Genomic DNA, 285,246 nt, shown 5'->3' with positions numbered 1-285,246 from the left:
AACTTGCATGACTGCTCTGATGAAGAGCCTGTCATCTAACTTGTAAGCTATTCGTTGCCACTTGCTGGTAACCCTTGTTGCACCCTGGCTAAGGTTTATGCTCTTGGTGAACACTGTGACCTTAGGTGGGACATACACCAACTCGATCTTATATGCTAGAATGACCCCAAAACTTGCTCCTCCTCCTCCCCTCACGGCCCAAAAGAAGTCTTCACCCATAGACTCCCTATCCAGGATCTCACCATTAGCGTTCACCAGCCGAGCATCGATAATGTTATCAGCTGCAAGCCCATACATCCTCAGCATGGTCCCGAACCCGCCGCCGCTCAAGTGACCACCGATTCCAAGGGTCGGGCAGAGCCCTGCCGGGAATCCAGCAGTCTTATTCTTCTCAGCAATTCTGTAGTATAACTCTCCTATCGTTGCACCAGCTTGGACCCATGCAGTGCCATGGTTAGTGTCTACTCTGATAGAACTAAGGCTGTGTAGGTCCAAAACGAGGAATGGTGGATCATGGGATACGTAGGAGAGGCCTTCATAGTCATGGCCGCCGCTCCGAACTCTAATTTGAAGGCCATGGTTGCGGGAACAGTTGACGGTGGCTTGGACGTGGGATTCGAGGGTCGGCGAGACGATGAGGAATGGCTTTGGGGTGGTGGGGGTGTTGAACCTTTGGTTTTGGATGGAGGATTGGAGGAGGGTGGTGTAGGAGGCGGTGCTTTTGGTGTAGAGGAGATTGTGTGGAACGGAGTGGTGGAAAAGGCACCGGAGAATGGACTCATGGGTGATGTTGGAGATTGGTGTGATGGCATATGAAGAAGTCGAGAACAAGATCACTGAGAAGAGAGCTATAAGGCAAGGCGACACTGGAGAGTTCATCTCTCTGTCCTTCTGATGGGTTGGGACGAGCTTGCGTTTTGGTTATTGGCCTGCGAGAACGTATGGAGCTCATCTCGCAACCAAGTTGGGGTTTTGGATTATATAAATGGAGTGGAAGGTTGGGTTTCGGACGTAACCGGGCTTCGGGTCTAAATAGGGGGCGGCTATCTAAGAGCTCGGCATCTTTTTCGCCTTAAGGTTTCAAAGGACATTGCGTCTGGTCTGGGTATGGTTGATGTACTTTGATTAATATGTAAGGAACAAAATCTTGACTGCCCTACGCCTCTTTGCATCAGAAAGGTCACACTTATGCTACCCCGCGTGCTGATGAACGAGAGAGACCCTTTTTCATGCCTTAATTTTCAGCCTAACGATAGACCAGTCCAATCAGAAAGCAATATGCATAAGCACACCCTCCGGCTCCATCATGCACCGCCAGTAATTGGCCTATAGAAAGAAAACGAGCTGATTGGTATGGTGCATATGTTGGTGCACGAAGTGTAGGATATAATTTGCCCTCCTGCTCCCTTCGTCCCTCTCTTTCTTCTTTGTCTGTATTTGTGCATGTTGCTTTCTAATTGGACTGGTCCAACCAGTAATTTCTCGGGTGACTAGTATAAAGGAGGGCATCCACAGTGAAGCTTCCTCCTTCCTCTTTTGATTAAATCCCGTGCTCAGAATCAGTGGAAGCCTAATACAATATAATTCAAAGCTCCTTATAGAAGACTCTTGTGTGAAAGGTTATGTAAGAATTGCTATTTTTTTTTTATGAAGATAAAGTATAGATGTTCAAATAAATATAAGCCCCAGGTCTAGCCGGGAGAATACTGACCATGATCTCAACAAGCTTCTGGCACCAAAGGAACCCAAAGGAGGATTCCTTGTGGGATACGATCTTATATATTTATGATCAGAGTCGTTGGACCTGCGGAAAAGGAAGGATGATGCTCAATAAAGCGATGCCTGTCAGTGCTAGTTAGTTCTATTGTAGCCAGCTTGGAGCATGAACAGGCTTTTATAATTTTTCAAATTTCAGAACAGTGCATAGTTGCAGGCTAGATAAATGATCCTCTCTGTTCCTTCCCTTCTTTAATTTTCATGAGGATTGCCAAATTTGATGTGGATCACTTTGTCTACTATAAGTATACAAGAGGATCACCTTGTCTATTATGAGTATACAAGAGGATTACCAATCTCGATATAGAATACTTTAGCCACTACGGATATCTAGGAGGATTACTGAACTCGATGTGAAATACTTTGACCACTATGAATAAGGCTGAACAGGCTTTAGAAGTGAGATCCACCATATTAGAAAGCCGAGTCGTATGCCAAAATTTCAGTGGCCATAACTTAGTCATACGATGCCCAATTGAGATGATCTTTGTTTCGAAATTGGGTATTTTTGCGAGATCTACAACTTTGGGCCAACCTTCTAGGACATTGAATCGGGCCAAAATTTCATTATTTAGGCCTCAAAATGGATTCGTTAAACTAAAGTTTTCTTTTCTAGTAAGACTTTGATCGAGCATAGATCTTTATCTGAGAAGAATCAGGTGGAGTGACAGAAAGCAGAGTTGATGTAGAAATCGAAATCTACCTCTTCAAAAAATTCTAGTTTTTTCTAGAAGATCTTTTATTAATCATATTTATTTTAGGATATCTAGTTCTATTCAAATTAGAAGAGGAATCCAACCTAAATGGTGAAAAGAAGGGCCTCACTAGTAATATAAATAGGGGCTATATACCTCAGTTTAAGAGGTGAAGAATCATTAATAAAAGAAAAGGAGGCTTAAAGCCCTACTATCGAGATTTCTCCATCTTCTTCTAGTTTTCTTCTAAGAGATTCAAGTTGAGCGGGTTGAAGAAAATATTCCTTCTCTCCGATCAGATCAAGTTGGTGTTAGAGCCATGCTCTTACCTGGTGGAATTCCAATTTGATTTGATCATATCAAGTTAGTACCAGAGCTTTGGTTCTCTACATCTATGGGAGCCTTAGTGCATGGTTTAGATATGCTAGCGGTACAAGCAATCAAGAGAAAGGCTATCCATGCTTGACATATATTGAAGGACAAAGACGAGTATGGCTGCTACTTCTACCTCAATGGATGATGAGATGATGGAACGTCTCACACAATTAGAGAAGAAGATAGCCCAACTCACTGAGATTGTGTCTCGTTTAGCAATGTCTTCAACACGAGTACCAACAATTCTATCATCGAGCAAAACTAAGTGGTTCAGCCATGAGGTACAAGCATTTTTTCATCTTCAGTTCTGATTTACCCGGAGTTAAATCATCTAAACAAGGGGAGCTATGATCCATAAAGATCACCGGACTCGATGTGGACCACTTTGACCATTACGAATATTTAGGAGGATCACCAAACTCGATATGGATCACTTTGGCGACTATGATTATCCAAGGGATCACCAAACTCGATGTGGAACACTTTGGCCACTATGAATATCCAGGAGGATCTCTAGACTCGATGTGGAATATTTTGGCCACTACAGACAGGGTTTAGAAGCGAGATCCATCATATTGTTAAGCCGAGTCGCATGCTAAACTTTCAGAGGCCATACTTGGTCATACGATGCTCGATTGAGATGATTTTTTTTCGTAATTGGGTATCTTTCTGTTATCTATAACTTTGGGTCAACCTCTTAGGAGGTTAAATCGTGACAAAATTCCATCGTTTAGACTCCAAAACAGACTCGTCAAACCGAAAGTTTTCTTTTCAGATAAGACTTTGACATGCATAGCTCTCTAAATCTTCTTTCTCCTCGATCGAATCAATTTGCTGGGTTATATCAGAGTGCGTAGTAGAAATGTAGTGGTTTGAGTTATTTTGAAACTTGTTAGAAATAATACTGCTTTGATCCAAAAGGTATTATGATAGAAGGAGAATATTGTGATTCTTTGGTTAGGCTCAGACCTAAAATATTTTGGCATAGATCTTCTTTTTCTAGCTCTAATACTGCTTGTAATAACTCAGAACCTCATTCAAAAAAACTAGCTTAAAGGTTCTTTTTTTGGATTTCTTTGTTCTGTATAAGTATACCCAAGATCTTGGCGAATAATCAATGTACTAAACACACGCCCGCACAGATCGTCACACAAACACTATCCCAAAGTCTCACATTTTGACAATAGGCAGTTAGAACATAATCATCTATACTTAAGATTAGCCATTAGAAAATTAAATTGAAAAAAATGAACAGGAAAGAGATAAACATCGGTAAATTGATGTGTCAACCAAACTCCTGCACGCATGAAATTAGCTTTAGTAATTCATGCAAATCATCCATCCATCATCATGGAGTTAATACTGAGTACCAAATAGCCTCTGAATTCTAAAAAAAAATCAAAAGCTCAAGGTGATTTAGGATCCATGCTCTACAAAAATACTTGAGAGCAATCGGACCTGAAAAGAATATGTTTAGATTTGAGCTTGATGCCATATAAGATGATCTTGAGCTATGCCAATGGTGTCCCCAAGTTCTCCACTACTTCACCAGACTGAACACACCACCACTTCTTTTACATATCTGACATCCTCGCACGTGCCATTGGCATTCTCTGCAAATACTTTTAAGTTTCGCTTCTTTCAGCCTTTCCTGCATAGTTTCAAATTTCTATGGAATGCTCACTCTGGACTTTGGAGTACCATGGGAACTAGTTACATCCAAACACATCCTAGTGGAAACAATAATAAGAAAAAGCATGAATCTGATCTAATCAAAAGATATTAAATCGTATATTAATACAGTAGTTTGATAGTTAGCTCTTTAGTTGATTTATTTCAGTTCATTATCTTGCATAATTAATCCATCATATTTGATATGGCCCAAATTAGACCAGCCAATGGAGGGATGATATGTGGCGCAGCAGGGAGCCAGTTTCAGCCAGACTCGAATTCATGGGTTGATGCAGATAAGGAAAGCTCAGGGGTAGTGTACATGACTTCTGGTGGCGTCCTGGGCCAAGTCAATGTTGCTTATCTTGACCAAGCAATGGGGGTGGAAATGTGACAGCAATGGCCTCCCTGGCATTGTGTTTTCAAAGACTAGTCCAATGCCTTGCAGGCATGCATTCTTGACCAAGAATTTTCCTACCAGACGGTAGCCTTGTTTTTTAGCATTATCAGCTACTCAGATATTCTTCAATTTATGAACCAATTGATCCCAAAAAAAGTAGCTCAAAAGATTGAGTAGATTCAGGCCAGATTCATCCCTCTCGTTTGAGATTCGAACTCATGACCTCCAATAACCTCGGTTTTGATACCATATTTGCTTGGTAATCAGTTAACCCAATTTTCCCAACTTTAATTTCCTTAGGGCTCGTTTGGTTCGCGGGAAAAGAAGGGGGGAAAGTGTGGTCAACGGGAAAGTAATGAGATGCCTCTTGTTTGGTTGGAGTTTTCAAAGGAGAGAGAAGGAAAAGTTGTATTCCCATGGGAATGTGATTCCCACATTTCATGGAAAAGTCTTTCCCATGAGAAACATGGGAAAGTTACTTTCCCATGAGGCGGAAATCACTCCATTTTTACTTTTTCCCAAAAAGTCCCTTCAGAATTAAAGAAGCATTAAAGAGGCATTAAAAACCTAATTTTTATTAAGGGCATAATAGGAATTATATATAACTTTCCTAGGAAAGTGGATGGCCAACCAAACATAAGCATCTTGAAAATTTGTCACTTTCCCATCATCAACCAAACATGCCAAAAGTACTTTCCTAGGCATCCTTTTCCTAGGAATTTGTTTCCCAGGAATCATATTTCTAGGAAGAAAAATGCTTCCCGCGAACCAAACGAGCCCTTAATGTCTAACAGCTTGCACCGGTGATCAGCAGTTTGTCCCTAATAATTAGTTGTCACCAGTGATTGGCATTTTGTCACCAATGGCTCTGTGTGCTACTGGTGATTAGCATTTTTTTTTACCAGATTGGCTTTCTATCACCTGGGACTGATTATCGCTAGTTGAGTGATCAACGGTTAGAAATCCGACAGGTTCTTCGATTTGCTTTATTTTGAGGACTTAAAATTCATTATTATCCACAATTGTAGCAATAACGCTAGCTTTATAACTTGATTCCTAAGGTGTGTTTTTGAGATATAATCTATATCAATTGTTGTCTTTTCATATATCCAAATGATTGTAACATAATTAAAAGGGTTTTTTGCGTGTAAAATTAGATGAATAGCCTCACAAATTTACTATTTGCATGTATCCTCTTATCAAATTTTCTTTCTGTATATACACCCATATAAATATCTAGAACTATATGAGTACCCTCATAGCTTTACTACTCGTATGGATACTCAAGAGAATATTATTCTCAATACAAGTTACCGGCCCTGAAAGTAACGTTTGATGAATTTCATAGGTCAGTACATGCTTTAATTAGAGTCAACTGGTTGTAAATAGAATTTGATCCTAATTAATCTACTTCTTATAAAAGAATATGCTAGGTATTTTAGAAGCGAGCTTGTTGGTTCGAAATCTACACTTAGGCTAAAAATGGAATAAGATACTTTAATTTTTAATCATGACTTGAGACCCTCTAGGGAGGATTGAGATCTGATTGAATATGGATTAGATAATGGTGGACATTTATTTCCATGCCTGTTTTAGTTAATCTAAAGCAGTTTTTTCTTTTTCATTTTTTTGTGCATGGATGGGGGGGATAAGGAATTAAATGCAAATTTTATCATGTGCTCTTGTTATGAAAATGAATAAGATTGCATGATATCCAATCCCACAATGAGCCCAGCATCGAACGTTTCAATAAAATCAAAGCCATTGTTACATGCTCAATATCCATTCATCATATTGCCTCTAAAGACTATAATGCAAAGCATATGAGATCCTTTATATTGCAGGGTTCATGGGATGAATCATTTATCGACTATTCTTGCTCAAGAAGAAAATGAACATAAATAGTGCCAATATATATATATATATTGCTGTTTTAAAGGGAGAAAGTAGTATAAATAGTGACCTTTTCACAGAAAACAGTGCTAAGGATGGTATTTTATTCAGAAGAGATGTTAAAAAAAAAAACTAATTCGCCGTTGCCGGGGATCGAACCCGGGTCACCCGCGTGACAGGCGGGAATACTCACCACTATACTACAACGACATGAATTGGCAACATGGATTGAATATACGTATTTATTCTATAGCCAACGATGTAGCATGACAAACAGAAATTTTCCTATAACATTTACAGATGAATGCTTTTTTTTTTTTGGTTGGTTCAAGGAAGGTCTAAGAACCAAGAAGAAAATACAAGAAAAATTTACTGTCTAACGAAACAAGTACCAGCTGCATCTGCCATCACCAGAATGGCTTTTAAGGGGGATATTGGCAGCACATACACAACCTAGCCGTAGAAAATGCTTGTGCCCAAAAATAGCATTACCCGATGGCTTGTTTGATCTTCTACCTAGCTGCTCATGCTTCACATTTCACAAGCATACAATTGGCTATGGTTGCCCTCCTTGATTTTATTGCTGTCCATTTCAATCGCACACTAGTCCACATACAAAGTTTTCTCTTGTTGTTTCACTCCTAGAAGAAAATGCCCATATAAATTCCAAAATTATAATAGGCAAGAGAATGAGAAGATTTGACAAGCTCAATGCTGAGAATATCAGACAAGGTTCAGTTTGCGATCACCTGCATGAAGCTAGGATGCACATTTATGTGCGCTTATGCCCCCCGTGCTGGGGCTGACGAGAACCCCTGTGAAGCAAAGAAATGCTACAAAGTCACCAGAAGATAAACAGCTACAAAGACCCAAATCCGCTCAACAAAGGGATAACCCATTACACATTCCATCATCCTTGGTTGAGATTATAAACAATCAGGTACAGATGAAGCTGACAAAATCCCCAAATTCCATAAAATGCCCTGACCTAACAAACTCATTGCTCTGAACACCATAAACATCACTTCAATACAAAGAGTAATACAACCATAGATATAGAAAGCATGTCCTCCGATATTGGAAACGTAATTAAAACCCTGTCATAGCAACAACCTGAAATGTGAGAGGAAAAAAAAAAAAACTGGATCAGAAAGAGAATGTAACTCAAGCTGCAGCCTCCTCTTCTTCCTCGTCCTCGTACTCTTCCTCATCTGCTGTTGCATCCTGGTACTGCTGGTACTCTGCCACCAGATCATTCATGTTGCTCTCAGCCTCAGTGAACTCCATCTCATCCATACCCTCACCTGTGTACCAGTGCAAGAAAGCCTTCCTCCTGAACATGGCTGTGAACTGTTCACTGACCCTCCGGAACATCTCCTGAATGGAGGTTGAGTTACCAATAAAAGTGGATGCCATCTTTAGCCCCTTCGGTGGGATGTCGCACACGCTGGACTTGACATTATTTGGGATCCACTCAACAAAGTAGGAAGAGTTTTTGTTCTGGACATTGATCATCTGTTCATCAACTTCCTTCGTGCTCATCTTCCCACGGAACATGGCTGAAGCAGTGAGGTAGCGGCCATGCCGAGGGTCAGCAGCACACATCATGTTCTTCGAGTCCCACATCTGTTGGGTGAGCTCAGGGACAGTGAGTGCTCTGTACTGCTGGGAACCCCTTGAGGTAAGGGGAGCAAAGCCTACCATGAAGAAGTGGAGGCGAGGGAATGGGATCAGGTTGACTGCAAGCTTCCGGAGGTCAGAGTTTAGCTGACCAGGGAATCGGAGACAGCATGTAACACCGCTCATGGTGGCAGAGATTAGGTGATTAAGATCACCAACTGCAGTGAAAAGAAACAAAACAAAAACATTAAATCATCAGAGAGATGAAGGAGCAAGATGAAAAATCTGATACTTTTTGACTACCCTTCGGACTATTCATAACCTTCCTACAAACAACCTAAGGCCCCAAAATTGTCTTAATGGTACATCTAGTTCTTCCTATCTCATTTTTTCTTTATAGAATAACAAAACAGCTATATGTAAGTAGGGAATTTCAATTTTCTCAAACATAAAAAATAATGAATAGAAGACAACTAGGACACGAGTAAAACATGGAAAGAGAGAAAGCAATTGGACCAACACACACAATCTTAGATGTTCAAAGATTATTTCGTGATGATATCATGGGTTAAGAAATAACATATCATGAATTAGAACAGTAACATTACATATACGATCCAAATATGAACACTAAAATGAGTGGACAATCATTCAATGCAGTATCACAGTTTCTTGGATTTTTAAAGTCATGAAGTTGCTCACATTCAAAGAGACCTGGAGAAAAGTGGCTTGACTTTTGCAGTAGGCAGTAAGCAAGGAAGACCAAGGAACTAAGAAAGTTGGATCAATATTGTTGAAAAGAGTTTAAAATTCTTGCTTCTACTGACTATTTAGCCCCAATAAATAAAAAAGTTCATAGCAAAAAGTGGCAACTAGAAAATAATATTATCAAAACAGAGTTTCAGTGAACTTTAGGTTACCAACAGGACAAGTATCAGTGATTTACTATCACAGTTGTCACAGGCCCAAAACAGCATGTGACACAAAATGTATGGGGTACAACATATTGATATTAGTGATCAAGCACATTAAAACCTCTATCACATGTAAACTCAATGAGTTCTTTCGCATACTAAATAAAAATAAAAAATCATAGAATTCAACGAAAATGTATACAACAAATTAATATGAAAACTAACTTACAGGTAGGGGTTGCAAGCTTCAGGGTGCGGAAGCAAATGTCATAAAGAGCTTCATTATCAAGAACCATACATTCATCAGCATTTTCAACAAGCTGATGAACAGATAGAGTGGCATTGTATGGCTCTACAACAGTGTCTGACACTTTCGGCGATGGAAAAACAGAGAATGTCAACATCATGCGATCTGGATACTCCTCTCTGATCTTAGAGATGAGAAGGGTGCCCATGCCAGATCCAGTTCCTCCTCCCAAAGAGTGACAAACCTGGAATCCTGTACACAAAAATGATTAGAAGGTTCATTATTATACTGATAATAAAATAATCAAAACTACACCATATGAAATAGAGGTGGCAATCGGGTCGGGTCCAGTAAAGGATAGATCAAAAATCTATCGACCTTAATCCGGCCCATTTGTTTAGCGTTTGTTTGGATTTTCTTAAAGGATTGGACTGAATATTATGTAAGATTCGTGGATTGGGCTAGTACGACCAGCAAGATCACAAGCTAAAGCTAGGCATGGTCCACTATGGGCTAGGCTCGGTCCGCTATGGGCTAGGCTGCAGCCTACCTGCTGAGGTTGTTTTTTTCTCCCTATGGTATACAATTCGGCCTACTCCAAAGCTATTTCTAGGTATTTTATGAATACAGACCTAATCTCGCCTGTAACATATGATCTTGCTGGTTGTAGCAGCCCAATCTACGAATCCTACAGGATTTTCAGCCCAATCATATAGAAAAATCCAAACAGACCCTAAACAAGTCAAAAATCCAGACCTGAACCTGGCCATATTAAACAAGCAATCTAATACGCTCTACCGGGTTGACACAAGTTAAACATGCTAAACAGTTAAGCATTGCCACACCTAATATGAAATGAATAGCACATTGAGAAATTTAATATACATGCATATAGAAGCATGATAACTCATTACTGCGAAAAAGTGAGAATTTTTCATATTTCTTTGGAAAGTATCACAAAATCAGATAAAGAGATAAAAGACATCATTTAATACTTGGAAATGTGTTATGCAACAAGTCGACTTAGCAGACAACCAACCAGTTAGTTAACTATGGATAAGAACAGTACAACAAAAAAAGAAAAAAGAATAAGAACAGAACAAAGAGCAAAAGCTAAAAACTCATGCATGATGCATTTCAACTATACAGCCTGATATTAAGTTCCTGCATCTATGATTACAAGGGCATACTACTACAATTGAGGTTTCAAAGGCAATTTCCATCTTTTTATCTAATGTCAAAGTGTACATAATTCGCTGCTTTCCTAGTCGAAGCTTCAAATATTGTTTAAGCCCAAAATTAGATCTTTGATTTAAAACTTTGGAGTTAGCTTTACCTCAACTAACATGTCACGGCTTTCCTAGTGCAAAAGGTTCCAAGATATTGAAACTTATACCTGTACAACTGAGCAACAAGGTAGGCGATAATAATAAATCTGGCCATCACAAATTTATCATTCTTAAACTGCTTAGATAAAGGGACACAAAAATCCGCAATATTAAACCAAGCAGGACTGCAGACATTTCTATCATTAAAAAAGTGTGCTGCTGTGCAATGAGACTAGGATCGATAAACCCTATAGTAGTTGCAATCAGATGTGTGAATATTTATCACAATGATGCTATCACACCAACTTCAGATATATGTAACATTCTATCCAGTGTCACCATCACATAGAAATTTCAAAAGACAGAGTTAGGACACTGAAGCAGGTTTTAATAGGCCAAATAGTGAGGAACTGATCAACACAGAACACTAGACTAGTACTGAAAGACAACCTAGCTAAATATTTTGGTTCTAGCAAAACATAATTCAAACTCTCACTTACTGAAACATATCATACATAGCTAGTCCATGTATGGGGATGTAAGTAACAACTTGACCTCTTTTGCATGCAGGCTACAGAAGTAAAATGCATTATAACACAGCAAGTCATAATGAACTGCTTATTGCATCAAGTTCCTAATTTAGCATGAAGAATAAAAGTCGGAATAAGAATAAATCTCATGATCAGGTGATGGGAAATGTGACTTGCATAAATGTTCAGTATAGCCTTCTCAGTAAGTGAGGATCCAACAGAAAGATATTCAAATATCTAATATTCCAAACTAGCATAGCATTTTCTTGGTCTTGACATACTAAATTTAAAAAAAATCCAGTTTCTAAACATCTGAAGTCATTTCTTAATAATTTTTCTATAAAATAGAAATTTGTTCTTTTAGCCACCTAAAAACTTGTTTTTATCATCTGCGAAAACTTTGGTGCATACAAAAGACACAACGAGTAATGCATGGGGTTATCATTAGATCAACTAAATAATTATTCATCAAGTTATATGATATATTGTCAAAATCTACACGACTAGATGTTTTAGCGCTTCAATTATCACAAAAATGCTTCCATTAAAAGCATTGGTGCTTTATATTAAAATCCTACCGTGTACTGCACCAACCAAGTGAGTCTCACCATTGCCCATATGGCCTAAAGATTTTGTTCTTTTTCCCTTTTGACACTATGGCTGAACCCCGTAACATTAAAGATGATCTAATGATAACCATCTATAAGCGATAAATATGATATAAAATCAAATAAGCAACCTCAAACCAAAGCTATATATCTGCATATACAAACTTTTATAAACAGGAGACAACATTTAAAAAGAAACTAAAAGAACATCCAATTCTCATAAAACAGCGAATCTAGACAACAGATAGGAGGAGATAAAATTTACATAATAAAGAAAATGAACGTTAAAGAAGAAGAAAAAAAAAAAAGAATCCATACATACAGTTCAAATTTCATCAGATCAAAAGACAAGAAAAAAAGACAGATAAAACTCAGACACTAGCGGGAGAAAAAGGAAGGCTAAAATTATCCCCTACATTTCTTCAGCTGGAATACAAAATCCAACACCATTCCTAAGAAGCACAAAAATTCAAAATCCATAGATCCAAGATTCCTAACGATCAACAGAAAACGGGAAAAGAGCCTTGAAACCTTGAATTTCCTGAAAGAAAAGTCAAATTTCATTTAAAAAACAGAAAAAAAGAATAGAAATTTCAAAACATGAACTAATATCTTCTTAATATCAAACACAAATTACACAAGAAATCAAAGAAGAATGAGAACAGAAACCTCAAGTTCCACCAAAATTCAGCATACCTTGCAAGCAATCGCAATTCTCGGCTTCCTTCCGCACGACATCAAGAACCGAGTCGATGAGCTCCGCGCCCTCAGTATAGTGCCCTTTAGCCCAGTTGTTCCCGGCCCCGGACTGCCCAAAGACAAAATTATCCGGGCGGAAAATCTGGCCGAAAGGCCCAGATCTCAGGGAATCCATGGTCCCAGGCTCCAGATCCATGAGCACCGCGCGGGGGACGTAGCGGCCACCGCTGGCCTCGTTGTAGTAGACGTTGATCCGCTCGAGCTGGAGGTCGGAGTCGCCGGAATACCTGCCGGTGTGGTCGATCCCGTGCTCGTCGCAGATCACCTCCCAGAACTTGGCCCCAATCTGGTTCCCGCATTGGCCGCCCTGGATGTGGAGGATCTCCCTCATCTTCGCCGGATATGCCCTTCTCTAGGGTTAGGATTAAGGTTTCAGCGATCGCCGGAACCAGAAAATAGGAGCAAGAAAGAGGAAAGCGTGGAGAGGAGCTAACGGGGGCGTGAACGGAAGACCTTTGTGTCGAGTCTGGTAATGCTCAGTACGTTTACCACCATCGATTCTGTAGGGATGTAACGGTTAGATATTCTATTTTGTGCTCCCATTGTTTGGAAGTAGCGGTGACTACAAGCAAGATCTTTTCTACCTGAGAAGGGAGATCGCCCGTTGGAATGATATCGCATTTCTGGACAGTTGTATATAATCTCTATGCGGAATAATCATCAGCCCGTCCGTCAATGGTTGTTAGAGGTGTTGACGCTCTTTCGACGCATCTATGGGCGGTGTACATTCTACTGTATAGAATATTCTATGCGCTTTTATGGAGAAAGCGCCTCGCCTTGTGACGTTTGGATATTTTTATTTTTGGTAAAATTACAATAATATCTCTTTTATCTTTACAAATTTTGAAACTCAGCTTTCATTATTATTATTATTATTATTATTATTATTATTATTATTATTATTATTATTATTATTATTATTATTATTATTATTATTATTTTGTACAACAATAATTTATAGGTAATTGGCCCGAGTGCAACCAATAAAATTAGAAAAAAAAAACAAAGAATAAGAGTGGTCCTTCCAAATAAAGCGTCCAAAGTGGCGAGGCCATCTAGTCATTCTCTCTCTATAGATATGTATAGTTCCGTAGAAATTACATTCATCTAAGAGTCTATAGATATGAGCAGTGATTTAGAACAAGCATCGCGTCCTTGATCTCGAAATCATTCGATCGCCGTGGTCAGATTTTTCTGAAGAAGAATGTGGTCCGCGCACAGCACATGTTTTGCATTGGTGATGTCCTTCTATACAACTCCGAGGCCAAATACTAATTACGGGCGCATCAAAAATCCGTCGTCCTCTCTCGCACCGTGGTCTTGACAAATGTTATACCTTGATTGCTCCATAACTAGCCAACGCCGCAACTAAAGTACACCATGATAAATCGTTCACTTTTTCAGAACATTCCAAAATGGCCCCGGCCGGGGTGGTTCTATATACACCCCCCCTATTGCTCAGGACACCCCCCAAAAATTAAAAAAAAATTAAATACTCTCTACACCCCCCCATTTGCTAAGGACACCCCTAAAAAATTAAAAATTCCTAAATTACCCCCCACCCTCCCCACCCCCTCACCTAAATTGCTCTCTACACCCCCCAAACCCCCCTCCACCCCGCTCTTCCCCTCTAAAACACCCGCTGGCTTCTCCCTTCCGCCCAAAAAACCTCGCCTCAAGCACCTCGCCGGCGGCCAAACCCCCTCCGTCTCCCTTTGAACTGTTCCGCCCAAAGCACCTCGCCAACGCCCAAAACCCCCCCGTTCTCCCTTCTCCCTCTCGTCGCCGGCATTCTCCCGATCTCCGACCACCTCGCCGGCTTCTCCCGGAACCACCTCCCCGGCCATCTCCCGAGCAACGAGCACCTCGCCGGCGCCTCCACGACCACCTCGAGGTAGCTCCCCCCCCCCCTCCCCAAATCGTTCGGCACTGGTTCTTTGAACCAGTGCCTTCGGTTCGGCCCCATGGGGCCGACCCGCTGCAATTGGGTCGGCCCCATGGGGCCGACCAAAATACATTGGTTCGGCCCCATGGGGCCGACCCAATGTATCTTGGTCCCCATGGGGCCGAATCCAATTTTTTTTTTTTTTTCTGTTGCTAGACTAAGGATTATTTTTATTCCCAAATTTTAGCCTAGATCACGTCCTTAGGGTGAATTGGATACCCAACATCAAGGACAAGTTTTTCATTACTAGATTAGATAGTAATTTGAGAAGTAGGGATAATTTAGAATCATTATCATATAGCATTAACATGGTGCATCCAAATATGATGATCTTGTTACCTTCATCGATGTCATTCTTGATCTTGGAATGATTATCTCATATCAAATGCTCTATCAAATAATAAAACCACAACATTAGTTAACGAACAAAAACTAAAAACAAAAACTAAGAACTGCGGCATAGTTTTAGGTAAAGTCTATTATTGAGTTATGTCTTGAGTTTACGAGTCGTATACTTTTGAATTATCATTTATGTATGCAATTGAAGTAACATTGAATTATTTATCACAAAACCCAATCATGTAGATTCCAAGAAGTAACTTGTTTCTTTTTTGGCTTGTTTTATCATTTATCATTTATGTATGCAATTGAATTATTTTCTTTGATATAGCCTAACATTGAATTTCTATATTTTCAGACATGGATCCCGGTCCCTCCAGAGTTAGACCTACGGCGTCAGCTAGGAGACGTCGTGCTAGGATTGCTTCTCCCGAGTACTCATTCTGGAGCTAGGGGAGGTCATGATGATGCTGACATGCACCGGCGGCGTATTGCAGATGCACTCGGTATCAGTACCGACATTGTACGGATGGGTCCCTCAGAGGCTACGTCACTAGGTGCCGGGCATCTATTTCATGCTATTTGTCAGATGCATCAGTTACTTCTGGGTGATGAGCCTGGCCCGAGTACAGCACCCTCTCATTCGGATCCAGCACCCTCTCATTCGGACGTACAGCAGTACACGCGTCGACGACGGCGTCATAGGGATTGATGATGGAGCCTTTATTTTGATTATGTAGCTTCGACTTTTTTTTTTTGTGTAATTTGAAACTGTTGATATTAATGAAAAATATATATTTTTGGTACATTTACGTGTAATCTTTGTAAAGCCTGGCCCGTTCTATTTTACACAAATATAATAGTGCACATAACAATCAATCTAACAATGCGAAGACAGATATTTTTTGATTTATATTGATGATGGAGTTTCACAGTACATGACTCTAAGAGCCCAAAAAAATTTACAACTTTCAAAAATTGTACATATATAAACAATCAATCTAACTCTACTGTCTCGCTAATTATAACATTAGGTGAGATGCTCTCTTTGAACTGTTGAATCCGGGCTTCATATGAATTTTCCCATCCGGTAGCACAAGGAAGATGATATTTTCGCCAGTTGGTCGCTACTGGCGGAACGGGATGTCCCGGCAACAAGAACACCTTCAAAATTAGAAATAAGAAAATATTAATAGCTACAAAATTATAAATAAGCAAAATTAAATATTCGCAAGTGTTGTGAACGTAGTACCTCAACAAAATGATTTTCATTTACAACAAAGTATAATGATTTCCATTTATGTAAGTACACAGTTGTAAAAATAGCTCGCTAAACTAATACAAAATTGCACAATACATTATAATACCTCGTAAGTTGTAAATTCGCTTGTGTAATCCAGTACAAATTCTGATCCAATTATACTCGATTCGGTTGTAGCATAGCCCTACATATAAAATAATTTATCACCAAGAATTAATGAATCAGAGGAACTGTTCGGCACAAAATTCAGCACGGCACGCGATTTGGCACCAGAAGCCTTCTGTTCGGCTGCACAGTGCCGAACAGAAGGCTTCTGTTCGGCTGCACAGAGCCGGACAGAACCCTTCTGTTCGGCACTGTGCAGCCGAACAGAAGGCTTCTGTTCGGTTGAGGGATGCCGAACAGAAGGCTTCTGTTCGGCACTGTTCAGCCGAACAGAAGCCTTTTGTTCGGCGATCCAGTGCCGAACGGAGCACGAACCGTGAAAAAAAAAAAAATTTCGAAACAAGGTGGAACACGTACCTTTGCGGCCGATTCTTCGTCCCAAATCACTAGTTGCTTGTCCATGCTTCGAATGGGGCTTAAATCTCCTTCAAAGATCGCCTAAACGATGTAAATGGATCGAGGGGTTTAAGGGGGGTTTGAGGGGTGTTTTTTTTTTTTTTCTTTTCAAAACGAAACGGAGGAGGAGGAAGGGGGGATGTACTGAGAAAATTTCAAGGGCAATATGGTAATTACACTAAAGGTTAGTTTGGGTATTTTTTTTTTGGTTTTTGGGGGTGTCCTTAGCAATAGGGGGGGTGTATATAGAACCCCGATAGCCTAAAGTTGCAAATAACCAAAATACCCTCTCTCTCTCTCTCTCTCTCTCAAGTAACTTCGAATGACGTTTCTGCAAACCCTCTCCCTAGTTTCGATCGTTCGCTCCGAACCCTCCGCTTGCGTCCTTCCTCTCCCAGCGATTATCTGGTGATCATCGAAGATCCGCCCCTCCATTGGATGCCGGTCGTCCCTCCATTCTTGCATACCACTGAAGCAGCCATCGATGTTCATCAACATTCCGAACAGCCACCTTCCATCCACTTGACACCCGTGTTGTAGAACAAGGGTAGCAAGCCCTTGCATGGCCATTCAAAAGAAACGAGAGAGAGGTGCCATGGATGAGAGCTTCGAGGTGCGATTGAAGCGGCTCTTCAGCACTAGGACTCTTTCTATCTCTTCACCTCTTTAACTTCCAGTGATATTAGTATCTTCATTTTTATCATTAAAAGGAAATGGCATCGGAGAATATGAAATCATGTTTTCTATCTCATTTCTAGGATGAGACTAGTCATGACTAATGTATGACCATGTAACCCCTATCTTTTCATGAGCATCATTAAGGATATGCTTATCTGCATCATCCTCCGTTGATCTACTATTTTCCCTTTCCTCATCCTGTTCGGATGTACCATAGAATTCTTTGGTGGAGAGAAAGGGTGACAAGTTAGACGGCAGAGGGTAGATGTGGGTGCAAGCTTGCCACCGACGTCGGATTAGCCGTTATCGAAGAAAGGATAGAGAGTAGCTAGGTCCAGATGACTTGACCTTTAAGGATTTTCACTACCATCGCACCTCCATTCGAAATAGATGGATTTGGCAGATAGGGATGTAGCATTGGCCTATAGTAGTAGGAATTCTAAATTATAACTACTTCTAAGATAGATTCTACTGGTAGATTAAGAACTAAGATATGATGAAATGCATTGGTTTGGATTGGATCATTTATAAAGTACAAATTTATTTTTATACTAAAAAAAAATAACTGCCCATTTTAATAGTTGCCATCCACGTCTGGTTCTACTCTTAACAATTCTGATAGTTGACGCCAGTTATCCTCCACTACGCACATTCATTAGCATGGTCGCCTTGCGTCAACTATTAGATACATAGTCTTATCTTATCGATCATAGCTTATATTACCATGGCCTATAATATAGTATTTCTGTACTCAGAATTATCTTTAAGACTGCTTCAGTTGTTTCAATCTATTCCTTATGTCTGCGATATGAGCTTTCTGCCTACTTATTGACTGAACCCTCTTCTTTTAGTCCGCGCCTTCTCGCAGTGAAATTTATCATGGTTGAACTCTACTGAATCCAAGAAGGCTCACGTGATCTTCATCCATTTTGACTTAATCTAATATTTGCCCATATAGCACTTGCTTACATCAACCAACTAGGTTGTTGAGATGGGGTGTAAACAATGTCCCCCTCCCTCCCATCTTATTAGTCAATGATCAAGAGGTTGACGGGATGCCTGTCCATGTACTGCCTTTTTATTAACTAAGTGTTGCCCTTTTATTAAAACATCACTTCTGCTCTCGGTGATCTGCCCGCATCTTTTATGATTCAGCTGAACTCTCTACTTTTGCTACATTTCTTTCTTCTCGGAATACTCTTGCATCTTGGAATGGCTTGCCCATTGCTAGAAGGATCTCTCACATCCATAGAGATTCGGTATCATCTTTCATATTAACAGGGATTTAGCTTAATCTTCTAGTGAGGTACGCCTCTTCTCTATAAATAGGTCATGTGTCCTCCTCTTCAGTGCTCATTCCTCTTCTTCCTCATGGCTACTCATGCCTCCCATGGATGCATATGCATCAGTCCAAGATAAGCTATGTACTTGGAAGGACCAACTCACATCCCTCGAGGCATAGTTGACCGACATTCATTGAGAGATACAAATCCCAAAAGAATAATAGATAGAGTTGGAACACAACAACAAGGAGAAATTTTGATGTTGGATGTAACTTGAAAACAACTAGAAGCCTACAAATCTTGGTTTCTAGATCTCTTTGACAAGATGGTTGCCTTCAAGCCAAAATCCTATACTTTCCAAGAGAAGTGGGAGCAAGGTCCGCCGTACCGGTACCGGTGGCGTACCGGTCCCGTACGAAACCGGTCCCGTACCGGTCCAGTACCGGTGGCGTACCGGTCCCGTACCGGTTCTTCAACAATAAATTACCGGTACCGGATTTTACGCTGATCCGGTACCGGTCCCAGGCCGGACCGGTACGTACCGGCCCGTACCGGCCGGTACGGACCGGTACGGCAGACCATGAGTGGGAGAGACATAAAAGAATTGTGAGAGACCTATAGATAAAAATAGGATACTATTATTTGTATCGACCTCTTGGTCGGAATTAGTAGAATGTCTTCTTATAAGATAATATATATAATGCTACTTTCCGCTTTCAAACTGAATTTATTACTTCTTCAATCTTCTAGAAACTTTATGTGTAGCACTAAGATCCATGCTGCCCATAATCCACATGAGGATCTTTAATCATTCGAACAATTAGGTTCCATATCTTGTTGAAAATCCATGCAAAACTAAGATAATAATATCTCCTGGCATAAAACTTCAGCGCGCAAAATATCTGAGCGAAGCGTAGCTTCTCCTTTATGTTGATATATTGGTAGTTGTGTATTATTAGTTTTGAAATACAGATATCAAGAGAGCGCCTTTGCAATTTATGTTTGACTATATGTATCAAATATTGCACAAATTGTTTAACCATATATTCATATATCCCCTGACGTTTTGTGTTATATAATATCTATTATTGTAAGCGACTTATGTTGTTGTCTTAGCACTTAAATACTGCCTCATTACTTGGACAAGGTGAAAAATTTCAACTTTCTGTTTATCATAATGTTTCTATATCCAGTCCTCTGGACTCCAGAAAATTAGATCTTAACCTTCAGCTTGATTAATGAGATACCAATTTGCTCGGTCAATTTGTCACATTTGATTGCACCATTGAGCTCAAAATTAGCTTTATCTTAATCATCCATGGCACCAAAGTTTTTCGTACTGGTTGGTAACGTACCATATCGGTGCTGAATTGGTACGCAGTATCATACCAGCTGACACTTGGTATGCCTCACTGTCTCATACCGTACTGTGTATCGACACTATAATAGGATGGTACCAGTACGGGGTCTGGTACCGAGACGACGAACCTTGTATGGCACTGTACCATTCAATCCGCACAACCAAGCATTTATTCTTATGGTGCCTTTTTTTTTAGTGAAGTAGATTTTGAGGAACCCACTCAGATTTTATTAAGAAGATGAAATCAGAATACAGAAGTAGTAGAAAAATAATAGATAAAAAACAGAAATTTAGAAAAGAATAAAGATGGAAATATAGAAAAAAAAAAACAGGAATTTGATGAAGAACAGAGAGCAAGTTTTTGTTCTTGCTTATTATTGAGGCAGCTAGTTCAATCAAGGAAAAGCCTAATCATTGTCCTAGTTACTCCATCGATGCTTGCAGATTCATGGTTAAAATTTCTTTTGTTATGTTCCTTCCACTGGAACCAAATAGTGGTCTGTGCTCAAGAGTCTCAACCATGATGAACTCATTGCAGAATGTTTTTCCAAGTAGTTTATATGGGTTGAACTTCTCTAGGCATCATGCCTTGTGTTCCGTTAAGATTCAATACATTCTGCCAAATTTGCTCTGAGAAAGGGAAGAAAATGAGGAGATGATCGATTGCCTCATGTTTGGCATTCTTAACGGAACTTTGCGAGGGAGTGGTGAGCTCAAAATAGGTTTCGCCTATGAATTTTTGACCAGCTGTGTTGAGGAAACAATATTAGGATTTGACATTAAAGAGTAGGTCAGAGGTCCATCTCCACTTCAGTGTCTGGTTGACCCTTCAAGGTAAAACTGGATCTAGAGAACGTGATGGTCATTCATCAAAGGAGGCTTGATGTTCTGTTGGAAAATGAGTCCATATAGCTTGCCTAACTGTGATATTTTGATCAGTGGAGATTGAGAAAAGGGTTGGGAAGGAACCTAAAAGTGTGAAGCTGCCCAATAGATTGTCCTTCCAGAAAAGGTTCTAGATCTGCAGAGAAATTTTCATTGGAGGACAAACTTCCAAAAATGGAGATGCAGAGGCTTGTAAGTTGCTGGAGAAGAATGACCTTCTTCTGTAATACTTTTGGAGAACAATAAATTGCCATAGGGTAGGTTTGGCATCTACAAGTCTCCATTTCCATTTGTGAAGCGAAGCCAAATTCATCTAGTGGAGGTCCTTTATACCTAGACCCCCTTCCTTTTTTTTGAGTTCTCTCCCTTTCAAAGAAAAACTGTGTATTCGATCTATATGCTTAATAAGCCAACTGGGGAGTGCATACAATTAAAAAAGAAAAAAAAATGCGACTAGGAAGGTGGAAGACTTTATGAAATAGTTGAGGTGACAGCATTGACCAATGTTAGTCACCCTCTCGGAGTGAGTATGTCCCCTTCTTTTTTGTGTTCTTGAGCGCTAACAGCCTGAGGATTTGCACTTAAATTGCTAACTTTTGTATTACGGCGAATTGTATTATGAACTGTTTATTATGAGCAGAATGTGCAATTATTGGTTGTTTGTTTAATACTTGCAAATTGATGACAGAGGGCCTTATCTGACCTTTTCTGATGTTCTTTTAGTGTACTCGGATGAGGTGAGGTGCCAGTTATATTTCTTTTGTCTCACCTCCTTGCCTTTTTGGTGCTAAACTCGGAGGTTTTATCAGAAATTGCACTTTGCTGCTAAAGACTTATGAATCGAGAAAAGATATTGTAGCTGCAGCTCGATCGATGTGGTGACAGTGGCTAATTCAGGTGTTGTTTATAAATATGGGCTCAAAGAGATGGTGGTGTATTTGAAAACTGGGTTATAATCTATGTAGATGCAGTACCCAGTTGTGCAGAATGTCTGTAACATCATGGCTTTTTTGTTCAAAAGGATGAGGGCTGTATCAATTAGCTGATCATGAACTAGAGTTGTGGTTATCACCAGAAAAAAATAAAAAAAGAAAAAAACTGGAGTTGCCGTCTAGGTCAAACCTTCACACTGGTTGGTATTATGGGTGGCAGAAACTGGACCATCGCTGTCTGAAACAATTTTAGAATGAGTGTAAGTGAACTATATGCTTTTTTTCAGAGAGATTGTGAGAGACCATGAATGTGATCTCATTCCAGCTAACTACTTACACAGGCAGGGATGTCTACTAACGAGTTAGTTCATGTCAGTGAAGCCGCAGATACCTGGCTTCATTTATATAGCTTATGAGGAAACATTTGATAAAGATATTTTCTTTTCAGTTAGATTGCATCTAGCTCATTTATGAGTTGGATGCTTCTTGTGATGTAATACTGCTTCAAGTTGTTATTCCGCTCATATGATTCCAATCATGGTGGAGATGTTTGAAGGTAATAGAATGGCACATACTGAATTGGCTAAGCAATCGAACTGCTAGCTATTTTGGGGGATCAGTAATTCTTGACGAGCATGCAATGGAGCAGGCCTATAAACCAGCTCATATGGCACTATAAGAAAGGTTTATATCTGATATCTTTTCAACAATGTGAAGTGAAATACCTTCGGGATAAGGACACTGAATTGAGAGTCAAAAATAGTTTTAGCATGCAAGAGACTTATGCATCTAATTTTAAATCATGTCATATTAGTACAAAAAATAAGGAACAGTGAGTAGAATTGTCAGTATCCTTCTGAAAAAAGGGCACATTCTTTAAAATTCCTTGTGGAATAGCATAATTACCTTTATATTTGACATGTCATATTTAGTCATTGTTTACTAAATGGAGGGATACTTTTTGAATAGAGTCTAAATCTCCCTTCTGCACTGCATGTCTGTGTATCAATATGTGATTTGTGGAAATGATTTGTGTTACAGTCATAATCTAACAATCAGAATAACATTAATTTGAAGATAGTAGATTTATTCTATGCCATGTTTTATACTAATACTACCCATGCTACTCTGTAACCATTCACTATAGCCAGTAGAACTGTCATATAGCATTATTAGGATAAGGCCATTATCTAACAACCTCTAGCCACATGGAGCATTACTAATATCCTGCATGACAAACGCTGTATCTGATGTTTCATACCACTAACATTCTTGAATATGACAAAAGGCACTCACAGGGAACACCCAATCCACACTGTTTCAACTGGTGCACAAGCATAGATGTTGTCACTCGCCCATGTAGTTCTTGTGGTGTTGCATTTGCTGTTACCATTTGAAAGAGCAAAAAATGGAGGCACTTCTGCTACGATGTTAGCAACCCTCACACTCTAATTAGCATAATTTCATCTTTGTCTCCTGGTCTTAGATCGTAGATAGACAATCCATACTCATCAAAACCTGGGAACTCCTCAGTTTCTTGAACATCGCAATCTTTAATATTTTCAAGTTGAGTATCAGTGTTTATGCCATCTCTTGCAGATGATGATTCTGTGGTTTTAGTCATGTAGGGGTCACTGCCTTCCATCACAGAGGGAGCAGACGGTCCATATTCGTCAAAGCCTGGGAGTTTTTTAAATTCTAGGAGGCTGCAGTCATTGTTTTCTTCCATTTGAGTATCAATGTGGAAGCCACCTCTTGCAGAAGACGGCTCTGTGATTTCAGTCATGGTGGGAGCAGAAAGTCCATACTCGTCAAAAAACTCTGAGAATTCCTTGAATTCCGAAAGGTTGCAACTGTTGCTGAATTCCACTTGAGTATCGATGCATAAACCATTTCTTCCAGATGATGGCTCAGTGATTTCAGTCATGGCAGTAGCACTACTTTCCATCACAATGGGGGCAGACAGTCTCTGCTCTTCAAAACCTGGGAATTCCTCAAATTCTGGGATGCTGCAATCATTGATTTTATCCAATTGAGTGTCAATGGATAAGCCATTTCTTGCGGATGATGACTCTGCGATTTCGGTGATGGTAGGAGCACTGCTTTCCATTTCAATGGGAGCATACAGTCCATACTTATTAAAGTCTGGGAATTTATCAAATTCTGGGAAGTTGCAATAATTGATGTTAACTTGAGCATCCATGTATAAACTCTCTCTTGTAGCTGATGACTCTCTGATTTCTGTCACAATGGGATCACAACACTCTGTTATAGTTGGAGAATTGGTGGTGTTATTTCCACTGAAAGATCCTCCTCTGCTTTGCTCTTGTTCTGGATGCTTATTGGTCTGCCTTACCATATGGTGGTTGTTGTGCACCACTTCCCCTCTAATCATGCTGGGTGGAAGTGGTTCATTTCTTTTTCTACAACATAGGTACTGCTGCACCCATCACATGAATGTACAACAAATTTACAAGCATAAACTTCAGAAAGATGAAAGTCTGAGAAAAAGATAATGCTTCAATTTCTCATAATATAGAGAAATAGTTGATGAAAATTAGGCTGCATCAAAGCTTCCAAAGCATATTTTGAGAAAGCATTTTCCCAATATATGTTAGTTTAAATCTTTTAAGGAATATTAAAATGAGTATGTATACCTGTTGAAGCTTACTAATGTGTGATGATCTAAAAGGAATAAATGCAAAGCATGCAAGTAGCAAATTTGGATTAGTTTTCTAACTCTATTTTCAATTGACTTGATGCACACATTTTGCGTCTTTTAAAGTGACAACTAACTATTGTTACAAGGATCCTTATAATGTTCTCTTCAATAGCACAAGAAACTGAGCTACTCCTCGATCTGCAGCCAGCTATTGATCCTCTAAGATGAGTATATTAAACCCTTTCTCATCATGCATTAGGGGCCAAGTCATTTATGCGTAGTTTCTGAAAATCAAATTCAAGAAGCACATAAAAAGCCACTATATTTCTGTGTTTGAAAGATTTTCATTTCAAAATTCATGATTTTGTGCTTTCAAGTATCAAAAGTTTTAATTTGTTAAAGATGCTTGGTTTGTAGAATAAATGATAAAATAAATTCTAAGGCATGTTTCCTTGGAAATATTTTACCTAATATCAACTTTAATATAATAGTACAAGGATATTCTGTTAGTGTAAAACACACCTTTTGAACTTTTAAGTGATTGTTGGGTCAAAGCTATATGAGAAACAAGAACTAATTCTTCCAACAATTTTTCTTTTGAAAGTATCAATAAATACGAGGGAAATAAGAAAGGAATGATATACTTACAAAGTTTTTGCTCTCATCTTGATAGAGGGCAATAAAGTCTCCGCATTCAAGATTATACTTTCTAATGAAACTCCCTGCATATAGCAAGAAAAGGTATCAACACTTGATTCTGCATTCTTTGTTAAATTTATTATATAGGCTTATTTTCCTTTTTTCTTAATTTTTATTACATTTTAGAAAAAGTAATCTTTCCTTAGTTCTTAAATTTAATGTGTGCTATTTTCAAATAACTAATTAAATCCTTGAACGGTAAGTGTGAGATCCCAATAAATGGCCTACAGAATATGTATTCGTTACTAGTATAATATTGTTGAACCAACAGAGACATCTTCTAGCACAAAAACAATATTTCGCAAGGAAGATAAAATATCTTTAGGCAATTTTGGAAAAATGAAGATCTAAAGTAAAGTATTTATTTTATCAAATAATTTGGTAAATTCTATTTCAGTCAAATAATATACATTTATTTTTTTTTTAGATGATAAATTATAAAATTTGGTATAAGAGAGAGAAAATTAAGGCTATAGATTTAGGAAACTTAGTGTTTTGTGGTTTCGAACGTATTAAAGTGCATCAAACTTAAGATTTTGAATTTATGTCTTTTCAAATGACAAGTGGAGCATTTAATGCTGTAAAATGTTAATAATTGAGTCAAAAACCATAATATATCACAATACACTAAGATAAAATGTTAGTTCTACTTATTTCACAATTGTGCCTCAAAAAATACAACTAGTTAGTTTGCTTTATTAGCACCTTCGAGCATAAACATAAAGCTCCCAGAATGTGCTATAATCGATTAAATAGATTGACATTTTTAAACATGCAACTACAATCTAGAAAAGTCTCATTGTAGACTATAATAGTACATTTATTCTTATATATACTCTCATTGTAGATCCTTTTACAACACAAAAATGATATAATATTCACATATATTCTATTTTATGGGTGATGCAGGTCCCAACCAAACCCCAAGACACAACCGCTAGATAACAAGGTTTGATGACTAATACTAGGTTAACCGCACTATTATATTAGTTGCTAAATGGCTCGAGAAAAGGAGCTTCTTATGTTATGATCATTTTTTGATGACAACTTCTTATGTTATGATCACAAAACTGTTCTGCCAGTATTACTTTAAATCACAAGTTATGCCACTCCATTTTGTAGCTGTTTTATTTTTATCATAGAAAAACTTTCAACAACATTGCAATTTCTTTAGCTACTAAAAGATGCATGAGATTGTTAATGTGAGAACATAATTCATGGATGCTTATAAGCAAAGATATATAATAACTTACCCGCATTACCTAGGTGATACATTCGGTCACCGTTATTCAACCAAAATCTAAAAAATATGCACCCAATAAAAATTTAAATCAATAATTTTTTTTAAGCTAAAAAAATTACAAAATAAATGCAAGACAAGGAAAAAGATCTATAACCTGAATGTCATGTCCCAAGAATCAGAAGAGAAGATATCTCTCACAATAAGATGAATTCCCTCTTTATTACGTAGATATGGTAGGTGATCCTCTGCCGCCCACTGTTTTTTTTCATTGAATGGTCAACATTCATGTAACTTTATAAATATAATTAGTAGGGACTAGTAAACACAATAATAATAAGAAAACACATACTTTTGATCGAGAACATGAGGTAATTAAGAAGAAAACTATTTCATAAAAATGAAAAACATTAATTAACGATACCTTAGGGAGAACAATCCTGCCAACATTCGCATCGGTACTGCTTAGCTTCTTCGTAAGCACAATATTTAGCTTCTGCAACACAATAATTCTACTTTCACCATCTTTTTTAAATATATAAAATATATACATTCACATGTAGGAAAGAACTAAATGATGTTTCAAAAGAATAAGAGTGAAAAAAAAAATTTACCTGCTTTATATGAGGAAGAATTGGTTTATCAGATGTAAAGTAAGGAGCAATATCTCTTGAGGAGTAAATAGAGGAGCTTTTCCGAAGGTAGCAGTGGCGAGCAAATCGCTCTCTCCCCTCCTGTATCCTTTGATTTCTTGTTGGCTTTGCTAGACCCAAGTGCTGCCCATTCTTTTTTGGTTCAATCTCTGTCCAGGAACCACTCACTTCAATGGTGAGAGGGAAAGTGATCAAGAATGTACTATTACCACTATATGTGATACCAGTGTTGATGCTACGTCCACTTGCTTCCATTGTTACGACAGGAGTTGGTGCATCTATTGGCATAGGCATGCCAACTTCTTGATTCATTTGTTCTCTAATCATAATATGATTGGGCCAGAGATTCAAGGGATAATGGGATCTATAATTAAGCCATCCGTCGTTTGGCATGGAGAAGAACGATGATGAGCCATAGGAGAGAGACAAAGAAGAAGAAGAAATAAGTTGATTGGTTGGAATTTGAGATTCGTATGATGTTAATACCAATGGAGGTGGAGGTGGTGCAATGGAATACTTAAAGGGATCAAACTGATTAGTGTGATGAGATGATATGATGTAGGTATAAGTGGTGCAGAGGTTGGAGTAGAACATATACTGAAATCTAACAGTGGTTGCTTAATAACTCAACATGGTACACCTTTCCTTCATGCAAGGTCGTGGTGAAGGTAGCCATGAAATTTAAATATAGGATATTATCGGCAAGGTTGGAATAGAGGAGGGGAAGGAGAAGGATAACGAAAGGAGAACAAGAAAAAGGAAGGAAGAAGAAGGACTCAACTAAGGTAAATGGAAGCGATGAACATGGGTGGGAGAGGTAAGACGTGAATAAGAAATTAGGAAGAGAGAAGAAGAAGAAGGAATCAACAAGGCCAATGGAAGGAAGAGACAGGAGAGGTGGAAGCAAGCGGGGAAAAGTATGGAGGAGAGTGAGGACGGAGAAGGGATAGGAGAGGTGTAGGGGAAAGAGAACAAGCTCAGTACAAAGAAGGGTGTAAGCTTGGTGAATTTGAGGGTAAGAACCGACTATTCAGTGGGTGCTATAACTGGATGCGATGCCAATGCTCGTTTATATTGTTTGACTGAGAATCTTAACCATATCCGTAAGCATATCTACACAGATATTATTTTTACCCACCAAGGGCCCTAGTATCTGGTCCTCCACTTATGTTAAGAAAAAGATACTCAAGGACCACAACCTAAATTGGCTTCCAATTTTCATTTAGTCCCACTTGTGTTGGCCTTTTATTCTCGACCAAACATTAGTAACTTATATACATGAATAAGAATTATTGCAATGTAAGAGTGGTGGTTCAATCCACTATGGAGGAGTCCTTATGTTAGTCTAAGTCAAATGCTCGCTGAATGTTATTATTTGTAATTAATAGCTGGTGGTTTTTGTGGTTTAGTTGTGCTGATAAATTTTCAAGAATATGTCTTTGAGAGTTTCTAGATTTTTGTAATTATGTTCATGTATATGTCTGTAGAATTTATGAAAGTAAATATTATTTTTGCTTTAGAAGATTATGATATATTCAAACAATAGATCTGTAGGGTTATGTAGTATCTATATAAAGCCATGTAATAAGAATAAAAGAACTATATTCTACTTGGATTACTTATATCTATTTGGATTTAGTGGTGGATTCTACTTAATATCTCTTGTGAGGATCCATGAGGGCGTATGTTTAGTTCCATATAAGTTATTCGCTAGGTCGATCTTAGGTACTTATACAAGATCAATAAATCTAAATAATACCTTCTGGTTAGCTATTTTGGGAGAGATCTTGGATTGTTACAAATTGTATCAGAGTGAATCCAGCCCATAACCTATATGAAATAAAGGGATACTGCAGCGTAGATCTATTGGAGATGACTATGGATCGACCATGTTTGCGATTAGATTTGAATGGATTTGAACCCTTAGCCTGACGAGGACGTTAGGGCTTGAATGGGGGAAGTATGTGAGGACCCGTACGGGCGTGTGTTTATTCCTACATTGGTTATTTGCTGGGTAGATCTTGGGTACTTATACAGGATCAAAAAATCCAAATAATATCTTTCGACTAGCCATTTTGGGTGAAGTTCTGGGTTGTCATAATATGAGATTCAGCTCAAATAGGTCATTTTGGGCTGAAGTCGGCAACCCAACCGACTTCAGCAGGGGAGAATGGATTGAAACAGAGGATCGTGATCACGATTCTCTGTGTCTTCTTTGCCCCTTAGATTGAGCACTCGATCGCTCGCCATTGGGGAGAACTCTACCGGCCGTTCGAACGGCCGCGGGACGTTCGAACAGCCACCGACCGTTCGGTCGGTCGAGCTCACCACCACAAGGATCGTAGGCGGAGCAATGACTTCGACCTTATCCCCTTTGTGAGCTCTCTATAAAGCCCCCTCTTTCCTTCCTATGGATCCTCCACCAAGCACCTTCTCTCCTCCTCCTTCCTTATCCGATGCTAGCATGCCACCCTAGCCAAGCACCGTCCAAAGCTCCCTTCTTTGTGAGCCTGCTTCCCCTATTCCAAGATTCCTTCTCTTCGTCGAAAACATCACGCCGCCACCTCAACGTCCACCACTACTACAGCTATCCTGGTGAGCTTCCCTTCTTCCTATTCCCCTGTTCCAAACTGAGCTCCCGTTCCTCTGCTCCTAGCTAAACCAAGCCATTTCTCTGTTCCGAGCCAAGTCTATGGCTTTCCCCTTCCCCACCGGTCATGCAACCGCCGCCGGCTGCTGCTGGCCGTCGACCTCCTGCCACCCAGGTTGGCCGTTGCCGGATCCTCTCCTCTCTTCTCTCTTCCCTCTTCCCTCTTCCTTCTCTTTCCCCTTCCTCCTTGTTTCTTAGTTGTTGGGATGAAGAGCTCTTATTGGGCTGTGTTGGGCCCATTTTAGTCATTTTGGGCCCCATTGGGTTGTGCCCATTATGGGCCAAATTTGGGCCCAATTTAATCATTTTGGGACCTGTTGGGTCGTGCCCATTGTGGGCCAAATTTGGGCCTAATTCAGTCATTTGGGTCCTGTTGGGCCGTGCCCATTATGGACCGAGTTCGGACCCTTTTCATCCTGTCGGGCTATGTCCATGGAGGTCATATCCATTGTGGGCCCTGGTCACCCTATTGGGCTGTGCCCATTGTGGGCCGAGTTCATGCTCTGTTCACCCTGTTCGGTTGTGCTCATTGTGGGCCGAGTTCGGGCCCTGTTCATCCTGTTGGGTCATGTCCATTAGAGTCGTATTTCTTTTAGGCCTTGTTCATCCTATTGAGCCGTATCCATTGTGGGCCAAATTGGGCCCTATTCATCCTGTTAGGTTGTGATCATTGTGGAATGTGTTCATTTTGGGCCGTGTCCATTCATTTTGGGACCTATTCATCCATCGTGGGCCGAGTCCATTCATTTTGGGCAAAAACAAGGAAAACTTTGTTGTTCTCTCTCTACTTGACTCGTGGATTAGATACATTGATTGATCTAGGTCGACCCAGACCAAATCTCCGTTTTTCTATTTTGGTCAAACCGTACTGAATAGGCCAAGCCTCAGATTGGACCTAACCAAGTGGATTAGACGCGAAACTAAGTGGATCAGGCCCAAAAGCTCAACTAGCCTTAGATTGTGTATCTCTTTCTCTCTCTAAGCAAGCCCACATTCTGACTAGATCTAAACCTTTTTTTTAATGGTTGATCCAAACCACTCGGACCGAGCCCGAAATCAGGATCAAACCAAATCCAGACCCAAGTTAAGATTCTCTCCCCTCTCCTTTTTCTCTCTCTAGATATGCTCGGGGATCCTAGTGTAAGCCCTATTTTTTTTGTTGGTCGGATCCAAGTTGACCTAGTTAGAGATCGTGAACCATCCTGGTACCCGGGCGATAGACTGGCTAATACTTCAGCCCAGCTAGATTTGACCATTTTTGATCTTTACTTGACTTATTGAATCTTTCCGATTCAGACCGACCTGAGTAGTCAGGCACTGTCACCCGACCAACCTGATCTAGAGGCATGACACCGTAGTGTTTAATTTTGACTTCTAGAATAATATTAAAATAAATAATAGTTTAATAATATTAAACAGGTGCATTTGATCCGTTTGCCTAAAGTGGAATTTAAAGCAAAAAGAGGTAAGTAACCCTATACTTTAAAGTGTGTTTTCCAAATTATTTGATAAAGTAATTATTAGTGGATTAAATTTTGATATATGTTTTGTACTTGGTTAAATAGGTCAAGCATGTTAATAATCATTCTAAAATTATATTATATGTTATAAAATCTAGTAAATTATGAAAAATCTATTTTGTATGTATGTATTCTCAGCATGGCTATAATTTGTTCTATCCCCGCCAATGGAGATTATTTGTTGGCCCTATCGACTTGTAATCTATGAGAAACTGGTTTCAGCACCGCACCACCGGTGATTAGAATAGTGGTATTTGGATACTGTTGCCACCGGTAGTTAATAATAGTAGATTTGACACTTTGTATAACCCATGCCACTGGGTTACGTGACCATGGCCTATTGATGTTGGAATTTTACTATTAAAGTTTTTATAAAAATAATAATAATTTTTTAAAAATATATATATTTATTGATGATTTATTTTTAGATATTATTTTGTGTTTTAATAAAATATCGGGCATGCTTTAACCCCACTCTGGGGTATTATGTTGCTTACTAGGCTAGTGTAGCTCATTATCATATTTTTTTTCTATTTTTTAGATCCAAGCATAATCGCACACGACTAGAGAGTGCACTAGATTTTGAAGATTTTTGCAATTATTGGCATTTTAGTTAGATTAGTTAGATTATTTGATTTATATTAGCATATGTTACTTTGAAACTTTTATAAAAACCATTTGAATAAATTAATAACTAAATAAATTTTAAAGATTTGTAATTACTTTGATATAATCCGTTGTCTTGCATGCATGCCTGTACGATCCACCGTACAAGCATGCGGCATCTATTGCACTCGGGGCATGACATCTCTTTTCTCCTACTTGTTCCTCTATCTCCATCTTTGATGGTAGTGCTAAAGTATTAGTTTGATCGATCTTTGGACTTTTCTTCTTTCTGTTTTTTGTTTTCTTTTTGTGGATGCACATACGGACACAAGATATAATTAAAACTAGAATACAAAGTGAAGAACAAATCTGGGAGACCACCCCATCCTTATTAGTGCGAACGGCACGTGATAGACGACTGCACGCCTATAAGGTGTAACCCATAGGACATGCAAGGCCTAAGAAAATATTATATATAGTATCAATGCAGGTAAAGTATTCATAGAATGATAATTATTCATAATTCAAGAATCAACATTATTTTTCAAACATGTTCTATATTGATATCATAGACATTACAAGAAAAAAAAAGAAGTTGCTTCTTCCTCCCACTCACGACCTATGATCCCATCTGCATTAAATGTTGGCATCTGAAAAGGGCAAAGAAATGATGAAAATGAACTAAAAAGCTTAGTAAGGCCCTGTTTGGGGGAGCTTTTGGAGGGCCAAAAAGCACTTTCTGGCCCTCCAAAAGTACTTTTAGGTAAAAAAGAGTGTTTGGTAAAATTTTGGAAAAGCTGTTTCAGCTTTTGCGGGAAGCTGAAAACAGCTTTTTGGCAGAAGCTCCATTTTGGAGCTTTCCGAAAACGCTGTTTTCAGCTTTGTCGGGAAGCTGTATTTTTGACCAAAATACCCCCATTTAAAAGTTCATTTTTCCTCCCAAAAATCTCCATCCCACCGCCTCTTCCTCTCTCACCATCCCCCCTCTCTCTCTCTCCTTCTCTATCTCCTTCTTCTCCTCAATGTCGCCGGCCCTCCTTTTTTTTTTTTTTTGTTTTGGGAGGCAGCCCGTGGCTGCCCAGCCACCCGTGGCCGTGCTCCCCAGCCATCGCTGCGACCCACCAGAACAAAAAAAGAGGAAGGAGCGGCCATGGCCGCCGCCTCCCCGGCAGGCGCCGCAGCCCGCCGTCCCGGCCCCCTCCCGAGGCCCCCCTCCCCCCGCGGCCCGCCGTCCCGGCCCCCTCCCGAGCCCCCCTCCCCTCGCGGTCGCCACAACCGGCCGTCCCGGCCTCCTCCCGAGCCCCCCTCCCCCCGCGACCCGCCGTCCCGGCCCCCTCCCGAGCCCCCCTCCCCCGCGGTCGCCACAGCCCGCCGTCCCGGCCTCCTTCCGAGCCCCCCTCCCCCCGCGGTCGCCGGGGCCCACCGTCCCACTCCCCTCCCGGGCCTCCTCCCGCGGCCGCCGCGACCCGGCCCTCTTCCGGCGCCACCGGCCTCGCGGGAGAAGAAAGGAGAAGAAGGAAAAGGAGGAAGGAAGGAGAAGAAGAGAAGAAAAAAGAAAGGGAAAGAAAAAGAAGAAAAAGGAAAGAAAAAAAAGGAAAAAAAAAAGAAAAAAAAGAAAATAAATAAATAAATAAATATGTATATAAATGAAAGAATAAATAAATAAATAAATAAATAAAAATATTAGTAATTATTTAACTAATTTTTTCATCTAGCTAGAAAATTTGTTAGAGAAATAAATGGTCATCAAAAGAGTGAAAAATTAATTTATACTAATAATTATAATATTTTATACATTTATTATTGCATTATACTATAAATAAAATAAAATATAATATTATGTTATGTTAAATAATTTAATATTATATCAAATTATTATCCTATAGTATACAATGTTATAGTACTATGTTATAATAATATAATATTATATTACATTAATATTAGACTAAATATCATATATTTATGTATTAATATATATTATATTTTATTATGCACTATTGTATAATACTACTAATGTCCTTTATGGTCATTTTGTCATACAAAAGTACTTTCTCAGTTTGTTTACCAAACAAATGTTAAAGCGCCACAGCACTTTAGAAATGTAGTTACCAAACAGCAAACAGCTTTTTATAAAAGCTCTACTTCCAACAGCTCTACTTCGAACAGCTCTACTTCCAACAGCTCTATTGCCAACAGCTCCCTCAAACAGGGCCTAAGTCACCTCTATCTCGAGTTCAGTCAAGCATAATATGCACATAATATCAATTTCATAATATAAGAGTTTCAATATATAATTAAAATATAATGAAGAATTTAAACTACATTTTTTAAAAATATGTGATATTTCTGGTCAAAGATAAGATTCTAAATCAATATCTTTAACCATTCATACTCTCTTATAACTTTTATGACTATAGCCATGAGCGACCCGTGGCAAATCCCAAAAAAAACCAACTCCTGACTATAATATGCCACCAATCAACGTGCGCCAGTTATCACCCCACTAGATGCTCGAAAGGCGACTAGGTCCGAACTTACATGGAAAAACAAGTCTTCAACAGCATGTGCCAGTGATAGCTCCATGGAGGCCTGGAAGGTGACTAGATCCTGAACTGTATAATCATAGTCAGGCTAGAGAGCAAATCATCACAACGGAAGAAAATCAACAATGTCTTGATCCAACCATAATGAAATTTAATACCTTAGTACAACATTTCATGCTAAATCATATATTTTTAGAATTGAATATTTATGTAGTGCATACACAACATATAGAATACAACATATAACACATATATAGATGTACGAATAATATTCATAATCAAAGCTCAATACATACAAAGCATATTATGCATATGAAATGATACTAAATTAAAGGTACTTACAGTTCAACTGGCAAGGTATAAGAAACTCCCCTATCGGATTAGGCATGACCTATTCAAAAGCATTTCCTAAAAGTTAGATTTTCTTTCTAAAGCAAAAGATAATATTTTAAAAGAAAAACTTCGCATATATACTAAGGATATGTACTTATGTTGATGAGCTCCACCCAAAGTTCCATAATTCAGAAAGGATCCACAATAAGGGTCATGAGCTCTGATCTATTGATTGGTGGCCAGGATCCAGATGCATGCCTCAAATTAATCCAATCTAGTACTCATGATGCCATCTACTCGTCCCAATCTAAGAATGGTGGGAACAAGAGGGGCTGTAATTATATTAGTGATAGGATAGGTCTTCAGAACCCGATACATCTCCAAGCTCCAGTGCTCCTCGCTCTCCTATGCCTGCGTAAAAATAAATAAACCAGTTTAGAAAGAGAGAGGGAAAGATAGGGGGCCAAAGAGAAGAAAATAGGGAGAGTGAGAAGATCGGGGTCTGCCTTACGCCGATCACCCAAGTATGAGAGAATCGGAGAGAGAACGGAAGAGAGAAATAAAAAAAGAGAGAAAACATGGAAGAGAGAGAATGAGAGAGAGAGAGAGAGGAGAGGAGGGAGGAAGAGAAGAGAAGCAGAGGGTGCTGACGACCTGGTTGTGGTGATGGTGGAGGCTTGGTCGTGGGTGGCAGCGACGATGGCCGGCGGAACAAAACTCAATAGGAAGAGGGCAGAAGGGTCTCGGATCAACCAACGGGATAGGCTCGGCTTAGGGAAAAGGAGAGTGTTACGGGGGGTTCCTCGAATTTAGTCCCACATCGGCCGTGTAGCGGGAAGGTCTGTGCCATATAATGGGGGGCTCAATCACCCTTCCCCTAAGGAGGCGCCTTTTGTGGGGCAAAACCGTGAGGCGCCGTGAGGAGGGCTCCGGGTACGCTCGACCCCCGAATCGGACCCAAAGCGGACAATACCTTCTGGGGGACACTCTCTCTTCTGCTGCTCGGCTGGTGTGTGGGCTCTGCTGGTGACGGGGTGCAAATCCCGCATCAGATGGCGCTAGAAGGAGGGCCTCGGCCCTCCGCCTATCCAGCAAGGAGCCGACCCGGGCACAGGACCTCCCCGCTGGGGGGGCTGTGTTACGGGGGGTTCCTCGAATTTAGTCCCACATCGGCCGTGTAGCGGGAAGGTCTGTGCCATATAATGGGGGGCTCAATCACCCTTCCCCTAAGGAGGCGCCTTTTGTAGGGCAAAACCGTGAGGCGCCGTGAGGAGGGCTCCGTGTACGCTCGACCCCCGAATCGGACCCAAAGCGGACAATACCTTCTGGGGGACACTCTCTCTTCTGCTGCTCGGCTGGTGTGTGGGCTCTGCTGGTGACGGGGTGCAAATCCCGCATCAGAGAGGATGATGGGAGGGCTCACCGTCATGGTGGTTGTCCCTACGTGCACGGCGACGATGCTCTTACCTGTGATCTAAGGAGGAGGAAGAAGAAGAACAAATGAAGGGGGTGATGAGGGAGGTGAGAACCAACGAAAGAAAGCTTAATCTTTGCATGGTTGTGACGGGCGTTGATCTTGCCCGCATGTGAGGGAGAAGAAAGAAAGGGGAGGGTACGATCTGCCCGTCCTTGGCTAGCTCCGGCGAATAAGGAAAGGAGGAAAACTCCTTCCCCTATTAGCCGAGCAAAATAAGGAAGAAAGGGTGTGACTCAACCCATCCCTCGCAGCTGGTGGCTTTGTCAATAAATCCCTTGCCAAGAATGGCAGGTGACTCGAGGTTGTTGGTCTCTAGAATCCTCCTTGCTGGCTGCCAAGGATGGAAAGTTAGGGTATGGAGAAAATGGAATGGAAAGAGAGGCGGAAACCGGCCCACCTCAGTTTCAGAATGTTACACTGAAGATAGTTGAAGCACTTGGAATCCATTTGTAGGACCAGTGCCAGTTCAAGTGGCAAAATATCACCATCCATGAAATTCAAATTGATGTCCCTACCTGCTAGCCAATCAGCTGGGTAATTGGCTTTCCTGAAAGTATGTTCAGCCTTGGAAAAGTCCAAAGTTTGATGCAAAATGGCGAATGTCCAAAAACAATGGATTAGGCCGTTAAAAACAAGGTGGCACCACTCCAGGAAAAATAGGTTTTTTTGACTGTGATCTGCCGACGCTAGAAAAAAACGTCGGTATATACATTAAAAACTATCGACAATGCCTGACTTTTTTTTGTAGTGCGCCGTCAGAAATTACTAGCCTTCATCACATCATTCTCCCTTTAAATCACGTTCACAATTAAATAGTTCGTAGATTTTGTCACGCCCCGAGCCCGGAGCGCGATAGACGTTGCATGCTTGCATGACAGACTATGCATGCATGCAAGGCTGCAGATCATATCAAAGCAATGACAAATCCTTAAAATTTATTTCAAACATTAATTTATTCAAATAGATCTTACAAAGTTTCAAAAATAATATGTACTGACATAATCAAATAATCTAGCTAATCTAACTAAAATGCCAATAATTGAGAAAAACTTCAGAAAATCTAGCGCACACTCCAGTTTCATATGATCATGCTTCTGGATCTGAAAAACAGAGAATATATGATAATAAACTACACTAGCTCAATAAGCAACATAATACCCTAGAGGAGGGTCAAACATACTAGATATTTAATCAAAGCACAAAATAATGACTGAAAAATAAATAATAAATATTTTTTGAAATTTATTATTATTTTCACAAAAATTCTGATACTAAAATTCCAACATCAATAGGCTATGGCCACGTAACCAGGTGGGATGGGTCGTACAAAATGTCAAACACCACTATTATTAACCACTGGTGGTACGATGTCCAAATACCATTATTCTAATCAGGTATCGAAACCAGTTTCTTACATATTGCAAGTCGACAGGGCCAACGAATAATCCCTATCGATGGGGCCAGATCATAGCCATGCCGAGAATACATACATATATGCAAAATAGATTTTTCATAATTTGCCTAATCACATTTTTCAGATTTCATAACATATAACACAATGTTAACATGATTATTAACATTCCTGACCCATTTAGTTATGTACAAAACATATATTAAAATTTAATAAACTAATAATTATTTTTAACAAATAATTTGGAAAACATACTTTGAAGCATTAGGTTACCTATCTCTTTTTGCTTTAATTCCCACTTCAAACAAACGTGTCAGATACACCTATTTAATATCATTAAAATATTATTAATTTTAATATCATTCCAGAAGTCAAAATTAAATACTATTGTCTTATGCACCCAAATCAGGTTGGTCAGGTGATTGTGCCCAACTGCCTAGGTTGGTCCAAGCAAGGAGGATTTAATGGTGAAGATTAAAAATGGTCAAATTTAGCTGGGGTTGAAGCAATAGATCAGTCTACCGCCTAAGTACCAGGGTGGTTTGGGATTTTTCAAACTGGGTCAACTTGGATATGAGTTACAAGAAGAACATGGATTACGCTAGGATTCCTGAGCTTGTCTAGAGGAAAAAAGGAGGAGAGAGAATCTCAGCTCGGATTTGGCTATTTGGTCTCACTACAAGAAACTTGAACATTAGCGACGCTTTTTTTGGCTATTAGCGACGCTTTTAAGCGTCGGTAGAAACCATCCCGACGCTTTACAAAGCGTCGGTAAAGCGTCGCCTATGCTACAGTGGAAAAAATATTTTCCGACGCTTTCAAAAGCGTCGCTAATTACAATTTAGCGACGCTTTAAAGCGTCGCTAATTACAATTTAGCGACGCTTTAAAGCGTCGCTCTTTACCGACGCTTTAAAGCGTCGCTAATTACCATTGGCCTGCATCTTCTCATCTTCTCCTCCATTCCATGGTGCTGATAGAACACAAAGAGAAATATAAACAACCTTCCCAATCGGTACCTTCATTCCATCCATGCAGAGTAGTTGGATTTGGTTATATAAATAGTTTTTTTTCAGATCCGCCGATGTGGGACTAAAACGAGGTGATTTTTTGGCTTCCGACGACGCTTTTAACGACGCTTAAAAGCGTCGTTATTTAACAACGCTAAAAAGCGTCGTTAAAAGCGTCGTCAATTACGTATTAACTTTGACGACGCAAATGTTGACGGGGGAAAAATTTTTGCCGACGCTTGGAATAAGCGTCGGCAAATAAGAGTCGGAAATTTACTTTTTTGGCGTAGTGTCTAATCCTAATCTTGGGCTCAATCCGAGTGGTTTGACTCGATCATTAGGAGAAAGGTCTAGATCTAGTCATAAAAAGAGATACACGATTTATGGCTAGTTGAGCTTTTAGATTTGATCTACTTAGTTAGGTCCAATTAAAGGCTTGACCTATTCTCTCTGGTTTGACCACAATTGGAAAAGAAATATTTGGCATGAGTCGACCTAGATCAATCAATGTATTTGGTCCAAAATGATCGGACTTGACCCACAATGGATGAACACAGCCCAATGGGGCCCAAAAGGAATATAACCTACCATAGATAAGCAGGGCTTAAAATGAATGATCACGGCCCAAAGTGAATACGACCCACAATGGATAAATAGGACCAACATGGCCCAAAATATATACGACCCATAATGGGCACGACGTAGCAAGGTAAATAGGGCCCAAAATCGGTCCACGATGGATACGATCCAACAGAGTGAACAAGCCCCACAGGGCATGGCCCAACAGTATAAACAAGACCCAAACTCGGCCTACGATGGACACAACCCAACAAAATGAACAGGGCCCAAAATGGCCCAAAATAGGCACAGCTCAACAAGGTCCAAAATGAATGAAATGGGCCCAATTTCGAACAAGGCCAGATGAATGATCACGGCCTAATCACGGTCCAAAACAGGGGTTCTTCATCCCTTTGAGAAAACAAGGAAGGAGGAGGAAAATAAGGAAGAGGGAGGGTGCACCGGACCGCAGTGGAAGCTGGAGATCGACGGCTACCCAACCGCAGTGGAGGCCGGCGGCCACTATGGTGGCCGATGGGGAGGAAGATTGAGAGAGCTCTCAGTTTGGGTCCTAAACAGGGGAAGAAGAACAGCATTATTCGGCTAGGAGTCGAAGAGGAAAGGGAAGGAGACTTACCGGCGAGTGACGAAGGGGAAGGATCTCGTTCGAGGGTGGCTCCGTCTAGCGGCTAGCGGTGGCGGAGCTTCCGGCGACGAAAGGGACCTCGGAACAATGGGAAATCAAAGAAAACAGGGCACTCGAGTAGTGGTGCTTGGCTACGGTGGCACGCCGTCCACCGAGGAAGGAGGAGAAAGATGGAAGAGAGGGAGGGAGAGGGAGAAGAAGACTCGATGGTGGAACAATGGCAGAGGGATGAGAGGTTTTTATAATGGGTTTTCCGAAGGAGGTCGGCCCATTCACCGCCGCGAGATGAGCACGACCGCGGGCTGCCGCGGAACCGCCACGGCGCCTCCGCCCCACCTCGCCAGAGGAAGGCAGAGCAGGGGATCGCGATAGTGATCCCCTGTTCCGCTTCAATTGTGGGCCAAGGGCTGGAGGCGGCTGGGCCTGCCGACTTCAGCCCAGCCCAGCCGCCTCCAGCCCATTCAGGTCTCTCACAGATTTCCTGTTGATGTATGATTGAAATCACAATTGGATGTAAGCATTATCTAACGACACCGTATTGGTTGCAACTTGCAACAAGACTACAACAGGCATCAGAAATTGTGTTTTTTTTAAAAAAAAAGAAGACAAAACATGACCTATGTCGGATGGTGTGGTAATATTATAATCGCTTTCTTTTCCTTTTCTCGAACTACTTTTTAATAACGTAGCATCTGTTATCATCAAGACCAAATCAAAGTTTTACCAGGACAAATATAAACGCATGAGGAACCATTTTGAAAACCATGCCATGAAATTTTCCTATACTCATGCTCATTCTAATAAAGTTGCATGACTAATTCAAGCGTCACGTACGACAGGCCAAGTCCCACATCAACCGCTATATATATCTACCTCCTCCAAGCCATTGGATCACAACACCTTGCTCCAAATCCCTTGGCTATTCTTCTGCTAGCTAGAAATTAAGAGAGAATAGATGGCTGCCCATTTCCTCTTCCTTGCTCTCCTTGCTCTGGCTTCATCTCATGCCATTGCTTCTGATCCTAGTCAACTCCAGGACTTCTGCGTTGCTGATCTTAAATCAAATGGTACTCCTCTTCACAACATCTACCTTATTAGTTATTAGTTACTAAATATGTAATTAGCATGCATGGTGCTGAAGTTACCAGCTGTCAACCCAACTTCAAAGATACTAATGATGAGTTTCTATCATATGTCGTTATATATACTTACCTTTCTTGCAATTGTTCATGCAGTGCTTGTAAATGGGTTCGTTTGCAAGGACCCAAAGCTTGCCAAAGCCGAAGATTTCTTCTTCTATGGCCTAGACAAGCCCCGCGACACAGGGAACAAACTTGGGTCTAACGTGACTCAAGTCAACGTGAACCAGATTCCTGGGCTCAACACGCTTGGCATCTCGCTGGCTCGCTTGGACTTTGCACCCTATGGAGTCAACCCTCCTCACATCCACCCAAGGGGAACGGAGATCCTTACGGTGTTGGAAGGCACGCTCCATGTCGGCTTCGTCACATCTAATAGCCCCAACAACCAGCTCTTCACTAAGGTCCTTAACAAGGGCGATGTGTTCGTATTTCCTCAAGGCCTCATCCATTTCCAATTCAACTGTGGGAAGACAAATGTTGTTGCTATTGCCGGTCTCAGCAGTCAGAACCCTGGCGTGATCACCATAGCCAATGCAGTCTTTGGAGCGAAGCCACCAATCTCTGATTATGTTCTTGCCAAGGCCTTTCAATTGGACAAGAAGACCGTGGACTGGCTCCAGGCCCAATTCTGGATGGACAACAACAACTAGAAAACTGCATACAAGCTTCCTGATGGAAAATTTAGACACAATTATTTGTACTATTAATTCTATTTGAATAAGCAAACAATACCTATCAGTTTGCATAAGAAATAATATATATTGTTGATGAACGACTCCTCGTTTTAGTTATTTCATCGACTTCAAAAACTTCAGACACTTTTCCTAGCCTCAGTTTATATCTGGCTAGGCTTATAATTTTTACACATGCAAAAGCGACATAAATGAAATTTTCAAGCTGCACACGAGCTAGGCAAGTGAAAAATGGATGCATATCCAATGTAACTTGTTCGCCTCACAAGACACTTGAAGTACCTGAACCCAACAAAAAACACCAAGAAATTTTCTATTTAATATCCAGCACAAGAAGAAATTTTCTATTTAATATCCAACACAAAAGTAATTCAGGCAACCACCTGTGAAGACCCGTGCGGGCATATGTTTAGTCCCACATCGGTTATTCACCGAGGAGATCTTGGGTACTTATATATGATCAAGGAACCCAAATAATATCTTCCGATTAGCCATTTTAGGTGAGGTCCTGGGTTGTTATAAATGTTATCAGAGCAAACTCGGACCATAGTATATGTAGACTAGAGGACACTGCAACAAGAGTTCATGGAGGCTGACCACGGACCATAGTATATGAAGATTTAAACCCTTAGTCTAATGAGGACGTCAAAGCTTGAACGAAGAGAGTATGTGAGGATCCGTGTGGGCATGTGTTAAGCCCCACATCGTTTTTACGCCGAGGAGGTCTTGGGTACTTATATAGGATTAAGAAACTCAAATAATGTCTTATGGCTAGCCATTTTGGGTGAGGTCCTAGATTATTACACCATCCATCTTGTTGGCCTCTTCATTGTCAGTTATCGAAGGACCCACCATTGATTACTCTTAATATATTTTCTTTCTCTAATCGAACATCTACTTCTTGCTCTAATCGAACATCTATTTCTTGATTGGATGAATTGAGTCACACCATTCTAAACAATTTAGGCCACCGAGCGCCACCCACCTAGCCGGCCATGTCCTTTTTCCATTTCTTTTCCATATCTTCAGTTGTTCTGTGATGGTCGGCTTGGATTTCGTGTAGAAATGCAAAAAGGTCATTCGATAGTAAGGAGTGTTACACATTAGTCTTTGGATCGAGACAAAATTCTAATTTTTTATTTATTATTTTGGATCAGCATTCTATTTTCTCCAAAAGCTGAAAAAATTTGCTAAGAAAAGCTTGAACTTGAAGTTGTTAGGCAAAAGCTCCATTTGAGATGCATTGGATATGTATTTTTCAAGAGCTTACTTATGAGATAATTTTAAAACTAATTTAAAGGGGATTATTTTTCAAGAACTTGAAGTTGTTAACACACTTTTACTGTCATAATAATTTAAATTTTTATTTTTTATTAATATAATTATGCAATTAAGGACCTCGAGTTTCAATCTTATGATATTCTCTATTACTCAGTAATCCCCTTTAAAAAAATAATTACAACCAAGGTTTCAATAATGCCATATTCCATTACCACTATCTCTCACTAAAAGACCATCATAATGGTTCTAAAAATCATAAAATAATTTGAGTTGTATTAGTGAGAAAACAAATAATATTTTTCCATTATAATAGAAAATAGGAATCAAAAATTAAACTTTTATGTTATGTAATCATACAATACAAAATAATAATTTTCTAAAGGGAACCAATGACCACTTGATCTGCAATCAAATACTCTACCACTGAGCCAAGGACCCATTTGCAATATTAATGTCTCAAAATTTTGTCATGCATCACCAAGCAATAAACTTTTAAGGGTTAATTATAATCATCTAGGACAATTATGTGGTTACAAGACAACCTTTTTTTTTTCCAGACCAATGGTGGATTGGTTGCCTCCTGAGTCTCATGCATTTTGCCAAGTAATTGTTCACTACAAAAGAAAGGATATCTCCCGACGCTTTTTTTGGTCTCTCCCGACGCTTAAGCGTCGGCGAATTTCCAGCCCATGCATCGCAAAGCGTGGGTCAGACGTCGGGCAGGTGGGCGTGGGTCCGATTTTTGCCGACGCTAAGAAAAAGCGTCGGCAAAAACAGGGATTTGCCGACGCTAATGAAAGCGTCGGCAAAAACGGCTTAACCGACGCTTTAAAGCGTCGATAAAGCCCAATCCAGTTTTGCGTTGCTTGGACTATGCCGACGCTTTTAAGCGTCGTTCATTTTTTACAAAACCGACGCTTAAAAGTGTCGGCGTACTTCAACCCACGCTTCCCACCGTATTTTGTTTTGGACTATGCCGACGCTTAAAAGCGTCGTTCATTTTATACAAACCCGACGCTTAAAAGCGTCGGCGTACTTCAACCCACGGCAAGCAAGGTGTACCCTCCCTCAGAAAAGCCTTCAGTGGTAGCCCACGGCATGTGGGAAGAGCACTTTATTTGAGAGTCGGGAACTGACTCGTCCCAGTCGGTTGCCCAATTCACTTCATAGAGACAGCACGCATTGGTCACTGTCACACTCTTTCAGTCAGCTGTTCAAGGTTGACGAAGGCACGCCCGGGCCACCAACGTAGAAGACATTCCCCATGAGAGATCCAATTAATTTCTACCCCCACCTTTCTATTTCTATCTCTCAACAACTGAGGTCAGCCAATTCATGCATGAACATCATATATAGCAACCAGCCACTGTTTCACCATTGCAATATGACAACACTATTTGCTTGTACATTTATAATATACATACATGCCGTGTTTGCTTGCATCATATGCTGCATATCGATGCATATACATGTGCATGTGGATGTGCATGTGGATGTTGCATCATATGTGGATGTGGATGTGGATGCTATAAACTAAATGGATTTACATGTGACCTGCTATCCCATTGCCGCTAATATGTATTCCCTCTCCTCTTTCCTTCAACACTCTGTTGCATTTCTTTTCCTGCAGACTGCTCCCAGCTGAAAAACAGTGAAGATATGAAACAAAATCAGGCATAAAAGTAATCAAAAATAAATAACATGCGCACAATTCTGACCAAGTATGTACACTAATGAATTATCTCTATCAGCCAAGGTAATGATCACAATTTATGAAAGATAACAAAACAGCGAGCTTACAGATAGCACAGAAAGATCGGAGCTCTTCAGCACCCTCAGCCTCTTGACAGAAGAGACAAACATGCTGCAAGTGTCACCAGAAAGTATTTTAAGCTATATAAGATTATGATAAGCAAATCATCTGGCATTCTGCTGTGATTAAAATAGAACAAGATACATGCAGCATTCCTTTTTTCAGAAAAGATATAAGCATAACCATGTCAAAGTTGATCCTTGATGAGAGATTGCTAGTGGCTTCCCTATCCACGCTTTGATTGTCTTACAATTCAGTGGAGATATAAATCTCTTAATGCTGATATACTTGGAGAGGGTAAATGTGTTTGCCTTTTGTGTCAGAATCTCTCTTCTTGAGTATTTCAATTTGAACAGGGTGTCCTATAATTGCTTTGCCATTCAATCTGCTCATCAGAGAAACCAGAGGAACATGCTCACCTTGATAACTTGCTTGAACCTTCAAATCCACATCAAACAGCATATGCCTCGTCCTGTCACTGAGACGAGCAGCATAAACTGTCTCATAACACTCGTCAGAATCTTCCTGGTATGCCCTACGAGCCACATGATATGGGCCTCCAGATTTCCAGACTGATGGGGAAATCATATGAGAATCATTGTCAGAATCTTTGAAGCTAATGTGACTTCTCCCACGATCTCTAGCTAGCTGCTTTCAGAACAGAGGAATATCTTCGATTACCATACCCAGTCAATTCTGCACCACCCACATCCTTATAAAAGCATATAACAGCAAGAAAGGATTGAAGCAACAAGAAAGAATTGGTGAAGCTCATGGAGAGCAGCTGAACATAACATTGGCAATAGCATGAGGTAGGCCGCGATAACGAATCTCCAAAGCATTTTTATTGGCATATTATGAGAAATGACTAATAAAAGGAAGAGAATACAGTAGATGTGCCTGGGAGGGGAGAGAATATACTGGATGTCGATTCAAGGGGCATCCATGTTTCACAGTTCACAACAAAACTATTTGAATCAATTATTCTCCGTACTATTTTTTAACAAAAAAAAAAATGCATCGTCTTGTTCTTATTTTTCCCTAAAATTCAAGACAATAATACCACAGCACAAAAAGGAATTACAAAATTTTCAAGACAGAATGGATGTAGGCATTCACCATAAACCATGGATCCCTCTACAACTTTGAGAAGGAACATATCAACCCCCAAAAAACAATCTTTGCATACATAAATTACAGAAGCCTCTGCAGTACATTCAGAACCATGAAAGCATACTAGCATCATATTCAAAAATCAGGAAGGCACAATAATCATTATATATAAATATAACAATTAATAGTTCATCCGGGTATACGCTAGAAAGGCAGTACAAAAATCTTCCCCGACCAAAAAGGCATACAAATAATCTAACAACCGTCTCCCGCAAGGCGAGTAAAAGAATAAACTAAAGGTAGTATAAAAATGTCGAAGACACTAAAACTTCCTCTTCCTCATATTTTCCACATAAAACAACAGCGTGGAATGAGAACGCATCACTTCACTTAGCCAACACCTGAAAACAGATACTTCAACCTACACTCTAGAAAGCCCGAAAAATACTTCATTCCAGAAAAGCCTTACTGCTGCTTGCACTCCGCGGGCCGATCCCCTTGTTGACCATCCCCTCCACTCTTCTGCAGTAAGATAACCATCATTTAGAATATAGATTAAGAACTATGCAGATTAAGATCAAGTGGGTGAGTAGATATCTCACCTTCTTTGTTGTAGCTGTCTCCTTGGGACAATAAAGCAGATCAAAAGTAAGCACACCATTCTCAAATATTTCAGACCTAAAAAGAGTAAAATTTAGAAATCTCAGACACATACCTTCTTCCTGGTCTTTCCTTCCTCTTCCTCTTCTTCTTCATCATCATCTTCATCCTCCTCATCCTCTTCCTCGTCCTCCTCCCCATCTTCATCTTCATCATCCTCTTCTAAGTCCTCAAAATCATCCTCCTGAACAGCCTCCCCCGTGAACCACGAAACAGCATGAGGAATAATCTTGTCTCTGATAGTGGACCTGCAGGACAATGACACCACCCACTCAGCATCTAGGAGCATGCATGAGCTTACACAGTAATCAGAAGGCTTATCTCAATCCTGATCTTATAGGCAAATCATTATAAGAACTAGCAACCAAAATGCCAGAGATGAGATAATCAAAAACTGCCTCTGCAAATGTTAACTTGATTTTGTTTTTTTTCCATAATCAACACCTCCCTCTAACCTGTTTTTTCTTCAACCTGCAGTAGGTTTGGTTGGCTGCTTGAGGGAGAAAAAAGGGCTTACCCAATATCATAATCTTGCTCCATCTGACTCTGTAGCTGCTCAGCCTGTTCAAAGAGGCAAAAGATAAGCCATTGTTTTAATTTGATTTAGTCCTTATAGTTTCTTATTTTTCTCCAGGAAGGCAGGTAATGATGTCAACTTACAATGTCTTCATCGATATCCTCATCATCATCAGGGACTTGAGGTGGACTAAAGAAATTGAAAAAACTTTCACATTCTTCAGTTTTGGTAATGGGCTTGGCATTCTTTGAGCCCTTCTTTGGCTTCTTTTTCAGAAGCTTCTGAGTCAAGCACTTTCCTGGCAACCATTCAATTTCAGTCCTGCAACATATGAACAACGGCATGAGATTTTAAATAGAGAAGGAAAAACTTATAAGAAAAATATTTAGCAATAAATAGAAAAGAAAATACCCTATTGCTTTCTCTAGGATCGGTTCTTCATCATCAATCATATGATACGTTTTTGTCAGGATGGCATTCTTGAAATAAGGATTAGGATCAAAGAAAAACTCAAGCTTGAAACCCTTGGGATTATCTATTCTGCACCACTTGATATCCTTTAGATACTTGAGAGCTCCCTCATCACGCTCTTGAATCTGGAATCATCATAATCCAACTTTCATAAGTCATATATCCAATTTACAAGGAATAGAAGGAACAAAAGAAATGCATCATACTCTCATGAGGAATAGAAGGAACAAAAGAACAGAGGAATATCTTCAGAGGACTACAACCAAAGGTGAACATATAAAAGCATAATCATGAAAACTCTCTTCAGAGGAATATCCGGTATACTATATAAAGAATTGAACATGTGATAGATTTAGGCAATTGTTATTGTAATCAATATAGAAGTCATATAGGAAATCTACCGAACAGAAAATAACAACAACTATTTTTTCTTACCAAGTCTTGCCTATAATGATATATTCCATTGATATTTCGCTTCTTCCATTCCTTCAAGTCAAAGATGTTCATCCCAAATGCCCATCGACAAGCTTGTGGATCAAAATTTTCAGAGATTTTTGGGTTTGAGAAATTGAGGTAAGTATCAAACCTATGAAAGCTCTCTTTGCACGTCTCAACTGCTCCATTCACCATCCCCTTCAAATCTAAAGACCATAGTGGTGTCAAATCCTTTTGAACAACAACATCATCATCAAGAAAAAGTATCTTATCAAGCCGTGGATAAATAGAATGAACAGTTTACTTGCATGAAGAAGATGTATTCCAGTTACCTCATCTAGTTCGTGGGAGTCAAGTTGTCCAGCCGGACTGCCTGTCCTGAAACCATGTTCCTGTCAAGTCAACATAGAGCCATTCCCCAAGTAAGATAAGGTGAAGTAGATAAAGTTGTGCATATTTGAAGAACATACTAATTTCACAAACAAGAACTTTTCATTCAAAATATTCATATTATCATATTTGATTACATTGTACTTCAAAAACATTCTTAAAGCATACAAGTCAAATTCCTAAGTACACAATCTACAATATGTATCAAGGGTCGGCATCATCATCTCTACGAGTAGATGAAGTATCATCAACCTACAAGAAAAAAAAATATTTTAGAAACTAAAAATACGAAAGTCATCACGCTCATACAAGAATACATTATAATTACATAAAATATTCAAATAGATTTAGTTATGTACCGGAGGAGCAAATCTCTGCAAAAAGGATGAAATATGGTCAAGCTGGTCCTGCAAAGATTGTATCTTCAACTCTTGGCTTTGCTTCAACTCCGCCATATCAGTCATATGACTCTGCCTCATCTCCTCTATCCTTGTCTCATATGACTGCTTTATCTGTGCCATCTCTGTTTTCAAACTACAAACCTCTGCAGTGCTAGTACCTTGTCTGGCATCTTGGGTATATCGGCTCACTGCAGATAGCTGAGTGGGGGTAACTCCGACACCGTAACCTCTCACGCGACCATAGCGTTCTGGGCCCATCAATTCAGCATAGACCTGAGCCTCGACGCGACTGGCCGCGTCGGATGATGATGACTCCCCGACGCGCTCTGAAATAAGAGTTGTAGCTCTTTCCTATATCTCTCTCAAGAAAAAAAAAAACAGTCACATTAATATTTTAAAAGAAGTAAAATTAATAAGAAAATTCTGAACAAATAAAAAATGAATACATACAACTATATCTCTCGACTCGTTCCGGACAAAGCTGCCATCTCGGTGAGTGTGGGTCATCTTATAAAACTCTACCTCACCAGGCTCCCTTCCATGCTCTACCATCTACACATACGGAAAGTATATTGGCAAACTATATATCATGATACGTGCTATATGTTAGTAAAATATCAAATAGTTTCAAAAGAACTTACGAATTCATTTCTACGTCTCGCATAACTCTTCGAGCCTGAAGTATGAGGAACTGCTTGAGATGCTCGTGCAGCTCTGCCAATATTAGAATATGTCTGCCAAAATAAAAGCACACAGTATAATATGATTCAATGTATATATTCGCAATCTATATTAATAATAAATATAATATAAAATATTGAAACAATATACGTGACCTGTCCTCTTTCAGAAAACCAGTAGTGAACAAGCTCCCTCCACTGCTGAGGGTATACATCAGGAGGAGTCACACGAGCAACCTCCTCCTCTGTCATACCCTCGCGCTTAAAGTCCGTCTTCAATTTTGCTTTATATTCTTTTCATTTGCGATTGAGGGACTTTAGCACCCAATCATGGCTCTCTGGAGGGAGTACAAACTTATCCTACAACAAGATTCAGAATGTTATAATAATATTAAACATCTAAAATAAAATTATGATACTAAGCAAATTAATATACAGGAGGTGTCGAATTAAAAAGAATAAATTCAATTCATTACCTGTATAAGTCTAAGAAGCTCAACCTTATACGAAGGAAGCATGTCATTCCACTTCGTATAGTTGAGCGGACACAGCTGACCCTTGCGTGCAACCGATCCTAAAAAGCTTGATAGAAGACTTCCAGCTCTATTGATGGGCTGCCCCAATTCGTTGCATCGGATGATGATCTTCTCACCCGGAGGAAGCTTCCACACATCCTTTGCTTGAGTGGGTCCCCGTCTCGTCCTCACCGTCCCTTGTCCATCTATTAAAATTAAAAAGTCTTAAAAAGTTGAAGACAAATATGAACATAAAATATGAACTTTAAATCGAATTACCCTGGATCCGGAGCTCATCCTCCGGACAATCAGCAGGAGGCTCGCGCTGAGATCCTGACTCGTGCTGCTGGTGCTCACATGGCTGCTGGGACTGCAGGGACTGATCAGAAGTAGATCCCACCTGAGAATGCTGGAACTCCACATCTCTAAATCGTCTCCCTCGGGGCATATTGTTACCTGGTATGCACAAAAAAGAATCAATATTTGGTTAAATGATAAATTTATACTAAATTTCATATTGCTACCCGGTCCTCCCATCTTTAGCTGCGGATCTCTTGATGTTAAACTGCTAACAAACAAAAATAGGATCATCAACACCATCAATCAAACACATTTATAATCTAACACTTACTATCAAACTATCAACCTGAACTATCAAACTAGTTGCTCAACATCTCCTGGTTTATAATCTAACACTTACTAACTGCTGCCGTACCTGGATGAAGATCCATAAAGATTTGAAACAACGAAGTCTTGTTGTACGCGAGATGAAAGTGAGCAGCCTATTAATTTCCATAGAGTTCTCAAGACATGAGATTCAAAAGATTCTCTTGGGTTCCCATTCCACTAGTCCAAAAGATTTCAAATGTTTTTCCAAGTTATACACTTTGATGATAATATTATGAATGAAAGTAGTACTACATTTAGATGACCACATGCAATTGAACATAAAAAGAAACAAACTACATTCCATAAATTATAAGTCAACTGTAATGGTCTCTACATTGCCATGGACCTCTATTTAAGTACTGGTTCTTCACAACAACATGTTCTACATTCTCTACTACATTCTCTACTTCCACCCATTGTCTCAAAAAGTGGTCGCTGCACCTACTATAGCAGCTGCCATAGTGATTTTGACCCAAAATTGCTACACTAAGCTTCATTGGGACTCTGTGGCACTTGGGTAAAAGTTGCCGAATATATCAAGAAAAAACATGCTATAGCAGCTGCTACACTACATGCTCAAGGCAAGCACTTGATTCCATAAGGGTAGCACCAGTTCCCTAATGGACTGGTCCAGCAATTATATATCAAATCAGCTGAACTAAGAGTTTGTTTGGAACAAGGGTTGGTTTAATGCTTTGTGCCCTTACCAAACGAATGTTGGTACTGGGTGCATGATGTTTATAACTTTGCCTTTAATATTTAATTATTTTTGCACAAAATATTTAGTGAAAAATATTGACATGTTTAAGTAGCCTGTCATAATTACTATGTTATGAAGGTTACCTTTACATGAGATTATAAACTATATTTATATCATAATTACTAGAACTTATGTGATCTGAATCACTCCGATTAGCAAAAGTGATTATGCGTTTGGAATCTGGTTTAGGTACTAGAAAGAGATCTTTTAGAACGTTTGCTGTCTTTTGACCAAGCTGCAATAAGTCACCAAATCAAGCACACTCAGATGAATTTAGCAAGAAAGGGAAGAAGATAATGTCTTGGTGAAATGATAATATCCACTATCAATGTCAAGGAAAAGAGCATGTGTCACAAATCAATATTAAAAAGGTAAAGAATCTTATTACTGTGATTTGAAAGAAACCCAATATCATGTGATCTGAATGTTTACTAAGGAACATGATATAAGACAATAAACTTTCTTGATCTAAAGGATGTATCAGCTAGATCGGTTACTTTATTGATATTGTAACTAGCCATGAAAGACATCTTGTACCTTTACAATTTAAATCATGTGTAAATTAATTGATGCCAGTCTAAACAACATTTTTATTGGTACATATTGCTAAACAATATTTTCTAAATATCATTTGGTTGTTCCATTATTTGAAAAGTTCATCAATTAATCATGGTCTACCGGTGCCACAATAGAAGAAAGCCAGATCATCAAGTAAGCATGCAAGGTATAAGATCTTGGTCTTATAAGATCATGGAGAGTCAGGGGAGTTACAAGCCTTTGAGTCTTGGGCGCCTTGCTGCACTTCTTGCCTGCAACAGATATCGACAAGCATGCCATATTCGAAGATTCAAGGTCAAAAATTGAAGACTGACAATAATAGGTCCACAAAACAACAACAACAACATCATAAAACCATGCTACAGAAGTTATAATAAGACCATATTCAACACTTATCAATGCAAGTTCTCAGAAAAGTACTGGTAAATACCGTAAAAAATAAAAGGCATGACTAATGCATTACTATACTAATCAACTGATGAACATACACAAACATGCACATACATGTGGGACTGTGATATTTCAATGTCCCTGTGCTGCCCATCCATTTTTAACTCCTTTATTATAATTGTGATTTAAATGTTTAGTCTTGTAAATACAGCCTATTCATTACATAAAATTGTGAGGAGTATTTATGTCATTTAATCAAGAAGGTGGGAGCAATGCAGTTTGTTTTCAAATTGAGTGCTCTTTCAGAAGAAATGACTTCCCTGTAAACAAACTTTCCTCAGGGAGGTCCAATTCAGAGATTACTCTGAATCAAGAGAGCTGGAAAACTTCAGAAAACTCTTTAATGAAGGATTCATGAGTGACATCCATTATTTAAGTTGTATCTTCCGTTGTCCCTAACAGCTTCTCACACTCTCAAAGTTGGCTACGTGACACAGCTGCATGACTCTTAAAGAGCATACGAGTCTTACAGAACGAATAATATTTCAATTACACCCAAAATTTAAACCAAACATATAATAGCAATAAGAATTCAGTTAAATATTTTCATCATTAATAAATAGTAAAATTTGTTCAACTACATAATGCAAATGTTCATCATATACATGGGGTATATGATGAAGCACAATAAAAAACACAGTGAAACTACACTGTGTTTCACTGGATCCGGGACTGTGACTTCTAAATGATTAATAAAAAAAGATTCGAGGCACTGAATTGCAATAAATTTGTGTTTCAACCAGAATAATCAACCAATTTGTGTTTCTTGAACCCCAAGTTGAGAAAGGGAATTTTGTGATATGAGGAGAAAAAAAAGTACATGAGAAAAGAAAAATAACCTTGAGAGCAGAGAGAGCCTGTTCGATTTGATCGGCAGAGAAACCTTCGAGCGGAGCTTGTCGTAGATGGTCCGGAGCCTCTTCGCTTTTTGAGCTTGTCGTAGGTGGCCGGTCGCTCGGTGCCGGAGACGAGAGAGGAGGATGCGGATGGTCGCTTGCCGCCGGAGAGGAGAGAGGACGAGAGGAGCTTGGCGTCGGACGTCGCTCGGCGCCGGAGAGGACAAGGGTCGGTCGGTCGCTCGTCGTCGGAGAGGAGGGAGGAGGAGCCAGAGGAGCTAGGGCTTGATCAGGATGCAAAATGAGGAGGAGAGGGGTGGCCACTGGTTTTGATGTGAATTTGACTTTTGACGACGCTTATACGCGTCGTTTTAGGCCGGAATATACGACGACGCTAATAAGCGTCGTCTATTCCTAAGAATTACCGACGCTTAATTAAAGCGTCGGCAAATATTTAGGCGGTGAACTTTTTTCCGACGCTTTTTCCTAGCGTCAGTAGAAGAGCGTCGGAAAAGACCATTTTCCTGTAGTGGTTGTTTTCTTCAATAGACAATTCCCCTTGACTTTAGAGGGTTGATTTCAATTTACAACAAAGGACCTTTATCTCGGATATCACAGTTCTTCGACCTAACAGCTAGCACGGCGATTGAGAGAGATTTGCCAAGTAAAGGTCTATTTGTTGTTGTATTTATATTTAATTTATTTTTATTTTAAAAACAAAATCAGAGAAATCAAGGCAAAATAAATGTTTGAAAAATATTTTTATTATTTTTAGAAAAATAATAGTAATTTTTTTTATTTTTACTATTTTCTAAAATAATACTCATGTCTATTAGCACCATCTCAACACCATAAACATCATCTTCACCACTACTACTACTACGTACCATTATCTCCACCATCACCATTACCATTGATATTGCTGTTATCTCCACTATCATCGCTACTGCCATTATTTCAACCACTACAATTACTATTATTACTACCACCGTAATTGCTACCACTACCACGTCATTCCACCATCACCACCATCATTGTTGTCGTCGTCATCTCTACCATCTATGCTATTGTCGTAGCTGCCACCACTGCAACTGCCAACCTCAACACGTTCACCACATTGCCGATACCAATAATCTCCACTATACTGCCACCATTGTTGTCATTGTAACCACCATATCGTTGGTGGCCCCACTAGCACGGTCACCACAGCAACATCAGGGCACCTTTTTAATTGCTGCCAACACCACTACTATCTCCTCCAACACTACTGTTGCCCTCGCCACTATCATCATATAATTTTAAAAGTAATTGACTAGATTAAATATTTTTATATTTTAAAATTTGAAAATCAAAAAATTGAAATAAAAAAATAAAAGTGATGCCAAATGTCATCTAAAATAATCGTTCTATAAATAATTATTTTCTAGAATTTCAGCTAAATGATTACCCATCTCACACTACCAAAACTAATGTGAAAAGTTTTTATAACCATGAAGACAACTCACGTAACTAAAAACTAAATCGTTTGAAATATTATTCTCCCATTGCATATGAACTGATATCTGGCACGTAAATGTTGCATGCAATGATGAAAAGGGAGTGATAACCGATCGGCACTCGAAGAAAAAACACTTAAGCTTTCAGAATTTGATATTATAATAACTGTTTCATTTGATGTAATTAATGGACTAATGCAGTTTATTATAAGGAAAAAAAAACTATACAGGGATCTGGAAGTCTCAGAATTGTCTGAACAAATCATGGGGTTTTTGAGTGGGACCAACACCCCATTGTAATAGAATATGCTTCCGGAAAAGTATTCGCTATTTCAACTAGTTAGGTGGCTTCCGCCGCTCCCTTAAAAATCTATTAATTGTCTTCCTCAATCAGATCGTTGCTCGTTATGAGAAAACACTGGTGATTTCTCGGTGAGATGCGATCAAAAGCACGGTTGGAGAAACGCTTGCCGTGGACGGCGTCGATTCCTCTCAGGCAGTCTCCAACAACTCCAAGTATATTGTTGAAAGAAACCGCAACTGATATTAAAAAATTATAATAATAGGGAGCAAGAGAAACCATGATCTATGTCTGGATGGTTTTACTTGACAATATCATCAGCGATACTTCGTCAAACCTTTACTGGGACAACAACAAACGGACAAACACTAGAGAACCATGGCTAGCAATTATCTAACATGGTTTACTCTTCTTCCTTTTACGAAGTCGCATGACTAAATCAAGCCTTATCAAAGGCCTAGTCCCACGCTCCTTCTATATATATATATCAACTCCTCCCATAACACCTTGCTCCAAATCCCTTGGCTATTGTTCTGCTAACTGGAAAGGGAGAACAGATGGCTGCCCATTTCCTCTTGCTTGCTCTCCTTGCTCTGGCTTCATCTCATGCCATTGCTTCTGATCCTAGTCAACTCCAGGACTTCTGTGTTGCAGATCTTAAATCAAATGGTACTCCTATTCACAACATCTACCTTATTATTAGTTAGTAGTTGCTAAATATGTAATTAGCATGCATGGTGTGTAATTCTCCTGAAGTTACCAGCTGTCAACCCAACTTCAAAGATACTAATGATGAGTTTTTATCATATATATGTCGATATATATACTTACCTTTCTTGCAATTGTTCATGCAGTGCTTGTAAATGGGTTCGTCTGCAAGGACCCGAAGCTTGCCAAAGCCGAAGATTTCTACTTCTCTGGCCTTGACAAGCCCCGCGACACAGGGAACAAACTTGGGTCTAATGTGACTCATGTCAACGTGAACCAGTTTCCTGGGCTCAACACGCTTGGCATCTCGCTGGCTCGCCTGGACTTTGCACCCTATGGAGTCAACCCTCCTCACATCCACCCAAGGGGAACGGAGATCCTCACGGTGTTGGAAGGCACGCTCCATGTCGGCTTCGTCACATCTAATAACCCGAACAACCAGCTCTTCACTAAGATCCTTAACAAGGGCGATGTGTTCGTATTTCCTCAAGGCCTTATCCATTTCCAATTCAACTACGGGAAGACAAATGCTGTTGCCATTGCCATTCTCAGTAGCCAGAACCCTGGCGTGATCACGATAGCCAATGCAGTCTTTGGAGCGAACCCACCAATCTCTGATTATGTTCTTGCCAAGGCCTTTCAATTGGACAAGAAGACCGTGGACTGGCTCCAGGCCCAATTCAGGATGAACAACAACAACTAGGCAACTGCATGGGAATTAATTGATATCTGAAATATGGTCTCTGATCTTTTCTTTTTTTTCGAATTCTTTGGTTCGAATAAGCAAACATTCTTCCTCTGTTTGCATGCATTTGTTTGAGCAAAGATATACTTGCTCTATATTATACTACTAAAGAAAATTACTTTATCATTCAATATTTGCATTTTACTTTGCCACGTGGTGTTCATGATGGACTTTCCTCGAATCCTTCGAGTATGTCATAAAAGTGCCGATGCTGTTAATATTAGCTGTTTCATCAGCTTCAGAAACTCCATCACTTAACAAACCTGATAATATATATATATGTATATATTCATGATAAATGAACCTGATAATACCCTGCTGTATCTGTTAGCCTGGTGCATGCTCGAAGAAGAAATCAATATTCAGTATTTTACTTGAATGTGCAATAGCCAACCTTCTATTTAATTAACATAAATCCCGATGATCTTCATCATTCGTGGCTGTTGATACAGCTTTTTTTCTCTCCATATTTTGTGTCATTTTGGAAGTCAGTTTCTCTTTGTATAGTTTGTTTTCTGGGTTTGTGGCTTTTGCTAGCTTCTTTTAAGACTATTTTGCTTAATTTTGAATTCAAACTTTTATAAATTTACGTAATTCATTTTCAAAACTGTGTGCAATTCTATTTTACAACTCTGCAAGCGTGGCATCGGTAACGTACCGGCATAACACGCTGTGGGGCATTCCACCCGACCACAAAAAAGATGGTCCTTCTTTTAAAACAAATTAAGGAAAATGAGAAGTTATTTAAGTGGCAAATAGCAAAATTATTTGTAATTTAAATTATTTTCGGGCCCTCCAAAATTCTATTCAAGGAGAAATGACACATACGCATAAGCGAAGTGTCTATGTAACTTTATATTAAAAGGCAAGGACCCATTGCTTGAAGTGTCTACAAAGCCTTGAAACCTCAATATTTATAGTATATTGATGCTTCGAAAGAAATGCCAAGTGCCAAATACTTCATGCTGATAGCAGGGCACTTAATTCTACTTGTGTTGTATCATATTATATGACTAGCAATAAAGCCGTACGTGCTACGCTGCGGTTTTTTTAATAGATTTTGAAAAACCCAAGAGGCAAATATTCGGCCGCTAAGCAACATAAAGAAAATATATACACACATCTCTCTATATATATTCATGTATACATGTGTGTGTGTGTTATTCATCATTTCTCCTTGCTGCATTGACTGGGTTGGAAAGAAGTATGCATCCTTTTTTTTGAAGGAAGCTCAGGTAGGTTTCTGCAATTTAAAAAAGAAGAAAAAAAAAGATAGTTGAAGGAGTTCTAAAAATACTGATTTGACTATAATTAACTGCAATTACTACGATAAAAAATGATTGCTATCAAAGATATATTACTTATCCATGGCTAACGTATTTTTTTTAGGAGTTTCATCATTGAAAAATTTGGAACAAATACGTTTTTTGGGAGTTGAAACAATAGCTTCCGCTGGAGCTTGAAAGGAAGAAGGTCCACCACCAAAAATCTGCTGTGGGTTAGGCGCTTGTAATTCACCTTCCTGAAAAATTTTTGTCACCTTATAACTAACTACATCAGTACCAAAATTCTGCAAACCAAAAGTAATTTGAAATATACATATCTTCTCAACAACAGAAGGAAGGATAAATCGGCCGGATCTTCTATTAGTGGCGAGGTTAAGCACCGGTACCTTTATAGAGGATAATTTAAACATATTATTTTAATATTGGATTGAGAATGCATTTTTTAAAATTAAAGAAAAAAAAAGAAGAAACATAATGCTATCACGGTATGAGAGGTTTATCGTTTCTTCCATATTGGTTACACTAAAAATTATACCCATAATTTTTTATAGCAGCTCTACAATTATAATACATTTCATACCACTAAACATAAGAAGTATCAACCGTTTTCAAAACAGCTTTGCATGTAAACTTTACCCTTAAAAAATTATTTTTTTATTTTTGTAATATAAAAGTATAATACTTAAACGGTGTCTTAAAAAAAAATTGATATACTAACTTAGGATAAATATTTTATAACACAAATGCTGTAGTATTTGATGTATCTATTTTTTAATTTTAATATTGTACCTGAAATTTGTTCGGATCTAGCAGCAATAAATCTTCGATTTCTTTTTTATTAGTCGCCGTTTCCTCCTGGGGATCCAAAGTGACTTCTACAATAAATCTAGCTGCAATAAATCTTTGATTTCTAATCTATGTATTAATTGATGTATATATTCAAATAACAATGTCTAAGTTTTATATGCATTAAATGTAGTAGCTAAAAGTACTACATGGTAACCTATTTCAATACACGATAGTTTCTTCGATCTATAAATTTATATAATATTTTGATATAGAAGTAGTGGATAGATAGGTTTCTTCTACATGTAAAAAAATAATTGGAAAACTTCATCTCTAATAAATTTAATGTTAATTTTTCTTAAAGAAAAGAAATATGAAGAAATGCACCTTTATATATTCTTATGATCATACCAACCAAGATGACTACCATCGGTTCTTCTCTTTCTTTTTCACGAACAATAGTTTCATCAAATTTTTGAGCTAATTTACTCAAAATAGTGATAGCCAACCTTTTCTTCTTGCTAGTCGAATGAAATTTGATAGCACAATAAAGAAGAGAAAAGAGCGAAAAAATATATAAATGGTTACGAAAAAAATGAAAGACGAATTAGTTTACTTTAAGTTTTCTATCTCCAAATTTATTTTGTAAACCAATTTTTCTCTAACATATAATTGGTCAAGTGGGTCAACTAAACAATGGCCAATAACATCAGCACAACAAAACAAAGAAAAGAAAGTATTATATAACTACACTTTTATTAATATTTGTTAGAAACAAAGTGGAATACCTGTCAAATAAATAGCATTATGTTTTCTTGATTAGATTTCCCAAAAATAAAAAAATGAACTTGTGTACGCGTATAGTGTTAGTGTTGTTGTCCACATATTATATAATCGTACATCTATTCTTATAGATCATATATGGATCGATAGTGGACTTTAAATTTTTCTATTTTGTGCGATATTAAATTTTTCCATATAATATACATTTCTTTTGGGAAGAATGCTCATGAATCAACAGTATGGATGCTAGAATAAAAGTTTCCTATATATTAGCAAGGCAATAAGCAGAAATTTCAATAATCTTCTCGTCAAGAAATATACAATCAACACTGATCAACTGATTCTCCATATTCGGGTTTATGGAATCCCATATTCTTGAAATTCTTGCTTTTATTTTCCAATTACTTTTTTTCCAGTGTCAATACAAAAAACAAATTGTACTCTATTTCTTTTGTTAACCTATTTGTATAAAAGATAGTGCTTAATCCAACAATAATAACAAACAATGTCGAAAGCAGAAGTAGTTAATCTAAAATAGTTTCTGAAGGTAGATCACAAACTTTTTTTTTATAAACAACATTCATCGTATAATTGTCCAAAAAATCATTTTCGATCAAAATTTTGAGGCTCTATCGCAGTGTTACTCCGAGCACAAAACACAAAATTACCCACGAGAGAACATTGGTTTAGGTAAGTAAATTCCAACAGGTTTCAAACTTTGCACTTTGACTGTGATAATTGTCTTTGCATAGCAAAGTTTTACAGGGAATTGTCTTTTTTTAAAGATAAATGGCCACTTTGTTTCTATAACCTGCATTATAATATGGAGGATATAAACTTTGATAACAACATAATTACCAGTGACGATCACTGCTTCAGTTGCTTTCGAAGTCAATTGAGTAATTATTAACCTGATACTGTTGTAGAAATATATACTCTAGTTGACATTCCGTAGCAGCATTATAGGACAACCTATTTTCGGTCGTAAATCATGATGCAGGATTTCATTGAATTTTAAAAAACTCAAAAATTTGATGTGTTATATACCCTTACTTCCATTTAAAAAAATCCATTGAACATCATCACCTAATCCTCTTTCCAAAATAAGATGGGTTTTTCTAACATTTTTTTTTTAATGCATACACATGCATAAGCATGCACAAATGTATATGTATATGTAAGTATATGTATGTATATGTATATGTATATGTATGTATATGTATATGTATGTATATGTGTATATATATATATGTATGTATATATGTATATGTATGTATGTATATATATATATGTATATATATGTATGTACATGTGTATATATATGTATATATATATATATATATATATATATATATATATATATATATATATATATATATATGTATATGTATGTATGTATATATATCCTGATACACAAAAGAAAAAGGCAACATCAAGAGACGGTAGGAGGCAGAGCCACTTAGAAGTTCCTCTGATAGATGATTCACCATCAGGGTGGAATATTTTCTTATACTTCATCAATTTTTTTTGGATCTCATCATATTCAGGCATCAATATTTTGTACCTTCCAGCAACACTTGGTGATCCTATCTTGATTTTTTAAGTCCGACCTTAAGTTCTACACGAGCATTATATATTCTCTGATACATGAATTTAAAATATTCTTGATCAACAAAATTAAAATTCTTAATTTCTAATTCAATTTTTTCTCTCAATCTTTTGATAGTAAGCAAGGCGACACCTTCATTTGAGCTAACCTCATCAGTTCCCGAGAAACTAGGCCCAATTATCAGCAAAAATTATAAAGTAAGGGTCAAACTAGGTTCATAGAGTAGAGATCTAAGTCCATCCAGCGAGTCCCCTAAACTAGGTAGAGACTAGAGAGAGAAAGAGGAGAGAGAAAGAGTGGAAAGAGTGAGAACGAGAGAGCCATATTAGAGGTTCCCTCTAAAAACTAGAGGAACGGGAAGGAAATGATAGATCTAGCGAGAGGGCAGTGACCCACAAAGGTTATTAGCCACGAACAACCGGTGACAGTGGTCGATCGACAGAAGAGAATAGGTAAAATAGAAAATAGTGGAGGTATCTATAGCTCAAACCATAATGGCCAAAAGGCTGATGAAGCAACGACAATCTTGGCCCGAGGCTTGGCCTCCAGTAAGGACTCCGGCCATGTCGATATCCAAGGTGGCCAATGGCGGATGAAGGTTCAACGGGAAGAAAGAAACAAAATAAGGGAGACCCTGCTTATTGAAATCTGGCAAGCAACCAACTCAAATCTGGCCGGCAATTAATGTGGGACCTAGAATTGTGAAGAAGGTGGAAGAGGGATTTGAGATCGATTACCTCAATTGCTAGCGAGCTAGATATCGAGGAAAGCTTGGCAAGAAACTCAATGGAACACCTCTAGCAAAAAGCAGCGATGATCGAAGCGATTCTCGACAGTGGAGTGATAAAGGGAAGAGAGCATCTCTTTTTATAGAGAAACCCTAGGGCTCTACTCGAAGCTGATGGTCTTAGGCTTCCTCTGTCCCACGGAGTCCGGAGGGGAGACGAACTCCTATCAAGAGTCCTTGTCTCCGCCTCATGTGTAGAACACGTTCAGGGTCCAACCCACTTTGGGATGACCCAAATTGGTTCTAATCAAACCAAATTTTCTAATCAAATCGAGTTATCACATTATTGTCACTTCTCTACTATTGCCATCGCCGCCGCCACCACAACCACTAACCTCACCATCTTTGCCATGTCACCACCGATACTATTGGGGATAAAAACACTCACTATTCAATCGTACTATTTCTTTTTCTGGATCCAAACTGCGGAAAGACGAATTGAAAAGAAGTAGTAGAGAATAAAATCAAACAATAACAAAAACAGCAATTTTACATTGTTCACCCCAATACGGATTACATCCATGGATGCCATACACACAGATTCAATATATTCAGCAAGAATTACAACGATTTTTTTTCTTCGTTGGAGATTGCATAACTAGGACTTACAAGGGAGATCAGAAACAACACACCCATAGGATTCCCAAAAGACTGCTATTTATATGTTTCCAACATATAAGAAACTTTTCTACGAAGCCCTAAGTCAAAAGCTCATCTTGCCATCTGTTTCAATCAATTCCGTGATCAGGAGTCGACTCGTGCAGCCTCAGAACTTTGCAGCTCTCTGTTTCTCACTGTAGCATGTAGCAAGTTTCGAGGCACCTTTACTTAACAGGTACTACATCTTTATCATACCACCACCATCACTGATACCACCATATTGTCAATGGCCCCACTACAATATTGCTTGCACCCTTTATCACAGCCATCGGTACCACTATTTTGGCATCCACTATCTTCTCCACCGCTACCATGGCCCTATTGCAATTGTCATGTGCTTTTGAAAATAATTGATTCGGACGAACATATTTATATTTTTAAAATTTAAAAATAAAATAGAAGAAAAATTTCTAGTTTTATATTAGAAAATAAGAAAAATAAAAGTGATGCGAAACAGCTTCTAAAATAATTGATCCATAAATTATAATTTTCTAAAATCCTAGCCAAATGATTAACTACTGTACACTACCAAAGCCAATGTAAAAGTCTAAAAGTCTAATGATTCGGAACCATAGAGAGAAGTCACATAACTAACACCAAAATTTTAGTAATATTATTATTTCATTACGTATTACGGTCTGGAACGTGCATGTCACATTCTTTAATCAAGAAAAAGGGAGAGAAGTAGGCAGGGACTCCAAAACTCGCTTAAGCCTTTAGATTTGGTGTAACAACCCAGGATCTCACCCAAAATGGCTAGCTGGAAGGTATTATTTGGGTTCCTTGATTCTGTATAAGTACCCAAGATCTATCCAGCGAATAACCGATGTGGGACTAAACACACGCCCGCACGGGTCCTCACATACTCCTCCCGTTCAAGCCCTGACGTACTCGTCAGGCTAAAGGTTCATATCTATTCAAATCTAATCACAAACACCACGATTAGCCCATGGTCAGACCCAATGGATCCATGCTGCAGTGTCCCCTAGTCCACATAGGTTATGGGCCAGATCCGCTCTGATACCATTGGTAACAACCCAGGACCTCACCCAAAATGGCTAGCTGGAAGGTATTATTTGGGTTCCTTGATCCTGTATAAGTACCCAAGATCTATCCAGCGAATAACTGATGTGGGACTAAACACACGCCCGCACGGATCCTCACATTTGGGTACAATAATGACAGTTGCTTTTGAAGCAAATATATTAATGCAATTTATTCACAAAAACAGAAGATACCATATGGGAACGTCGAGGTCTCAGCATTGTGTGAACAATGCAGTGCGTTTTGAATAGAAAGAACACTCCATCATAATAAAATATGCTTTCGGTAGAAAGCAAGGGTCGTCATCGTATTCGTCACTTTAACTAGTTAGGTGGCTTCAACTGCTCCTTGAGAAATCGATGGCCTTCCTAAATCACATCGTTAGACATTTGCAAAAAATGCAATTGCATGACATAAGAAGCTGACTGGTGATTTTTTGTTGAGATGTGATCAAAACCCTTGTCGGATAAATATTAATGAAAGACTTCCATTCTAACTATTTGGTTGGCGAGGTCTCATTTTAATTCTGATTTCAAAAAACAATGAGAATGCCTCAATCTCCAAAAATACAATTCAGACTCTTATCTAGTATTTAAATTTTATTCTAATTTTGATTTAAATCACGAACCAAATGTATAAAATATATGACCTATTTCTATTCTTATCCATTCTGATTATAATTTCAACTTCGATTTTGATTGTGAACATGAACTAAACGTATACCCTAAGTATATTCATTGAAAGAAGACTGCCACTGATATAAGAAATTATATATAATAAGAAAAAACACTATCCATGTTTGGATGGTTAACTTGACACTATAATCCCTCGATTTCCTCTCTCCGGACGGCTTCGTCCTAATTTTCTGTCCACGTTATCAGGGAGACTTCCTCAAACTTTTACTTGATCAATAGCAAACACATGGGGAAACATTGGAAAACCATGGCATGCGACTTACCTAACATGGTTTACTCTTCTTCTTTTTAGCGAAGTCCGATGACTAAATCAAGCCTTATCAACCCAATCTCCCCCTATATATGTCAACTCCTCCCACAACACTTTGCTCCATGTCCCTTGTCCATCCTTCTGCTAGCTAGAAAGAGAGAATACATGGGTGCCCATTTCCTCTTCCTTGCTCTTCTTGCTCTGGCTTCATCTCATGCCATTGCTTCTGATCCAAGTCAACTCCAAGACTTCTGCGTCGCTGATCGTGAATCAGATGGTACTCCTCCTGATCAACATTTAATTTCATGAGTTGTGACATTTGTAATCATGCATGCATGCATAAGCTACGGTTCATCGAGAACGAACCAACCTGCACTGACGAGCTTCCATATATCTTGTCCAAGTGCTCATCGTTTTTATAATTGTTGCAGTGTTTGTGAATGGGTTCGTCTGCAAGGACCCGAAGATGGCCAAAGCCGAAGATTTCTTCTTCTGGGGACTTGACAAGCCCCGTGACACGGGAAACAAGCTTGGGTCTAATGTGACTCAAGTCAATGTGAACCAAATTCCTGGGCTCAACACCCTTGGCATCTCGCTTGCTCGCCTAGACTTTGCACCCTACGGTGTCAACCCTCCTCACACCCATCCAAGGGGAACCGAGATCCTCATGGTGCTAGAAGGCACGCTCTACGTCGGCTTCGTCACTTCCAACCCCAACCAGCTCTTCACCAAGGTCCTTCACGAGGGTGATGTGTTCGTATTTCCTCAAGGTCTCATCCACTTCCAATTCAACAACGGCAAGACCGGTGCCGTTGCCATTGCTGGTCTGAGCAGCCAGAACCCTGGTGTGATCACCATAGCCAATGCGGTCTTTGGAGCGAAGCCACCCATCTCTGATGACGTTCTTGCCAAGGCCTTTCAACTGGACAAAAAGACTGTGGATTGGCTCCAGGCTCAATTCTGGATGGACAACAACAACTAGAATACTGCTCACGAACTACTTGTTATGTCCTTTGGACTAGTTCCTTTGAATAAGCAAACATGATCTCCCTGTTTTCATGTACTTGTTTGACTTAGGATATGTTTGCCATATTATACTAAAAAAGAGAATTACTTTTACCATTATTTCTTTTTTTGCTTTCCCGTGTAGTGATCAGGATGGACTGCCATTGAATCCCATGAGTTTGTTACGAAAGTGCTGGGACTGTTCATTTTAGTTGTCTTATTAACTTCGAAATCTTCACCATGCACTTCTTCAAACCTCAAAAAATACCAAAAAAGCAAGCACTCTGTTCTCTTGGAATCATGATCACTCGTCACAGTCAGAGCATGAGGACGAAATATTATAGATGGATCTTTTCGGATTTCTTTGTGTGACATATACAGGATAAATCTATTCTGTAAGTGCTATCATATAAAGATGTAAACGCTGCTTGTCCTTTCATTTTCAGTTGTTCTGTAGCATAGATGTTCTGAAATTTCTCTTGAACAACTCATAGTTTTGACTCTGCTTAACTTCTAGTTTTTTTGTTTCACTTAAAATTTAAATCTTTGATCATTTGGGCTTTGAGTTAATTATCTACTATCTGTGAATGCAGTGCAATTGGTTTTAGTTAATTACATGTTCTGTGTACTCGTTTTGAGTCTCCAGTTATTATTTAGAAGCAGGTGTATCTCTGCCTCTCCCAGATGTTGCTGAAACTTTTAATATACATGGCTGAAAAGCATGTACGGTGCTATCAAACTGCGCAAATTGGCATAAATAAGCCTCCATGTAGGTTATCTTATATGGCTTATCAATTTCTTCTCAATGGAAGCTCAATCAAACAGCTCAAGGAATCATGCTTTTCCTTCATGACACCCAAGGTAATTATTTTTTTCTAGAGAGTGCGCTAAAAACTTCGTTGCAAGTCTCCTTCTAATTAAAAAACGCATTTTTTTTTTCTAGTTTCTTTTCTGAAGAAATATCAAGGTAATGCGTTGTTTCTTGGATGCAACCCACACAGAAAGAAGCCTCCATAGCTAAGAAATTACATACTATAGATCTACAGTATCAACTAACATGAGGCACCAATACATTGATGATACATAGTGGAGTAGAGTGGCTTGTTTAGATCGTATTCCAAAGTGTATTAAAACATAGCTGCCTCAAAGGATCTTAATGACTTCTAAAACGTAAAAAGCTGTTTGTAGTTATAATATTGTTATAAATTGAAATACTATTGATTATATGGAATGCCAAAATTTAAATAAGTTGATAAATTATAATAACTTTGGCTGGACTCGGTCATGATGAAAACAGAGCCTGACCATATTCATTGAGCTGGCCCAGCTATTGTAAGCGTCAAAGGCGGCAACCATTTGTTTATATAGTTTATGAAAGAAAACAAAGCAAACTTTAGCCAACCTTACTCTGGTGTGGAAGCACGAGTTCTTCAATTCAAAGGTCCAACCTTCTCCTAAACCATGTCCCTCATCCCTCCTCTATCCATATAGGTATATCTACCCCGTGGCCATCTGCCACACTCCAACCCAATTTTACGAGCCAGGCGCGTGACAGATGGCCGCCCATCCAAAACATTTTATCACTATTATTTCTAGAAAAATAAAATTAAGAAACTCTCATTCTCACCATTTTTGAAAAATAATAAACTCATCTGTTACCACCATTAAGGATGCCACTGTTTTATTTTCTCTACCACCGTCGCCGCCACCGGTGTTATTGTTTCCTTCGTTACCATTATTGTTCCCGCCGCCGCCGTCTCCACCATCATTGGATCATAGCCACCACCACCACCACCATCGTCGTTGTCTCTACCACCTTGATTGTTGCTGCAACCACCACTTTTTTCTACTGTTGTCGTCGCTATCATCTCCATTATCTCTATTGTTGTCATTGTTACCACCACCATAACCGCCAATCTCAACCCCTTCACCATTTTACTACCGCCACCATAGTCTCTTCTATACCACCACCACTACCCTCATCTTTCCAACCACCGCATCGTCGTGGCCCCACCACCATTATTGCTACCACAATATCGCCAGCACCTGCTCAATGGCCGCCGCCGCCACTAGTATGGCCTCCACCATCTCATCCAACATTACTATGGGCTTGCCTACCATCATCATGTATTTTTAAAAATAATTCACTAATCCAAACATATTTAGATTTTTAAAAGTTTTAAAATAAAATTAGCTATTTTTTATTTTTTGAAATATCAAAATAAAAGTAATGTCAATGGTATCTAAAATAATTATTTTATAAATAGCTATTTTCTAAAATTTTAGCCAAATGATTACCATTGTACACCATCCAAACTGACGTAGAAGACTAGTTCTTCGTAAGTATAGAGAAAAGTCACGTTACCAAACCAAAATTTTTATAATATTATTCTTCAATTGCATATGTTGATATGAACTAATATCTGGCGTGGGCACGTTACATGCACATGTATGTATGTATGCAGGGCCGGCCCGAGCCTTAGCCGCCCATCCAAAACGTTTTATCTCTATTATTTTTAGAAAAATAAAATTAAGAAACTCTTATTCTCACTATTTTTTAAAAATAGTAAACTCAACTATTATCACCATAAAGGATACAACTGCCACTATCGTCATCGCCACTGCCACCACTGTTTTAATTTCTCCACCACCACCAGTGCTATTGTTTCGTCCGTCATAATTATTGTTCCTGCCGCCGCCGTCTCCACCATCATTGATGTCGTCATAGCCACCACCACCACTATCATCTGGTCTCTACCATCATGATTGTTGCTGCAACCACCACTTCTTTCTACTATCACCATCACTGCTGTCATTGCTATCATGTCCACTATCTCTACTACTGTCATTAATGTTGCCACCACCACAATTGCCAATCTCAGCCCCTTCGTCATATTACTACTACCACCATAGTCTCTTCCATACCACCACTACTACCCTCATCGTTCCAACCACCACATTGTCAATGGCCTCACCACCATTGTTAATACCACAATATCGCCCGCACTTGCTTAGCGGCCACTACTATTAGTAGTATGGCCTCCACTATCTCATCCAACACTACCATGGGCTTGGGTACCATCATCATGTATTTTTAAAAATAATTCACTAATCCAAACGTATTTATATTTTTAAAAATTTTAAAATAAAAATTAAATATTGTTTTATTTTTTGAAATATCAAAATAAAAGTAATCTCAAATGATATCTAAAATAATCATTTTATAAATAGCTATTTTCTAAAATTTTAGCCCAATGATCACTATTGTACACCATCAACACTGGCGTAGAAGACTAATTCTTCGTAAGTATAGAGAAAAATCACGTGACTAAACCAAAAATTTTATAATATTATTGTTCAATTGCATATGTTGATATGAACTAATATCTGGTGTGTGCATGTTACATGTATGTATATATATATATATATATATATATATATATATATATATATATATATATATATATATATATATATATATATATGTATGTATGTATGTATATTATATATATCTATATCTATATCTATTTTTATCTATATTAACATCTATCTATCTATCTATCCCAATTGATCTATCTACATCTGTATCCATCTAACTATCTATTTATCTATGTATACGTATATAAATTATCTAGGGATCCGAACGTCTCAGCGGTGTTCAACGCTGTTTTTGAATGGGATGAACGCTTCAGCATAATAGAATATTCTTCCGGTAAAAAGCAAGGTGTCGTTTTCACGCGGTTGTATGACATGATAAGTTGACAGGTGATTTCTCGAAAGGTGCCGTCATCGTATTCTCCAACAACTCCAAGTATATTTGTTGAAAGAAGACTGCATCAGAAATTATGTATAATAATATAGAATTAAACCATGAACTATGTGTGGATGGTTCGCTCGAAGCTATTACCTTACCTTTTCCTTTCTCTGGACCACTCCGTCATAATTTTCTACCCACATGTCATCAGGGAGACTTCCTAAAAGATTTAATTACTTGGCCAATAGCAAAACACATGGGGAAACAGGCAAATAATTCACCTAACATCGTTTACTCTTCTTCTTTTCAGTAAAGTCCGATGACTAAATCAAGCCTTATCAACCCAATCTCCCTCTATATATATCAACTCCTTCCACAACACCTTGTCCCATATCCCTTGTCCATTCTTCTGCTAGCTAGAAAGAGATAAGCCATGGCTGCCCGCTTCCTCCTCCTTGCAATCCTTGCTCTGGCCTCATCTCATGCCCTTGCTTCTGATCCTAGCCAACTGCAGGACTTCTGCGTCGCTGATCCTGGATCAAATGGTACTCCTGCTCATCAACTATTTTATGCGTTGTGAAAACTGTAATTATGCATGCATAACCTATGGTTCACCGAGGAGGGCCTTTCCAACCAACCTGCACCGATCAGCTTCTATATATATTGTCGAAGTACTTATCGTTTTTATATTTGTTGCAGTGTTTGTGAATGGGTTTGTCTGCAAGGACCCGAAGATGGCCAAAGCCGAAGATTTCTTCTCCTCCGGACTTGACAAGCCCGGCAACACAGGAAACAAACTTGGGTCTAATGTGACTCTGCTCGATGTCACCCAAATTCCTGGGCTCAACACCCTTGGAATCTCGGTAGCTCGTCTAGACTTTGCACCCTACGGTTTCCTCCCTCCTCACACCCATCCACGGGCTACTGAGCTCCTTACACTGTTGGAAGGAACACTCTACGTCGGCTTCGTCGCATCTAACAACCAGCTCTTCACCAAGGTTCTTAACAAAGGCGATGTGTTCGTATTTCCTCAAGGTCTGATCCACTTCCAATTCAACAAAGCAAAGACCAATGCCGTCGCCATTTCTGGTCTCAGCAGCCAGGACCCTGGGGTGATCCTCGTACCCAATGCGGTATTTGGAGCGAATCCACCCATCTCCGATGATCTTCTTGCCAAGGCCTTTCAGTTGGACAAGAAGACTGTAGATTGGCTCCAGGCCCAATTCTCGATGGGCAACAGCAACTAGGCAACTGCATGCGAACTACTTGATATCTGATATTTGGATTGGTTTTCTTGTAATGGTTTGAATAAGCAAACACTGTCCTTTTGTTTGCACATATTTGTTTGAGTTAACATATGTTTCCAACATTATACGATTAAAGAGAATTACTTTCATCAGTTAATATTTGTCTTGCTTCTGGTATAATGATCAGATGGAGTTCCAATGAATCCTGCGAGTATGTTATGAATGTGCAGGGACTGTTCGTTTTATTTATCTCATCAACTTCAAAAGCTTCAACATGCACTTCTTCGAACCTTAAAAAGTACCAACAAACCAAGCAATCCGTTCTTTAGGAATCATGATCAATCCTTGCAGCCACAGCATGAGATCGATGGATCTCTCCAGATTTCTGTGTGTGATAGATACAGGATATGTATGTTCTCTAAGAACTATCGTCTGAAGATGCAAACGCCGCTTGTCCATTCATTTTAGTTGTTCAGTATTTACGGTGTTCTCAGATTTGTCCTAAACTACTGACGATTTTGACACTGCATAACTTTTAGGTTTTTTATTTAAATCTTTGATCAATTGGAATTTTAGTGAACTACGTACCTACTATCCGTGAATGCACTATAATTAATTCTACTATATATTAATTGTTTACACGCCAAAAAAATGATTGTTTAAATAATAGGAGCAATACATATTTTTAACCACTTGATGTGCATGCTGAGGTCTCTAAATTACACACTTGGTCTATACGTAGCTTAAAGATATTAAATCTCATCCAATAATTTAGATCATCGATATTGAATCCTATCCTCAAAACGTAATCTCAGATAGGTTAAAACTCTTGTAGTGCTTATATACTCTTTGGTGCATCTATATAAATGCCCGAGTTATTAGATAAGGTCTTAACATGGTATCAGAGCCCACCAATTATTCCTGCCAACCAAAACCTCCATGCTTCTACATACTCATCCATATATTGCCTCTTATTTTGGGTTCCATGTCCCTCAGGCTCTATGCGTAAGAGATGGTGTTGAGGAATAATAGTCCTATGTTAGATAGGTTAAAGACTTTTGTAGTGGTTGTATACTCGTAAACCCATCCATCTAAATGACTGAATTTTTAGATAGGATCTTAATATAGTATAAGAGGCCCCCTATCCTTTTTGCCTATCGAGACCTCCATACTTCAGCTTATTAATCCACTACAACTATCATCTAAATGGAATTCATAAAAACACAATACTTGGCTGCTAAAACACCATCCAAAAAATAAGACAACAATTTGTGTTACCCCAATGTTATGGAAGCGTACTAGCCCTCATAATATGTGAATGGCTTTTCTCAATCACAAAAAAAAAAAGAGGAATGATTTTAACATAAAAAAGATCCCTATTTATTAGCAAGGCCAAATTAAATTCTTCTAGAAAAAATGCTAGGCTATGATAAAACAATTGCACTATAAAGGCTTGAAGACGCCAATAATATTATACAAATACATAATTAAAAATATTGTGGCTTTGTCCATCCTAGAAAAAGCTACCGGTCAAAAGCTTGCCGAGACGCTAATTCAGCCAGTTTGGTGGCTTCAACTGCTACCTTGGAAACCACAAGGGCTTCCGTATCACGTTATTTCCCCTGGTAAATCAAAGCGGCATGAGCTAATAGGTCGGCTGATGATTTCTTATTGCGACCAGATCAAAAACCTCAGTTGAATATAATAAAGCTCTGTAACGATTCGGTATTGGTTGCAATTAGAGAACTACTTTGGGTGGACGGATTGATATAACAATATCTCGTTTTCTTTTGTCTCCGAACTACTTTGTCACAGTCTTCCATCCACATATATTGTCACCGAGACGAGAACAAGTCCATGGGAAACATTAGAAAACCGTCACCTAACATGGCAATATTCTTCCTCTTTTAATAAAAAAGTTGCACGACTGATTCAAGCCTCTTAACGGGCAAAGTCCCACATCTCCCCCGGCCCTATATATATCCACTGCTCCAAGCTATTTGGCCACAATACCTCGCTCCAAATCCCTTGGCTATTCTTCTGCTAGCTAGAAATTAAGAGAGAATAGATGGCTGCCCATTTCCTCTTCCTTGCTCTCCTTGCTCTGGCTTCATCTCATGCCATTGCTTCTGATCCTAGTCAACTCCAGGACTTCTGTGTTGCTGATCTTAAATCAAATGGTACTCCTCTTCACGACATCTACCTTATTGGTTATTAGTTACTAAGTATGTAATTAGCATGCATGGTGGGTAATTTTCCTGAAGTTACCAGCTGTCAACCCAACTTCAAAGATACTAATGATGAGTTTTTATCTTATGTCGTTGTATATACTTACCTTTCTTGCAATTGTTCATGCAGTGCTTGTAAATGGGTTCGTCTGCAAGGACCCGAAGCTTGCCAAAGCCGAAGACTTCTTCTTCTCTGGCCTTGACAAGCCCCGCGACACAAGGAACAAACTAGGGTCTAATGTGACTCAAGTCAACGTGAACCAAATTCCTGGGCTCAACACGCTTGGCATCTCGCTGGCTCGCCTGGACTTTGCACCCTATGGAGTCAACCCTCCTCACATCCACCCAAGGGGAACCGAGATCCTTACGGTGTTGGAAGGCACGCTCCATGTCGGCTTCGTCACTTCTAATAACCCCAACAACCAGCTCTTCACTAAGGTCCTCAACAAGGGCGATGTGTTCGTATTTCCTCAAGGCCTCATCCATTTCCAATTCAACTATGGGAAGACAAATGCTGTTGCCATTGCCGGTCTCAGCAGCCAGAACCCTGGCGTGATCACCATAGCCAATGCAGTCTTTGGAGCGAAGCCACCAATCTCTGATTATGTTCTTGCCAAGGCATTCCAATTGGACAAGAAGACCGTGGACTGGCTCCAGGCCCAATTCTGGATGGACAACAACAACTAGAAACTGCATTCAACCTTCTTGATGGAAAATTTGGACGCAATTATTTGTACTATTCTATTTGAATAAGCAAACAATACCTATCAGTTTGGATAAGCAATAATATATAATATTGTTGATGAACGACTCCTCGTTTTAGTTATTTCATTGACTTCAAAAACTTTAAACACTTTTCCTAGCCTCAGTTTATACCTGGCCGGGCTTATAATTTTTACACATGCAAGAGCAACATAAATGAAACTTTCAAGCTGCACACAAGCTAGGAAAGTGAAAAATGGATGCATATCCTATGTAACTTGTCGGCCCCGTGAGACCCTTGAATACATGAACCCAACAAAAGGCACCAAGATATTTTCTATTTAATAACCAGCACAACAAGAAATTTTTTATTTAATATCCAACACAAAAGTAATTCAGGCAATCACCTAACTTGTCGGCCTCTTCATTATCAACTATCGAAGGACCCACCATTGATAACTCTTAACATATTTTCTTGCTCTAATCGAACTTCTATTTCTTGATTGGATGAATTGGGCCACACCATTCTAAATAATTTAGGCCGCCGGGCGCTACCCACCTAGCCAGCTTTGTCCTTCTTCCACTTATTTTCTGCATCCTTCATTGTTCTGTGATGGTCGGCTTGGATTTTGTGCAGAGATACTAGTCTTCAGATCGAGACAAAATTCTATTTTTTTATTTATTATTTTGGAACAGCATTCTACTTCCTCCAAAAGTTGAAAAAAAAATCTGCTAAGAAAATCTCGAACTTGAAGTTCTTAGGCAAAAGCTCTATTTGAGATGCATCAAAAATGTGTTTTTCAAAAGCTTACCTATGAGGCAATTTTTTGAAAACTAATTTAACATACTTTTACTATCATAATAATTTAAGTTTGTATTTTTTATTTCTATAATTATGCAATTAAGGATCTCGAGTTTCAATCTTATGATATTCTCTATTACTTGGTAATCCCCTATAAAAAAAATAATTACAACCAAGGTTTCAATAATGCCATATCCCATTACAACTATTCCTCATTAAAAGACCATCATAATGGTTCTAAAAATCATAAAATAATTTGAGTTGTATTAATGAGAAACCAAATAATATTTTTCCATTGTAATAGAAAATAGGAATCAAAAATTAAACTTTTATGTTATGTCATCATACAATACAAAATACTAATTTTTTAAAGGGAACCAGTAACCTCTTGATACTCTACCACTGAGCCAAGGACCCATTTGCAATATTAATGTCTCAAAATTTTGTAATGCATCACCAAGCAGTAAACTTTTAAGGGCTAATTATAATCATCTAGGACAATTATGTGGCTACAAGACAACACCCCCCCCCCCCCCCCCCCTCTCCCCTTTTTTTTGCAGACCAATAGTGGATTGGATGCCTCATGAGTCTCATACATTTTGCCAAGTTGTTGTTTTCTTCAATAGATAATTCCTCTTGACTTTGCAGGGTTGATTTCAATTTACAACAAAGGACCTTTGATCTCGGATATCACATTTCTTCAACCTGACAGCTAGGGCAGGTATTGAGAGAGGTTTGCCAAGTAAGGGCCTATTTGGCGCTGTATTTATATTTAATTTATTTTTATTTTGAAAACAAAATCAGAGAAACCAAGGCAAAATAAACGTTTAAAAAATATTTTTATTATTCTAAAAAAATAATGGTAATTTTTTTTATTTTTACTCTTTTTTAAAATAATACTCATGTCTATTACCACCATCCCAACACCATAACCACCATCGCCTTTACCACTGCTACCACCATTATCTCCACCATCACCATTACAATGGATACTGTACTATTGTCTCCACTATCATCACTACTACTAGTACTACAACTACTGCAACTGTTGTTATATCACTACTGCCACAATTGCTACCACCACCACGTCATTCCACCATCACCACCATCATTGTTATCGTTGTCATCTCCACCATATCTGTATTGTCGTAGCTCTCACCACCGCAACTACCAACCTCAACACCTCCACCACATCGCTGATGCCACTAATCTTTACCATACCACCACCACTGTTATCACTGTAACCACTACATCATCAGTGGCCCTACTAGCACTGTCACCACAGCAACATCATAGCACCCTTTTAATTGCTGCCACTATCACCACTATCTCCTCCAGCTGTACCGTTGCCCTGACCCATATCATCATGCAATTTTAAAAGTAATTGACCAGACTACAAAATTTTATATTTTGAAATTTGAAAATAAAAAATATTTTTTTTGAAAATAAAAAAAATGAAAGTGATGCCAAATGTCATCTAAAATAATCATTCCATAAATATCATTTTCTAGAATTTTAGCCACCCATCTTACACTACCAAAACTAATGTGAAAAGCTTTGGTAACCATGGAGAGATCGAAGTCATCATAAGTAAAACCAAAATTGTTTGTAATATTCTTATTCCATTGCATATGAACTGATATCTGGCACGTAAACGTTACATGCAATGATGAAAAGGGACTGATAACTGATCGGCACTTGAAGAAAACACTTAAGCTTTTAGATTTTGATATTATAATAACTGATTCATTTGACGTAATTATGGACTAATGCAGTTTATTATAAGGGGAAAAAAAACTCTGGAAGTCTCCGCATTGTCTGAACACATCATGGGGTTCTTGAATGGGACCAACACCCCATTGTAATAGAAAATGCTTCCGGTAAAAAGCAAGGTGCATGTCGTCGTCTTATTCGCTATTTTAACCAGTTAGGTGGTTTCCGCTGCTCCCTTGGAAATCTATTGTCTTCCTCAAATCACATCGTTACTCGTTTTCAGAAAACGCAGTTGTATGACATAGTAAACGAACTGGTGATTTCTCGGTGAGATGCGATCAAAAGCACGGTTCGAGAAACATTTGCCATGGACGGCGTCGATTCCTCTCAGGCAGTCTCCAACAACTCCAAGTATATTGTTGAAAGAAGACCACAACTGATATTAAAAAATTCTAATAATAGGGAGTAAGAGAAACCATCATGATATATGTCTGGATGGTTTACTTGAAGCTATAATCTCTCCTTTTCCTTTCTCTGGACTGCTTCTTCCTAATTGACTCGCCACAGACGTCATCAGCGATACTTCGTCAAACTTTTACTGAGACAACAACAAACACATGGAGAAACATTAGAGAACCATGGCATGCAATTTATCTAATATGGTTTACTCTTCTTGCCTTTACGAAGTCGCATGACTAAATCAAGCCTTATCAAAGGCCTAGTCCCACGCTCCTTCTATATATATATATCAACTCCTCCCATAACACCTTGCTCCAAATCCCTTGGCCATTCTTCTGCTAGCTAGAAAGAGAGAATAGATGGCTGCCCATTTCCTCTTCCTTGCTCTCCTTGCTCTGGCTTCATCTCATGCCATTGCTTCTGATCCTAGTCAACTCCAGGACTTCTGTGTTGCTGATCTTAAATCAAATGGTACTCCTATTCACAACATCTACCTTATTATTAGTTATTAGTTGCTAAATATGTAATTAGCAAGCATGGTGTGTAATTTTCCTGAAGTTACCAGCTGTCCAACTAAACTTCAAGGATACTAATGATGAGTTTTTATCATATGTCGTTATACAAACTTACCTCTTCCTTGCAATTGTTCATGCAGTGCTTGTAAATGGGTTCGTCTGCAAGGACCCGAAGCTTGCCAAAGCCGAAGATTTCTTCTTCTATGGCCTCGACAAGCACCGCGACACAGGGAACAAACTAGGGTCTAATGTGACTCAAGTCAACGTGAACCAAATTCCTGGGCTCAACACGCTTGGCATCTCGCTGGCTCGCCTGGACTTTGCACCCTATGGAGTCAACCCTCCTCACATCCACCCAAGGGGAACCGAGATCCTTACGGTGCTGGAAGGCACACTCCATGTCGGCTTCGTCACTTCTAATAACCCTAACAACCAGCTCTTCACTAAGGTCCTCAACAAGGGCGATGTGTTCGTATTTCCTCAAGGCCTCATCCATTTCCAATTCAACTATGGGAAGACAAATGCTGTTGCTATTGCCGCTCTCAGCAGCCAAAACCCTGGCGTGATCACCATAGCCAATGCAGTCTTTGGAGCGAAGCCACCAATCTCGGATTATGTTCTTGCCAAGGCCTTTCAATTGGACAAGAAGACTGTGGACTGGCTCCAGGCCCAATTCTGGATGGACAACAACAACTAGAAAACTGCATACAAGCTTCTTGATGGAAAATTTGGACGCAATTATTTGTACTGTTCTATTTGAATAAGCAAACAATACCAATCAGTTTGCATAAGCAATAATATATATTGTTGATGAATGACTCCTCGTTTTAGTTATTTCATCAACTTCAAAAATTTTAAACACTTTTCCGAGCCTCAGTTTATACCGGGCCGTAACACATGCAAGAGCAAAAGAAATTAAATTTTCAAGCTGCACACGAGCTAGGCAAGCAAAAAATGGAATTAAATGATCCTGTAGAACTTATCCGCCTCTCGAGATGCCCGAATTAAATTAATCCAACAGAAAATACCAAGAAATTTTCTATTTAATAACCATCACAAGAAGAAATTTTCTATTTAATATCCAACATAAAAGTTTTCGGATTACACAAATCCACCAATAAATTATCAAGAAATTTTCTATTTCCGATGAGCCACACATGATATAACACTACAAGAAACTTGGACATTAGCGACGCTTTTTTTGGCTATTAGCGACGCTTAAAAGCGTCGGTAAAAACCATCCCGACGCTTTAGTAAAGCGTCGCCTATGCTACAGTGAAAAAAATATTTTCCGACGCTTTTAAAAGCGTCGCTAATTCCAATTTAGCGACGACTCTTTCCCGACGCTTTAAAGCGTCGCTCTTTCCTGACGCTTTAAAGCGTCGCGAATTTCCGCGAATTCCCATTTGCCAAAAAAATACCATTTGCGGTCTGCATCTTCTCCTCCTCCATTCAGAAATATAAGCAACCTTCCCGATCGGTACCTTCATTCTATCCGTGTAGAGTGGTTGGGTTTGGCTATATAAACAGTTTTTTTTTTCAAATCCGCCGATGTGAGACTATAATAAGGTGATTTTTTGGCTTCCGACGATGCTTTTAATTACATATTAACTTCAACGACCGACGCTTGGAATAAGCGTCGGCAAATAAGAGTCGGTAATATTCTTTTTTTGTGTAGTGATACAAAGGGCCGTAGCTCCATGAGTGGCACATATGTCCCGTAGGACTTAGCCTCATGAGACATGAAATGCCTAATACCTAAATTATACAAATTCATGTGAACCTACTAATCATGGTTATATGAATCATATCGTGAAAAAGCTTGGAACTTTATGCAAGTAATTAAGAGCGCATAACAATTACATTGATGCAAGAAGCTAGGACCACTGTGTCGCCATTGAACTAACTATAATAAGGTCATGAGATCTATTTGCAAGGTACTTTGGATTCACTGTTAACTCTTAATCCGTGCGCACATGAGCCCTCCTCAAGTTGTAAAGAACTACCTGCCCCAAACCCGTCATTTGGGCTTTGCACAGGTTACAGCCACGTATTACCCTAGGAAGCAACCCTGCAAAGGTATGCAGTGCCCGATAATCCAAACAAAAACACTCACTAATAGAATATAAGAATTTAAGTTAAGTAAAATATTTCATTAGCAACTAATAAGTAGAATAGTCGAAAATACAGGTTTCAGATATCTTTCGTTAAATACAAAAGCCTCATTATTACTATCTCAAAAATTCTTAATTTATCCTATAAATCTAGGCCTCCTGCAGCTTGGAATGGAAATAAAATAATAATATGAGCTAACCGCTTAGTAAGAATTTCGCGTGCACATGCAGAAATGCTAAGCAAATAATAAGATTCATGTGCCCACAATTGATAACAAAACAATTATATACATATATATTTCACATGTAACAAACCAGTATAAGCATTGAGCTTTATAATAATTCAAATGTGTACAATATATCATCAAAATATCAGTGCTCGATATGCAAATCATATATCATCATGATTATCATCATCATCATCATCTAGTTTAATACAGAGCTGATCTAGCTTTTCCAGTATTTGAACTAGCCACGGTTACACTATAGCAAGATATGATTGACAAACAAATGTACCATGTATCTTTCCATTGCGAGGACATTAATTGTATAGTACCATGCTCCAGCCTATGACTGGCAAACCACAGTATCATGATTCTTCCCGTGGCAAGTCGTTGCTCAATATCGTTACCAATTCAGATACCCAAATTTTAAATCTTTCAAATGTTCAATCTTTTATTTTTATAAATTATTTATTCATGGAATATTTGCCGTAATTTAGCATAATTTAATATCATCTAATCGAATGTTGAAATTAGATCAAGATATTAACTTGTGTTTAATTTTTGCATAACTATAAGATGAGAAAAAAGAGAAGCAACTCGACTAGACAACATGTGTGAAATGATGTGTTTGTGATATCAACTGTGGTTGAGATACAAAATTGTGGTTGCTGGCCATGGGCAAAAACATGGCGTATGTTTTGGCCTGCTGTAATACCCATGAAAAAAAAAAATGGTTTGATGGGCCGGCCCGAAGAAGCCGGGCCCATCTATAAAATACGATCGTGCCCTAGGCACGATCGTGGATGAAGAGAGGAGAATGGGAGAGGGGGGGGGGGGGGGCGGCGGCGTTGGAGGGGATCGTTGGAGAGGCCGATCGCCGGAGGAAACCGAGCGCCGGAGCCGAGAACCAGTCGGCCGTGGAGGAAGCCGGAAAGCCTCTCCTCCCTTCCCCACAAACCGGGAGAAAAACTTTGGACCCGTGCGGGGAAAATCCGAGTTTCCTCTCCGATTCCTCGCTGGAAAGATCACCGGAGCACCTCGTCGGGCTGAGGTAAGTGCAGCACCTTCCCTTGCACTCCATTTACTAGGTTTAGGGCCAGTGAGATCGCCGGAGAAGAGTCCGAAACAGGGATACCCTGTTTTGGCTTCTCTTTTTCGGATCTTGCCGCCGCCGCCGGCCGCCGGTTGGTCGGGATCCATGGTATTGGGGGTCGGTCGGGTCTATGTGAGGGTCGGAGAGAGTTTTCTAGGCTGTGTATGTGATGAGGGAGGGTGGATCCGAGGTCTTCTTCCTCGGGATCCCATCCTCTCCTCCTCTTCCCCTCGTCGGTTGGCCACCGGCGGCAGCGACGGCGGTTGGGTGCCGTCGGGTGGGGGTCGAGCCACTGTCAGTGGCCTTTCCGTGGAAGAAATGGAGGAAGGGGGAGGGGACAGTGTTGGTTGGAAAGAGGAAGAAGAAGAAGAAGAAGGAGGAGGAGGAGAGAAAATAAGAATATAATAATAATAATAATAAGAGGAGAAGGAAAAGAAGAAGAAGAGGAAGAGACTTCTTCTTCTCTCTTTCTCTTGGCCGGCCACCATCGCCGGTGACTGCAGTAGGGGTGGCCGGCGATGGTTCGACCAATGGTGGCCGAGGATTGGGCAGGTGGCGGCTGCTGCCCTTGGGCCAAGAAATGGGGAAGGGGAGATGTATTCCCAACCATGAAGAGAGAGGAATCATCCATTCTGTTGGTCTCTTTATCGGGACCGGCCATCATCGCCGGCGTGGCAGCGGCCACGGCTGGCGACGACGTAGGCCGGTGGTACAAGATGGGAGTCGGGCTATCCCGACTGCCCTAGATCTGGGAGGATTGAGATGTTTGGGGACCTGATGATGGACCCCATAACAGATGAGAATTATAGTTCAGAATATTTTAATATTAAATAATTTAGTTTGTGATTTATAATTGATGTTGTAGGGGAAGAGTCAGCGGTGCCAGGAGGTTTTGATCAGGGGACTCAGCACCCCAGCTCGTAGGTTGTAATCCAGATCTGTGTTTGAGTCTGTCTACAATTTCAGTAAGAATCCTTGTACGCCAATCCTACATGATATACATATTTTTGCACTATATATGTTTGATATGCTATGATCCAGACAAAGCAAAATAGTTTTATATTTAATTATATTTTGATCGTGTTGGCTTGTGGTTGGTAGTGTGATGGATGCTTGTATGTGTATAACTTATACCTGCATAATTGAATTTATGGATGTGGTGGTATGGACTAACCATGTTATAGCGATTGCCCTGTCACGGGCCGGAAACGTGACCATGGTTAGTCTAGGCCGGAAATAAAGTGGAAAAGGGAATGGATGTGTGTTTGTGAATTGATTAAATGAACAGGGACTTTGGGCTTATCTCGTTATTATTGATTGCCCCATCACAGGCTGGAAATGTGATATTATCGATTGCCCCGTCACAGGCTGGAAATGTGATACCATCGATTGCCCCATCACAGGCTGGAAATGTGATACTATCGATTGCCCCGTCACGGGCCAGAAACGTGACCGGGATGTAGCCCAAAGTCGGAAAGATAATTGATCCGGATCAAGTTAATATAGAATGGAAAGAAAAAGCATTGAAAACATTAATGAAGATTTATGAGCTATCGTATGCTATATCATTCTTGCGTAGTTGGACTTTCATTGATATTTGACGTACATACTTATATTGATTATTCGAGCCTTTTGATAGCCGGTTTATGATTTCATGAAATGTGCATCGATTTGTCGTGGCTTTCAAATTCATATTATTATTGTGTTGGTATGGATGTGTAGGAATTCTTACTGGGCTGTAAAGCTCACCCCCTTTTCTTCTTTTTCTTTACCAGAGTTGCAGGATGCATAGTTTTGGATGGGATGGGCGTAGAGTGCGAGCACCAGAGTCATTAGTTAGTTAGTTGTTTATCCTTCTTTGATGTCGATGAACATTTGAAGAGCTTGTAAATGAACTAATTTGTTTATTTTGGACATGTCGGACTGCTCTATTTGAATTACTAGATTAATTGTGGATTTATTAGAATTTTTGTTAATCATAGGCCTTGCATGATCTTTAGGGCACTGCTCTAGGGCTCATGCGGCCGGTCGCGTACCGGACCCGGGTGCTGGGTTCGGGGCGTGACAGAGTGGTATCAGAGCTTAAGGTTTAGGTATCCTAGGGTTTATGTTCAAGTGAGTATCAGTGGAGAACTATGATAGAAAAACTATCAGAGATTTGGTTTATAATCACTTGAGATTGTAATAAGAATGATATTATAATCTAAGGTTTAAGACCACTAGGAACTGTGGCCTTAGTGGCATTAAAGTTTGAGGTTTAAGATTATTGGAAAATGTGACCAGTTGGAATCTAAGCATATGTTTAAGATCACTAGGGATCGTGACAGAAATATATCATAGCTTAAGGTTATGATCACTTTGGACATGACAATTAAATTCAGTGCTTAAGCTGTAAGATCACTTGGCATTGTGATAAAATGTATGCATCGGTTTGGTTTTTGATGCATACGGAAGGAAAGTATAAATTGTCTTTGATCATGATAAGAGAGGTTTGACCTAAGATAAGTGTAGGTCAACAATGGCATATCGAGTATACCATGTTCAGATATTATTTAAATGATTTGAAAGTTCAAATTTGATTTGGGTTTTGATGTGATCATACTTTTGGTTTTGCTGCTAATTATTAGAGTGGGATTTGTACGTTGATTTAGTATTGGAGTAAGCTAAGGAGATTTCATAATATTGAAAGGAACGTTCTTCGAAGTTGAAAATGTATCTGGATTAAATCTGGTGTTGGCATGTTGGATATTGCAAATAGGTCTATTTTCTATGAATGTATTTGATTATTTTGAGGCCATAGAGTATGCATATTGATGGAAGAATTCTAATTATTTGAATTCTCATGTTTGGATTGGGCTATTGGATTTTACTTATAATTGTAGAAGACTAATTGATGCGTTAATGTAAAACTTAAGCCTAAGTTTAAGATTTGAGCAGGGATCTTTTGTCATTATTGATGAAGCCACTAATAAATGTCATATTGAGTAGAGACTTCGGTCATGAGATGCTTACATGAATTATCATATATAGCATTACTGATGGATGTTAAGAATCTTGGTGAAGGAAGATCAGGAGATCGATCGAGTTAAATTCTAATCATAGTGTATTGGCTCAATGACTTCTAACCCATTGAATTTGAAGTAAATTCTGTTGGAAGGAAAATCAATGTAGATCTTCTAATTAAATTGCTAAAGGAATACAAGAATTACCTCCCTTTAAATTAAACTTAGATATTTTGGATTCTAAGAAGATTGTGGAGATCACATAGTGACCTTAAACTTGACTAAAGGATCGGGGGTTAGTTATGGTATGTACACTCTATAAATTGAGGACAAAAAGATCTAAAGGTTTTGCTCTAGTTCTACTTGGAAATTTGAAACTTGGAGTTTCTTAGTCTCAATGCAAAGTAATACTTTAGTCAGAAATCATTTTGTGACTTTAAAGAATTGAATGAATTAAATCAGAGTGTGCAGCGGAAGTGTGGTGGTTTGACTTATTTTGAAACTAGTTAAGATCATTAATATTTGATCTAAAAGGCATTATGATGAAATACTTGAGTTAGTTTCAGGAGAATGTTGTTGATTCTATGGATCTCTTATTTGTTGGAATGATGTGGGAGAAAGAAAAGAAAAATGATTATAGAATATTAAGAGCATTTGATACTAAAGATTTCTCCTATTTCTGTTAAGACAATTATGATCTCTATGTAGAATCAAGGGAAATTAATTTCTTTGGGATATAATTATGGCATTTTAATCCAAGGTTGGGCGTTTGGAATTCTTTCGAAGGAGATCAAAAGAACTTACTACGTGTGGTAAAAAAAAAAGAAAGGATCAAGTTGTAAGATGCTGTGATTTTTGTATGTCAAAATCTTGTGAGTAGTTACTCCGAGAGGGAGACTATTTAAGATCTCAGGGATGATATGATGGATGCATATTTTTAAAGTTTGAGGCGTCAAGTAAGTTAATTTCGAGGACGAAATTTTTTTAAGGGGGAGAGTATGTAATACCCATGAAAAAAAAAAATGGTTTGATGGGCCGGCCCGAAGAAGCCGGGCCCATCTATAAAATACGATCGTGCCCTAGGCACGATCGTGGATGAAGAGAGGAGAATGGGAGGAGGGGGGGGGGGGGCGGCGGCGTTGGAGGGGATCGTTGGAGAGGCCGATCGCCGGAGGAAACCGAGCGCCGGAGCCGAGAACCAGTCGGCCGTGGAGGAAGCCGGAAAGCCTCTCCTCCCTTCCCCACAAACCGGGAGAAAAACTTTGGACCCGTGCGGGGAAAATCCGAGTTTCATCTTCGATTCCTCGCCGGAAAGATCACCGGAGCACCTCGTCGGGCTGAGGTAAGTGCAGCACCTTCCCTTGCACTCCATTTACTAGGTTTAGGGCCGGTGAGATCGCCGGAGAAGAGTCCGAAACAGGGATACCCTGTTTTGGCTTCTCTTTTTCGGATCTTGCCGCCGCCGCCGGCCGCCGGTTGGTCGGGATCCATGGTATTGGGGGTCGGTCGGATCTATGTGAGGGTCGGAGAGAGTTTTCTAGGCTGTGTATGTGATGAGGGAGGGTGGATCCGAGGTCTTCTTCCTCGAGATCCCATCCTCTCCTCCTCTTCCCCTCGTCGGTTGGCCACCGGCGGCAGCGACGGCGGTTGGGTGCCGTCGGGTGGGGGTCGAGCCACTGTCAGTGGCCTTTCCGTGGAAGAAATGGAGGAAGGGGGAGGGGACAGTGTTGGTTGGAAAGAGGAAGAAGAAGAAGAAGGAGGAGGAGGAGAGAAAATAAGAATATAATAATAATAATAATAAGAGGAGAAGGAAAAGAAGAAGAAGAGGAAGAGACTTCTTCTTCTCTCTTTCTCTTGGCCGGCCACCATCGCCGGTGACTGCAGTAGGGGTGGCCGGCGATGGTTCGACCAATGGTGGCCGAGGATTGGGCAGGTGGCGGCTGCTGCCCTTGGGCCAAGAAATGGGGAAGGGGAGATGTATTCCCAACCATGAAGAGAGAGGAATCATCCATTCTGTTGGTCTCTTTATCGGGACCGGCCATCATCGCCGGCGTGGCAGCGGCCACGGCTGGCGACGACGTAGGCCGGTGGTACAAGATGGGAGTCGGGCTATCCCGACTGCCCTAGATCTGGGAGGATTGAGATGTTTGGGGACCTGATGATGGACCCCATAACAGATGAGAATTATAGTTCAGAATATTTTAATATTAAATAATTTAGTTTGTAATTTATAATTGATGTTGTAGGAGAAGAGTCAGCGGTGCCAGGAGGTTTTGATCAGGGGACTCAGCACCCCAGCTCGTAGGTTGTAATCCAGATCTGTGTTTGAGTCTGTTTACAATTTCAGTAAGAATCCTTGTACGCCAATCCTATATGATATACATATTTTTGCACTATATATGTTTGATATGCTATGATCCAGACAAAGCAAAATAGTTTTATATTTAATTATATTTTGATCGTGTTGGCTTGTGGTTGGTAGTGTGATGGATGCTTGTATGTGTATAACTTATATCTGCATAATTGAATTTATGGATGTGGTGGTATGGACTAACCATGTTATAGCGATTGCCCTGTCACGGGCCGGAAACGTGACCATGGTTAGTCTAGGCCGGAAATAAAGTGGAAAAGGGAATGGATGTGTGTTTGTGAATTGATTAAATGAACAGGGACTTTGGGCTTATCTCGTTATTATTGATTGCCCCATCACAGGCTGGAAATGTGATATTATCGATTGCCCCGTCACAGGCTGGAAATGTGATACCATCGATTGCCCCGTCACAGGCTGGAAATGTGATACTATCGATTGCCCCGTCACAGGCTGGAAATGTGATACTATCGATTGCCCCGTCACAGGCTGGAAATGTGATACTATCGATTGCCCCGCCACAGGCTGGAAATGTGATACTATCGATTGCCCCATCACAGGCTGGAAATGTGATACTATCGATTGCCCCGTCACGGGCCGGAAACGTGACCGGGATGTAGCCCAAAGTCGGAAAGATAATTGATCCGGATCAAGTTAATATAGAATGGAAAGAAAAAGCATTGAAAACATTAATGAAGATTTATGAGCTATCGTATGCTATATCATTCTTGCGTAGTTGGACTTTCATTGATATTTGACGTACATACTTATATTGATTATTCGAGCCTTTTGATAGCCGGTTTATGATTTCATGAAATGTGCATCGATTTGTCGTGGCTTTCAAATTCATATTATTATTGTGTTGGTATGGATGTGTAGGGATTCTTACTGGGCTGTAAAGCTCACCCCCTTTTCTTCTTTTTCTTTACCAGAGTTGCAGGATGCATAGTTTTGGATGGGATGGGCGTAGAGTGCGAGCACCAGAGTCATTAGTTAGTTAGTTGTTTATCCTTCTTTGATGTCGATGAACATTTGAAGAGCTTGTAAATGAACTAATTTGTTTATTTTGGACATGTCGGACTGCTCTATTTGAATTACTAGATTAATTGTGGATTTATTAGAATTTTTGTTAATCATAGGCCTTGCATGATCTTTAGGGCACTGCTCTAGGGCTCATGCGGCCGGTCGCGTACCGGACCCGGGTGCTGGGTTCGGGGCGTGACACCTGCCACAGGCTGGAGCATGGGCGGGACTAGTCCAATACCATAACGATAATGTTGTCGAAATCTGAGCTTTGTTAACCGGATAATGGTAAGTAACCTCACTAACTTGCTGTTAAATAAAAATGTTAGTTGGATAATATGTGATATGTTTACACAGAATTATGGTGATATATGACATCTATGTCAGATACTCTCATTCATGGTGATGTGCAAGTAATTGAATTGCTATTTAATTAAACTTGAATTGTATGCTAGTATGGCTTATATGTGTGCTCCATAAATATAACCAGTAGATATGTCAAGCATTATTCATTTGTTAGTCCGTTGCTGTGCAAATTTTACTATTTCCAAGAATCTTTACATGTGCTAAACAGCATTCTCCATATTCATACTGGTGTGCATGCGTGGAAGATTCTTATTGGGTTGTAAAGCTCACATCATATCTTTCCTTTTTCTTTCAAAGTCACAAGATGCGTAATATCAATCGGGTCGGACGTGGAGTTGATCTATGGAGTCATTAGTTAGTTAGTTTAGTTTCTGATACCCAAGAATATTTGAAAATCTTGTAATTGAATAATTTGGTTATTTGATCGTAGTGGATTTAATTAGTTGAGTTAATTGGCTTTTAAATGTTGATTTAATTTTTTTAGAATTATTTGATAAATTGTTCATCTTAGGATTTGCATCATCGTTAGGGCACTGCTATAAGGTTCATATGGCTGTATCATATGGTCGACCCAGATGACGGGTTCGACATGTGACAGATGTCTCCACAATTTTTTCTACTGTCAATACTACAACTACCATTGCTGAGCTTAATTATCACTACCACCACCACGTCATTCCACCGTCACCACTGTTGTTGTCGTCGCCATCATCATTATGAGCTCGGTTGTTGTCGAAACCGCTTCCGCAACTGCAAACCTCAACACCTTCACCATCTTAAAGATGCCACCAATCTCTACTATACCATCACCACCATTATCGTTCTAACAACCACATTGTTAGCAGCACCACTAGCACTATCACCACAGCAACATCATAGCATTCTTTTAATTGCCGCCACTACCACCACTATCTTCTCTAGCACTACCATCATGTAGCGACTATCATGATGCAATTTTAAAAGTAATTGACTAGACCAAACATTTTTATATTTTTAAAATTTGAAAATAAAAAAGAAAATAATTTTTTTGAAAATAGCAAAAATAAAAGTGATGCTTATGAATGGCATCCAAAATAATCATTCCATAATAATCATTTTCTAAAATTTTAGACAAATGATTAACCATTTTACGCTACCAAAATCAATGTAAAAGGCTTTCATAACCATGGAGAGAAGTCACGCAACTAAAACCAAAATTTTTTGTAATATTATTCTCCTAATGCATATGAACTAATATCTGGCACATATATAAATGTTACATGCAATCATGAAAAGGGAGTGATAACTGGTCGGCGCTGGAAGAAAACGCCTAAGCTTTTAGATTTTGATATTATAATAACTGATTCATTTGATGTAATTAATGGACTAATGCAGTTTATTATAAGGGGAAAAAAAACTATACGGGCCGGGATTTGGAAGTCTTGGCATAGTCTGAACACATCATGGGGTTTTTGCAAAGTGTCGTCGTCGTATTCGCTATTTCGATCAACTAGTTAGGTGGCTTCCGCTGCTCCCGTAGAAAATCTATTGTCTTCCTCAATCAGATCGTTACTCGTTTTGAGAAAACGCAGTTGTTTGACATAGTAAACGAACTGGTGATTTCTCGGTGAGATGCGATCAAAAGCACGGTTGGAGAAACGTTTGCCATGGACGGCGTCGATTCCTCTCAGGCAGTCTCCAACAACTCCAAGTATATTGTTGAAAGAAACCGCAACTGATATTAAAAAATTATAATAATAGGGAGTAAGAGAAGCCATGATCTATGTCTGGATGGTTTACTTGAAGCTATAATCTCTCCTTTTCCTTTCTCTGGACTGCTTCTTCCTAATTGTCTCACCGCATACGTCATCAGCGATACATCGTCAAACCTTTACTGGGACAACAACAAACACATGGACAAACATTAGAGAACCATGGCATGCAATTTATCGAACATGGTTTACTAGATCTTCTTCCTTTTACGAAGTCGCATGACTAAATCAAGCCTCATCAAAGGCCTAGTCCCACGCTCCTTCTATATATATATATCAACTCCTCCCATAACACCTTGCTCCAAATCCCTTGGCTATTCTTCTGCTAGCTAGAAATTAAGAGAGAATCGATGGCTGCCCATTTCCTCTTCCTTGCTCTCCTTGCTCTGGCTTCATCTCATGCCATTGCTTCTGATCCTAGTCAACTCCAGGACTTCTGTGTTGCTGATCTTAAATCAAATGGTACTCCTCTTTACAACATCTACCTTATTAGTTATTAATTACTAAGTATGCAATTAGCATGCATGGTGCGTAATTTTCCTTAATTTACCTGTCAACGCAACTTCAAAGATGCTAATGATGAGTTTCTATGATATGTCGTTGTATATACTTACCTCTTCCTTGCAATTGTTCATGCAGTGCTTGTAAATGGGTTCGTTTGCAAGGACCCAAAGCTTGCCAAAGCCGAAGATTTCTTCTTCTATGGCCTAGACAAGCCCCGCGACACAGGGAACAAACTTGGGTCTAACGTGACTCAAGTCAACGTGAACCAGATTCCTGGGCTCAACACGCTTGGCATCTCGCTGGCTCGCTTGGACTTTGCACCCTATGGAGTCAACCCTCCTCACATCCACCCAAGGGGTACGGAGATCCTTACGGTGTTGGAAGGCACGCTCCATGTCGGCTTCGTCACATCTAATAGCCCCAACAACCAGCTCTTCACTAAGGTCCTTAACAAGGGCGATGTGTTCGTATTTCCTCAAGGCCTCATCCATTTCCAATTCAACTATGGGAAGACAAATGCTGTTGCCATTACCGCTCTCAGCAGCCAGAACCCTGGCGTGATCACTATAGCCAATGCAGTCTTTGGAGCGAAGCCACCAATCTCTGATTTTGTTCTTGCCAAGGCCTTTCAATTGGACAAGAAGACCGTGGACTGGCTCCAGGCCCAATTCTGGATGGACAACAACAACTAGAAAACTGCATACAAGCTAAGCTTCCTGATGGAAAATTTGGACGCAATTATTTGTACTGTTCTATTTGAATAAGCAAACAATACCCATCGATTTGCATAAGCAATAATATATATTGTTGATGAACGACTCCTCGTTTTAGTTATTTTATTGACTTGAAAAACTTTTAACACTTTTCCTAGCCTTAGTTTATACCTAGCCGTAACACGTGCAAAAGCAAGAGAAATTCAATTTTCAAGCTGCACACGAGCTAGGCAAGCAAAAAATGGAATTAAATGATCCTGTAGAACTTGTCTGCCTCACGAGATGCTCCAATTAAATGAATCCAACAAAAAACACCAAGATATTTTCTATGTAATAACCATCACAACAAAAAATTTTCTACTCCCTTAGAAAATAGTAAATTTTGCAAAAGATTGGGCAATTTCATTTTCTATCATCTTCTTTACTCTAACAATTTGCTCGGGTTGCAAATTGGTTGAAACAACTTATGACCCAACACGATCCCAACCTGATCTATTTTTGGAAACTTGTGGATTAAATCGGGTTAAAAATTGAAATTGATCAGGAATGGCTAAAGTATAGATCTTATATATCCTATATCTTGCTCTTTTCTTTCTCTCTCACACACAATGGGATGCCTTTAAATTTATTTTTCAATGATACTTTGCACTTGCACGAGTTGTGGACCACAACCATGCCCGCATAACTAATATAAATAATAGTTTTCCTAATTTAAAAATTTTAAGCTTTCTAAAAATATTAAAATATAATAAAAAATAGATTCAAAAGTTTGTATTGTAGGATATTTAGTTGGATGTAGCTCAAATATAATGCTAATCAGTAAATTATAATATGTGGAATAGATCGGCAAAGATCATTTTGTAATTGAAACAAAAGAGAAAAATTGAAATATGGAGCTGAATATAGGGAGCAAGAACTTTATGATTAAAATATAAAATAACATAAAAGGAATTAGTTAGGAATCTAAAATTAAATATTACAGTGCAAAAGGAGCTGCAGTTAGTTTTCTTTCACTAAAAGACTCTCGTATCCATAGTCTTTGAATCTCTTGCATATATATATAGAAATCAGAAGACTCGAAGCCTCTCCTAATTTTCAACTTATCCATCAAATGTAGAGCCAGTGATCAGGATGGTATAGGCATTATCTCCTATTTGAGTTATGAGAAAATAAAATAATGAAATAGCATAAGCACCGTATTGGAGGTTTTATCTTAAAACTCATGTTAAAATCTTGTAAAAAAATAAAAATAGATATCATATAAATGTGGGTCACATCCAATAGGATCTATTTGGATCAAACCCAACGATTCCCAATAACTAGGGATCTTGAGTCGGTGTTATGCGACTGTAGAAGGTGAGAAATCGTCTAGGCAAGAAGGTGTTAAGTAGACCATTTTGCCCCCCAGTTTATAGATTGATGAGTAGATTGGTGTACGCAAATTTGAGTTTGTCATCGATAGAGGTAAAAATCTCTCAACACAATTATCTACATAATTATGGATGTTTTGTATATAAATGTAGCTTGTATAATTGTGGATATTTTATACAAATTACTATGTTTATAATCTATTGATATGATATTGCATGGATTATGATGTTACTTAATCTAGCTCTGTATGAAACTTATTGATTGGTGATTAATTATAGAAATCATGTAGATTATAAATAAATCAAGACTTCGATATAATTATTTGAAAAGTTGTTCATCCTAGGCCTTGCATCATCTTTAGGGCACCAATTTAGGGCTCATAGGGTTGTGCCATGTGGTCGACGCAAATGCCAACCTCAACACCTACACCATCTTGGAGATGATACCAATCTTTACCAGTCCATCATCACCATTAGTATTCTAACGACCACATTGTTAGTGGTCCCACCAGCATTGCCACCATAGTAACATCATAGCATCCTTTTAATTGCCGCCATCAACCACCACTATCTTCTCTCGCACTACTATCGCATAGCCACTATCATCATGCAATTTTAAAAGTAATTGACTAGATCCAAACCAAAACTAATATAAAAGGCTTTCGTAACTAAAACCAAAACTTTTTGTAATACTATTCTCCCATTGCATATGAACTGATATATGGCACGTAAATGTTACATGCAATCATGAAAAGGGAGTGATAACTGGTCGGCGCTCGAAGAAAACACTTAAGCTTTTATATTTTGATATTATAAAAACTGTTTCATTTGATGAAATTAATGGAATAATGCAGTTTATTATAAGGGGGAAAAAACTATACGGGGATCTGGAAGTCTTGGCATTGTCTGAAAACATCATGGGGTTCTTGAATGGGACCAACACCCCATTGTAATAGAATATGCTTCCGGTAGAAAGCAAGGTGTCGTCATCGTATTCGCTATTTTAACCAGTTAGGTGGCTTCAACTGCTCGCTGACTGATATCAGAAATTATATATAATAATGCAGATTAAGAAAAACCACTATTTATGTTTGGATGGTTAACTTGACACTATAATATCCCTCCATTTCCTCTCTCCGGACGGCTTCGTCCTTATTTTCTGTCCACGTTATCAGGGCGGAGACTTCCTCAAACTTTTACTTGATCAATAGCAAACACATGGAGAAACATTGGAAAACCATGGCATGCGACTTACCTAACATGGTTTACTCCTCTTTTTTTTAGTGAAGTCCGATGACTAAATCGAGCCTTATCAACCCAATCTCCCCCTATATATGTCAACTCCTCCCACAACACTTTGCTCCATATCCCTTGTCCATCCTTCTGCTAGCTAGAGAGAGAGAATACATGGGTTCCCATTTCCTCTTCCTTGCTCTTCTTGCTCTGGCTTCATCTCATGCCATTGCTTCTGATCCTAGTCAACTCCAAGACTTCTGTGTCGCTGATCGTGAATCAGATGGTACTCCTCCTGATCAACATTTAATTTCATGAGTTGTGACATTTGTAATCATGCATGCATGCATAAGCTACGGTTCATCGAGAACTAACCAACCTGCACTGACGAGCTTCCATATATCTTGTCCAAGTACTTAATCGTTTTTATAATTGTTGCAGTGTTTGTGAATGGGTTCGTCTGCAAGGACCCGAAGATGGCCAAAGCCGAAGATTTCTTCTTCTGGGGACTTGACAAGCCCCGTGACACGGGAAACAAGCTTGGGTCTAATGTGACCCAAGTAAATGTGAACCAAATTCCTGGACTCAACACCCTTGGCATCTCGCTAGCTCGCCTAGACTTTGCACCCTACGGTGTCAACCCTCCTCACACCCATCCAAGAGGAACTGAGATCCTCACAGTGCTAGAAGGCACGCTCTACGTCGGCTTCGTTACTTCCAACCCCAACCAGCTCTTCACCAAGGTCCTTCACGAGGGTGATGTGTTCGTATTTCCTCAAGGTCTCATCCACTTCCAATTCAACAACGGCAAGAACGGTGCCGTTGCCATTGCTGGTCTGAGCAGCCAGAACCCTGGTGTGATCACCATAGCCAATGCGGTCTTTGGAGCGAAGCCACCCATCTCTGATGACGTTCTTGCCAAGGCCTTTCAACTGGACAAAAAGACTGTGGATTGGCTCCAGGCTCAATTCTGGATGGACAACAACAACTAGAATACTGCTCACGAACTACTTGTTATGTCCTCTGGACTAGTTTCTTTGAATAAGCAAACATGATCTCCCTGTTTTCATGTACTTGTTTGACTTTGGATATGTTTGCCATATTATACTAATAAAGAGAATTACTTTTAGCATTATTTCTTTTTTTGCTTTCCCGTGTAGTGATCAGGATGGACTGCCATTGAATCCCTTGAGTTTGTTACGAAAGTGCTGGGACTGTTCATTTTAGTTGTCTTATTAACTTCGAAATCTTCACCATGCACTTCTTCAAACCTCAAAAAATACCAAAAAAGCAAGCACTCTGTTCTATTGGAATCATGATCACTCGTCACAGTCAGAGACTCAGAGCATGAGGACGAAATATTATAGATGGATCTTTTCGGATTTCTTTGTGTGACAGATACAGGATAAATCTATTCTGTAAGTGCTATCATATAAAGATGTAAAAGCTGCTTGTCCTTTCATTTTCAGTTGTTCTGTAGCATAGATGTTCTGAAATTTCTCTTGAACAACTCATAGTTTTGACTCTGCTTAACTTCTAGTTTTTTTGTTTCACTTAAAATTTAAATCTTTGATCATTTGGGCTTTGAGTTAATTATCTACTATCTGTGAATGCAGTGCAATTGGTTTTAGTTAATTACATGTTCTGTGTACTCGTTTTGAGTCTCCAGTTATTATTTAGAAGCAGGTGTATCTCTGCCTCTCCCAGATGTTGCTGAAACTTTTAATATACATGGCCGAAAAGCATGTACGGTGCTATCAAACTGCGCAAATCGGCATAAATAAGCCTCCATGTAGGTTATCTTATATGGCTTATCAATTTCTTCTCAATGGAAGCTCAATCAAACAGCTCAAGGAATCATGCTTTTCCTTCATGACACCCAAGGTAATTATTTTTTTCTAGAGAGTGCGCTAAAAACTTCGTTGCAAGTCTCCTTCTAATTAAAAAACGCATTTTTTTTTTCTAGTTTCTTTTCTGAAGAAATATCAAGGTAATGCGTTGTTTCTTGGATGCAACCCACACAGAAAGAAGCCTCCATACCTAAGAAATTACATACTATAGATCTACAGTATCAACTAACATGAGGCACCAATACATTGATGATACATAGTGGAGTAGAGTGGCTTGTTTAGATCGTATTCCAAAGTGTATTAAAACATAGCTGCCTCAAAGGATCTTAATGACTTCTAAAACGTAAAAAGCTGTTTGTAGTTATAATATTGTTATAAATTGAAATACTATTGATTATATGGAATGCCAAAATTTAAATAAGTTGATAAATTATAATAACTTTGGCTGGACTCGGTCATGATGAAAACAGAGCCTGACCATATTCATTGAGCTGGCCCAGCTATTGTAAGCGTCAAAGGCGGCAACCATTTGTTTATATAGTTTATGAAAGAAAACAAAGCAAACTTTAGCCAACCTTACTCTGGTGTGGAAGCACGAGTTCTTCAATTCAAAGGTCCAACCTTCTCCTAAACCATGTCCCTCATCCCTCCTCTATCCATATAGGTATATCTACCCCGTGGCCATCTGCCACACTCCAACCCAATTTTACGAGCCAGGCGCGTGACAGATGGCCGCCCATCCAAAACATTTTATCACTATTATTTCTAGAAAAATAAAATTAAGAAACTCTCATTCTCACCATTTTTGAAAAATAATAAACTCATCTGTTACCACCATTAAGGATGCCACTGTTTTATTTTCTCTACCACCGTCGCCGCCACCGGTGTTATTGTTTCCTTCGTTACCATTATTGTTCCCGCCGCCGCCGTCTCCACCATCATTGGATCATAGCCACCACCACCACCACCATCATCGTTGTCTCTACCACCTTGATTGTTGCTGCAACCACCACTTTTTTCTACTGTTATCGTCGCTATCATCTCCATTATCTCTATTGTTGTCATTGTTACCACCACCATAACCGCCAACGCTATCATCTCCATTATCTCTATTGTTGTCATTGTTACCACCACCATAACCGCCAATCTCAACCCCTTCACCATATTACTACCGCCACCATAGTCTCTTCTATACCACCACCACTACCCTCATCTTTCCAACCACCGCATCGTCGTGGCCCCACCACCATTATTGCTACCACAATATCGCCAGCACCTGCTCAATGGCCGCCGCTGCCACTAGTATGGCCTCCACCATCTCATCCAACATTACTATGGGCTTGCCTACCATCATCATGTATTTTTAAAAATAATTCACTAATCCAAACATATTTAGATTTTTAAAAGTTTTAAAATAAAATTAGCTATTTTTTATTTTTTGAAATATCAAAATAAAAGTAATGTCAATGGTATCTAAAATAATTATTTTATAAATAGCTATTTTCTAAAATTTTAGCCAAATGATTACCATTGTACACCATCCAAACTGACGTAGAAGACTAGTTCTTCGTAAGTATAGAGAAAAGTCACGTTACCAAACCAAAATTTTTATAATATTATTCTTCAATTGCATATGTTGATATGAACTAATATCTGGCGTGGGCACGTTACATGCACATGTATGTATGTATGCAGGGCCGGCCCGAGCCTTAGGCGACCGGGCGGTCGCCTAAGGCCTCGGGCTAATGGAAGGCCTCCGGTGATTAGGAGGCGAAGGAAGCAGAGAGAGAGAGAGAGAGGGAAGTTCCTTGCGTCTGACCGTGACCAAAAGGAAACAAAGGCCCCATATAAAACGCGAACAGGAGCTGGCTACGTGTCTTCCCCCTTGATGGAAGGGAGGTGGAGAGTTTCCTGGCCTGCAGAGGGGCAATTTGGAAAGTTGGGGACAATAGTTTTGTTTTGGGTGGAGAGAGAGAGAAAGAGAGAGGAGGAATTTGGTTGGCTTGATACACGCCTGAAGCCACTCTTATCTTTCATCCCTTCTCTTTTTTGGTTTTGGTGTCACGCCCCGAGCCCGAGGCGCGGCAGACGCCGCACGCCCACACGGCGGGCCGCACAGGCGTGCAAGGCAGCAGATCATATCAAAGCAGATACAGCTATTCAAAGATGACATAATTATTTAAATTGTTCAAAAGCGAACTTACAAAATTTCAAAATAACATATGCCAACATAATTCAAATGTCCAAACTAAACTAACTAAAATGCCAATAACTGAAGAATCATCCGAAAATCTAACGCACTCCCCAATCCCGTGCGATCAAGCCTCTGGATCTGAAAAATAGAGAAAATAAAATAATGAGCTACACTAGCCCAGTAAGCAACAAAATACCCCAAAGTGGGGTCAGAGCATATCAGATCAAATACAGGATAATAAAATAAATCATAAATAACATTGTTTTACTATTTTCAAAACTTATTATCATTTTTTCAAAAACTCTGATACCAGAATCTCAACATAATAGGCTACGGCCACGTAACCCAGTGGCATGGGTTGCACAAGGTGCCAAACACCACTATTATTATGCACCGGTGGTACGGTGTCCAAATACCACTATTATTAAGCACCGGCGGTACGGTGTCCAAATACCACTATTCTAATCACCGGTGGTACGGTGTCCAAATACCACTATTCTAATCACCGGTGGTACGGTGTCGAAACCGGTTCCTCACAGATACAAGTCGACAGGGCCAACGTATAATCCCCATTGGCAGGGCCAGAACAGAACAAAACAGATCATAGCCATGCTGAGAATGCATATATATAAATATAAAAATATATTTCATGGATTTCAGAGCATATAATATGATTTTCAAATAAAATTTAACATTTCTGACCCATTTTACTGAATGCAAAACATATATCAAAACAAAATCAGTTTATTAAATAATTCAGAAATCACATTTGAAGTATTAAGTTACTTACATCTTCTTGCTTGATTCCTACTTCAGGTAGACGGATTAGGATCACCGGCGGTGGCAGAGGCAGTGGGATCTCGGTCGAGGCTGCTCAATCCGGCGATCAAGCAGTGGCGACGGCGACGGCGACGCTTTCCGAAAGGGAAGTGGATCTCAAAACAGGGGAGGGCACGGGTGGTGATGGTGGTGGATCCGGCGGCCCGCAAGCCACTTGGGAGGCAAGAGCAGAGGAAGAAGAGGGAGGAGAAGGAGGAGAGGAGGGGGGTTCGGTGGTGCCCTAGGGAAGAAAGGGTGGGGTTTTTATCATCCCCACCATAACGGCCCTCCGCCGCGAAAATCGCGGCGGTCGGGCGAGATCCGCGGCCGTGAATTGGCCGCGGATTGGCTAGGGGGCGCCGCGGAATACCCGCGGCGTCCTTGCCCCTTTTGGTCCCCCGGAGGAGCCGGAGAGGATGGCAATCCTCTCCGGTTCCTCCCATATCAGGATCGGGGCTGAAGTCGGCTGGGGCTGCCGACTTCAGCCCCGTATCTCACATTCTCTCCCCCTTAAGAAAATTTCGTCCTCGAAATTTAGCATACCTTAGCTTGCAAAAAGGCCCCGGATATTTTTCTTTCATCTCGTTCTCCAGTTCCCACGTAGCCTCACGTTTTGAGTGATTGCTCCACTGAATCTTAACATAAAGAATTGTGTGCCTCCTCAACATTTGTTCCTTACTATCAACCACACGTACAAGCTGCTTAATTTGCATAGCAGAGAACTCAAGGGAAAGTATAAGTACAACTACCTATGAAGCTAAATTCAGTGTCTCCAGGGATCTAAAATTTTACCCGCTTTTCATGATAGTTAATGGTAGTAAAGCGTGACGCTAACCAGTCCATACCGAGAATTATGTCAAAGTCATACATATCTATAACTATCAAATCAACAGGCAAGTCTCTACCTACTATCTGAACTGGACAAGTCTTGCAGACCTGATTACCAATCCTCCCACTTCCGGTAGGGGTGTTAACATGCAAATCATACTCTAACGGCACACAAGGTAGGTCATATTTTCGCACAAATATCGATGACACAAGGAATGCGTAGCAACAGAATCAAACAGTATATAAGCATAAACATAAGCAACCGGTAGTGTACCTGACACCACAGTATTGGATGCCTGAGCATCCTGCTGAGTCAGTGCGTAAATACGACCCTGTGTGCGCGGTCTCCCCCCTGTCCGCTGCTCAGAAGAAGAAGGCTGAGCCGACTGAACCGGAGCAGGATAAGCTTGTACTTGTTGGGTCCCTGTAGCTTGGGGTCTCTGATCTGATTGTGATACTTGTTGATTATAAGGGCACTCCTTTATCCTATGACCCTGTTGTCCACATTTGAAACAAGCGCCGGACAATCGTCTACAGAGTTCTGTCTTATGGGCGCCTCCACATGCTTCACATTTAGGCTTCTCTTGTTGGATAGTCTCGCCATAAGATCCCTGCTTTTCTGATTGCCCAGACCTATTACGAGATTTTGCTGTCCTGCTAGAATTCTGTCCACTATGAGTATCATCATCTCTGCTCCTCTTCTTTTGTATTCTATCTTTTGAATCTTGTGTTTCTTTCCAGACAATTTCCATATTCTTGGCCCTATCTACCAAGTCATCATAGTTTGTTGAGTGCACTGCGGCCAAACCCCGACGTAAGTGAGGCTTCAATCCTTCTTCAAATCTCCTTATCCGGGACTCTACATCTATGACGAGGGTGGGAGCAAACCGAGCTAACCTGTCAAACTCTGCCTCATACTCATCCACGGTCATAGTTCCTTGAGACAGATTTAGAAATTCTCTCTCTAGCTCCCTAAGGCGACTTGAAGGGAAATACTTGGAGTAGAAGGCTGTGCGGAATCTCTGCCAGGTAAGTGCCTCCTGCTCGGGTGCCAATGTGCGCTCCACAGACATCCACCAATGATGAGCTCGGTCCTGAAGCATATAGGTGGCAAATCTGACCTTCTCTTCATCGGTGCACTCCATTGCCCTGAAGGCTTTCTCCATTTCATCTATCCAAGCTTCGGCCTCTTGAGGACTAGTGGTGCCCTTAAAAGCCGAAGGAGCCATTCTTTTGAATTCTGCTATACTCCTTCTTTGCTCAGGAGGAGCAACATCCTGTTGGACTGGTTGCTGAGGTTGTTGCCTCTGTTGGCGTACTAACCCGACGACCTCCTCGATCAGTTCGAGTACCCGAGTTTGATTTCCGGCGGCGGCTTCTGGAGTTGATTGACCCTGGGGCCCTGAGTTATGCGATGCCTCGCCCGCTTGGTTAGTGGGGGCTCTTCCCCGAGAGCCCCTAACCATCCGATTTAAGCTACGGACACGGCGAGGCGGCATTCTGATTCAGTAAAAATGTAAATGTTATAAAATCATCTAAACAAAATAATACATAATAGTTAACAAAACAAATGAACATTATCCTCTTATCTAGTTCCTACCCATCTCTCAACCTTTCTGACGAATTCTAAAGATCCTAAAACTTAAGCTCCATCTGACTATTTCAAAAACAATCCCTAAGAATCTGAAACCTGAGCTCTGATACCACCTAATCTGTCACGCCCCGAGCCCGAGGCGCGGCAGACGCCGCACGCCCACACGGCGGGCCGCACAGGCGTGCAAGGCAGCAGATCATATCAAAGCAGATACAGCTATTCAAAGATGACATAATTATTTAAATTGTTCAAAAGCGAACTTACAAAATTTCAAAATAACATATGCCAACATAATTCAAATGTCCAAACTAAACTAACTAAAATGCCAATAACTGAAGAATCATCCGAAAATCTAACGCACTCCCCAATCCCGTGCGATCAAGCCTCTGGATCTGAAAAATAGAGAAAATAAAATAATGAGCTACACTAGCCCAGTAAGCAACAAAATACCCCAAAGTGGGGTCAGAGCATATCAGATCAAATACAGGATAATAAAATAAATCATAAATAACATTGTTTTACTATTTTCAAAACTTATTATCATTTTTCCAAAAACTCTGATACCAGAATCTCAACATAATAGGCTACGGCCACGTAACCCAGTGGCATGGGTTGCACAAGGTGCCAAACACCACTATTATTATGCACCGGTGGTACGGTGTCCAAATACCACTATTATTAAGCACCGGCGGTACGGTGTCCAAATACCACTATTCTAATCACCGGTGGTACGGTGTCCAAATACCACTATTCTAATCACCGGTGGTACGGTGTCGAAACCGGTTCCTCACAGATACAAGTCGACAGGGCCAACGTATAATCCCCATTGGCAGGGCCAGAACAGAACAAAACAGATCATAGCCATGCTGAGAATGCATATATATAAATATAAAAATATATTTCATGGATTTCAGAGCATATAATATGATTTTCAAATAAAATTTAACATTTCTGACCCATTTTACTGAATGCAAAACATATATCAAAACAAAATCAGTTTATTAAATAATTCAGAAATCACATTTGAAGTATTAAGTTACTTACATCTTCTCGCTTGATTCCTACTTCAGGTAGACGGATTAGGATCATCGGCGGTGGCAGAGGCAGTGGGATCTCGGTCGAGGCTGCTCAATCCGGCGATCAAGCAGTGGCGACGGCGACGGCGACGCTTTCCGAAAGGGAAGTGGATCCCAAAACAGGGGAGGGCACGGGTGGTGATGGTGGTGGATCCGGCGGCCCGCAAGCCACTTGGGAGGCAAGAGCAGAGGAAGAAGAGGGAGGAGAAGGAGGAGAGGAGGGGGGTTCGGTGGTGCCCTAGGGAAGAAAGGGTGGGGTTTTTATCATCCCCACCATAACGGCCCTCCGCCGCGAAAATCGCGGCGGTCGGGCGAGATCCGCGGCCGTGAATTGGCCGCGGATTGGCTAGGGGGGCGCCGCGGAATACCCGCGGCGTCCTTGCCCCTTTTGGTCCCCCGGAGGAGCCGGAGAGGATGGCAATCCTCTCCGGTTCCTCCCATATCAGGATCGGGGCTGAAGTCGGCTGGGGCTGCCGACTTCAGCCCCGTATCTCACATTTGGTCTTGGTTTTCCTTCCCTTACATTACTTTTGATCCAGATGGGCCATCATGAAGAAAGGGGGATTGGAAATGGACTTCTTGGAGGGTGGAGATTCTTTTAATTTTCTCCTCTCGGTTTCTTCTCTCCTCTTGGGTGGTAGTGTCACGCCCCGAGCCCGAGGCACGGCAGACGCCGCATGCCCGCATGGCGGGCCGCAAAGGTGTACAAGGCAGCAGATCATATCAAAGCAATCACATATGTTTAAAGATGACATAATTATTTAAGTTGGTCAAAAGCAGTCTTACAAAATTTCAAAATAGCATATGCCAACATAATTCAAATGTCCAAACTAATCTAACTAAAATGCCAATAACTGAAAAAATCATCGAAAAATCTAACGCATCTCCAATCCCGTGCGATCAAGCCCCTGGATCTGAAAAATAGAGAAAATAAAATAATGAGCTACGCTAGCCCAGTAAGCAACAAAATATCCCAAAGTGGGGTCAGAGCATATCAGATCAAAATACAGGATAATGATTAGAATAAATTATAAATAACATTGTTTTACTGTTTTCAAAACTTATTATCATTTTTTCAAAAACTCTGATACCAGAATCTCAATATAATAGGCTACGGCCACGTAACCCAGTGGCATGGGTTGCAGAGAGTGCAAGAAACCACTATTATTAGTCACCGGTGGCAACGGTGTCCAGGAACCACTATTCTAATCACCGGTGGCGCGGTGTCAAAACCGGCTCCTCACAGATTACAAGTCGATAGGTCCAACGTATAATCCCCATTGGCGGGGCCAGAACAGAACAGAACAGATCATAGCCATGCTGAGAATGCATATATATATAATAAATTTCATAAATTATCCAGTCATAGTTTACGAATTTCAGAGCATATAACAAAATTTTCAGATGAAATTTAGACATGCCAGCCCCATTTTACTAAATACAAATCATATTTTGAAATTTAATCCACTAATAGTTATTGTTGCTGGTGGTCCAAACCGAGAACGATTGGCACTGCGGTGTGAACGGGGTTCCGTCTGAGTTGTCTTGGTTGGTGTTGGTTGCGCTCCACCTTCCACCAAGAAACCTGCAAACAAGCCTTGCACCACCACCAGGGTGGTGATGGCCCTCCGACGGTCAAGTCAGAGGAGATTGGAGGAGGAGGAGAGGTGATAATCGCAAGTAAGAGAGTGCTCTGGGAGATATTGCTCACCTCCCCCCTTTCTCCCCCCAGCCGCATATATACCTGGCTGGGGGGTCTCTCAGGGGGGTTCGTTATCGTGGGGCACGATGGTGTGGCCACTGACATGGCCGTTACAGGGCGTCGTGGAGCAGCACCGGGTACGGCCACGTCAGGGCATAGTGGGGCTCCGCTTTGTACGGCTGATGCAGGAGATCGTGGAGCAGCATCGGATACAGCCGTTGCAGGGAGTAGTGGAGCAGGAGGCCGCGGCGTGCCTCTGGGGAATAGCCTGTCGTTATCAAGAGATCTCCGACTCGGGGTCGGAGCGCTGGATCAAGGGGCAGCTGACTCGGGGTCGGGCTGCGGAGCCGAGGATATCCGACTCGGGGTCGGATTGCTGGATCAAAGGGCAGCCGACTCGGGGTCGGGCTGCGGAGCCGAGGATATCCGACTCGGGGTCGGATTGCTGGATCAAAGGGCAGCCGACTCGGGGTCGGGCTGCGGAGCCGAGGATATCCGACTCGGGGTCGGATTGCTGGATCAAAGGGCAGCCGTAGTCTTCCTGGGCGCGCGTGCCGGTCACGTGGGGCATGGCGGCTTATTTCCCCCGTAACAGTAGCCCCCCACTTCCGAGCCTGGAACCAGAAGGGGAACAGGTGAAGGGAGTGATGTTTCGGGATTGCCGCCGTTCCTCGGAGAGGCGCGCGCGCTTCGAGCTCCCCGCCCTTTTTATGGCGTATGGCGGTTATTGCTGACCTGGCAGTCTGAGGATTTCGGCGGACATCCTTCCTTAATGGTGTCGATTCGCCTTTGAGGCGCGAGCGACCCTTCGGCAGCCAGGCGTCCTCTGGCGTCATTGAGGCGTCACTTGCCTTTCCGCCTATTTAATCGGGGGCCTTTTCCCGTCCGTCTTCTTCTTTACAGATATTTTCAAGTTTCCCCTTTGCGCTGCTGTTGCTGCCGTCGGACTGTTCGCTCGTTTCTCCTTTGGCGCTCTCGGAGCCGTTCTTACCTCTTTTCCGGTGAGTTTTTCCCATTCTTCTGCTTAGGGCTCTCCATACTTTCCCCTCTTATACTAGTGTACTCCAGTCGCTCCGGTCTTTCCCCCCTTCCTGTCCCCGTCCTGACCGTAGGTTTATTGGCCATTAGGAATGGGCGAAGTGAGAGCAGACCAAATTAAGTCGGAGCTGGTCGCCACAGACTTAGACAGACTTGTGGCTCGGTACCACCTTCCCGAGGCCTGCAACGCCACGCTCCCGGGGCCTGAGGAGAGGATGTCCCATCCTCCTCCAGGGAAGATCGCCATCAATGAGGGCATTCTCCAGGCCGGGTTCCGCTTTCCCCCTTCGGATTTGGTCATGCAGGTGCTACGGGGTTTAAGAGTGGCACCGACGCAACTGGTGCCGAACTCGTGGCGGGCCCTGACGGTCTTCCAGGTTCTCTGCCGTATGCACGAGATCCCCGCCACCCTGAATGTTTTTTGGGAGTTCTACAGCCTGAGCGGCCACCCCCAGGACAAAGGGTGGTGGTGCTTCGCAGCGCGGCGAGGATGCGGCCTTGTCAAGGAGGCTCCTACCTCCATTCACAAATGGAAGGAGCGCTTCTTTTTTGTTGATGCAGATCCCTCTTGGGAAATCAGGGCGACCTGGGAGACCCCGATGAAGTCTCTGATCGGCCTATCGAGACTGTCAAGGGAGGAGTCCGATGGCTTGGCCGCCTTGAAGGGGTTGGTTGCCGAGGGCCAGCTCCCCCCGGTGGCCCGCCTTATTTCCGAGGATACTTTGGTGAATGTCGGTCTGAGCTCGGTCCCCACCGACCGTGAGTCCGCCACCGATTCTTTCTTGACTTTTTTCCTTCTTTCGTCCCGTTCTTTCCTTTGGTTTCTCCGTCTCCGACTATCCCGTCCTTTTTGCAGAGATCGACGACGTCATGCGGTCGGTGAAGACAAAGGCTGTTGGTAGGGCGTCCCTGCTGGAAGCAGCCCAGAGGAGGAAACGAGCTCTTTCGAGCGGGGCCCCACCGGCGAAGAAGTCCCGTAAGGAGGTGCCTCCGACGCCGACCGACGAGTCCGGGCCCACCGATCAGGGAGACGTCGTGGGCACGGACCGGCAGCTGACGCTGTATCAGCCCTCCGGTGGTAAGATTGCCGCTACTCCGGAGGTATCATCCGAGCCTGCCCGAGACGGACGGGTCGGACGTGATCGGTCCCCGACCCGGCCTCCGACTCGGTCGGCTCCTGATAACTCGAGGAGGGACGCGCCGAGGCCCCGACCGAGCGAGACCCTATCAATTCCTGGGGTGACCCCCGCCCCGAGCGCGATCGGCCGGACTCTTCCCCAGGCGATGGATAGGGGTAAGGCTGCAGAACCACCGTCCAGCTCTGGGGAGAAATCGAGGTCTGCCTTCACTACCGATGGCGCCCGAAATCTCATCGAAACAGTGCTGCTGGAGAAGGACCGTCGGCGGGTCCGGGAGTTGGAGGTCTCTGACGTTGGGGCTGCCAGCTGTGTCTGTCTCATGTCGGTGAGTGTTCTTCTGGCCGCTTTTCACCATTTATTGGCTCTGTTGTTCTCCGCCTGACTCCCTTATTTTTCCTATTTCTGAGCTCGCCCAGTACATGATCCGTCTGGAGGAGTGCTACAAGGAACAGGCGGGGCTTCTGGCGAAGGCCGAGGACCGGCTGAAAGCAGTGGAAAGGGAAGGCCAGGCTGTTGCAGGCAGGACGACCGGGGACTTCGAGGCGAGGCTCCGGGAGGCCGAAGAGCGGGCACTCGGCTTTGCTGCCCTCGAGAAGCAACTGTTGGAGGCTCAGGAGCAGCTCAAGGTTGCCTCGGGTCTCGAGGGCGAGGTCAAGAAGGCGGATGAGCGGGCCGAGAAGCAGTCCCGGAAGGCTGCCGACTACCGGGAGAGGTGGGAGAAGGCCCAGCGGTCAGCCGACAATGCCCGCAACCGAATCCGGTCTCTTGAAGCTAAGCTGGGCGAATTGGAGTCGGCCTTGGAGAAGTTCCGTGCGAGCGATCAGGAGCTTCATTCGCGCCTGACGGAGGCTGAGGCTGCTCGCATTGCTGCCGAAGCGAAGCACAAGGAGGCTCGGGCTGAGCTGCTGAGGGTCTCCACCGAGGCGGAAAGCCGGATTGTGGCGAAGGTCTTGGAGGCGAAAGCCCAGATTATGGAGCGGGCAGAGGCGGCGCTGGCCGAGAGGAGTGCGGAAATCGGGCGTCAGGCGGTAGAGGCTTATCGCCAGTCCGCCGAGTTCGCTCATGATATGTCGGAGGCAGTACAGACCTATCGTCAGTCCGACGAGTTTGTCCGTGACGCGTCGGACGCGGGGGCCGAAATCTTTATCTTAGGCTTCGAGGAGGGCCTGGCAAGGGTGTCGGCTAAGTACCCCGAAGTTGACCTGAGCGAGATTTCCCTTCTCGACTCCTCTCCGGCGCCATTGCCTGCTGGTTCTCCTGCTGCTTCCCTACCTCCTGCGGACGAGCCCGACGTTCCCGACCCGGGAGTTCCTCCAAGCTGACCTCTTGTACCTTTCGTTGTCTTCTCTTTTTTTTTTTGTATACCGGGGTTTTGCCAAATTGTATGGGCCTCGGCCTTGAAACAATGAAAATTAATGCAAGTTGAATGTTTCTTCATCTCGCCTTCGTCCTTCTTTTTCTTTTAACTCTCGGTAGCGTCTTGCTGACTCCTGGCTCCCGAAATTCTTCCGGCGCTAGGCCAGGCATCCGAGGGTTAGGCCTCAGGAAATTCTTCCGGCGCTAAGCCAGGCATCCGAGGGTTGGGCCTCGGGAAATTCTTCCGGCGCTAAGCCAGGCATCCGAGGGTTAGGCCTCAGGAAATTCTTCCGGCGCTAAGCCAGGCATCCGAGGGTTAGGCCTCAGGAAATTCTTCCGGCGCCAAGCCAGGCATCCGAGGGTTAGGCCTCAGAAAATTCTTCCGGCGCTAAGCCAGGCATCCGAGGGTTAGGCCTCAGGAAATTCCACTCGTTGGTCGACCAAGGCTGGCGCATGCCGAGGCAACTGGTCGGGGCTTCAGGCTAGTCTGCTTCCGGGATGGTCATCGGGTTAGCCTGGCATCCGAGGGCCGAGCCTCGGGACCTTCCACTCGTTGGTCGGCCAAGGCTGGCGCAAGCCGAGGCGACCGGTCGGGGCTTCAGGCTAGTCTGCTCCCGGGATGATCGTCGGGTTAGCCTGGCATCCGAGGGTTGTCAAGCGTCAGGAAATTCCGCTCGTTGGTCGGCCAAGGCTGGCGCAAGCCGAGGCGACCGGTCGGGGCTTCAGGCTAGTCTGCTCCCGGGATGATCGTCGGGTTAGCCTGGCATCCGAGGGTTGTCAAGCCTCAGAAAATTCCGCTCGTTGGTCGGCCAAGGCTGGCGCAAGCCGAGGCGACCGGTCGGGGCTTCAGGCTAGTCTGCTCCCGGGATGATCGTCGGGTTAGCCTGGCATCCGAGGGTTGTCAAGCCTCAGGAAATTCCGCTCGTTGGTCGGCCAAGGCTGGCGCAAGCCGAGGCGACCGGTCGGGGCTTCAGGCTAGTCTGCTCCCGGGATGATCATCGGGTTAGCCTGGCATCCGAGGGCCGAGCCTCAGGACATTCCGCTCGTTGGTCGGCCAAGGCTGGCGCAAGCCGAGGCGACCGGTCGGGGCTTCAGGCTAGTCTGCTCCCGGGATGATCATCGGGTTAGCCTGGCATCCGAGGGCCGAGCCTCGGGGCATTCCACTCGTTGGTCGGCCAAGGCTGGCGCAAGCCGAGGCGACCGGTCGGGGCTTCCGGCTAGTCTGCTCCCGGGATGATCATCGGGCTAGCCAGGCATCCGAGGGCCGAGCCTCAGGACATTCCGCTCGTTGGTCGGCCAAGGCTGGCGCAAGCCGAGGCGACCGGTCGGGGCTTCCGGCTAGTCTGCTCCCGGGATGATCATCGGGCTAGCCAGGCATCCGAGGGCCGAGCCTCGGGAAATTCCACTCGTTGGTCGGCCAAGGCTGGCGCAAGCCGAGGCGACCGGTCGGGGCTTCCGGCTAGTCTGCTCCCGGGATGATCATCGGGCTAGCCAGGCATCCGAGGGTCGAGCCTCGGGGCATTCCACTCGTTGGTCGGCCAAGGCTGGAGCAAGCCGAGGCGACCGGTCGGGGCTTCCGGCTAGTCTGCTCCCGGGATGATCATCGGGCTAGCCAGGCATCCGAGGGCCGAGCCTCGGGAAATTCCACTCGTTGGTCGGCCAAGGCTGGCGCAAGCCGAGGCGACCGGTCGGGGCTTCCGGCTAGTCTGCTCCCGGGATGATCATCGGGCTAGCCAGGCATCCGAGGGCCGAGCCTCGGGAAATTCCGCTCGCTGGTCGTGCGCTTGTCGCTCGCTGCCCGACGGGGTTTCTCCGTGGCCAGCCGCGATCATGTTTCTCCTTTTCTCAAGCGTTGCCTGGGGGAACACGAGAAGGGCATTAAACGCTAATTAATGCGTTACCTGGGAAATCGGATCACCAGCTGCTGCTTGCGAGGAGTGTTAGTTGAGCGGCCGCGATACGCGGGTTCTTCGAGGAGGATACGGCCTGGGCGCGAGCGGAGATATGTGGACCTAGGGGTACATGACACCCGGATTGTCCTGCACAAAGAATGCGGTTTAAGGAGAATGACGCTTAGGAAATCGCGGGGAGATACGCCTCGGGAGCCGGAACGGCTCCGGTTTCAATGCGCCTGCATTTATTGGAGCCACCCGCATCGGAACGACCAGGGGGCCGCAGTTTGGCTATAAATACAGGTGCAGGTACGATAGAGTTTGCCAAGCCGGAGCTGTTTAGGTTGCCATGGATCGCGGACCTCCTCCTTGGCATATGACTGAGAGACTCCTGTTGAAGGAAAGGGGAGACGCTCCCCTTGCGACTTCAGCCAACTAGCCGTTTCATCTGGGATCAACAAGGAGGGTCTTCCCGGCGGAGCTCCGCTCTAGGCGTTTCATCCGGGATCACATCTCCCCTCCTTGAAGTTCAGCCTCCCGATCGAGCTCTGCACCAGACGCTCAGTCCGGGACCGCGCCTCCATATGCTCTTCCCCCTCGTATTCCTTCTCTTTCCTACCACTGGGGAGGATGGGAATATCCTTTGGAGGCGGCGTTCCCCTGGGGGCAGCGGGAGCTTCTTCTGCGGCGGCTCCTCGTCTTTTTGGTGAGGTGCTGGATGGCGCCTCCGGTTAGAAGCACCCACTTCCGGTGGGATTGCAGCTGCTTTGGATTGAGGGTTTGGGATCCTCGGTCCTCAGCTCCACAGATTCTCCACCTCTTCTTTGCTTTCTTTACTCCCTAATTCCCCTCTGGGAATTCCTTGTAATCACACGAGCACGCCATTGTAACCAGAAATTATTGAAATGAAAAGTGTTGCACCTTTTCAAATTGTCTTTCTGGCCTTGTTGTTCTACTGGTAATACATCCGCAGGTTAGCGGAATTCCAGCCCCTTGGAATTTCTCGGCCATCTAGGGCTTCCAACTGGTAGGAGCCAGGTCGGTTTACCCAACGAACTTTATACGGGCCTTCCCAATTCGGCGCTAGCTTCCCACCTTCCGTAGGTTGAGATGCCTTAGCTCGCCTCAGCACCAGATCTCCAATTCTGAAAAGCTTCGGTCGGACTTTGGAGTTGTAATATCGGGCCAACCTCCGCTGATACATTGCCATCCGAACCTGCGCCATTTCCCTTGCTTCTTCCAAGAGATCCAGGTTCCCTCGGAGTTGCTCCGAGTTGGCCTCGGGTCGGTGTGCGGCTACCCGAGGTGAGGGAAGTCCGAGCTCTACGGGGACAACGGCTTCCGTGCCATAGGTTAGGCTGAAAGGCGTCTCCCCGGTAGGAGTCCGATGCGTGGTCCGATACGCCCAAAGGACATTCTCGAATTCCTCGACCCAAGCTTGCCCCGTCCATCCGATCCGCGCTTTGATACCTTGGAGGATTGTCCGATTTGTGACCTCGGCCTCGCCGTTGGTTTGTGGATGCGACACGGACGTGAACCGATGTTCGATCCCGAACTCCTCGCAGAAGTCTCGGAAATGCTTGTTATCAAACTGTCGACCGTTATCCGAGATGAGGACCCGAGGTACCCCAAATCGGACAATGATGTTCTTCTTTACGAACTTCCGGACTTGCGCCTCCGTGATGGTGGCCAGTGGCTCTGCCTCCACCCACTTGGTGAAGTAGTCGATGGCGACAATCAAAAATTTCCGCTGGGCCGAAGCGATGGGGAATGGTCCGAGGATATCCATTCCCCACTGTGCAAAGGGCCATGGGGCGGTGATTGGCGCCAAGGGAACAGAGGGGACTCTCTGGATGTTGGCGTGGCGCTGGCAGGCGTCGCATTTCCGTACGTGATCCTTTGAGTCTTCCAATAAGGTCGGCCAATAGTAGCCTTGCCTCATGATCTTATGTGCCAGGGACCTAGCCCCCAGGTGCGATCCGCAGATGCCTTCGTGGACTTCGCTGAGGGCGTAAGCTGCCTCCGAAGGGCGGAGGCACCTTAAGAGGGGGGCGGTGAACGAGGTCCGATACAGCCTTCCTTCGTAGAGTACGTAGTGGGTGGACTTCATAACAAGTCGCCGAGCTTGATCTTCATCTTCGGAGAGGATCCCTTCGGCGAGGTAAGCTACAAGCGGGTCCATCCAAGATGGTTCCGGATCAATTGCCATTACCGCTTCAGCCTCGCCGATGCTCGGGGCATCTAGGGTCTCCAGGTATATCGCCCTTGACAAGTTGTGTGCCTCAGCGCCCACCAAGCGGGACAACCTGTCGGCCCTAGCATTTTCGCTCCTTGGGACCTGCTGAATGTCAATACTGCCGAGGTCGGGAATGAGTGCTTGCACCTTCCGGACGTAGCTCTGCATGGTCGGGCTCCGTGCCTCGAACTCCCCTCGAACCTGCCCGACCACCAGCTGGGAGTCGGTGAAGACCTTCAGACGCCGGATGCCGAGCTCCTTGGCGAGTTTGAGTCCCGTGACTAGGGCCTCGTACTCCGCCTCATTGTTGGTCACTGGAAATCCGAACCTCAAGGCATACTCGGCTATCACTCCATCGGGATTGGTAAGGACCAGCCCAGCCCCTCCACCTTCAGGGTTCGACGACCCGTCAATGTGGAGCGTCCAGATCGGGAGATCGAGGCTGGGTGTTTCCGGCGGCCTAGGTTCCGTCTCCTGCACAGTGCACTCAGCGAGAAAGTCCGCGAGCACCTGGGCCTTGATGGCGGGCCGGGGCTGGTAGCGGATGTCGAACTCACCAAGTTCTACTGCCCACTTCACCAGCCGTCCCGCATTCTCAGGATTGCTGAGGATCTGCCGCAGTGGTTGATCGGTCAAAAGGGTGACAGAATGAGCCTGGAAATAGGGGCGAAGCCTCCTGGTCGCAGTCAGCAGCGCGAAGGCGATCTTTTCAGCCTTCATGTACCGCGTCTCGGCATCCCGGAGGACTCGGCTGGTGTAGTACACGGGCTTCTGAAGTTTTGCCTCTTCCCGAACCAGTACTGCGCTGACTGCGGTTGGGGAGACCGCCAGGTAAAGGTAGAGCATCTCCCCCTCTTGCGGCTTGGACAGCAGGGGAGGAGACGCCATGTACTCCTTGAGCTGGTCGAACGCCACTTGACATTCAGCCGTCCAGAGGAAGTCTTTCGGGCGCTTCAACACCTTGAAGAACGGTTGGCAGCGTTCGGCCGATTTTGCCACAAATCGTCCGAGCGCGGCGACCCTCCCAGCGAGCTTCTGAACCTCCTTCACTTTGGTCGGAGGGGACATATCTTGGATGGCCTTGATTTTGTCCGGGTTGGCCTCGATCCCCCGCTGGTTGACAATGAAGCCGAGGAACCTCCCGGCCGAAGCACCAAAGGCGCACTTCACTGGGTTTAGCTTCATACGAAACTTCCGCAAGGTGGCGAAGGTCTCCTCCAGATCCGCAATGTGCTGATCCGCATGGCGGCTCTTTACCAGCATATCGTCCACGTACACCTCCATGTTCCGGCCGATCTGCTCCTTGAAGATTTTATTGACGAGGCGCTGGTAAGTAGCGCCAGCGTTCTTCAGACCGAAAGGCATTACCTTGTAACAGTACAGCCCCCTGTCTGTTATGAAGGCCGTTTTCTCCTCGTCCTGTGGAGCCATCATTATTTGGTTGTAGCCGGAGAAGGCGTCCATGAAAGACAGCAGCTGATATCCGGAAGTCGCGTCGACCAGTTGGTCTATTCGCGGAAGCGGAAAGCTATCCTTGGGGCACGCCTTGTTCAGGTCGGTGTAGTCGACGCACATCCTCCACTTTCCGCTCGCCTTCCGGACAAGTACGACGTTTGCCAGCCACTCGGGGTAGCTCACTTCCCTTATGAAACCTGCCTCCAAGAGTTTGTCTACCTCCTGGTCGACCACCCGAATCCGATCCGGGGCACAGTGTCTCTTCTTTTGCTTTACTGGCCGGTGGGTCGGGTCGACGTTGAGGGCGTGAGAAATGACCTCCGGGTCGATCCCAGGTACATCGGCCGCCGACCAGGCAAACACATCAGCATTGGCTCGGAGGAATTCCACTAACCGGAGCCGAGCTTCCAAGTCGAGGTTGGCACCGACCCGGACCGTGCGGTCCGGGCGGCCTTCTTCGAGGGGAACTTCAATTACGCCCTCGGCCGGCTCCCCGTGCCGCAAGGCCACTTCGTCTCTGGCGTCAAGGGACTCGACGCTCAGGGCCTCCATGGGCTTCTTCCCTTTGAGAGTTGCTAGGAAACACTGCCGTGCGGTTGGTTGGTCACCTCGGACCTCTCCAATCCCGGCCGCCGTGGGGAACCGCATGAGCAAATGGTAGGTAGAAACCACCGCGCGAAGGGCGTTCAGTCCGGGTCGTCCGAGGATAGCGTTGTAGGCCGAGGGGACACGGACGACCAAGAACCCGAGTCGCACCGTGGCTTCTGCGGGTGCAACGCCCGCAGTCACAGGCAGCTCAATGACACCTTCGGCCGAGATAGCGTCTCCAGTGAATCCTATGAGGGGGGTGGATGTTTTGTGCAACAATTGTCGGGACAAGCTCATCTTTTGGAAGGCCTCGTAATACAAAATATCAGCTGAGCTTCCACTATCCACAAGAACACGCCTTACATCATAGTTCGCCATAGTGAGAGAGATCACCATGGCGTCATCGTGGGGAGTCTGAACCCCCTTTACATCTTCATCACAAAAAGTGATTACATTTCCGACCCGCTGCCTCTTCGCGACGGCCACTCCTGATGCTTCCGCCGAGCCCCCTGCGTTCCTCACGGGCCGAGAGCAGCCCCCAGTGATGGTGTGGATCACTCCCGCAACGGGTCGATTCTGCTCCCGAGGCTCCTGAGGGGCCGGGTCGGCCGGACGCGGGTCTGCCGGGGGACGTCGGTCGTTTACATATCGACCGAGACGCCCTCGGCGAATGAGAGCCTCGATCTCGTCCCGAAGCTGGAAGCAGTCTTCGGTATCGTGGCCGTGGTCTCGGTGGTACTCACAGTACGCCCGAGAAGGCCTCCTCCCAGGGATCTTCTTCATCTGCCTCGGGACCGGGAGGTCCTCCCGCCCCTTGACCTCCATGAGGATCTGGGCCCGGGGGGCCAGGAGTGGGGTGTACCGGTTGAAGCGTCGGTGCGGAGAACGAGGGCGTGTGGCGCCGTGGTTCCTTGCTGGTGACGGGCTTCTGCGCCGGCGTTGAGGCGTCGGGCTCCTCCTCTGGGGTGCCTCTTTTCGCCTTTTCTTCCCGGGCTTTAGAGGGGCCTCGGCGGCCTCCTTGTTCCGGTGGGATGCTGCCTCCTCGGCGTCTGCATACTGGTTTGCCCGAGATAACAGCTCCGGGAAGCTCCGCGGCAAGCGTTTGTCCAGGGAGAAGGTGAGTCTGCCCTTCCGGAAGCCACGCTTCAGGGCTGAGAGAGCCACTTCCTGGCTCAGGTTCCGGACCTCCAGTGTAGCCTTGTTGAAGCGGGTGAGATAATCCCGCAGGCTTTCTCCCTCGTTTTGCCGGACATCAAAGAGGGAGTCGGAGACTAGTCGCCGCCTGCTACTGACGGCGAAATGGCTGATGAAGAAGCGGGTGAACTGGTCGAAGGACTGGATGGAGTTAGCCTCCAGGCCGGCGAACCATGCCCTTGCCGGGCCACGGAGGGTCGCCGGGAAGGCCTTGCAGAGGAGCGGATCCGATGCTCCATGGAGGAGCATAAGAGTCCTGAAACTCTCCACGTGGTCCCGCGGGTCCGCCGCCCCGTCGTAGGGTTCGATCGCCGGCATTTTGAACCCCGGCGGGTTCGGGGTCCGCAGGATCCTCGAGGCAAGCGCCGGCTGGGAGGAGATCTCCAAGTCAGCGAAGGGATCTTTGGAGTGGCCCTTCAGGACCTGGAGTTGTCTGTGGAGATCGTCCACCCGCCGGTCCAGGGAGCGCGACCGGTGGGTGGGTGACAAGGAGCGGCGCGAGGGGGACCGACTGGAGTGCGGGCCCCTCGAGGACTGGGGTGTCTGAGAACGCGCCCGGGTCCGCCTCTCGTACCCCGCACAGCTCCGATGAGAAGGTCCTGGCAGAATGGACCGCACTCGAGAATCCTCCTCGCGCCGGCGCTCCTCTCCATGGGAGAGGAAGGAGCGCGGGTTGTGAGGAAGAGGCGAGTGCTCGGGGGGCAGCGGCTCCTGAGCCCGTTGCGGCACCCGAGAGATCACACCCTGCAGATTCTGCACTGCCTCCGCGAGGGTGCGAACCTGCTGGGCTAGCTGGTCGAACTGAGCAGCTTCGACCGTCTGAATGGGAGAAGGGGCGGTGGAGTGCTGCTGAGAGTGCGTTGGGGACGCAGCAGCCTCTCGGCCGGAGGCGCGAGAGGCTCCGCGACCGGAAGCATTGGAAGCTCCACGACCACCTCGCCGTGCCATTACGATCGTTCTAAGATTCGGGCCCTCCTTCTAGCGCCAACTGTTGCTGGTGGTCCAAACCGAGAACGATTGGTACTGCGGTGTGAACGGGGTTCCGTCTGAGTTGTCTTGGTTGGTGTTGGTTGCGCTCCACCTTCCGCCAAGAAACCTGCAAACAAGCCTTGCACCACCACCAGGGTGGTGATGGCCCTCCGACGGTCAGGTCAGAGGAGATTGGAGGAGGAGGAGAGGTGATAATCGCAAGTAAGAGAGTGCTCTGGGAGATATTGCTCACCTCCCCCCTTTCTCCCCCCAGCCGCATATATACCTGGCTGGGGGGTCTCTCAGGGGGGTTCGTTATCGTGGGGCACGATGGTGTGGCCACTGACATGGCCGTTACAGGGCGTCGTGGAGCAGCACCGGGTACGGCCACGTCAGGGCATAGTGGGGCTCCGCTTTGTACGGCTGATGCAGGAGATCGTGGAGCAGCATCGGATACAGCCGTTGCAGGGAGTAGTGGAGCAGGAGGCCGCGGCGTGCCTCTGGGGAATAGCCTGTCGTTATCAAGAGATCTCCGACTCGGGGTCGGAGCGCTGGATCAAGGGGCAGTTGACTCGGGGTCGGGCTGCGGAGCCGAGGATATCCGACTCGGGGTCGGATTGCTGGATCAAAGGGCAGCCGACTCGGGGTCGGGCTGCGGAGCCGAGGATATCCGACTCGGGGTCGGATTGCTGGATCAAAGGGCAGCCGACTCGGGGTCGGGCTGCGGAGCCGAGGATATCCGACTCGGGGTCGGATTGCTGGATCAAAGGGCAGCCGTAGTCTTCCTGGGCGCGCGTGCCGGTCACGTGGGGCATGGCGGCTTATTTCTCCCGTAACAGTTATTTTACTAAATATTTGAAAAATGCACTTTGAAGCATTAAGTTACTTACCTCTTTTTGCTTTAAATCCCACTTCAGGCAAACACGTCAGATACACCTGTTTAATTAATTTTTTTTGTTAATTTCAGAGCTAAGCAAAACCAAATTTAATCTTATTGGATACGGCCCAACAGGGCCCAGGGTTGAACCATAATGGGCATGGCCCCATAGGGCCCACATCGGACACGGCCCAACAGGCCTGCATAGACTTGGCCCAATAGGGCCTCCAAAGTTGGTCTCTAATGGATTATTTATGCAACACAATTCATTGCAGGGACAATACTTAATTATAGGGTACTGTTCTATAATAAAACTTTAGTAGAGGGACCAATCAAATATATTTGGGGACCCTTATTTAATAATCTTTCTTATAGGGAACAAACATAAATTGTAGAAGGTTCTTTTGTGAAATAATATACTATCTAGGGCTTCACTGCAAAATTCTATTTATTAGCCAAACGGGTTCAAATTTCGGGTTTCAGGTCTGAACTGGGTTTCGGGTTGCTGGTCTGAACTGAGTTTTGGGTTTTGGATTTTCGGGTTTCGGATTCAGATTTCAAATAGGCCCAAGTTGGGCCCATATAGGGTATGGCCCAACTGGACCTAACCGGGCTGGACTAGGCCCAAGTTGGGCCTGTAATGGACAGGGCCCAACGGGCCCCGTTTGGCCCATGATGGGCCTCCTCCTTCCCCAAACCCCGCCCACGAACAGGAAACTGAGAGGGAGACCGAAAGAGGAGGAGGGCGGCAGGGTGGCCGGCCTAGGTGGCCAGGGGCTGTCGACGGCCAGCCGGCCGCTGCGGTGCCCGGCGTCGGAGGGAAACCGAGTGATCTCGGTTGGGGCCAAAGCAAAGGGAGGAAAATAGCATGGTTAAGGTTAAGATCGAAGAGCGGAAGAAGCTTACCAGCGGTGGCAGAGGTGGTGGGAGGAAGATCTCGACTACGGGAGGCTCGATCCGACGGTCAAGTGGCGGCGGCGGCGCTCGAAACCGAGGTGATGTGAATCTTCAAAACACGGGAAGGCGTATGGGTAATGGTGATTGATCGGGCGACATGCCGGCCCCTTGGGAAGCAAGAGGAGAGGGAGGAGAAAAAGAAGGGAGAGGAAGAGGAGGAGCGGATGAGAGGGAGGAGGGCTCAGAGGTGTTATTTGGAAAAGGAAGAACGGGCGATCTATCATCCCATTTCAACGGCTCTCCGCTGCGAAAATCGCGGCGGTGGGGCGAAATCAGCGGCCACTCGTGCGGCTGTGGGGTGGACGCGAAACCACCGCGGTGTAGCCGCGGAGTGCCCGCGGCATCCCTGTGCCCGAAGAAGTCGGAGGGGATCGTGTCTGCGATCCCCTGTTATGCCCCTTCCAAGAGGGGTGTAGCTGCCGGCTTCAGCCCAGTATCTCACAGGTAGAGAGAGAAAACGAGGGAGGGGGTTGAGTGGCTGCTGTGCTGTGATGTTGCAGTTGCTGCTTGGGTACTCACTTGAAGGGGAGATGGTGGGATGGGACTTTTATTAATTAGACGGAGTGAATTTCCCATAATGCCCCTACTTTCTCTTAAGCATTATCTCAGCTATTAAATCAGTTTCATGCCCTTCTTTTAGGTAATTACATTTCGGTGCTTCCATTTAAGAATTATATTAAATTAAAAAGGCTTCTTGCCTATCTTTGTTAAATTCATGTATCTTTGTTGAAATAGTATACTTGATAGCTATCTATCTTCATATCATTTTTTTAAATATTTTATACTTATTAAAAAATTTATTATTAAAAAAAAGATCTCATTTATTGGATTCGTCTTCAGCTTCCAAATGTATTGGGCCGCCCTGTATGTATGTATGTATATTATATATATCTATGTCTATATCTATTTTTATCTATATTAACATCTATCTATCCATCTATGAATTGATCTATCTACATCTCTATCGATCTAACTATCTATTTATCTATGTATACGTTTATAAATTATCTAGGGATCCGAAAGTCTCAGCGGTGTTCAACGCTTCATGTTGTTTTTGAATGAAATGAACGCTTCAGTATAATAGAATATTCTTCCGGTAAAAAGCAAGGTGTCGTTGTCGCGCGGTTGTATGACACGATAAGTTGACAGGTGATTTCTCGAAAGGTGCCGTCATCGTATTCTCCAACAACTCCAAGTATATTTGTTGAAAGAAGACCGCATCAGAAATTATATATAATAATATAGAATAAGAGAAACCATGATCTGTGTGTGGATGGTTCGCTCGACGCTATTACCTTTCAGTCGTAACTTTCTACCCATATGTCATCAGGGAGACTTCTAAAAGATTTACTTGGCCAATAGCAAACACTTGGGGAAACATTGGAAAACCATGGCATGCAATTAATTCACCTAACATCGTTTACTCTTCTTCTTTTCAGTTAAGTCCCATGACTAAATCAAGCCTTATCAACCCAATCTTCCTCTATATATATCAACTCCTTCCACAACACCTTGTCCCATATCCCTTGTCCATTCTTCTGCTAGCTAGAAAGAGATAAGCGATGGCTGCCCGCTTCCTCCTCCTTGCAATCCTTGCTCTGGCCTCATCTCATGCCCTTGCTTCTGATCCTAGCCAACTGCAGGACTTCTGCGTCGCTGATCCTGGATCAAATGGTACTCCTGCTCATCAACAATTTTATGCGTTGTGAAATTTGTAATTATGCATGCATAACCTATGGTTCACCGAGGAGGGCCTTTCTAACCAACCTGCACCGATTAGCTTCTATATATATTGTCCAAGTGCTTATCGTTTTTATATTTGTTGCAGTGTTTGTGAATGGGTTTGTCTGCAAGGACCCGAAGATGGCCAACGCCGAAGATTTCTTCTCCTCCGGACTTGACAAGCCCGGCAACACAGGAAACAAACTTGGGTCTAATGTGACTCTGCTCGATGTCACCCAAATTCCTGGGCTCAACACCCTTGGCATCTCGGTAGCTCGTCTAGACTTTGCACCCTACGGTTTCCTCCCTCCTCACACCCACCCACGGGCTACTGAGCTCCTTACGCTGTTGGAAGGAACACTCTACGTCGGCTTCGTCGCATCTAACAACCAGCTCTTCACTAAGGTTCTTAACAAAGGCGATGTGTTCGTATTTCCTCAAGGTCTGATCCACTTTCAATTCAACAAAGGAAAGACCAATGCTGTCGCCATTTCTGGTCTCAGCAGCCAGAACCCTGGTGTGATCCTCGTACCCAATGCAGTATTTGGAGCGAATCCACCCATCTCCGATGATCTTCTTGCCAAGGCCTTTCAGTTGGACAAGAAGACTGTAGATTGGCTCCAGGCCCAATTCTCGATGGGCAACAGCAACTAGGCAACTGCATGCGAACTACTTGATATCTGATATTTGGATTGGTTTTCTTTTAATGGTTTGAATAAGCAAACACTGTCCTTTTGTTTGCATTATTTGTTTGAAATAACATATGTTTTCTACAGTATACGAGTAAAGAGAATTGCTTTCATCAGTTAATATTTGTCTTTGTTGGTTGGACACACCAGCAATTATAAAACAACAGAGGCCGAATTAAACTCACAAAATAAGTTGCTGTAAATCTGGATTATGTTCAGCAAAACAGGGGAAAACAGTGGAAGAGAGGCAACCCCCTATTCAGCCATTTCTACTTTTTTTTGTTTTTACAGCATATCATGTCTCTTCAACTTCTTCTCCACTCATTCTATTCATACTTTGACTCTAGTTAGCAAAAGTAACTATGGTAAACATTAAATAGCATTTAATTAGACAACACATTAACCATAACATTCTCCCCCTTAATGTGTTGGTCTTGAACTCCTAGTGCTTCTCTCAACTGATGGAACTTCTCCTTTGGCAATGCTTTAGTGAAAATATCTGCTACTTGATCCTCTGTCCTGCAAAACTCCAGCTTCACTTCTTCTTCTTCAATGGCATCTCTGATGAAATGATGCTTAATTGCAATATGCCTGGTTCTGCTATGAAAGATATGATTCTTTGCCATTGCTATGGCTGATTTGTTGTCACAGAATATTTTAGTGGCTTTCTCTTGCTTCTCACCAATGTCTTCTAAAATTCTTCTCAACCAAATTGCTTGAGATGTGGCGAGTGCAGCTGAAACATATTCAGCTTCTGCTGATGATTGAGCAACTGATTGTTGCTTCTTTGAGGACCAAGAGAACACACCTGATCCAAGTGAAAATGCATAACCGGAGGTGCTCTTCATGTCATCTACACAACCTCCCCAATCACTATCACAAAAACCAATCAACTTCACTTCAGAACTTTGGGAATATTGAATTCCATATCTCATGGTGCCTTGAATGTATCTAAGTACTCTTTTTGCTGTTGCATAGTGGATGTCACTTGGAGAATGCATGAATCTTGAAAGCATACTTGCTGCAAACATAATGTCAGGCCTTGTAGCTGTAATATAAAGCAAGTTTCCAACAAGACTTCTATACAGAGTTGCATCGACCCTTTTTCTTCCATCTTCTTTCATCAATTTTTCATTGACAACAAGGGGTGTTGCTATTGGTTTACAACCAAACATTCTAAACTTCTTCAGAATTTTTTTAGCATACATCTTTTGTGAAATGAATACCCCTTTTTCATCTTGATAGACTTCAATACCCAAAAAATGATGTAGCAATCCCAAATCACTCATTTCATACTTTCTCATCATTTCTTTCTTAAATTTTTCAATCATTTCTGCATTGCTTCCAGTTAGCACCAAATCATCAACATAAAGAGCAACAATAAGAATATCAGTTGTACCTTGATTTTTGACATACAAAGTAGGCTCACTTTTGCTTTTCTCAAAGCCTTGTTCATTGAAGTAGCTGTCAATTTCACTCTACCATGCTCTAGGTGCCTGTTTCAACCCATAGAGTACTTTCTTCAGCTTGTACACTTTTTCTTCTTGGCCTTCAATGATAAATCCTTGAGGTTGCTCAACATAAATTTCTTCTTTCAACTCCCCATTAAGAAATGCTGATTTCACATCAAGTTGGTACAACAACCAACCCATTTGTGCTGCCAAAGAGATAAGTGCTCTCACGGTGTCAAGACGGGCAACTGGTGCAAATGTTTCTTGGAAGTCAATACCGGGCTGTTGTGAATAGCCCTTTGCAACCAGTCTTGCTTTGTTTTTCTGAACAGAACCATTTGTATTGAATTTCACCTTGTAAACCCACTTCACATCGATAACTTCTTTGTTTTCTGGGTGATCAACAAGCTTCCATGTATTGTTTTTCTCAATCACTTCAATTTATTCTTCCATAGCTTTCTTCCAAGCTTCTTCTTTGACTGCCTCTTCAAAATTTTCTGGTTCCACAACACAAAAATTGCATCTTGCATACACATCACTCAAATTTCTCAATCTTACCGGAGTTGAGCTTGGTGATGATGAACTTGAGCTTGGGGCTGATTGTGTGCTTGGAGATGATGGTGGTGAAGATGAACTTAAAGGTTGAGAGCTTCCATCATTATTTTGATCTTCTTGAACTACACTTTGTTGTGAAATAGTCACCGGAACAAATTGCTCTTTAACTTTGCCTTGCTCCCAATTCTATTTAGCTTTCTCATCAAATATTACATCCCTACTAATGATTATGTTGTTGGTCTTCAAACTGTACAACCTATAGCCTTTTGACATTGAGCTGTAGCCAACAAAGATGCATTTCTCACTAGCTTCATCCAGCTTGTATCTTTTCTCTTTTGGAATTTGAGCATAACAGAAACAACCAAATACTTTAAAGTGCTTTACTGATGGTTTTCTACCACTCCAAGCTTCAAATGGTGTTTGATGCCACACCGCCTTTGTAGGACACCTGTTTATTAAATAAACTGCTGTATACACAGCTTCAGCCCAAAAATGCTTCGGTAAACCAGCTTCATGCATCATAGACTTGGCCATTTCTATTACAGTTTGGTTCTTCCTCTCGGACACCCCATTTTGTTGCGGAGTGTAGCCAACTATAAGCTGTCTTTTCATCCCTCCATCTTCACAGAATTTTTGAAATTCATTCGAAGTGTACTCCTTTCCTCTGTCACTTCGCAGAATTTTTATAGGACGGCCACTTTGCTTCTCAACAAGACATTTAAACTTCTTAAAGATGCCAAACACTTCAGATTTTTTTCTCATAAAATAAACCCAAGTCATACGACTATAATCATCAATGAAGAGTATGAAATACCTATTTTGAGAGCGAGAAGGAGTGTGCATAGGCCCACACATGTCTGTATGCACAAGTTCCAGCACCTCTTTTGCTCTCCATGCCACTCCTTTTGAAAAAGATTGGCGATGATGCTTCCCCATGGCACAACCTTCACAAACTTCACTTTTCTCTTCAATCATAGGCAGTCCTTGCACCATATTTTTCTTGTACAACAGGTTGAGGTTTTGAAAATTCAAGTGACCAAATCTTCTATGCCACAACCATGATTCATCAAGCACATTAGCTTTCAAAGCAACACCTATAGCATAATTGAAAGTGAGTGGAAAACTTCGGTAGGGGCCCATTTTAACATCAGCCACAACTGATTTTTCTCTTCCTTGGTCAAAAACTCTACAACCATTGCCTTCAAAATGAAGACTATAACCATGCTCCAAAAGCTGTCCAACACTCAGCAGATTTTGGTCTAACTCCGGAACAAATAACACATCACGAATAATCTTTCTGCCCTTCTTTGTTTGGACACCAATGCTGCCTTTTCCCTTCACTTCTACTATTGAACCATTTCCCATCTTCACCTTAGAATTAAATGAAACATCCATATCCAGAAAAATTTGTTTTTCTGGTGTCATATGATTGCTACACCACTGTCAAGGAACCACACATCATTCTTTTGTTCAGAAACATGTTGGCAAGCATAGAATAAATTCTCTTCACTCTTTCTTTCTTCCTTTTCTTCTGTAAAGTTTGCTTGCTGCTCATTCTTGAATCGACAATCTTTTTGCAAATGACCAAACTTCTTGCAATTGTAGCATTGAAGCTTCCCTTTAAACCTGCAATTCTTCTCAAGATGGCCAAATTTGTTGCACACATTGCATCTTTGTGAAGAACCTTCTCCACCAAATCTTTTGTCAAAATTATTTCTACCTCTTCCTCTTCCTCTAAAATTTCTACCTCCTCTTCCTTGTCTACCTCCTCTAAATGAGTCTCCCCCATTTTGATCATAAGCCATTGATTTCTTTTCAAAAAATTTTGATCTAACATTCAGCTTAGATTGGAAAGCACTCTCTATTGACTTCTCGGAGTGCCGTTCCAACCTTTGCTCATGAGATTTTAAAGAGCCTAACAGCTCTTGAACACTCAATTTAGAGAGGTCTTTAGTTTCTTCAATAACAGCAACCATGGAGTCAAATTTTTCTGGTAGACTAATTAGTATCTTTTCCACAAGTTTACGATCAGACATTTCTTCACCATAAATTTTCATTTGGTTTACTAACTCCAAAAATCTGGTTGAGTAATCTTTCACACTTTCATTTTCTTTCATTCTCATATTTTCAAAATCTCTTCTAAGAGATTGGAGTTTGATGGCTCTCACCCTTTTATCTCCTTGGAACTCTTCTTGCAATGTCTCCCATGCTTGTTTTGCTGTTTTTGCTCCCATGATTCTTGGAAAAATAGCTCCTGCATCTTTGCTCTTATTTTCTTTCAACTCCTTTTGCTGGGCTTCGGTTAGAGTTGAAGAAGATTCTAAAATTTCATAACCAGATTCTACTATATCCCACAAATCTATGGAGACAAATAAGGTTCTCATCTTTATACTCCAGAAATCATAATTCTCACCTGAGAAAATAGGAACCTGTACACTGCTCCAATTTACGCAACTTGTGCCGGCCATTTTTCTCCTCCAAAATCTTCTTTTTCTTCTCCAAATTTCTACCTTCAACACCTCTTTCAACCAGGCTCTGATACCAGATCTGTTGGTTGGACACACCAGCAATTATAAAACAACAGAGGCAGAATTAAACTCACAAAATAAGTTGCTGTAAATCTGGATTATGCTCAGCAAAACAGGGAAAACAGTGGAAGAGAGGCAACCCCCTATTCAGCCGTTTCTACTTTTTTTTTTTTTTACAGCATATCATGTCTCTTCAACTTCTTCTCCACTCATTCTATTCATACTTTGACTCTAGTTAGCAAAAGTAACTATGGTAAACATTAAATAGCATTTAATTAGACAACACATTAACCATAACAGTCTTGCTTCTGCTATAATGATCAGATGGAGTTCCAATAAATCCTGCTAGTATGTTATGAATGTACAGGGACTGTTCATTTTATTTATCTCATCAACTTCAAAAGCTTCAACATGCACTTCTTCGAAACTTAAAAAGTACCAGCAAAGCAAGCAATCCGATCTTTAGGAATCATGATCAATCCTTGCAGTCACAGCATGAGATCGATGGATCTCTCCAGATTTCTTTGTGTGATAGATACAGGATATGTCTGTTCTCTAAGAACTATCGTCTGAAGATGCGAACGCCCCATGTCCATTCATTTTAGTTGTTCAGTATTTAAGGTGTTCAAAGATTTGTCTTAAGCTACTGACGATTTTGACACTGCATAACTTTTAGGTTTTTTTATTTAAATCTTTGATCAGTTGAAATTTTAGTGAACTACGTACCTACTATCCATGAATGCACTATAATTAATTCTACTATATATTAATTGTTTACAAGCCAAAAAATGATTGTTTAAATAATAGGAGTAATACATATTTTTAACCACTTGATGTGCAGGCTGGAGTCTCGAGATTACACAATCTTGGTCTATAAGTAGTTTAAAGATATTAAATCATATCCAATAATTCAGATCATCGATACTAAATCCTATCCTCAAAACCTAATCTTAAATTAAAAATTCTTGTAGTGCTTATATACTCTTTGGTACATCTATATAAATGCCCGAGTTATTAAATAAGATCTTAATTAACATAGTATCAAAGCCCGGCCACCAATTATTCCTGGGAACCAAAACCTCCACGCTTCTACATACTCATCCATATATTGCCCCTTGTTTTGGGTTCAGTGTCCCTCCGGCTCTAGGCGTAAGAGAGGGTGTTGAGAAATAATAGTTCTATGTCAGATAGGTTAAAGACTCTTGTGGTGGTTATATACTTCTAGGCCCATCCATCTAAATGACCCAATTTTTAGATAGGATCTTAATATAGTCTTAGAGCCCCCTATCCTTTTTGCCTATCGAAACCTCTGTACATCTACTTACTAAACCGCTACATCTATCACCTAAACGGAATTCATAAAAACACAATACTTGGCTGCCAAAACAACCTTCCAATTCGCTGCTGCAATGCCCAAATTTACTCTTGTCTCTTGGAAGCTCCCACCCCCTAGCCATCTCCAGATGAATTTCGACAGCAGTGTGTCTGTAGGTGGAGACAAAGGAGGTATGAGTTTTGTGATCAGGGATTACAACTTTAGATTGATTGCTGCGGGAGGATGCCGCACCTGTAACATGACAGCTATTGGGGTGGAGCTCAAGGCAGCTTGGAAGAGCATCACCATTGTGAAGCGTATTTAGGGACTCACAACATCTTTCTGGATGGAGACAGCTACGGTGGTCGAGTGGATTCGAGATGAGGAGTGGTGGGGCGATGGTCATCCACTGCTCAGGGATATCGATAGGACGGCAAGACATTGTGGCTCATTCCATGTTGTTCGTGTATATCGGAAGGCAAACAAGACTGCAGACTGGGTCACCTCCTTCGCTGCACACCACTCGGGAGAGGTCTTTTGGATATATTTTGTAGCCGCCCCTCCACCCTTAAGTCATCTCCTTTTTCTCGACTCTATTAGGTATACTGAAACTAGAATAGTACTGTGAGCAGCCGTGTATGGAAAAAAAAATAATATTATACAAATACATATTTAAATTATTGTGACTTTGTCCATAAAAAGCTGCCAGTCAAAAGCTTGCCAGTTTGGCGGCTTCAACTGCTACCTTGGAAACCACAATTGCTTCCGTATCACGTTACTCTCCCTGGTAAATCAAAGCGGCATGAGCTAGTAGGTCGGTTGATGATTTCTTATTGAGACCAGATCAAAAATCTCAGTTGAATATAATGAAGTTCTCTAACGACTCGGTATTGGTTGCAATAAGAGAACAAGACAAGCCATAACCATAACGACTCGGTATTGTCTCCGAATTACATTGTCTCAGTCTTCCATCCACATGTATTGTCACCGAGACGAGAACAAGCCCATGGGAAACATTAGAAAGTCGTCACCTAACATGGCAATATTCTTCCTCTTTTAGCAAAAAAGTTGCATGACTGATTCAAGCCTCTTAACAGGCAAAGTCCCACATCTCCCCCGGCCCTATATATATCCACACCTCCAAGCTATTTGGCCACAATACCTCGCGCCAAATCCCTTGGCTATTCTTCTGTTAGCTAGAAATTAAGAGAGAATAGATGGCTGCCCATTTCCTCTTCCTTGCTCTCATTGCTCTGGCTTCATCTCATGCTATTGCTTCTGATCCTAGTCAACTCCAGGACTTCTGTGTTGCTGATCTTAAATCAAATGGTACTCCTCTTTACAACATCTACCTTATTAGTTATTAATTACTAAGTATGCAATTAGCATGCATGGTGCGTAATTTTCCTTAATTTACCTGTCAACGCAACTTCAAAGATGCTAATGATGAGTTTCTATGATATGTCGTTGTATATACTTACCTCTTCCTTGCAATTGTTCATGCAGTGCTTGTAAATGGGTTCGTTTGCAAGGACCCAAAGCTTGCCAAAGCCGAAGATTTCTTCTTCTATGGCCTAGACAAGCCCCGCGACACAGGGAACAAACTTGGGTCTAACGTGACTCAAGTCAACGTGAACCAGATTCCTGGGCTCAACACGCTTGGCATCTCGCTGGCTCGCTTGGACTTTGCACCCTATGGAGTCAACCCTCCTCACATCCACCCAAGGGGTACGGAGATCCTTACGGTGTTGGAAGGCACGCTCCATGTCGGCTTCGTCACATCTAATAGCCCCAACAACCAGCTCTTCACTAAGGTCCTTAACAAGGGCGATGTGTTCGTATTTCCTCAAGGCCTCATCCATTTCCAATTCAACTATGGGAAGACAAATGCTGTTGCCATTGCCGCTCTCAGCAGCCAGAACCCTGGCGTGATCACTATAGCCAATGCAGTCTTTGGAGCGAAGCCACCAATCTCTGATTTTGTTCTTGCCAAGGCCTTTCAATTGGACAAGAAGACCGTGGACTGGCTCCAGGCCCAATTCTGGATGGACAACAACAACTAGAAAACTGCATACAAGCTAAGCTTCCTGATGGAAAATTTGGACGCAATTATTTGTACTGTTCTATTTGAATAAGCAAACAATACCCATCGATTTGCATAAGCAATAATATATATTGTTGATGAACGACTCCTCGTTTTAGTTATTTTATTGACTTGAAAAACTTTTAACACTTTTCCTAGCCTTAGTTTATACCTAGCCGTAACACGTGCAAAAGCAAGAGAAATTCAATTTTCAAGCTGCACACGAGCTAGGCAAGCAAAAAATGGAATTAAATGATCCTGTAGAACTTGTCTGCCTCACGAGATGCTCCAATTAAATGAATCCAACAAAAAACACCAAGATATTTTCTATGTAATAACCATCACAACAAAAAATTTTCTACTCCCTTAGAAAATAGTAAATTTTGCAAAAGATTGGGCAATTTCATTTTCTATCATCTTCTTTACTCTAACAATTTGCTCGGGTTGCAAATTGGTTGAAACAACTTATGACCCAACACGATCCCAACCTGATCTATTTTTGGAAACTTGTGGATTAAATCGGGTTAAAAATTGAAATTGATCAGGAATGGCTAAAGTATAGATCTTATATATCCTATATCTTGCTCTTTTCTTTCTCTCTCACACACAATGGGATGCCTTTAAATTTATTTTTCAATGATACTTTGCACTTGCACGAGTTGTGGACCACAACCATGCCCGCATAACTAATATAAATAATAGTTTTCCTAATTTAAAAATTTTAAGCTTTCTAAAAATATTAAAATATAATAAAAAATAGATTCAAAAGTTTGTATTGTAGGATATTTAGTTGGATGTAGCTCAAATATAATGCTAATCAGTAAATTATAATATGTGGAATAGATCGGCAAAGATCATTTTGTAATTGAAACAAAAGAGAAAAATTGAAATATGGAGCTGAATATAGGGAGCAAGAACTTTATGATTGAAATATAAAATAACATAAAAGGAATTAGTTAGGAATCTAAAATTAAATATTACAGTGCAAAAGGAGCTGCAGTTAGTTTCCTTTCACTAAAAGACTCTCGTATCCATAATCTTTGAATCTCTTGCATATATATATATACATAGAAATCAGATGACTCGAAGCCTCTCCTAATTTTCAACTTATCCATCAAATGCAGATCCAGTGATCAGGATGGTATAGGCATTATCTCCTATTTGAGTTATGAGAAAATAAAATAATGAAATAGCATAAGCACCGTATTGGAGGTTTTATCTTAAAACTCATGTTAAAATCTTGTAAAAAAATAAAAATAGATATCATATAAATGTGGGTCACATCCAATAGGATCTATTTGGATCAAACAACGATTCCCAATAACAAGAGATCTTGAGTCGATGTTATGCGACTGTAGAAGGTGAGAAATCGTCTAGGCAAGAAGGTGTTAAGTAGACCATTTTGCCCCCCAGTTCATAGATTGATGAGTAGATTGGTGTACGCAAATTTGAGTTTGTCATCGATAGAGGTAAAAATCTCTCAACACAATCATCTACATAATTATGGATGTTTTGTATATAAATGTAGCTTGTATAATTGTGGATATTTTATACAAATTGCTATGTTTATAATCTATTGATATGATATTGCATGGATTATGATGTTACTTAATCTAGATCTGTATGAAACTTATTGATTGGTGATTAATTATAGAAATCATGTAGATTATACATAAATCAAGACTTCGATATAATTATAAGATGGGGTAAGTGCAGCATCTGAATTGATTGGCCACATAAGAAATGTGGTGTATATGTTGGGTCAGTCTTAGGCTGAGGTGCAGCATTGCGTTCGGCCTACCATGGGCTTGATTGTAGCTGCAACTAGTCCAATGCTAGAAAATCAATTTCAAAAAATAAACTGTAGTTTAACCCTAGTTGCGATGTAATTAAATTAAATTTTGCATAGTTGTAAAGCGGGAGAAAAGGGGGTGCATCTGGATTAGCTGGCCATGTGTGAAACGTGGTGTGGAAGCTATGGGCTGAGTTGCAATATTGTAGTTGCTGGCCATAAGCGGAAGCATGGTATGTGTTTAGCCTACCATGGGCTGGAGCATGGCTGTGACTAATCCAATGCTGAAATCAAATCAAGATATTAACTTGTTGAAACAACCCTGACTCACCCAAAATGGCTAACCGGAAGGTATTGTTTAGGTTCCTTGATCCCGTATAAGTACCCAAGACCTACCCAGCGAATAACTTATGTGGGACTAAACACACGTCCGCACGGGTCCTCACATACTCCTTCCGTTCAAGCCCTGACGTCCTTGTTAGGCTAAGGAGTCAAATCTATTCAAATCTAATCACAAACACTACGATTGGCCCGTGGTCAGCCCTAATGGATCCGTGTTGCAGTGTCCCCTAGTCCACATAGGTTATGGGTCGGATCCGCTCTGATACCATTTATAACAACCCAGGACCTCACCCAAAATGGCTAGCCGGAAGGTATTGTTTGGGTTCTTTGATCCCGTATAAGTACTCAAGATCTATCCAACGAATAACTGATATGGGACTAAACACACGCCTACATTGGTCCTCACACTTGTGTTTAACTTTTGCATAACTATAGGATAAGAAAAAAGAGATGCAACTGGACTAACCAACACGTGAAATGAGGTGTTTGTGATATCAACTATGGCTGAGATATGAAATTGTGGTTGCCGGCCTCAGGCGAAAACATAATATGTATTTTGGCCTGCCACAGGTTGGAGTATGGGCAGGACTAGTCCAGTACCATAACGATAATAATGTTGTCATGATCTGAACTTTGTAAACCGGATAATGGTAAGTAACCTCACTGACTTACTGTTGAATAAAAATGCTAGTTAGATAATATGTGACGCATTTATACAAAACTATGGTGATATGTGGCATCTATGTCAAGACTCTTATTCATGGTTATGTGCAAGTAATTGAATTATTATTTGATTAAACTTGAATTGTATGCTAGTATGGCTTATTTGTGTGTTTCGTTAAATATAACCACTAAATATGTTAAGCATTATTCATTTGTTAGTCTATTGCTGTGCAAATCTTACTATTTCCTATCATCTTTATGTTTGCTAGATAACGTTCTCTATATTCATACGGGTGTGCATGCGTGGAGGATTTTTGCTGAGCTGTAAAGCTCACTCCACCTCTTTTCTTTTTTCTGTAGAGTTATAGGATGCGTAATCTCAATCAGGTCGTATGTGGAGTTCGAGCTATGGAGTCGCTAGTTAGTTAGTTTAGTTTCTGATACCCAAGAATATTTGAAAATCTTATAATTGAATAAGTGATGCCGGACCAATTTTAAAATGAAAGCAGGAGAAGAGGAGAGGAGAAGGAGGAAGAAGAAGAGGAGAAGGAGAAGGAAGGAGAAGAGAAGAAGAGGAAAACGTGGGGAAAGAAATTCTTTAATTCTGCATTAAACCCTAATCAGCTTACAAGTTCCCTTTAAATAGGGCCTCATAAGAACAATTAAAATAAACCCCTTACATAAAATAATTCCCCACAAATAAGCCCTAAAATGAAAATAAGCCCAGAATAAAATAAACCACAAATAAATCCCTAAACACAAATAAACCCAGAAATAACAATAAGCAAATATGCAAATAAAATGGGGACCTAGCTGATGTCCCCATCAACTCCTCCCGGGTGAGAAAAACTCGACCCCGTCGAGTGTAAATCGGGGCGGCCGTCGTACTGCTCCAGAAGATCCGGGTCAAGGCGCTGCAACTCAGCTCGCGAAATCCACGACACATCTGATTCGGGTCGACCTTTCCACCGAACAAGGTAACGTTGGTAGCTTCCTCTCCTGGTAGAGATAACCTGCTCATCTAATATATGTTCTATGTGTTCTCTGCGTGCATGAAACTGGGGAGGTGGAGGCTCACTAGCAGGTGCTAGAGCAGGGTGATCAACAACAGTGGATGTATCAACAAAAGGGTCAGAAAGAATGAATGTTGATTTCTTGTATGGGACTAAATCTTCAATATTAAATGTCGCACTAATCCCATAGTCTTCAGGAAGATCTACAACATACGCATTCGAACTGATTTTCTTTAGGACTTTGAATGGTCCCGCACTACGAGATTGCAACTTTTTGAACGTCCCCGAAGGAAGTCGTTCAGGTCTAATTCTTACCATGACTGAATCACCTACATTTAATTCTTTATAACGGCGGTGCAAATCAGCAAAGGATTTATATTTTAAGTTATTAGAGTGAATAAGTTTGCTGATCTCCTGATGCAATGAATGCAGGTGTGAAGCAAATGATTGTGCAGACTCAGAGACTCTATGTTGATGTGACATGGGAATCAAGTCTATGGGCTGCCTAGGTTTATATTCATTCACCACTTCGAAAGGACTCACGCCTAAGGACCTATTGACCGAACTATTATATGCAAACTCGACGGTCGGTAACACTAAATCCCAGGTCCTAGTATAGACCGACGAAAATTTTAATTTAGTGCCAATCATGTGTCCAAGAATTTTCCTAAAGGAACTCACGAATCTAATATCTCTATCAGATATAATAGGTGTTGGAAGGTCAGGAGGTCTAACGACTTCATTGAAATAAAGTGTGGCAATTCTAGAATTGTTAGAAGTCCTAGGACATAGGAGAAAAGGAGCCATATCCGAAAAATGGTCCACAACCATAAATATGGAATCGTGCTTGATATAGGTACGAGGAAGTCCCAACACGAAGTCCATATTGACATCTTGCCATGAGATCGTGGCACTAGACATAGAATCGAAGAGGTCGTTCAACCTAGGGATGGAAAAACGATACTGAACCATAATTTTATTGGGGGTGCGGAATGTGGGTTTAGCACTGGGGCTCAAACTCTCACAAATATACCCTCGAGTGAGGAGTTTGTCAACTTTACATTTCAGTTCGGTGTGGTCGTTTGGGTTGAGCCTATGATGGGGAAGAGTTGGTACGGATGCTCCAGGAATGAGGTCAATGACGTGCTGGAGGTCACACATCGGAGGAAGTGTATCTGGAAGATCCTGAGAGAAAACAGAGTGAAACTCCTCCAACAGGGAAACTACTGCGGGTGGGTGCTCAGGATTCGACTCCACATTGATAACTCTAGCCACAAGGTTAAACACAGGTGATTGGCTGTCGATATCTTTCATTACCTCGTTCGAAGTAATGATGTGAAGTGATTTATCTTTCCGTAGGGTAGCACTCTTTTTTGTAGAGGCGGGCTCTCGGGGAGGCAAGGAGTTCAGTACAATTTTCCGACCCTGGAACATAAAGCTACACGAATTCGAACGTCCATGAAGTGTGGCGTCCCTATCATATAACCAAGGTCTCCCTAAAATGACTTGACCTACGTCCATCGGAAGGCAGTCGCACCAGATCTCGTCTTTATAAGATAGGAATTGAATCGGTACAAGGCATCTTTCCGACACTGAGATGGATGTCTTATCTACCCAGGCTACCTTATATGGGTTGGGATGAGGGGTAGATTTCAGGCCGAGGCGGGAAACAACTCCAGACGCAATGGCGTTGATGCAACTCCCGCTATCAAATAGGATTTTGCATGTTTTATCATTGATCTTAAGAAACGTGTAAAATATGGAGGTTCTACGCCAATCTTGTTCGGTCTTGGTTTGAGCTAGAGTATACCGAACCACATGAAGCCTAGGATTTTGGTCATTCCGATCAGTGGGCTCATTTTGGGGTGCAGACTGGATAAACTCTAACCCGGTCTGTTCGTCTCCAAAGTCTTCTACAAAATCCTCGATGTTTGGTTCATAGACTTCTTCGACACATTCAGTCTCCTGGTTTCCTACTTCAAGTTCAGTCATTAGATAGGTCTTGGCATTACATTGGGACGCGATATGGCCAAACTTTTGGCACCTGAAACATTGGGTTTGGCTTCTAGAACGAGGATTGGGACCTAGTATGCCCTTTTCTTTATCATTTGAAGAGTTCTGGACAGGTATCGGGGATGTCCGAATCGGTGCTTGGCTAGGGCCGGGCTGGTTAGAAGGATTGGGAAGCTGCCTGGGTTGTGGGAGGTAGTTTTGATTAGGTCGGGCCCCTGGGGCCATGGGTCGAGGGTCGGTATGCCTCACTACAGGGGCTTGTAAGAAACTATCTACATCTTGAGCCAACTGGTATGCTTGGCCAAGGGTGGTAATCTCTCGGAGGATTAATTCTTTCTGAATCTCCTGGCGGAGTCCTGCCCGAAACCTAGAAAGAGTAACAGTCTCCTCTTCGATTACACCGCACCTCATGTGAAACTCTTCAAATCGTGCAATGTAATCGGCGACGGTTAAAGTCCCTTGAGTTAGTTTCTGCCACCTATCCATAAGGCGTTGTCGGTAAGAGAATGGCAGATACTTTTCATTCAGTTTTTCTTTCATATCCTCCCAGGTAGTGATACGAGGAAGCCTTTGGGTCTCACGCATATGTTCAACGTTATGCCAGTACCAGTGAGCTTGCCCAATAAGCTTCATTTTAGCAAATCGTACTTTTCTATCTTCAGTCATATCGTACCACTCAAAATAATTATCCATGGCTGCTCTCCAATCAAGGTACACGCTCGGCTCTAATTGACCAGCAAATGTGGGGGCTTCTACTCGCACAGTACGAAGTAGTCGCTCATCAAGATCGCGCTGGTGATCAGGATGATGTTGGTTCCTAGGGGGATGGGGAAAAGCTGCCGGCGGTGTGGTCAAACCAAACTCGGGGTAAGCTGCGATTGGGGATGATGGTTCCGGAGGCCTAAGGTGTTGTATTTGAGCACGGATCTCACGTTTGAATTCGTCGTGATCAGCTCGTATTGCAGCTAATTGTTCCAGAATATCTTGTATGACTCTGGGGTCCATGGTGGATGAAGGAGTCTGGGAGTCAGTGAGGAGGTACTCTCTACCACCACGGGTGGGCATACAGGAACTACTCTAGTTGGTAATATGATATGCAATACTACTAATGAACCCTAATTGTCCAAAGGTAATGCAGGACAACCTACTGATGCAACCCACTAATGCAACCTACTATGAATTCGGAAATCAGCAAATTTTTACAAAAATAACTTAAAATTAAATATTACTAATTTGCACTTTGGTTATTTCAGAATTAAGGCAAGAAATTAGTCACTATAAGAAATTAGGTTGCAAACACGTATTACAGTCATTCAAAGTCCGAAAGTAATCTGATCTATGGATGTTGAGAACTATCCTGTCGCTAAGGTGTGCTAATTTAATATTTAGATTTTAAATGGTGGATAGAATGGGTGTGGTAGTAGATGTTCTGGGTTGTGCAGTTTGACAATAAAATAAGTTTCAAGATAGGGTTGTCATGCAAGAGAACTAGAACATATTTAGATAAACAAGCCCAAAGGAGGAAGAACCTATTACCTGTGGTGGATACAGCCAATCAGAATCATGTACTCGTGGGCTGGGGCGACGGTCGGGGCGCGGTGAGTCGGCTCGTCGGATGGCGTGAATCTGGTCGAGTTATAGCAACTGGGGAACCTGCTGAACCTGTCAACTTTGGGGTATACTGTATGGTGTGGCTAGCGGGCCTGTAAATGAGGGATGCTTGTGAGTTGACCCTTGAATCAGTGGCGGGCCCTGCAGTCAGTTGGGCCGCAGGTGCAACAGTGGATCAGGCGCAGGAATGGGGCGCGATGGAGCTCGAGTGAAAGATAACACACCACCCGAGTGGAGGAGATGGGCAGCGGCAAACGGCAAGCGGAGATGGGCGTAGCGGCGGGGCAGTCGGACCGTGAGAAGGAGAGGACGGCGGAAGGAGGGCGGCGGGCAGCCTGTGGAGTCGGCCGGTGGTGAGGAAAATGGGGGCGGAAGGAGGCCGTCGGCGTCAGCTCGGGCCCCGGCGGGATGGTGGCGTCGGCTCGGGCCCCGGAGGGATGGTGGTGTCGGTTCGGGCACCGGCGGCTCGGGCGGTGGACGACGGAGGAGAAGAGGATGGAACGGATCTCGGCGGCGGCAGGAGGTGGCACGGGCGGAGGCGGCAAAGGCGGAGCGACTGGTGGTGGCGCTGCAGGCTGAGCTCGGCGACGGCCGCGAAGAGGTGGCACGACGGCGGCGAGGGGAAAGGCGGAGCGGCTGGTGGTGGCGCTGCAGGTGGAGCTCGGCGACGGCGGCGAAGAAGACGGTGAAACCCTAGGGTTTCCCTTTCGGCAGAACAGAGGTTAGTTTTTTTTTTTTTTTTTTTTTTTTTTGGTTAACCCTTTCGGGTTCGGATTATCGGATTCGGGTTTTTAGAACGCAACCCGCTCCGATACCCGTTAACGACCGCACGTGCAATTCACGTGCACGTTTTTTTTTTTTTTTTTTTTTCTCCGGAACGGGTCCGGGCTAGTGGGGCGGGCTAACGGGTCTGATACTTACCCGTTAGTCTGTTCCCAACCTCCCGACCGTTTCGGGAGGGTTTCCCGACTCTCGCTGCGGCGGCCGCGGAAAGGAGGGATGGGCGGCGGCTGCGGATCGGCCGTAGGGGACGGCGACGGAGCTCGAAGCCGCGGCTCTGTGGTCGGCGGCGACAGGTGGCGGCCGATCACGGCGGCGGGCAGCTTCTTCCCGGATCGGGTGGAGGGCGTCCGAGGCTGTCACAGGGCGGTGGTGGGCGGCGGCGACGACCGAGGGATCAAGTCAGATGGACGCGAGGGGAATCCGGCGCAGGGACTGTGGCTGTGGCTCTTTCTTCTTTTTTTTTCTTTTTTTTTTGCTCTGGTGAAAACACAGACCGAGAGAGAGGGGATCGGATGTGGGTGGCTGTCGATCTGGGCCTTCACAGACTCGGCAGTGATCTCTTTTTTTTTTTTTTGAACAGACTGACAGAGGAAGGGGGGGGGGCTGGTGAAAACCGAGAGAGAAAGGAAGAGAGGAAGATAGAGAGAGAAGGAGGGGAAACACTGGACCGTGGCTTTGGCAGCAGGGGCAAAACCAGCCTTGCTCTGATACCAAGTTGATGCCGGACCAATTTTAAAATGAAAGCAGGAGAAGAGGAGAGGAGAAGGAGGAAGAAGAAGAGGAGAAGGAGAAGGAAGGAGAAGAGAAGAAGAGGGAAACGTGGGGAAAGAAATTCTTTAATTCTGCATTAAACCCTAATCAGCTTACAAGTTTTCTTTAAATAGGGCCTCATAAGAACAATTAAAATAAACCCCTTACATAAAATAATTCCCCACAAATAAGCCCTAAAATGAAAATAAGCCCAGAATAAAATAAACCACAAATAAATCCCTAAACACAAATAAACCCAGAAATAACAATAAGCAAATATGCAAATAAAATGGGGACCTAGCTGATGTCCCCATCAATAAGTTGGTTATTTGATCATACTAAATTTAATTAGTTAGGTTAATTGGCTATTGACAGTTGATTTAAATTTTTTAGAATTATCTGAAAAAATGTTCATCTTAGGCCTTACATTATTTTTAGGGCACTACTTTAGGGTTCCTATGGCTGTGTCACATGGCTAAGGTTGTCACTACCACTGCTACTACTACGTCATTCCACCATCACCACTATTGTTGTCGACGCCATCATCACCATCATCTATGTTGTTGTCATAGCCGTTGCCGCAACTATAAACCTCAATACTTTCACCACCTTGGAGATGCCACCAATCTCTACCATACCATCACCATCATTACTGTTCTAACCACCGCATTGTTAGTGGCCCCACTAGCATTGTCACCACAGCAACATCACAATATCCTTTTAATTGCCGCCGCCACCACCAGCACTGTTTTCTCTAGCACTGCCATCGCCTAGCCACTATCACCATGCAATTTTAAAAGTAATTGACTAGACCAAATATTTTTATATTTTGAAAATTTGAAAATAAAAAAGAAAATTATTTTAAAAAAAATAACAAAAATGAAAGTGATGCTAAATGGCATCCAAAATAATTGTTCCATAATAATCATTTTCTAAAATTTTAGCCAAATGATTAACCATTCTACACTAACAAAATTAATGTAAAAGGCTTTCATAACCATGGAGAGAAGACACGCAACTAAAACCAAAATTTTTTGTAATATTATTCTCCTATTGAATATGAACTAATATCTGGCACATAAATGTTACATGCAATCATGAAAAGGGAGTGATGACTGGTCGGCGCTGCAAGAAAACGCCTAAGCTTTTAGATTTTCATATTATAATAACTGATTCATTTGATGTAATTAATGGACTAATGCAGTTTATTATAAGGGGAAAAAAAACTATACGGGCCGGGATCTGGAAGTCTCAGCATTGTCTGAACACATCATGGGGTTTTTGCAAAGTGTCGTCGTCGTATTCGCTATTTCGATCAACTAGTTAGGTGGCTTCCGCTGCTCCCTTAGAAAATCTATTGTCTTCCTCAATCAGATCGTTACTCGTTTTGAGAAAACGCAGTTGTTTGACATAGTAAACAAACTGGTGATTTCTCGGTGAGATGCGATCAAAAGCACGGTTGGAGAAACGTTTGCCATGGACGGCGTCGATTCCTCTCAGGCAGTCTCCAACAACTCCAAGTATATTGTTGAAAGAAACCGCAACTGATATTAAAAAATTATAATAATAGGGAGTAAGAGAAGCCATGATCTATGTCTGGATGGTTTACTTGAAGCTATAATCTCTCCTTTTCCTTTCTCTGGACTGCTTCTTCCTAATTGTCTCGCCACAGACGTCATCAGCGATACTTCGTCAAACTTTTACTGAGACAACAACAAACACTTGGACAAACATTAGAGAACCATGGCATGCAATTTATCTAACATGGTTTACTCTTCTTCCTTTTACGTAGTCGCATGACTAAATCAAGCCTTATCAAAGGCCTAGTCCCACGCTCCTTCCATATATATATATCAACTCCTCCCATAACACCTTGCTCCAAATCCCTTGGCTATTCTTCTGCTAGCTAGAAATTAAGAGAGAATAGATGGCTGCCCGTTTCCTCTTCCTTGCTCTCCTTGCTCTGGCTTCATCTCATGCCATTGCTTCTGATCCTAGTCAACTCCAGGACTTCTGTGTTGCTGATCTTAAATCAGATGGTACTCCTATTCACAACATCTACCTTGTTATTAGTTGCTAATTAAATATGTAATTAGCATGCATGGTGTGTAATTTTCCTGAAGTTATACTTGCCAACCAACTTCAAAGATCCTAATGATGAGTTTTTATCATATGTCGTTATATATACTTACCTCTTCCTTGAAATTGTTCATGCAGTGCTTGTAAATGGGTTCGTCTGCAAGGACCCGAAGCTTGCCAAAGCCGAAGATTTCTTCTTCTATGGCCTCGACAAGCCCCGCGACACAGGGAACAAACTAGGGTCTAAAGTGACTCAAGTCAACGTGAACCAAATTCCTGGGCTCAACACGCTTGGCATCTCGCTGGCTCGCGTGGACTTTGCACCCTATGGAGTCAACCCTCCTCACATCCACCCAAGGGGAACCGAGATTCTTACGGTGCTGGAAGGCACGCTCCATGTCGGCTTCGTCACTTCTAATAACCCCAACAACCAGCTCTTCACTAAGGTCCTCAACAAGGGCGATGTGTTCGTATTTCCTCAAGGCCTCATCCATTTCCAATTCAACTATGGGAAGACAAATGCTGTTGCTATTGCCGCTCTCAGTAGCCAGAACCCTGGCGTGATCACCATAGCCAATGCAGTCTTTGGAGCGAAGCCACCAATCTCTGATTATGTTCTTGCCAAGGCCTTTCAATTGGACAAGAAGACTGTGGACTGGCTCCAGGCCCAATTCTGGATGGACAACAACAACTAGAAAACTACATATAGACTTCTTGATGGAAAATTTGGACGCAATTATTTGTACTGTTCTATTTGAATAAGCAAACAATACCTATCGATTTGCATAAGCAATAATATATATTGTTGATGAACGGCTCCTCGTTTTAGTTATTTTATTGACTTGAAAAACTTTAAACACTTTTCCCAGCCTTAGTTTATACCTAGCCGTAACACATGCAAGAGCAAGGGAAATTAAATTCTCAAGCGGCACACGAGCTAAGCAAGCAAGAAATGGAATTAAATGATCCTGTAGAACTTGTCTGCCTCACGAGATGCTCCAATTAAATGAATCCAACAAAAAACACCAAGAAATTTTCTATGTAATAACCATCACAACAAAAAATTTTCTACTCCCTTAGAAAATAGTAAATTTGCAAAGGATTGGGCAATTTCATTTTCTATCATCTTCTTTACTCTAACAATTTGCTAGGGTTGCAAATTGGTTGAAACAACTTATGACCCAACACAATCCCGTCCTGATCTATTTTTGGAAACTTGTGGATTAAATCGGTTTAAAAATTGAAATTGATCAGGAATGGCTCAAGTATAGATCTTATATATCCTATATCTTGCTCTTTTCTTTCTCTCTCACACACAATGGGATCTTTTAAATTTATTTTTCAATGATACTTTGCACTTGCAAGAGTTGTAGACCACAACCATGCCCGCATAACTAATATAAATAATAGTTTTCCTAATTTAAAAATTTTAAGCTTTCTAAAAATATTATATAATAAAAAATAGATCTCAAAAATTTGTATCGTAGGATATTTAGTTGGATGTAGCTCAAATATAATGCTAATCAGTAAATTATAATATGCGGAATACATCGGCAAAGATCATTTTGTAATTGAAACAAAAGAGAAAAATAGAAATATGGAGCTGAATATAGGGAGCAAGAACTTTATGATTGAAATATGAAATAACATAAAAGGAATTAGTCAGGAATCTAAAATTAAATATTACAGTGCAAAAGGAGCTGCAGTTAGTTTTCTTTCACTAAAAGACTCTTGTATCCATAGTCTTTGAATCTCTTGCATATATACATTGAAATCGGAAGACTCGAAGCCTCTCCTAATTTTCAACTTATCCATCAAACGCAGATCCAGAGATCAGGATGGTATAGGCGTTATCTCCTATTTGAGTTATAAGAAAATAAAATAATGAAATAGCATAAGCATCGTATTGGAGGTTTTATCTTAAAACTCATGTTAAAATCTTGTAAAAAAATAAAAACAGATATCATATAAATGTGGGTCACATCCAATAGGATCTATTTGGATCAAACCCAACGATTCCCAATAACTAGGGATCTTGAGTCGGTGTAATGCGACTGTAGAAGGGGAGAAATCATCTAGGCAAGAAGGTGTTAAGTAGACCATTTTTCCCCCCAGTTCATAGATTGATGAGTAGATTGGTGCACGCAAATTTGAGTTTGTCATCGATAGAGGTAAAAATCTCTCAACACAATCATCTACATAATTATGGATGTTTTGTATATAAATGTAGCTTGTATAATTGTGGATATTTTATACAAATTGCTATGTGTATAATCTATTGATATGATATTGCATGGATTATGATGTTACTTAATCTAGCTCTGTATCAAACTTATTGATTGGTGATTAATTATAGAAATCATGTAGATTATAAATAAATCAAGACTTCGCTATAATTATAAGATGGGGTAAGGGCGGCATCTGAATTGATTGGCCACATAAGAAATGTGGTGTATATGTTGGGTCAATCTTAGGCTAAGGTGCAGCATTGTGTTCGGCCTACCATGGGCTTGATTGTAGCTGTAACTAGTCCAATGCTAGAAAATCAATTTCAAAAAATAAACCGTAGTTTAACCCTAGTTGCGATGTAATTAAATTAAATTTTGCATAGTTGTAAGAGCGGGAGAAAAGGGGGTGCATCTGGATTAGCTGGCCATGCGTGAAACGTGGTGTGTGAGCTGTGGGCTGAGTTTCAATATTATAGTTGCTGGCCATAAGCGGAAGCATGGTATGTGTTTAGCCTACCATGGGCTGGAGCATAGCTGTGACTAATCCAACGCTGAAATCAAATCAAGATATTAACTTGTTGTAACAACCAGGACCTCACCCAAAATGGCTAACCGGAAGATAATGTTTGGGTTCCTTGATCCCGTATAAGTACCCAAGATCTACCCTGCGAATAATCGATGTGGGACTAAACACACGCCCGCACGGATCCTCACATACTTCCCCCGTTCAAGCCCTGACGTCCTCGTCAGACTAAGGGTTCAAATCTATTCAAATCGAATCACAAACACCACGATTGGCCCGTGGTCAGCCCTAATGGATCCGTGTTGCAGTGTCCCCTAGTCCACATAGGTTATGGGCCGGGTCCGCTCTGATACTATTTGTAACAATCCAGGACCTCACCCAAAATGGCTAGCCGGAAGGTATTGTTTGGGTTCCTTGATCTCGTATAAGTATCCAAAATCTACCCTGCGAATAACCGATGTGAGACTAAACACACGCCCACACGGGTTCTCATACTTGTGTTTAATTTTTGCATAACTATAAGACAAGAAAAAAAAAAGGCAACTGGACTAACCAACACGTGAAATGAGGTATTTGTGATATCAACTGTGACTGAGATATGAAATTGTGGTTGCCGGCTTCAGGCGTAAACAAGTATGTGTTTTGGCCTGCCACGGGCTGGAGCATGGGCAGGACTAGTCCAGTACCATAATGATAATGTTGTCATGATCTGAACTTTGTAAACCGGATAATGGTAAGTAACCTCACTAACTTACTATTGAATAAAAATGCTAGTTAGATAATATGTGACGTGTTTACACAAAACTATGGTGATATGTGGCATCTATGTCAAGACTCTTATTTATGGTGATGTGCAAGTAATTGAATTGTTATTTGATTAAACTTGAATTGTATGCTAATATGGCTTATTTGTGTGTTCCACAAATATAACTACTAGATATGTTAAGCATTATTCATTTGTTAGTCTATTGCTGTGCAAATCTTACTATTTCCTATCATCTTTATGTTTGCTAGATAACGTTCTCTATATTCATACGGGTGTGCATGCATGGAGGATTCTAATTGAGCTGTAAAGCTCACTCCACCTTTTTTCTTTTTCCTTCAGAGTTATAGGATGCCTAATCTCAATCGGGTCGGATGTGGAGTTCGAGCTATGGAGTCGCTAGTTAGTTAGTTTAGTTTCTGATACCCAAGAATATTTGAAAATCTTATAATTGAATAAGTTGGTTATTTGATCATACTGGATTTAATTAGTTAGGTTAATTGGCTATTGACCGTTGATTTAAATTTTTTAGAATTATTTGAAAAATTATTCATCTTAGGCATTGCATTATTTTTAGGGCACTACTTTAGGGTTCATACGGCTGTGTCACATGACTGACACAAATGACGAGTTCGGGGTGTAATAGTTGTCCCTACAGTTTTTGCTACTGTCACTAGTACAACCCCCACAGCTAAGGTTGTCACTACCACGTCATTCCACCAACACCACTATTGTTGTCGACGCCATCATCACCGTCATCTCTGTTGTTGTCATAGCCGTTGCCGCGACTATAAACCTTAATACCTTCACCACCTTTGAGATGCTACCAGTCTCTACCATACCATCACCACCATTATTTGTCTAACCACCATATTGTTAGTGGCCCCACTAGAATTGTCACCACAGCAATATCATAGTATCCTTTTAATTGCCGCCACCACCACTAGCACTGTCTTCTCTAGCACTGTCATCGCCTAGCCACTATCACCATGCAATTTTAAAAGTAATTGACTAGATCAAATATTTTTATATTTTGAAAATTTGAAAATAAAAAAGAAAATTATTTTTTAAAAAATAATAAAAATGAAAGTGATGCTAAATGGCATCCAAAATAATTGTTCCATAATAATCATTTTCTAAAATTTTAGCCAAATGATTAACCATTCTACACTACCAAAATTAATGTAAAAGGCTTTCATAACCATGGAGAGAAGACACGCAACTAAAACCAAATTTTTTTGTAATATTATTCTCCTATTGAATATGAACTAATATCTGGCACATAAATGTTACATGCAATCATGAAAAGGGAGTGATGACTGGTCGGCGCTGCAAGAAAACGCCTAAGCTTTTAGATTTCCATATTATAATAACTGATTCATTTGATGTGCTTAATGGACTAACGCAGTTTATTATAAGGGGAAAAAAAACTATACGGGCCGGGATCTGGAAGTCTCGGCATTGTCTGAACGCATCATGGGGATTTTGCAAAGTGTCGTCATCGTATTCGCTATTTCGATCAACTAGTTAGGTGGTTTCCGCTGCTCCTTTAGAAAATCTATTGTCTTCCTCAATCAGATCGTTACTCGTTTTGAGAAAACGCAGTTGTTTGACATAGTAAACGAACTGGTGATTTCTCGGTGAGATGCGTTTTCAAAAGCACGGTTGGAGAAACGTTTGCCATGGACGGCGTCGATTCCTCTCAGGCAGTCTCCAACAACTCCAAGTATATTGTTGAAAGAAACCGCAACTGATATTAAAAAATTATAATAATAGGGAGTAAGAGAAGCCATAATCTATGTCTGGATGGTTTACTTGACGCTATAATCTCTCCTTTTCCTTTCTCTGGACTACTTCCTAGTTCTCTCGTCACATACGTCATCAGCGATATATACTTCGTCAAAACTTTTACTGGGACAATGACAAACACATGGACAAACATTATAGAACCATGGCATGCACTTTATCTAACATGGTTTACTCTACTTCCTTTTACGAAGTCGCATGACTAAATCAAGCCTTATCAAAGGCCTAGTCCCACGCTAGTTCTATATATATATCAACTCCTCCCATAACATGCACCTTGCTCCAAATCCCTTGGCCATTCTTCTGCTAGCTAGAAATTAAGAGATAATAGATGGCTGCCCATTTCCTCTTCCTTGCTCTCCTTGCTCTGGCTTCATCTCATGCCATTGCTTCTGATCCTAGTCAACTCCAGGACTTCTGTGTTGCTGATCTTAAATCAAATGGTACTCCTATTCACAACATCTACCTTATAATTAGTTATTAGTTGCTAAATATGTAATTAGCATGCATGGTCTGTAATTTTCCTGAAGTTACCAGCTGTCCAACCAACTTCAAAGATACTAATGATGAGTTTCTATCATATATATGTTGTTATATATACTTACCTTTCTTGCAATTGTTCATGCAGTGCTTGTAAATGGGTTCGTCTGCAAGGACCCGAAGCTTGCCGAAGCTGAAGATTTCTTCTTCTATGGCCTCGACAAGCCCCGTGACACAGGAAACAAACTTGGGTCAAATGTGACTCAAGTCAACGTGAACCAAATTCCAGGGCTCAACACGCTTGGCATCTCGCTGGCTCGCCTGGACTTCGCACCCTATGGAGTCAACCCTCCTCACATCCACCCAAGGGGAACCGAGATTCTTACGGTGCTGGAAGGCATGCTCCATGTCGGCTTCGTCACATCTAATAATCCCAACAACCAGCTCTTCACTAAGGTCCTCAACAAGGGCGATGTGTTCGTATTTCCTCAAGGCCTCATCCATTTCCAATTCAACTATGGGAAGACAAATGCTGTTGCTATTGCTGGTCTCAGCAGCCAGAACCCTGGCGTGATCACCATAGCCAATGCAGTCTTTGGAGCGAAGCCACCAATCTCTGATTATGTTCTTGCCAAGGCCTTTCAACTGGACAAGAAGACTGTGGACTGGCTCCAGGCCCAATTCTGGATGGACAACAACAACTAGAAAACTGCATACAGGCTTCTTGATGGAAAATTTGGACGCAATTATTTGTACTGTTCTATTTGAATAAGCAAACAATACCTATCGATTTGCATAAGCAATAATATATATTGTTGATGAACGACTCCTCGTTTTAGTTATTTCATTGACTTCAAAAAATTTAAACACTTTTCCTAGCCTCAGTTTATACCTGGCCGGGCTTATAATTTTTACACATGCAAGAGCAACATAAATGAAATTTTCAAGCTGCACACGAGCTAGGCAAGTGAAAAATGGATGCATATCCTATGTAACTTGTCGTCCCCGCGAGACCCTTGAATACATGAGCCCAGCAAAAGGCAAGAATAAATTTTCTATTTAATAACCCGCACAACAAGAAATTTTTTATTTAATATCCAACACAAATGTAATTCGGGCAATCACCTAACTTGTAGGCCTCTTAATCGTCAGCCATCGAAGGACCCACCATTGATAACTCTTAACATATTTTTTTCGCTCAATCGAACATCTATTTCATGATTGGATGAATTGAGCCACACCATTCTAAATAATTTAGGCCGCCGAGCGCTACCCACCTAGCCAGCTTTGTCCTTCTTCCACTTATTTTCCACATCTTTCATTGTTCTGTGATGGTCGGCTTGGATTTTGTGTAGAGATACTAGTTTTTAGATCGAGACAAAATTCTAATTTTTTTGTTATTATTTTGAAACAGCATTCTATTTCCTCTAAAAATTGAAAAAAAATCTGCTAAGAAAATATAAGATACGGGGCTGAAAGCCGACTTCAGCCCCATGCCTCTTTTGGAAATAGCCGAAACAGAGGAACGCGATTGCAATCCTCTCCGGCTCCTCCGGGGGCAATTGGAAAATTGCACCGCGAGCATTCCGCGACAGCCCCCCTAGCCTTTTCGCGGCCAATCCGCAGCCGCGGATTTCGCTTAACCGCCGCGATTTTCATGGTGGTGAGCCATCCGAATCACACCATAAAAGGGCTCCTCCTCCTCGGAAATCAACTCATCTCCGAGCACCTCCTCTCCTCCCCCCTCTCTTCCCTGCTTCTCCTTCTTCTCCGTTGACCGCGTGCGCCACTCCAATCGAGTTCAGCCACCCCGGGAGCCAAGCTCCTTTGATTTTCTTATTCCCGTGTTTTGAGATCAAGTTTGGCCGTCGGAAAACCCCCACCACCGTCGCCGCTTCTAGCTGCCGGACTGAGCCATCCGCGACCGAGATCCACCGCCTCCGTCGACTCGCCGGTAAGCCCTTCATTTTTTTGTTCTTCGTCCCGTTGAGTTCTTCCTTTTGGCCCCAAACCGAGATCATTCTCAGATTCCTTTTTCACGGCCGAGCCGCAGCGGCACTCTGCCGCTGGCCACGACCACTCTGTCAATGGCTACACCACACCCCTATGAGCCATTAGCCGGGCCACCGCCGGGCCATCGGCCTCTTTCTTCTTCTTGGCTTTCTCCTATCCGTGGGGATTTGGGGAAGAAGAAGGCCCATCGTGGGCCGAACTAGGCCAAGCTTGTGCCCTATTCACTGTGGGCCTAACTTGGGCCTAGTTGTGTTGGGCCCAGATGAGCTTTACGCATTGTGGGCCCAACTTGGGCCCAGTTCAGCCATGCTGGGTCCAAGCGAGCCGTACCTTTGTGGGTCCAATTCAACCTCATTGGCTCTATTTGGGTCATACCCTTGTGAGCCCAACTTGGGCCCAATTCAAACCCGAAACCCGCACTCCGAAACCTAGAACCCAAATTCGTTTGGCCAATAAAATGAAATTTTGCAGTTAAGCCCTTGACAGTATATTATTTCACAAAAAAGCCTTCTGCAATTTATATTTGGTCCCTATAGAAAAGATTTATTACCTAAAGGTCCTCAAATATATTTATTTAGTCCCTTCACTTAAGTTTTATTATAGAACAGTACCTTGTAATTAAGTATTAGTCCCTACAATGAATTTTATTGCATAAATGATCCATTTATGTGAGGACCCGTGCGGGCGTGTGTTTAGTCCCACATCGGTTATTCGCTGGGTAGATCTTGGGTATTTATACAGGATCAAGGAACCCAAATAGTACCTTCCGGCTAGCCATTTTGGGCGAGGTCCTAGGTTGTTACAAATGGTATCAGAACGGACCCGGCCCATAATCTATGTGAACTAGGGGACACTGCAGCACGGATCTATTGGGGCTAACCATGAGCCGATCGTGGTGTTTGTGATGAGATTTGAATGGATTTGAACCCTTAGCCTGACGAGGACGTCAGGGCTTGAACGGTGGGAGTATGTGTGGACCCGTGCGGGCGTGTGCTTAGTCCCACATCGGTTATTCGCTGGATAAATCTTGGGTATCTATACAGGATCAAGGAACCCAAATAGTACCTTCCGGCTAGCCATTTTGGGTGAGGTCCTGGATTGTTACAATTTAGAAGCCAACTTTGGGGGGGGCGGGTCCTATTAGGTCGTATCCAATGTGGGCCCTATCGGGCCATGCCCATTATTGGCCAACTCTGGGCCCTATTAGGCTGTGTCCAATAGTATTATTTTTGGTTTTGCTTAGCTCTAAAATTAACACAGAGATTAATTAAATCTAAACAGGTGAATCTGATCCGCTTATTTGAAGTAGGAGTTAAGCGAGAAGAGGTAAGTAACTTAATACTTCAAGTATGATTTCTAAATTATTTGATAAATTGATTAAATTTTGACATATATTTTGTACTCAGAAAATGGGTCAGGCATGTTAAATTTTATTTGAAAATCATGTTATATGCTCTAAAATCCGTAAAATATGACTGGACAATTTATGAAATCAATTTTTATATATATGCATTCTCAGCATGGCTATGATCTGTTCTGTTCTATTCTAGCCCTGCCAATGGGAATTATACGTTGCACCTGTCAACTTATAATCTGTGAGGAACCGGTTTCGACACCGCGCCACCGGTGATTAGAATAGTGGTCTTTGGACACCGTTGCCACCGGTGACCAACAATAATGGTTTTCGGCACTTTGTGCAACCCATGCCACTCGGTTACGTAGCCATAGCCTAATATGTTGGGATTATAATATCAGAGTTTTTGTAAAAATGATAATAAATTTTGAAAAGAGAAAAACGACATTACTTGTGATTTATTTTCAATCATTGTTTTGTATTTGATCTAATATGCTTTGACCCTACTTTAGAGTATTTTGTTGCTTACTGGGCTAGTGGCTAGTGTAGCTCATTATCTTGTTTTCTCTGTTTGTCAGATCCAGAGGCTTGATCGTACGTGATTGGAGAGTGTGTTAAGTTTTTCGATGATTTCTTCAGTTATTGGCATTTTAATTAGATTAGCTTGGACATTTGAATGATGTTAGCAAATGTTATTTTAAAATTTTGTAAGACTGCTTTAGAACAACTTAAATATTTATGTCATCTTTAAGCATCTGTGATTAATGCATAAATAAGTTTTAAGCATCTGTATTTGCTTTGATATGATCTGTTGCCTTGCATGTCTGTGAGATCCGCCGTGCGGGCGTGCGGCGTCTGCCGCGCTCCAGGCTTGGGGCGTGACAGAAAATCTCGAACTTGAAGTTCTTAGTCAAAAGCTCTATTTGAGATGCATCAAAAATGTGTTTTTCAAAAGCTTACCTATGAGACAATTTTTTTTAAAACTAATTTAACATCCTTTTACTATCATAATAATTTAAGTTTTTATTTTTTATTTCTATAATTATGCAATTAAGGATCTCAAGTTTCAATCTTATGATATTCTCTATTACTTGGTAATCCCCTATAAAAAAAATAATTATGACCAAGGTTTCAATAATGTCATATCCCATTACAACTATCCCTCTTTAAAAGACCATCATAATGGTTCTAAAAATCATAAAATAATTTGAGTTGTATTAATGAGAAACCAAATAATATTTTGCCATTATAATAGAAAATAGGAATCAAAAATTAAACTTTTATGTTATGTTATCGTACAATACAAAATACTAATTTTTTAAAGGGAACCAGTAATCTCTTGATACTCTCTACCACTGAGCCGAGGACCCATTTGCAATATTAATGTCTCAAAATTTTGTAATGTATCACCAAGCAGTAAACTTTTAAGGGCTAATTATAATCATCTAGGACAATTATGTGGCCACAAGACAACCCCTTTTTTTTTGCAGACCAATGGTGGATTGGATGCCTCATGAGTCTCACACATTTTGCCAAGTTGTTGTTTTCTTCAATAGATAAGTCTCCTTGACTTTGCAGGGTTGATTTCAATTTACAACAAAGGACCTTTGATCTCAGATATCACAGTTTTTCAACCTGACAGCTAGGGTAGTTATTGAGAGAGGTTTGCCAAGTAAGGGCTTATTTGGCGTTGTATTTATATTTAATTTATTTTTATTTTGAAAACAAAATTAGAGAAACTAAGGCAAAATTAATGTTTAAAAAATATTTTTATTATTTTAAAAAAATAATAGTAAAAATTTTTTATTTTTATTATTTTTTAAAATAATACTCATGTCTATTCCCACCATTACAATGCCATAACCACCATCGCCTTTACCACTGCTATCACCATTATCTCCACCATCGCCATTATTATGGATATTGTTATTGTCTCCACTATCATCACTACTGCTAGTACTACAATTACTACAAATGTTGTTATATCATTACTACCACAATTGCTACCACCACCACGTCATTCCACCATCACCACCATCATTGCTATCGTTGTCATCTCCACCATCTTTGTATTGTCGTAGCTCTCACCACCGCAACTACCAATCTCAACACCTTCACTACATCCCCGACGACCCCTCCGTGTCACCTCTGAACCCCCTCGACCGTATCTGGCTGCCATCACTGACTCCAGAATCCGTGTGGCTCTAATAGAAACCGAACCGCGTGCTGAGCAATGAACGCCTCATGCCTCTCCAAGAGGGACTTCACCCCTAGACCGCCCTCACTGGTGGGAAGGCAGATGTGAGATACGGGCTGAAGTCGGCAGCCCCAGCCGACTTCAGCCGCGTCTTCTTTTGGAAAGAGCCAGAACAGAGGATCGCGATGGCGATCCTCTCCGGCTCCTCCAGGGACAAACGAGGCAAGGGCGCCGCGGGGATCCCGCGGCACCCCCCCTTCGATCAATCCGCGGCCAATCCTGGCCGCGTATTTCGCTCGGGCCGCCACGACTCACACGGCGGAGAGCCGATACAAGGGGGTGATAAAAACCCTCCAAGCCTTTCTCCCTAGGGCACCTCCGAGCTCCTCCTCCTCTTCCCTCCTTCCCTCCTCCTCCTCTCCTTGGTGACCGGCGTCCTCTTCCCGACTGAGCACCGTCCGGATTCCCCTCGCAGCCATCCCCTGTTCCGAGATTCATCCTTTCAGTTTCGAGCGCCGCCGCCGCCGCTTGACCGCCGGATCGAATAGCCATAGCCGAAATCTTCCTCCCGCCGCCTCCGTCGACCGCCGGTAAGCCTTCTCTTACCCTTTATTCCATGCCAAATAGCTTGAAATTCTTCTTTTATTTGGGCCACAATCCCCGTTAGCCGCCGCAGCGGCCGGCTGGCCGTCGACCGAGGGGTGGCCTCCGGCCACCCAGCCAGCCCTCTCCCCTCTCCCCTCTCCCTTCTCCCTTCTTTTGGTATCCATCTCCCCTGTCCATGGGGAGTTTGGGGAAGATGAAGGCCCATCGTGGGCCAAACTGGGCCAACTTGTGCCTGGTTCACTGTGGGCCCAACTTAGGCCCAGTTCAATAGTGTTGGGCCCAGATGGGCCATAATCTTTTGTGGGCCCAATTCGGGCCCAGTTCAGCCTAGTTCGGGCCCTATTTAGGTCGTATCCTTTTGTGGGCCCAGTCCAAATCTGAAACTCAGTCCAAATCCGAAACCTGTTCCGAACCCGAACCCGGGACCCAAAATCCGAAGTCCAGTTTAGACCCGAGCTCGAAACTTTAACTCGAACCCGAAACCCGGAACTCGAAACCCGAAAATGGAGTTTTGCAGTTAAGCCCTTGGCAGTATACTATTTCAAAAAAAAAGGGCCTTCTGTAATTTGTATTTGATCCCTATAGGAAAGATTTATTACATAAAGGTCCCCAACTATATTTATTTAGTCCACTCAAGCTTTATAGAATAGTACCCTGTAATTAAGTATTAGTCCCTGCAATAAATTTTATTGCATAAATGAACCAATTAGAAGCCAACCTTGGGGGCCCTATTTAGCTGGATCTATGCGAGCCCATTGGACCGTGTCCGATATGGGCCCTATCGGGCCATGCCCATTATGGGCCAACTCTGGGCCCTGTTGGGCTATGTCCAATAGTATTATTTTTGGGTTTTGCTTAAATCTAAAATTAACAAAGAATTAATTAAATTTAAACAGGTGAACTTGATCCGCCTATTTGAAGTAGGGATTAAGCGAGAAGAGGTAAGTAACTTAATGCTTCAAAGTACTTTTTTCCTAAATTATTTGGTAAAATAATTATTACTGGATTAAATTTTGAAATATGTTTTGTATTTAGTAAAATGGGTCTGACATGTTAAATTTTATTTGAAAATCATGTTATATGCTCTGAAATCCGTGAAATATGACTGTACAGTTTATGAAATCTATTTTTATATATATGGATTCTCAGCATGGCTATGATCTATTCTGTTCTATTCTGGCCCCGCCAATGGGGATTATACGTTGGACCTGTCGACTTGTAACCTGTGAGGAACCGGTTTCGACACCGCGCCACCGGTGATTAGAATAGTGGTTTCTGGACACCGGCTGCCATCGGTGGATAAATATAGTGGATTTGGCACTTTTGTGCAACACCGGCCGCCATCGGTGAATAAATATAGTGGATTTGGCACCTTGTGCGACCCATGCCACTGGGTTACGTGGCTGTAGCCTATTATGTTGAGATTCTGGTATCAGAGTTTTTGGAAAAATGATAATAAGTTTTGAAAACGGTAAAACAATGTTATTTATGATTTATTCCAGTCATTATCCTATATTTTGGCCTGATATGCTCTGACCCCACTTTAGGGTATTTTGTTGCTTACTGGGCTAGTGTAGCTCATTTTATTTTATCTGTTTTTCAGATCCAGAGGCTTGATCGCATGGGATTGGGGAGTGCGTTAGATTTGCGCTATTATTCCTCCAGTTATTAGCATTTTAGATTAGTCTGAACATTTGAATTATGTTGGCATATGCTATTTTGAAATTTTGTACGATTGCTTTGGACCAACTTAAATAATTATGTCATTTTTGAGCATCTGTATTTGCTCCGATATGTTCCGATGCCTTGCATGCTTGCGCGGCCCGCCGTGCGGGCGTGCGGCATCTGCCGCGCCTCGGGCTCGGGGCTCGGGGCGTCTGCCGTGCCTCGGGCTCGAGGCTCGGGGCTCGGGATCGCTATTTCGATCAACTTGTTAGGTGGCTTCCGCTGCTCCCTTAGAAATCTATTGTCTTCCTCAAATCACATCGTTACTCGTTTTCAGAAAACGCAGTTGTATGACATAGTAAACGAACTGGTGATTTCTCGGTGAGATGCGATCAAAACCACGGTTGGAGAAACGTTTGCCATGGACGGCGTCCATTCCTCTCAGGCAGTCTCCAACAACTCCCAACTCTCCAAGTATATTTGTTGAAAGAAGACCACAACTGATATTAAAAAAGTATAATAACAGGGAGTAAGAGAAATCATGATCTATGTCTGGATGGTTTACTTGAAGCTAGCTATAATCTCTCCTTTTCCTTTCTCTGGACTGCTTCTTCCTAATTGTCTCACCACATACGTCATCAGCGATACATCGTCAAACCTTTACTGGGACAACAACAAACACATGGACAAACATTAGAGAACCATGGCATGCAATTTATCTAACATGGTTTACTCTTCTTCCTTTTACGAAGTCGCATGACTAAATCAAGCCTTATCAAAGGCCTAGTCCCACGCTCCTTCTATATATATATAAACTCCTCCCATAACACCTTGCTCCAAATCCCTTGGCCATTCTTCTGCTAGCTAGAAATTAAGAGAGCATAGATGGCTGCCCATTTCCTCTTCCTTGCTCTCCTTGCTCTGGCTTCATCTCATGCCATTGCTTCTGATCCTAGTCAACTCCAGGACTTCTGTGTTGCTGATCTTGAATCAAATGGTACTCCTATTCACAACATCTACCTTATTATTAGTTATTAGTTGCTAAATATGTAATTAGCATGCACGGTGTGTAATTTTCCTGAAGTTACCAGCTGTCAACCCAACTTCAAAGATACTAATGATGAGTTTTTATCATATGTCGTTATATATACTTACCTCTTCCTTGCAATTGTTCATGCAGTGCTTGTAAATGGGTTCGTCTGCAAGGACCCGAAGCTTGCCAAAGCCGAAGACTTCTTCTTCTCTGGCCTCGACAAGCCCCGCGACACAGGGAACAAACTAGGGTCTAATGTGACTCAAGTCAACGTGAACCAAATTCCTGGGCTCAACACCCTTGGCATCTCGCTGGCTCGCCTGGACTTTGCACCCTATGGAGTCAACCCTCCTCACATCCACCCAAGGGGAACCGAGATCCTTACGGTGTTGGAAGGCACTCTCCATGTCGGCTTCGTTACTTCTAATAACCCCAACAACCAGCTCTTCACTAAGGTCCTCAACAAGGGCGATGTGTTCGTATTTCCTCAAGGCCTCATCCATTTCCAATTCAACTATGGGAAGACAAATGCTGTCGCTATTGCCGCTCTAAGCAGCCAGAACCCTGGCGTGATCACCATAGCCAATGCAGTCTTTGGAGCGAAGCCACCAATCTCTGATTATGTTCTTGCCAAGGCCTTTCAATTGGACAAAAAGACTGTGGACTGGCTCCAGGCCCAATTCTGGATGGACAACAACAACTAGAAAACTGCATACAAGCTTCTTGATGGAAAATTTGGACGCAATTATTTGTACTGTTCTATTTGAATAAGCAAACAATACCAATCAGTTTGCATAAGCAATAATATATATTGTTGATGAAGGACTCCTCGTTTTAGTTATTTCATCAACTTCAAAAACTTTAAACACTTTTCCAAGCCTCAGTTTATACCTGGCTGTAACACATGCAAGAGCAAGAGAAATTAAATTTTGAAGCTGCACACGAGCTGGGCAAGCAAAAAATGGAATTAAATGATCCTGTAGAACTTATCCACCTCCCAAGATGCCCGAATTAAATTTATCCAACAAAAAATACCAAGAAATTTTCTATTTAATAACCATCACAACAAGAAATTTTCTATTTAACATCCAACACAAAAGTATCCGGATTACACAAATCCACCAATAAATTATCAAGAAATTTTCCATTTCCGATGAGCCACGCATGACAACAAAGGGCCGTAGCTCCATGAGTGGCACATATGTCCCGTACGTAGGACTTAGCCTCATGAGACATGACATGCCTAATACCTAAATTATACAAATTCATGTGAACCTACTAATCATGGTTAGATGAATCATATCGTGAAAAAGCTTGGAACTTTATGCAAGTAATTAAGAGCGCATAACAATTACATTGATGCAAGAAGCTAGGACCACTGTGTCGCCATTGAACTAACTATAATAAGGTCATGAGATCTATTTGCAAGGTACTTTGGATTCACTGTTAACTCTTAATCCGTGCGCACATGAGCCCTCCTCAAGTTGTAAAGAACTACCTGCCCCAAACCCGTCATTTGGGCTTTGCACAGGGTACAGCCACGTATTACCCTAGGAAGTGTGAGGCCCAAGCCGAAGGAGAGGCCGGAATCCTCGGCTGCATCTTCTCGAGCGTAACAGGGGCGAGATCCGCGGCGGCCATTTGAATGGCCGATGAACCCGCACAACCGCCGCTGAAATCGCGGCGGTAATTTGAAAATTTTCTCTCTAAAATCCCCCATTGAACCGCATCTGAGAGCCTCTAACCCCTTTTCCCTCCTCCGCTGCTAGGGTTTGGAGCTCGCACCAGTGCCGCCGGAGAGAGGAGCCGCAGCTTCTCTTCATAGCAAGGTAAGCCTTAACCCTATATCCTTCCTACCTTATGATAATGAAATAAAAGAAGAGAAGAAGAGGAGAAAAAGGCGTATCTGTGGTTGTTAGCTTGCCGGCTCTCGGTCGCAGGTATCGTCTGGCTTCGGCCGCAACCACCGCCAGTCGTCGGAGGGGGCTGCAGTCGGGTCGAAGTCCTTCCCTTTCTCCCTTCTGGTGGGACAAAGGGGGCGACTCTCGTCTCTTTCCTGGGTGAACAGAGGAAGAAAGAAAGAAAGAAAGAAAGAAAGAAAAAGGGGAGGGGACTCACCGTGGACTCACTGCGGCGCCGGAGGCCGAGGAACGTCGGCCGCAGGCGCGGCCTGCGACTACGGGCGCCGGAGGCCGGGGAACGCCGGCCGCAGGCGCGGCCTGCGACTGCGGGCGCCGGAGGCCGGGGAACGCCGGCCACGGCCGCAGCCGCGGACCGCAGGTGCGGCCACGGCCGCAACCGTGGGTGCCGCAGGCACTGCGGGTGCCGCTAGCCGGCCGAGGGGGCGTCGCCGGCTGCTGCTTGGCCCTCTCGAGCCCGATCTTCCCTTGCGGGAGAAGAAAGAGGGAAGGAGAAAAAAAGAAGAAGAAGAAGAAGAAGAAGAAGAAGAAGAAGAAGAAGAGGCGGGGAAGCTTCGAGAATGAAGAAGAGGGGAGGTTTCGGGAGAAGAGAAGAAAAAAAAAAAAAAAAAAAAAAAAAGAAAAAAAAAAAGAGAGAAAAAAAAAATAATAATAATAAATAATAATAATAAATATATAATTAAATAAATAGAGAATTAAGGTAATAGATGTATTTAAATAAAATGAAATAACAATAAATAAATAAATTAAATAGAAAATGATAATCTGTCCTCAATGATGATGATAGGTACAGTGAAGTTGTCATCTGGTTCTAGAGATTCGTGAGCGAATCAAGGTAAGTAACCTTGGCACTGATCTTAAAGTTTTTAAATTACTATTTATTCATCATTATGAAAATGCATTGCTTTACGATATATTTTTCTCAAAATTAGGATCAAGTATATGATTGCATGTGATACATGAATTTGATTAAAGAGTATCCTTCATGAATATTTGATGATGTATGAGTTATGAAATTATGATTATGTTAGACTGCATGAAAAATGATATTTGAAGCATGATTATGCATTTTAAATTATATAATGCCATTTATCATTTTCAAACCTATTTATGATGATTATGATTTATGAAAGAAAAAGAATATGATTTATGAACTCTCAGATAGCTATGACCACCTCTAGAAATAGAGGCCAGTCGACACCCTGGAGCTAGCATCCAACGAATATGGCCCTCTGCCAACGGGTTAAAGTTGGTAACGAATAAGAATAAGTTATAAAACTTGTCGACTACGAATACGAACCCTGTCACGGGATTATAGTGACCATAGCAGCACATCCGTCTGAGAGTAAGATTTATAAAGTATGGATGAATGGCAGCATTTTATAAGACTTGCATTATCATGTTTATGAACTTGCATGGTTGAAGCATATTTTGCTTTATAACCTGTTTTGAATAATTTATCTATGAAATGCTTTATTTTCTGTTAAGTTCTTTAAATGATGCATTGGCATGAGAAAAATTATGCTTAATCTAATGAGATAGTACATGGTTACTTACTGAGTAGCAAGCTCATACCCTTCCTGTTGTTTTCTTTTATTTATTTCAGATAATTAAGGCGATTAGGAGCAGGAAAGAGTGAATGAAAATTGGAGTTGAAGCATAGTTACAGGGACTCTTAGTATCTATGTTAATAAGTTTGAGTTGTAATATTGCAAACTCAAGTATTTGATTTAGATGCTCGGTATTTGCTTCTTTATGATTAGTCAATAAATTTGATCGGATTTGGTTTTATTTCATGAAATAAAATTGTTATCATGGGCTGCGTGTTATTGTGGGCAGCAACCTACAATAGCACGGCCATGTCATGAGCCGGATCTGGGGTGCAAAAAAAAAAAAAAAAAAAAAAAAAAAAAAAAATCATGTCCGGATCTGGGGCGTGACATTTAGTGGTATCAGAGCAGACCTGGCCCATAACCTATGTGGACTAGGGGACACTGCAGCATGGATCCATTGGGGTTGACCACGGACCGATCGTGGTGTTTGTGATTAGATTTGAATGGATTTGAACCCTTAGCCTAACGAGAACGTCAGGGCTTGAACGGGAGGAGTATGTGAGGATCCGTGCGGGCGTGTGTTTAGTCCCACATCGGTTATTCGCTGGGTAGATCTTGGGTACTTATACAGGATCAAGGAATCCAAACAATAACTTCTGGCTAGCCATTTTGGGTGAGATCCTGGGTTGTTACAAATGGTATCACCCACACTGCATCATTTTTCTTAACTGTCTTGGGAAGCCCAATAACGAAGTCCATGGTGATGTGTTCCCATTTCCATTCTGGTATCTCCAATGGCTCCAACAATCCGGCAGGTCTTTGGTGTTCAGCTTTCACTTGTTGACATACCAAGCACCGAGATACAAACTCGGCTATCTCTCTTTTCATACCGTTCCACCAAAAATGTTCCCTTAAATCTCTATACATCTTAGTGCTACCAGGATGAATAGAGAAAATGGATTGGTGAGCTTTGTATCTGATCGAGACCCACGATTTGTATCTAGATTCTGGAGAAGTTTTCAAGATGCTATGGGTACTGAATTAAGGCTCAGCACTGCTTACCACCCTCAGACCGATGGTCAGTCAGAAAGGACGATCCAGACCTTAGAGGATATGTTGAGAACATGTACAGTTGATCTTGGAGGTTGCTGGGATAATCATATAGCCTTGGTGGAGTTTGCTTATAATAATAGTTACCATTCTAGCATCAAGATGGCACCATATGAAGCTCTTTACGGGAGGAAGTGCAGGTCTCCTCTGCATTGGGATGATGTTGGAGAAAAGAAGTTATTGGGTCCAGAATTAGTGCAGAATGCCAGGGAGAAAATCTTGTTGATCAAGGAAAGACTCAAGGCAGCTCAGGATAGACAAAAGAGTTGGGCAGATAAAAAGAGGAGAGAAGTAGAATTTCAAGCAGGTGATTTTGTTTTCTTGAAGATTTCACCCTCGAAAGGTATCATGAGATTTGGAAGGCATAGTAAACTAAGTCCACGCTACATCGGGCCTTTTGAGATTCTGGACAGAGTTGGAGAGGTTGCTTACAGATTAGCCTTGCCACCCGGGCTATCTAAAGTACACAATGTTTTTCATGTTTCCTTACTAAGGAAGTATGTCTCGGATCCCAGTCATGTGGTACAGTATGAGCCATTGCAAGTTGATGAAGATTTGACTTATGAAGAATTTCCTTTACGTATTATCGATCGCAAGGAGCAAGTTTTGAGGCGGCGTACCATCCCATATGTGAAAGTACAATGGAGCAACCATTCAGAAAGAGAGGCAACTTGGGAGCTTGAGGATGAAATGCATGCGAGGCATCCGCAAGTCTTCGAAGTCTCAGGTATGTGAATTTCGAGGACGAAATTTTATTTAAGGGGGGGAGAATGTGAGGCCCAAGCCGAAGGAGAGGCCGGAATCCTCGGCTGCATCTTCTCGAGCGTAACAGGGGCGAGATCCGCGGCGGCCATTTGAATGGCCGATGAACCCGCACAACCGCCGCTGAAATCGCGGCGGTAATTTGAAAATTTTCTCTCTAAAATCCCCCATTGAACCGCATCTGAGAGCCTCTAACCCCTTTTCCCTCCTCCGCTGCTAGGGTTTGGAGCTCGCACCAGTGCCGCCGGAGAGAGGAGCCGCAGCTTCTCTTCATAGCAAGGTAAGCCTTAACCCTATATCCTTCCTACCTTATGATAATGAAATAAAAGAAGAGAAGAAGAGGAGAAAAAGGCGTATCTGTGGTTGTTAGCTTGCCGGCTCTCGGTCGCAGGTATCGTCTGGCTTCGGCCGCAACCACCGCCAGTCGTCGGAGGGGGCTGCAGTCGGGTCGAAGTCCTTCCCTTTCTCCCTTCTGGTGGGACAAAGGGGGCGACTCTCGTCTCTTTCCTGGGTGAACAGAGGAAGAAAGAAAGAAAGAAAGAAAGAAAGAAAAAGGGGAGGGGACTCACCGTGGACTCACTGCGGCGCCGGAGGCCGAGGAACGTCGGCCGCAGGTGCGGCCTGCGACTACGGGCGCCGGAGGCCGGGGAACGCCGGCCGCAGGCGCGGCCTGCGACTGCGGGCGCCGGAGGCCGGGGAACGCCGGCCACGGCCGCAGCCGCGGACCGCAGGTGCGGCCACGGCCGCAACCGTGGGTGCCGCAGGCACTGCGGGTGCCGCTAGCCGGCCGAGGGGGCGTCGCCGGCTGCTGCTTGGCCCTCTCGAGCCCGATCTTCCCTTGCGGGAGAAGAAAGAGGGAAGGAGAAAAAAAGAAGAAGAAGAAGAAGAAGAAGAAGAAGAAGAAGAAGAAGAGGCGGGGAAGCTTCGAGAATGAAGAAGAGGAGAGGTTTCGGGAGAAGAGAAGAAAAAAAAAAAAAAAAAAAAAAAAGAAAAAAAAAAGAGAGAAAAAAAAATAATAATAATAAATAATAATAATAAATATATAATTAAATAAATAGAGAATTAAGGTAATAGATGTATTTAAATAAAATGAAATAACAATAAATAAATAAATTAAATAGAAAATGATAATCTGTCCTCAATGATGATGATAGGTACAGTGAAGTTGTCATCTGGTTCTAGAGATTCGTGAGCGAATCAAGGTAAGTAACCTTGGCACTGATCTTAAAGTTTTTAAATTACTATTTATTCATCATTATGAAAATGCATTGCTTTACGATATATTTTTCTCAAAATTAGGATCAAGTATATGATTGCATGTGATACATGAATTTGATTAAAGAGTATCCTTCATGAATATTTGATGATGTATGAGTTATGAAATTATGATTATGTTAGACTGCATGAAAAATGATATTTGAAGCATGATTATGCATTTTAAATTATATAATGCCATTTATCATTTTCAAACCTATTTATGATGATTATGATTTATGAAAGAAAAAGAATATGATTTATGAACTCTCAGATAGCTATGACCACCTCTAGAAATAGAGGCCAGTCGACACCCTGGAGCTAGCATCCAACGAATATGGCCCTCTGCCAACGGGTTAAAGTTGGTAACGAATAAGAATAAGTTATAAAACTTGTCGACTACGAATACGAACCCTGTCACGGGATTATAGTGACCATAGCAGCACATCCGTCTGAGAGTAAGATTTATAAAGTATGGATGAATGGCAGCATTTTATAAGACTTGCATTATCATGTTTATGAACTTGCATGGTTGAAGCATATTTTGCTTTATAACCTGTTTTGAATAATTTATCTATGAAATGCTTTATTTTCTGTTAAGTTCTTTAAATGATGCATTGGCATGAGAAAAATTATGCTTAATCTAATGAGATAGTACATGGTTACTTACTGAGTAGCAAGCTCATACCCTTCCTGTTGTTTTCTTTTATTTATTTCAGATAATTAAGGCGATTAGGAGCAGGAAAGAGTGAATGAAAATTGGAGTTGAAGCATAGTTACAGGGACTCTTAGTATCTATGTTAATAAGTTTGAGTTGTAATATTGCAAACTCAAGTATTTGATTTAGATGCTCGGTATTTGCTTCTTTATGATTAGTCAATAAATTTGATCGGATTTGGTTTTATTTCATGAAATAAAATTGTTATCATGGGCTGCGTGTTATTGTGGGCAGCAACCTACAATAGCACGGCCATGTCATGAGCCGGATCTGGGGTGCAAAAAAAAAAAAAAAAAAAAAAAAAAAAAAAAATCATGTCCGGATCTGGGGCGTGACAGGAAGCAACCCTGCAAAGGTATGCAGTGCCCGATAATCCAAACAAAAACACTCACTAATAGAATATAAGAATTTAAGTTAAGTAAAATATTTCATTAGCAACTAATAAGTAGAATAGTCGAAAATACAGGTTTCAGATATCTCTCGTTAAATACAAAAGCCTCATTATTACTATCTCAAAAATTCTTAATTTATCCTATAAATCTAGGCCTCCAGCAGCTCGGAATGGAAATAAAATAATAATATGAGCTATAAGAGAAACCATGATCTATGTCTGGATGGTTTACTTGAAGCTATAATCTCTCCTTTTCCTTTCTCTGGACTGCTTCTTCCTAATTGTCTCGCCACAGACGTCATCAGCGATACTTCGTCAAACTTTTACTGAGACAACAACAAACACTTGGACAAACATTAGAGAACCATGGCATGCAATTTATCTAACATGGTTTACTCTTCTTCCTTTTACGTAGTCGCATGACTAAATCAAGCCTTATCAAAGGCCTAGTCCCACGCTCCTTCTATATATATATATATCAACTCCTCCCATAACACCTTGCTCCAAATCCCTTGGCTATTCTTCTGCTAGCTAGAAATTAAGAGAGAATAGATGGCTGCCCGTTTCCTCTTCCTTGCTCTCCTTGCTCTGGCTTCATCTCATGCCATTGCTTCTGATCCTAGTCAACTCCAGGACTTCTGTGTTGCTGATCTTAAATCAGATGGTACTCCTATTCACAACATCTACCTTGTTATTAGTTGCTAATTAAATATGTAATTAGCATGCATGGTGTGTAATTTTCCTGAAGTTACCAGCTGCCAACCCAACTTCAAAGATACTAATGATGAGTTTTTATCATATGTCGTTATATATACTTACCTCTTCCTTGCAATTGTTCATGCGGTGCTTGTAAATGGGTTCGTCTGCAAGGACCCGAAGCTTGCCAAAGCCGAAGACTTCTTCTTCTCTGGCCTTGACAAGCCCCGCGACACAGGGAACAAACTAGGGTCTAATGTGACTCAAGTCAACGTGAACCAAATTCCTGGGCTCAACACGCTTGGCATCTCGCTAGCTCGCCTGGACTTTGCACCCTATGGAGTCAACCCTCCTCACATCCACCCAAGGGGAACCGAGATCCTTACGGTGTTGGAAGGCACCCTCCATGTCGGCTTCGTCACATCTAATAACCCCAACAACCAGCTCTTCACTAAGGTCCTCAACAAGGGCGATGTGTTCGTATTTCCTCAAGGCCTCATCCATTTCCAATTCAACTATGGGAAGACAAATGCTGTTGCTATTGCCGGTCTCAGCAGTCAGAACCCTGGCGTGATCACCATAGCCAATGCAGTCTTTGGAGCGAAGCCACCAATCTCTGATTATGTTCTTGCCAAGGCCTTTCAATTGGACAAGAAGACCGTGGACTGGCTCCAGGCCCAATTCTGGATGGACAACAACAACTAGAAAACTGCGTACAAGCTTTTTGATGGAAAATTTGGACGCAATTATTTGTACCGTTCTATTTGAATAAGCAAACAATACCAAACAGTTTGCATAAGCAATAACATATATTGTTGATGAACGACTCCTCGTTTTAGTTATTTCATCAACTTCAAAAAATTTAAACACTTTTCCTAGCCTCAGTTTATACCTGGCCGTAGCACATGCAAGAGCAAGAGAAATTAAATTCTCAAGCTGCACACGAGCTAGGCAAGCAAAAAATGGAATTAAATGATCCTGTAGAACTTATCCGCCTCCCGAGATGCCCAAATTAAATGAATCCAACAAAAAACATCAAGAAATTTTCTATTTAATAACCATCACAACAAAAAATTTTCTATTCCGGACGAGCCAGGCATGACACAAACGGCCGTAGCCCCATGAGACGGACATATATCCCGCAGGACTCAGCCTTATAATTAAGACATTGAAATGCCTAGTACCTAAATTATACAAATTCATGTGATGTGTGCATTTCACACCTACTTATCATGGTTTCATGAACCATATCATGAGCACTCTTGGAAATTTATGCATGCAAATAAGTGACCACAAAAATTACTTTGATGCAAGAAATTCGAACCACTGCATCACCATTAATTGCACCTAATAAAAGGTCAAAAGTTCCATTTGTGAGGTACTTGGATTGACTATTATTCTTAAATCCGTGCACACCCAAGCCCTCTTAAAGTCGCAAACAATTCTAGCTCTAAAAGTTGCCGTGCATGCATCTTAGGTGGCAGAAATGTGCAAGGATCAGGTCAGATCCATAGATATACTTGTTTCCTAAACCAAATCAAAACTGGACCGATCATCTCCTAAAACCATTTTATAGCGATCCAAAAGATTTGGTTCTATTCAGTTTATTAGGTTGTTGACGTTCAATGGGTTACGCTAAATAGGTTGGACTAAATTTAAACATAAAATTTTAATTTTATATTAAAAAATAAAAAAATTATATATATATATATATATATATATATATATATATGAGATTGGGTCGGAACCAATATATTTTAAAAGCGCAAATCAAAATCAAACCAAATTTTTTTAGTTCAAACCTTTCTCAGATCGACAGCAAATGAAATTTATTAAAAGAATGATATAAACTAAACCAAAAAAATCAATTCGGATTGGTTTCATAGTTCGATCAGTGTTTTGCATACATGTAATTTAGGGTGGCCTACCAGATTTAGGTTCATTGGCTGGTCTATTGCCAGCTTAGAGGCTCCACATCCCATGGACCATTTTGAATTTGTAATCCCTATTCCCTGACAAAGTGTTGGTTGGTGTGTGGGCTTGACTGGGCTCTGCATAATCAAATAACCCAAGGCTGGAAATTGTGGACAGCATAATATCGACTGGAAGTTCTAAGGAACCGATCACAGTCATTATTTCTGAAAATATGATGCACCTAAAACTTGCTACGTGTGATCTAAAATAATAAATATAAATAAAACTCTTTGTCTACAATTCTTTTTTGAAAATCAATTGGTAGAAAGCTTATGAACATGATTCGACTCCTACATGCAAGTCAACAGTAATCTTGTCCTTAAGTACAACAACTCAGCTCAGCCCGAATCTCCTCTAACAAGCACGATCGCTGGGGAGGTGAAGGCTTGACCTGAATAACTCCTTCAAAAGATGAAGAAGAGAAAAATTTTCTATCTCAATCTCTCTCTAGAGGCAGAGAAAATAGAAAAGACAAAAAAATAAGTGAGAGCGGATTTGAGGATCCAAGATGCTGGACCCAGAGCCTATTTATAGACTCTATTTAGATGACCAAACAGAAACAATGATTTATAAAGATATATAATATTTCGGAAATACCATATCGTTTTGGAAACCAACATTCTCTTCCGAAGAGACGCAGCTCTTCTAACACTACAAAAGAAGGAATAACTCCCGGCGGTTTTTTGTGTCTCTACCGACGCTTATAAGCGTCGGCGAATTCCCAGCCCACGCTTCACAAAGCGTGGGTCAGACGTCGCGCAGGTGAGCGTGGGTCGGGTTTAACCCGACGCGTCAAAAAAGCGTCGTCGGTCTATACCGACGCTTTTAAGCGTCGTTCCTTTTATAATACTCCGACGCTTAAAAGCGTTGGCGTACCTCAATCGACGCTTCACACCGTAGTTTCCGTTGGGCTATGCCGACGCTTAAAAGCGTCGTCCTAATCTGCTTTACCGACGCAATAAAGCGTCGTTAATGGCGTTTCACATTCCGTGCCAGTTCGTATTTCCGACGCTAAATAGCGTCGGCAATGGCATTTTTTTAAAAAAAAATTTGTAAATGCAATTTTTAATTCTCTGTATACATTAATTTCTAAAAAAACACATATACTAAATCACATAGATAACAAAATACACAACACAGACAAGAACTTTTCATTCAAAATCTCAATATTATCACATTTGATTACATTGTACTTCAAAAACATTCTAAAAACATCCATCTCAAATTCCTAAGTACACAATCTACGATGTATCAAGAGTCGACGGCATCATCTCTACAAGTAGATGAAGTATCAGCAACCTACAAGAAAAAAAATACTTTAGAAACTAAAAATACGAAAGTCATCACGCTAATACAAGAATACATTATAATTATATAAAATATTCAAATATATTTAGTTATGTACCGGAGGAGCAAATCTCTGCAAAAAAGATGAAATATGGTCAAGCTGATCCTGCAAAGATTGTATCTTCAACTCTTGGCTCTGCTTCAAGTCCGTCATATCAGTCATATGACTCTGCCTCATCTCCTCTATCCTTGTCTCATATGACTGCTTTATCTGTGCCATCTCTGTCTCCAAACTACAAACCTCTGCAGTGCTAGTACCTTGTCTGGCATCTTGGGTATATCGGCTCACTGCAGACAGCTGAGTGGGGGTAACTCCAATACCGTAACCCCTCACGTGACCATAACGTTCTGGGCCCATCAATTCGGCATAGACCTGAGCCTCGACGCGACTGGCCGTGTCGGATGATGATGACTCCCCGACGCGCTCTGAAATAAGATTTGTAGCTCTTTCCTATATCTCTCTCAAAAAAACAAACAGTCACATTAATAATTTAAAAGAAGTAAAATTAATTAAAAAATTATGATAAAATAAAAAATGAATACATACAACTATATCTCTCGACTCGTCCCGGACAAAACTGCCATCTCGGTGAGTGTGGGTCATCTTATAAAACTCTACCTCACCAGGCTCCCTTCCATGCTCTACTATCTACACATACGGAAAGTATATGGGCAAACTATATATCATGATACGTGCTATATGTTAGTAGAGTTTCAAATAGTTTCAAAAGAACTTACGAATTCATTTCTACGTCTCGCATAACTCTTCGAGCCTGAAATATGAGGAACTGCTTGAGATGCTCGTGCAGCTCTACCAATATTAGAATATGTCTGCCAAAATAAAAGCACACAGTATAATATGATTCAATGTATATATTTGCAATCTATATTAATAATAAAGATAATAGAAGATATTGAAACAATATACGTGACCTGTCCTCTTTCAGAAAACCAGTAATGAACAAGCTCCCTCCACTGCTGAGGGTATACATCAGGAGGAGTCACACGAGCAACCTCCTCCTCTGTCATACCCTCGCGCTTGAAGTCCGTCTTCAATTTTGCTTTATATTCTTTCCATTTGCGATTGAGGGACTTTAGCACCCAATCATGGCTCTCTGGAGGGAGTACAAACTTACCCTACAACAAGATTCAGAATGTTATAATAATATTAAACATCTAAAATAAAATTATGATACTAAGCAAATTAATATACAGGAGGTGTCGAATTAAAAAGAATAAATTCAATTCATTACCTGTATAAGTCTAAGAAGCTCAACCTTATACGAAGGAAGCATGTCATTCCACTTCGTATAGTTGAGTGGACACAGCTGACCCTTGCGTGCAACCGATCCTAAAAAGCTTGATAGTAGACTTCCAGCTCTATTGATGGGCTGCCCCAATTCGTTGCATCGGATGATGATCTTCTCACCCGGAGGAAGCTTCCACACATCCTTTGCTTGAGTGGGTCCCCGTCTCGTCCTCACTGTCCCTTGTCCATCTATTCAAATTAAATAAAATGTCTTAAAAAGTTGAAGACAAATATGAACATAAAATATGAACTTTAAATCGAATTACCCTGGATCCGGAGCTCATCCTCCGGACAATCAGCATGAGGCTCGCGCTGAGATCCTGACTCGTGCTGCTGGTGATCACATGGCTGCTGGGACTGCAGGGACTGCTCAAAAGTAGATCCCACCTGAGAATGCTGGAACTCCACATCTCTAAATCGTCTCCCTCGGGGCATATTGTTACCTGGTATGCACAAAAAAGAATCAATATTTGGTTAAATGATAAATTTATACTAAATAAAGGGCTAATAAAAGAGAAGATCAATTTTTTCTCTAGAAGATCGCCAGAGATATCTTTCTTAGGACAATATGACACCAACCAGCCATATCAAGCTGATCATCACAATCATTCTGATTTTTAAGGCATTTAGAACATGGATCATCATACAACTATATCATCTTCAAACTTCATATGCATATCAGTCTACATGTTCAAACTTCAAAGTATATGCATATCAGTCTACATATGTTCAAACTTCAAAGTATATTCATATCAGTCTACATGTTCAAACTTCAAAGACTACTAAATCAGAAATTAGAAGTTTTAAGAGACAAGACAATAGATGTTCTTAAAGTACCAGCTTACTAAGTATGATTTGTGTTACTATTTCTGAACCATTTTATATACAAAGATCAGCATGATCAGGGAACCAGCATGTTAAATTATTCGAGATTTATAAAAAAATTCTGGTATTTGTGATTCTGCAGAGACTCTATATGACATTATGATCAAAAGCTTTCAAAACCAGGTTGTGTTCCAAATCAGGTTAGCTAGGTGCCTAGGTCCTTTTACATGAGACTAGAATGCCTATATAAAGAGAAGAAATTTGGACATTACCTAACTCTGAAGGCAGCATCCCAGGAATCCTATGAAATAGAGGAGGGGCACCCCATTGCAATGATTCTAAACATTTAAAAGCGGACGGTTTCAGTTTGGTTCACATCTGTGAACCTAATACTGTACAGGCTTGCAGCATTTCAATACTTAGCAAAGTTGAAAGGGGAAAAAAAAAAGCTTATAAAATGAGAGATAGCACTTGAGTAATTGACTTGGTATCATATGGAGAAACTTAACTTAGTTCTGTCCTACGAACTCTCTTAAGCTGTTCAGTTCAGAAAACCACCACTTATATGGGTTTTCAATGACGAAGCCTGAAAGCCTTCTAAACTTCCTGCCTTGATGAATTTGTATCAATATGCCCTACATGACGATGAGAAGGAATGCCAATTACCATGGCAAGGCTTAGCTCACTGGTTTGAGTCCAAGCAGGTAGAATGACATTTCTAGATCCATGTAATGTTTTGAGGATGAGAGAGTGAACCTTATCAAAATATGTCTGAACCCTAATAAATCAAGATCCGACCTAAACAAACTATAAGAAGTATCTAATCCAACAAAAGACCTAAATTAAGTAAAAGGTCAAACTTTAATTACATGGCCGGAAACATAAATTGGTTTAAGGAAATTGCACCAGACTGGGGTAAGCTTAAAACTAAAATCAAATTATAAAAGATCAGACCAATCAGGAAGGGCACACGCTCAACTCAAAGCAAAAACCCACAATCTTTCAGGTTCCAACCTTATGAACTAGAAGATAAATCAATTCTATTCAACAAAAAACATTTCTCCAGGATAACAGATAACAAAATTTCAGGTCCTTTCGATTAACATAAACTTGCTGATGGAATCAAACCAGAAATACAAGCATCGCAAATTAAACAAAGAAATTACGGGAAAAAAACTCAGGAAAATCAATAATATTCACCGGAACCCTATCTGAATACTTCTGCCTGATCCTCGCTGCCTCAGCCTTTCTCTTAGCTGCAAACAGAAACCAGAGAATCCAGAGAAAAAACACATGCAATTATGCGTCATATAAAGCAAACTTACAAAGCATTTTTTTATAAGTTTTTTCTTTATAACACAAATAGTAAGCTGAGCAATATAAAGGAAAAAACAAAAACTTCTAACAATCAAACACATACTGAGATCAGAAGATCTTGTACACGGGATTCCTTCATTGCATCAAACTCGTTGGCGCATTTACTTCATCAGTTGGCACAACATTATAAGGCATACACTGAGTATAAGTATCATCGTCCTCCTCTTCCAACTTCTTTTCCATATCATACAAGTCCCTAGGTTTCGTTTTAATAACAAGAGACCAATTTTTATCTTTTGAGTCTTGCACAAAAAATACTTGTCGAGCTTGAGATGAAAAAACAAATGGATCATCTTTCAATAACACACTAGTATGTATCAACCTTGAAAAATTTACAAGTGTGAATCCATTTATATCTTGCCTCAAACCTCTAGGTGAGTTTATATCCACCCAATCACATCAAAATAATACTACCTTAAAATTTCCATAATAATCCAGCTCATAAATATCTGTTAGAGCACCATAATAATTTTTTCCATCCGCCTCAACTATAACTCCACTATTTTGGATTTTTTTAAATTTCTCACGCTCTTTAGTATGAGCAATGGGGCCTACAGAGCCCCATTTATACCACCACTCAAAACGACAACTCAAAACACCAATTCATTAAATTTAAAACCATTTATAATGAACCCAATATATCTGTTGACAATATTATTCGGACCTCGAGCAATGACTATTAACTCATCAGAACAATGCTTCTTCATCATCACTGGTACCTAAAAAAAATTATGGAAGTAATGATTAATTTCTCTCTATAAAATTTTAAAAAAAAAGCTTAATATATTAGACATCTAACCTGTTTGGAAAGCCATTCTGGAAATAATTCAACCAACCATCGTTGCTCAATCCTTGGTGTAGGACGAATGTTATGGTTGAGACTTCGCTGAGCTATTAAAAATTCTCTGCATGATCAAGGTTATCTTTAATTAAATACCAATATTACATTCTCCTGACATGACAGTAAATTTAGATTTCAATTAACCGTACTAACCTGCGAGATTCGGATATTATATCACTATGAAGTAAGACATAGCGATGTGCCTGTGCCAACGATTTCTGGTCAAGAACAACACTTTCAACTTTTCCCAAAACTCTTCCGCCAGATGAGAACTTGTAAACATCTGCATTCTCTATGATATCACAATTCCTTTGAGGTCGATTGAAAACCGTTTCAACACCTTCAAGATATCTCGAACAAAATGTCAGACACTCCTCAGCAATATATCCTTCAGCAATCGAGCCCTCGGGATAGGCTCGATTGCGTACATAATCTTTTAAGCGCATAAGAAACCTTCAACAATAAATTTTTAAAATAAATATCAAAATCAAATTGATTATTAAATAATTATATTAGAGTTTAGAAAAATCACCTCTCAATAGGATACATCCATCGGTAGTGAACCGGGCCACCAAGTTTAGCTTCCGCCGCTAAGTGAATGAGTAGATGAACCATAATAGTAAAAAATCCAGGAGGAAAGATCTTTTCCATATTGCATAGTGTAAGTGCAATATTAGACTCCAATTAATCAAGCTCCTTAGGATCAAGAACTTTGGAACATAATGCCTTAAAGAATGATGATAATTGAGAAACAATTGCAAAAACTTGTTTCGGTGTTGACGATCTTAAAGCCAATGGAAAGATATCTTGCATCAAAATGTGACAATCGTGACTTTTAAGATTTGAAAGTTTTCGCTCTTTGAGATTTACGCATCGTGAAATATTCGATGAGTACCCATCAGAAACCTTCAAATTTTTCAGAATTGTTAGAAAAAGATCTTTCTCTTGAGTCGACATTGTATAACATACAGGAGGTGTATAAAATTTATCATTGGCAAGCTCTGTCGGATGAAGCTCTTGTCTTATGCCCATATCTTTCAAATCAAGACGCGCTTTCAAGTTATCTTTGGTCTTCCCATCAAGATTTAACAATGTTCCAATCAGGTTATTACAAACGTTCTTCTCTATATGCATCACATCAAGGTTATGTCGAAGAAGATTATACTCCCAATAGGATAAATCAAAGAAAATGCTCTTTTTTTCCATAGTTGTTTCTGTGTAGATGCTACCATTGAGTCATCATCATTTTCCTGACCATATATGTTGTCTTCATTCTCAAAAAAGTTGTCAACATCCTCAGCAACCTCTGCTATTAATCCTTCATTCATTGTGCTGCCAACATGCTCCCTCCCCCTCTTCTTTGAACATTTGGCGACCTTACCCGGTATATAATTGGTGTCATGCATTTGTCTGAAGACTTCAGTTCCAGTTGGTGGAACAGGGGCAGATCGCAACTCTATGGTACAATCAAACAAGTCTTTCTGAAATCGAAATGGATGGTTTGCTTCTAACCACCGACGATGGCCCATATAACAGAACTTTCCTCCATGTTTTAACCAATACGAATGGGTTGAATCTCCACAAGAAGGACATGCAATACGCCCCTTAGTGCTCCAACCAGATAAATTAGCATATGCAGGAAAATCATTGATAGTCCAAATAAGAGCTGCACGCAATTTGAAATTTTGTCCAGCAAAAGCATCAAATGCATCAATACCCTCCCATATTTGTTTCAATTTCTCTATTAGAGGCTGTAGAAAAACATCAATATCATTACCTGGGCCCTTGTCACCTGGAATAACCATTGATAGAATTACTGAAGACTGTTTCATACACATCCATGGTGGCAAATTATATGAAATCAAAACAACCGACCAAGTGCTGTATGTTGAGCTCATCGTTCGGAATGGATTAAACCCATCAGTAGCTAAACCTAGCCTAACACTGCGAACATCAGAAGCAAATTCGGGATGCCTATCATCAAATGCTTTCCATGCGGGACTATCCGCTGGGTGTCGTAACATTCCATCCTTTGTACGGCCTTCGTCATGCCATCTCATCGAGGAAGCCGTCTTCGGTGATGCAAACATCCTTTTCAATCTTGGTATAAGAGGAAAATACCTCAAAATTTTAGCCGATTTTTTCTTAGTTGGTGCAGCATCCTTTTCAGTCAACGAATCATTCTCGTCTTCTTTATGTTTTTTCCATCATGAAGTTCCACATATTCGGCACGACTCTTGGTTCTTATTTTCACCACGATATAAAATGCAGTCATTCGGACAACTGTGTATCATGCCAATGTTGTAGCTCTTAAAAAAAACTCATAGCTGGTATCCTAAACTACTGGGATACCAGCTATGATAGTTAAAGCAGAGATAGTAGCTAGACAGGCAGGAAAAGTTCTGCCAGAATATTTAATTCAAAATCATGTTCTCAAGAAGAAAGCAACATTAAATATCATATAAATGACTCCATCACCAGCTAGTTGAAAAGAAACTACAAGGAGCAAGTACAAATTAGATATATTCATAAAGTTACTTTCTTTAACTACATCAGTTTTCAGCTTGCAACACTCATGAATGCTCTAAAATGAGAGAGAATGAAAACAAGGAAAAGCTATCAAAAGAAACTTCACACACAATGTAAATGTATTTACAGTTCCTTCTATCTCCTAACGGTAACGGAATTGAAGATCTGGTCAAGTTTCTTGTACCGATTTCTTGCAATGTGTAGTAAAATAAATTTGCAATGTTTTCTTTCGATAATTTTAATCAAATGTTGACGAAGTCAATTAGGCTTTTTTTTATAGACTTAGTTACGGTAACAAGCACGTATCCACATTAACAGGAGAATGCCACAATGATCAATCTGGATTCAGCTGGACTTTTCCTTTAATTGCTCGAAAACAAAATAATCTTCTCTATGGTGGTTGTTTGATCCAAGCTTCCCAAGTAACCTACAGTTGGAAAGGCATCATGGGCTCTTGACTGCAAAAGTTTGTTCAACATTAACATTAGATCTAATAAGTTTTTTGCGCATTATTCAACTAGGTTAAACTCATAACCTTGCTTTGATTTTCTACTAGGATGTATTCACTAATAATTATTATCATAGCAATATTCTTTTGTGCTAGAATGCCTGTACAGATCTTGAGTATTATTGCTTTTATGTTTTCTCTGTTGATCCTCAGAGACATCAACTGTGAGAAAATATGATGCCTAGTCTCATTTAACCGGAGAGCAGAACGTGTAAGAAATGAGGATCAACTGTGAGAAAATATGATGCCTAGTCTCATTTGTGGGCCCAATTCGGGCCTAGTTCAGCCTAGTTCGGGCCCTATTTGGGTCGTACCCTTTTGTGGGCCCAGTCCAAATCTGAAACTCAGTCCAAACCCGAAAACTATTCCGAACCCGAACCCGGGACCCAAAATCCGAAATCCAGTTCAGACCCGAGCTCGGAACTTGAACCCGAACCCGAAACCCGGAACCCGAAACCCGAACCCATTTGGCCACTAAATGGAGTTTTGCAGTTAAGCCCTTGGCAGTATATTATTTCAAAAAAAAAAAGGGCCTTCTGTAATTTGTATTTGAACCCTATAGGAAAGATTTATTACATAAAGGTCCCCAACTATATTTATTTAGTCCACTCAAGCTTTATAGAATAGTACCCTGTAATTAAGTATTAGTCCCTGCAATAAATTTTATTACATAAATGAACCAATTAGAAGCCAACCTTGGGGGCCCTATTTAGCTGGATCTATGCGGGCCCATTGGACCGTGTCCGATATGGGCCCTATCGGGCCATGCCCATTATGGGCCAACTCTGGGCCCTGTTGGGCTATGTCCAATAGTATTATTTTTGGGTTTTGCTTAGTTCTGAAATTAACGAGGAATTAATTAAATTTAAACAGGTGAACTTGATCCGTCTATCTGAAGTAGGGATTAAGCGAGAAGAGGTAAGTAACTTAATGCTTCAAAGTGCTTTTTTCCTAAATTATTTGGTAAAATAATTATTACTGGATTAAATTTTGAAATATGTTTTGTATTTAGTAAAATGGGTCTGACATGTTAAATTTTATTTGAAAATCATGTTATATGCTCTGAAATCCGTGAAATATGACTGTACAGTTTATGAAATCTATTTTTATATATATGGATTCTCAGCATGGCTATGATCTATTCTGTTCTATTCTGGCCCCGCCAATGGGGATTATACGTTGGACCTGTCGACTTGTAACCTGTGAGGAACCGGTTTCGACACCGCGCCACCGGTGATTAGAATAGTGGTTTCTGGACACCGGCTGCCATCGGTGGATAAATATAGTGGATTTGGCACTTTTGTGCAACACCGGCCGCCATCGGTGAATAAATATAGTGGATTTGGCACCTTGTGCGACCCATGCCACTGGGTTACGTGGCTGTAGCCTATTATGTTGAGATTCTGGTATCAGAGTTTTTGGAAAAATGATAATAAGTTTTGAAAACGGTAAAACAATGTTATTTATGATTTATTCCAGTCATTATCCTATATTTTGGCCTGATATGCTCTGACCCCACTTTAGGGTATTTTGTTGCTTACTGGGCTAGTGTAGCTCATTTTATTTTATCTGTTTTTCAGATCCAGAGGCTTGATCGCATGGGATTGGGGAGTGCGTTAGATTTGCGCTATTATTCCTCCAGTTATTAGCATTTTAGATTAGTCTGAACATTTGAATTATGTTGGCATATGCTATTTTGAAATTTTGTACGATTGCTTTGGACCAACTTAAATAATTATGTCATTTTTGAGCATCTGTATTTGCTCCGATATGTTCCGATGCCTTGCATGCTTGCGCGGCCCGCCGTGCGGGCGTGCGGCATCTGCCGCGCCTCGGGCTCGGGGCTCGGGGCGTCTGCCGTGCCTCGGGCTCGAGGCTCGGGGCTCGGGATCGCTATTTCGATCAACTTGTTAGGTGGCTTCCGCTGCTCCCTTAGAAATCTATTGTCTTCCTCAAATCACATCGTTACTCGTTTTCAGAAAACGCAGTTGTATGACATAGTAAACGAACTGGTGATTTCTCGGTGAGATGCGATCAAAACCACGGTTGGAGAAACGTTTGCCATGGACGGCGTCCATTCCTCTCAGGCAGTCTCCAACAACTCCCAACTCTCCAAGTATATTTGTTGAAAGAAGACCACAACTGATATTAAAAAAGTATAATAACAGGGAGTAAGAGAAATCATGATCTATGTCTGGATGGTTTACTTGAAGCTAGCTATAATCTCTCCTTTTCCTTTCTCTGGACTGCTTCTTCCTAATTGTCTCACCACATACGTCATCAGCGATACATCGTCAAACCTTTACTGGGACAACAACAAACACATGGACAAACATTAGAGAACCATGGCATGCAATTTATCTAACATGGTTTACTCTTCTTCCTTTTACGAAGTCGCATGACTAAATCAAGCCTTATCAAAGGCCTAGTCCCACGCTCCTTCTATATATATATAAACTCCTCCCATAACACCTTGCTCCAAATCCCTTGGCCATTCTTCTGCTAGCTAGAAATTAAGAGAGCATAGATGGCTGCCCATTTCCTCTTCCTTGCTCTCCTTGCTCTGGCTTCATCTCATGCCATTGCTTCTGATCCTAGTCAACTCCAGGACTTCTGTGTTGCTGATCTTGAATCAAATGGTACTCCTATTCACAACATCTACCTTATTATTAGTTATTAGTTGCTAAATATGTAATTAGCATGCACGGTGTGTAATTTTCCTGAAGTTACCAGCTGTCAACCCAACTTCAAAGATACTAATGATGAGTTTTTATCATATGTCGTTATATATACTTACCTCTTCCTTGCAATTGTTCATGCAGTGCTTGTAAATGGGTTCGTCTGCAAGGACCCGAAGCTTGCCAAAGCCGAAGACTTCTTCTTCTCTGGCCTCGACAAGCCCCGCGACACAGGGAACAAACTAGGGTCTAATGTGACTCAAGTCAACGTGAACCAAATTCCTGGGCTCAACACCCTTGGCATCTCGCTGGCTCGCCTGGACTTTGCACCCTATGGAGTCAACCCTCCTCACATCCACCCAAGGGGAACCGAGATCCTTACGGTGTTGGAAGGCACTCTCCATGTCGGCTTCGTTACTTCTAATAACCCCAACAACCAGCTCTTCACTAAGGTCCTCAACAAGGGCGATGTGTTCGTATTTCCTCAAGGCCTCATCCATTTCCAATTCAACTATGGGAAGACAAATGCTGTCGCTATTGCCGCTCTAAGCAGCCAGAACCCTGGCGTGATCACCATAGCCAATGCAGTCTTTGGAGCGAAGCCACCAATCTCTGATTATGTTCTTGCCAAGGCCTTTCAATTGGACAAAAAGACTGTGGACTGGCTCCAGGCCCAATTCTGGATGGACAACAACAACTAGAAAACTGCATACAAGCTTCTTGATGGAAAATTTGGACGCAATTATTTGTACTGTTCTATTTGAATAAGCAAACAATACCAATCAGTTTGCATAAGCAATAATATATATTGTTGATGAAGGACTCCTCGTTTTAGTTATTTCATCAACTTCAAAAACTTTAAACACTTTTCCAAGCCTCAGTTTATACCTGGCTGTAACACATGCAAGAGCAAGAGAAATTAAATTTTGAAGCTGCACACGAGCTGGGCAAGCAAAAAATGGAATTAAATGATCCTGTAGAACTTATCCACCTCCCAAGATGCCCGAATTAAATTTATCCAACAAAAAATACCAAGAAATTTTCTATTTAATAACCATCACAACAAGAAATTTTCTATTTAACATCCAACACAAAAGTATCCGGATTACACAAATCCACCAATAAATTATCAAGAAATTTTCCATTTCCGATGAGCCACGCATGACAACAAAGGGCCGTAGCTCCATGAGTGGCACATATGTCCCGTACGTAGGACTTAGCCTCATGAGACATGAAACGCCTAATACCTAAATTATAACAATTCATGTGAACCTACTAATCATGGTTACATGAATCATATCGTGAAAAAGCTTGGAACTTTATGCAAGTAATTAAGAGCGCATAACAATTACATTGATGCAAGAAGTTAGGCCCACTGTGTCGCCATTGAACTAACTATAAGGTCATGAGATCTATTTGCAACAAGATACTTTGGATTCACTGTTAACTCTTAATCCGTGCGCACATGAGCCCTCCTCAAGTTGTAAAGAACTACCTGCCCCAAGCCCGTCATTTGGGCTTTGCACAGGGTACAGCCACGTATTACCCTAGGAAGCAACCCTGCAAAGGTATGCAGTGCCCGATAATCCAAACAAAAACACTCACTAATAGAATATAAGAATTTAAGTTAAGTAAAATATTTCATTAGCAACTAATAAGTAGAATAGTCGAAAATACAGGTTTCAGATATCTCTCGTTAAATACAAAAGCCTCATTATTACTATCTCAAAAATTCTTAATTTATCCTATAAATCTAGGCCTCCTGCAGTTCGGAATGAAAATAAAATAATAATATGAGCTAACCGCTTGATATTAAAATAAAATAATTTAATATCATCTAATCGAATGTTGAAATTAGATCAAGATATTAACTTGTGTTTAATTTTTGCATAACTATAAGACGAGAAAAAAGAGAAGCAACTAGACTAGGCAACACGTGTAAAATGATGTGTTTGTGATATCAACTGTGGTTGAGATACGAAATTGTGGTTGCCGGCCGTGGGCAAAAACATGGTGTGTGTTTTGACCTGCCACAGGCTAGAGCATGAGCGGACTAGTTCAGTACCATAACGATAATGTTGTCGGAATCTGAGCTTTGTTAACCGGATAATGGTAAGTAACCTCGCTGCCTTACTGTTGAATAAAAATGCTAGTTGGATAATATGTGACGTATTTACATAGAACAATATTGATATATGACATCTATGTCGAGACTCTCATTCGTGGTGATGTGCAAGTAATTGAATTGCTATTTGATTAAACTTGAATTGTATGCTAGTATGGCTTATTTGTGTGTTCCATAAATATAACCAGTAGATATGTTAAGCATTATTCATTTGTTAGTCCGTTGCTGTGCAAATTTTACTATTTCCAAGCATCTTTACATGTGCTAAACAGCATTCTCCATATTCATGCTGGTGTGCATGCGTGGAAGATTCTTACTGGGTTGTAAAGCTCACATCGTATCTTCCCTTTTTCTTTCAAAGTCACAAGATGCGTAATATCAATCGGGCCGGATGTAACACCTAGGCTTTTAGATTTTGATATTATAATAACTGTTTCATTTGATGTAATTAATGGACTAATGCAGTTTTTGCAAGGTGTCGTCGTCGTCGTATTCGCTATTTGAACCAGTTAGGTGGCTTCCGCCGCTCCCTTAGCAATCTATTGTCTTCCTCAAATCACATCGTTACTCATTTTCAGAAAACGCATTTGTATGACATAGTAAACGAACTGCTGATTTCTCGGTGAGACGCGATCAAAAGCACGGTTGGAGAATCGTTTGCCATGGACGGCGTCGATTCCTCTCAGGCAGTCTCCAACAACTCCAAGTATATTGTTGAAAGAAACCGCAACTGATATTAAAAAAATTATAATAATAGGGAGTAAGAGAAACCATGATCTATGTCTGGATGGTTTACTTGAAGCTATAATCTCTCCTTTTCCTTTCTCTGGACTGCTTCTTCCTAATTGTCTCGCCACAGACGTCATCAGCGATACTTCGTCAAACTTTTACTGAGACAACAACAAACACTTGGACAAACATTAGAGAACCATGGCATGCAATTTATCTAACATGGTTTACTCTTCTTCCTTTTACGTAGTCGCATGACTAAATCAAGCCTTATCAAAGGCCTAGTCCCACGCTCCTTCTATATATATATATATCAACTCCTCCCATAACACCTTGCTCCAAATCCCTTGGCTATTCTTCTGCTAGCTAGAAATTAAGAGAGAATAGATGGCTGCCCGTTTCCTCTTCCTTGCTCTCCTTGCTCTGGCTTCATCTCATGCCATTGCTTCTGATCCTAGTCAACTCCAGGACTTCTGTGTTGCTGATCTTAAATCAGATGGTACTCCTATTCACGACATCTACCTTGTTATTAGTTGCTAATTAAATATGTAATTAGCATTGCATGGTGTGTAATTTTCCTGAAGTTACCAGCTGTCAACCCAACTTCAAAGATACTAATGATGAGTTTTTATCATATGTCGTTATATATACTTACCTCTTCCTTGCAATTGTTCATGCAGTGCTTGTAAATGGGTTCGTCTGCAAGGACCCGAAGCTTGCCAAAGCCGAAGACTTCTTCTTCTCTGGCCTTGACAAGCCCCGCGGCACAGGGAACAAACTAGGGTCTAATGTGACTCAAGTCAACGTGAACCAAATTCCTGGGCTCAACACGCTTGGCATCTCGCTAGCTCGCCTGGACTTTGCACCCTATGGAGTCAACCCTCCTCACATCCACCCAAGGGGAACCGAGATCCTTACGGTGTTGGAAGGCACCCTCCATGTCGGCTTCGTCACATCTAATAACCCCAACAACCAGCTCTTCACTAAGGTCCTCAACAAGGGCGATGTGTTCGTATTTCCTCAAGGCCTCATCCATTTCCAATTCAACTATGGGAAGACAAATGCTGTTGCTATTGCCGGTCTCAGCAGTCAGAACCCTGGCGTGATCACCATAGCCAATGCAGTCTTTGGAGCGAAGCCACCAATCTCTGATTATGTTCTTGCCAAGGCCTTTCAATTGGACAAGAAGACCGTGGACTGGCTCCAGGCCCAATTCTGGATGGACAACAACAACTAGAAAACTGCGTACAAGCTTTTTGATGGAAAATTTGGACACAATTATTTGTACCGTTCTATTTGAATAAGCAAACAATACCAAACAGTTTGCATAAGCAATAACATATATTATTGATGAACGACTCCTCGTTTTAGTTATTTCATCAACTTCAAAAAATTTAAACACTTTTCCTAGCCTCAGTTTATACCTGGCCGTAGCACATGCAAGAGCAAGAGAAATTAAATTCTCAAGCTGCACACGAGCTAGGCAAGCAAAAAATGGAATTAAATGATCCTGTAGAACTTATCCGCCTCCCGAGATGCCCAAATTAAATGAATCCAACAAAAAACATCAAGAAATTTTCTATTTAATAACCATCACAACAAAAAAAATTTCTATTCCGGACGAGCCAGGCATGACACAAACGGCCGTAGCCCCATGAGACGGACATATATCCCGCAGGACTCAGCCTTATAATTAAGACATTGAAATGCCTAGTACCTAAATTATACAAATTCATGTGATGTGTGCATTTCACACCTACTTATCATGGTTTCATGAACCATATCATGAGCACTCTTGGAAATTTATGCATGCAAATAAGTGACCACAAAAATTACTTTGATGCAAGAAATTCGAACCACTGCATCACCATTAATTGCACCTAATAAAAGGTCAAAAGTTCCATTTGTGAGGTACTTGGATTGACTATTATTCTTAAATCCGTGCACACCCAAGCCCTCTTAAAGTCGCAAACAATTCTAGCTCTAAAAGTTGCCGTGCATGCATCTTAGGTGGCAGAAATGTGCAAGGATCAGGTCAGATCCATAGATATACTTGTTTCCTAAACCAAATCAAAACTGGACCGATCATCTCCTAAAACCATTTTATAGCGATCCAAAAGATTTGGTTCTATTCAGTTTATTAGGTTGTTGACGTTCAATGGGTTACGCTAAATAGGTTGGACTAAATTTAAACATAAAATTTTAATTTTATATTAAAAAATAAAAAAATTATATATATATATATATATATATATATATATATATATATATATATATATATATATATATATATATATATATATATATATATATATATATATATGAGATTGGGTCGGGCCGGTTTGAACCAATATATTTTAAAAGCTCAAATCAAAATCAAACCAAATTTTTTTAGTTCAAACCTTTCTCGGATCGACAGCAAATGAAATTTATTAAAAGAATGATATAAACTAAACCAAAAAAATCAATTCGGATTGGTTTCATAGTTCGATCAGTGTTTTGCATACATGTAATTTAGGGTGGCCTACCAGATTTAGGTTCATTGGCTGGTCTATTGCCAGCTTAGAGGCTCCACATCCCATGGACCATTTTGAATTTGTAATCCCTATTCCCTGACAAAGTGTTGGTTGGTGTGTGGGCTTGACTGGGCTCTGCATAATCAAATAACCCAAGGCTGGAAATTGTGGACAGCATAATATCGACTGGAAGTTCTAAGGAACCGATCACAGTCATTATTTCTGAAAATATGATGCACCTAAAACTTGCTACGTGTGATCTAAAATAATAAATATAAATAAAACTCTTTGTCTACAATTCTTTTTTGAAAATCAATTGGTAGAAAGCTTATGAACATGATTCGACTCCTACATGCAAGTCAACAGTAATCTTGTCCTTAAGTACAACAACTCAGCTCAGCCCGAATCTCCTCTAACAAGCACGATCGCTGGGGAGGTGAAGGCTTGACCTGAATAACTCCTTCAAAAGATGAAGAAGAGAAAAATTTTCTATCTCAATCTCTCTCTAGAGGCAGAGAAAATAGAAAAGACAAAAAAATAAGTGAGAGCGGATTTGAGGATCCAAGATGCTGGACCCAGAGCCTATTTATAGACTCTATTTAGATGACCAAACAGAAACAATGATTTATAAAGATATATAATATTTCGGAAATACCATATCGTTTTGGAAACCAACATTCTCTTCCGAAGAGACGCAGCTCTTCTAACACTACAAAAGAAGGAATAACTCCCGGCGGTTTTTTGTGTCTCTACCGACGCTTATAAGCGTCGGCGAATTCCCAGCCCACGCTTCACAAAGCGTGGGTCAGACGTCGCGCAGGTGAGCGTGGGTCGGATTTAACCCGACGCGTCAAAAAAGCGTCGTCGGTCTATGCCGACGCTTTTAAGCGTCGTTCCTTTTATAATACTCCGACGCTTAAAAGCGTCGGCGTACCTCAATCGACGCTTCACACCGTAGTTTCCGTTGGGCTATGCCGACGCTTAAAAGCGTCGGCCTAATCTGCTTTACCGACGCAATAAAGCGTCGTTAATGGCGTTTCACATTCCGTGCCAGTTCGTATTTCTGACGCTAAATAGCGTCGGCAATGGCATTTTTTTAAAAAAAAAATTTGTAAATGCAATTTTTAATTCTCTGTGTACATTAATTTCTAACAAAATACATATACTAAATCACATAGATAACAAAATACACAACACAGACAAGAACTTTTCATTCAAAATCTCAATATTATCACATTTGATTACATTGTACTTCAAAAACATTCTAAAAACATCCATCTCAAATTCCTAAGTACACAATCTACGATGTATCAAGAGTCGACGGCATCATCTCTACAAGTAGATGAAGTATCAGCAACCTACAAGAAAAAAAATACTTTAGAAACTAAAAATACGAAAGTCATCACGCTAATACAAGAATACATTATAATTATATAAAATATTCAAATATATTTAGTTATGTACCGGAGGAGCAAATCTCTGCAAAAAAGATGAAATATGGTCAAGCTGATCCTGCAAAGATTGTATCTTCAACTCTTGGCTCTGCTTCAAGTCCGTCATATCAGTCATATGACTCTGCCTCATCTCCTCTATCCTTGTCTCATATGACTGCTTTATCTGTGCCATCTCTGTCTTCAAACTACAAACCTCTGCAGTGCTAGTACCTTGTCTGGCATCTTGGGTATATCGGCTCATTGCAGACAGCTGAGTGGGGGTAACTCCGATACCGTAACCCCTCACGTGACCATAACGTTCTGGGCCCATCAATTCGGCATAGACCTGAGCCTCGACGCGACTGGCCGCGTCGGATGATGATGACTCCCCGACGCGCTCTGAAATAAGATTTGTAGCTCTTTCCTATATCTCTCTCAAAAAAACAAACAGTCACATTAATAATTTAAAAGAAGTAAAATTAATTAAAAAATTATGATAAAATAAAAAATGAATACATACAACTATATCTCTCGACTCGTCCCGGACAAAACTGCCATCTCGGTGAGTGTGGGTCATCTTATAAAACTCTACCTCACCAGGCTCCCTTCCATGCTCTACTATCTACACATACGGAAAGTATATAGGCAAACTATATATCATGATACGTGCTATATGTTAGTAGAGTTTCAAATAGTTTCAAAAGAACTTACGAATTCATTTCTACGTCTCGCATAACTCTTCGAGCCTGAAATATGAGGAACTGTTTGAGATGCTCGTGCAGCTCTACCAATATTAGAATATGTCTGCCAAAATAAAAGCACACAGTATAATATGATTCAATGTATATATTTGCAATCTATATTAATAATAAAGATAATAGAAGATATTGAAACAATATACGTGACCTGTCCTCTTTCAGAAAACCAGTAATGAACAAGCTCCCTCCACTGCTGAGGGTATACATCAGGAGGAGTCACACGAGCAACCTCCTCCTCTGTCATACCCTCGCGCTTGAAGTCCGTCTTCAATTTTGCTTTATATTCTTTCCATTTGCGATTGAGGGACTTTAGCACCCAATCATGGCTCTCTGGAGGGAGTACAAACTTACCCTACAACAAGATTCAGAATGTTAATATACAGGAGGTGTCGAATTAAAAAGAATAAATTCAATTCATTACCTGTATAAGTCTAAGAAGCTCAACCTTATACGAAGGAAGCATGTCATTCCACTTCGTATAGTTGAGTGGACACAGCTGACCCTTGCGTGCAACCGATCCTAAAAAGCTTGATAGTAGACTTCCAGCTCTATTGATGGGCTGCCCCAATTCGTTGCATCGGATGATGATCTTCTCACCCGGAGGAAGCTTCCACACATCCTTTGCTTGAGTGGGTCCCCGTCTCGTCCTCACTGTCCCTTGTCCATCTATTCAAATTAAATAAAATGTCTTAAAAAGTTGAAGACAAATATGAACATAAAATATGAACTTTAAATCGAATTACCCTGGATCCGGAGCTCATCCTCCGGACAATCAGCATGAGGCTCGCGCTGAGATCCTGACTCGTGCTGCTGGTGATCACATGGCTGCTGGGACTGCAGGGACTGCTCAAAAGTAGATCCCACCTGAGAATGCTGGAACTCCACATCTCTAAATCGTCTCCCTCGGGGCATATTGTTACCTGGTATGCACAAAAAAGAATCAATATTTGGTTAAATGATAAATTTATACTAAATAAAGGGCTAATAAAAGAGAAGATCAATTTTTTCTCTAGAAGATCGCCAGAGATATCTTTCTTAGGACAATATGACACCAACCAGCCATATCAAGCTGATCATCACAATCATTCTGATTTTTAAGGCATTTAGAACATGGATCATCATACAACTATATCATCTTCAAACTTCATATGCATATCAGTCTACATGTTCAAACTTCAAAGTATATGCATATCAGTCTACATATGTTCAAACTTCAAAGTATATTCATATCAGTCTACATGTTCAAACTTCAAAGACTACTAAATCAGAAATTAGAAGTTTTAAGAGACAAGACAATAGATGTTCTTAAAGTACCAGCTTACTAAGTATGATTTGTGTTACTATTTCTGAACCATTTTATATACAAAGATCAGCATGATCAGGGAACCAGCATGTTAAATTATTCGAGATTTATAAAAAAATTCTGGTATTTGTGATTCTGCAGAGACTCTATATGACATTATGATCAAAAGCTTTCAAAACCAGGTTGTGTTCCAAATCAGGTTAGCTAGGTGCCTAGGTCCTTTTACATGAGACTAGAATGCCTATATAAAGAGAAGAAATTTGGACATTACCTAACTCTGAAGGCAGCATCCCAGGAATCCTATGAAATAGAGGAGGGGCACCCCATTGCAATGATTCTAAACATTTAAAAGCGGACGGTTTCAGTTTGGTTCACATCTGTGAACCTAATACTGTACAGGCTTGCAGCATTTCAATACTTAGCAAAGTTGAAAGGGGAAAAAAAAAAGCTTATAAAATGAGAGATAGCACTTGAGTAATTGACTTGGTATCATATGGAGAAACTTAACTTAGTTCTGTCCTACGAACTCTCTTAAGCTGTTCAGTTCAGAAAACCACCACTTATATGGGTTTTCAATGACGAAGCCTGAAAGCCTTCTAAACTTCCTGCCTTGATGAATTTGTATCAATATGCCCTACATGACGATGAGAAGGAATGCCAATTACCATGGCAAGGCTTAGCTCACTGGTTTGAGTCCAAGCAGGTAGAATGACATTTCTAGATCCATGTAATGTTTTGAGGATGAGAGAGTGAACCTTATCAAAATATGTCTGAACCCTAATAAATCAAGATCCGACCTAAACAAACTATAAGAAGTATCTAATCCAACAAAAGACCTAAATTAAGTAAAAGGTCAAACTTTAATTACATGGCCGGAAACATAATTTGGTTTAAGGAAATTGCACCAGACTGGGGTAAGCTTAAAACTAAAATCAAATTATAAAAGATCAGACCAATCAGGAAGGGCACACGCTCAACTCAAAGCAAAAACCCACAATCTTTCAGGTTCCAACCTTATGAACTAGAAGATAAATCAATTCTATTCAACAAAAAACATTTCTCCAGGATAACAGATAACAAAATTTCAGGTCCTTTCGATTAACATAAACTTGCTGATGGAATCAAACCAGAAATACAAGCATCGCAAATTAAACAAAGAAATTACGGGAAAAAACTCAGGAAAATCAATAATATTCACCGGAACCCTATCTGAATACTTCTGCCTGATCCTCGCTGCCTCAGCCTTTCTCTTAGCTGCAAACAGAAACCAGAGAATCCAGAGAAAAAACACATGCAATTATGCGTCATATAAAGCAAACTTATAAAGCATTTTTTTATAAGTTTTTTCTTTATAACACAAATAGTAAGCTGAGCAATATAAAGGAAAAAACAAAAACTTCTAACAATCAAACACATACTGAGATCAGAAGATCTTGTACACGGGATTCCTTCATTGCATCAAACTCGTTGGCGCATTTACTTCATCAGTTGGCACAACATTATAAGGCATACACTGAGTATAAGTATCATCGTCCTCCTCTTCCAACTTCTTTTCCATATCATACAAGTCCCTAGGTTTCGTTTTAATAACAAGAGACCAATTTTTATCTTTTAAGTCTTGCACAAAAAATACTTGTCGAGCTTGAGATGAAAAAACAAATGGATCATCTTTCAATAACACACTAGTATGTATCAACCTTGAAAAATTTACAAGTGTGAATCCATTTATATCTTGCCTCAAACCTCTAGGTGAGTTTATATCCACCCAATCACATCAAAATAATACTACCTTAAAATTTCCATAATAATCCAGCTCATAAATATCTGTTAGAGCACCATAATAATTTTTTCCATCCGCCTCAACTATAACTCCACTATTTTGGATTTTTTTAAATTTCTCACGCTCTTTAGTATGAGCAATGGGGCCTACAGAGCCCCATTTATACCACCACTCAAAACGACAACTCAAAACACCAATTCATTAAATTTAAAACCATTTATAATGAACCCAATATATCTGTTGACAATATTATTCGGACCTCGAGCAATGACTATTAACTCATCAGAACAATGCTTCTTCATCATCACTGGTACCTAAAAAAAATTATGGAAGTAATGATTAATTTCTCTCTATAAAATTTTAAAAAAAAAAGCTTAATATATTAGACATCTAACCTGTTTGGAAAGCCATTCTGGAAATAATTCAACCAACCATCGTTGCTCAATCCTTGGTGTAGGACGAATGTTATGGTTGAGACTTCGCTGAGCTATTAAAAATTCTCTGCATGATCAAGGTTATCTTTAATTAAATACCAATATTACATTCTCCTGACATGACAGTAAATTTAGATTTCAATTAACCGTACTAACCTGCGAGATTCGGATATTATATCACTATGAAGTAAGACATAGCGATGTGCCTGTGCCAACGATTTCTGGTCAAGAACAACACTTTCAACTTTTCCCAAAACTCTTCCGCCAGATGAGAACTTGTAAACATCTGCATTCTCTATGATATCACAATTCCTTTGAGGTCGATTGAAAACCGTTTCAACACCTTCAAGATATCTCGAACAAAATGTCAGACACTCCTCAGCAATATATCCTTCAGCAATCGAGCCCTCGGGATAGGCTCGATTGCGTACATAATCTTTTAAGCGCATAAGAAACCTTCAACAATAAATTTTTAAAATAAATATCAAAATCAAATTGATTATTAAATAATTATATTAGAGTTTAGAAAAATCACCTCTCAATAGGATACATCCATCGGTAGTGAACCGGGCCACCAAGTTTAGCTTCCGCCGCTAAGTGAATGAGTAGATGAACCATAATAGTAAAAAATCCAGGAGGAAAGATCTTTTCCATATTGTATAGTGTAAGTGCAATATTAGACTCCAATTAATCAAGCTCCTTAGGATCAAGAACTTTGGAACATAATGCCTTAAAGAATGATGATAATTGAGAAACAATTGCAAAAACTTGTTTCGGTGTTGACGATCTTAAAGCCAATGGAAAGATATCTTGCATCAAAATGTGACAATCGTGACTTTTAAGATTTGAAAGTTTTCGCTCTTTGAGATTTACGCATCGTGAAATATTCGATGAGTACCCATCAGGAACCTTCAAATTTTTTAGAATTGTTAGAAAAAGATCTTTCTCTTGAGTAGACATTGTATAACATACAGGAGGTGTATAAAATTTATCATTGGCAAGCTCTGTCGGATGAAGCTCTTGTCTTATGCCCATATCTTTCAAATCAAGACGCGCTTTCAAGTTATCTTTGGTCTTCCCATCAAGATTTAACAATGTTCCAATCAGGTTATCACAAACGTTCTTCTCTATATGCATCACATCAAGGTTATGTCGAAGAAGATTATACTCCCAATAGGGTAAATCAAAGAAAATGCTCTTTTTTTCCATAGTTGTTTCTGTGTAGATGCTACCATTGAGTCATCATCATTTCCCTGACCATACATGTTGTCTTCATTCTCAAAAAAGTTGTCAACATCCTCAGCAACCTCTGCTATTAATCCTTCATTCATTGTGCTGCCAACATGCTCCCTCCCCCTCTTCTTTGAACATTTGGCGACCTTACCCGGTATATAATTGGTGTCATGCATTTGTCTGAAGACTTCAGTTCCAGTTGGTGGAACAGGGGCAGATCGCAACTCTATGGTACAATCAAACAAGTCTTTCTGAAATCGAAATGGATGGTTTGCTTCTAACCACCGACGATGGCCCATATAACAGAACTTTCCTCCATATTTTAACCAATACGAATGGGTTGAATCTCCACAAGAAGGACATGCAATACGCCCCTTAGTGCTCCAACCAGATAAATTAGCATATGCAGAAAAATTATTGATAGTCCAAATAAGAGCTGCACGCAATTTGAAATTTTGTCCAGCAAAAGCATCAAATGCATCAATACCCTCCCATATTTGTTTCAATTTCTCTATTAGAGGCTGTAGAAAAACATCAATATCATTACCTGGGCCCTTGTCACCTGGAATAACCATTGATAGAATTACTGAAGACTGTTTCATACACATCCATGGTGGCAAATTATATGAAATCAAAACAACCGACCAAGTGCTGTATGTTGAGCTCATCGTTCGGAATGGATTAAACCCATCAGTAGCTAAACCTAGCCTAACACTGCGAACATCAGAAGCAAATTCGGGATGCCTATCATCAAATGCTTTCCATGCGGGACTATCCGCTGGGTGTCGTAACATTCCATCCTTTGTACGGCCTTCGTCATGCCATCTCATCGAGGAAGCCGTCTTCGGTGATGCAAACATCCTTTTCAATCTTGGTATAAGAGGAAAATACCTCAAAATTTTAGCCGATTTTTTCTTAGTTGGTGCAGCATCCTTTTCAGTCAACGAATCATTCTCGTCTTCTTTATGTTTTTTCCATCATGAAGTTCCACATATTCGGCACGACTCTTGGTTCTTATTTTCACCACGATATAAAATGCAGTCATTCGGACAACTGTGTATCTTCTCATATCCAAGATCCAACTCTTTTATCAGTTTTTTGGCTTCATATGAAGATGATGGCAAAGTAACACCTTCCGGAAATGCATCCTTTAATAATTGAAGAAGCATGGTAAAAGACTTGCTGGACCACCCATTCAAATATTTCAAATGTAATAAATGCAGAAGAAAAGAAATCTTCGTAAAATTCTTACAACCCGGATACAGTTCTTGATCACAATCTTTCACCAAGTTATCATAATGAGATGTGTCATCAGAATGTATAGGTTCCTCAACATGCATGAACTGATCAATAACTGCACGCTCATCTTCTGCTACAGTTCTGATACTATGTCCAAGAGCATCTCTAAGTAGGCCCCTTATATCATCTTCTTCTACAGAATTTTGTTCCGTGTCACTACATCCAAAATTGAAGGTGTTTTCTAGATCGGATGGTTGGTTACATGAAGGTATGAACTCTCCATGGAGTACCCATTCAGTATAACCCTTTAGAAAACCATTCCATACCAAATGTTCTTCAATAATTTTTGGATCAAGAGCAAAACCGTTTACACATTTTTGACATGGACATAAAATCTTTCCGTTCATATTAGATTTCTCAAAGGCAAACTTAATGAAATTCCGAACTCCATCCAAATATTCAGCACTAGATCTTAACTTATTTATCCAACTTTTGTCCATTCTATTAGAATACCGATTGAACTGCAGTTTTTAAAAAAAAGACAAACAAAATTAAGTAAAATGCAAAGTAATTAATGTAATTAATGTTCATGTGCTGCACCCTACCCATCGTGCGGATTTATTTCCCAAATGGGGTCCACTTGTAATTAAAGGTCCACATGTAATTAAGGCCCGAAACCAAATGCAACAGAAGAAGTATATTATGCAGCTGAATGGAATGAGAATGAGAAAGAGAAAGGTTACCACTCAGCAAGCTTAAAGTTTGCAGATAACAGTATCGGTGAAAGGGGTGAAAGAGAGGGCTCTTCACCTACAATCCCTGTGGATGTACCAACACAAGCATGAACACATGAAATTTATTTAAGAATGTCAACAACAACCAGTTCGAGAAACATCAACTCACCTACTGTTTGATTTCTTATCCTTGCAAGTTGTTGATATGTTTAAATGTCCGAATATGTTGTCTGGAATGAAGATAATGCTTCTCAGAAGAGCATGTATTTTCGTATTTCATGATGCTCTAAAGTCTCATTATTTGAGATGCCAATGTTGTAGCTCTTAAAAAAAACTCATAGCTGGTATCCTAAACTACTGGGATACCAGCTATGATAGTTAAAGCAGAGATAGTAGCTAGACAGGCAGGAAAAGTTCTGCCAGAATATTTAATTCAAAATCATGTTCTCAAGAAGAAAGCAACATTAAATATCATATAAATGACTCCATCACCAGCTAGTTGAAAAGAAACTACAAGGAGCAAGTACAAATTAGATATATTCATAAAGTTACTTTCTTTAACTACATCAGTTTTCAGCTTGCAACACTCATGAATGCTCTAAAATGAGAGAGAATGAAAACAAGGAAAAGCTATCAAAAGAAACTTCACACACAATGTAAATGTATTTACAGTTCCTTCTATCTCCTAACGGTAACGGAATTGAAGATCTGGTCAAGTTTCTTGTACTGATTTCTTGCAATGTGTAGTAAAATAAATTTGCAATGTTTTCTTTCGATAATTTTAATCAAATGTTGACGAAGTCAATTAGGCTTTTTTTTATAGACTTAGTTACGGTAACAAGCACGTATCCACATTAACAGGAGAATGCCACAATGATCAATCTGGATTCAGCTGGACTTTTCCTTTAATTGCTCGAAAACAAAATAATCTTCTCTATGGTGGTTGTTTGATCCAAGCTTCCCAAGTAACCTGCAGTTGGAAAGGCATCATGGGCTCTTGACTGCAAAAGTTTGTTCAACATTAACATTAGATCTAATAAGTTTTTTGCGCATTATTCAACTAGGTTAAACTCATAACCTTGCTTTGATTTTCTACTAGGATGTATTCACTAATAATTATTATCATAGCAATATTCTTTTGTGCTAGAATGCCTGTACAGATCTTGAGTATTATTGCTTTTATGTTTTCTCTGTTGATCCTCAGAGACATCAACTGTGAGAAAATATGATGCCTAGTCTCATTTAACGGGAGAGCAGAACGTGTAAGAAATGAGGATCAACTGTGAGAAAATATGATGCCTAGTCTCATTTGTGGGCCCAATTCGGGCCTAGTTCAGCCTAGTTCGGGCCCTATTTGGGTCGTACCCTTTTGTGGGCCCAGTCCAAATCTGAAACTCAGTCCAAACCCGAAAACTATTCTGAACCCGAACCCGGGACCCAAAATCCGAAATCCAGTTCAGACCCGAGCTCGGAACTTGAACCCGAACCCGAAACCCGGAACCCGAAATCCGAACCCATTTGGCCACTAAATGGAGTTTTGCAGTTAAGCCCTTGGCAGTATATTATTTCAAAAAAAAAAAGGGCCTTCTGTAATTTGTATTTGATCCCTATAGGAAAGATTTATTACATAAAGGTTCCCAACTATATTTATTTAGTCCACTCAAGCTTTATAGAATAGTACCCTGTAATTAAGTATTAGTCCCTGCAATAAATTTTATTACATAAATGAACCAATTAGAAGCCAACCTTGGGGGCCCTATTTAGCTGGATCTATGCGGGCCCATTGGACCGTGTCCGATATGGGCCCTATCGGGCCATGCCCATTATGGGCCAACTCTGGGCCCTGTTGGGCTATGTCCAATAGTATTATTTTTGGGTTTTGCTTAGTTCTGAAATTAACGAGGAATTAATTAAATTTAAACAGGTGAACTTGATCCGCCTATCTGAAGTAGGGATTAAGCGAGAAGAGGTAAGTAACTTAATGCTTCAAAGTGCTTTTTTCCTAAATTATTTGGTAAAATAATTATTACTGGATTAAATTTTGAAATATGTTTTGTATTTAGTAAAATGGGTCTGACATGTTAAATTTTATTTGAAAATCATGTTATATGCTCTGAAATCCGTGAAATATGACTGTACAGTTTATGAAATCTATTTTTATATATATGGATTCTCAGCATGGCTATGATCTATTCTGTTCTATTCTGGCCCCGCCAATGGGGATTATACGTTGGACCTGTCGACTTGTAACCTGTGAGGAACCGGTTTCGACACCGCGCCACCGGTGATTAGAATAGTGGTTTCTGGACACCGGCTGCCATCGGTGGATAAATATAGTGGATTTGGCACTTTTGTGCAACACCGGCCGCCATCGGTGAATAAATATAGTGGATTTGGCACCTTGTGCGACCCATGCCACTGGGTTACGTGGCTGTAGCCTATTATGTTGAGATTCTGGTATCAGAGTTTTTGAAAAAATGATAATAAGTTTTGAAAACGGTAAAACAATGTTATTTATGATTTATTCCAGTCATTATCCTATATTTTGGCCTGATATGCTCTGACCCCACTTTAGGGTATTTTGTTGCTTACTGGGCTAGTGTAGCTCATTTTATTTTATCTGTTTTTCAGATCCAGAGGCTTGATCGCATGGGATTGGGGAGTGCGTTAGATTTGCGCTATTATTCCTCCAGTTATTAGCATTTTAGATTAGTCTGAACATTTGAATTATGTTGGCATATGCTATTTTGAAATTTTGTAAGATTGCTTTGGACCAACTTAAATAATTATGTCATTTTTGAGCATCTGTATCTGCTCCGATATGTTCCGATGCCTTGCATGCTTGCGCGGCCCGCCGTGCGGGCGTGCGGCATCTGCCGCGCCTCGGGCTCGGGGCTCGGGGCGTCTGCCGTGCCTCGGGCTCGAGGCTCGGGGCTCGGGATCGCTATTTCGATCAACTTGTTAGGTGGCTTCCGCTGCTCCCTTAGAAATCTATTGTCTTCCTCAAATCACATCGTTACTCGTTTTCAGAAAACGCAGTTGTATGACATGGTAAACGAACTGGTGATTTCTTGGTGAGATGCGATCAAAACCACGGTTGGAGAAACGTTTGCCATGGACGGCGTCCATTCCTCTCAGGCAGTCTCCAACAACTCCCAACTCTCCAAGTATATTTGTTGAAAGAAGACCACAACTGATATTAAAAAAGTATAATAACAGGGAGTAAGAGAAATCATGATCTATGTCTGGATGGTTTACTTGAAGCTAGCTATAATCTCTCCTTTTCCTTTCTCTGGACTGCTTCTTCCTAATTGTCTCACCACATACGTCATCAGCGATACATCGTCAAACCTTTACTGGGACAACAACAAACACATGGACAAACATTAGAGAACCATGGCATGCAATTTATCTAACATGGTTTACTCTTCTTCCTTTTACGAAGTCGCATGACTAAATCAAGCCTTATCAAAGGCCTAGTCCCACGCTCCTTCTATATATATATAAACTCCTCCCATAACACCTTGCTCCAAATCCCTTGGCCATTCTTCTGCTAGCTAGAAATTAAGAGAGCATAGATGGCTGCCCATTTCCTCTTCCTTGCTCTCCTTGCTCTGGCTTCATCTCATGCCATTGCTTCTGATCCTAGTCAACTCCAGGACTTCTGTGTTGCTGATCTTGAATCAAATGGTACTCCTATTCACAACATCTACCTTATTATTAGTTATTAGTTGCTAAATATGTAATTAGCATGCACGGTGTGTAATTTTCCTGAAGTTACCAGCTGTCAACCCAACTTCAAAGATACTAATGATGAGTTTTTATCATATGTCGTTATATATACTTACCTCTTCCTTGCAATTGTTCATGCAGTGCTTGTAAATGGGTTCGTCTGCAAGGACCCGAAGCTTGCCAAAGCCGAAGACTTCTTCTTCTCTGGCCTCGACAAGCCCCGCGACACAGGGAACAAACTAGGGTCTAATGTGACTCAAGTCAACGTGAACCAAATTCCTGGGCTCAACACCCTTGGCATCTCGCTGGCTCGCCTGGACTTTGCACCCTATGGAGTCAACCCTCCTCACATCCACCCAAGGGGAACCGAGATCCTTACGGTGTTGGAAGGCACTCTCCATGTCGGCTTCGTTACTTCTAATAACCCCAACAACCAGCTCTTCACTAAGGTCCTCAACAAGGGCGATGTGTTCGTATTTCCTCAAGGCCTCATCCATTTCCAATTCAACTATGGGAAGACAAATGCTGTCGCTATTGCCGCTCTAAGCAGCCAGAACCCTGGCGTGATCACCATAGCCAATGCAGTCTTTGGAGCGAAGCCACCAATCTCTGATTATGTTCTTGCCAAGGCCTTTCAATTGGACAAAAAGACTGTGGACTGGCTCCAGGCCCAATTCTGGATGGACAACAACAACTAGAAAACTGCATACAAGCTTCTTGATGGAAAATTTGGACGCAATTATTTGTACTGTTCTATTTGAATAAGCAAACAATACCAATCAGTTTGCATAAGCAATAATATATATTGTTGATGAAGGACTCCTCGTTTTAGTTATTTCATCAACTTCAAAAACTTTAAACACTTTTCCAAGCCTCAGTTTATACCTGGCTGTAACACATGCAAGAGCAAGAGAAATTAAATTTTGAAGCTGCACACGAGCTGGGCAAGCAAAAAATGGAATTAAATGATCCTGTAGAACTTATCCACCTCCCAAGATGCCCGAATTAAATTTATCCAACAAAAAATACCAAGAAATTTTCTATTTAATAACCATCACAACAAGAAATTTTCTATTTAACATCCAACACAAAAGTATCCGGATTACACAAATCCACCAATAAATTATCAAGAAATTTTCCATTTCCGATGAGCCACGCATGACAACAAAGGGCCGTAGCTCCATGAGTGGCACATATGTCCCGTACGTAGGACTTAGCCTCATGAGACATGACATGCCTAATACCTAAATTATACAAATTCATGTGAACCTACTAATCATGGTTAGATGAATCATATCGTGAAAAAGCTTGGAACTTTATGCAAGTAATTAAGAGCGCATAACAATTACATTGATGCAAGAAGCTAGGACCACTGTGTCGCCATTGAACTAACTATAATAAGGTCATGAGATCTATTTGCAAGGTACTTTGGATTCACTGTTAACTCTTAATCCGTGCGCACATGAGCCCTCCTCAAGTTGTAAAGAACTACCTGCCCCAAACCCGTCATTTGGGCTTTGCACAGGGTACAGCCACGTATTACCCTAGGAAGCAACCCTGCAAAGGTATGCAGTGCCCGATAATCCAAACAAAAACACTCACTAATAGAATATAAGAATTTAAGTTAAGTAAAATATTTCATTAGCAACTAATAAGTAGAATAGTCGAAAATACAGGTTTCAGATATCTCTCGTTAAATACAAAAGCCTCATTATTACTATCTCAAAAATTCTTAATTTATCCTATAAATCTAGGCCTCCTGCAGTTCGGAATGAAAATAAAATAATAATATGAGCTAACCGCTTGATATTAAAATAAAATAATTTAATATCATCTAATCGAATGTTGAAATTAGATCAAGATATTAACTTGTGTTTAATTTTTGCATAACTATAAGACGAGAAAAAAGAGAAGCAACTAGACTAGGCAACACGTGTGAAATGATGTGTTTGTGATATCAACTGTGGTTGAGATACGAAATTGTGGTTGCCGGCCGTGGGCAAAAACATGGTGTGTGTTTTGACCTGCCACAGGCTAGAGCATGAGCGGACTAGTTCAGTACCATAACGATAATGTTGTCGGAATCTGAGCTTTGTTAACCGGATAATGGTAAGTAACCTCGCTGCCTTACTGTTGAATAAAAATGCTAGTTGGATAATATGTGACGTATTTACACAGAGCAATATTGATATATGACATCTATGTCGAGACTCTCATTCGTGGTGATGTGCAAGTAATTGAATTGCTATTTGATTAAACTTGAATTGTATGCTAGTATGGCTTATTTGTGTGTTCCATAAATATAACCAGTAGATATGTTAAGCATTATTCATTTGTTAGTCCGTTGCTGTGCAAATTTTACTATTTCCAAGCATCTTTACATGTGCTAAACAGCATTCTCCATATTCATGCTGGTGTGCATGCGTGGAAGATTCTTACTGGGTTGTAAAGCTCACATCGTATCTTCCCTTTTTCTTTCAAAGTCACAAGATGCGTAATATCAATCGGGCCGGATGTAACACCTAGGCTTTTAGATTTTGATATTATAATAACTGTTTCATTTGATGTAATTAATGGACTAATGCAGTTTTTGCAAGGTGTCGTCGTCGTCGTATTCGCTATTTGAACCAGTTAGGTGGCTTCCGCCGCTCCCTTAGCAATCTATTGTCTTCCTCAAATCACATCGTTACTCATTTTCAGAAAACGCATTTGTATGACATAGTAAACGAACTGCTGATTTCTCGGTGAGACGCGATCAAAAGCACGGTTGGAGAATCGTTTGCCATGGACGGCGTCGATTCCTCTCAGGCAGTCTCCAACAACTCCAAGTATATTGTTGAAAGAAACCGCAACTGATATTAAAAAAATTATAATAATAGGGAGTAAGAGAAACCATGATCTATGTCTGGATGGTTTACTTGAAGCTATAATCTCTCCTTTTCCTTTCTCTGGACTGCTTCTTCCTAATTGTCTCGCCACAGACGTCATCAGCGATACTTCGTCAAACTTTTACTGAGACAACAACAAACACTTGGACAAACATTAGAGAACCATGGCATGCAATTTATCTAACATGGTTTACTCTTCTTCCTTTTACGTAGTCGCATGACTAAATCAAGCCTTATCAAAGGCCTAGTCCCACGCTCCTTCTATATATATATATATCAACTCCTCCCATAACACCTTGCTCCAAATCCCTTGGCTATTCTTCTGCTAGCTAGAAATTAAGAGAGAATAGATGGCTGCCCGTTTCCTCTTCCTTGCTCTCCTTGCTCTGGCTTCATCTCATGCCATTGCTTCTGATCCTAGTCAACTCCAGGACTTCTGTGTTGCTGATCTTAAATCAGATGGTACTCCTATTCACGACATCTACCTTGTTATTAGTTGCTAATTAAATATGTAATTAGCATTGCATGGTGTGTAATTTTCCTGAAGTTACCAGCTGTCAACCCAACTTCAAAGATACTAATGATGAGTTTTTATCATATGTCGTTATATATACTTACCTCTTCCTTGCAATTGTTCATGCAGTGCTTGTAAATGGGTTCGTCTGCAAGGACCCGAAGCTTGCCAAAGCCGAAGACTTCTTCTTCTCTGGCCTTGACAAGCCCCGCGACACAGGGAACAAACTAGGGTCTAATGTGACTCAAGTCAACGTGAACCAAATTCCTGGGCTCAACACGCTTGGCATCTCGCTAGCTCGCCTGGACTTTGCACCCTATGGAGTCAACCCTCCTCACATCCACCCAAGGGGAACCGAGATCCTTACGGTGTTGGAAGGCACCCTCCATGTCGGCTTCGTCACATCTAATAACCCCAACAACCAGCTCTTCACTAAGGTCCTCAACAAGGGCGATGTGTTCGTATTTCCTCAAGGCCTCATCCATTTCCAATTCAACTATGGGAAGACAAATGCTGTTGCTATTGCCGGTCTCAGCAGTCAGAACCCTGGCGTGATCACCATAGCCAATGCAGTCTTTGGAGCGAAGCCACCAATCTCTGATTATGTTCTTGCCAAGGCCTTTCAATTGGACAAGAAGACCGTGGACTGGCTCCAGGCCCAATTCTGGATGGACAACAACAACTAGAAAACTGCGTACAAGCTTTTTGATGGAAAATTTGGACGCAATTATTTGTACCGTTCTATTTGAATAAGCAAACAATACCAAACAGTTTGCATAAGCAATAACATATATTGTTGATGAACGACTCCTCGTTTTAGTTATTTCATCAACTTCAAAAAATTTAAACACTTTTCCTAGCCTCAGTTTATACCTGGCCGTAGCACATGCAAGAGCAAGAGAAATTAAATTCTCAAGCTGCACACGAGCTAGGCAAGCAAAAAATGGAATTAAATGATCCTGTAGAACTTATCCGCCTCCCGAGATGCCCAAATTAAATGAATCCAACAAAAAACATCAAGAAATTTTCTATTTAATAACCATCACAACAAAAAATTTTCTATTCCGGACGAGCCAGGCATGACACAAACGGCCGTAGCCCCATGAGACGGACATATATCCCGCAGGACTCAGCCTTATAATTAAGACATTGAAATGCCTAGTACCTAAATTATACAAATTCATGTGATGTGTGCATTTCACACCTACTTATCATGGTTTCATGAACCATATCATGAGCACTCTTGGAAATTTATGCATGCAAATAAGTGACCACAAAAATTACTTTGATGCAAGAAATTCGAACCACTGCATCACCATTAATTGCACCTAATAAAAGGTCAAAAGTTCCATTTGTGAGGTACTTGGATTGACTATTATTCTTAAATCCGTGCACACCCAAGCCCTCTTAAAGTCGCAAACAATTCTAGCTCTAAAAGTTGCCGTGCATGCATCTTAGGTGGCAGAAATGTGCAAGGATCAGGTCAGATCCATAGATATACTTGTTTCCTAAACCAAATCAAAACTGGACCGATCATCTCCTAAAACCATTTTATAGCGATCCAAAAGATTTGGTTCTATTCAGTTTATTAGGTTGTTGACGTTCAATGGGTTACGCTAAATAGGTTGGACTAAATTTAAACATAAAATTTTAATTTTATATTAAAAAATAAAAAAATTATATATATATATATATATATATATATATATATATATATATATATATATATATATATGAGATTGGGTCGGGCCGGTTTGAACCAATATATTTTAAAAGCTCAAATCAAAATCAAACCAAATTTTTTTAATTCAAACCTTTCTCAGATCGACAGCAAATGAAATTTATTAAAAGAATGATATAAACTAAACCAAAAAAATCAATTCGGATTGGTTTCATAGTTCGATCAGTGTTTTGCATACATGTAATTTAGGGTGGCCTACCAGATTTAGGTTCATTGGCTGGTCTATTGCCAGCTTAGAGGCTCCACATCCCATGGACCATTTTGAATTTGTAATCCCTATTCCCTGACAAAGTGTTGGTTGGTGTGTGGGCTTGACTGGGCTCTGCATAATCAAATAACCCAAGGCTGGAAATTGTGGAGAGCATAATATCGACTGGAAGTTCTAAGGAACCGATCACAGTCATTATTTCTGAAAATATGATGCACCTAAAACTTGCTACGTGTGATCTAAAATAATAAATATAAATAAAATTCTTTGTCTACAATTCTTTTTTGAAAATCAATTGGTAGAAAGCTTATGAACATGATTCGACTCCTACATGCAGTAATCTTGTCCTTAAGTACAACAACTCAGCTCAGCCCGAATTTCCTCTAACAAGCACGATCGCTGGGGAGATGAAGGCTTGACCTGAATAACTCCTTCAAAAGATGAAGAAGAGAAAAATTTTCTATCTCAATCTCTCTCTAGAGGCAGAGAAAATAGAAAAGACAAAAAAATAAGTGAGAGCGGATTTGAGGATCCAAGATGCTGGACCCAGAGCCTATTTATAGACTCTATTTAGATGACCAAACAGAAACAATGATTTATAAAGCTATATAATATTTCAGAAATACCATATCGTTTTGGAAACCAATATTCTCTTCCGAAGAGACGCAGCTCTTCTAAATGAGGTGCCCTATAAAATTATATTTTAAAACATTTAAACCAACTTGTACCAAAAAAAAATATTTAAACCAACTAAAATTTAGAGGATAAGAAAAAATTTAAACTTTTTTAAAATTAAAACTCTAACAATGGCTACGTGCCATTCTCCTGTAATCCATTTGTGTACTTCTCATGGCTATTGCCACTTACTGCAGTCCATGTAATTACCTCTTATCGCTATTTGCCATTTTATTCTGATCCGGGTAATTACCTCTCATCGCTGCGTCGAAATTTCATTAGATATATACCCAAGGACATGTGATCATTAAGGGAATCCCTGTGGAAATTTCAATAGATTTATCCTCTCATGGCTTGCCTTGTTCACAGACCTGGTGCTTCCAAATCATGATGAACACTATCCAATGAAATCCGTAAGGCCCAGCTTTTTTGGCCTGGCCCATCACTAAAAGAGGCCCAAATAAATAAATAAATAAAAAGAGTTGAGATGGGAGAGGACTCCCAGATGGGGGTTCGCCTCTTCTTTCAGAACTCAATGGAAAAGGAGTTTCACTACCGCCGGACTTCGGCAAGACCTTGGAAATCGATCTACGAAATGCACTCCTCTCTTTCCTCTCATAATCCTACTTCTGATTCTCAATCAATCGCCAATGAAAAGCATGAAGTTCTCCGAACTGCGTTGAGATTTCTCAATGGAAATCGATCTATAAAATACACTCCTCTCTTTCCTCTCATGATCCCACTTCTGATTCTTGATCAATTGCCACTGAAAGGCATGAAGTTCCCCAAATTATGTTGAGATTTCTCAACAAACCACAGTCAATTTGCCTCATCGACGCAAGGTAATCAACCCTGCCTCTCTTTTATATTTATTTTAGAATTCCTCAGTCATTATCAATGATTTCATCGGCTCGATTTTCGTTGGTGGGTCACTGGATTCAGATGAAGACCCAATGCTCTGCTTTCGTCTCCCTTGTTCCATTTTTTTCTCCATCTTCTTCATCGTGATTTCAAGCTGAGGTCTTTGTCAAAGCTTCGATCGAGCTTCCAACAAGCTCTACTACCATAGCTGAGCCTCAGTCGTTGGCTAATGAGCTGAAATACCAACTCTTCCTATTTTGGGACAACCTAGTTTTGGTTTCCTCTTCTTTTTCTCTACAACCAACCATTATGGTCATTGCTATCGTCATGGTCGTAGTCTTTGTCGGAGGCTGGACATCAGGCCACTATTGCTGACCGTCAGGGCTGCATCCATTCTAATCAATCACAAGCCTCCCCTATTTTGAGAAAGGAGAGAGTTTTCTCTCTTTTCTTTTCTCTGTTCTTCCCTCTCTTGTTTCTCTCTCTTCTCTCTTTTTCTCTCTCTACATTATCTAGGGCTCAGGATTTTACATGTGGACTCCAGATTAGCCCAAATAGGAGGTTCGGAACTAGTTCAGTTATGACCTTTCAACATTTGACTTTTATCCAGCATTCACTAGCATCTTGGTCATTGTTGGATTCCACTAGATCTAGCCATCCGTAATCACTATATGTTAACTATATTTTGATTTGATCTTTGATAGGATAGAATGAACTTGACCGACCGATCAGATAGTTGGGCCTTACTGCTCGATCAGCCCTATCTTTCTTCATTTTTATCGAGCATGAAGCCTTGCCTCACTTTGTTTGGATCCCAGTTGACTCCATTGTGGAGGCCCCGAACCGCTCCAATACCTAGGTGGTAGACTGGCCTATTACTTCAGCCCTAGGTAGATCTTTTTGAAATTTGGCCACTATTGATTTTTACCTGACTAGTGGGATTCTACTTGCTCAAACCGACCTGGACAATCGAGCACTATCACTTGACCAACCTAATTTAGGGGCATGAGGTTGTTTTCTAATAGTATTTTAATTTTTGACTTTACTTAGCTTTTGAGAGAATGATGAAATTAATGATATTTTATGATATTAAAACAAATGCACATGATCCGCCTAACTGAAATGAGATTTTGAAGCTAGAAAAGGTAAATAACCTAATGTTTCGAAGTATGTTTTTCAAATTTTTGATAAAATAATAATTAGTTGATTAAATTTGATTATGATATATGTGTTATACTTTGATAAACAGATCAGACATACTAATGTTATGATAGTAATTATTTTAAAATATGTTATATGCTATATTATAAAATCTGGAAAATATGACTAGACAAATTATGAAAAATCTGCTTTATATGTATGTCTTCTCAGCACAGATATGATCTAGCCCCGCCAATGGGGATTATTTATTGGCCTTGTCGACTTGTAATCTGAGAAACTAGTTTCAACACCGCACCAGTGGTGATTAGAATAGTGGTGTTTGGCACTTTGTTTATTCTAACCCATATCACTGGGTTATATGGCTATAGCCTGATATTGGATTTCTAGTATCATTTTATGAAAATAATAATAAATTTTAAAAGAGATATATGTATTATTCGAGAATTGATTTATTTTTCAGTCAATATCTTGCTCTTTAGCTAATTATTTGGCATACTTAGACCCCACTTTGGGGTATTATGTTGTTTACTGGGCTAGTGTAACTTATTATTATATTTTTTTCTCAAATTCAGATGCATGATTGCTTGGGACTTGGGGTTCTGAAGATACTTTCAGTTATTAGAGTTCTAGTCAAACTATTTAGACTAGTTAGAATATTTTATTTGATTTAAGTAAATAGTTAGCATATGTTGACTTATGTCACATTGAAACTATTATAAGAATTATTTGAATAAGTTCTTGATTAAATAAATTTTTAAGAATTATTATTGTTTTGATATAATCCGTAACCTTGCACATTTGCATGGTCCGACATACAGGTATGTGGTGTTTATTATATTCTAGGTTCATAGCGTGACAAGATCCATCTGCTTGCTAAATCATCTAATATTTTCCAGAAAAAATAGTCTCCCCATGCAGAGGTTTTCCATGAAACCTTGCTGAAATAATCATCCGGTGTCTTGAAAAATTCAGAGATATCTCAGTCCTAAGAAGTTCTCTATTACTGAGTCCCCATTAAAAAATCCACATCAGATTGATCTGCACTAAGAGGTTGAAGATGACGATTTTATTACAATTTTTATCTTTTTGCATTGGAACTTGACTCAAGTACCAAACCTAAACAAATCTAAATGGACAGAGCTTCTAGTCAGTGGCTTTGGGCAAGAGTCCAGTGGTCTCTGATTCAATTGTGGCTAGTGTTTTATCTTGTTAGATTGTGTGGTTGTTTACCAGAAGTTCAAAGGTTCAAGCCCTTCCTAAAGCATTTACTATTTATTTCAATGGATTTCTGAAAACCAGAAATCACATGTAACATAAAAATTGGAGACATGTTAACATGTTAAATATAATTGTCCATGGACAAGGACTAGGTGCCATAATGATGATGCTTAAGAAATTAATTTATGAAAGCCAAATCATGTAACTCATGATAACATAATATATTCATTCCTTTCTTCAACTCTTCAAAGTAATGCTGGCAAATACTAATTTTTGAAAAGGGAGTAGATGAATGGTGTGATCCCTTCAGAGAATATGATATAGATCATAAAAAAAAATACATGGAGGAAAGATAAAATCATATTTGAAGAGTAAGACGGATGACCTAGTTTGAGATGATTCTTGGGAGTAGAGGAATGAGGAGTCTTGAATAATAATATCTTGTGCATGTAGAGAAACAAAAAAGATCTACAATGGGGGATAGACTGGGCATTTGCAAAATACGAGAGTACACACTGGGGATAGAATTTTATGTTCATGATATAATAGTAAAGTTTTTTAAAACTATTATTGATGCCATGATGATGATAAAGACTGTTTCACATCAGATGTGACTCTCTTTATTTTTTTTGGATTGCATGAATTGGTTCTGTAAGACCCTCCTATTTTTGAAAATGGACATGCTGAAAGCTCAGTCTTACCATTGATGTCAGCTATTAGGTTTTACTGTAGAAAACCTACCATGGGGACAAACTCCAAAAATTTATGTTTGTTAAGGTAATAAAAAATGCATCTGTCCCTCTGCTGAATTCAGCACCAACTAAATAAGTGCATAACTATCAAAAATAAATAAATAAATAAATGCTCACCTTCCCCAAAGATTTTAGTTAGTATACAACTTCAATTCTTGAAGATAAACAAGGACATACAGAATGTGGTCCAGAAATGCATTCATGCCAACAGTGAAAATAGATATTCATACCTTACGGAACAATAAAGTTTCATGGCATGGATTATTGAGTTTTCGTACCCAGCTTAAATGATAGGCTTTTGCATTTGTTCTGTTGTTCATGTGGGTGACTGAAAGCTGATCATTTATTTCTCAAACTGGTGGATATTCTTTATATGAAACCTTAATTAGGATGTTTGGAATGCTAATGGCATTCTCCAATAGCTAACTGCTCTAAAACTAAAGCAAATTTAATATCTTCATTCTGTTAAAAAAGCATAGATAAAGATAAATATGGATGGAAATTTCTTGTAAATTTTATTTTTTGCTCTCTTTTTTTTTCATTTTTGTTTTCGGATCAACTATGGATGAATGACATAGAATCCAAGATCCATAATTCATAACCACCATAAGATTTATTTTTTTTAATTAAAAAAGGCATGGTTTGCATGCCAGAAATTTAGTGGCATTACGAATATCTAAAGATCTTAGCTTCAATGAGTAATTTTTTTTTAAAAAAAAATTATCATGCATCGAGAAGGCTATTGTCGTACGAGTGGCTTTGTGGCTAATATTATACCTGCACTAAATGTACCATGTGGCCATTGGCCAATTATAGGTGCTCCTTTTTTGTAGATTTCGTTCATCAAACTCTTATGTTGGTGCGCTGCTACAGAAATGAGCTGATTATCGAAGTGCACGGCCACTTGATGCATGTCATGTAGGATAATTTTTTTTTCTGCTTTTGGCCTTTATCAAGGACAAATATATAGCATCCAAGTGGCTATAGATATTTTTCATAGTCATCCTCTCAAGGAGATAGGGACTCTAAAGTGCATGTTTTCTCCATTACCTCTTTGGTTCTCTCCTTCACTTTCTAACCACTAAAATCTCTCAACTCGCATGCACAGCTGCTGATTACGATGGAAAACAGTAGTTATTATCATTTAAGTATTCAACCAGCACACCAGTTGGAGCCAAAAATCCATTCACCCACCCTATCTTAACATCTCTCTCCATGAGTGATAGAAGAAATTAAATCCATTTGTAACCCCAGCCTTATTAAAGCCTTTTTAATAGCTTGAATAAATGAGTTAATGAGTCCCTGAGCATTTAATTCCACCCTTGCCCAATTGCTCACGTCCGTCCATTAGACTGGTGAGAGCCAACCACCTCCCCTGAACTTTGGGCAAGAACACAGTGCAAGTCTTCCACAAGGGAAGAATACTTGTATGTGTATAAATATTAGTACCCCACAAATGATGAATGCATCCATTAATTTCCCAGGGTGGTGACTCTACAAGGAAAGCCCATGTAGTGGACTCACCTATGAAACCTTGGGTCCTCCATAATGGCTATGATTAAGAGTCCCAACTTCTCATTAATGTACAATGACTGGGGGAGGATGGGGGAAGATGGCATTTATTTTTGTGTAAAGATTGAAGAAGCTTTTAATGGGACCAAGGGACCTATAAGAGTAGGGTTATAAATATCCTGCTGGGTCTTTTATGGTGCAACTTAATTGCTTGTGCACTGTTCTTCTTGAAGTACGACGAGTACTCATATGTTATATACTTATAAATTTGAGTATATTCTACAAATATCCCACTATATACACATAGTATATACTCATCTATATCAAATAATTTAGTCATAAGAGATCCAATAACCTGTCTCATTTTGGCTGCTCGGAGCTTGCTCACATGGTGGATGACATCAGGCGAATCCGGCGCAATTGATAAATGTCCACAAGCCAGAATATTTTAATTAACATTGGAGGTGTTGTGGTTCAAATTTGGCCCGAGGGTGACCACACCGGAGGAGTCGAGGGAGCCACCGAAATGTCGAGAAAGAAGGCGAGCCACCTCCCGCGCGACGGTGTACCTGCACAAAGCCTCACCGGTAGTTCCGGTGAGGGCCCTTCGACGATCAAATTAGAGTGAATTTCGGATGGATTTCCAGAAGTCCCTTTTACGTTACCTTACGGAGCTATTTATAGTCTCTGTAGAGGTGTTCAGGTGGCGGAGGTATAGCCCGTTTTCATAATGAGAGGGAGTGGCTTTAAGCCAGATGGCGTGTAGCTGGGGCCTGCTTGTGGTGCGCAGTGCAGTCCATTCTTGTGAACGGTAAGGCGTTACAATCATAATAGGGGACGGTTGGAATAGCATGGCATTGTCCTTGACTGTCGTTGACCAGCAAGTAAAGCATGGTGCGGCAGTGTTACGATGTACGACCATGTAGGTGGGCATGAGCAAGGTCGGCAAGGTCGGCTTGACGAGTGCTAAGGCTAGCCCGGCGTCCCTGATTCCGAGATGTGCTCGGTAGAGTGCCCTGAGCTCGGAGGTCGGGGTGCGTCATTGGATAAGGCACCCCGAACTTGGTCGGGGTGCATTGGTGAGTATAGAGGAGCTCTAAGCTCGGCCAGGGCGTGTTGTCTATGGAGAATGCTGGAGCAGCTCGGTGGAGAGCAAGGTACTGTCCGCTTTAGAGAAGCATGCATGTGCTTAACATCGTACACGGCTCGTGCACAGCAATTTTTCCCTCACGGCTTCGTCCCACGAGGGGCACCTTGCTATGAGCATCGGAGAAGGTTGGCGCATGTTGTAGCAGCAGAGAGATCTGTCTAAGATCGGCCAAGCCTTCGATAAAGTTCGAGCTCGAATTGACTCTTAGCGGGACCGAGGTCCGGCTCAACCATTTTTTGGGGTCTATTTGGCTGAAATTGGATGGCCTTACTGTAGCAAGCAAGACGATCCATTTTGCCCCCCAATAGGAGGCTCTCGCTACCGAAAAAAAAAACCATTTCCGACGCTTTTTAATGAATGTATCGATGGTTATGTATTGAGATCAAAGTGGCCGGAAAAAAAAAAAAATTAATGAACTTATTCAGATGAATTTAACCACATTTGCCTGCATTAGTTATTAAATATGAGTTAAAATTCCATAAAGAGGTCAAAGAACGTGACTTATGGACATGGATATGAATGATGTTTGTGCATAACAAGGAAATGATTTATTTGAAATGTTATGTATTATAAGCATATATTTATCCTTACATAGAAAACAAAATAATAATCGCAAAGCTAATAGGAAGAATAAATAAAAAATTTAATATAATTCAGCAAAAGACTTCTATTTTTACAAACAATATATGGAACAATTTAGTAATGAGTTAAAAATTTTCCTAAAGGATAAAGCCGCAAAATCATTAATGGTCAAAACTATTACAAAAAGATATGGAAAAAAGACGCGGTGCTTTGAACCTATGATTAAATTCAATCCATCTATTCAAGGTAGGCAATTAATAGATGGCTTTTAATGATTCTATTATACTGTCAAAGCCTACAGTGATTAGCTATTATAAATATTACCATAAAAAATGTAATCCATAAACACTTACTAAGTGTCTAGATATGGTGGCATATAAAAGGTTGTACTTGGATTTTTTTTTTTTTTTCAAACTATAACACTAAAGATAAATTGATTTAATAATGTAAGATTTAATCGACCTTATTAACTCAAAACTTATCTGTTCTTGGCAATTAAATACCAAATCAATTTGATTGCTTTTGTCATCATGCTAGTAGATATGCAAGAATTCTTTTATGCTTAACTCTATCTAGTATTTGATTTCCTTATCTTTAAGATACAAATTCTTCAAGTAGCAAAAGAAGGAAACTTCGTTATAGACATAATCTCATGTTAGATATGCAATTCACTTTCATCCAACTTCATTATATTTGCAATAATTTTATTCAAAGCTTTTTTAGCATTTAACTTCAAATCCTAAACTCTCCCTCAAAACTTTCAACCATATGCTTCCTAACAATCCCACCACCAAAATATCAAAATACATAATTCTAAATAATAATGCACATTTATTGTTGTAAAGGTCATATCACCATTTTAACTTTGCATAATTACTAATCATGATGTACCACTATAACTATCTAGAAGCCATAACCACAACTATTTCATCATTGTTTCTTTATCCTTATATTTTATATATTTACTGTTGCTTATCTTGTCTAATATTAACATGGTAAATAGGATTTACATCTTAACGCAGAAATAAATTGAAAAAAAATGGCTTCACATGAGAAAAATTAATTCGGTAAATCATGGTTTTATGCAAAAGAAAGAAAAAAAAACTTTGACTTATAACTAAAATTTTTCTCTACTTGATAGGTACTGCATAATTTTATATTTGCTACATGCGCGCTGCACCAATTAATGTGTGGTGCCCATAAAAATATGAGATCAATGTGATGTTTATCTATAACATTTATGAACATATAATTCTAAATGGCGATATTGATATCATATGCAGCACGTTTATATGTTATTTAGAAAAATATCTAAATCACCATTGGGCACAATCTCAACCACCTAAAATACATAAAAGTTATTGCATGGATGTGTGTTATAAGGTTACACAAGCTAGCACATCACCTATATAAATCACTCTAATGTGCTGTTCATTGTTTATATATACTAATACACTTGCATAAGGATATCAATTTTTGACCGTATCTTCAACCTAAGCAAGTTTGGTTTAGGCATAGATAGGTTCAAATCAGAAATAAGTCTCCTAAACCCGTTCATTAAATAGGCCTAAATTCACCTTTGAGCATTTAAATCCCATTTGACTCATTTAACCCATTTAAAACCTATTTATATCTCATTTAATTTAATATGTTTAACTTATTTAACCCATTTAAATTCTTTTGACCTGTTTAACCTAATTTGATCGGTTCAGTAAATAAGTTATGCAATCTGGGATCGGATTGCTTGTTCAATAAATAGGTCGAGTTCGAGTTGGTAAATTTTTTATTGCTGCATACATGTGTATAGACCCAGCAAGACAATGTACATTTCATTACCCTGCAAAGCCATACGGTACTACCCGAACATGAATACATTGCATGTATAAGACTCGCATGTACCCTCCTATGCTCGGTTTAAGGAAGGCATTAAATCCCCCCAAGGTTGGTAGACTTCTTCTCTGCACCCACAACGTAAAGTTCTTAAATACTAATTAAACTCTGTACACAATCGGCACCAATTATTAATTAACGAAATCACATTACCTTATCTAATATAGCTACGCGAGGGATATCCCATTTAATGAATTAATTAGTGCTTCCCAAAACCTAGGCTTAAATATTATTTAATGAAAACTATATAAATAGGCGTCTCCTCTGAAGGTCTCTTGCAACTCCTCCCTTTCTCTCTTTGACTCCCTCTTCTGCGCTTTGTCCCGGTGGAAGCGTTTCATAGGTCTTTGGGAAAAAAACCTAACCCTAGAGAAGTTTGAAGGTACGCTAATGGCGGCGGATGTGAGCTCTTTGGCGCGGATGCCGAGCGGGTACAACAAGGAGGAGGGGGAGGGGAAGAGGGATTTGGTCACCAGGGACCTCCTCGGCGGCGGCGCGGTGCTGGGGTCCGCGGGGGAGGTGGATCTCGAGCGCCAGGTGCCGGCCGGCTGGGAGCGGCGACTTGATCTATTGGTACTCTTATTCGCTGAATCTCTTCGTTTTAATTCGAATTTGTGCGTCGGTTTGGAGTCATTGGGTTGAGTTCTTGCGGGCTTTTGTAACAGTGTCGGTTTTTTTTTTTTTTTTTTTGACGAAGTCTGATCTTTGTAAAGAAGAAATCGGACGGGTTCGTTTTTTATTCGGTTTTTTATACGAAAGTTCCTGTTTTTCTGAGAAGGATTTCAATTCCCTTTTGTTTGCTCGAATTCTGTGAGAGATTTTTTTTTCCCATGAAAATCTCGCTTTCTTTTCTTTCTTTCAGATCCCCAAACTGTAGATTTCTGCCATCTTAGAATTTGAGTTATTAAATTGAATTGTTTTATACTTCCCGCTTATTTTATTCCATTAACTCCTCGATTTCCTCAACCCTAGAATTCCTATCCTTCATCTTCTCAGTTTCAGATTTCACTTAAAAAAAAAAAATCCTATTTTTTACATTTACTGTTCCATCTGATGTTATTTATCTTGATCAAAATTCATAATTTCCATTCGGCTCGCTCCTCTATTTCTCTGAGTCTGATCTTGTCTTCCATTCTTTTTTTCCCTAAAAAGAAGAACTTTTATGGACCGAAAGAAGAAGAACTTTTGATATTATGACAGTGCTGTTTTTTTTGGATAAAAACTCTAATTTTTCTTTAAAAAAAGATTTTTTTTTTCATATTATTGTTCATTATATTCCAAAATTTCTAATACAAAATCCAAAATTTTCATCTTTATAGTCCGGTAAAGCGTACCTCCAGAAGCGCGAGTCCAATCCGTCGTCCCGCCAAGTCCAAGACCTCAACCTTCCCCCACCGCCCGCCTCCGCCGCCGTCGGCGTCGGCCTCTCGGAAGATTTCACAGCGCTCGACCTCAAGCTGGCAGCGGTCCCGCCCCCACCCGCCGCCGCCGCCGCCTCCTCCTCCGCCTCCTTCGATTACCTTAGCGTGTGTACCCTGGAGAAGGTCAAGTCCGCTTTGGAGCGCGCCGAGCGCGAGTCCCGCATCCGCCTCCCCCTCCGCGGCCAATTCGACGGCTCCCCTTCTCCCTCCTCCTCCTCCACCACCTCCTCCTCCATCAAACGGCGCGCCGCGGTCGATCAGGACGAGGACGGCGCCACCGACGTCTCCAATTCCTCCGGCGGGATGATCGCCGCCGGTTGCCCCGGGTGCCTCCTCTACGTCCTCATCGCCAAGGTTGACCCCAGGTGCCCCCGGTGTGACTCGCACGTGCCGCTCCCTGCCCTCAAAAAGAAGCCTAAAATTGACCTCAACTCGGCACACACCGACTGGAATTAGCTTTAGCTTGATGATGATGATGATGATGATGATGATATATAAAGGAGAAACAAAATTGCTAAATTTTGAGTAGGTGGACACATGGAAAAAAGAGAGAGAGAGAGAGAGAGAGAGATGGAAGCTGATGTTTTTCCTTTTCTGTACAAAAAAAAAAAAAAACTCTTTTGGAGCTAAAGATGAAAGGATTTATTTTATTGTCTTTTTTTCCTTTTGGGGGCTGGCAGGGAATCTCTGTAATCTTCGATTTATAGTTCATAAATTTATAAATTTATTTTTTATTGTTATTTATTATTTGCTTTGAGAAATAATTTTTGATCCAAACTCAGATAATGTTTAGCCTTGTTTATAGTTTTTCTTTTCTTTTTTTCAGCATAGTATGCTAGAAAATTTAAATTAGTAAAAAAAATAATTACATGTCAAGAGACTCTGACATTCTATTAAATATTTTTTTTTCAATATCTCTTTTTGCTAATTAAAATTTTCTAGCTTGCTACTTTTGAAAGAGTCCTTTGCACATATACTTACTTCTTTACCTGCTCTTTCTTGAGTTTATTGTATCTGTAAGAAAGGCAAACTAAGACAATATAATCCATCTGTGAAGTAATAAATCACAGTCTAAATGTACTTTCCATGACTATAATGGTGCTTGGCCACAAAAGACTTTGTGTTTTTTTTTAAATTATTGGAAGGGAGAGATAAACCTACCCTGATATTCATAAGCCATATTTATAAGGGAAAAACCTTTTCAATGGTGCCCCTTGTCTTGTACCTATTTCACTTTAATGGATGATGCTAGGTTGTACTTGGTCTTCAAGCTCTTCTACTAAGAAGAGAAAAATAAAAAATCTTTCAGCACATGTATGTCTATGGGGTCCTCTTGTCTTAAATGTATGGTACAAGGCAAGCCACGTATTGAGTTATGGCTATGGATCAAAAAGTCTGAGCTCTTTACTTCATGTTAACTCTCCTCAACTTCAAGGATTTGAAACTTGATGAATTGAAGCTGGTGGATGCCAATATAGTTGGACTCTCTTTTTATCTTTCTATTTGACCTATTCTTAGAATAATGACTGAAATATAATGGAAGCCTACTGCAAGGTGCATTCAATATTTATCTATCATTATCACATAATGTGCCACAACACTTTTATTAAATAAGCATTATAATTTATTAAAAAGCAATGAACAAAAATCAAGATAAATGATGTTCTCACAACTTTTTGTTCCCTCCATCTAAATACATCACATAGGCTAGAGCTGTAGCAATGCATCAGAAATAAGACCAATGATATGAATTGAATGTGCCGAATGCTATGAGAATGGCTGAAAAAAAATATATAGATGTATGATTTGAACAGAGGCATGTTTTATGTTTAATATATTAAAAACAAAGCTTTAAATAACTAGTTTTATTTCATCATTGTGGTTAGTTGCATTGACATATTCTTTGTTTATGATTTAACTCAAACCTTCATTTTCTTATAAAGTGGACTGAAACTTTCAATTTAATTCAAAACTATTTTTTTATTTGATGAATACTGATGTGATCAAGTAAGATTTTTTTTCTGTGTAATTATTAAAGATTTATAACAACCAACGTTATTTCATGTTGACTTAAACCCTAATTTATGTTGGGCTAGCAAATGTGATGGTGAAAAGTTTATGATGCTTGAAAGCAAGTTCTTTATCTCTCTTTTTTTTTAAATTTAAATTATTATAATATATTTTTAGTCCTATGGACATTATGACAAAGAAAATTTTTTTTTTTATTTTTTATTGTCCATAGTGTTTGTTCAGGAAGGCCAATAAGGCCGCGGATTGAGTGATTGCTCAAGTGACTAACTATTCGGACAGTACTCTATGGACCTAGGAGGTGGAGCTGCCTAGGGCACTCCGTGATATTTTGTTTTCGAATTGTATTGGATATATTTGTACTTATGTAGTATGATGCGCCAGCTCTAGAAAAAAAAAAAAAAAAAAAAAAACTCCTATACATTTCAAGTTAAGCCAAGCTTGTCTGCAGCTGATAAAATTTGAGGTTAAATATCTGTGTAAAGAAACCTGTAAAGATGAAAAGAACCGGGTTCAAAAGTAGATTCTCCATGCAAAGTGTTTGATTGAGGGTCAAACAGATGACGTTGCTCTTCGTCGCAGTTCGACCGTTATCACCTCCCCCTCTCTCTTTCTTCCCCGCCAACTAATGGCACGCGTCCACGTCACCATTTAATGCACGGGCCCGCCTTGATCTCACACGTGGAGAGCATTCAATGCTCCCTTTTGTTCTCTTCCCACTCGTGGACAAGTGGTACACTCCACTGCGGGCCCCACCAGAGTAGTGGCTGGAGTCCCTTGTATCATGTTCGGATCTCGGACTGTGCCCGCGAACCCCGAAACGTGACCAAATCACCCAACGGCGTTGATTAAATGATTTCTCCTTTGAGCTGACAGAGCCTCCGAGTCTGGAATTGTTTGGGTTCAGATTCGCGGTGGGCTTTAAATCTCGACAGCAATCGACCCAACGCTCGTGGGTGTCGCTATGAGTGGACGTGGACCCTGTGGACCCCGCTTCCTCTTGCGTCGTCTTTGGGTGGAGTCGATCTGGGTGAAGATTTTGACTAATATTTTGGGCCTTGGAGCTGGATGTGGTCTAAATTGCAGCAATAAAAGCCCCTGCAGAACAAAACAGAAAAATCTTTTGTGGCAATCTTTGGAGAAAGTAGATATTATTGGCTTAGGGCAAATTACTTGAAGGACCACTTGTGACACATATTTCCTCATGTAAAATTGGGATTACATGTGAACTAAATCTTAGCCTATGAGATGCACGAACAATTATTTCATAAGGAGGAGAATCTAATGAATGAGTATGATCCAATTGTTACAATAGAATTGACAAGCATAATGCCATCAAAAAAAAAAAATCATAAGCATAATGAGATTTGAGTAAATTATAAGCTACTATTGTTGAACTTCTATTCGGAACATGAAGTGTTTTTTTTCCTCGATTTCTTTTTTTTATCTTGAACGATATCCCTAATAGAAATCAGCTCGAAGTATCTTTGATGAATTCTGAAAACTTTTTGCATCATCTATCTTCCCTTTCTTACCCTACAAACAATCTTTAATAAATAAGATATCTAACCAAACCTATAAAGTGGTTGCTGAGCAAGGTACAATGTTTCGAGATGTTAGGTCGGAAGGAAGCGCAGTTCTTGTATAACATTTTGATGATATGACAACAATGGTGCTGATGATGGTGGAGGATTTGGTGCCTCCATTCATTAGGCTATAGATTTATTATAAAATCAAACTTAAACCATTAAAAAAGTTAAGCTTTTTCTAGTTTGTTTAAGTTTGGGTCATCATAGAATGTTTGAATTATTCAATTTTCTTGATAAGTATTGGGTTGACAAAAATTGGAAGTAGCTAACCTAACTTTGAAGTATCTAGCTCGACATTTAGATTTTTTCAATAAGAGGTTCAAACAAGAACAACAAATAAGGAACTGTGTTCTTGCACTAGGAGTAGATTCCACTCAAAAACATTGCGAGGTGTTTTGTGTTGGATTGGCAGCAATTCCACCATTCGTTAAAAAAGAAACAGAAGAAAAAAAAAAAAAAGAAAGAGAGAGAGAGAGAGAGAGAGAGAGAGAGAGAGAGAGATATTAATCAAGGCTCAATGTCGCATAAGGCTTGATTCCATCAAGCCGAGAATAATTTGCTTAAGTTTGGGCTCGGAGTACTAAATTGCAGACCCTTTTTTTTTTGCGCTAAAAATGGTGGTATCATATATAACATGTACGGATACAACCAAGAAAATTAAAAAGCAAAACATTACGGAGAGGACTAACCCAACCCTAACTTGACTAGTTTCTTACCTTTTCCTCTCTCTCTCTCTCTCTCTCTCTCTCTCATGGACAAGGGAAACCAAGACATGAGAAGAGTCTGAGCAATAACTCTGAGGGAAGCCATGGGAAGGAAGACATGAATACTTGGAGCAGACAATCCAAAGGTGAGACATATGACACCTGAACTTACATTTTGGGGTCAAATTTATGCATCCTCGTGAGGGAAAAGACATGCCATGTAAACTTTGACACCCAACAGTCCAAGTATCCAACCATCACAGACAGCAACATCTACCTAAATCGCCAGAAAATAATAGCCTGCCACCCATTAAGATCAATCTATGCTTGCCACTGACATAGAGAAATCCGTCATTTGACCCATTTATGCCATGAACCCGTTTGGCGTGCAGATGGCAACAGGAGCCATGGCCTCTCTGGGTCAGGCTCGAACATTTATGAAGCATCAAGAAAACAGTAAAGACCATGCGGGCCACTCTCCCATCTATTTATTTGCTCCTCTCCTTTATCCGGAAGTATATGGCTAAGGGAATTAGCTTCATGCCTCATACACCAAGTGGGTCATTCATTGGATCCTAAAATGGCCTCTCAAACTTTTCCATCAGTAGGTAATGTTACGTTTAATGTTGAAATCTGTCGGTTTGAAATCTAATGTCTTTGCCGTGAATTTAAGCTAACATTTATGGGACATGGAACTGCAACACATTGATTGTTCTAACTACTATTTTATGCACATTACTTTCACATTAATTAAGAGAAAGATAGTTTCCTGTACGTATTTTTAAAATTCCACATCAAACCTCTTTCTTTTAAATCGCACAACCATTCAGCGAAGTCGACCTCAAAAGTCGCATTCATTTCATACCTGCTAATCTTTTTTTCTTCTTTTTTTTTTTCAGAAGTAGGTGAGGAGGGACCAGGTGACGCCTAACAAATATTATTTCCACTAACTATTAGGTCACAATTATTTGTTAAATACTTCGTAGATTAATTATTTGTGTTGCATGTTCCACACTTCATAGTTTGAGCCGAACATGAATTTTATCAAACACTTATAGATTGAGTTTGTTGCGGGGATTATATTAATTCATCATGGGCATGTGCATTTGTTATATGATGGATAGCTAAACTTGGGTAGAATACAGTGGCTCCTCTTTATACGGCTTATGCTAGAGGGAATTTTGGGAGTAGAAAGAATTAAACAATAATTAAATGCTTGCATGATAATACCGTACCGATTCGACACCGGCAGATTTTATCTTTGTGCCTACCGCCTAATGGCCTAAACTAGCCCTTTGCAAGGAGGATCACACCATCAATGAGCTCTTGAGATCGATGCTTGAGATTAGAAGATATTATCTTATTCCTATCCAATCATGATGTCGCGCCCTGACCGAATGGCCCAAGCCAAGTATGTGACAGACGACCGCACATCTATAGGGTTTAACCCCACAGGACATGCAAGGTCAGCCTTTTGATTCGTACACATTCATATCATTCCAAACTCAAGCAGTGGCAAAAAAGAGTAGAAGGAACACTACTCAGTCTTTTCTAAATCCTAAGCACCTCACTGCTCGATCCTAAGCCCTATCTACTCGGCTGCGTCTGTAAAAAAAAAATAGAAAAGAGGTAACGAGCTTATGGCCCAGTAAGTTTCTAAAATCTAAAATAAATTTTTCAAAATCTAAACAATTTAATAATGCTAAAATGCATTTATCAACACATTTTTTTAAAAAAATATGCCATGCATAACTTAAAAACTCTCTCTTAGTCTGTCATGACTATGGCCACGATCAACCCCGCGATAAGGCTTGAAAGAGACTAGCTTCCGAATATATAACACGCGATCTATCAGCGTGTGCCAGTGATCTGCCCCAACTAGCTAGGCTCGAAAAAGACTATCTCTTAAAGACATAACATGCGATCTATCAGCGTGTGCCAGTGATCTACCCCAACTTGTTAGGCTCGACAGAGACTCTCTCTTAAATACATAAAACGCGATTTATCTGCATGTGCCAGTAATCTGCCCTAACTAGCTAGGCCCAAAAAGAAAAATTAGCTTTGAGTCACACATTTACGTTTAACTTCGTAACAGGGCAAAGTGATTAGTCCTGAAAATAAAACACGCGATCTATTAACGTGTGCCAGCAATCTTTTCCAACGAGTTAGGCCTGAAAGGTAATTCGATTCTCTTGAATACTCGCAGTAGCCAAAGTGTTCCATATCGAGTTTGGTGATCTTCTTAAATATTCGTAGTGACCAAAGTGATTCATATCGAGTTTGGTAATTCTTCTGAATATCTGTAGTAGCCAAAATAATCCACATCGATTTCGGTGATCCTTCTGAATTACAATAGACCGATTCTCACACACGGACTCCAATACATGATGATAGATAAGAAATCCCACTATGAGTAGAGAAGAAAAGAAATCCCACAACTTTGGGAAAGACCCAACTACTTGATTCAATTTTCTTTTAATAATTTTTTCTCATTTGTTGTACATTTTCTAGAGATGAGTAAATTATTATTTTATATAATATTGAAGCTTGTTAGTTATATTCAAAAAACAAATGACTTATCACTTGTTTTAGATTTGGGGGAATTAACATGGTTGCTTGAGACATAGATGGAAAACTTTGGTTTGAGATTTGTGAGCTCAAGCCGAACTCAAATTTATAAAACCCTATCATGGTCCTATCAAAAGCAGATGTAGGCCAGGTTTGATTTGAACTTAATCCAAGTTTCACCCTAACTTTCCGCTATAACTCCGGTACATAAAATCCTGAGTGTTGCTTAACACTAACTTGCCGAGGCTTTGGCTACTTATGAAGCTTTATATACTGTTACTAACCTAAACATTACAAGGCTAATCATCAAGAGTGATTCCCTCACCCTTGTGAATATCTTATGCTGGGGCGAGAGATTTCCTTGGATGATTCAACCTCTTGTAACTGATATGTTCTCATTTTTGTGGAGGTTCAAAGAATATTCAAAAATTCAAGAGCCTGTCTTTTGATTCCATTTTGTGCTCTTTAGCCTATCTAGACCTGCATTTTGTCTTGCCCATGAGACCTTTTTCTGAAGGTCTCAACAAACCATCCCTTGAAACTGAGCTCCTCTTTGACGCCTTTGAGCCCTTATCACTTTTTTGAGAAAACATCAACCCCGGCTTCAAAGTTTTCCTTAGTTTTCCTTTCTACCCGTGGAAATTTCCAATTAGACCTCAATATTACATAGAGAAGGCAATAAATACATTGGCCAACAAGTTAGCTGATATGTAAGAATTTAGAGGTTGTATTCTGGGTGCCGAAACCATCTAATAGACTTATGTAATTGAGTAGTTCATAAATCAGAACACAAAGAAAGAAGAAAAACACTGCTCCTATAATGCTAACCTACATACTTTGGGTCCTAGCTCTTGTCACCTAAATCATTCTACTTTTGGTTTGATCTGAATTCATCAATCTTGTGACCCATTGCATCTAACACTGACGTGCCGGGAAAGTTAGCAAGCTAATATTTGGATAGAGCATCTGTAGCACTTTAAATAGGCTTGACCTGATGATCTGGCCGTAACCACTAAGACCCCATTTGGTTCTTGGATAATAGATTAGGGGATAGAGCATTTGCAGCACTCTAAATAGGCTTGACCTGATGACCTGGCCGTAATCACTAAGACCCTATTTGGTTCTTGGATAATAGATTATGGGGTTAGTAACCATAACTATCGATATCAACTGCTTAACCAGTTAACCATGAAGCTGAAAAATTGTTGTTTAGTTGCTTCCCACTCAAACAATCCTTTGCAAAGAGGCATGGGTTAGAGCCCAGTTTGGTTCCTTGATAACCATCGATTAGGCTGAGATTATCCATTTAACTAGCCAAACAATGACACTTCTGGGTGGTTAAACTTGGCCCTGGATGCTAATTATCTTGCTAACCTAGTTAAAGATAGAGATGAAGGGAGAACTATAATGAATGATATAGTTAAAGCCTCTGTAATAACTCAGAACCTCACCAAAATAATTAGCTAAAAGGTATTATTTGGATTCTTTAATCTTATATAAGTATCCAAGATCTATCCTGACGTCCTCGTCGGACGAAGGGTTCAAATCCATTCAAATCTTATCACAAACACTATGGTCAGTCACAATGAGCCCATGCTGGCGTGTCCTCTAGTCCATATGAAACATGAACTGGTCCACTCTGATACCATTTGTAACAATTCAGAATCTCACCCAAAATGGCTAGCTAGAAGATATTATTTGGATTTTTTGTTTCTATATAAGTATCTAAAATCTATCTAGCAAATAACTAGTACGTGACTAAACACACTCCTACACATCCTCACAGCCTCTCTTCTCATTTTTCTATTTTTTTGTCGATATAACCCAAAAGGTGGCATTTAAATACTAAGCCCATACCTTTTCAACTAAACAACACTTTGTTATCTTAACAAAATGGTGAGGTTAACTGAGCAGCAAAAAAATAATATTTATTCATTTTCATGGTTAATTCGTTAAGCGGTCAGGCAGCGGACGTTGATGTAACATTAGCCACCTCTTGGTTGGTTAGCGTTCAGAAATCAAGTTGGACCTCAACCAAAGTTTAAAGATATTTTGAGGGAGGAGAGAGAGGAGGGAGAATTAACTTATTGCATTTGGTTAAGCCTCCATCCTTTCTTTTGATCAACTTGTTACTTTTCGTCATTCCACTTTTACTATTCTCTATTGCTACTTTTTTTTTTTGTCATGTAATCCAAAAAATGGCACTTAACCACGTAAGTGGGCATTAACTAGCTAATTTTAACACCCAAAAGTGGTGGTACTTGGTTGGTTAATTGAATAGCTACTATTTAATAGTGGGTTATCCAGAACCTAACAAGGCCTAATAAAAAAATTCAGAGAGGAGTGGAAACTGGGAATTGAAGAATTCTAATTATTTTCCCTTCCTTTCTCCCTCTCTCACCAACCAATCCCATCCCTCTTGACCAGTAGTCCTCGCCTTCCAAGATACCTAATCCTTCCAAGATATTTTAGCAAAAAAAAAAAAAAAAAAATCCTTCCAAGATACCTAATCCTCCCTTGTCCAAGCCAAGCAAAAGGCCCAAAACTCCAAAAGTCTCCTTCTCTCTCTATATCTCTGCTTTATTCCTTCGCTCACTGACTCTCCCCCCTCTTTCTCTAGCCCTTTTCTCTTCTATGGTAATTAGTGAGATTTTGTAGGGTGATGTCAAATTATCTCATCTTCGTTTAGGCTAGGTTTTGGGTAAATCCGTGCAAAGTTGCTCGCCCCAACCAGATTTTTTCCGAGCCAGGGTTGGGGCTTTTGACTCATGGACCAAGCCGAGCTATGATTTTTCAAGCCCAACTGAATTTAGGATGGACTCGGAGTTAGTCCTTTTTAATCCGACCCAACCCGATTTAATAGCTTGTACATATTTAATTTACTAGTTATTGCTAAACTTTTTAAATTTGGAGAAATTCAGCTAAAACCTAAATTCTAGAAAATCTAGAAAAAATTTTTATATTTAATTTTGCTAATACATTATATTTTATTTTCATCTTTTGGTTATGAAGTATCATTCCTCCTTCTTATATAAAAAGTTCTTAAAAGATGCAAAATATATGGAGATGTTTTTTTTGAAAGTTTTTATTTTTTTATGCTATAGTGAAGTCTCTTATACTTGGTTGTTCTAATAATCCATTTATGCTGATTTTTTCTGACCTCTACCTGTCCTTTTCTTAGCCCTCTAATAAAAAATTATAAAAAATAATTTAAATTTTCTAAATATTTTATATAAAAATATTTTAAATATTTTAAAATATTTAATTAGAATCTTTTAAATAAGAAATTAATTATAATCTTATAAAAAATAGGGCAAGCGGAGCAGAACTTTTTTTTTTTTTTGGAATTAGGGTTATAGAATTATTTTTCGAAATTGAAAGTTTGAAAAACGCAAACACTTCTATATAGTGTAAATGTTTAAGGATTATATTTAATTTATTATATAACTAGAAATTATGTATAATTATATATATATTTTGTTTTTTAAAATATAAATTGTACATAAAATGCTAAAGGGCGGAGAATCGGGAGCCCTGAGCCCTAATTTTCGTGCTGCTGTCCTTCCCTGCAAGCAGACGTCGCCGGACTCCACCACGACCCGCCGCCGGCCCTCCTCTCCTCCCCCAACGCTTGTCATTGTTATTATCTCACTCTTCTTGCCTCACGACTCTCCTCGTAGGGTTTTAGGAGCTTCGGACTCGGAAACCCACTAAAACCCTAACACTGAATTCTCCTTCTCCAAATCGCAGCTCTTCCGGCTAGGTTGGTTCCTAGGTTTGCTGTAATTTCTTGTTTATTTTTCTTTCGTTATTTCGGTGGATGATTTTATCGTGATCTTTCGTTCTCGTTCTTTTGTCGTGGTAGAATCTAATGGGGAAGAAGAAGAAGGTAATCCTTCCTCCCGAGCTCCCTCAGGAGGTTGCCGACGATGAGGTTGAAGTATCCGACGAGGATGTTGATTTCGTGAGAGAGAATCTGAAATATGCCAAATTTCTCACCAAATTGGACACGAACTCAATCAACCGGTACGAAGATTTCTTAACACCAGAAGTTCCATTACATTCGTCTGAGTCGTTTTCCAGATGCAAAATCTGATTTTTTTTTTTTCTTTTGCAATATTGATATCAAAATTGGGTTTTTTAGATGACCGGGTTTATGGTTTTATCAGCAACTGAATTTCCTTGTGATTTTGTTTCATATTTAACTTTTTATTTTTGAATTTGGTGTTGAAGACATGTTACACGAGTCGCTGATCATAAGGAAGATGAACTGGAAGCTCTTTATGAGAAGCGGAATAGAAAAGCTGCTCTGCTGAAATCCAAGGAGGAAGATGAGCGGTACGTGGATCCAGTTGATGCTCTTCCAATTAAGACATTAGATGGAGAGTTGCAATACAGAACGGGTAACCACCAAGCCAAACATTATTCCCTTCTACTCTGCCTGCAATATTCCATACTGTATTATTGGAAGACATGAGTTCTATTGATTTCTATGAACTTATTACACTTTTTTTTGGTTAAGTTCGGATATTATGGTCTTGCAAAGTGCTTAAGCTAGGTTGGTAACATTGGAAAGTTAATGTAATTATCTGTGCTATTTACATTAGGGGCAGAATTTATTTATTTGTTGAGAAAATGTTTGTGTAACTAGAATGACAAGAACCTATTTGAGTTGGCAATGCTCTATCCGTTTAATCTCTTCCCGTTTTTTCAAGGTCAACATCCATTTGATCATTTTACGTGAACATAGGAAGAAGTGGACACTGTCTTTTGTAAAAAAAGTCCTTATTGGATTGGTCGGAGGAGTTACAGAAGGGTCGGAGGAGTTACAGAAGAAGCCATGAAGAGCACTTTTAGTTGGAAACTCGTAACGCAACAAGACTTGATGTTTCAAAAATGATGGTTGTTGATAATTGCTACTTGTTAGGATTCATGTAGAGTAATGAATCCCATAGGCCTAAGATGAGTTTTAGGAAATTTGCTTGCATCTGGAGCTGCTTTGGTACTTGGATAACTAATAAGCAAGTTCATTTTGCTAACAGTTTTTCTTTCCCTTAAATAAAATATGCTCAATGTCTTCTCAGATTATAGTTTAGATAAAAAGTGTCTGGTGACCTTTGCAAATTTAGAAAAGAACATGTGTCCATGCGTGTGTTTCTTTTATTTATAAATATCGAAAATGTGATTAGTTCTCCATTTAGCTGATTTCTGCCAATCAATTATATTAACCTGCCTGTTCTTATCTTTGATGTGGTGTTTCATGCAATGAATACTCTCAGTGTTGCTACTTTACTGACACTTGTAGCATGAACTGCAGCCAAGGGTTCAAAATCTGGAGACATAACCAATGAAAATAAATCTGCATCTTGGATTAAAGATAGTGAAAAAGATACTGGTGTAGTAAAGCTTACAAAAGCAGAACGAAGGCTAAAAATGAAGAAAAGTAGAAAGGAAGCTAAGAAACTAGCAGAGGAGGAAACAAAAGTTGATCCTGCAGAAGAAAAACTACACTCAGAAGTGCTGGTACATGATGTTATAGACTATTGTTGCCAGTTTTATGAAACATTTACCCTTCTGTATTTGATGATCCACCTTTTGTTTTGCCTGCATTTGTAAAATATGAAAAGACCAAATTGCTTTGCCCTCTTTTTGTAAACTCCATGCTAAGTATTATTGGACTATTTTCTGTATCAGTTTGAGTAATTAGACTCTTTTCTTTGTTATTTTAGGTCAAAAAACTAATGCTCCTATTTTTAACTGTTATGACCGTTATTGATGTGTTGTAAAAATTAGAATTACTATGATGAATATCGGCATCTCGAATAACCTAGATCGTTAATCATCGCCAAGTGGCACTAAAACTTTTAAAAATATATAGAACAGTGCTTGATGATTATTTTCTATGCTTAAGAATCCCTTTGTTCATCAAATAGACATACACATCCACTTCATTTTTGGAACTATTTGACTCAAGCTCACGAGCTTCAAGTAGATCATCAGAAGGGATTTCGATTTAACTTGTTTGTTGATTTGTAGACCTCATGCTTTATGTAGACTAGCTTATTATTGAGATGCTGCAATTAGGTCGAAAGACTTTAAGAGTTCAAATATGATTGAATATTTGCATTAGATAGGAGATGCTAGAAATTCATGCTAGTTTTCGTTTTATGGAACATTTTGATATGTTTTAATTGAAATACCATTCTAAGACCATATCGAAATTTGAATTGGAATTTTATTGGGTGAATAAAGGATAGTATCAATAGCAAGGAAGTTTTCACTTTCCGAATCAAGGATAAGTTCTGATGACAAGAAATGTATGAGCAAGCAACTGCTGTTTTGGAATTCCTTGAAGAGCATTTGCCATGCTAAAAGCATCTCATAAAAGAATAGGTTATAATGAGAGATTACATGATTTATAATCAAAGTAGCAGTATGTGACTTGCATATCTTGGAACTTTTCTGGCTGTGCATAATAAATGACTTGCAAAAGTGCCATCAATAATTCTATATTGGACAATTGCTTGCTAACTGAGAGACAATGATTGACAGACAACCACAAGATCTCCAATCAACACTGGCCATTCTAGTCAATATTTTTGCTAGGCAGATTCTTGAATGCTACATTCCTGGAGCTTCTGTCTAGCCACAACATTTGATCTGTTCAGTTTATTGGGTGTAAAATCTTTATTAGTGTGACTAGTTGAGCCTGTAAAAGCATTGGCATAGTGTAACTTGTATTACCATATGGTATTTGATATTGTATGAATTAAAAGATATACAAATAAATGGAAATAATATTTCTATTGCCTGTAGTTTCCTGTGAGTTGTATTTAAACATTTTGGTGGCGCGCTACTTCAATACATTTACAGAGAATAGGTGGCCTCTGCCTGCTGTCATCTTGAGTACCCAACCATGTAAAGGCACCTCCTTGACCGGTTAATTGGTGAAATCCTCAAGTCACTGGATACAAATGGGATGGTGATCAGGTAGATCATAAGTACCTTTGTTCTCAGGCAGACCCTTTGGGTTTGACCTTTAGGTATTGCAGCTGTGGAGGTTGATAAGTCTACTGGCCATCTTCTTCATATTCTTAAATCAAGCTGATCTTACTGCCTATTGTTGGCCAACATAGAACAAGGAGAATAGATTTTATTTGATCTATGTTTATTCAAATAAGTTATTAAATATCGGCGGCATTGATGTGAAAATATTTCCAATGATCATGAGGTTATCATATAATGGATTACGCCATGTCCATGGGATTTCACCCGTTTATTTTGGACTGCATTTATGGATGTCAAAATACAAAACTCTTCATCTAACAACTCAATCAAGGGAAAAGTTCTAGAGAGTGCACAAAAAGTAGGTGTTGTGGGAAAATATGTACCCCCTTCTTTCATACCTATAACTATATTTAGGCCATCAGCAAGCTACAGAGTACAAATATGTTGCTTTTACGGATGTTAAAATCCATAATTTTATTGGGTTAGGCAACATATTGTTAGTACCAGTGATTTATATTAACTAAGATCATTTTCAGATTTTAAGAATCTTGTATGTATTTTATAAAGTAGATTTAAGATTGATCATGTGCTGACTAAATCGGGAGCTGTTTTAGTTGTTTGCTGCATGATGCTTGCATCTATTGTGAAGTTTTGGAACTTGCAGGTTGTGATGCTTTCTAGGACCTAATGTGATGTTAATCATTTTTTTTGTTGATTTCCACTGCTTGTCTCACTGAAAACTGGCAATAAGCTCTCGTAAGCATGTGGGAAGATTCAAATTGATGGCTGTGATCTTAGACTTTTTCAAAATATTGATTGATGCAGTCCTCCTGTTTGGTGCTCTTCTCTTGTTTCTCTACTAAATAGAGAGGGAGTGGTGGGTGCATTAAGTAAAGAACTGTGTATTTGCTGAAATGCTTTTAAAAAGGTGGGCTGACCTTTGATTCTCAGGACCCCTTGAGATTTCACTTTATAATGTAGTAGAGGATATTTCCAATTATTCATCATTTTCTAGTGTAAACTTGTTTTTCATTTTATCATCACTTAGTAGAAAAAGCAATTTTGTTTAAATATTGTTCTTATTTCATATATAATTCAATTGACATTGCAAATAGCTCAACGATTATTACTGAAATTTTCTGATTTATCTCAAAGCATCTTGGCATCTACAGATTTTTCATGTTTCGATAAAATGGATTGCTATTAAAGTACATGTTGAGCAATCATCGCCTCGGAACTATAATACATAACAATGGAAAAATAATGAGCCATGAATGCATAAAATTGATTTGCGGCCGGTAAAGGTTAATGTGATGGTAATTTTATGAAATTCTATGGTTGTATGCAAAGAAGACAAGAGAGGCCTTAAAGGGGAGCATGGTGCAGAAAAAATTGGAAGGGTAGACCTTAGAAAACTTGGGTGGATATGGTGAGAAAGTGCTTAGAGAACTACTAATACATGGCATGAAGTTCTTATATTCAGTCTTAAATAGTTGAAACCTTTTTTTTAACTTTTTAATCGTATGCAGTTTTATTTCTTTTAGGACTATAATTCACAGTCAAATTAGTTCATGATTAATTATGACTATTGATCAATTCATTTGGGATAAAGGTAAAACATGAGTCTTCTCTCAAGCGATTGATTAGTTGGATGCATTACCAGAAAGATATTTAATATTGTTTGCAATTTTTGTTTTTGATCTAGTCATGCTCATTTCCTTCTCTTGGGTTGACCAAGAGGCTATTCAACATGTAAAATCTTCAGTGACATAAGGAGACTGGCATCACATCTATTTATATATAATAAAAGCTCTGAAGATGTCAAGCCAGACTAGAAAAGTGAGGCCTCACACCCCACTCAGAAAAGTGAGGCCTCATTCGCTAACGCATCATAAAAAAATTTCTGCATTGAGCCCCACTATATTTATTTACTTTTGTTTATTTTTATTCTTAGCTACCTAATTTTACTAAAACTGAGTAACATGTTAATGCACCATAAAAATATCTTTTGCTTTTATCTTTGTTTATATGTGGGCATTTGATTGTTCTCTTTCTTTTCACTTTTAGCTACCTAATCTATACCATATATAAAATATGAAGGTTTTGAAATCAGAGAATATTCTTTCTTGATTCAGTCTGTCACTTTTTGTACCAAGGATATCCCTTAGATTTCTCTTAAAAAATACATAAATTACTCCACTAACTTCCTTGCCTAAGTTAACTAACATATGCACTCTCCCTCTTTCAGCTTTCCCTATTAAATTGGACTCCTTCATAAAACTCCTAAATAGATTGGACTCTTATTACTTTCTCTACTTTGCCTTCCAAACAGATTGAACTCTTTGATTGGATTTCTAAACAGATTTGTCTCTATTACTTGCTCTAGAGCTTAAGAACTACATGATTCACCCACTCGTCCCGTTTTCTCTCTCTTCTTTTAGATGTGCATTGCACATGCCTGGTTACTCGTTAGGATATAGTCTTCAGTCATATTCTGTGAACTCATGTCATGAAGTGCATTACCTGGTAATAGCCTGGCCAAAGAAGTAACCGTTCGTTGAATTCTTTTAACCACAACTTGGACTTTGCAAATTGCTTGTATCAGTAGCTTATGAAGTGACAGATAGATATTAAGTAAATTAGAATTCTCATGTTGTTTGTTGGTCTAATTCTTTAGCAGAGCTATGGCCTACTGTAGATGAAGTGGTGCATAAACCATCTTTTCTGTTGTAATGATCATGTTAGTGTTGGGATCTATTTTTCCCATTTGTTACTTTCTATTTGGCTATTATAATCGCTGACTTACTACTGCAAAAAAGGAAGAAAAAAGAAAAAGGAAAAATGTTATCAAGTTTTTGAAAGATGTTGGTCACTCTCAGCTTCTCTAAAGCTAGCTCACTTTAAATAATTTTCTTCACTGTTTAGTAATATGGTGAAAATGCACTTCTAACATAACATGTTCCTAAATCAAATTTGATCAGGCCTTTTCATTGGAATGTGTAGTTAAAGTTTTCTGTTATTTGATCAACATTTCTTGCTTTGTAACTTGTGATCCTTGTACTCCAGCCTGACGCTTATCTGTTAGTAAACTTATGTTATTGATGAGGATGGAGGAAACCAATAGTACACAATAAAGTTTTCAACTTAGTATGTTCAGGTTTCCCCATAAATTTGGATGTAGAGATATTTTTTATTTTCAATTTTTTTAGCAACATCTCAGATATGCTGCTGTTCTGTAATGGTCATGATGGCGATGATATCATTGATACCATTGCTTAAGGATGTTTTAGCTTACTAATTCATCATTTTATCAAACATTTTTTTAATGACCATTTCATCTAGTGTTGTTATGAAAAGTCAATTTGACCTTAGAAGCTTGCTGATTTACTCATTATCAAATGGGATTATCCAGATGTATGCTATATCATGTCTTCGCTCTCTGTGTAGATGATATCTTATCTTTACATGTATGGATGTATATACACACAATACGTATATACTGACCACTCATTGAACTCTGATATCATCTGCAGGCTAAGGTGGAGGAGGACCTTTCAGCTGAAGAGTTATTTGCAAAGAAGAAAATTAGACTGGCAGAAGTTGGGATGGCATTGATTGAAAATCCTGAGTCAAATATTAAGTCCCTAAAGGAGTTGTTGCAGATTTGTGATGATGATGACCATAACATAGTCAAGCTTGGTTTGATGTCTCTACTGGCTGTTTTCAAAGACATCATTCCTGGGTATTCTCTACAAATTTCTGGATTCTTCCCTTTCTATATAAAACTCACCTCCAAAGTGTATGCATATGTTCAATGAAGAGCTTTCTTCGTTTAACTTGTTTCTTTGTCTCTACAGGTATCGTATCAGGTTACCAACTGAAAAGGAGCTGGAGATGACAGTTTCAAAAGCAGTACAACAAACACGTTCCTATGAGTCTACACTTCTACACTCGTACAAGGTTCTCTCTTTTTCTCTATTCCATGAATGTAGCATTTTTTGTGCCAGGCATCAAGCTTTCCTTTTTCATTTTTGAACCATTGCCATTCTTTGTTTTCTTTGTATCCTTTTATGATGGATCTCGGTTTTAGATAATAAGACCCTTGTTTTGCGTCAAACCACTAGAAGAGTATGGAGAGCAAAATGCATGTGTTGGAGCATGATACAATGCTAACACCAACAATAGCCTACTTGCTGATATGCGATCGTCCTCTTCATAGCAATTACAAGAATCAGGAAACTATGGAATCACTCCATGCTCATCATTCAGTTATTCCTCATATGAACTTGTTGAAATGCATTTCTTAATCAAACGAAGTAACAATTCAAGTTTTTCTTCTTCAAAGTATAACAAGCAGAATTTAGGAACATGCTGTATTCCCTAACACAGGATAGATGTTGAAGTAAAAAAGCACTCTTCAAATATCAACTTCTCCTCTATCTCTGAGGGAATTATTTTACATATGTTCTCTTGACTATACCTTGGTCATGAGCTATGTAAATCTAGAATTATTAATGATTTCAAATCCTTATCCCTTTCTTACCATTTCTCAAGATTATTTTCTCTTTGAACTTCTAGAAAGCCAAGTTGTGGATATTGATTCTTATTAGTAGGCATACAAGTTATAACTAATAGTATATCCTAACCCAGGATAATCATAGAAGTCAAAAGGCACTCATTAAATTTTATGTTTCACCCTATCTCTGAAAGATTTATTTTACAAAAATTCTCTAGACTCTACCTTTGTCATGAATTAGTTAGTAGTTACATCTAGAATTTTATAATGATCGACTATATTCCTCCATTTTTTCTGACCATACTTTCTGAAGATTTTCTTTGGACATGAAGCCAAGTTGAGGATCTTAGTTCTTACTAGCAGATATCAGAGAATTGGTTCCATGATGACTAGAGAACCATTCTGATGCCTATTCTTCAGTACAAGGTTCAAAGATTTAACCTTGCACCTAACATAATGCACTCTACTTCTATTTTGTGCAGATTCAGTGGGTAAATTTGGTCAATTGTTCTGTCCTTTTAGTTAGCTAAGTTGTGGCCACAATTTTTGTATTTCTTAAAATCTGTGGTTTCTATTATCTGAAAATCCTTCCTTTAGCTAATTGGTTTTTGCCCTAATACTTAATAAGGAAAATTTTGGCTCTATAGGCATGTTTAGATGAAGTGTTCTTCTTAATGGGATAATTACCTGAACTAGTTATTTAGTCTTCCAGTATGAGTTCCAACCAGTGATCAATAGTGTTGGATCTAGATTCATATCTAGGAGATCATATGTATTCACTTATCTATTTGTGCCATGATCTTGGAAATTGATTACCTAATAATCTATGTTAATATCCATAGGTTGATAATTAGGTCTGTCGTAATATCATATAAATTAATGTTTTTTCTTATCAAATGATGCGCCTTTTGATTCAAAGTCAAATACAGGTTTACAACTTTAATATCGGCAATTGAAGTTATATAGCACAAGGGCTTTGTGCTGCTACTAACCCTGCTCGCAAACATTGTTTCAAGTGCCAGAGATGTTGCCCGGCATGTGTTATGCCCGGATAGCAGCAACTGCCCTTAACAACAGTGGTTCGGATTATTGTCTTTTTAGAAAAAACCCAACTTGACTTGCTTATATAAATAATTTTTAGCTGAGGTTTTGACTGCATTTTATTCAGTATCTTTTATATATCAACCATGTAAATGTACTAGAGATTTCACTTATTGGAATAATAATCTTTAAGTATAAATATATGAACATTGAAGATTGTCTTTTGTACTCTACTCATGGAATCCATGTTAGGTAGTTCCTTGTTTACTTGTGGAATCTAATAATAACCAACCCATAAGGCTTTGTCTATTTATGGACATTGAGCTAAATCTTGCTTTTCAAGATTAGGATTTAGAGTTCAGGAGGGAATTTGAAGTTTTCTGGATGGATCATCATGAACACTTGCTACAAAGTGGGGGGATGCTTTAACATAAAGAAATGCGTTAAAAGGATGATATCCCTAATGCATATATTTTAAACTAGGTGATGGAACTCATATCTCATGTCAGGAGGATGAAAGTTGCTCTTTACAATCTCTTTCAGGTTACTGTAAGTTGTAATTAAAAAACTGGTCCTCTAAACGATACATGCAGAAAATTGAATATGGTGATCAAAGAGAGATTATAAAGGAAAAATAATGTGCATTGGGCTTCCCATAAATATGTGCTTTCATGGATGTTTTGGTTTGCAGAAGGCTTAGCAAATAGCGTAAAAATTTATATACTCACTTATGTCAACAACTTTGTTTCATCCCTTTACTTTTTGATGGATGCTGTCCAGTTGTTCAATAGAAGGGTAGATGCTCGATCTGGAAGTCTTCTAATGCATTTCTGTTTGCCCTTATAAGTGGAAGATGTTACACTTTTATAAGTTACTCCAACATTTGATGCTTTTTAAGACCGAAATGGTGCATGCAATTTAAGAGTCCCACTGACTTGTACAACCCTTTTGTTGATAGAAAATCTCAATATTAAGCATGAATTATTGGTAAACTAGTGATGATCCTGATTGATGGTTATCATATTGCTGGTATATTAAGTATGTACCACATAGGTGTTGGTTATTGAAAGGCTTTTGCAGCATAGTCTGCCATACCGGCCCGTACTGGCTGGTACCGGCCGGTACGTACCGGTCCAGCCCTAGACCGGTACCGGATCCGCGTGGAATCCGGTACTGGGTGGTTTTTTAGGAGAGCCGAGCGGTACCGGCATCGTACGGGTGCGAACCGACCGGTTCGCATCGGTACGTCAATTTTTTTTCAAAACAACCATAGCGCCGCGCCGCACCGGGCCGGTACGGTGCCGGTACCGTACTAGTCCGGTCGGCCACCGGTACGCCGACCGGTGTCGGTACGGCAGACCTTGTTTTGTAGTGTTAAATAATTTAAAGAATAGAAGTTAGGAAGCAACTCAATTTTACAACCCAAAGGCTCTGTGCTCGTGAATCTATAGGTAATGTAATATGATTTCATGGGTACATTATATAAATGTATGCATATGGTATATAGTACTTTCTATAATTGTTACCATAATGTGGTTAGCATATGACTACTAGCTATTGTGGTCTTAAAATTAATGTAGCAAAAAACAGTCTAAGCTTTGACTATGTGGTTTATGAGCTCTGCATCACATCCATATCTTATGTCTATTTCTTGTTATGGGAATCACATGCTATGCATTTATCATAATGTAATCTTATGTTGCAGGCATTGTACCTATATATTTTTTATTATTGGGTGATTTTATATTTGGTCATTGTTTTATAATTCTACAGTTGCATGACAACTTAATTGTTAATGTTGTCTATGTTCCAGGCATATCTTCAAAAACTGATAACCTTGGATAAGCAGCCTACATTTCACCATGTCGCTGTTCGTTGCATGTGTAGTCTTCTAGATGCTGTACCACATTTCAACTTTCGTGAGAGCTTATTAGCTAACGTCGTCAAGAATATAAGCTCCTCGGATGATGTCGTAAGGTCTCATACATTTACATACCATATCATTTATTCCTTTGTGAGTCTTCTAAGGCTTAAATAAGATAATAGTTGGAGTTGTTTCTCTTCATTAACAGGGGTAGAGCTAGGATTGCGGGGTGGGAGACATTCAACTTATTCAAAATTACATATTTATCTAATAAAATTGTAATATTTTTAATTTACAATTTAAATTTTTTTAATAAAGGTGTGTCTGAATTTTTCTCATGTAATTGAATTTGAATGCATCTTTGGTAAAGGTATGTATGAATTCTTTCATACAATTAATTTGAATGCAAAAAGTTTCCCAAAGAAAAGACTTTTGAATGAAGAAACAACAATTTCCATGGTTAAAAAAATAACACCAGGATCATAAATTAGGAATTAAATGATTTTTTTATATGTCAGTACAGTGTTGGTAATTTTATTGAATCCCTATTTATTTTTATGATATCAAATATAATCAGCATAAGGTACAGTTTTCAATTTTATTAGGAACCGAAAAGGATGTTTCTATAACATATATATCTAAAAATGTAGGGAACTAGGCTGACTTTTGTTTTCTACAGCATGTTAAATCAATCTGTTGGTGTGACAAAATGTCACTTTTGCATCACGAGTTCATCAAACTCTGGAATATCAATTAAGGATTGTTTGTAAAAGAACACTTGATATATTGCTAATTAAATCTCCACTCATTTGATCCAAAAGGAAAAAAAACCTAACTAAAAAGTGTTACTTAATGAAAAAGCTATGAGCATGATGAAGCGTTCTCTTTTATGAAATATTATATCTGCAGGGATGAAGGCACTCATCTTTCAGTAGCGAAAATATAATATAGGAACTTGGAAAGGTTGGAGGTGAGTCGTGAACCATGAACAAAAATCAATGAGAAGGGAGGCCAGCTGTGAATAGAGTATTTCAGAGAGAGAGAGAGATGATCCCATTTGAGATTTGAGAAGGCCAAAGATAGGAGATCCACACTGATAGGATTTCTGCTGGTTATTATTTACTTCTTTTGTTTAATCTTATTAGTTATGTAAGGAATGAATAGGATTCGATATGTTGTTAATTAGTATTTGCCAAGGAAAGGAAATTTAAGATACGAAGGTAGTGTACATTTTTCTATCATACATTTAGATTCTTGGATGTCCATGTTACAATATTTCATACTATTGAAATGCTTAATAAGTCGGATGCTACTGAAAACAAGCTTAGACTTCGGGCTACCTTACATATTATCTTATAGAAAAATTAGTAATAAAAATTTAGATTTTGTAACCATATAAAGTGATTTATCAGTCAGACACGATCATGAAATTCTCATCAGAAGCACATTGAGTTCAATATGATCATGATGATATTATTGTCTTGACCATGAGATTATATATTCAATTGGAAGTTCCAGATGCATCTCCTTGACTGCACCGACGTGGTTATACAGCTGGTGCAACTTTTGCAAGTGCTATATAATATAACTTGAACCTCTTTGTTGTTACGTTTTAGAACATTGTCTTGTCCAAAATCTTGGCTTGGAGAAGAAGCATGATTGCTTATTGGTGATGAAAATGGCTAGAAGCATGCATATCTTTCTGAATGTGGCTTATTGGAGGAACAATGTTGTTGATATGTTGTGAGTAGCTAAGACATCTGAATTTTTTTCTTTAATAGGAAACTCTGTTGTGAAGCGATAACGTCACTTTTCATCAATGAGGGAAAGCATGGTGGTCAAGCAACTCTGGAAGCTGTTCGATTGATTGCTGCTCATGTGAAGTTCCATGATTGCCAACTTCATCCTGACAGTATAGATGTATGTGTTTATAATCCCAACTTCTATTTATAAATTTAGATAGCACTCCTGTTTTCAGCTTAGTTTTCCCTGAGGCTAATTGTATTCGGAGGAATTTTCCTCATAACCATTGCCTATGAACTTCTGAGTCCATGAATATGGTATATTTTTGCATGTCCTCTCGAGATATAGAAGATATCTGGTTTTAATGCTTCATGCCTATTGTCTTATATGCCTTCTTATGATTTTCTAGGTCTTTTTATCCTTGACATTTGATGAAGATCTTGGAAAATCTGAAAGTAAGGAGGAAAAGGTGAAACACAAAAAAAAAAGGCGTTGGCAGAATCAAGAGGGCTCAAATCAAGTGCAAGGGAGTGATAGAAAGAAAGCCAGGCAGGAATTAATGGTGAAGACGAGAGAAGAGGTGCCTTACCACAATCCACTTCTTATATTATTCAATGTGTTGATTTGTTTGACTAATTTAAGAGATTTATTTTCTCTGCAGGTCAATGCAGATTTTAAGGCTGTTTCATTTGTTCCAGGCTCAGAAGAGCGACGAAGGATGCAGTCAGAAACGCTTTCTGCTGTTTTTGAGATGTACTTCCGTATTTTGAAACATAGCATGGATCCTTCTGTCTCAAGGTGTGCTTCATAATGTAGAAGCATCGAGCTGTTTTACTCTTTCACCATGATAAGGGCAGTCAATATAGTTACTTGAATATTGAGCTTGATGATTAATCAGAAACAAACTTATCATTATCATGAAAATAAAGGAAATTAAAGCTAGAAATGAAAAGTTACAGCTGCAATCATGCTAAATATTCACTGAAATAATTCTAGCATGCTTAGGTTTAGAAACCTTCTTGGGGGTTAAACCTGATCGAAGCACTTGTTCTTGCTCTAGCTCGTGGGTGCTCACAAGTTCCCAGAAGCTCATATGCTACCTACATTTGCCATAAATCTGTCTGAGTCAACCGTCTAGTATAATAAATTCATTCTGCATTTTTAATTTTCCATTTATAAAAAATATAATGTTAATAAGTCAGAACAAAGTTATCTTTTGTATGAGACAATTGTTCTTCGTTCCATTGTTTTTTCAGCACTCCTACCATCCTGTATTGCAGGTGGTCCTCTCCAGCATTCAATTCTGTACCTGTTTTTTGTTTCTTTAGCCGCATATGCAACATTAAGTGGGTTACCTCAAGTTTGTCAATTTGATTAGTCATCCTCTTAATAGCTCAAGCACTATTTGGAGGTGCAAATTCTAATTATCCTTGCCCTTGTTGCATTGAAATGAGTATGAGAGTTGGATCTGTCTTACATGGGGAGAGGAAGAAGATACTCGTGTACTTGCATCTGCAAAATATATCTTATCAGTAATTGATTAACAAGCCTTTGGGTTGGCTTTATAAACCATGGCATGGTCCAGAAATTTATGCAACATTTTTGGACTTAGCTCTCTAAACATACGTCAAATTCCTAACCAGGAATATCTTAGAGCTGGAGAAGGGCCTGTCCTTAAACCTAGAAGGCCAGTTAGTGGATAGGGTAGCTATTAGATTTGATTATGCTGCTCAAAATCATGTAATCAATGTGCGACCTCCAAGGTTTCCTTTCGGAAGGAAGGAGTTTCAAAGTAGGAAATTTTATCCTTCTGTAAAGATCCATCGGAAAAAATAAAGTTTTTTATTTGAAAAATGGAAAAGAACTTCTATTTTTATTAAAAAAGGAAAAGAACTTTATTTTTATCTTTATTTTGCTAAGCCTATAGTTATCTTTATGTGGCTGCCATTTCATTTGCTGCTAGCATGGTATATGAATTTGTTGTGATTTATCCTTACATTTTAGTTATATCTAAAATTTTAGAAATTTTTAGTTGTAACTTTCCACGATTTTGGCTTGCCTTTTGCTTTCATGAGTGGAAAGATGTAAAGTCTGCAATAGTATATCTTAAAACTACAATACACTTCACACCCTATAGAATCTCTCTGTTAAAGAAGTAAATATAATCTCTTCTTGACAGTAGGCTTAATTGCATTTTTTGGACTTGAATGTCATTCGATCAATAGTCTTGGTGTTAAATGCTTGACCATGTGCCACAGGACATTAGTTCCCATCAAACCTAAAGGTCCATGCATTAGGACTGGTTATATTAGAATAAAAAACTATGTCTGTGATACTGTGTGATTAGCTTGACAGTGTAAAGTGATCTTGTTTTTCCATTTTCATTTCTTTAACCTTGGAAACTAAATGACACCATCACTAGAAATGATTATCTAGTATAATATAATTTGATGAATGAAAGTGAGACCTTTTGGTATGCTGATATTTAATTACTAGTTACAACAAAAATGAAAAACGAAATGTATTGAAATGGCAATGAAATTAAGGGCCTATTGGCATCATTTTTATTTTTGTTTTCAATTTTTTTAAAAGAAAAATCATAGTAACCGAGATAAAAAAAACATGTTTGATGTTATTGTTTTTTATTTTTATTTTTCAAAAATTATTTTTATTATTTTTAGAAAAAATGAAAGAAAGAAATCCTTATTTTCAATATTTCAAAATAAGTAACTTATTTTTCTTACCAACACCCCCACCACTATTGTCGTCACCTCCGTCAACGTTGTCACCACCCCCATCCCCACCACTGTCATTGCCTTCACGGTATCACTGCCATCATGATAACTGCCTTTGCCGTATTGCTAGTACCCTAGCCACCACCATTGCAATTGCTACCACACCACCTTTGCAAAATCAGTGCCATCTCTACTACATAATTGGCTCACCATTACCATCGCCATGATCCCCTCCACCACATTATTGTTGCTTTCACCATGTCGTTAGTGCCCCAACAATTATTGCCACCTCCGCCATACCATCGCCGCCATCACCAACATCACAAGCACCTCCACTACTTCCGCCTCTGCTACCATAACCTCAGTCACCATTACCATGTTTATGTTTTTAAAAATAATGACTATATCAAAGATGTTTATATATTTTTTTTAAAATAAAATAAAATATTTATTTTTATTTTGAAAATAGGAAAAAAATAAAATGATGCCGAACATCATCTAAGTTTTATGACCTTTTTTTTTTGATAAGAATGTTTCCTGATAGCTAAGCAAACTGCTTAACTAGTGAAAACAAGGAATATTCAATTGCAGCGATGGAAGCTTATCTTTTGGGCCCAAACTATCTGTTTGTTTAGTATTTGTTTTTTCCTGAAAACTTCAATCCTTACCAGATCTCTTTTTCGTATCTTCTTGGTTGCTAAAACCATATCTAGTAAGAAAAATTCCAGATATAATCAAAAGCACGAGTGACTGTGTCTTGTGGGACTGTGTCTTGTGGTTTGTGGTCAGACCTTTTTCTTCTTCACTATTTATAAGTGTTATATAAACTTTTGTTTTCTTCTTTCATGATTTCCTTGATTTACTCTTTGGTTATGCTAGATGGACAATTTTGAGACAAAAATTCAATCCTTCATTTTTATTACTCATGTCTCTATGAACTTTTATGAAGATGTAGGCTTTTATACTTTTATATTTGGTGTATTGAAATATAACTTGTCATTTCAGAGGATTAATCTTATTTAGTTCTTCAGGTCTAAAGTCAATGCTGTTGCAGCATCTGGTGCATCTGGATCCCACCCATTACTTGCATCATGCTTGAATGGCTTGGGGAAGTTCTCTCATTTGATTGATTTAGATTTTATGGGTGATCTTATGGGCTGCCTCAAGAAGCTTGCTGGATATAGTGACCACTTTGATGGCTCTTCATCTGAAAGTTGCTTGTCTGTTTCAGAACGTTTCCAATGCTGCCTTGTGGCATTTAGAGTAATGAGGAACAACCTAGATGCATTGAATGTCGATCTGCAGGATTTTTTCGTTCAGCTTTATAACCTTCTTTTGGAGTATAGACCTGACAGGTTGGACTCATAAACTCTCATGTGTTAGCAAAGTAATAAGTAAATACTAGAAATGATGTGTTTTAAGCTTCATTATCATCATATCTGTTATGTTAATTTCTTTGCTATTACCCTGTTAACTTTGCCCTCTATTAGTATTTAGTATTTGTCCGTGTGACTGATGATCATTCATATGAAAACTGAAGCAATTCATACCGAGGTATTGAAATGTGGTGCATCTAGGACCTGGTCAGCCATGTCATGGATCCTGCATCTGTCATCTCTCAAGTGAAATATTCATACAAGACTTGGCTTCATTGTCAAATGAATTCTTCAATGACAATCATATGCTTTATCTCTTTACGTCTTTGCAATTTGGTTTTTCTTTCATGTCTTTGCTTAAGACAGATATCGCAACTATTGCACTAAAGTCAAAGGCATAAGGCAAGGCATTTAAAATCTTAAGGAGTTGAAGTGCAAGCCTTCTTTATTTTTTAAAATGCTTCAGGATGTAAGAAAAATATTGTGACAAACAGCAAGACAGAGACTGCGGGTGTTGTGTTTGGAGTTGGATACAGAATTTGGTACAGATCAAATAGACACTTGCCAAATGTGCATTGGTTCTCCATGATTGGTATATAGCGAAAATCTTATCTAAGAATGTGGCAGTGGTATGTAGGTGGTCAAAGTAGTACAGAGCACGTATAGAGTATGTGGTCTCTTAGGCCAGGATGATCTGGGCTGTTTGCATTTAAAAATATCAAAAAAATAAATTCATAATAGCTGAAATAATAGAAATCTAGAAGTAGTTTAATAAAGACAGACAAAATAAGATATCATATATGATGTATAGGGCCACATCTCTGGGGCTTGGGCTCCTGCAGGCCACTTGGTAGCCCACCATGCAACCTGTCTGTGTACAAAAGTAGATTAGCCCGATGCAACTCAGTCAGGGGGCTGGACGTGTATAAAGCCGCATAAATAACATTTCTTACCATGGTTTAGAATGAGTCTGTACTCTATATCATGCAAAATATCCAAAAGGGCCTACTTCCTTTCAATTTGGTTCTGAAAACAATCAGAACCTTGCTGATATGCTTGTCATATAAGGTTACTAAGAAAAACATGGTTTGCCTCTCACATGAACTTCGTAATAGAAAACCCTTCTCCAAAGGGTCACCAATTAGCCTCAGAGTGTTCTTTCTTGCTTTGAGGTGTGAGGTGAGACAAGTGTAAATATAACCTTTCTAAACAATGGTGTAATAGTAAAGATTTAGCCTCACATCCCCCACCCCAAACAAACAAACAACAAAAAGGAAAAAAAAGAAAAGGAAAGAAAGAAACTAGTGTTGTGACTCCGATCACCTAGCCCGAGGCATGATCGCCGCAATATCTTTCTTCTAACCTGCTTCCTTAGTCATGAATATTTTATTCCATGCGCTTGTCATCTTTCCACCATTACCATCAGAATTAACCTTCACAGAGATGGTCTCCCATGCTTCCATGATCACAATTGCATCAACGATATCTAGGCTCTAATAATCGATCCTTGCCAAAAACATTTTTTTGTTAATCTTTACATAACCATTATTAAAAGTTCTTATTCTGTAATCCTCCTTTGAGCATAATCTCTGGTCCTGCATCACTTAGATGCTTACTGTGAATCTATCTTCTTATATTGTCCTGCTAACGTCGAATTATGTGACCTTATTGGGACTTTATCCAGGATGAAGTTTTTTTTTTATCATCACTAAATGGATAATTTTTTTAGGGCAGCCATGTCATAGCTTTTATACTTCACAAGGACTTGAAATTCTCATCTCAGGGTGCTGGATTGCATTCATATGCTTTTTCTTGTAAGCCTTGTTTGGGCTATAGTAGAGTTGATAATGGCTTCTTTATAAAAGGAGCTTAATTCTTCATAATATAACAACAATGCATGTATATTTGATATTGAAACTTGTTCTATTTATGCTCAATATTCTGTTCAATTATCAAGTGGAATATCTGAGCATGACATATGAATACACCCTCGTTTGTGTCATATACTTGCAGCAAAAAAATGCCAATTACAAATAATTATATATATATATATATTTTAGATAACATTTCTGAAGTGCTCAAAAATTTTTATGTTCTTTACTTCTTATCGACATGTCACTCTTCTATTTTTTATATTTTTATCTCTTTCTTGTAATTTGTTATGTTTCTTACTTTCTTTTTTTTTTCTGTATGTTTCTTCCGTACCATGCTTAGTTATGACTAATAATTAGTTCTGTTGTTAGTTAATCACTTCATTTTGTTGCTGCTTTTCTCAATCCACATTAATAGAAATAAGTTAGCAGAACCTATTGCTCTATCCGCTCCAGAATCCTGCTCTTAGTTCTACACATACTTCATAGTGCTTCCGGCCTTGTTTTTATGTTATTATTTTGAATGCCCTTGATGTTTTTGTACTCGAATGCCAGACTTGTAAGTACTTATATTTTTATTTTACAATCCGAGTGCATTTAAGACTTGATGATACGTAACTTAGTTTGCTATTTTTTTATCTGATATTATTTTCTGATACATCTGAATCAAGTGCATAGCGTCGGTGCGCTAATCATGATCATCATCATCATCATATTTACGAAGTTCAGTATGATAATCCAAGTCCAAAAAACAGATTCCTTTGCTCTTTCTTTACATACATGAAACAACTTGTTTTAAATTTCTCTTCATGAATAGGAAAACCGTGAAGCTTATGCCTTGCAGATTGAGGTTTATGTTGGGCTTATCTGAGTGTATGAAATATTCACCTTAAACCTCCTTATTTTAGCTAGTCGTGGTATAGTTCTGTATATCCACAACCATGCTTCCCAACTATATTTTGCGTTGGCTTAATGGATCCTCATTCACCTAATATGTTCTATGTAGTTCTTTATTTGGTCTGATTGATATCCAAGTGGTTTGGCATTCTTTTGCTTCTCTTCAGAAATATATCGTAAGCTATAATGGATTTAGTTAGCCTAGTTTCCCATGAGATCTGCAGGAGCTCTCTAACAGTCTTCTTTTAATGGTGGTTGATGGGTATGATGGTAATAGAACAAGTATGGAACGTGAGTACAGAAACTTGTATTGGCCTGTGTATAACCATCTCACGCTGTTCTATTTGTCTGTCTTGATGATATTTCAATCACTTAATTTTTCGTTTTTAATCATCATGCATTCTTAGTTGGTCCATTGATTCTTGAAAACTTGGTAATTATTCCATCTAGGTGATCTCAACTTCCGATGGCTTTGCCTTTATTCATACTCTGGAAATTGAATGTCATCTCCAGAATTATTCTTTACATTTTTCGTTTAATACTACACTTATTTTTTTAGCGTTCTATGCCAGAATTGTGGAATATGCTTGAAATATGTGAGTTATTTGGGACGTTACAATTAGTTATTCTGTGGTAGCAGGGATCGGGGTGAGGTGTTGGCTGAAGCTTTAAAAACAATGCTATGGGAAGGAAAACAACATGATGTGCAGAGAGCAGCTGCTTTCATAAAACGCCTGGCAACTTTTTCTCTGTCCTTTGGTTCTGCAGAGGCTATGGCAGGTTGCTTTTCTTTCCTAATATTTATCTTAATTGAATAGATCTTTTAGCATTAGTACGATGTTCGCACCTTTATTTGCAAGTGATGATGAGGTGATGTTTTCAGAGAAACAGATGTTTTGGGGTAGTTGTTATACTTCCTGCATGCTTTTATGCAAATAGTATAATCTATTTTGCTACGTTGGCAAGCTTTGAAGTGACATGAGAAACTAATTCAGTCAATGATATTTTTCTGAGACTTTGCTCTTCTCTGAATTATATGTATTGTTTTGTTCTTCCACTTGCTATTAAATTAAGAGCAGGAGATCCTATTTTTGTTAAAAGATTCATAGTTTTCCTAGGTTTCACTCCTATCATTCTTGTTGGCATTTAACAGCACCTGGCATGCAGACATTCGGAATTAGTAATTTTATGCCTAATTCTAAAATTACAATCTAATAATCAGGTATCCGGAAGTGACCGCAATCGTACTAATTTACTTTTGTAAATGTAATGCAGCCTTGGTGACAATAAAACATCTACTCCAGAAGAACAGCAAGTGCCGCAATTTGTTGGAGAATGATGCTGGTGGTGGTTCATTCTCTGGTTTAGTAGTGGTAACACCTATGCCCTCTGTACAAGTATCCACTTTCTTCCATCTTTTACTCTCTCTCACCCTGCTGCCCGCATCCAGAAGTATCAACCGGAGGCTGCAGACCCAAACCTGAGTGGTGCTCTCGCTTCGGTTCTATGGGAGCTTAGTCTTCTGGCAAAGCATTACAATCCGTCCATTTCATCCACGGCGACAAGTATTTCAAGCATGGCAAGCATGGACCCTGCCCAGAATCAGGTTTACCTCTCCACAACATCCCCACTGCAAGCCTTTAAAGACTTGTCAATCGAACGAGAGCTGTTCAAACCAACTGGTAAACCAGTCTCTCTAAATCGTAAAAGGATGAGGGGAAAGGATTTTGTTATCATCAGTCCTGATGAAGTTCAGAAAGTGGAGAACACAATAGATGAGGAAGAGGTGAAATGCAGGTTGGAAGAACATTTCATGGTGCTTAGAGATATTGCAGAAAATGAGAGACTGAGGGGGGAGTTGAATCACACTCTATCATCAATCAAGTTGTACAAGGAGTACAAGAGACAGAAAAAGCAAAGAGATACTTCAAATACGTAGAAGAAACGGGAATGGGAAGGTTATGTGATAGTCTTAAGTTTATTAAGTTTTGCAAATCCTTACCTGCTGCGGCAGTGTGCTCGACTTCTTGTTTTGGAGTATGTAATGATTTTAGTTTAGTTTTCAATTTATCAAAATGACAAGTGATGGCATGGAATTTACTAAGAGAAGAGCAGGCTATTAGTAATTTCACCCCTAATATTGGATTGTGGCAGTGATCATCTGGTCGAAACTAATATGGTTCGGTTTGGAGGGATAAAATTGGGCTTGAGATAAGAACGTACTTTGTTGATTGTGGTTATGTAGATTATGGTTTTTAAATTTGAGAGAATCTAGTAAAAGAATTGTGGTTTCAAATCTGTCGTCGAACATAATTAATATAATATAAGGTCAAACTATAAGAAAATTATATGAGTTCTTTTCTCAAAGTAATATAATTTACAAATAAATATATTAGTTACGTGAAAGTTAGCTAAGTTGGTAAAGTTTGTTTTAGAAGGTGGGCTTTGGTGCAATGGTAAGGTTGCTTCATTGTTATCTGTGTATTATAACTTTGAAATATAAAAACAAACTCTACGTCTGATTTCTTAGATTCTGAAGGAAGTTTCGTGTATCCATCTAATCCTCTCTAGATATTATAGTGGTAGGAGTTCCATGCGCTAGTCTGCAGGGTGATGGTGTATACATCCGACCCTCTTTGAGCCCCCTGGAATAGTACTAGTGCACTGGAAATTCGGCTGGGAGTAAGATCTTCATAATGAGGATCCTTACACTCGTTTTGAACAATTATAGTCATCTAAAGATCTGATGTGCAGGGTTTGAGGGATCCACCTTAGGAATCAATTATGAACCAAAAATTTGGGTAGCCATAGTCTCTAATCCAAAAGAAATTTGACAACACGATAAAAGATAAAGTTAATGCCCGAGTCCAAGTCTGACTTCTCCCTAAACATTTTGAAAAATTTGGCCCCATGTAGGAAGGAACCAATCAGATTTTAAAATAATGGATCTCGGTAGTATAAAAGAAATCTTGCACTACAGATTTTTACATATGGAAGTGAAAAAGGTACGAGATTACTTTTTACTTAATTCCTTTTTAAACTACAAGAACAACTAGACTCGGTTTTGGGAACTTAAACTTCATTAGTATAAATTGAGGGTATCTCATGCATCTACTTGCAGGTTATCTGCCGGGCCCTCCAATGAAAGGATATATCGGCATGGATTACAGCAGTGGAAGCTTTCACTATTTCACATATTCGAAGAGAAGGTAATAAGGTGGCTGACTGGATAGCAGGGAAGTCTCTTGAAGGTGATCTCCTCGTCTTCCCCTAGCCAACCCATTCGCAGGGAGCTATGGTTCCTTCTTAGGGCAGATGCACAGGGTACAGGACATTTGATGTCTTAGCTGTTGGTATATCTTTCTGATGTACAAGAAGAACTTTTAATTTCGTTTCTCTTCAGCTGAATCTTGTCGTCATGTACCCAAAAAAAAAAAAAGAAAAAGAAAAGAAGAAAGAAAGAAAGAAGGGACTTGTTCATGAGCAACCATGCAAACATCCATAATCTAGCAACAATGGTGGGGCACTACCCCATGATCAATTCCCAGCTCTTGCGGTGGGTAGCCCAGCTAGATTGGTTGGATCCTTGCAGCATAACAAAGCCATGACGATTGGCAAGATTGTCGCAACCCAGGACCTCATCTAAAATAGCTAGTCGGAAAGTATTATTTGGGTTCTTTGATTCTGTATAAATATTCGAGATCTATCTAGCGAATAATCGATATAGGACTAAACAACCACTATCAGCCCGTGGTCAGTCTTAATAGATCCATCTTGCAGTGTCTCCTAGTCCACATAGGTTATATACCATATTAGTTCTGATATCATTTGTAACAACCTAGGACCTTACCCAAAATAAATAGCCGGAAGGTATTTTTTGGGTTTCTTAGTCCAGTATAGATACCCAAGATTTTCTCGACGAATAACTGAAGTGGGACTAAACACACGTCCGCACGGGTCCTCACAAAGATGGAAGTGGTGTTGGCATAGAATCTAGCAAGAAAGATGAGCACAGTTTTAGAGCAGCGCATAGTAGATGATATATAGGAGGATAAAAGAAATAGAAAAGAACATGAGAAGAGAAGCCCTTTTTCTAGTACGAAAGGATCCAAAAAGGCGCACCTCTGGTATATCAGTTATTGTGTCCACGGTAAACGATGGATAGCCAAGTGCAAAGCAGACATAAAAACTTTCTAAAAAAATCTTTTTTTTTTATCTTCTTTCCCTTGTCAAGTCTGAGAAGATATTTAGTCGTGGAATAGATTCTGAAATGGATATATCTCTTGTACTATAAAAGAGATATACCTATTCATTATTTTGGTATTTGCTTTAAAGAATAACTAAGTGTAGAGAAATAGTGGAGAATATATGAAGAATTTAATACCTATTGAACTTCCTGATATTCTGGATTTTATCCTCAAAATAAGGATAAAATTGTAATTGATGGAATAGATTTATGCTACCTAGGCCCCCTTATATCCAATGTGGTATAAATCCCTAATCCATCGGCCATTTTGGTATCATCCTTCCTAGGAAGATATTTCTCTACTTATTTTGCAATGAAACACTCCTTTAATATTTCACCATCGGCCACAAACTAACTAAGTCCAAATCAAATTAATCAAATGTTTGACTCTTTCTATAAAAGAATATGGAGAACATATATGCACCACCTAAACCCAAATATGATAGTTACAAAAATAAAAACTACTTAAGAGGAGAGTAGTCCATCTCTTTTTTAAATAATATAAATAAATATATTACTATAACACAATAAAAAATCATTAATATCACTGCATAATAAATACGGTATACCATTATAAAATGTATCATAATATAATTTTATTATATATTTGAAATATTAGTATATTATTGTAGTAATAAATCTTAATAATATACTCCATTTATAACATCACATGTTCATATATTATTTTATTTTTCATACATTTTAAATATGTAATATTAATATGATAATCAATATTATAATTATTATATAATATATCACATATATATGACTACTAAATCAATAATATCTTAAAATTTGATACTGAATGCATTTAACAATATTATTCATATCAATATTACTACTATAAAGTATAGTATTGATTATCATATTGTATTAATATATCAAGATATTTCAATAAATTAATATTTTATATAATTTTCCATGATTATAATATCAATTATTATATTATATTATAGGTTATATAATATAATTGATAATGTAAAATAAAAATTAATGGTACAGACTAAAATGGGTTTAAGAATTTGGCATGAGGTGGTATAAGGGTTTTCTAAGGCAGACGTAATCGTCTGTCTGAAAAAAGGGCAAAAGATGGTTTAGCTGGATATGGAGTGCTTACTTCATCTCTACGCATATTTTTTAAATGGTATGTGGTTCATAAGAAATCCTATTCCAGGCTCTATCCTCGGTATCAAATACACCATCGGAATAACCTGACTTATTCCCGGTTAAGCCGTCCCGCTTTCCATCGTTATTTCCCTCGCACCTTCCAAGAAATCCCCCGACCCCGTCTTCCTCTTCCTGCAGCCGAAGTACGCCCTCCAAAACGCCTTGATTCCTGTTCCACCTTTCAAACAATTAGGGTTTCGAGATTCTTTCTTCATTCCGCTAAAACCCTAACCCCAATCGATCTATACGCGGACTAGGTTCATGTTTCAAACCCACGGTCTCCAGCTCCTTGGCTGCCGTTCGGTTTGATCGCAGATGGCGGAGAGGCGGAAGCCTCTCATACTCTCCTCCACCCGAACCCTCCTCGATTCCGTCCTCAATTCGGCCAAGTCCGGCGGCATCAAGGATGGTGGAGGTGGCGCCGACCGGAGAGACCGGGTCTCCGGCGACCGGAGTCGGCTGGGGATGCGATTGACGGCCGGGATTCTCCGATTTGCGGATGATGGAGCTGGAGGCGATGAGCTGAAGGAGAATTCGCACTTGGTGGGGGTTTCTGCCTCCGTGCTGAAGAGACTCTCGGTCACAGCTGGATCACTGGTAGCAAACTTGTTCCTCTATAATTGGGACATTTGGTTCTTGAGTCTGTATCTGTGGCATTCTTTTGTATGATTTGCTGATTTTATAGTGATTTCTAGGTTTTTGTCAAGAATTCCGATACTGATGTAGGGAGGATCGTTAAGGTTATGGTCCTTGATCGTCCAGTTGTGGGGGAGACACAGGAAGAATGCACCAACCAAGCCATCTCGGCTTCAAGTTCTTGTCGTGTAATGAATATAATGCCTTCATTTACATATCCATCAGACATTCATCTTTCCTTGGATCAGGAAGTTGCATATATCACCCCACTTTTAGCATTTAACCTTGGGTTGCATGTCTCTTGCCTTAAACTTCTTGTACATGGGGGCGAAGAATCCTTGAAATCTTTGTTTGAAGCTGAAGGGCACGAGACAGATGAGAGGCGGACAAATAATTCCTCTGTGCACATTGAGCTTGATGCATGGCCTCACTTGCCCATATATGCCTCACACATAAGGGTTTCTTTTGTAAAGATCCCTGAATGTGGTGTGCTTGGATCCCTTCGGGGAAATTCGACAATTGAAGTAGGGGACCGTCAAGATATAATTGACTCAGCTTTGAATGCTTACTTTAAAGTTGATAGGTTTTTGGCTAGAGGTGATGTTTTCTGTATTCACATAAATTGGTATTGTGGTTCAGAAATGTGTGTTGCTTGCAACCAGAAGACATTCGAAAGATTTTCGAGAAATAGAATCTACTTCAAGGTTTGTTTTGTTTTCTCCCTTAATAATCCTTCTGTTAGATAAATCATAATGTATTGGAAATTTGACATGTATTGTATATTCTTATTATCACGTTCTTTAACCAGGTCATGGCTATGGAGCCATTAAATGAATCTATCCTTCGTGTTAATTGCAATCAAACAGCACTTGTTCTTGGAGGAAGTGCAACTTCTGCTATTCCTCCTGATATATTAGTTGGCAACTACAATGAACTTATGCCTGTGCAAGGTGATACTGTGAAGCTCTTGGCATCCATATTAGCACCTACATTATGCCCCTCTGCTCTATCATCAAAGTTCAGGGTTGCGGTGTTCTTATTTGGTCCTGCAGGTGACTTTAATGTTCACTTTTCAGATTGTAGGTTTTCATTTTGATGTTTGCCACATGCAATTTTGAAGCATGTTTAACTAATGCCGAATACAGGGTGTGGTAAGAGAACAGTTGTTAGATATGTTGCTGGTCGTTTAGGCTTGCATGTAGTGGAATTTAGTTGTCATGACCTTATGGCTCCTTCAGAGAGGAAGTTGCCTGCTGCACTTGCAAATATGTTCAAAATGGCTCACAGGTATACACAAAATAGCATTACTTTTCATCACCTTATGTGTTTCTATTATTCATCCTAGAAATTTCATGTTCCTTATAATAGAGCTAGTTTCATATTCAGGTTGGAGTTTACTGTAAGACAGTCCTTTCCTCCAAAAAAAATCTTCTTAAGCAGACATTGGATAATTTTGCCCATGCAATTTTGTGATTTATATGCATAGAGTATGTCTGAAATTGATTTCTTGCAGATATTCACCTTCTATTCTTCTACTTCGCCACTTTGATGTGTTTGGCAATCTATCTTCTAATGAAGGCTCATCATTTGATCAAGTCGGCATTACCTCAGAAGTTGCATCAGTTATTAGAGAGTTTACGGAGCCAGTTTCTGAAGATGAGGACTTCAATCCTGGAAAAGCAGCAAATGATGGTTCTGTATGATGTCTTCCGAAATTCTTCACTCATTTCTAGCTTTCTTGGGTTTGTGGTGTTAGATGAAATGCATTTTCTTATAGAATATTGGTCTTTGTGTTCTCATTCTAGCATTCCTTTGATGCAGTATCTAGTGGAAGCTGAAAGAGTAAGCAGTCACCAAGTATTACTAGTTGCAGCTGCAGATACTTCTGAAGGTCTGCAACCACCTATTAGACGTTGCTTCAGCCATGAGATAAGCATGAGTTCTTTAAGTGAAGAACAGAGGGTCAACATGCTGTCCCAATCACTACAAGGTGCCACCAAGATCCACGATCAGGTATTAAATTTTCTTGTACATTCAACGTTTTATGGTTCTGGGATTTCAGAAATGATTTTTTTTTTTTGCAGACTATTAATGATGAATTTCTGAAAGACATCATTGCCCAGACATCGGGTTTCATGCCTATGGATATACGTGCCATAGTTGCTGATGCCAGTGCCAGTTTTATACATAGATTTTTAGCTGACAATGATAGAGTTGGACCCAGTGAGCATGATGAAAATTCTGTTACAGGCTTTAAGTCTGCTAGGGATGACAACAGCTCTGATAGAAATGCAGCTAAGCATCTGGCTAGAGAAGACTTCTCGAAAGCTTTGGAACGATCAAAGAAAAGGAATGCTTCTGCATTGGGTACACCTAAAGTGAGACAACAGTTTCATCTGAAACTAAGAATATTTAATACCATTTTCTTGCATATGTATGCTATGCCGGTTTCATAGTCATGTTGTTTTTAATGCCTTATAACATGCATTCTTACTGTTCTTGCTTGTTCTTATTTTCTCAGACCATATACATATTGTATACATGTGGTCCAAAGTCTTGAGTACTTTGTGCAGATTGTTTTTATTTGCTACATTTATATGACGTGTTTGGATTTGGAAATACTATGCTTTAGGTGCCCAATGTGAAATGGGAAGATGTTGGTGGGCTTGAAGAAGTGAAGAAATCAATTCTAGATACTGTTCAGGTACTGTTCTATGTCAGTTATGTCTTTTTGAAGTAAGACAATAAGTTTTTGGAGTAAATCTGTACAGTTGTCATTTCTAAAGTAAAAGCAAGTTTAATCTTTGTTTCTACGGCCTATTGCTTGTGCTGCATTTGCATAAATTTGGACTTTAAAGTCGCTTGTTTTTCTATCACATGTTTACTGTACAAGTTTCTTATAGTGTGTATACTAACAAACAGGCACGTGCAGCACACATGTTATAAAAATAATAAGCATAGCTTAATTATGAACCATAATTATTTGTTCTTTTGCTTCTAAAATTATGATGAAAGTAGAAAGAAAATAAATAATCTGAAATAAAACAGAGAATAATTTTGAACAAAAATTAGAAATTGGTTTTGATATTTGAGTGCTCCTTCTTTCCTAATATATTGTAATTTGGTTGCATCTTCTTTCCTAATACTCTGTGATTTTTAATTGCATACTTTTTTGTAATATATTGTATATTTTGTTGCATTTTGTTTCCTAATATTTTGAGATTATGATGTGTGGGTCTTCCAATTGGAATAAAAGGATAAAGCTAATGCTATCTTGGGTGAAAAAAATTGACATGCAATCAAAAGAGTATACACCATAACACAAAATTTCTATGTTTCAATACAGTATATATATTATGTTTGTGTAATTTGATATTAATTCATAGAATGTAGATAGATCAATTACTTAGTATAACCGCTATAGGCCCTATTTCCTCTGTTAAAACTAGAGCCTGGATGGGGCTTGTTTTGTTTGCAACATGAGACAAGTACTTAGGTTCACCTTCAGATATATGCAAGAGGCAGTTTTGAGTGGGAGCCAGTGTTGTACACGTCAGTGAGAATGTGGGTGCAAAATATTATGGCTTGGTTTTGTGTAATCTGCTTATTTGTGCTGCACATAGAAAAGGAAATGCTGAAACTTGCATTCCTTTATTTATTTATTTATTTTGCAAGACAAGGACTTCCTTTTTTGTGTTGGGGTTAGGGGTAAAATGCAATGAAAGAACAGGTGGAAGTTCTTCATTGCAGAACACCAGAGGAAGGAAAAGAGATGGGGCTCGTATGCATTTACCACTTCTGTGGTTCTTAATGAAACTAGAAGATGAGAAGTATGTAAATATTTTCATTGCTTGTTTGAATTGTTTCCATTTATGTTCCCTTTGGAGTTGGGTGAGGATATTTTGTCCTGTTTTCATTTGTATCTGAAACTAGAGAATAAGGAGGTTGAATTCCTTTTTCTTTGTGGATCTGATTTCTGTTTACTCCCTTTATAAAGGTAGATATTATAAAGTTGGTGTGGCTACATCTCAATTTTTAGGTAACAGGGAAAAACTGAGACAAGTTAAGGCTACATCTCAATTTTTAGGACTTTAGTTGCTGCTGAAGATGTGATTATCATGTTCTAGCTAGGTTGCCCAAAGCAAGGCTCTTTCTTCAGGACATCCCAACCAAAGAGGGAGGTTGACTGACTATCCATTCTTCATTTTCTTGACACAGAATGAATGGAGCCAAATCTACCTTGCACCCTTGTCAATGATTAGTGAGACCAAAAATGGTCATGACAAAGGGACATAGGAGGAAGATGTGTGCGCAGACTCAGGTGTAGAAAGGCAGAGGGGGCAGTTCAGATGGCAAATTCTAACAATGTTGATGCTGGTTATTTTGGTCATGATTTTGTTATGGAGCACAAGCCAAAATAAGATTCTCACCTTTAGAGAAACTAAACATTTCCACAGGTGTCTGTCACAGTCTGCTGGGAATTTTGAAATCCCAAGGAACAAAAGATGGCAAGCAAGAGATTTGAGCTTTTTAACATTTTTTCTAACAGATAGATATAGAGTAAGTGTTTCATTAGTAAAGCTCACAGTATATATAATTTGAAAATGTGAAAAAAATTAAATATATTAAAAGTTTCTTTTTTTTTTTTTGAACTTCATACACTGTATATGTTGCTCTGAGATCCTCAGATGGGAGGGGTCAAAAAGGAATTGCAGGTATGATTATAGAATTAGATGGAAGAAGGGGGAAAAAGACGGTTCTGTAGTTTAAATAACAAGCGGAACTGATACTTTCTAGACATTTGATATATAATATTATTTCAACATTATGAACTTTGGTATTATGCTATATATAATCGGAGACAAATGTGGTTATGCTTATGCAGCTTAGATTGCAGGGGGCTAGCTTTTGTAAGAAATCATGGTGGTTTGAGCTTGTTTTTGCAGACTATCTAGAGTCACACATCCAGGTAAATGAGCTCGGATTGTGAGAGCATGTGGACTGCCCTGCATCCCCCTCCCCCCTCCAAAAAAATAAGTAAATGGAGGAACTTTTGAGATCGACAAATGCCTTAATCTGTGCAACTTAAATAATGTTAGTGACAGAAACTTTGGTATGTATCTTGGCCTGAAACTGTCACGTGTGCCAGTCCCACATTATGATATGAAGGATGGTTATGTTGGATTAACAGAAATTGGAGAATAATGGCTTAATTAGATTTTTGGGCTTTATACTGAGGCCCATTCAGATGAGACGAGCATGACAAAGATGAGAATGTTAAGGTGGATGGCTGGTTAAGAGGATAAGTTGAATCAGTTGGGTGTGTGATCGTTCAAGCTAAGCATCCTTCTGGTTTCATGCATTTTTTTTCAGGTCTTTGCTCAAGCATGTATGTGTAAATGTTTTTAGGGATCTTAGAGGGCTCTGTATTCCAATCTTGGCTTCTTTAGGCTGTTAATCGAGAAAGATGCATGCATTGGGATACAATTGCAGTCCTAACACTAGCTTGACATCTGAAAATTAGTAAATTCCTTAAGGTTGATTATATCTGATTCTGTTAAGATGATAATGCCTGCAGTTACCTCTCCTGCATAAGAATTTATTTTCATCTGGATTGCGCAAGAGGTCAGGTGTTTTGCTCTATGGCCCCCCTGGGACAGGGAAGGTTAGTAAATTAAACTTACCTCATTTTTTGGTTATGTGGCCTGAACAATAAAAATTGCATCTGCAGTCATTGCTATCTAAAATATGTTAATCAAAGTTACCTTTATGATGACAAATAAGAATTTTCTTCGCTTAATAAATGCTTATTTTGCAAAATTTCAGACACTGTTGGCAAAAGCTGTTGCAACCGAGTGTTCATTGAATTTTCTCAGTGTAAAAGGGCCAGAATTAATTAATATGTACATAGGAGAATCCGAAAAAAATGTTCGAGACATCTTCCAGAAGGTATCTTGTTTTGTTGAACCAGGAAACTACCAAAGATGTAATTATTTGGGCCCAGCACATTATTTATTACATTTTCTACAGGCAAGATCTGCACGTCCCTGTGTCATTTTCTTTGATGAGCTTGATTCCCTTGCTCCTGCTCGAGGAGCCTCTGGAGATTCAGGTGGTGTCATGGACAGAGTTGTTTCTCAGGTGATTAGGATTCTGCCTGCCAAAAGTTGTTGTTATATAATATAGTTTGTTTTGCACCTCATAAGCCTCATTTTCATTTATTATAGATGCTTGCAGAAATTGATGGCCTAAATGAATCCAGTCAGGTATGGATTAACATATCTGCTTATTTTAAAGGATGTTGACCCAAGGCATCATGTTTTCTGATAAGAAAAGTTTCCAAGTTTGATCGCTCCATTTTTTTTTCTTTTAATTCTCCAGGATTTATTTATTATAGGGGCGAGTAACAGACCTGATCTTATTGACCCAGCTCTTCTGCGCCCTGGTCGATTTGACAAACTTCTATATGTTGGAGTAAATTCGGATGCATCTTATAGGGAGAGGTAAGTTCTTGTTCACATATGACTTGTTACTATCATATTACTCTAGGTAGATGTGATTTTAACCTTTTGACCCTTTGTAGCGTTCTCAAGGCACTTACACGAAAATTTAAACTGCATGAGAATGTATCTTTATTCTCAATAGCTAAGAAGTGTCCTCCAAATTTTACTGGAGCAGACATGTATGCACTATGTGCAGATGCTTGGTTTCATGCTGCAAAACGGAAGGTACTTATTGCACCTAATTTTTTGTTTCCTTGAAAAACTTCTCATTTTTCAATCACTGTTTATTAGGGAGTCTTTTCATTATATTTTTATTCTGTATCTGGACCTCGTTTCAAACCTAATCTAATCTAAGTTTCATATGATGCGAGCACCAGTGTCTGACAGAGGGAAGAAACAGTTTTGGGGTTTCTTGATTTTGTTCATGAAGCACAGCTTGTATAGGAACTTATTTCTAATAAATTGTAGAATTGTCTTATCTGATACATATAAATTGATAATCATTAAACTTAATAAATATTGAATATATGTTATGTCCTTGTTTTATCAAGCTATTATACATATTTTTCAAAAGATTGTTAGCTGCAAGACATACATATATTTTGAATTTAATGAGAGATTGGTTCCCAAGAAAAGTTTTGATGCTTTAAGGCCAAGAAAAGTATATAAGACAATCCCAATACCGGGTACTGTCGGTCTAATATTGTGTCGTTAGGATATGGTATTGCACCATCCCAACACTCAGCATGGGGAACTATACTGATACAGTGGTGTTCATGGTTTTTGTTTTTTCTTATTTTTTATTTTTTATTTTTTATGTTTATTTTAAAGTTTAGGGATCTTGGATAGTTTTTAGCTTAAAAATACATATAGTAAATAAATTTAGATTACAAAGTACATAGCAACATCTAGTTCCTCATGGAGTGTCTATGCTGCTCATAAACGTCAGGATCTTATTCATAGTTGAGGCCTTGGACTTGACTCCAACCTAGATTCTGAGCCCACCCTTGCATATGATAATCTAGGCATCCTAGATAGCCATCTTGATACTGATTCTCTATCTAATATTAGGATGGCCATCCCATCTGAGGAATGATCGGAGCGGTGAAATCTAACCTGGCTTAGACTATGTAGGATAGTAGCCACTCACATACAATATCTTAGATGAATGATATGCATAGGGTTGTATGCTAGCTACGCATCATAGGATCTGGTATACGATGAGGATCTAGAGACGTCTAGGATCCTATTCTTGTGCTAAACCACCTCAAGAGGCCCGTCTTTTGTATGCTGCTGTATCTTTGGAGGCCTTACATCGTGCAATGTTGTACACATCTTGCATGGTATGAATGAAACAAGACTTGTTGATGAATGGACTCGGTCCATATGGCTGAGTTGTAGGCACCCTCATCATGTCAATGCTACCTCTTTGGCCATTAAACTTATAATCACTCGTATCACAAGATAATATAGGCAACTCTCAATGGTCTTGAAATTTGAGCGAACAAGCTCCTTGTCAATCCTCTCCAATGGATTTGCAGCTTTCTTTCCTTTTCCTTTCATGCCATTTTGAGGAATTGCCTTCTTTCCTTAGCTGCCCTTGCCTGATTGGCTCTGTTGGGTGGCTTGACTAAGCCCATCACCTTGAGTGGATTGGGTGCCATGTTGACTTCTCCATTGGGGGTGGCTTGACTAAGCCCATCACTTTGATTGGATTGCGTGCCATGGGACTTTCCAGTAGCATCTCCCTGTTATATCTCTGGGTGGTCTCAAAGATAGAGTCATGTGATCCTGACTGACTGCCCTAGATCTTTGTGGTTGCAGCTGCTGTTGAGTGTGTGAGCATGACATATGTTGCTCTATCCACCGCTCTACCTTCACCCTAGCCTCCTTTGCTATGATACTAGCGGGTTGATGAGTTGATCTTCAAGCCCTGACTGCTACGGCTATCTCTGAAGTCAACTGATCATGGGATCCTTATCATATACAAAATAATTATGCAATGGGTCACCATATTTCAACTTGTCCTAGATGCACTTCAGTTAGAGCTGTAGATTGTAGTGTATGTATACTAAGTTATTCAGTCTCTTCCGTGTCAGATGGTTTTTTGTTTATGTATTGAGGAGAAGATCAACCAATTGCGCTCGCAGCCACTGGAAATGATTTGCGAAGGGATTGGGATTGCTAACTTCCTGAGATTTTTGTAGGATAGCCCAAAATGGGATCACTATTTAGCTGCAAATGCAATCAAGTAAATTGTATTATAAAATATTAGATTAGGTAGACTCTGTCTAAAATACCTAGATTTATATTGTATTTGCTAGCCACGACTGCCTTTTCACCAAAGTTATTGGAGGCCTCCCTAAAAGCTTTAGTTTGTGAAATGCATAAAATTTCTGAAAAATGTCGACTGATCCATAGGCACGAATGAATTATAGTGATTCGTTCCAATCTGAGATATAAACAGAGAAAAGGGTAATCTTTCTAAAAAAAGAACTTTCTTTTCTAAAGGGGAGGACCCATGTAAGAGTAAAAGATCGCTTGTGGCATCGTATCGCTGCCTAAATTGACAAAGTCTTATTCCCATTAAATTTAACTTACGTTTCCTAGGCATCTGATAGCAATGGTGGCATTAGGCTCCATCTTTTAGATGATATTGCACAGTGGTACCAATAGTTCCTCATCCAAGTCGATTCCTTGGACGCTATTAGAACCATGGATTAATGTGGTAGGCTACCAAGACATGCAATTAATTTAATTAGCAAAAAAAAGATTGCGTGATAACAGGCTGTCATCTTGTAGATAATATTTCATAGTGGAGTCAATAGTTCCTCATCCAAGTCTATTCTCGAGACACTATATTGTATACTTATTGTATCCATGGATTGAGGTAGTAGGCTGCTCGAACATGCAATTGATTTAATCAGCAAACAAAAGTGATAGTGCACTATAACTATGAATATGTATTGAGGATTGTATTTGGATTACCTGCTAGATGCAACTTCCTACTCATTTAGTAATTCCAGCTCTATTTCATGATGCTATTATTCTCGTTAGCATGCTTTGGATCCGCCTGTCTAATCTCAACCTAGGTAGTCATAATCATACGATACAAAAAGCCCACCTAGGTATGTCTCTTGCTATTCATAGTCTTGAGTAGTTGATACAGAGGTGTGAGTCGCCTCACCATGCTCTTGGCTTACTTCCAGAATGTTGGCTTGTCACTAACCCCTCCACATAGCTTTTTCTTATGCCACTACAAGTATATTTATTCTCTTGCCACTACACGCTAACAAACATTTGGTGTAGGCTTGCCTTTTTCTGAATGAGGCTATTGAGTGCAATGTGGTGCCTAGCAAAGCAGGTGATTGTTAGCCTCGGTGTATGCTTTGTCATCAAAGCCAGTACCATATATGGTTGTGCACGAACTTGGTGATAGCCTGGCTATCTCCATCACCTGCTTCACCTTGTGGATTTTGCCCGTGTCCATCTATTTCAGGTCTATGCAGTGGTGGCACATGGACCAAAAAAATATGTGATCACCTAATTGATAGAATATCTTCAGCTGCCTTGTACTATGGTCCATTATCAATAACCACAGGGAAGATATATCGCTCCTTTATTTGATCAATGATGTTAAGCTCAAGACATAGTGACATCTGTACCTTGTTGGAAGTATCAACCGACTTTTGTAAGAAAATCTTCTTGTCACAATATATCAAAAAATTGATAATGCTTCACCTGCTGGGCCATGTCCAACCATTACCACATCAAAATCAACCATTAGGTATCCTACTTGCTTTGACTATCCATCTTTCCACCTCTCCCTTGTTATTATCAAGCAACTTACCATAGATATCCCTTGGTCTAGGAGGATGAACACCTTGACTGACTTTCTAGATGGAGCTGATGGTAGAATAGTTGTAGATGTTGTTTGCGATATTTGCAGAGATGTGGCTATAGTGGAACCAAGAAGCAATAGCTCTTCATTTTTTTTAAAAAAATCCTTGATGGGTAGGGAATCAATCTTCTACTTAAGTCTTTGTTGGAGAAGGCATGTGGATCTAAGTTGCGAATGGTGGCCCATGTGGTATATCTCTGGGCTTCCTTTTTTATTGCCGGTAAATGCCCCAAGTGTAGATTCTATTCGATTGTTGCTCCTGCCAACAACCTCTCTTATTGATTGGCTCCTTTTGTAGCTAGATCTGTCCTAATGGACTTAGAACTAGAAACCCCTTCGTACTTTGAGGATCCAAATTATGCCTCTTGCCTGGCAACCTCATTTCTCTGTCACTGATCATCTAGATTGTCCTATATGGCAGCTTCAATCCAGGCTTTTCCATGTTATTTGGATAAGATACCTCATACTCCTCTGGATCACTAGAGAGATATGATGGTGTTCTAGCTTCCCGATGATCAGTCTCTGCATATTTCTATATGCTTTTTTTCTTGTCCTCCCTGAAGTCAGAAAAGTGTTTTTTCATCAACTGTTGAATCCCTTGTGGATGTTTTTTGCATGCAATCACATTAGGGTGACCACTAATTAAATACTGCTTTAATCAGTTACCCAACCCCTCTCTACTATGCATTGCACTAATTATGCTGGCTCTCATCATTGAACCATGCTGCCAACCAATGTCAACCTTCTTATCCTTTTCTTGCTTAAATTCATTTATACAAATTTGATGACCACATGCCACAAATCACCTCATTCATTATCAAGAATTACATGAAGTGGATCTAGACCTTTTAGAAAAATTAAAAAGTATGATATATTTCTAGACATATTAGTGATTTTCATAATTTAATTTCACTTGATAAATATGGTAATTTATAAAATAATATATAAATTATATGTTCTCCTAGAAAATATATCCCACTTACTAATACACATTGCTGTATTTTTCATGATGTTTAGTTAAATTAATATTTTAAGTGATTAAATATTTGAAAAATTTGATAATTTACATTGTAATGCAAAAAATGGATGAATTTATTCAGAAAATGCTTCTAAATTATCTATTCACAATACTAATTTTTATTTTTCTTTCTAAAATATTTTTAAATAGTTTTAAATTAAAGATAATAACTAATTATAATATATATATAATTAATTTAATTCAGATTAATGTAGAACCCTACTAGGGTTACTATATATATTTTTTCAGCACATAGGTATATTGCCTTAATCCACAACTTACTTTTGACGTTTATTTGATTTTGGTTTTTGGTTTGGATAGTCATACTCATAACCATGCCCAACTTAAAGAAATTACTGTCAAAAAAAGACAAGAAGTAACATGCATACCCACAAATATGCTACTATTTTTTTCTTTCTTAAATTTTCAAACATTATTTTTTATTATTTTAAACTATTTTTAATCTGAAAATTACATGATCAGTGAAAATTGTGATTTTTTCTTCAATGCATAGATAACCCTTAGAGCTACATCTTATAGTGAAACAGATGTCCTTGGTAAACTTAGATGAACTGTATAAAATATTTTTTAGATTTTCACTTTCTGACACTCACATAGGCCCACAAGGGTTACCGTTTGAAGTCTAACTTTAAGCCTATGAACTTGCAGAATATGTTGTATAATTTACTACTCCGTTGCAACCATACTGAAGCTTATATGGACCTGACTGAGTAGAAGCATTTCATATCACTTGCTAGTTTTGTTGGAGATTAAAGCTTTAGCATGCAGCATATTTGTTTTCTGATGTGGCTGTATTTTCCATTACTGGCACTCACGCTGGTTGTCTGGCAATTCAGCGACCATAGTGTTTAAGTAATTTTGTCTCTTTGATAACTGATGGTTTTCTCCCTTGCTTGCTTTTGTCTGCTCCAGGTTTCAGACAATTGTATAGATTCTTCAAGTATTGATGATAAAGGAGATTCAGTTGTTGTTGAAATCAATGATTTTATAAAGGTATGTATTTTTTCAGCTTATCACTGTTTAGCAGAAATATTACACAGCCTGATTTGCTTTAATGATAAAAATACTGTACGGAAAACTGTAGTTTTTTCTGCAAAGTAACAGGTCATTCACAAATAAAGTTAATTATGTCTATGATGCTGCTCAGGTCTTAGGAGAGCTGTCACCATCTTTATCACTGAATGAATTGAAGAAGTATGAACGGCTAAAGGAACAGTTCGAAGGAGCTTCAAAATGAAGCACAGCTAATTATATCACATGGTTTTTATCCAAATTTTTCATATCTGCTACCTATTTCCATATATCAGCATAACCTTTGCTTATTAATTTTGTATGAAATATGTTGGCAGGACTGTGATTTGACATTACCATCCTCTTTAACTCTGCTTTTGTCATCCCATCCATGGTCACCATTTTCTACCATCCTCTCAATTCTCCCATTCAATTAACAAGGACCGATAAGCTGGACTTCTATGTAATATAGGATCTTTATGGATCTGTCTAGTATAACTGAGATCTGAACGTAGACACCAGAGATTTTATCAAAATTACATCATATCGGTGATTTCCTTTTTCGTCATAGTAGTGTAAATTTACTTGCTGACCTTTTATAAACAGGGCCACTCTTGACATATAATGATTTAATAGATTGCCTGTTATAAAGATGATTATATTTGTTTCTTCACAGTGCAGCTTTGTCCACCTCTATATATTTTTGTCAAATGCATCTTGTATGATAAGCTACACATGTTTCCTCCATTTTAGAGATCGTAATAAATTCTTCAATTTCTTGGATTTGTATGTGTGTTCATATCTTGTAATCATTTCCCATCAACCAGACAACCACACTCATCTACTTTTGGTGCTCTTAAATGTTGTCAATGACCTGTTGTTATTTTTCTGCTAAAGTCATTTCACTTCCTTGACCTATTAATCAATTTATGCACCATTCATGCAGTTCCTTCCTGTGCTTCAAAGATGTCTCAAGAATATTTGGAACTTGAGACTGTTCACTGAGAATAATCCATTTCATCCTGTTAGATGCTCCTTGTCCTAATTATATTGACTATATGTGGTGTTTTGCACATTGAGAAAAGGTGTCAGTTGTTTCTTCTTTAGTAACACAAATATTGGATCAATCAATTTCATTTTTATATTTTGTTGCTCTTAGGAAAATTACGTAATTTCAGTTTTTTATTTTGTACTTCATTGAGTCAATTCAAAAGGCAGCTTATGATGAGTAGTTCAGCATGTTAGAAGTAACTCTTCTCTTGCTATTGTTGATGTACTTTAGAATCTATGAGTGAAAATTGGTTTGTGATACTTGGCCATTAGGTTCACCTTATACATAAAAAAAACATAAATGACTATTCTTGTCCCATTGTTTTAAAGCATTTATATGGTTCCTACTTTTCCATAAATAGTTATGCGTGGTAGTTTAATTTAGTTTCAATTTATTAGGACTTGTTTTCAATGTTCTTATTTAGTCAGTGTTTTCTGTTTTAGTGGGCTGGTATACTACTGTTCATGCATAATGTTTATGCTACAGTATCATGACCAGCCCCAAGGCTTATATTGGGTCATTCGGTTTCTCTTTTCTCCAGATTTATGTAGTTGAGGGAACCATAGAGCATGTTTTGTGTTGCTTAAGTAGTTGTTTTTAGAACTTCTACAGTAAAAATAATACTTCCTACAAGAAATAAGTGTTTTTAACACTATATGCCAAGTGCTTCTACAATAAGCGGTAGTCATAAAAGATGCTTTTAGGAGGAGCTAGAAAAACTAGCTTCTGGTCTCTTCTTTTGTGAGATTGCTCCTTGTCTTAAAGTACAGTAGAAAATCCACTAAATGTTGTTCCACAATCGGTGACTATTAAACACTGAATATGGGAAAAGTACTTTTCATTTAAAACATTAAATAAAGGTGATTTTGGAGAATGATTTTTTAAATGCAATGATTTAGTTGGCTGTTTAGTTAATATTTATTTCCAAATTTAAGAGTCCTATTTTCAGGAGGATTGGTAGTTGGTCAGGGTTTATAAAAGGAGGTGCTACTCGTATATTTATTTTATAGAATTCTCTTAGAAGTCTAAGCGGTGGCAGTTGACATTTAATACTATAAACATGTATCTCCACTTTGTCCACCCTACCTCGTCTGAACTCCTAAGATATTGTCATCTCTCCATCATCAGGATGGATGTTGGTAAAGCAATTGATTTCATATTTTTGTCTCTTGGTTTATATTACAACCTATATTGTTTTCTTTGCTTATGCACTGCTATATGTTGAATACTTGAATTAAAAATTAATTTGTTAATCTTATAAAATTTTCATAATTCTATTTCGATCATTTTAACCTCCTCCTTTGGCCAACCAACATAACATTTTAACAGAAACCATGAACATGGGGGCATCCTCTTGGGTGTATATAGCAAATACATCTAAATTAAGCATAAATGGTAGGGATTTGTAGCTGACTCATGGTTGGAGCCTACTTTCATCAAGTACCTTCATAACTTTATAGCCTTGTCTAAGTACTAAATGCACTTGTCAGGAACCTGTATATATACCTCTAACATTGTTCTTGCACGATATGCCTTTCATGCAGATTGCCTGTTGAATGATCTGTGTGTGTATAATTGCAGGCTCTATCCAAATAAATGTAAAACCAGTATTACACTGACATTTGATAAGGGATATCAGTTAATCCGGATGAATCCGACACTAGAACCTTAAAAGCCGATAGTCAGATAGACATTTTAATGATGTGTCGGTTATTATGTGTACAATGGATGATCTCTTGGAAGCCACAGAGGTTTTTTTGCTTGGTCTACCTTTACTCGGTGCACTGTTAGTTTTGGGACCTTTATATGGAAGCGCTTGACATGTTTATATAGAAATTATAAAGAATAACATCAAATGGTGATATCATCGTGGTTCCATGATTTAAGCATCGAGAAGTTCTATGAGCTGTCAAAGTGTGTAAAATTTCTTCACACCCTGAATTTTAAAGTCTGAGGGTGAATAAAATAGTCCTTTCATGATATTCAAGTAAGGAAAGTGCTTTGCAATAAATAAAAAGAAGGTGTTTGGTAACATCATTTGGCAGGTGCTTGTTAAATAAGCATAAGCTGGATGGTGGCTTTAGGAGAGGCTAAAAGAACTAGCTTCTAGATTCTTATCTCATGAGCTTGCTTCTTGTGTTTCCAATAAGCTAAGCCCTTCCAGAAAAGTAGTTCTATAATATATGATGAGCAAGGATATATATATATATATATATATATATATATATATATATATATATATATATATATATATATATATTGTGATGATTTTTTATTTAAGAACTCAAAGAAAGTTATTTTAAAATGTAAAGAAGGGCCAAAAAGATGCCCTCAGTTTAGTGTGCATGTATTTCGTTAATTGCTTGAGGAAAACAAGGGCTCTTGACTTGTTAAATCTGATCAGTTGCTAGTAATTTTACGAATATAGTTGCCAAGAACCTTTAGCGAGACTTTACTCTTTTTATTGCCTGTATAATGAACTTCAAATTAGGGGTGGCAAAATATGATTCGACCCGCCAATCCGACCCGTATTCGATCCGCCATAAACAGGTTTGGGTTTAGCCTAAACAGGTTCGAATCTGGCCTAAACAGGTCGATCCGTTTAACCTGTTTATTAATTGGGTCGGATACATATTTTAGATGTTTGACCCGTTTAACCCATTTAATATATGGGTCGAACCTTTTTTATTGCCGCCAGGCCCTTTAATAGACGTCTGAGTTCTGACCCGCCGGGCCCTTTTTATTGCCGCATCGAACCGACAACTCTCCAATGCCCTTTTTATTGTGGCGCCCTCCTCCCAAATCGAAGAAGAAATCTATTTTCAAAACCCTACCCCAAAATATGATTCGACCCGCCAATCCGACCCGTATTCGATCCGCCATAAATAGGTTTGGGTTTAGCCTAAACAGGTTCGAATCTGGCCTAAACAGGTCGATCCGTTTAACCTGCTTATTAATTGGGTCGGATACATATTTTAGATGTTTGACCCGTTTAACCCATTTAATATATGGGTCGGACCTTTTTTATTGCCGCCATGCCCTTTAATAGACGTCTGAGTTCTGACCCGCCGGGCCCTTTTTATTGCCGCATCGAACCGACAACTCTCCAATGCCCTTTTTATTGTGGCGCCCTCCTCCCAAATCGAAGAAGAAATCTATCTTCAAAACCCTACCCCAAAGATCGCGCGGTGATTCCTTTCGTCTTCTTTCCCTGCGATCGTTGTTTTGAGATGGCGGCGAAGATCAGAATGATGGATTCGGCCTACTTTGTGGGGTAGGGCGAGATCCTGGCCTGGATCAACTCCACCCTCCAACTCAATCTCTCCAAAGTCGAAGAGGTTTCCTTGATTCTCTCTCTTCGATGATTCTTTTCTTTTCTTGGGCTTTTTGTTTTCAAAGATTTAGATCTATCTTTGTTCTTGATCTGATGAGGAATTGGATCCTTTTGATCTCATTTTGTGCTGATGATATGAGATGGAATGGGATTATAGGCGGCGTTCGGGGCGGTGTAGTGCCAGCTGGTGCAGTGCCAGTTGATGGACGCGGTGCGCTCGGGGGTAGTGCCGATGCACAAGGTGAACTTCGACGCCAAGAACGAGTACGAGATGATCTAGAACTACAAGGTCCTTCAGGAAGTCTTCAACAAGCTCAAGATCACCAAGGTCTTCAAATAAGTTAATTTTTATTAATCAGGTTAAACAGGTCGGGTTGGGTTACCTGTTTATTAAACATACAGGTTCAGGTTGTACTTCCTGACCTGTTTAATAAACAGGTCGGGTTCAGGTTTATGATTTTCTGATCTGATCTGTATCTGATCCGACCCGACCTAATTGCCTCAGATGCTATATATGTGATTGTCCTTTTTAAAAGTGGCATTTGAGCATGCCCACATGAAGGAAGACTTTATTCTTTTCTTTTCTTTATTTCTTCCGTTCTTTTCTTTTCTTTATTTCTTCCATTCTTTCCTTTTTTTGAAATATGGTAGGGATGACACCTCCCAGATTAGAACGTAGAGTCTCTCCCCTGGTGCATGAGACTTGTTTTATAGAAATCTGGCGCATGAGACTTGGTTTAGAGAAATCTATTCTTTCTTGCTTTCTTTTTTTTTTTGGAGAAATATGGTAGGAATGCAACCTCTCAGATTAGAACCTGGAGCCTCTCGCCTGCACATGAGACTTGTTTAAAAGAAATCTATTCTAGCTGTCTAGTCTGCTGTATTTATCCATCAGATACCTAGATGCTTACAACTTTATGACCTAAAATAATCAATGTATCTGAATTTTTTCTGCAACCAACTGTATAGAGCTTGTTCATATACCAATTTGTTGAAAATATGTTCCCTTGTATGTGGATATACTTAGTGACTAATTCTCATGATCAATAACAGGTTCATTTTACAAGTGTGCAAGATCTGCACATTCCTCTTTTGTGCGAGGCCAAATAGCTAGTGAGGGAATGCAAGCTACAACAAGACCTGGTTACCATCAAACCAGGTGGCATTCTCCATTAAGAGACAATTGGACTGGCCCTGTTTGCGCTGATTGCGGGGGAAGAGTCTTCTTTCTACACTAGTAATTTTATCAAGCTACCAAGCATCTATTCCTTCAAGCCAGATTGACTGCTGTAATTAATATTTGACCCCATGATGGCTTTTCTTTGGGAAAGATACTTGCTAACCCATGCTGCTGAGGTCGGTATATTTTTGCTGTATCTTGATTCCAGAGTAATGGATAGCAATGTGTTTGTTCAGTCATGCCGGTGACAGTTTGCCTTACCAAAATATGCCATCATCTTTGGTTCTCTGGTCCAGGCACGTGTTGTATAAGTTGCGCGGGTCACCCAGTATTGGCCCCACCACCCGGCTGGCCATTCATTTATTCTTCATGAAGATGCAAGGAAAGGTCTTGAAGGGGCTTGTTTTGTCAGTGGTGTTTTCTTTTTTGACTTAAATTTTTGTTTCCATTGGTACTTGTGGTTAATTACATAAGGATCAAGTGACATTTGTGTTTATTCCTGCACTAAAATGTTGGCAGTTGTCGTATTCCAGCATGATGAGGCTGACCCTTAGCCTCTCTAAGGCTAGGAATAAAGGGCTCGTTTGGTTCGCGGGAAACATTTTTTCTTCTAAAAATATGATTTCTGAAAAGCAGATTCCTACGAAGAAGATGGCTGGAATAGTACTTTTGATGTATTTGGTTGACCATAGGAAAGTGACAGATTTTCAGAATACCTATGTTTGGTTGATCATCCATTTTTTTTGAAAAGTTATGTATAATTTCTATTATACCTTTAATAAAAATGTGGTCTTTAATGCTTCTTTAATGATGAAGATTTTTTTTGGAAAAAAATAAAAATGGAGTGATTTCCGGCTCATGGAAAAATAACTTTTCCATATTTTTCATGGAAAAGTAACTTTTCCATGTTTTTTATGGAAGTAACTTTTTCATGAAACATGGGAATCATATTTTCATGAGAATACAATTTTTCCGTCTCTCTCTTTTGAAAACTCCAACCAAACAAGAGGTATCTTATTACTTTTTCGTTGGCCACACTTTCCTCCCTTCTTTTTTCACGAACTAAACGAGCCCAAAATGATTACATTAACTCAGATCTTTGAACTGCTATACAATATATTAGACAAAATAATTTGAGTTCTCTATTTAAATTAAATGCTGTGGATTATTTGGAATCATAGCCTGTTTACCGGTTCTTTCAGCTCTCGTAGCCTCGAGTCTACTGTATTGACCTTGTGCGGAAAGTACATGAGATTCTTTTTGTAATCTTTAGTTTGGAAGATTGAATTTAGAAGGACCACAGCCAGTGGCTTGAACTACCCTAGGATACTCATGATTTTGATAACACAGCCGTGTCATTAGTGTAGAAATTTGGCCAGAGAACTGTCAATACAGAAGTTCTTGTCTATGTTGGTTGGCTTACCATTCCAAGGGACATTTCAATTCTAACCCTTTCTCATAATTGCTTGTGGCGTTGAGTAATGCATCTAAAATTCAGACTTGTGAAGATTGGTGTGGGTTACGTACTATACCAACTCCACAGCAGTTTATTTTATTTTATTAGTATGATTATGGTGAGAGGACGACCATCCAGTCTTAAAACCTTAACCTAATGCAAATGTTGATGATAGCAGTGCCTACGACCGCACCCAAGTCCTGCTCGGCAGTTAGGAGTTCTTTGTCTAGAGTTTGGATGTTTGAACAGGTCCTAATCTGTGTATTGTAGAGAGAGAATAGCACAAGGAGAGAAAAAAAAATTGGAAGAAAACTTGACCGTTATTCAATCAAAAGCCTGCCTCAAACTTCTACGGTAAGCTATCATATATCTACGACCATGCTAGAAGTAGCAAACCAAACTAAAAATAATAGAAAATGGGATTAAATTATTCAACGACAAAATATAAAAATTGGATGAAAACTAATTAATGCCAACTATACCGGAAAATCCATAAAACTTTTGATTCTTAGAGTTCTTGGCTGCAAATTTGCTGGCTGCTACATAGTTTAGCACATTCAACTAATTATAGTACCTCCAAACTATATCAAGTACTGTATCAGCAGCGCTCTAGTAGCCTTATATTTCTCATATCTATTGGGTAGTGAACGCATAAGGTGAATTTTGCTTAAATATTTATTAATTATTGATTTTGCATGAACAAGTCGAATTATTGTTATATCATCATCATCATTTTACTATAATCTATATTTAGAACTCGATAATTTTGTCTCTACACCAAAAACTATATAATTTGGAGAACCCTGGTCTAAATATCAAGTGATTAAAAATTTGGACAGTTTAAATAGCACAAAATAATACATATTTCTAACCACTTGATGGCTATGCCAGGAATCTCTAAATCATATGATTTTTGATATGTAAGCAGTTTACAAGTAGTAGATTACATTTAGCAGTTTGAATCATCGATGTAAAACCTTCATAACCCAGACTAGAGTGTATCCAAATACACACACACGCGCAGATACATATACATGCATATACATATATTATACACACACACGCACATGCATATACATATATTATACACACACACATATAGATATACATATTTATATACACACACATATATATATGTATGTATATGGATGTATGTATATGCTAATAGAGATCAAAATTCTTCCTTCAAGCAAGATTAGACTAAATAGTTAGTCATGTAGAAAGATCGGACTCAGTTCGATATCATAATCGATAGGGTCCTTGACCCTCTCTTCTCATTTATAGCTCTCTTCCCTGGTGGTGAATTTTTAAAGGAAACTAGAATCAAGCCCAACTTTACTCAGCTCCTACTTTAGGACTCAATTCCTTTTAAAACTCTTCTTTCTACCTCCTATAAATAATTCAATGTAGAATTCCATCTCTCTAGAACCCTCTTCAACTTCTTGGCTTTCTCCATAAAGAAATATGTTATATATATATATATATAAAACTTAAATTTATCAATTAAAGAACTTATAGCCTATCTCATACCTCCGGATAGGGGCAAAATCTTCTAGAGACCCCTAAATATGCATCATTTTTAAAGAAAAAATAGATATTTTCTTGCAAAATGAATATATATTTTTAAATAACATCTAATAAGGCAAGATAACTTGAGATGGGGGAGGGAAAAGGTGGCAGGTAATAGTGCCTAAGAAAGTAGATCGATCATCTCAAATGATATGTGAGGTGTTTTTTGTGTTTTGACACCTAAAATATAAACTCCACCAGCTATGAGTGAATTATTGCGGACACACTAAAAAATTGCGGTGGAAGATAATATTTTTTTGGTGAGTGATCCCAATGGATTTTGGATGCTCAATGGACAATAACTAGCTAGCCGCCAAAATATAGAATTAAAAAGAGGCATGAAATAGGTAAATTAGTGTTGAGCACCTATCTTGCTCCTAAGAAGCACCATGCATGGTATGTATGATGTCATCTAATAAAAATTCCTTTTTATTTACTCTAACTAAACTTTTGAAAAAAAGTATCAATATCTATTTATATGTTTCTTATTTCTATATTCTATAATTCTCTCTTTTTTTTCCCTTCTTTTGCTTACACATAAAGAACTGAATTAAAAGAAATTTTATCTTCCAAAACCAGTTGCATACTATGAGAAAGATGCTCCAGACTCCGGACCTTTTGCATAGTAATATTAAGTAAAAAAGAACTATAAGATAAATTTTTATTTGATATATAAATCGAATATACAACAATTTTAAAAGAGTCTAGAGAAACCCCATATACCAGAGAAAAGTGAAAATGTTCTTGTGGTTCGCGGTTCACAGTGAGATCCTGAAAACTTATTGTGAGAACCTAAAGAAGAGCAAGATTTCGGTTCCTCGGAGCTGCTCTTCGTGTTGGGAAGGACAAGAGACAACCGATCACTAGTTTTCGGGGTGCGAACATTCACAATTCTTATCCCAGCAAAGCTCTCAAGTTCTTTGGATGCCTCAAGTTCCAGCTTCTGTTGACATCCTGGCGAACAAATCCACTGACAAACCTTCGATCGACTGCATGGGATTGTTGGGTTGCAGTGATCAGCTGGGGTCTGTGGATCTTCTGTTTTGAGGGAAGCTCATATGCATGGCTTACCACTCAGACAAAGTCTGAACAATGGACTTCAACTTACACGGGCAAACACAAAGTGGCAATATCCGACCTAATTTATGTGCTGAAGAGAGAGTTTACTCTGACGAGTTGCTGTTCGAGTGGAAAGAAAAATCAGACATAAAAGGAACGGTGGAAAGTCTTATGCCTCTCTAATCTATATCTAATGAAACATCTCTCTTAGAGCTGTGTAACTGCTGAGGCTGAGAGGATGTTGCCTTGGACTGTATATTCCAATATTTTATGTAACACATTCCGGGTGGTCTCACCTCACTTTCCATCGGCAAAAAAAAAGAAGAAAAGAAAGAAAGAAAAGAAACAAAGAGAGGGAGAGAGAGATCAAGACTGAAAAAAAGGTTGCAATTATAATAGTTCAATGCGAGAAATTGTGATTTGAAGACAATCCAATTAACTACATATTGTCCTGAAGGATCTGCCAACAATGAGATTTTTTAAGTGAATAATACTCTTTCGATTGGACCCAATAAGAATGGTTTATTGCTTAAACTTCAGATTACCATATCGACCTTCTGGAGCGAATCTATGACTTGTACGTACTATGGGATCAAGAATTCTAGCTATATATGGTTCTTGCCCTTGTTCTCTTTATCTCTTTTGCTGGAGGAAGGTCGAACATCCCACGACCATTTCCATTTTAAAACATCCACACAAATATATATAAAGAGTCATGCTCACTCTAAAATAGGAAAATTAAAGGGTCATCTTGCAGTCCTAGTAATAACTATACATGAAAGAGACCAGCCTAAGTGATCAAACCAAGAAGATGAAGAAATTGTATTGATCATTTATTCTTAGAGATCACACTAACCACTCTGCGGAAATGCTCAACGTCACAAGTGAGCCTCAGAACACCTTCTTGCTTCCCCCCCAACTCATCAGCAGCCATCTCGAGCAAGACGGCAATGCATGGGTCGCCAAAGAGCTTAACATCGAGGAGGAACCTTTCGGCCGGTTGCCCCTTCCCGACGAGCACCGGGATGTATCCTTTTGGAGCTTGGTCCTCTTCAGAGCACTCGATCAATCGTTGGTACAGTGGGAGCTCCTTCTCCTTCTCCTTCCCTTTCCCAATTCCCATATCTCTCAATTCTGGATGCTCTACGTTCTTCCGGCCAGGAGTACTCCTGGTTCAGTTTATATTGTTTGACGCAAGACCACGTGACCTAAAACTATCAACATAGAAGCATTAGGGCAGTGGATGGTCAAAGAAGGGCGTGATGAAAGGACCAGCGGAAGGTAGGCTGGTTATTCCATGCGTGGTGGCTACTGGTTTGAAATTGGGTGTTGATGTTGGTTTGAAATTTGGCCGTTTAGAAGTTGATATGTTGCATGCTTTATCACCAGATGATTCTTTTCTGATTTCAATGTTAAAAATATTAGAGCCAGAAATAACATCAAATTTGAAGTTGATATTTTGCATGCTTTATCACCAGATAATTCTTTCTTCTAATTTCAATATTAAAAATATTAGAATAAGAAATAACATCAAATTTGAAGTTGATATTTTGCATGCTTTATCACCAGATAATTCTTTCTTCTGATTTCAATATTAAAAATATTAGAGCAAGAAATAACATCAAATTTGAAGTTGATTTTTGCATGTTTTATCACCAGACAATTCTTTCTTCTAATTTCAATATTAAAAATATTAGAGCAAAACATAACATCAATTTTGAAGTTGATATTTTGCATGCTTTATCACTAGATAATTCTTCTTCCGATTTAAATATTAAAAATATTAGTGCAGGAAATAACATCAATTTGAAGTTGATATTTTGCATGCTTTATCACTGAATAATTTTTTTTGGATTTAAATATGAAAAATATTAGTGCAACAAATAACACCAAATTTTCCGAACAACAACGATAGTCTAGGCCATCATTTGGCAGGTGTAAAATGAATATAATATAGATGTAATATTGGATGTTCTTAGCTAGGCCTTATATTTTGAGCAACTATTGTACTAGTCGTAATTTAATTGGAACAAATGTATGGTGCCCAAAGCAGCCAAGTTGGCTGCTGTACTATGTTGTCTTGGTCAATCCCACGACCCACACAAATGCTGACTTCCACATTTTAGAGCATTACCGAGACCTGGTCAATCCCATGACCCACGCAAATGCTCACGCTCACATTTTACCATTTTAGGGCATTTACCGAGATCCTACATGCTGCAAATTTTTCAACTCATATCACATCCTCCGACGTGAAAGAACTCGCTAAAGCATTTTAATAGATTATTTTGAATGCTAATATTGCCGGTTCAACTGCACATATAGTAAACAAAGTGTAATTTTAACTATAATTTGGGAGCAAACAAGGGAAATGGAATGAAAGCCTTGTAGCCCCGGTGAGAATTTGTCAAAAAATTGGTAAAATACAACAAAGATCAGATCTTATCACAATCACATTTGATTTTGCGAATTGCCAGCCTACACCACTCCTCTTTATGAAAGCTTAGTTTGTGTTTTTAGTTCGCACTATAACAACTCTGGCTATTTTAAATTCCTTTGTACCATGCATTAAAGTCTTCTGAAACCTTGGATTATCTGGATAACGTAAACAAGACGGAGTCTCTCGGCTAGCTGTCAACGGTCTTGTTTTCTTAACGCTTGTGCCGAGAGAGAGGTCCCAAATTTTATCCTAGATGGTGGAAATCACATTATCATCTATATAAAAAAGATTCTGAGAGTTTTAAGAATTGGACATTGGAGGCTGGATGCAGAAATGTACCTCCATTTGTTAATTTCCTGCTATAGCATGAACTATGTCGATGTTAGTAAATCAGCTCATGTAATGCATACTTGATAAAAATAATGATATCAAGGTAATTAAGGCAATATCGGATTTGATTATTTATAATGTTTTGCTGATTTTAGTTTTAAAAAAAGGAACTAAAAAGATAAAAAATAAGATAAATAAAATAAAGGAAGAGTATATCAACTGATTAAAAATACAAGATAAAGTTATATAGCAAATAAAGTAATAAAAAACAAATCTATAGAATAAAACTAAAAACAAGAAAAAAGAAACATCCAAATACAAATAAAATAAAAAAAGATATACAGACAGAATATGTGAGGTTCACAATCCTCAGCAGTATTGTTGCTATCCTTTTCTTCCAATGTGGTGGCATTTTAACCTACACCCATTAGATGGAAAAACAAACATAATATAAATTTTCCAACTTATTAGGTAAAAGATATTAATCTACCTAATTATGTAAAAAAACACACCCATAAAAAAATAGAATTTTTTGCGTACATACCCTTCTAAATATTAAAATTTATGTGAATACCCTCCCAAAATTGATATTTGCATATGTACCTTTATAAAATACTTGTTTTGTCTGTATACCCTTTATTTTTCTTTTTTCTTGCATATGTGCCCGCACCATCTAACACTATCAAAAAATTAGCGGTTTAAAATTAAAAATGACTGAAATATCTTTAATGGATAGATATGCAAAAGAAAACATTTATAAGGGTATATAAGTACATAATACTTTGCGAGGGCATTCATGTAATTTCATATATTTAGGAGGGTTTACATGCAAAAAATTTTAATTTTATTTTTTTTATTTCAATCTATTTTAACGCTCGAATTTGTCTAGGATGATCTTGTACTATATGGCCGTGGAGGTTGTTAATAAGTCTGAAGAGTTCGAAGTTCAATGATTTTGCTTGAGAATGATTGATGTTGTTCTTCTAATTATGAGCATAGCAATAGAAAGGAAGCCTAAGCTAATCTGATTGGGGAGAAGAAAGTAATTCTCTCAATCTGCTCAACTATAATCACTCCAAAAAATCAAGAAAATAATAGAAAGATAGGCCAAAGTAGGGTCTAAGTCTTCTTTTCTTTCATTAATCAATAATAAATTGAGATTCATGGCCTTTATTTGTACTAGCCAGGTCCTTTCTTGCAAAATCCGAATCGGATTTCTCCTTTAGTTGAATGAGGATACAATTTTTCTAAAATAGATGACTAATGAAATAGTCATAAAAAGACTAAAATTCTATAAGAGGTAAATCTTGACTTCTACATCAATTTTGTTTTCAGTGGATCTATCTAATTCTTTTCGGATTGAGGAATAAGCCTGGTTAAAATCTTTTCTCGTTTTAGGATACCAATGATAGAATTTAGTCCTCATCACTCAATATGTCACGCTCTTTAGAGCGAGAGCGCCATATCTAGTGCTTCAAAAGTTACTCATTTTTTTAAAATAAAAGACCTCAATTGATCATTGTATGAGCAAATTATGATCTTTAAATGTTTGGCATATAATTTAGCGTTATGATATAGCAAGTTTTATTTCTAGATCTTGTCCATTCCTCCTTGTAGTATCTGAAGTAGTCTACATTGAGTCTGGTGATCCTCCTAGATCATAAGCTCATACTATTTTTAATGACTCGGAATCTCATCCAAAAAAGACTAGTTGGAAGATATTCTTTCAGCTCCTTAACTTGTATAAGTATCCAAGATTTATTCATCGATTAACTAATGCAAAATTAAACACACCCTCACATGGGTCCACACATGCATGGTCATATTTAGCTACTTATCAAAAACATATATTAGTTAACATATCATCAATCACTAACATAATTGAACAATAGTTCGACTACCATATAATCAAGCATTCAATCAAGCCTAAATCAAGTTTTAAATGAGTTTAAATCATCCTAGGACTAAGCTTGATTGAATCTTGAATAAATTCTCAACTAAGCTTGCATTAGGTTTGAACCGAGCTTAATTCAAGCTTGATACGATCTTGAACTGATTTTAACTAGAATTAGGCTTGATAAACAACAAATGAGCCAACCTTGACTAGAAACTAATTTTAAACCAAGCTTTACTAAACCCAATCTTGATCAACTTTAGCTTGAATACACTCCAAGGAAGATGACAAATATCTACAAATTATGTATATTTATATATGTATATTTCTATGTGCGTGTGTATTTAAATATATGTATATAAGTATATATGTATATATGCATGCATGCATATATATGCATACCAAATGTATGTATGTGTATACTCTTGCTAGAGAAAGGAAAAACAATTTCTTCAATCTACTCAAATCGAATCTCTCATAAAAAATATTAAAAATAAAAAATAATTCAAAATATGATTCTTTTTTACTTTTATTAATTGACAATAATCTGCTATACAAAGCCTTTTTATATATACTAGTTAGGCTAGCCATTCCCAAATTTAGGTCAGATTGATCTTCTAGTTAAAACAGATAAAAGAATCTTTAAAATAATAAAAAAAATATAAGATTGGAACTAGTCCAGAAGTTAGATCCTAACTCCTATATCAACTTTGTTTCTTGCTACATCACCTCGTTCCTCCTACATTATAAATACTTCTAGTTTACCATTGCACCAAAACCTGCAGGTGTTAGTGAAGGCGCAACTTTATTTTTTTAAACTAGCGCAGGGGCCCATAGCGCCACGAGTTGACTCCGACCAAGCCTCGCCCGACTCCGGACTTCGACAGGGCCTCGCCAGTGGGTTCAGGGATCCCCTAGTGGTATAACCCACCCTATTCCTCCAGCGCATCCACGTTGGTAAGCAGCAGGACTGACTCGGCCCTTCAGGCCTCCGCCAACATTGATTCGGCCCCTTAGGCCTCCGCCAACAATCCTCCCCAACGTGATGCCTGGGTTTCAAACTCGAGACCTATGGCTCTAATACCAATTGTCAGGATCAAGTGCTACCATTACACAAAAACCCGCAGGTGTTAGTGAAAGCGTAACTTTATTTCCTTAAACTAATGCAGGGGCCCATAGCACCACAAGTTGACTCCGACCAAGCCTCGCCCGACTCTGGACTTCGATAGAGCCTCGTCAGTGGTTTCAGGGACCCCCTAGTGGTATAACTTATCCTACTCCTCCAGCGCATCCACGTTGGCAGGCGGCAGGACTGACTCGGCCCTTCAGGCCTCCGCCAACATTGACTTGGCCTCTCAGGCCTCCGCCAACAATATGCATATCAAATGTATGTATGTGTATACTCTCGCTAGAGAAAGGAAAAACAATTTTTTCAATCTACTCAAATCGAATCTCTTATAAAAAATATTAAAAATTTTAAAAAAATAATTCAAAATATGATTCTTTTTACTTTTATTAATTGACAATAATCTGCTATACAAAGCCTTTTTTTATATACTAGTTAGGCTAGCCATTCCCAAATTTAGGTCAGATTCATCTTCTAGTTAAAACAGATAAAAAAATCTTTAAAATAATAAAAAAATATATAAGATTGGAACTGGTCCAGAAGTTAGATCCTAACTCCTATATCAACTTTGTTTCTTTCTACATCACCTCATTCCTCCTACATTATAAATACTTCTAGTTAAAGTATCATCCAAAATAGAAAATTTATTTTAATCAACACATTCCAAGCCCAATAAATAATCGGACCTCTATATTAGTAGAGTGTGATGAACCTTTTAGGTGTAGTTGTACCTCCTAGCAAGAGCTTTGTTATGGTATTTGGAATGTTGAAGGTGGACAATATTATAGACTACAGAAATACATCAATAACATTATTTAGACTCTTATGACCTAGAATAACCATTGACAGAATAAGTGAAAATTGTTTCATTTACATCCATGGTGGCAAATTATAAGGAATCAAAATAATCGGCCAAGTGTTGTATGTAGAACTCAACGTTAGGAATGGATTGAACCCATCAGTAGCTAAGCCCAGCCTAACACTGTGAACATCAAAAGCAAAATTGGAATGCTTATTATCAAATGCTTTCCATTCTAAACTATCTGCTAGATATCTTAATATTTCATCCTTTGTATGACCTTCATCATGCCATCTAATTGATAAAGTTGTTTTCAATGATGCATAGATCCTTTTCAATATAGGTATGAGAGAAAAATGACACAAAACTTTAACCGATTTTTTCACCACGGTATAACATACAGTCATTCGGACAATTATAAATTTTCTTATATCCAAGATCTAATTCTTTTACTAGTTTTTTGGCTTCATAAGAAGATGATGGCAAAGTAACACTTTTCAGAAATACATTCTTTAATAATTGAAGTAGCATAGTAAAAAACTGGCTAGACTACTCATCAAATATATTAAATGGAATAAATATACAGGAACAAAATTCTTCAAAAAATTCTTACAACTTTGATATAGTTCTTGATCACAATCTTTCAACAAGTTATAAGAGCTGTCTCATCATTAGATGAATGTATTAGTTCCTCAATATGCATACAATTAGTAAATCTACACTCATCAACTATTTCAACTGGTTCTTGTCCTCTATTGGAATGTCCTAAATATTCAATACTATGTTCAAGAGTATCTCTGAGTAAACCCCTTATATAATCTTCTTCTATAAGATTTCTTTGCACATTATTGGATCCAAAACTTGAGGTGCATTCTATATAGGAGGGTTGATTATATGGAGACGACATTATGAACTCTCCATGAAATACCCACTTAGTATAACCCTTAAGAAAGCTATGCCACACCAAATATTCTTCAATAGTTTTTGGAACGAGAGAAGAACAACTTACGCATTTTCGACATGGATATAAAATCTTTCCATTCAAATTAGCTTTCTCAAAAGCAAATGTAATAAAATTCTAAACTTCATCTAACTATTTTTTGCTAGATCTCTACTTATTTATCCAATTTTTGTTCATTCTATTAGAATACTGATTGAATTGCAACTTATCTAAAAAAAGATAAACAAAATTAAATATTTAATATTACATTCCATAAAAATTTTCAAATAAGACTTTCATCATTGAATACATTCTATTAGAATATAAAGTTGAACTTATACACCTTCAAGGAACAGTCCAATAGAAAGTATAAATGGATAGTGATAGGGGAAAAAATGGATCGTCTAGCCCACAACTAAAAGGCCGCCCAGTTTCGGCCCAATAAACGTCAACGACAATCAGTTGAATCTTCACTTCGGCCCAGGGTCGGCTCGTCTTCGGGACTCCGCTAAAAGCTCCATCAACTTCAAATATTCGCCAACTCCCCCGATCAAGCTCGTGGTACCTTCAGACATTCGCTGACCCGTCCCGACCAAGCTCGGAGCGCTTACCCCAACAGTACGCCCCGACCCTCGAGCTCGGAGCGCTCTACCGAGCACACTTCGGAATCCAGAAAGCCGAGCTACTCTCTGCACCCGTCAAGCCGACCTCATCAAACGCATGGCACGACTACTTAACGAGCTCGGCCTCGCTAACGACTGCACCCATATGCGGGCCTACGCCCACCTACGCGGCCGTACTTCACAACACTACTGTGTCACGTCTCTATAACCGGCCTTCAGCAGTCAAATGACACCTTGACTACTCCGGCCATACCCTACTATGACTGTCAACACCCTACCGTTTTCAAGAACGGATGGTACTGCACGTCACCAGTCAGCCTAAGCTGCGCGCCATCCGGCTCAGAACTACGCCCCCTCATGATGAGGGCTGACAGTGCCTCTGCCACCTGGGCCACTCCACCGAGACTATAAATAGCTCAGTCAGGTAACTTCTAAAGGACTTTTCGGATAGACCAAATTTATCCCACTCTAACTTGATCATCAGAGGGCCCTCCACCGGGAACACCGGTGAAACTTTGTGCAGATCCGCGGCCGTCGCGCAGGAGGCGGCTCCCGTCTTCCCCTTTCAACCACCGGCGGCTCCCTCGACTCCACCGGCATGGTCACTCTCGGGCCAAATTTGAACCACAACAGATAGTTTTAACAAGTTGCATGAGTAATAAACAGTTGTATAAATTTGATAATAAAATCACATGAAAGTTTCATAAAAGTCTGCACAGTTTTGGGTTTTATGCCTAAAATTTTGTTGATTAAGATGTTTCACAAATGGTTGTCCATCTTTTTTGAAGGAAATGTTTATTGCTTGTCCATCTTCATCTCCTCTTGGACGTGTGCATTATGCCTAATCTTCTACACTTTATAACCTATCTGTTGATGTTTTAATTGAATGGCTAGCAAATCAATTTTTACGAGCAGGTGAAGTATAGTGAGAAGAGTCAAAAAGTTATCAGCAACCTGGATTTCCACCTTTACCTGTAGTTGGAAAAGTTTGACATGTTCTGATCCATATATGACTGTTAGTGCATATATATACTTTCTATGCATAAGTCTTTAGGCTATCTGGTGTGAGGCTTGTGAAAGGTGTTTCAGCAGTTTCATGAGAAAACCCATGCCTCAGCTGAACTTGAAAACTTCTAATTAAAAGTTTTGGGATAAAACCAACCAAAATGCTAAACAGTGAGTAGCCAAGGAAAAACTAATTTCTCAGCAGAAAGAGGGAATTCCGATACATTCATTCACGTAGATGAAGAGTTGCTGTTTCTCTATAGCTGCTGCAGGAACCCTAAAAGTTTAATAACTATATGAAAACTATGTTCATAAATATTCACACTTACCTGTTCTCTGTACTTGCTGTTATGTTGTTTGTACGGTAATGTAATGTATGGATATGGCCATGTGCTAACAGTTAAGTTACATGAATAAGATGTTCTACTTTTTAAGGCGCACTGGATAGGCTGCATACTGACAATGTGAGAATAATCCAATGAGGCCATGATATGGGGCTGAAGTCGGTAGCCCTCGCCGGCTTCAGCCCCGATTCAAATTGGGAGGAACCGGAACAGAGGATCGCGATTGCGATCCTCTCCGACTCCTCCAGGAGACAAACGGGGCAAGGGCGCCGCGGGTATCCCGCAGCACCCCCCCCCCCCCCGGTCCATCCGCGGCCAATTCACGGCCACGGATCTCGCTCGACTGCCGCAATTTTCGCGGCGGAGGGCCGTTACGATGGGACGATAAAACCCCATCTTTCTTTTCCCTAGGGCCACCTCCGAGCTTCTCCTCCTCTTCCTCCCCCTTCTTCTTCCCCTCCCTCTCCTCCTACTTCTCAAGTGGCCGGTGCCGCCCGATCACCGTCCGAATCCCCTTCGCAAGCCTTCCCCTGTTCTGAGATCCGTCCCCTCGGTTTCGAGCGCCGCCGCTGCTGCTAGCTGCTGGACCGAGCCGAGATCTTCCTTCCGTCGCCTCTGCCACCGCCGGTAAGCCCTCTGCCCTTTGTGCTTTTCGATCTAGCTAGAGCATGCTTTCCTCCCTTTGTTTTAGCCCCATGAACCGAGACCATCCTCGGTTGATTCTTGACCCCGGCCACCGCAACGGCCGCCGGCCGCCACTGCGGCCGGCTGGCCATCGACCGAGAGGTGGCCTCCGGCCACCCCGCCGATCGCCCTTTTCTCTTCCGTTCTCCCATCTCCCCTATCCATGGGGAGCTATTGAGGAAGAAGGCCCACTGTGGGCCGTAAGCACTTTTGATGGGTCGTTGGGCCCTGTCCACTGCAGGCCCAACTTGGGCTCAGTCCAGTCCGGTTGGGCCCAGTTGGGCAGTACCCTTGTGGGCCCAACTTGGGCCTAGTTCAGATCCGAGCCCAGAATCCGAACCTGAACCTGAAACTCGGAACCCGAAACCCGAACCCATTTGGCCAATAAATGGAATTTTGCAGTTAAGCCCTTGGCAGTATATTATTTCACAGAAGGATCTTCTGTAATTTGTATTTGATCTCTATAGGAAAGATTTATTACATAAAGGCCCTCAAATATATTTGTTTGGTCCCTTTAGTCATGTTTTATTAGAGAACAATACCCTGTAATTAAGTATTAGTCCTTGTAATAAATTTTATTGCATAAATGAACCAATTAGAAGCTAACCTTAGGAGCCCTATTGGGCTGAGTCTATGCGGGCCCATTGGGCCGTGTCAGATATGGGCCCTATCGGGTCATGCCCATTATGGGCCAACTCAGGGCCCTGTTGGGCCATGTACAATAGTATTATTTTTTTTAGTTCTGCTTAGCTCTGAAATTAACAAAAAATTAATTAAATTTAAACAGGTGAACCTGATCCGCCTATCTGAAGTAGGGGTTAAGCGAGAAAAGGTAAGTAACTTAATACTTCAAGTGTGATTTCCAAATTATTTGATAAATAGTTTAAATTTTGATATATGTTTTGTATTATGTAAATGGGTCAAGCATATTAAATTCTATTTGAAAATTTTGTTGTATACTCTGAAATCCGCAAAATATAACTGGATAATTTATGAAATCTATTTTTTTATATATATACATTCTCAGCATGGCTATAATCTGTTCTGTTCTGTTCTGGCCCCGCCAATGAGGATTATACGTTGGACCTGTCGACTTGTAATCTATGAGAAACTGGTTTCGACACCACGCCACCGGGGATTAATATAATAGTTTCTGGACACCGTTGCCACCGGTGACTAACAATAGTGGTTTCTGGTACTTTGTGCAACCCATGCCACTGGGCCGGTTACGTGGCCGTAGCCTATCATGTTGGAATTCTGGTATCAGATTTTTGGAAAAATGATAATAAATTTTGAAAACAGTAAAACGATGTTATTTATGATTTATTCCAGACATTATACTGTATTTTGATTTGATATGCTCTGACCCCACTTTGGGGTATTTTGTTGCTTACTGGGCTAGTGTAGCTCATTATTTTATTTTCTCTGCTTTTCAGATCCAGAGGCTTGATCGCACGGGATTGGGGAGTGAGCTATTATTCCTTCAATTATTAGCATTTTAGATTAGTCTGGACATTTGAATTATGTTAGCTAATATTATTTTGAAATTTTGTAAGCCTGCTTTGCAATGACTTTAATTATTTATGTCAATTTTAAGCATCTGTGATTAACCCTTAATTAAGTTTTGAACATATGTATTTGCTTTGATATGTTCCGATGCCTTGCATGCCTGTGCGGCCCGCCGTGCGGGCATACGGCGTCTGCCGCACCTCGGGCTCGGGGCGTGACAGGCCATGCCATAATTGGTCTTGTATCTGGCTTTTCCAATTTGCCGTTGCTGCAGAATTGTTACAGTATTTCATCTCTGAGCTAGAGAAAGTCCATGGAGATAACAAAAGATATCCATCTTTTTTCTTCTTTTCAGACTGTGATATGTGAACTGCCGATAGCTGAAAAATAGTGTGGTTGTGCAGGGGTATGGACACTACTTGCTCCATCAACAGATGTGTGGTGAGCCAATGGTGCTTGAGTTTTGCATATTAACATGTTATATTGACCAGCTATTGTCTGAATTTTTTACTTGAGAACTCCATGCGAGGGATGAGATCTGTGATTCAAAATCACATCTGATTGCCTAGAAATTTTGTTAATTGGGATGTTTGAGGCATTTGGTTTATCTTTTTGGCACAGGTGACCTCCAGATTCTTAAGTATTTACATTAATGCTCAAAAATCTAGAGCTGAATATAATAATTCGATGAGAAAAATTAGCAATTTAGCATGCCCCCATATATATGTACCACGTCATGCTAGCAGAAAATATGATCAGAATTGTTTCCTATGTCACATAAAATCAAATTTTTAGATGCTATAGATAGGGCAAGCAAAATTGGAAATGGAAAAAATCAAACAAAAAATCAAAAGAGGATTCTTAGGGCATCAAGCAAAAACTCAAAAGGGGACTATTCTAAAATTAGAAAATCACCAGAGTAGAGAGTAGGCTAGCTGAGATCAGTAGGATGGCGACGGAGGAGAGCGGTTGGTTGGGGCTTTGAAGAACACCATGGATTGGCAATGGCTACGGGCAAGGAGGATGGGGAGGAGGAGAGCTCGCGAAGAAGAAGGAGGCCGGCGGAGAGGCAGAGGAGGAGACCAGTGGAGAGGCAGAGGCGTAGCTTGGTGGTGGCAGTGGCGCTCTGGATTGGAGAGAAAAGGTGATAGATGATGGGGCGGTCGAGCAATTTGGAGTAATATTTGGAACTAGACGACACTTAAGCGTCATCTTGTTTTTGGCTTCTGACGATACTTGTAAGCATCATAATATATTGATGCTTCCCAAAAAGCATTGGCAAAATTGCTTCCTTCCTTGCCTATGCTTTTAAGCTTCATAATTTTTTGATGCTAATAAGTTGTGTTAGCAACTTTTGATGCAGTAAACAACTTACCGATGCTTTTTTCTAACGATGGAAAATAATAATCGGGATTAGCTCTTCTTCTTGTTGTGTAGGTCCATGAAGCTCTATTTACCGACCATGCACGAGAAAAAAAGAGTAAACATTATATCAACTTCACAATAAAATACTAAAGTTTATGCATCGTTACTCTTTTCTTGTGGTAAAGGGAGGCTAAGCCACCATTATTATTGATGACATGAAAATATACAAGGGAGTAGACACATAGGAATGTACATAAGAAAAAGAGAAAAGTTTACACATTGGCAGTGAGGAGACTAAGTTAAGAAAAAAAGATACGACCTCTCCAGCTGAGCTTGAGGCAGCAAGGTTTCTAACCTTTCCAGAAAACATGAAGTAAGATTTAGGAAAGTTAAAACCAGGTTTTTTGGAGCCGATCGAGAGTTTGTGCAGTTCCTGTTGATTCCAGCTTTCGGTCAGAACTCAGAAGGTATACATGAGGATGAAGATGAGGAGAATGCTGAAGGCGATTGTTTTCTGCCAGTCAGAATGCAAGGAAGGCGACTCCAGAGCACAGTGCCCGAGAACAGCTTCCATTCGTCCATCATTGCTTCATGATCAGCTCTCTTCTGAAAGTAGATTGCCTCCAGATTAAGGTACATATAATGAATGAGGCTGCACTTCAGCATTCACAAGGAGATAAGCTTCTCGAACAATCCATTGAGATATTATTGCCTTTAGAGTGACACAGCAAAAAGCTTTGGGTTTCACCCAAATTTTACCGACAATTCTTTCTGATTGCATAGAATTGACCAGTCATTGACAAGCTGAATGATTTTGAATATAGTGGCCGACGTAGAAGAACAGCGATCGAGGAATACTTTAATCCTCGCATTCCTGTCTTTCCAGCAACACCAGATGATAGCTGAGCATAAGAATCAATGATGGGCAGAGTATCTTTATGGAAGTGATTAAGTCTCCATTTCGAGCAGAGCTCCCCATGATCTCCTTCCGGAGGAGGGACCCCAAGAGTTTATGCTTCCTTGCTCATTACTTTACAAAAGTATACAGTATGAAAATGAAATAAAGAACAAAAGAAACAAAGTTCCAACGTGTAACTTGTCATTATCTTAGATGTCAATAAAGTCTTGATGGCATTACCCAACTTTGTTGAAATCAACAACATCAGCAAACAAATAGTTAGTCATCTAGACTGCGATATACCATGGATCATTTGCCGGAAATGCTCGGCATCACATGGTATTCTCAGGATCCCTTGCTGTCCGTAGCCGAACTCCTCAGCGGCCATGTCGAGCAACTCCATGATGCATGGCTCCCTTAAGACCTTCACCCGAACTACAAATCTCTCCATCGACCCATCACTCCCCACGAGCACTGGAATGCACCCTCTTGGTACTCGGTTTTCCTTGTACTCATCATTAGAGCTTGCGATCAGACGTTCGTACATCTCCATGGTCTTCTTTTCCTTTCTCCTCCAAAACATGCTTCCTCTTTCTTGAAGAATCTTACGAGCTTGCACTCTTTAAGTAGCTCTTTTTGATGTGCTTCATATGGCAAATTAATCTGAGGCTCAAGAGAGGTATATATAAGAAGACATAAAGAGAGAGTTTGAGGCCATGGTAGGTGATCAGGGAGCCTTTTTTTGACCAAAGTATACTTCTGACCATTGTAGCATGGTTGAAGCCGCAGTCAAAACAAGGGGATAAGGTTGGGTTGGGTCTTACCTAGACCCGACATCAATCGATATCAACTCGCTTTTCGTACCGGGTTCAAACCGGATCGTACAATAACATTGGACGAATAAAACCCACTTGTGGAAGAATGGACAAAATATAGATCAAAAAACGACTGCTTTTGGTTCATGATTCAGGGGACGGGTTTATTACGGTCTAATGGGTCGGTGTCGTTTGGCAAGATCGAGCCTAGCTCAGTACAGCCAATTCAAATTGTGGAAGTAGCCTTACAAGCTCTTGTAATTATTAACGGATTCAATGCGGAGAAATAAAAGGACTGGATCGCACTCGGAGACACTTCATGAATATATATAGCGTTGCACCAGGGCTGCTTAGACTTGCATGTTTTATGTTTTATGAGATATAGAGCTATGCATTAACTTTCTGTTTCTTTTCTTCGCATGCAATGCAATGTTCTTCTAAATAGATAATAAGTGACTGGATTGATCTCTGTACAAATTAATTTGTATGGTGCACTCTAAAATGTAACAGGAAGAACTTTGTCATTCTCTTTGTATTCCCTTCTTTCAATTAACCAATAAATGGAGGACGATGTTTCTATAAGGACTCGTGCGAGCGTGTGTTTAGTCCTACATTGATTATTCGCTGGGTAGATCTTAAGTAGTTATACAGGATCAAGGAACCCAAATAATACCTCCTAGCTGGCCCTTTTGGGTGAGGTCCTGAGTTGTTACAAATGGTATCATAACGGACCTGACCCATAACCTATGCAGACTAGGGGATACTGCAGCACAGATCCATTGGGCCTGACTATGAGCCAATCGTAGTACTTGTGATTAGATTTGAATGAATTTGAACCCTTAGCCTCACGAGGACGTCAGGGTTTAAATGGAAAGAGTATGTGAGGACCCGTGCAGGCGTGTGTTTAGTCCCATATTGGTTATTTGCTGGGTAGATTTTGGGTATTTATACAGGATCAAGAAACCCAAATAATACTTTCCGACTAGTCTTTTTGAGTGAGGTCCTAGGTTGTTATAGTTTCTGTCCATTAGTTTGCATAGAGAGAGAGAAGGAGCCTCTTCTGTGGACGAGATGCTGTGACCAATACAAATCAGAATAAGATTTCAAGGATACCTTGTTGCATGTGGCATCCTTAAAGATCCTAACAAGCACTAGAAATCTCCCCTCTAATTTATTTTTACTCACGACACCCATGCAGTAGTTCTCCAAGCTCTCAACTCCTCCATGTTCCTCTAGCACTACTGTTTTTTTTTTCTTAGAGGGAGAGCTTTGACCATGATAGCCGGTGAGAAGCTGTCCCTTTTTGACGCTTCGGTGTTTGTTGCAAGCATGGCTCAAAGGTTGAAGTAAAAAATAACATATATAATTCCTTCCAAAACATTCTGGGAGTGATACTTTCGAGTTGGAGACTTCTATTTAGACTTTTGAAGTCACCCGGAGACTCATCAAGAGTTGTGCGATGACACGTGGATGGTGGCCTTATGACGAACCTGCTCCTTTCCCCGTGTGGCCACGCGGCCTACGCCTACGGCGCGTTAGGAGGCTAGGCACTAGGCCTGGGACCGAGCCGCGCTAGATCTCTACTCGAGCTCAAACCCTTTTTTTTTTTTTTTTCAAGCAGAGCTTAGGTCCAAAATTATTTGAAAAACTCTAGCTCAAGTCAAAATATTTGAAAAACTCTAGCTCAAGTCCGGCCCGAACTCAATTAAGCCAGCCTGAATTATTTATTTGGGCCAGAAATTAAGTTGGTCCGAACCCCCAAAAAAATAACCTTTGAATAACACCCAAAATAAATAGTTATAATTTAATATCAGTCAAATTAAGGCAAATATAAAATAAATGAAAGGGCTAACCAATCAAATATACTCTGAAGCTTACTAGCTCAGTGAACTCATGGGAAACGTCTAGTATTTAACATGCTCATTTTGGAATGAGTCTAAATGATTGAACTAGACTGGGTTCGAGCCTGAATTCGGACTCGGGCTTAGGCCGAGCCCCGGCTAGGCTAATAGTATACCCGAGCCCGATCCGAAAAATAAATGGGCTCTATAATTAAATCCAAATCTGGCTCGAAATTTTTGGGCCTAGTTTATAGACCGACCCAAAGTCGGCTCGAGCCCATTTCCAGCCCTATTAAGCACTATGTTTCAATAATCAAAAATACAAATTACACTTTCATCATAAGTAAGTGGCACTATGTTAAAGTATAATTAAACACAACAAACCATGTACCTATGAAAAAAAGATAAATATCATCAGTCTACTTCGAACATGAGCATCTAAACATCAATAATTACTAGATCGGCCGAGATAAATGGTATCAACAAGTATATGAAACATGGTTATGAGTAAAACAATAAGAAAAATGTTATTTATTTTAAAGACCGCAAGGTTTATGCAAGAATACAAAAATTACATTAAGCTTGGGGCAAAGAGATTAAAATGAACAAAATAAGAAACAAAAATAGAAAACTAGCTATTAGGAGAAAGACAAAGTAAGAGCATGCTATTGAAAAAGTTGCAACATATGTCCGGGAGGCCTCTGGTGATTGTGTACGGATAAAATATGAGTCCAAAGGTAGGGTAATCAAGAAAAGCATTAACATGAATGCTAGTCTTATCTCTTAACCATATTAACATTAAACTAGCAAAGTTGTTTGCGAGAGAAATATCTCTATCTCTAATTTATTTAGTGATGCATTTTTTGAAAATAAGTTCTGATTAATTGGTGAGGTGCCACTGCTTTTGGAAGTCAAAGGATTAAAAGATGGTTTGCAAAGGTGGCTCCCTAAAAGTTCTAGCTTATTACGCTAGTAAATCCGTTAGCAGTTGGATCGATTGACCTAGGGTCATATTCCACCTTTATATCAGGATTTAGAGGGTTAGAAGTATTTGGAAAGGGTTACCTTCACTGTCTACAGATCCTTGTATCAAAAAAAAAAAAAACAGACTCAATGGAAGTGAAGGGAAAATCCTTCATTGAGAAAGTGAGGAATGAATATTTCCACTCTCTCAAATCTTTGGGACAGATGGTAAAAGAAATCATTCATAAAAGTTGAGCCTAGATGTTCCAACTCTCTTAGAACTTACTGGTTTTGAATGGGGTTGCAATTGGCTTAATTCGAGTTATTTAAATATTCATTCCAATCTCCTCATCAAATAAGGGACTGCTTATTAATTTGAGCACTGCCACTGAAACAAATTTTGGAGGTATTGTTGTTTGTCCAAAAGAAAGCTTTATGGAGGCATAAGTTTTTTTTTGGAGGTGGGTGGTTGGGGAGAGAGCAGGAAATTGGTTGACATTTTATGCTACCAAGCAAACTTCCATTTAATCTACTTCAAATATGATGTTGCTGAAATGGTGTCTTGCATTCAATTATTCACCTTATATATAT

The 285,246-nt window shown here is 39.8% G+C and overlaps 28 protein-coding genes, 3 long non-coding RNA genes and 1 other non-coding gene across 35 annotated transcripts in view; 23 read left to right on the top strand and 9 right to left on the bottom strand.

Moving 5' to 3' along the window:
- LOC103719629 (berberine bridge enzyme-like 15) overlaps window positions 1-1,274 on the bottom strand; it is a 2,233-nt gene extending 959 nt beyond the window's left edge. The window contains exon 1 of the mRNA XM_008808967.4: window positions 1-1,274. This exon is cut by the window's left edge and continues 959 nt beyond it. Coding sequence (XP_008807189.2) covers window positions 1-879 — 879 coding nt within the window. The 5' untranslated portion in view covers window positions 880-1,274.
- A 5,674-nt stretch (window positions 1,275-6,948) lies between these two features.
- Window positions 6,949-7,020, bottom strand: TRNAD-GUC. Its single transcript has one exon. It is a non-coding gene; the product is annotated as a tRNA-Asp (tRNA).
- Window positions 7,021-7,686: 666 nt separating this feature from the next.
- Window positions 7,687-13,277, bottom strand: LOC103719630 (tubulin beta chain-like). Its single transcript, XM_008808968.4, has 3 exons — window positions 12,754-13,277; window positions 9,574-9,843; window positions 7,687-8,648 (listed from the first exon to the last, which is right to left on the bottom strand). The coding sequence occupies exons 1-3, from the start codon at window positions 13,145-13,147 to the stop codon at window positions 7,975-7,977; spliced, it is 1,338 nt and encodes a 445-aa protein (XP_008807190.1). The 5' UTR covers window positions 13,148-13,277; the 3' UTR covers window positions 7,687-7,974.
- A 27,706-nt stretch (window positions 13,278-40,983) lies between these two features.
- LOC108511727 (putative germin-like protein 2-1) lies at window positions 40,984-41,870 on the top strand. Its single transcript, XM_026809438.2, has 2 exons — window positions 40,984-41,134; window positions 41,303-41,870. The coding sequence occupies exons 1-2, from the start codon at window positions 41,023-41,025 to the stop codon at window positions 41,857-41,859; spliced, it is 669 nt and encodes a 222-aa protein (XP_026665239.2). The 5' UTR covers window positions 40,984-41,022; the 3' UTR covers window positions 41,860-41,870.
- A 4,659-nt stretch (window positions 41,871-46,529) lies between these two features.
- LOC120111966 (nucleosome assembly protein 1;1-like) lies at window positions 46,530-47,887 on the bottom strand (the record flags this gene model as incomplete). The annotated part of the gene is made up of 6 exons (XM_039130539.1): window positions 46,530-46,630; window positions 46,711-46,728; window positions 46,824-47,016; window positions 47,286-47,329; window positions 47,429-47,606; window positions 47,697-47,887. Coding segments are annotated over 6 exons (681 nt in total), but the record flags the coding sequence as incomplete, so codon positions are not given.
- A 347-nt stretch (window positions 47,888-48,234) lies between these two features.
- On the bottom strand, window positions 48,235-48,744 carry LOC120112037. Its single transcript, XR_005513550.1, has 2 exons — window positions 48,496-48,744; window positions 48,235-48,397 (listed from the first exon to the last, which is right to left on the bottom strand). It is a non-coding gene; the product is annotated as an uncharacterized LOC120112037 (long non-coding RNA).
- Window positions 48,745-52,196: 3,452 nt separating this feature from the next.
- LOC120111965 lies at window positions 52,197-54,901 on the bottom strand. Its single transcript, XM_039130538.1, has 5 exons — window positions 54,898-54,901; window positions 54,674-54,732; window positions 54,458-54,594; window positions 53,454-53,734; window positions 52,197-52,415 (listed from the first exon to the last, which is right to left on the bottom strand). Exons 1-5 carry the CDS (start codon window positions 54,899-54,901, stop codon window positions 52,270-52,272), a joined length of 627 nt encoding a protein of 208 aa, XP_038986466.1. The 3' UTR covers window positions 52,197-52,269.
- Window positions 54,902-55,793: 892 nt separating this feature from the next.
- LOC103698599 (putative germin-like protein 2-1) lies at window positions 55,794-56,658 on the top strand. The gene is made up of 2 exons (XM_008780631.2): window positions 55,794-55,916; window positions 56,102-56,658. Exons 1-2 carry the CDS (start codon window positions 55,805-55,807, stop codon window positions 56,656-56,658), a joined length of 669 nt encoding a protein of 222 aa, XP_008778853.2. The 5' UTR covers window positions 55,794-55,804.
- Window positions 56,659-64,695: 8,037 nt separating this feature from the next.
- Window positions 64,696-65,725, top strand: LOC120111840 (putative germin-like protein 2-1). The gene is made up of 2 exons (XM_039129760.1): window positions 64,696-64,877; window positions 65,032-65,725. Exons 1-2 carry the CDS (start codon window positions 64,766-64,768, stop codon window positions 65,580-65,582), a joined length of 663 nt encoding a protein of 220 aa, XP_038985688.1. The 5' UTR covers window positions 64,696-64,765; the 3' UTR covers window positions 65,583-65,725.
- A 4,036-nt stretch (window positions 65,726-69,761) lies between these two features.
- LOC103719631 (putative germin-like protein 2-1) lies at window positions 69,762-70,763 on the top strand. The gene is made up of 2 exons (XM_026809439.2): window positions 69,762-69,904; window positions 70,059-70,763. The coding sequence occupies exons 1-2, from the start codon at window positions 69,793-69,795 to the stop codon at window positions 70,604-70,606; spliced, it is 660 nt and encodes a 219-aa protein (XP_026665240.2). The 5' UTR covers window positions 69,762-69,792; the 3' UTR covers window positions 70,607-70,763.
- A 1,872-nt stretch (window positions 70,764-72,635) lies between these two features.
- On the top strand, window positions 72,636-73,618 carry LOC120112036 (putative germin-like protein 2-1). The gene is made up of 2 exons (XM_039130623.1): window positions 72,636-72,786; window positions 72,965-73,618. The coding sequence occupies exons 1-2, from the start codon at window positions 72,675-72,677 to the stop codon at window positions 73,519-73,521; spliced, it is 669 nt and encodes a 222-aa protein (XP_038986551.1). The 5' UTR covers window positions 72,636-72,674; the 3' UTR covers window positions 73,522-73,618.
- Window positions 73,619-76,842: 3,224 nt separating this feature from the next.
- LOC108510686 (putative germin-like protein 2-1) lies at window positions 76,843-77,814 on the top strand. Its single transcript, XM_039130622.1, has 2 exons — window positions 76,843-76,981; window positions 77,166-77,814. Exons 1-2 carry the CDS (start codon window positions 76,870-76,872, stop codon window positions 77,720-77,722), a joined length of 669 nt encoding a protein of 222 aa, XP_038986550.1. The 5' UTR covers window positions 76,843-76,869; the 3' UTR covers window positions 77,723-77,814.
- A 2,373-nt stretch (window positions 77,815-80,187) lies between these two features.
- LOC120112035 lies at window positions 80,188-82,291 on the top strand. The gene is made up of 3 exons (XR_005513549.1): window positions 80,188-80,414; window positions 81,322-81,421; window positions 82,232-82,291. It is a non-coding gene; the product is annotated as an uncharacterized LOC120112035 (long non-coding RNA).
- Window positions 82,292-89,286: 6,995 nt separating this feature from the next.
- LOC120112034 (putative germin-like protein 2-1) lies at window positions 89,287-90,269 on the top strand. Its single transcript, XM_039130621.1, has 2 exons — window positions 89,287-89,428; window positions 89,606-90,269. Exons 1-2 carry the CDS (start codon window positions 89,317-89,319, stop codon window positions 90,160-90,162), a joined length of 669 nt encoding a protein of 222 aa, XP_038986549.1. The 5' UTR covers window positions 89,287-89,316; the 3' UTR covers window positions 90,163-90,269.
- Window positions 90,270-92,883: 2,614 nt separating this feature from the next.
- Window positions 92,884-94,014, top strand: LOC120112033 (putative germin-like protein 2-1). The gene is made up of 2 exons (XM_039130620.1): window positions 92,884-93,072; window positions 93,228-94,014. Exons 1-2 carry the CDS (start codon window positions 92,961-92,963, stop codon window positions 93,776-93,778), a joined length of 663 nt encoding a protein of 220 aa, XP_038986548.1. The 5' UTR covers window positions 92,884-92,960; the 3' UTR covers window positions 93,779-94,014.
- Window positions 94,015-96,930: 2,916 nt separating this feature from the next.
- On the bottom strand, window positions 96,931-100,228 carry LOC120111839. Of its 2 annotated transcripts, none has more exons than XR_005513224.1 (2): window positions 97,621-97,766; window positions 96,931-96,968 (listed from the first exon to the last, which is right to left on the bottom strand). XR_005513224.1 is itself a non-coding variant. In XM_039129759.1 (2 exons), the coding sequence occupies exons 1-2, from the start codon at window positions 99,974-99,976 to the stop codon at window positions 96,955-96,957; spliced, it is 1,239 nt and encodes a 412-aa protein (XP_038985687.1). In that variant the 5' UTR covers window positions 99,977-100,228; the 3' UTR covers window positions 96,934-96,954. The 2 variants fall into 2 exon arrangements, 1 of the variants encoding a protein (XP_038985687.1); XM_039129759.1 differs by lacking the exon at window positions 97,621-97,766 and adding an exon at window positions 98,752-100,228 and having other exon boundaries at window positions 96,934-96,968.
- Window positions 100,229-118,085: 17,857 nt separating this feature from the next.
- LOC113460941 (putative germin-like protein 2-1) lies at window positions 118,086-119,077 on the top strand. Its single transcript, XM_026809436.2, has 2 exons — window positions 118,086-118,224; window positions 118,379-119,077. Exons 1-2 carry the CDS (start codon window positions 118,113-118,115, stop codon window positions 118,924-118,926), a joined length of 660 nt encoding a protein of 219 aa, XP_026665237.2. The 5' UTR covers window positions 118,086-118,112; the 3' UTR covers window positions 118,927-119,077.
- A 6,880-nt stretch (window positions 119,078-125,957) lies between these two features.
- Window positions 125,958-126,980, top strand: LOC103700559 (putative germin-like protein 2-1). Its single transcript, XM_039130618.1, has 2 exons — window positions 125,958-126,139; window positions 126,317-126,980. Exons 1-2 carry the CDS (start codon window positions 126,028-126,030, stop codon window positions 126,871-126,873), a joined length of 669 nt encoding a protein of 222 aa, XP_038986546.1. The 5' UTR covers window positions 125,958-126,027; the 3' UTR covers window positions 126,874-126,980.
- A 10,757-nt stretch (window positions 126,981-137,737) lies between these two features.
- Window positions 137,738-138,701, top strand: LOC120112032 (putative germin-like protein 2-1). The gene is made up of 2 exons (XM_039130617.1): window positions 137,738-137,899; window positions 138,078-138,701. The coding sequence occupies exons 1-2, from the start codon at window positions 137,788-137,790 to the stop codon at window positions 138,632-138,634; spliced, it is 669 nt and encodes a 222-aa protein (XP_038986545.1). The 5' UTR covers window positions 137,738-137,787; the 3' UTR covers window positions 138,635-138,701.
- A 4,854-nt stretch (window positions 138,702-143,555) lies between these two features.
- Window positions 143,556-144,473, top strand: LOC103719637 (putative germin-like protein 2-1). The gene is made up of 2 exons (XM_039130616.1): window positions 143,556-143,702; window positions 143,888-144,473. Exons 1-2 carry the CDS (start codon window positions 143,591-143,593, stop codon window positions 144,442-144,444), a joined length of 669 nt encoding a protein of 222 aa, XP_038986544.1. The 5' UTR covers window positions 143,556-143,590; the 3' UTR covers window positions 144,445-144,473.
- A 7,955-nt stretch (window positions 144,474-152,428) lies between these two features.
- LOC120112030 (putative germin-like protein 2-1) lies at window positions 152,429-153,539 on the top strand. The gene is made up of 2 exons (XM_039130615.1): window positions 152,429-152,571; window positions 152,755-153,539. The coding sequence occupies exons 1-2, from the start codon at window positions 152,460-152,462 to the stop codon at window positions 153,309-153,311; spliced, it is 669 nt and encodes a 222-aa protein (XP_038986543.1). The 5' UTR covers window positions 152,429-152,459; the 3' UTR covers window positions 153,312-153,539.
- Window positions 153,540-154,166: 627 nt separating this feature from the next.
- LOC120111838 lies at window positions 154,167-156,327 on the top strand. Its single transcript, XR_005513223.1, has 3 exons — window positions 154,167-154,436; window positions 155,314-155,361; window positions 156,133-156,327. It is a non-coding gene; the product is annotated as an uncharacterized LOC120111838 (long non-coding RNA).
- A 4,489-nt stretch (window positions 156,328-160,816) lies between these two features.
- On the top strand, window positions 160,817-161,806 carry LOC120112029 (putative germin-like protein 2-1). The gene is made up of 2 exons (XM_039130614.1): window positions 160,817-160,979; window positions 161,157-161,806. Exons 1-2 carry the CDS (start codon window positions 160,867-160,869, stop codon window positions 161,713-161,715), a joined length of 672 nt encoding a protein of 223 aa, XP_038986542.1. The 5' UTR covers window positions 160,817-160,866; the 3' UTR covers window positions 161,716-161,806.
- A 6,966-nt stretch (window positions 161,807-168,772) lies between these two features.
- LOC120112028 lies at window positions 168,773-169,579 on the bottom strand. The gene is made up of 2 exons (XM_039130613.1): window positions 169,216-169,579; window positions 168,773-169,136 (listed from the first exon to the last, which is right to left on the bottom strand). Exons 1-2 carry the CDS (start codon window positions 169,332-169,334, stop codon window positions 168,812-168,814), a joined length of 444 nt encoding a protein of 147 aa, XP_038986541.1. The 5' UTR covers window positions 169,335-169,579; the 3' UTR covers window positions 168,773-168,811.
- A 4,637-nt stretch (window positions 169,580-174,216) lies between these two features.
- On the top strand, window positions 174,217-175,327 carry LOC103699618 (putative germin-like protein 2-1). Its single transcript, XM_008781634.3, has 2 exons — window positions 174,217-174,359; window positions 174,543-175,327. The coding sequence occupies exons 1-2, from the start codon at window positions 174,248-174,250 to the stop codon at window positions 175,097-175,099; spliced, it is 669 nt and encodes a 222-aa protein (XP_008779856.2). The 5' UTR covers window positions 174,217-174,247; the 3' UTR covers window positions 175,100-175,327.
- A 2,262-nt stretch (window positions 175,328-177,589) lies between these two features.
- On the top strand, window positions 177,590-178,493 carry LOC120112027 (putative germin-like protein 2-1). The gene is made up of 2 exons (XM_039130612.1): window positions 177,590-177,751; window positions 177,933-178,493. The coding sequence occupies exons 1-2, from the start codon at window positions 177,640-177,642 to the stop codon at window positions 178,487-178,489; spliced, it is 669 nt and encodes a 222-aa protein (XP_038986540.1). The 5' UTR covers window positions 177,590-177,639; the 3' UTR covers window positions 178,490-178,493.
- Window positions 178,494-185,568: 7,075 nt separating this feature from the next.
- Window positions 185,569-186,072, bottom strand: LOC120112026. The gene is made up of 2 exons (XM_039130611.1): window positions 186,012-186,072; window positions 185,569-185,932 (listed from the first exon to the last, which is right to left on the bottom strand). The coding sequence occupies exons 1-2, from the start codon at window positions 186,026-186,028 to the stop codon at window positions 185,608-185,610; spliced, it is 342 nt and encodes a 113-aa protein (XP_038986539.1). The 5' UTR covers window positions 186,029-186,072; the 3' UTR covers window positions 185,569-185,607.
- Window positions 186,073-192,229: 6,157 nt separating this feature from the next.
- On the top strand, window positions 192,230-193,340 carry LOC120112025 (putative germin-like protein 2-1). Its single transcript, XM_039130610.1, has 2 exons — window positions 192,230-192,372; window positions 192,556-193,340. Exons 1-2 carry the CDS (start codon window positions 192,261-192,263, stop codon window positions 193,110-193,112), a joined length of 669 nt encoding a protein of 222 aa, XP_038986538.1. The 5' UTR covers window positions 192,230-192,260; the 3' UTR covers window positions 193,113-193,340.
- Window positions 193,341-195,602: 2,262 nt separating this feature from the next.
- On the top strand, window positions 195,603-196,593 carry LOC103700631 (putative germin-like protein 2-1). Its single transcript, XM_039130608.1, has 2 exons — window positions 195,603-195,764; window positions 195,946-196,593. Exons 1-2 carry the CDS (start codon window positions 195,653-195,655, stop codon window positions 196,500-196,502), a joined length of 669 nt encoding a protein of 222 aa, XP_038986536.1. The 5' UTR covers window positions 195,603-195,652; the 3' UTR covers window positions 196,503-196,593.
- An 11,237-nt stretch (window positions 196,594-207,830) lies between these two features.
- On the top strand, window positions 207,831-209,731 carry LOC103722034. The gene is made up of 2 exons (XM_008812452.4): window positions 207,831-208,139; window positions 208,886-209,731. The coding sequence occupies exons 1-2, from the start codon at window positions 207,957-207,959 to the stop codon at window positions 209,441-209,443; spliced, it is 741 nt and encodes a 246-aa protein (XP_008810674.2). The 5' UTR covers window positions 207,831-207,956; the 3' UTR covers window positions 209,444-209,731.
- A 9,661-nt stretch (window positions 209,732-219,392) lies between these two features.
- Window positions 219,393-241,127, top strand: LOC103722033 (nucleolar complex protein 3 homolog). The gene is made up of 14 exons (XM_008812450.4): window positions 219,393-219,639; window positions 219,742-219,902; window positions 220,110-220,279; window positions 221,194-221,399; window positions 226,418-226,626; window positions 226,742-226,844; window positions 230,255-230,418; window positions 232,087-232,225; window positions 232,458-232,628; window positions 232,710-232,846; window positions 235,815-236,138; window positions 239,568-239,707; window positions 240,203-240,300; window positions 240,378-241,127. Exons 2-14 carry the CDS (start codon window positions 219,748-219,750, stop codon window positions 240,864-240,866), a joined length of 2,505 nt encoding a protein of 834 aa, XP_008810672.3. The 5' UTR covers window positions 219,393-219,639; window positions 219,742-219,747; the 3' UTR covers window positions 240,867-241,127.
- Window positions 241,128-244,388: 3,261 nt separating this feature from the next.
- LOC103722032 (peroxisome biogenesis protein 6) lies at window positions 244,389-263,645 on the top strand. Of its 3 annotated transcripts, XR_606405.4 has the most exons (18): window positions 244,391-244,937; window positions 245,036-245,680; window positions 245,785-246,028; window positions 246,122-246,263; window positions 246,490-246,673; window positions 246,798-246,989; window positions 247,061-247,354; window positions 247,609-247,680; window positions 250,555-250,641; window positions 250,803-250,925; window positions 251,007-251,117; window positions 251,204-251,242; window positions 251,358-251,479; window positions 251,560-251,704; window positions 257,332-257,412; window positions 257,567-257,679; window positions 262,869-263,171; window positions 263,292-263,645. XR_606405.4 is itself a non-coding variant. In XM_008812449.4 (17 exons), exons 1-16 carry the CDS (start codon window positions 244,656-244,658, stop codon window positions 257,654-257,656), a joined length of 2,853 nt encoding a protein of 950 aa, XP_008810671.2. In that variant the 5' UTR covers window positions 244,391-244,655; the 3' UTR covers window positions 257,657-257,679; window positions 262,869-263,631. The 3 variants fall into 3 exon arrangements, 1 of the variants encoding a protein (XP_008810671.2); XM_008812449.4 differs by having other exon boundaries at window positions 262,869-263,631; XR_005513222.1 differs by lacking the exons at window positions 262,869-263,171; window positions 263,292-263,645 and having other exon boundaries at window positions 244,389-244,937; window positions 251,374-251,479; window positions 257,567-257,623.
- The last annotated feature ends 21,601 nt before the right edge of the window (window positions 263,646-285,246 follow it).

This window comes from Phoenix dactylifera, chromosome 9, assembly GCF_009389715.1.
Source record: "Phoenix dactylifera cultivar Barhee BC4 chromosome 9, palm_55x_up_171113_PBpolish2nd_filt_p, whole genome shotgun sequence".
Classification (NCBI taxonomy): domain Eukaryota; kingdom Viridiplantae; phylum Streptophyta; class Magnoliopsida; order Arecales; family Arecaceae; genus Phoenix; species Phoenix dactylifera.
Note: the sequence above shows the minus strand (reverse complement) of the source record. Positions and strands in the feature narration are given on the sequence as shown.

Excerpts from the sequence above, each read along its gene's own strand:
- LOC120112036 (XM_039130623.1), top strand. The coding sequence starts at position 72,675 with ATGGCTGCCCATTTCCTCTTCCTTGCTCTCCTTGCTCTGGCTTCATCT. Across the intron at positions 72,787-72,964 it reads TGCTGATCTTAAATCAAATG|TGCTTGTAAATGGGTTCGTC; the intron begins GTACTCCTCTTC and ends TTGTTCATGCAG.
- LOC108511727 (XM_026809438.2), top strand. The coding sequence starts at position 41,023 with ATGGCTGCCCATTTCCTCTTCCTTGCTCTCCTTGCTCTGGCTTCATCT. Across the intron at positions 41,135-41,302 it reads TGCTGATCTTAAATCAAATG|TGCTTGTAAATGGGTTCGTT; the intron begins GTACTCCTCTTC and ends TTGTTCATGCAG.
- LOC103719630 (XM_008808968.4), bottom strand. The coding sequence starts at position 13,147 with ATGAGGGAGATCCTCCACATCCAGGGCGGCCAATGCGGGAACCAGATT. Across the intron at positions 9,844-12,753 it reads GAATTGCGATTGCTTGCAAG|GATTCCAGGTTTGTCACTCT; the intron begins GTATGCTGAATT and ends TTTTGTGTACAG. Across the intron at positions 8,649-9,573 it reads GAAGCTTGCAACCCCTACCT|TTGGTGATCTTAATCACCTA; the intron begins GTAAGTTAGTTT and ends TTTTCACTGCAG.
- LOC120112027 (XM_039130612.1), top strand. The coding sequence starts at position 177,640 with ATGGCTGCCCGTTTCCTCTTCCTTGCTCTCCTTGCTCTGGCTTCATCT. Across the intron at positions 177,752-177,932 it reads TGCTGATCTTAAATCAGATG|TGCTTGTAAATGGGTTCGTC; the intron begins GTACTCCTATTC and ends TTGTTCATGCAG.
- LOC120112034 (XM_039130621.1), top strand. The coding sequence starts at position 89,317 with ATGGCTGCCCATTTCCTCTTCCTTGCTCTCCTTGCTCTGGCTTCATCT. Across the intron at positions 89,429-89,605 it reads TGCTGATCTTAAATCAAATG|TGCTTGTAAATGGGTTCGTT; the intron begins GTACTCCTCTTT and ends TTGTTCATGCAG.
- LOC103722033 (XM_008812450.4), top strand. The coding sequence starts at position 219,748 with ATGGGGAAGAAGAAGAAGGTAATCCTTCCTCCCGAGCTCCCTCAGGAG. Across the intron at positions 232,629-232,709 it reads TGGTGAAGACGAGAGAAGAG|GTCAATGCAGATTTTAAGGC; the intron begins GTGCCTTACCAC and ends TTTTCTCTGCAG. Across the intron at positions 240,301-240,377 it reads CATTCTCTGGTTTAGTAGTG|AAGTATCAACCGGAGGCTGC; the intron begins GTAACACCTATG and ends GCCCGCATCCAG.
- LOC108510686 (XM_039130622.1), top strand. The coding sequence starts at position 76,870 with ATGGCTGCCCATTTCCTCTTCCTTGCTCTCCTTGCTCTGGCTTCATCT. Across the intron at positions 76,982-77,165 it reads TGCTGATCTTAAATCAAATG|TGCTTGTAAATGGGTTCGTC; the intron begins GTACTCCTATTC and ends TTGTTCATGCAG.
- LOC120112025 (XM_039130610.1), top strand. The coding sequence starts at position 192,261 with ATGGCTGCCCATTTCCTCTTCCTTGCTCTCCTTGCTCTGGCTTCATCT. Across the intron at positions 192,373-192,555 it reads TGCTGATCTTGAATCAAATG|TGCTTGTAAATGGGTTCGTC; the intron begins GTACTCCTATTC and ends TTGTTCATGCAG.
- LOC103699618 (XM_008781634.3), top strand. The coding sequence starts at position 174,248 with ATGGCTGCCCATTTCCTCTTCCTTGCTCTCCTTGCTCTGGCTTCATCT. Across the intron at positions 174,360-174,542 it reads TGCTGATCTTGAATCAAATG|TGCTTGTAAATGGGTTCGTC; the intron begins GTACTCCTATTC and ends TTGTTCATGCAG.
- LOC103722034 (XM_008812452.4), top strand. The coding sequence starts at position 207,957 with ATGGCGGCGGATGTGAGCTCTTTGGCGCGGATGCCGAGCGGGTACAAC. Across the intron at positions 208,140-208,885 it reads AGCGGCGACTTGATCTATTG|TCCGGTAAAGCGTACCTCCA; the intron begins GTACTCTTATTC and ends TCATCTTTATAG.
- LOC120112033 (XM_039130620.1), top strand. The coding sequence starts at position 92,961 with ATGGGTTCCCATTTCCTCTTCCTTGCTCTTCTTGCTCTGGCTTCATCT. Across the intron at positions 93,073-93,227 it reads CGCTGATCGTGAATCAGATG|TGTTTGTGAATGGGTTCGTC; the intron begins GTACTCCTCCTG and ends TAATTGTTGCAG.
- LOC103700631 (XM_039130608.1), top strand. The coding sequence starts at position 195,653 with ATGGCTGCCCGTTTCCTCTTCCTTGCTCTCCTTGCTCTGGCTTCATCT. Across the intron at positions 195,765-195,945 it reads TGCTGATCTTAAATCAGATG|TGCTTGTAAATGGGTTCGTC; the intron begins GTACTCCTATTC and ends TTGTTCATGCAG.
- LOC103722032 (XM_008812449.4), top strand. The coding sequence starts at position 244,656 with ATGGCGGAGAGGCGGAAGCCTCTCATACTCTCCTCCACCCGAACCCTC. Across the intron at positions 246,674-246,797 it reads AAGCAGCAAATGATGGTTCT|TATCTAGTGGAAGCTGAAAG; the intron begins GTATGATGTCTT and ends CCTTTGATGCAG. Across the intron at positions 250,926-251,006 it reads TTCGAGACATCTTCCAGAAG|GCAAGATCTGCACGTCCCTG; the intron begins GTATCTTGTTTT and ends CATTTTCTACAG.
- LOC120111839 (XM_039129759.1), bottom strand. The coding sequence starts at position 99,976 with ATGCCGCCTCGCCGTGTCCGTAGCTTAAATCGGATGGTTAGGGGCTCT.
- LOC120112032 (XM_039130617.1), top strand. The coding sequence starts at position 137,788 with ATGGCTGCCCGTTTCCTCTTCCTTGCTCTCCTTGCTCTGGCTTCATCT. Across the intron at positions 137,900-138,077 it reads TGCTGATCTTAAATCAGATG|TGCTTGTAAATGGGTTCGTC; the intron begins GTACTCCTATTC and ends TTGTTCATGCAG.
- LOC103719637 (XM_039130616.1), top strand. The coding sequence starts at position 143,591 with ATGGCTGCCCATTTCCTCTTCCTTGCTCTCCTTGCTCTGGCTTCATCT. Across the intron at positions 143,703-143,887 it reads TGCTGATCTTAAATCAAATG|TGCTTGTAAATGGGTTCGTC; the intron begins GTACTCCTATTC and ends TTGTTCATGCAG.
- LOC113460941 (XM_026809436.2), top strand. The coding sequence starts at position 118,113 with ATGGCTGCCCGCTTCCTCCTCCTTGCAATCCTTGCTCTGGCCTCATCT. Across the intron at positions 118,225-118,378 it reads CGCTGATCCTGGATCAAATG|TGTTTGTGAATGGGTTTGTC; the intron begins GTACTCCTGCTC and ends TATTTGTTGCAG.
- LOC120112029 (XM_039130614.1), top strand. The coding sequence starts at position 160,867 with ATGGCTGCCCGTTTCCTCTTCCTTGCTCTCCTTGCTCTGGCTTCATCT. Across the intron at positions 160,980-161,156 it reads GCTGATCTTAAATCAGATGG|GGTGCTTGTAAATGGGTTCG; the intron begins TACTCCTATTCA and ends AATTGTTCATGC.
- LOC120111965 (XM_039130538.1), bottom strand. Across the intron at positions 54,595-54,673 it reads TGTTGGCAGCAATTAAAAAG|TATAGTGGAGATTATTGGTA; the intron begins GTGCCCTGATGT and ends CAATGGTGGCAG. Across the intron at positions 53,735-54,457 it reads GGTGATGGTGGAATGACGTG|CCCTAGCTCCTCTGGCTCCT; the intron begins GTAGTGGTAGCA and ends ATCCTGATCAAG.
- LOC120112030 (XM_039130615.1), top strand. The coding sequence starts at position 152,460 with ATGGCTGCCCATTTCCTCTTCCTTGCTCTCCTTGCTCTGGCTTCATCT. Across the intron at positions 152,572-152,754 it reads TGCTGATCTTGAATCAAATG|TGCTTGTAAATGGGTTCGTC; the intron begins GTACTCCTATTC and ends TTGTTCATGCAG.
- LOC103698599 (XM_008780631.2), top strand. The coding sequence starts at position 55,805 with ATGGCTGCCCATTTCCTCTTGCTTGCTCTCCTTGCTCTGGCTTCATCT. Across the intron at positions 55,917-56,101 it reads TGCAGATCTTAAATCAAATG|TGCTTGTAAATGGGTTCGTC; the intron begins GTACTCCTATTC and ends TTGTTCATGCAG.
- LOC103700559 (XM_039130618.1), top strand. The coding sequence starts at position 126,028 with ATGGCTGCCCATTTCCTCTTCCTTGCTCTCATTGCTCTGGCTTCATCT. Across the intron at positions 126,140-126,316 it reads TGCTGATCTTAAATCAAATG|TGCTTGTAAATGGGTTCGTT; the intron begins GTACTCCTCTTT and ends TTGTTCATGCAG.
- LOC103719631 (XM_026809439.2), top strand. The coding sequence starts at position 69,793 with ATGGCTGCCCGCTTCCTCCTCCTTGCAATCCTTGCTCTGGCCTCATCT. Across the intron at positions 69,905-70,058 it reads CGCTGATCCTGGATCAAATG|TGTTTGTGAATGGGTTTGTC; the intron begins GTACTCCTGCTC and ends TATTTGTTGCAG.
- LOC120112028 (XM_039130613.1), bottom strand. The coding sequence starts at position 169,334 with ATGGAAAAGATCTTTCCTCCTGGATTTTTTACTATTATGGTTCATCTA. Across the intron at positions 169,137-169,215 it reads TGGATGTATCCTATTGAGAG|GTTTCTTATGCGCTTAAAAG; the intron begins GTGATTTTTCTA and ends TTATTGTTGAAG.
- LOC120111840 (XM_039129760.1), top strand. The coding sequence starts at position 64,766 with ATGGGTGCCCATTTCCTCTTCCTTGCTCTTCTTGCTCTGGCTTCATCT. Across the intron at positions 64,878-65,031 it reads CGCTGATCGTGAATCAGATG|TGTTTGTGAATGGGTTCGTC; the intron begins GTACTCCTCCTG and ends TAATTGTTGCAG.